The sequence below is a fragment of the Xiphophorus hellerii genome, chromosome 2, assembly GCF_003331165.1.
Source record: "Xiphophorus hellerii strain 12219 chromosome 2, Xiphophorus_hellerii-4.1, whole genome shotgun sequence".
In the NCBI taxonomy this organism is placed as follows: domain Eukaryota; kingdom Metazoa; phylum Chordata; class Actinopteri; order Cyprinodontiformes; family Poeciliidae; genus Xiphophorus; species Xiphophorus hellerii.
The window spans coordinates 10,146,978-10,412,909 of NC_045673.1; the positions used below are offsets into that span (position 1 = coordinate 10,146,978).

At 37.1% G+C, this 265,932-nt stretch overlaps 10 protein-coding genes across 19 annotated transcripts; 5 read left to right on the forward strand and 5 right to left on the reverse strand.

Moving 5' to 3' along the window:
- Positions 1-9,326: 9,326 nt before the first annotated feature.
- On the forward strand, positions 9,327-13,814 carry ankrd34c (ankyrin repeat domain 34C). Its single transcript, XM_032583181.1, has 2 exons — positions 9,327-9,736; positions 11,825-13,814. The coding sequence occupies exon 2, from the start codon at positions 11,876-11,878 to the stop codon at positions 13,466-13,468; it is 1,593 nt and encodes a 530-aa protein (XP_032439072.1). The 5' UTR covers positions 9,327-9,736; positions 11,825-11,875; the 3' UTR covers positions 13,469-13,814.
- A 158-nt stretch (positions 13,815-13,972) lies between these two features.
- LOC116732754 (retinol dehydrogenase 12-like) lies at positions 13,973-27,379 on the reverse strand. 2 transcript variants are annotated; one of them, XM_032583201.1, is made up of 7 exons: positions 27,300-27,379; positions 20,508-20,648; positions 20,234-20,425; positions 19,950-20,111; positions 19,724-19,840; positions 17,742-17,946; positions 13,973-15,200 (listed from the first exon to the last, which is right to left on the reverse strand). In XM_032583201.1, exons 1-7 carry the CDS (start codon positions 27,337-27,339, stop codon positions 15,095-15,097), a joined length of 963 nt encoding a protein of 320 aa, XP_032439092.1. In that variant the 5' UTR covers positions 27,340-27,379; the 3' UTR covers positions 13,973-15,094. The 2 variants fall into 2 exon arrangements, with proteins under 2 accessions (XP_032439092.1, XP_032439086.1); XM_032583195.1 differs by lacking the exon at positions 27,300-27,379 and adding an exon at positions 23,028-23,252.
- idh2 (isocitrate dehydrogenase (NADP(+)) 2) lies at positions 26,591-40,625 on the forward strand. The gene is made up of 11 exons (XM_032583215.1): positions 26,591-26,804; positions 32,379-32,470; positions 32,777-32,942; positions 33,156-33,316; positions 33,889-34,027; positions 34,932-35,073; positions 35,153-35,304; positions 35,398-35,510; positions 36,391-36,488; positions 36,601-36,693; positions 40,230-40,625. Exons 1-11 carry the CDS (start codon positions 26,687-26,689, stop codon positions 40,312-40,314), a joined length of 1,359 nt encoding a protein of 452 aa, XP_032439106.1. The 5' UTR covers positions 26,591-26,686; the 3' UTR covers positions 40,315-40,625.
- Positions 40,626-41,056: 431 nt separating this feature from the next.
- znf710a (zinc finger protein 710a) lies at positions 41,057-47,684 on the reverse strand. Its single transcript, XM_032583167.1, has 5 exons — positions 47,563-47,684; positions 44,276-45,772; positions 43,599-43,790; positions 43,345-43,519; positions 41,057-42,956 (listed from the first exon to the last, which is right to left on the reverse strand). The coding sequence occupies exons 1-5, from the start codon at positions 47,605-47,607 to the stop codon at positions 42,763-42,765; spliced, it is 2,103 nt and encodes a 700-aa protein (XP_032439058.1). The 5' UTR covers positions 47,608-47,684; the 3' UTR covers positions 41,057-42,762.
- A 40,873-nt stretch (positions 47,685-88,557) lies between these two features.
- Positions 88,558-145,118, forward strand: sema4ba (sema domain, immunoglobulin domain (Ig), transmembrane domain (TM) and short cytoplasmic domain, (semaphorin) 4Ba). Of its 2 annotated transcripts, none has more exons than XM_032584949.1 (15): positions 88,558-88,734; positions 120,887-121,262; positions 132,468-132,628; positions 132,829-132,892; positions 133,362-133,460; positions 134,002-134,113; positions 134,409-134,525; positions 134,754-134,911; positions 138,318-138,499; positions 138,865-139,015; positions 139,251-139,461; positions 139,865-139,980; positions 140,301-140,458; positions 140,561-140,646; positions 140,751-145,118. In XM_032584949.1, exons 2-15 carry the CDS (start codon positions 121,230-121,232, stop codon positions 141,521-141,523), a joined length of 2,421 nt encoding a protein of 806 aa, XP_032440840.1. In that variant the 5' UTR covers positions 88,558-88,734; positions 120,887-121,229; the 3' UTR covers positions 141,524-145,118. The 2 variants fall into 2 exon arrangements, with proteins under 2 accessions (XP_032440840.1, XP_032440831.1); XM_032584940.1 differs by lacking the exon at positions 88,558-88,734 and adding an exon at positions 100,552-100,762.
- An 820-nt stretch (positions 145,119-145,938) lies between these two features.
- rasef2 (RAS and EF-hand domain containing 2) lies at positions 145,939-159,884 on the forward strand. 4 transcript variants are annotated; one of them, XM_032583237.1, is made up of 17 exons: positions 145,939-146,456; positions 148,923-149,075; positions 152,985-153,084; positions 153,358-153,453; positions 154,416-154,493; positions 154,571-154,686; positions 154,788-154,856; positions 156,059-156,140; positions 156,257-156,327; positions 156,431-156,605; positions 156,695-156,796; positions 157,348-157,489; positions 157,722-157,803; positions 157,943-158,057; positions 158,144-158,257; positions 158,373-158,449; positions 159,245-159,884. In XM_032583237.1, the coding sequence occupies exons 1-17, from the start codon at positions 146,155-146,157 to the stop codon at positions 159,345-159,347; spliced, it is 1,977 nt and encodes a 658-aa protein (XP_032439128.1). In that variant the 5' UTR covers positions 145,939-146,154; the 3' UTR covers positions 159,348-159,884. The 4 variants fall into 4 exon arrangements, with proteins under 4 accessions (XP_032439128.1, XP_032439138.1, XP_032439119.1 ...); XM_032583247.1 differs by having other exon boundaries at positions 154,422-154,493; positions 157,345-157,489; XM_032583228.1 differs by having other exon boundaries at positions 145,943-146,456; positions 157,345-157,489.
- On the reverse strand, positions 159,415-189,703 carry fkbp16 (FKBP prolyl isomerase 16). 4 transcript variants are annotated; one of them, XM_032583297.1, is made up of 9 exons: positions 189,532-189,703; positions 186,251-186,791; positions 185,924-186,093; positions 184,261-184,349; positions 163,805-164,022; positions 162,354-162,535; positions 162,077-162,154; positions 160,983-161,120; positions 159,415-160,164 (listed from the first exon to the last, which is right to left on the reverse strand). In XM_032583297.1, the coding sequence occupies exons 2-9, from the start codon at positions 186,690-186,692 to the stop codon at positions 160,078-160,080; spliced, it is 1,404 nt and encodes a 467-aa protein (XP_032439188.1). In that variant the 5' UTR covers positions 186,693-186,791; positions 189,532-189,703; the 3' UTR covers positions 159,415-160,077. The 4 variants fall into 4 exon arrangements, with proteins under 4 accessions (XP_032439188.1, XP_032439168.1, XP_032439178.1 ...); XM_032583277.1 differs by having other exon boundaries at positions 186,251-187,007; XM_032583287.1 differs by having other exon boundaries at positions 186,251-186,786; positions 186,922-189,703.
- A 102-nt stretch (positions 189,704-189,805) lies between these two features.
- LOC116732788 (RNA polymerase II elongation factor ELL) lies at positions 189,806-220,676 on the forward strand. 2 transcript variants are annotated; one of them, XM_032583266.1, is made up of 12 exons: positions 189,807-189,973; positions 193,827-193,874; positions 206,160-206,287; positions 206,815-206,969; positions 209,524-209,765; positions 210,294-210,418; positions 211,562-211,676; positions 215,797-216,253; positions 216,672-216,741; positions 217,124-217,295; positions 217,401-217,445; positions 217,646-220,676. In XM_032583266.1, exons 1-12 carry the CDS (start codon positions 189,836-189,838, stop codon positions 217,757-217,759), a joined length of 1,809 nt encoding a protein of 602 aa, XP_032439157.1. In that variant the 5' UTR covers positions 189,807-189,835; the 3' UTR covers positions 217,760-220,676. The 2 variants fall into 2 exon arrangements, with proteins under 2 accessions (XP_032439162.1, XP_032439157.1); XM_032583271.1 differs by lacking the exon at positions 193,827-193,874 and having other exon boundaries at positions 189,806-189,973.
- Positions 220,677-221,188: 512 nt separating this feature from the next.
- On the reverse strand, positions 221,189-225,341 carry pex11a (peroxisomal biogenesis factor 11 alpha). Its single transcript, XM_032583321.1, has 3 exons — positions 225,020-225,341; positions 224,771-224,886; positions 221,189-223,822 (listed from the first exon to the last, which is right to left on the reverse strand). The coding sequence occupies exons 1-3, from the start codon at positions 225,073-225,075 to the stop codon at positions 223,254-223,256; spliced, it is 741 nt and encodes a 246-aa protein (XP_032439212.1). The 5' UTR covers positions 225,076-225,341; the 3' UTR covers positions 221,189-223,253.
- Positions 225,342-239,298: 13,957 nt separating this feature from the next.
- gnrhr4 (gonadotropin releasing hormone receptor 4) lies at positions 239,299-249,560 on the reverse strand. Its single transcript, XM_032578851.1, is given in 6 exon segments — positions 239,299-241,350; positions 241,424-241,628; positions 248,434-248,796; positions 248,798-248,970; positions 249,415-249,496; positions 249,498-249,560. Coding segments are annotated over 6 exon segments (1,350 nt in total). The 3' UTR covers positions 239,299-240,886.
- Positions 249,561-265,932: the final 16,372 nt, after the last annotated feature.

Below are 265,932 nucleotides of genomic sequence, written 5' to 3' on the forward strand. Positions count from 1 at the left end.
AAATTTTTAATAAAAAAAAATCAAAAGAGTTATAAAAAGCATTCAATAAATGTTAAAAAAATTTGAAATTCTACTAAATAATTGTTAATGTTATTTATGCTCAGAATTTAAAAGCAGCAATTTCTTTAAAAATTGTCTGAGTGTGGTTAGTTGTTATCATTTTAAAGTTGATGATTATAGAGAATACATGAGTCAGTGTCCATTGTTCTCCAGCAACTGTTTTCAGTTTTCTCAGTTTCTTTTCCCAACAGCTGCTCTTTTTCTCCATATTAAAGTATGATCCCAAAATATTCTTCTAAGAAAAAAAAAAACACAGCTTCAGGGTAATATGCTGTGCATGTATTTATTTGAGGTGCAAAAACTGCTAATGAGAGTCATCATGTGTTGTATTGTAGAGAGCTTCTAATCAATATAGCATATTCAGTTTTGACACTTCAGTGCTACGTCTAATTGTTCCACAGTTCCTCAGGAAACGCTGCAGTTTCATTGCACACCTTCTGATCTGCTAACAAGGAATTCAAAGTGCCAGACTCACAGGCAGCTTCCTCTGTATTATTATGTGCTACCTTATGATCATTTAAGCCAAATTAAAATGTCAACAATAGACGGTATTTAACTTTTTTTTTTTATTTCTAACAATTAATTACAGTTTAAGTCGCTCTTGTCTCTAATTGGATGGGTAGAAGATAAAGAGAATAGACAAGAAATATATTGTGGTCTGACCGAATCCCAGGCTGCTGTGTCTACTTTAAGTGGTGATCTCCCTCTGGGATGTGGAGTGCTGTGAGGCAAAGACAACCGGTTCTTATCTTGATCTGCTCAGTCAGGTATGAGAGCTCCTTGCCCAAGGGAGCACCAGCAACGAGCCTCAGCCGCACAGGAGGGAAACAGAATGCAGATTAATTTTCCTTTCCTTTTTACTTGCCGCTGTTTGCTTTAATTACGTCGACTGTCTTCCTCACAGCGTTTTTGCCTTGCCGTCACACAGGCGGTTCATTGTCGTGTCTATTTTGAACAAAAAATCAGACGGGGAAAGGGATTACAAAGCGGCAGAGTTGTGAATCAAGCTGAGCAAGGCTCGCTCGTTCTGCCTCCTGTTGGAAACTCTGATGCGAGTCCTGCCTGGTCTGTGTGTGCAAACAGCAGGGCACAAACACAAGCGGCTCAGCCAAGTGTGTCAGCCGTATCAGTGTGATTTAGAGTGTGAGAGATAAACAGGTGATACTATGCTTCCAGAGCGATCTGTTACTTTTGGAGCGGCCGCTTATATTTAAGGATATATGGGTTTTTGAAATAATAATAATAAAAAAGACATCAGAAAGATGGGTGTAAAGATCTGTACAATCCAGTGACAACATATTCCTCATATTGCCATTATTAGCTGTCAAGAGAAAATCTAAATAGGCCTACTTGTGTTATAACATACTTCTGAAAATCCACTGATATGGAGAATTCTCATCTGGATATCAACAGAGATTTGGAAAGATGTGTTCAATAGCTAGATGTACCCAAACTAAGGGTTATCTTGGGCCTAATATTATTATTATTATTATTATTATTATTATTATTATTATTATTATGGTTGAAATACTAACTTACAAAAATAGATAAATACATAAAAGATGTGTTTTATGGTGCAATTCTGCTCTGAATGTGCACCTGTGATGTCTCATTACCGTAACTACTGCAAAGGGGTGTTTCATTGCTTTTCATTAGGCTTAATTGCATTCACTCACATCTAGTTCAAAGTACAAAAAATAAGACAAATACGAAATATACATCTCTTCACTGAAAAATTATTGAAGACGGTCTGAAATTTTTACATTTTCAGTTTTTTTCATCTCACCTGTAGTGTTCAGAAAAGCTGTTTGTCAGTGTGTTGGTATATATCATTACTGAGACCATTACTTCCACTTAACCACACATTTCTACTGTTAGCTGGTTGTAAATGGCTTAGTTGTATGATAGGTTTTTATAATAAACTCAAATTACTTTACATAACACAGAATGGCCTAAAGCTGAGGACATCCACTCTGGGTTCTTTAAAGAAGAAATTGGGTGAGAAAATGTAAAAACCTCACTCTGAAAGTCCTCAATGTTTCACCACTCCTTTCGTATAGCATTCAGGAATAATTACTGACTTGTGTTTGCCCTTTGATACTTGCCAGCTCTTCCCACCTACAAACACAGCTGAGGAGACCCAGCTGCAACACATATGCTGTCTTACACTTGCCTCATCAAGAAACCCGTGTCTGAACAAACCTCCCATTTACCCGCGTCTTATTGTTAAAGCAGAATCACTTGCTCTCATCAGAGTGGAAACATATATAGTCATTTAGACAGCTGATTTGGTTCTTCAATAATTAGTTATTATGATTGCAAGAGAAAAATATTCAGTGTTCAGTTAACAGGTGGCAAGCATCCAGGTTTACAAGTACGTTCATAAAACCTCAGCTCTATTGTTAGCTGAGTCAATGGGTGAGGACACATTTTGCAGAGGCTAAACTCATCTTGTTTGGTCCTGTCATGTCTGATTGTGCTCATCAACAGGCACCACAAGGACAGACCCGAATGATTTGACGTCACTAGCGACAGCGTACATTGAAAAGAAAAAAAAGCCTGCTCCTGCACCTTGTGCTGCAGAGGAGGTGTATTTTGGTCAGAGTGCCTCACATGGTGTCAAATACGTCACAGTCTCAGGGGTGTGAACCACGGAGCAGCGAAGTGAAGTTCTCTAACTCGCTGTCAGAACAGCCACTCATCCGCATTGATGTACCCACATGCTCTGACAGCCTAAAACCTGTGACAGCTCTGAAACAATCGGCGATGAAGTCACAGCACAAAACACTTCTTCACACTGAGAGTTTAAAGTTATGCAAAAAGAAACTGCTCTGCATTATACCCAGAATATTTGACTACAACAGCTGCAGATAAAGTAGAACATAAAAGGATTAAGCTCCTTAGTCATTTGAATACACTCACTCACAAAGGTTCTTTAAAGTTGAAACAACCTAGCTACATGACATATACAGTCTCTATAAAAAGTATTCATTCCTTTGTATGTTTTTCCCTTTTTATTACAAATCAATGATCATTCAAATCTTTTTTTTTTTTACAAAAATTCATCAAAACAATAATTAAAACTGATTTTTACAAAATTATGTTAAATAATAATACTTCATATATAAAAGCATTGCACAAATATTTACCTACTTGAAGTCATTATTTTGTAGATGGACTTTTGGCTCCAAACGGAGCCCGTAGTTTTTGTTGATCAGTTTCAATCAGGCTTTCACATCTCGATGCTGCAATCTTACTCCATTATTGCTTGCAAATCTGTTGTGGCTCTCTGTAGCTGTCTCTCTATGTTAGTTCAACATTAGCTTAATAATACATTACAATACAAGCACCACAGGATATTTGTTGCCAGTGAGATTTTGTAATTTTAACAATAAGGAATTTACAGAGTAGTCTTTCATTAGATCTCTTGTGAGTTAGCAGGGGCAGTCAATCGATATGGTGGTGTGAACAGAGATGTGACGGTTTCCACTGAAGCATCAATTCTGACTAATTAGTTGGTGAAGCTACTACAGAGGATCTAAAATCCTGCATGAACACAATACAAAATATGTATACATGTACAAAAGAACATGATGTCAAAGACATGAATAGCTTTGCTACAGGATTGATGTTAAAAATCCCAACGTTTTAAACAATAATGTCATGTGTGGATATATCTTGAACACTTGATTAATGACAGGCCATTAAGGCTGCTTCCTATTCCAGTATCCAATTAAAGGTTTCCCAACAACTCCTAATAAGAGAGTTGTAGAGTTGATAAGCAACCAATTCTGAGGCTTCTGGCCCCTTGGCTTCATTAGGAGGATGTTGAACTAAAACAGAAAATTCAACACGGTGGACATCAAAGTGCCCACTCTGCAAAATGAGTAACAAACTCCTTATTAGATATGCACCAATCTCCTAGGATACAGCTGACATACACAATGATCACCAAGCAAAACTGTTGGCTGTATAATGCTCTTGAATAATTCTCAACTCAATTACAGCTCGCCAGAAGGGCAGGTGTTGGTCTGCACGGCGAGATGTGAAAGAACAGAAGGAGCGAAGACGAGAGAAGAAGTGCAGAGGAGGAGTGGAACCATCTCAACATCTCAAGCATGAGAAAGTAGCACTTTTCAATATGAAGAAGATGAAAGTGTCTGAAAATGTGTGATACTTCATGGGTTATAATCATGACAGGGTGATGAGGTTAAAAAAAAAAAATACTAGAAGCATATGTGAGGGGTTGGCCGGCTTTTAAGCTGCACTGGAGGCATTTTTTCCCCTCCTAAATCTGAGGGAGGCAAGGAGCAGTCCGGTGCAAAGCTGCAGCAAGGTTCGTGCCAGTTTATTGCTGTCGCAGCCCACACATTCGCTTGATACAATCGCAGAGACACCAAATGCCATGAGAATGTCAAACTCGGTCTTTAAAGAGACAACCACCATGGAGGAAGAAACAACACGGTTTCATCACAACAGGTGATAAAGCCTACTCTGTCTCACAATGCAGGAGAAAGAGGATGGGCACAGCAAAAACAATATTTGCAGTAAGCAATTCTTCCACAATATTTCTGACTTTTAAACCTATAAATAACTCCATCATTTATGCCATTTACCCTTGTATGAGACTGAAACACTTCTCCTCTGTCTGCCTGTCAGATATGAAGTCACTGACAGCAGCTGGCTAACTAAGCTTTGCACAAAAAGTGGAATCAGGGTAAAACAGGTAAGAAGCTTAAGTGTAAAAAAAAAAAACAACAACAAATCAACAGTTTTGGGGTGTTATGTGTCAGACTGTTTCTTGGTATCTAGCAGTTTCCCAGCAACCAGTGGAGGCTCCAGGAGGTTGCTGCTCCCAATACACGTATTCCCGATAAAACAGCTATTTGCTATCTTCACAGTTTTCACTTGTTTTTGGGGAGTATTTGAAAATAGAGCCGGTGAAATTTGTCACCTTTGGAGAGAAAGCCCTGCAAGCTGTTTTTTGTTGGTTGGTCGAGATTTCTCATGAACAGCTTTTTATACAGTCGAGTTAAAAATAATGCCATTGGGTTTACAAAAAGTGAGCAAATTCTTATAACAGCATTTATTCATATACTTTCAAATGCACTGGGAACAACATTCTATTCTAAATGTAGAGAAACAGATGTTAAATCCATCCTTCACTCTACATCAAGTGAAGAAAAAGGACTTAGGTTGTGAAAAAGAAAAGTGGCTGCGTTTGGTTGGCTAAGCTCAAACATTGATTTTGACATCACCCTTCAATTATTTTGATGGATTAAAACTAATCCATGGTCCCTGATCTTAGATGTATTATTTATCAAGGTTGACACATTAGGTCTTTTTTTTATATTTAGACTTTTGAAAACTGGTTGCTTTCTTTCTTATTTATTTTTTCTAATTAAAAGGTAAACCAGGAAAGTCCTTCTGACAGAAAGCATCCGTCCATTTTTAAAGCCAAGTGAAAAGAATCAAATATGTTCAGATACCATATGGTGAGTTTTAACACATTCCTCCATCGCTGATGAAATCACCTCTGATTCTCACCATCCTAAATTAGGCCAGACGTTTAATCAACATGTGATTTCAAAAATAGATTCTGTAGTCTAGCATTAGAATAATCAAGTGCAAATTTAAATAGTTCATTATGATCCTTAGATTGTAATTGTGTTCAGCTAAATGTTGCTTTCATTTGATTTATTCCTAGACCTTGTTATGAAATTGTTGATTTGTCTGAAGATCCAAAATGTGAAAACCGTTGATAACTTCTCTAGTGTCCTTTAGCCAGGTGTATAAATAGTCCTGGAGCTATACCCCAACCTGATGAGTAAAAATCTCACAATGCAGACAGAAGAAAAGGTTATATTTAGAACGGGAGGAAGGAAGAGCAGCAGCTGCGATGTAAGATATCTGAAAATGGAAAGTATTCTCTGGGGGTGACGGTGTTTAAATTATTTATTTCCCCCTTTAATTTACCTCTGACAACAGCATTGTTGGGCCAAAGATCGCCTCATATGAGAACCCGCTGACGTCTCTGGCTCACGGACCTAATGAAAGCGTCTAAAGCTCTGAGCTTTGGCTTTGGCTTAATTCTTGCTCCAAGCCTCTGCAGACAGCAGCTCAGAGCACAACACAACTTATTTTTAAATCATAAATTAGTTTTCCTTTTAGACGATACATTTTGAATATCTACATACCAGGAAATTGAGACATCTTTCAAATGTATAGAGTATTACACAGAACAATCAGAATAATTTCAGACAAAGAATATTCTAAATAAATTTCTGAGGGGTAAATAAAGATCACCACAGTCCTGGTCAAAAGTTTGCACATTGTGTGGAAGAATGTCATATTAATCTTGGCTTTCAAAGATGTATGTAAACTATTCATTGAAGCTCTGAATGTATTAGCAATGTCTGAGGGTTGGGTTCCTTATAAATTATTTGGTTTCCTGGTACAGACAAGAGTTTAAAGTACAACCCATACATTAAACAGAGCTGAGAACAGGTCAGTCCCAGAAGCTTAGCATTAGCCAGTACTGCTGCATTTTTGTGGTGAACTTTGTTTACACTGGCTGGCTGCAGATTTTGCAATGTTAAAAAAAATTAGAAGAAATCTTCCATTTTCATTACTTTTTATTGTAAAATTCATCAGTAGAAAGTATAGTAAAACAGCCCCACAGTATGATGTTTCCCCCACCTGTGCTTGACAGTTTGTGCAGTGTTCCTCAGTTTGAAAAAAATACTTCTTGTTATTGAGGCTAAATAGCTCAATATTTGTTCAACCATAAAAAAAATATTTAGAGGGCCTGGGGCTTGACCACTTGAGTAAATACAAGTTTAGTCATTACAAATATTTAGCTTGAAGCTTGCTTCTATTTTGCACCACATCTTCTTTGTCAGAGGAAATGTAAAACTGGCTTCATTTTTGGATGGTGACAATGTCAGCCAACAGCTTCTAGTTTATGGCCGGCTTGAGGGTTTGGTTATTCCGCGGTTGTTCTTAAACATCTGACTATCTTTTCTTTTATTTCAGGTTTATGATTTGGATCAAACAGTAGGAGGAAGCTAACTGAAGAATGATCACAAACTTGCATTAACAGAATTTATAATACATAACAAAACCCCTCCAAAACTACTGAAATAAATCATTAAAATCCCACAGATAGTGTTTTTTATGCATGTGATGAGCAGATGTAAACTCATGACAGGAGCTGTACCTATTCTTTGCTTCTACATTTGTGTTTAATGCTTCTTGAATATGGATGGAGAGAGATGTGTCTTTTGACTCAGTGATAATGGTGTGTGCTGTTTCATAAAACCACCTCCATGTGCCTTGTAAACAACACATCCTGAGGGACTGGGGAGCCAATCACAGGTGAAAAATCACTGCAAGCATTGACAACTGGAGGTCCTGAAACATCAGGTGTTTGGATGGGTAATAAACTGATCAGTCCCTGTCAGGGAGGGAAAAATAGCATGGTTCAAAGAAAACAAAAACGCCACTTGCAAAGATTATCTCCATAAAATTCCATGAAAGCTCAGCTGTCATTGGTGGTATGTTGTGGGTCTGATTTACCTGTTCCTTGCAGGGCTGAGAACATCACTGTTCTCATTAGAAGCTGCCTCTGTGCTGTCTCATAGCAACCTAAAAATAGAAATGTCCATATTAGGCTGTATGGCGGTGATGGCTGCTACAAGTTTTAGCCTCTTTAATTGAACACTGTAAATATACATAGATGTGGAAAAATATGCAGCCCCTCATAAAAGTGTCTAGTTTTGTGTTAAAATCAGAGCTTCAAGTAATTGCAATGGTATTTTATGTGATTGAGCAACATAAAGCAGAGCATATGGGAGAAGAGATGGATATATGTTCTGAAATTCTTTATATAAATCCAGCTGCTGGCAGTACTTTGTAAAATCAAAACTTTAAGCCTTTTTAGTATAGGGTTTCCAGCAGCCTCGCTGGTATACAATAGAGATTGAAATTTTGGCTATTTCTTTTTTTTGAAAAAATGGTTGTCAGATTGACTATGCCAATCTAACCCATAAACATCCACTGGTCTAAACCAGGACATAGCACTGTAAATTCAGGGTTGTTCTCTAGTTGAGAATTAACATCCGCTCAAGTTTCAAGTGGTTCTGCAACTTATAAAAAAGTTTACTTCCAGGAAATGTATGTTGCTGCATCCATCTTCCCATCAACTGTTTACAGCTTTCCTGCGCCTCTAGAAGAGTAATTATAGGGTTAATAAGTTTAGGCTGGAATGTGGCGTATTCTATGTCCTAGTGCTTTTTATGTAGCTCAAAAAGTTTCATTTTTGTCTCATCCGATCTTTATTCACGTTTGCCATGACAAACTACAAACAGCACTTCTTATGAGTTTCTCTCAGCAATGTCTTTCTGCTTCTGACTCCTGCATAAAAGTCAGATTTTTGGGGTGTGGCTGCCCTGTAGTCAGATTCTCTCCCTTGAGCAGTGCAATTTCTGCAGCTAATCTCTCTGACTGATGCTCTCTTTATCTGCCAATTTAAAAGCCTGGTAATGACTTGGTAGGTCTGCAGTTATGTCAGTCACTTCTCATTTTGGGTTGAAAAAAATGCTCTTGCTAACTTAAATGTCTACAACTTTATGCCAGACTTGTCTGCAGTTTTCCTTGGTATTTTGGGGTCTGTTTCGTCACTAATGTCTTCTAACAGGCCTCTAAGGCCTACACAGAAAATGTGTATTTACACTGAGGTATAATTACACACAGGTGAACTTTACTGGTAAAATAAATTTGAAGGGAAGGAGTTGCACTGGAATTTATTTCGGGGTATCACAATGATGGGAGCTCTTTTTTTTTTTGCCAAACAAAAACTAGAGTTAAGCATATCAGTTTGAACAAAATGAATTAATTTATTGATAATATAAATGGACAGGGTTTTGATTTGTTTTTTTAACCCTAACAGAACTTACAGGAAGGCTCACAAAGATAGGCAGGTTATCTTTCCCTTAGTAGTAAACAGTGTTATTTCGTCCTTATGTGGTGGAGAAGGGGTAACGTGTTAATTCTGAAGCGCAAATCAACTACTGTTCACTGAGCAGATGAATTCATAATTTTGATGTCCAGAAAAGGTTCATTTGTTTTTATCCTAAGCTGCCCAAAACGCTTTTCTGCTACTTCCATTCTTCAGTGTTCCCTCTATAACACTGAGAAATACACGCAGAGCAATTGCAATGTCAATAAGAGGTGGCGCTCGTTTTTGTTTGCGTCCTTTCAGATGTGAAGATCAGGACAGAGGTTTTTCATCAGACGCAGTTTATTTCGGGCGACTCTGACGTCAAGAGACAACACGTTTCATTCAACAAGCAAGAAACTAAGTTATTTTTAACCCTCCGCATCTCCAGGTTGTGATCCCTGAGTGCGCAGTGAAAGGAATACACCCCATTGGACTGATGTAGCGCGCCTCCGTAACAAAAAGCCACACAGCTCGTCATCATGTGCTCATGGTGACAGAGAGGGACGGCGCACTGTAACCTAAACTAGGACGCATCGATGGGAGCTGCCGCGACTGGAAAAATAAAGGATACCGCAACAAACTTTGTGTTTTGAATCAGTTATTCGCCCCTCCATGTATAATCCCTCTCAGATGGCACCGGACACTTTGAATATGGAGAGACTCTTCTCTGAGCAGGTAAGCGCATGAAGTTGGTCCCTGAGATTGTTCTATTGCAGAAATGATCGCGAATGAAGGTTTGTGAACTTTATGTCCTTGTCTTGCGTCGAGGCGGGGTGACAGACAAACAAGACTCACATTCCATAGCAAAAAAATAATAATAATAATAATAATATATCCCCCATAAACACAGCGTATTATTTGCGATATAATTTAAATGTAGCCTATTTGCATAATTTAACAGAGGATTATCAAATCAGCTGTTTCAGGTTATAACAAAGCGCGTCTCTCTTGCCAAGTTCATCACGACGACTCTGACTGGGCCGTCATTTAATGCCAACAGATGTTTGTGATGCTGTTTTTAAATTTAGATATAAAAACGTGACGGTAAATTACAGGTCTTATACACGTATGACTCACTAGAAATAAGATTAATTTAAACATATCATCTGCTTCTGTTTTTTTTTTTTTTTTTTGCATACAGGTTATAATACAGGGCAATCTGTTTTACTGATAAAATATCAGTTTTGAATGTTTTTAAACAAAATTACACAACCTGATCATAGATCAGTTGTGTTTGGAACTCTAACAGGTTGTGTCACCTTGTTCTCCTCCTCAGTGCATGGAAAAGCTACATGTTATATAAAGAGGCTTTCGTCTGATTTGTTATTTACCCTAAAGAATACGTCTACTACAACAGATTTGATATTATTAACTTATATTTATGATTTTCATGTTATATCAGACTGCCACCTACTGGTTGTGAAAATGTAGGTGAGCATTAAATAAACAAACTGAGGGAAGTTGAAGTTGTTCAATTTGCATCATTTTATTTTTTTGGAGGGGTTGTTTTGCTTTGTTTCTGCACAAAGATGGTTGTATTAAACACATAGAAAGTGCAAACATGCATTTCGAGCCAAGCAGATGTTATCCCCTATATCTGCCTCAGATTACAATTGTTCTCTCCCTCATCACAAATACAACAGATGAAATTTATTTTTAAAAACAAAGAGATTTTTTTTATTATTATTTTTGAGCTATTTAAAGTCAAAGAGAAGTACAGGCATGGAATTGAACAAACATTCCTAGAAACATAAAGAACAAAATCCGACTAAAGGAATCAAGATGTACTTTTAAAACTACAACGATGCTGTTGATTGTGAATATCAGAGGAATTGTGCATCACTTTAATGGATTCATTTGAATTGTATGTTAAATACAATTAAACCTCTGCATGTGAAAAATCTCAGAACATTCCACAAGCACATGACTTGAATTACAGATATGTTCTGTGATTGTTATTGTATTTGTACAAAAATGGAAATATATAAGTCCAATTTTAACACTAAGTGTCTAGTGTAAAAAGGATCAACCCTACTTTCTGTGGCATATCTGTACCATTTTGCTGTATACCATCTTTTACTTCTTCTCCTGCTCCAAAATTACCACCAGCTTTTAGAAGATGACATTTCTTCCCCACAATCTGCTTAAACATTCCCAGTCTTTGAGAATGTGAGGTAATTTGCTTTGGCTGTAATTTATGTAAATACACACAAAAAAAGCATTCTAAATTCATCCATAAGGTATTTAAATATGAGCAAGGTAAGTCGGTGAAAAGACAATGTTTTTTGGATGGACTATTTTAATAGCAGATCTGTCTTTCCATCTTATTTGATAATTACAGTTAAAGGCAACTTTTGATACAGGTAGTATGGCTTATTGCCCAGGGTGGCAGAGTTTTGGGGAAGCAGCCAGGACCTTAAAAAGTCAGTTACTCCTGACAGGTTTTCTGTTGCTTATTTTGGATGTCAGTTTAATAAAGAACAGAGTTCGTATAAAGAGCTGTGTGACTGTCTGTAGGTAATTTATGAAGTAGAATGTTCTTTTTTTTCACAGCTTCAGATTCAGTTTTGATTAAAGAGCTACTTAATTGTTTTTTTAAGGAATCTGCATACCATTCTTCTAAGAATCACCACTGATTAAGGGTTAACTCAGATTTGCACATAGCTTGGTCACACAGATATTTTTACAGATAGCCCTGTGAATCCTATCTTCTAAATTGTGTAAAATGTTGAATGCTGAACTAATTCCACACTTTCTTCAAAGGTCTGTGAGCTGTAAGTTCAACACTGAGAGGACCTGAGACAGGTTGGGGATATGGCAGACATTTTGGAGCTGCGCACAGATGGAAACTCTCTCCTGAAGGCAGTGTGGCTCAAACGATTAAGACTCACCAGGCTCCTGTTGGAAGGAGGTGCATACATCAATGAAAGCAATGAACGGGGAGAGACGCCCCTCATGGTGGCCTGCATGTCGACACACTCTGACCAGCAAAGTGTGACAAAGTCAAAGCTTGTCAAATATCTGCTGGACAACCAAGCAGACCCAAACATACAGGACAAGGCAGGCAGGACAGCCCTAATGCATGCTTGCATCCATAAGGCTGGGCACGAGGTGGTGGATCATCTGCTAAGCAACGGTGCTGATCCCAGTCTGGAGGACAGGAGTGGGGCCTCAGCTCTGGTCTATGCCATCAATGTGGATGACAAGGAGACATTAAAGTTGCTTTTGGATGCATGCAAAGCTAAAGGAAAGGAAGTAATCATCATTACTACAGACAAGTCACCATCCGGCACTAAAACTACCAAGCAGTATCTAAATGTGCCGCCATCTCCAGAGTTGATCGAGAGGTCATCTCCAGAATACTGCGCCTCTCCCTCTGACGTCAACGTCACCACATCTTCCACATCTGAGCAAGAGCAACAAAACACAGTCTTCAGTTTCCAGACAAAGCTAAAAACTTCTGTCGCAGCATCAAAGCTCACAAATGGACCCACATCTCCAACTCGCCGGCCCGCAAACCCAAAGCGAGCGCGTTTGCCTCAGCTGAAGCGGCTGCAATCAGAACCCTGGGGCCTGATTGCACCCTCTGTCCTTGCTGCAGCTGCTGCCCATGAGGAGAGTAAGAAAGCCAGCTCTGATGAAGATGTTGTTGCCGGAGTGAATGGACTCTCTCTGAATAAGAGATCCGCTTTGTCCCGACAGAGCAGCGTGGATGGGAAGGATAGCCTTTTCCCACTGGTGGTGGACCAACCGTGCAAAATGACAACCTCATTATCAGTCCCGCCAACATCTAAGCAGTCATACGAAAGATCTCTCGGACAACACCAGCCGCTGGCTCGCCGCAGTACCGTTCCCACAGAGCAGGAGAACGGCAGCAGCTCCAGCAGTGGACAAGTCAGCCTCAGAGACACGTTGCACAGGAGACGTCTGGGAAATGATCACTATGACTCAGACTCGCAGCTGTACTCTGACTCTGCCATGTTAGACTCTCCTAAAGTCCCAGTGGAGCGAAGGAAGCTAAACACTTCTCCACTTGCCATGCTCACCAGTTCTAGAGAATCTCTTGACAGCAATGCGAGCACCTCCTCTCCAAGCACGGCGCGAAGGCGTCCACCTGGCCTCCTGGAGAGGAGAGGCTCTGGTACACTCCTATTGGACTACATCTCCCACACTAGGCCCGGCCAATTGCCCCCTCTCAATGTTAACCCAAATCCACCCATTCCTGATATTGGGGCCAGTAACAAGCCCTCTTCACCCCTTCTAGCAGGTATTAAATCTATAGCCCCAGTAGCACCAAACACACCAAAGACAGGAGGTCTTAAGTCAAAGAAGAAACTTGTAAGAAGGCACTCTATGCAAGTGGAACAGATGAAACAGCTTTATGATTTTGAGGAGCCTCCACATTAGTTAGGCAAGATGTTAATGCAGCAAATACTGTGGTAGTAGAAAAAAAAGCACCCTATAATGGCAGGAAGTACATCCATAGGTTCAGCTGTGTGTACACACGGCTAACTAGATGTTGAATAATGTATAATTTAAAACAAATAAATCTACATGAATATATATTGAATCTAAGCAATATAGATTTCTTTCCTGGGTTACACCCAGATTAAGGATTATCTTTACAACATTCCCTGTATATGTATTACTTTTGAATGTAAATGTGAATACATGGTACTCTTTTTGCCAAATGCTCTTTAACATGATCATATAATTTATGAGAAACATAGCAGGGTTAATTTTGTAGCCAGCAGGCCAATTGAGTAAACTTTGTGCATACGGAAATGATAATTTCTCTGGAAAAAGATACAGGAGCGATACACTTCTCTGAGATGTAGCTTTGAATGGGATGACCCCTGACTGTTTGTAGCAATTTTGTAAAAAGTGCCTTCAAGCAAAAGAAACAAAAAATGACAAATGAACAGATATATTTATTATATGAAGGCAATTCATTTATGTTCATGAATTTATAAGGATAGTCCTATTGAATTTTTGAAGTGATATTCTGTTAATGGGATAGTAATTATTTTCTTACTCGAAGATGATCATTCTCTTTGTCTTTATTAAGTACAAATAGAGATTATTAGATTCCTGAGGGTGAAGTTAAATGGTAATTTCAAGAGAAGCCAAGATCAAAGCAGGTGTAATAAAAGAACTCAAATCGATAAAATGTCAAAGTAATTTTATGCCAGTTATATTTGATCAACTTTTAAGCTGTCATTAAGTTTGCACTGGGCAGTTGTTTACAAACATGCTAAAGTTAATTTACAAAAAAATAATAAATAATAAATCAAAGCTGGAGGTTGTGTGCCACAAATTATCTTCCTGTGTGAAACACTTACGGCTAACGTTTGTGTTGTTTGTGACATTATGGATCACGGCTTAGTTGACTTAGGACGAATTTTGACTTTATAAAGATGTAGTAAAGATATTTACTGCTCAGCAGAATCTCACTTCAAAAATATTGAACTACCCTTTAGCAATGTCTACATTATTCATTTGACATAAAGCAAAACAAAGACAAAGAATGAGTGAACATGATATTAATCAATATTATGCCTTAAAGGCAAGACAATAGGCTATGATGTTTGACAACATTTTAATGCTCATAAAAAATGTCAACCTTAGCAGTGTTAAAAAAAGAAAGTCTAATAAAAGGTCATGTCTTAAATGTTTTTTTCATGTAAAAGCGGATAATATATAAATTCCCAGTCCACGCAGACACTGGTGAAATGTCATTTAATGACAATTTAAGGATCGTGCAGCTTCCATGTAACTTATCTGTGAAGCAGTGCTACTTTTTAAACAGAGAAAATACAACATAGCTGAATAGATAGTATTTTTGCAAGTAGTTTGTTGTACATTCTAAATAAATGTCTATCAAACGTGAATTCCTGTGTTTTGCTTGCTAACTTATTTGTTAAAAGTCACGCTGTTGCTCCCCAGAAAGACTGCCTGATTCATTATTGGGGTGGCTTTGCGATGAGTTTGGTGCCGTGAAAACGACGACAGCCATCGCCACCATCATGTGCGTCACTCTGACTGTGTCAGACCCACCATGGAGGCGCTCAGATCCCACAGCTTCTTGGCAACTTCATCATCACGTCCCTGAGGGGCGGTAGCTTTACGGGCACAGTCGCTGCAGTAATCAGGGAAGGAATTGGATGTTAAACACATGACTTGATTCACACAAGTACGCACGAGTAAGTTAATCATTCGGCAATAAACGAAAATAACTGGCAACCAAGCAGTAATTTACAGGGTAATAAAGAGATATTTGTCCAAGATAATGATGGTTATTCAGCCACCTCTTGGTAAAGAGACATTGTAAATTTAATAAGTAAATATATCATTGTCTGCAGGGGACAGTTCTTTCTTTCCTCACAATCTAAGATCCAGTCAATATTTTCTTTGTGTTTACTCCATTAAGAAGATCATTGAGTTTATTAGATTTATAGACAGTGGGGATCAAAACAAGTTAATGAGGAGTTGGGGCCCTTTTAAATTTGCAAAGAGAAAGATGGAGACAAATACTTAATTACTAAACAGTCATTAATGAACTGCAAGAGTGTTAGGTTTAACTAATAAAAACAAATGCCTATTTTATAGTAGAAATAGTGGTTATTATATTATATGTTATTACATTTTATTGCATTGCTTAAGTATTTTTAAAATTAGTGTAAAATGTAAATTTTCATTAACATAAGCAACATAAAATGAAATAATTCATAAATATCATGTATTAGGGAGGTCTAAGGATGGAACTACATGCACTTATTTTGCAGGGAAGAATCTGGGATTAAAATAATTACTTATTTAAGCAATTAGAAATATTACTTAGAAAACGGTTTCGGTATTCCTCTGGTACTTTATTTCCAAATACATTATTTCAAATTTCTCCTTTTGAAGTTTCCTTAAAGATGACAAAACATATAGAGGACCGTTTCCCTGGCAAGGAGAGGTTGCAGGATAAGTTTTCCTACCTAACAAGTGACAACAATAAAGGGATGAATGCCGGTAAGTTTTTCATATCTTGCATATATGTTTTTGTTTTCAATACTTGCTTCAGTACAGAATAATGTTTCAATGACTGAATGAATATGTAATGTCTTAAAATGTATGGGATAATTTTTCACTTCTCACCATAAGAAACTGTAGAAATTTCCTTTTATATGATTAGTGGGGATGGAATAAAATTTGACATGTGATTAATAGTAAATATTACATATTTACTTATAATTAAAAGGAGGGAAATTGTGGTGAAAAATTACTACAAGTTAACATCTCCTGATCGTATTATATTAAATGCTTGTGAACTCTCACCAAAAGAACTATTTGAGTTACATGTACAAGGTTGGAAGTTCAGAAGTTCATCAGAACCAGACTGTCTCGCCACTTGTTTTGAATTCCTTATTCTTGGTATAAAACTCATGTATTGTTTCTGCCTGGCAGAGCTTTTCACCCAGACCTGCTTCATTATTGATTGTCCTACAAGCTCTCTGTATTGTGCACAATCAGGATAGAATAAACCTGATAGAGTGATTTCACCTGACAGTGCTTGGTGAAATAGTTTTTTTTTTCCCACAACACCTTAGAAAGGCAAAAAATTGAGAAATCACTTTAAAAAATTGTATCTTCTTTACTTAGTCTTTTTTTCTTTACATTGATGTTGATGCACCTACTTCTACAGTATCTGCATATTGTGAAAGAGCTTTTCTCATAGGTACTTATCAGCCACCTCTGTAATGTGCTTCACCTTTACATGTTCTTTAAATGCGTTGCAGATAATTGCTTTGGTTTTCCAGCCCACAGCTTTGCTCTCATCAACTCAGCAAGCAGTTATTTTGTGCTAAGAAAGCTCTGCTGCACCCTTTGTACCTGGCCTAGAAAGCACCGCTTGGATGACAGACAATGTCACCACATTTGATGGTGATCATAAAGCAGCAACCTGAAAAGGCGCAAATATCCCTTGGGAGTCAGCAGAGAGCAAAACAGAGTTAAAAGCAACATGAATGCTGAGTGAAATTCATCATGACAAGGCTCCTAATTCTTAATGAAGGTTATTGTTGCTGTTTGCTGTGCTTGATTAAAAGCACTGCTGATCAGGACATTAGGCAGACTGAAAACATTAGAACCGATCAAATTCTAAAGCAAGTGCTTTTTTAGAGATCTTAGTGAATTTATTTGAGGTTTTATTGAATTTTCAATCAATTTAATATGCTACTAAACATAAAATAAAAGACAGCAACAAGGAGATATTTTGTGAAATAACGTGCAGATGCAAAGTTGTAGCAACCATTTCTAAAAATCACATATTTAGCTATTTTATTCTCATTTTAGATTTATTTTTTCAACAAAATGAACTAGTCTATGCTCCCAATTAGGGTTTTCGATCCAAGAAAATACCATTTAATACATAAACAATTACTAGAAAATGTACAAGTATAACATAAAAACACATATCCAGATCAAATTTTTAATGTTAGATCCTAATAATCTAGATCGTGCTTACTTTTAAGATGACACACAAAAAACACCAATAGCATAAAATAAGATCAGTCAGTCAGCAAATTCAGTTTGGTTCTGATGCTGTGTTTAATTCACATTTGATAAAGCTCCATTAAATTAGATGCTGCAATATTGATACTGAAAGTTGAATTAAAGATGATGAGTGACTGACCTGTAGTACAATCCACTCTCATTTTCCAGGCTTTTCTCCACTGCACAGTAGATAGTGGTTTGTGCGCCCTCTGTGGGATTCTTAATGAAGGCGCTGAATGGTTTGTATAACACTTTCTTCCACAGGGGTATGGTGGGCCAGAAGTGTCGGCCAAGCTCAGTGCGAATAACTCCAGGGTGGAGGCTGTACGTTGTTACTCCAGTACCTAAATAAAGACATGTAAAACATGATGACCTCAATGTATTTATCCTTGTAAAGAAGCCTGAAAAAAACTTCAAATCAATCTTAAATTATATATTTTGTACCTCACACCCGTAACGAACTATTCAGAGGGGGAACAAAACAAAATTTTGGTGATATAAGGGACCACAAATAGGTTCAATAAAATAAATGTTAATGAAATATTTGTTATTTATTTTTTTAAAGTTAGTATTACATGACTTCCCTGGTGTACGATTATAATATGATACATACAGAGGCCAATTTCTCTTAATGTTCAAAACTGGAGGGCCTAAAAGCTTTAAGCACAACATAGGTGTGTTGTGTCTATCTTCTTAAGTTGGAGGGTGGCTATAGACGGCTGAATGATATAACTTTAAAAAAATTTTTTTTTACAAATAAAGGTGAAAATGAAGTACAGAAAGCTCTTCCAGAAACCAGGCTATTGTCCTGGGGCCATTATTGACTCCCCACTTTTTCCACTGTATTATCTGTACCCATGTAAAAACTGATTAACAAGTTAAAACATTTATATGGAACTTTATGGAGGGATAAACTTTTCACATTTGGTTATTTTTTTATTCATTATAAGTAAATCAAATCAGTTTAAAAAACTACAGTTCATTTTCTGCTACCATGAATGTAATAAAACACATTTCAAATCACTGATGTTTGTTTACAGCCATCTGTGAAGAAAAATGGAGTAAATCCTTCAATGTTCCACAGTTTTAAACAGTTTATGTTCTGAGGCACAACTGAAAACATCCACATCCTCTTTGGAATCCTTTATAGATTTTAAGTTAAGAGACAAGGTGCTCTGACTGCTATTGCTCTTTGTGATGTGGTTAATAGTTGGAATGTGTCTCTCGGGTTTTATTTATTTAACAGCTGTTAATGCAAATATTGTTAAGTTTTACAGCGTAAATTCTGTTAAATTATCACAAGCTAGATCCATGGACTTTTAATCCAAATGCCAGCACTTCCTCCACCTCTCCCGTAACTGTACTACTGCTTCTGTGTCCCCTGCTACTACTAATGTACCCACAGCTACTGCTGTTTCCTCCGCAGTTAAATCCAGGGTTTTAGTTGGAACTTTACACAGCAAAATAAATGGTAAAAGCAAAGGCAAAAATATTTATTTGATTAACGTTGTCTTACTGATTATCTTTTATAGGCGGGGCTGTCTATGTGGTGTGCTGATGTATTTGCCTTCTGTCAATTGCATTCTCTCTCTCCCCTCAGTTTGTCTAAAAATGTATCATCAATACCAAGAGTTTTCACTTTTTTTCATTTTCATTAATTCATTAGATTTTTTAAATCTCGCTTTCTGTGGTGTGAATTTGCCGCCGTTGAGTCCTTTTCCTTTTTTGTTTTCTTTTTTTATGTGTTTTATTTGTGAACTCTCTTCAAAGTTCACAAATAACAAAAACGGAAGAGACATTGACAAATGAAAATGGGACGACTATAAGTTCCATGGGAACATTGTAGGTCTCATTTGAAATGCAGTTTAGCAGTTTTTGTTTATATTTTTTATTGAAAAAACTGACAATACAGTGGCTGCTAAGTAAATGATAATAATAATAATGGAGCATGTTTTGCTACTTAATAGGAAAAATAAAATTTGGATTTATAGTGAACGATATTACAGCAAATAGGAATTTATTTTATAGCTTTTAAACCATCTTTACAATACATGTTGACATCTGTATGTTGGAATAATAATCTGAAAATACATTAAAGTAAGTTGATAAAGAGCTTTGTACCTTGTAACCTTTTACTCAGCTCCCTTGTAAAGAGGACATTGGCGAGTTTACTTTGAGAGTAGCTTCTCCAAGGATTATAGTTTTTCTCTTGATTTATATCATCAAAGTTGATTTGACCTGTGAAATAAAGACAGGACATTCTTATTTAAAGAACTGCAAAGATGTAAAACATAAAAGAACCATTGAAAGATTTCACAGCATAGCAAATAGGAGAAAATAACTTCACCTCTTTCATGTGCTAAACTGGAAACATTGACAATGCGGCTTGGTGCTGACTGCTTTAGGAGATCCAAGAGGCAGTTTGTTAGAAGGAAATGGCCAAGATGATTCACACCAAACTGCATATCAAACCCATCTTCAGTTTTCCATTGTGGGCAGCACATAACCCCTAAAGATAAGAACATTGGTTTATTTACTTAACCACAGAAATGTCTGACAGCTGTTGAACACGCAACACCCCTGATCAAGAGTCAGGTTGATCAGGGGTCAACCTGATCAACCATTAGCCACCTGCATTATTGATGAGAACATCCAGACGCGTTTCACTTGCTGAAATGTCTTTTGCAAACAGACGCACCGACTGCAGGGAAGCCAAGTCCAACTTTTTGACAACAACATTGTTATTTCCACTCTTCTTTTTAACTTCCTCTGCAGCATTGTTAGCTCTGCCCATGTCTCTGCAGGCCAGGATTACCTTCGCACCTGTTACACAAAGGCACAAGCCGTAATATTAAACAGAACTGTGTATTTCTCACAATATTTAACACCAAGGTAAAATATTAACCTCTTCTGGCCAGGTCAACGGCGGTCTCTTTGCCGATTCCAGTGTTGGCTCCGGTGATCAGGACAGTCTTTCCATCTAAGCGGGCTTTGCTGCGACACACACCCCCGGCCATCCATTTTTTTAATCCAAACAAGCCCACTCCTATAGAAAAAATGTCCAGATAGTTACCAAAATAAATCTAAAAACTATTCCTTCTCTTAGTACTTCCTTCAAAATTAGATCTGTACATAATTAAGATTACTAAACCATTTTTTTTTTGAAAACCCAGATGATGATGCCATATAATGGTAAGTTTCTAATGCAATTTCCAGACACCTGAAGGTGTCATGATTATCTTTGAAAAGCATGATGCAAAATGTGGATGTCGACCGCAAAACAAAAGAAAACGCAAGATAAGATACTAAGTGAAACTGGTAAGTGCCATCATCTGCAGTGAAATGAGGCTTGTACTGTCATGGGCTCAAAGGCAGCTCAAAAAAGAACAAGCCATTTCCCCGAAAGCAAAGATAGATTACAGTTTACAAATGCACACTGGAGCAAATATCTTAGTTATGAAAACAAGTCCTCTGATCTGATGAAAAAACTGAACACTCTGACCATAATGACTATTGTTACATTTAGAGGAAAAAAGTGGAAATGTTAAAGCCTGAAAAGAAAATAGTAACTGAGAAATATAAGGGTGGCAGCAATATTAACAAGCAACTGGCTTGTTAAAGAAAATATTTAAAAAGTGATAATAATAAAAACATCCCCAGAAATTTATTGTTTCATCCAAACAGAGAGTGACCCTAAATTATACCCCAAATTATTTCTGAATTAAAGTTCTTAATTTAAACCTAGATGGCACTTTGTGAATAAAAAATATTTTAGGTAATCATAACTAACCTAAAACAAGAGCAACTTAGACTGATTTAATGTCAGAGAGTGAAGAAAAAATGTTGTGTATCTTTCTTGCAAAGTATATGAACATAACAAACCTGTATTTCATCGAAGTCTTGTTCCACCTTTTCATAAGAAAATGTATTATTTTGCATTTTGAGCTCTTGGTTAAATTCAAATGACTTGGGGCAATTTCTTTGACTAAGAAAAATAAGTCAGCTTGCATTTTCAAGGAAAACTAGCCAAGAGCAAGCTGTCTGAACTGCTGTTTTAAAGAGTGAGTTGGTATTATTATATATTTTTTTAGTGTCCAGGATTTTTTTAAATATTTAGAATTTTCCTCCTGGATACATTTTGTAGTAAAATTATTCTTGTCTCATCTCTAGTTAGTGAGAAAAACAGAAGTAGTAGATACTAAACTACATTAAGGTCCACAACTTTAACAGTTTTTAGGGCTAAGCCTTGCTGGTAATGTTTATGTTTCAGTATGTGGCAGACAAGAACTGCACTACACAAATGAAGATATAAAAATGCAGATAATAAGAAAACTAATGACAGGAGTGACAGTGTAGAAATAGAGTAAAAGCCCAGAGAGATGTGTAGAAAGAGACATTGCAGTAGAGAAGGTATGTGAAGGGTAGATGCCAGGGTAGGAGATGCTCTCTGAAGAGCTGGGTTTTTAAGAGTTTTTGAAGACAGTCGTGGAGACCCGTTTTGCTCAGTGGGACATTCCACCATCGTGAAACGACACATTGAAAAGATCATGTACACATTTATAAACAATGAAAGTATGGTAAGCAACTAGCCTACTGTATTGCCCAACATTAGTGATTACAGAAATTATTTATGTAAAATGCCTCAGTATCCTCTTGCTCGAGTAATAAGCCAATTACAAAACTGCAAGAAACAAAATCCTAAACAACTTCTCAGACAGGTCTGACTAAGTACGCACCATTTTCCAGCCGGTACACAGAGCAGTGTACTATGTGGGCGGAGATTAAAGTTAGAATTTACATTGTAGAAATACGACACCGAATGCAGGAAAAATAAACTCCAACCGTATTAATGATATAAGCATACACAGATTTGTCTATATTTTGTTTTAATACCATTTGAGTCAGTATCTAACTCATCAACATGTGTAAAACACGCGATCTCTGGAAATGTATGTTTAAGTTTCGCACATTTATAGTCAACGACTTAATCATATAGTGAGCATACTGCTGTACTAGGTCTCTCATTTAAGGCAAAGTGTTTGTTCTCGTTCACAAAAACTCCATAATGACCGCTCGTGTCACTGGCCGACTCGCGCGCCGGCTGACTGTCAAGGAACGTACCAACTGTTAAAAGATGTCCTCGAAGTGCAGTTAGTAACTTTTTGTTAGCCTTGTGTGCCATGTTTCCATCCATCAGATAATTATCATGAGATAATAAATATATATCTAAAAGAATCGAATACAGCTTCACCCTTTAAGCTCTGGAAGCTTCGGGAATTCGTTTATTTCAATAAATGTATTTTTTTTGGGCAGAGCCAAGTTACTAAAACATTATAAATGCGGCACACGACTTAATATTATTCATAACTAAGTGATATATTTAAAACGATTTTTTAAATAAAGACTCGGGACGCCAGTACGTTACCTGTAAGTGTGACCACAGCAATAGTTTTAGGGTACTCTAGCAAAAATGACCTTGTAGCTGTGATGGCCTCCATTGCTTTACTATAGCTGGACTCCAATGGATGAAAAAGGAATAGCGGACTCTGTTCAAGTCTGTTCAGCAAACCAGCACCAGAAGAGCAGGTTAAACAACTTGTTACCAAAAAAAGCTCTTCTGCCTCCCACAGATACGTAACACACAGAGGAAGTACCGCCCACTGCCACAATAAAGAGGAAGCTCAAGCTCATTGGCTCCCCAATGCCCCTGAAAAACAACGATAGTGTAAGCTTTATGAGGAGATATTAAAAAGTCCTAAATAATTTTGATGATCGGTTGTTGAGACTTAATCGTCGAACTTAGGTCTATATATAGGGGTCATTGTGCCTGATCCATGTATGATGTATAATAATATTAATAATACAGTTTTTTTTATTTGTTTGTTTACAATATCACAAGAACTGTCTAATTTTGTGGACAAACTACGTGAAATCCAAAATTTGTTAATTCGTTATTGAAACGTAACTGAGGGTTAAGGTGTATGCTGTAGAGAAGCAGATGTCTGATTCATTTATGCCATTCAATTATGTACATTAAATTTTTTGTATGCTTTGCTCTTGCTTTGTTATAGTCCAATACCTTCAGAGTCTAGGTATTACTTTTTGCTACACTGTTATTCTTCCAACAGCCTGTTTCACAAATTAAATCACTAACTTGCAATGTTGTTTTCCCCACTAAGCAAATGACTATATGAAAAAATAAACTAAAAAAATTAAACATGTTAATAAAAAAACTTCAGCGGGCGTTGATCTTTTAGTAAAACCATATTTCAGCAACCCTATTCCATGAATAGTAGCAATAAAATATCCCTGAAAATAAATAAATAAATAGTAGCAGCAGATAGTATCAGTCATCACATTATGAAGCTTTGTTTGTAAACGTTTAGTGAAATTTTGCTTTTCCCACTGGTGTATTAAGTAAAAAGAAAATACAGTGACATGATCAATAGAAAGGGTTACATCTCATGCAGCAATTTACAATATCATTTCATTGCATTTTGCAAAGTAAGGTCAAGAGCAGCACACATTAAAATGAATGTTGTGAATTTGAGCCAGTAGAGGTCAGTGCAGGCTCACCAACAGATTAGCAGTGCTTCTCTGTGGACCCCAGCAGATGGAGCATCTGCATCATATCCAACCTTCAGACAATTAGAATATATAGTATATATCTATATATATATTTAGATATTTTATTCTCAGCAGTCCAGTATGTTGAATTTGTTTTTATGGAAATTATGGTACATAGCATGAAAGAATGTTCTTAATTCCTATTAGTACAAAGGGTTAGTTCCTGCGATTGTTTTAGGAGACAAAAGCTGAAACCCACCAGTAAGAACAGTAATAATAGCATTCGCCTACACTCTTAAATTCAACCCGACGTCTGCTGAAAGCCTCAACTGACTTTAAATAAAACATTTGCACCGTGCATACTGATGTGAGAAAAAAAAAAAATACCACTGTGTCCTATCAAAAAGTCATGTCCTCCTTCTGAACTTCAGAGCTCTGTGGAGTTTTCTGGTATGAGTCTGGACGAGGGTTAAGCATAGTGACCTGACCTTGGGGTTAATACTTTGACATCTGAGAAAATCTAAAGGAGTGTACGCAGACATGTTAACTGATTGAGTCTTCAAGGACTATTGTCGAACATAAAGGATTATGCAATTGTCACTGACTCCTACCTCCCTATTTCGTCATTACAGTCTCTCATTAAAGATGCAGGGCCAATCTGTGCACTTCCAGTTTTACTAGGAAACAGTAAGTTTTGATATCTCCAGTCAGACATAGGCAGATTTAAATCTCTGAATTTTAATTGTATTTTTCAAATCACTACAACGTCTATTCTTCCCAGAGTGCGTCAGAGGTGACCCGACTGCTGGCACTCAGCCAAACCTGTCATATGATTGCTCTGCTCACTTCACAGTCACTCTCCCATTATGGCAAGCTTCCCCTGCTAAAATTAGAGGGCCCTCTGCTGATACTTTTTGGAATGTGACTTTACGGCTTGAATTCTACTGACGATTTATTATCAAGATAAATTTCACAGTGTTCCTGATAGTAATTTCTATTTATTTAACAAACAGTTTGCTAAAAAAGACAGAGAAGTAAACTGAAAAAGGGTTATGGATTAACAGCTATAGTGTTCATAAAAAGATTTTTATAAGTCTAAGAGGTCAAGGCTGTGGAAGAAAGCAAAATGACTAACAGGTACTATGAAATAAAAATGAGTGCAGCAAGACAGAGAAATGTACACATGAAAGACAAAAATTTGCGACTGAAAGGACTAGGAAGATATAGGCTGTGTTGCAGCTTTGTCTTATTGTAAGTGTGTGTTTTTTTTATACAATGCGATTTATTAGAAACTTAGGCGGTAGATCAACACAAAGTAGTGCACGACTTTAAACAAAAATAATACACGATTTTCTGGGAGTGGAGAGGATCATAAAGAAATATCTGAAGACAGGCAACATGCATTTGTATTCTCCCTTCTAAGTCAATCATTTGTAGAAACAACTGCTGCAAATCATTTCCTTCTTCCATCTAAAGAGGGAGTTTTTTGTCCCTTCCTCTTTGCAACCTCAGTCTCAGTCAGACTGGATGGAGAGTGCCTGGTAAAATCTAAATTTATATTGCCAGGTGAAGGATGTGAAGAAGTGGAAAGTAACTACTGTAGCTACATCTTCTCACTGCAACAACAAAAAAAAAAAATAGAAGAGAGAAAGACTTCTGGGAGTAGTTGAACTATGGAATACTTTTTTCTTTTATTTGAGTTGTATTATAACTTAGTCATGCTACTCTTACTTGAGAAAAATTTCTGGCTACTTTACCTATCGGAAGTAACCTCCCTGAATGAAGAACAATGTTTTAAATAAAAATGGACCAAACATAGACAGTTAATGTCAAAGTCAGTATTCTCATTTATACCACATGGATTAATATAAGTGTCAATCTGATAAATCTACCTTGTCATTTGGAGGATAAGTGATAATACAGTAAACTGTAGATATTGTCACTGAAAGTACCTTAATTCTAATATACACAGAGTACCTACAGTAAATATTGGGTTCAAATTTTAAATAAAAAAATCATTTGCTGTTCTAATTAATATTTTATATTATTTATTTGTGTTATTTTTTTAATATACTTTAAAATACCAAATTTGGCACACAACCATATTTTTTTATTTATACTACCAAATCAGATGTTAGTTTAGTTATTCAATACTTTATAGTAGCCTTCTTATCAAATAATTTTCTTTACTCTTTGCGTGATTTTTTTGAGGACTACTTTCTACTTTTTGTTTGAGTAAAAATATGTTGAAGTACAATTTTTTTTATTTACTCTACCAAGCTCTGCAGATTTGTACAAAGTGAGGTATTAACACGACTGAGAACATTTTTCTGTCCTGGTGAATGTCTGTTGCGTCTCTGACGTAGCGCTTAGCGTGTTCCACCGGGGAGGGCCAGAAGGGCGGTCCTGCTGACTCCAACTATATTGGAGCGACCATCGGAGCACATCGCCCCCTCTTCCCTTTGAGTTTCGTCGAGTGTTGACCGCAGAAGTGTTTTGGGCCCGGGAAAGAAAGACATGGCTGGATATTTGAAAGTCCTCAGCTCCCTTTCGAGGTCGACCGGCGCGGCTCTCTCCAGAAACCCCGCAGTGCTTGCGCCGGCTGCAAATTGCCAGACTTTGCAACAAAGAAACTGTGAGTTGATGGAGATAACGGCGGGGGCGGACGTTCTCAGCATCAAATTTTGTTGTTGAATAAATTGGAGGCTTATAAAGCGCTGCGTTTTTGATGTAATTAAAATGAAATGTGGCTAGAGAGAGCAATGTCAGGCAGGACGGAGGGCGTCATGAGACAGCCGTTTGAAGCCACCGGCTCCGCGCTAACCGCAGCCATGCTAGCTTAACGTGTGTGTTGCTGCTGTTAGCCAGCTGGGATGCTGTAAATAGCTTTAATGGAGCTCTTAGGTTAAGGCCAACGATGCTCCACAGGCCTGTTTAAATCTCTGAAACAGCTTGCAGGCTGCGGATTGTTCTGAAAATGACGAGGCGGATGTAAAGGTCGAGAAAGGTGAAGGGCAGGGCAGTAAACCGAAAGCTGTCTTTGTATTTCTCTTTCAAAGTATGAGAAGCAACTGATGGATCACGTAAAGACTACGCGCTAACCTTGATGAATGACACGCGAACTACTTACGATCCGTCAACAAATCCTGCTTGTATCCCACGCAGCTCATAATCAAAACATTTTAGGCTACTTTCGGGGAAATTTTGCGGACAGTGTTAAAAAAAAAACGACTACAGATGAGTCATAAGGATGTTCCGTTTTTAGCTGTCTGTGCGGTAATTCTTTATCGCATTCCTCTAGGGGGCTAACTGAGGGAATGTGCTTCAAAACCAATTAAAGAAGCTGCTCAAGCACAAATTGATGAATTCGTACTCGGAGGTTTTGTCATTAGCTTAACTTGTAGAAAAGTTTCCTCAAGGTCAGCCGATGTATACGAGAGTCTGTTACAGGGAGCAATGGCTGCCGCTGCTGCAGCTCAGGGTGTCCTACATGCGGTCTTCTTCTGGGTCACATCCAGGCTGCAGCACAATATCCTCACTCCCAACATTTAATGAATTATATTAGATCTTCACCATAAGTATTAAAGTGTGACATTTTTAGAACCACTGATAGCAAAGAGGCCTACATCAGGGATCCAGATTGATTTATATAGTAATTTCTGCATGCAGTCATTCTAACTGTCATAGCTACACAAGAGATTAATATTTAAAGAGACCCTTGGCATTAAATGTCTTCTGCTGGACACCACAATTTGTTTGAAAAACAGATATGTAGGTTTCATCTTTAAATTATGATACTTTCATTCAAGCTCTAACTTTGCAAGTTACAACTTGTAAAGGTAGACTTGCTTAACTTTAAGTTAGAACTTAGTCCTGACATTTAGAACTTAGTCCTCATATTTAAATAGTTTATTTAAAACTATTTAACAGTTTTAAATAAGGCTCGTGAAAGAACTAGATGTGCTGTTCTTCTGCAGAATGTCATTTAAGTTCGTTAAGACTGACGTTTGAAAGGGCGACTATAACCAGTTTTTGTATGCCTTGGGTTGTAGACTGTTGAAGTAATATTAAAGATATGGTAACATTAATGATTTATTTACAAAACCTTCTACATATAAGAGTTCAACTAGGCAGCAGAGTGGGAGATGTCATCAGCTTTTCTTTCATATGTTGAAAATGTATGTATTTGTACATTTGAAAAGAATACTATTGTCCTACGCACTATAAAATCACATGCTTTAGTGAAATATAGAATGGAATCCAAATTTCATGTCATGGACAGCCTTTTTTTATTAGAGAAGTATGGGGACCACATTAAAATCATTTAAATCAGTTGATTTTTGCTGTACTTGAAAACTTTAACAGACTATATGTTTTATGTAGTTGCATAAAAAAACTGCTCACCTACAGATGAATAAAACTTGGCTTTGTCAGACCACAAATCAGCTGGTGGAAGATATCCTTTCAACAACTGAATTTTTTTTTTAAAGAATTCCCATTTCCCACTTTTTACATTTTCTGAAACCAATATTCACCTGAAAAGTTAAATACGGTGTTTTTATTGGTATATTTTTAATAACAGGTTTTCAGGGGCCAGCATGAAGTTCTCACTGTGTAACTTAATGTCAAAATGAACAAAATGTATATTCCCTCTGTGGTGTTTACTCATTCATACACAGCTGGACACCCTGGCTCTCCCACCAAGCTTTTAATAGAATGACTTTCAATTGGCATAGAAATTTTACAGATTTTGAAACTGCAACTTTTTAAGATCTCACTGTTACTGATGCCAGTAATCATTCCATTTCTAGTCACAACACACAGTGGCAGATAGCTGAAAGTAGCAGAAACTTTTTCTGTTGGTTTTGCTGCAATGCAAAGATAAGACCCGATGTTCCATTCAGTTGAAATTGAGAGTTCTCACGTTTTGGAGTTGCAGTTCTTTAACAAATCTTAGTTTCACCTTAGTGCTGCACCATTCCCTGCATCTAACCTGTCAGCTGTAAGATGGCTCTCCCTACTATAGGGATTATAACTAAAGGGTTTTAAAGCTCAGTCTTATCTGTGTTGAAAGTTAACCAGGAAGGACAGATGGACAGTCGTGCATGTTTGAGCCCATCTTTAAATGCCTGTCCTTAAAGTGTGTGGCACAACTTGAACTTAAGACGCAGCTTTAAACACTCGAGTTTTAAAATTAGTGATAAGTTTCTTGTGCCTCAGGCTAAGACTGCTTAATACTTAAACCTGGTACTGTAACCTTGGACGGATTATTGGTCTTGCTAACATACTTGTGTTGAAGTTCTGTCATATGTGACATTATTTTTAAAAAATTACTTTGAAAGCGAGCCCTCATAAAACCAATTGAATTGCTGAAATATTTAAGGATGTTTAAGATTCAAAGGTATTTATATATTTATATACTAGAAATGAATTATGACATCAATAATAGATTTTTAAAATATGCATATTACTTCATTAAACATACTAAAATGCAAGATCTCCCACTTTGTGCATTGGTTTAATAAAATGTTAATTATCACTATCTATGCATATTTTTTAATTTATCTGATTTTGTTTTGTGTGTGTGTTTTTTTTTTTTTTGCTGCACACAAGCTCGTAACTGCAAAGCTGCTTGTACAAATGATGTTGCAGGTGGGCTCACATGACTTTGGTTCAGCGTGTCCTTCAGAGTCGGTAGTTGCATAACCGGCTCACTTCATTGGTTCCCTCCCCCCCCCCGCTCTGCAGGCCGACCAGCGTTCTGCTTTTGCAGATTTAGAGTCGACTGCTTAGAAACTATCCTAGACGGCAGGTTGTGCAGACTTCCCCACAATGCACTGGGGCAGAAGGTCTTCTGTTCTTTTGAGTAGCTAAAAAGAAAAGAAAGTGTGATGCATATTAAAAAGCATCATACTATGTCTCTAGTAAGGTTTTTAATTCTGCTAATATTTCTTTTTATCATGAGCTGTATTCTCAATATGGCTACGTGCAGATATAGAGTGGCACTTTAAATGCACTTTCAGATTCAGAAGCAATAAAGATCAAAGCAAGGGGTGTTTCTACCTAGTGAAAATAGATACTTTGGTTTTATTCTATCTAATTAAATTCAAGCATGGGGGAGAAAATAAGATCCATCTCAAAGGTCCAATGGTGAACCTTCAAAGGTCTTCTTTCTTTGTCTAATGCGTGATGCACTCAAAGTCAGTCCCAGTGCCAGAGGGTGGGCCGGGCCCACCCATTCAGGTATCCGGCCCCCCAGGACAGACTGCAACAGGTACCTGTCCTCCCTTATCTGTCCTCCACACTTTTTAAAAGCAGTGTGTAATCTATAGTTGGCATGCCTTAACTTGTTTTTCCTAGCTGATTTTTAAACGCATCTCAAGCGTACACATGATGTCAGTTTTACACCTGTGTGGGTTAGCAATGGGACACCTGTAGCACGCTTGTGTGTGCTAGAATCATGGCAGCTAACTAGCCAGAGCCTGCAAAAAAACATTTGCACTCTTTTTTTCCAAACAGACCGACTTTTACTTGAGTAAAAGCATTGAAGTGCAGTTACTTTTACCTAAGTGAAAATTTTGGCTAATCCCACCTCTACCTATGTACCATCCCTTTCCTGGTGATATAATCCTAGGAATAAACTAAATCCTCTTTAATTTCTGTGCTCACTATTGCTTTGTTAAAAGAAATCTTCATTGTCACAATAGAGTAAAGTCAGGGAGGAGACATTAGACCAGAGGCCAGCAGCAGGGACGATGATGCAGGGTCTTCTCAGGTAAGGAGGGATTACAACTTGCTGAGAAAAAGATATCTATGCAGGGAGAAACCAAACGGGTATCAGGACAGGATTTTTACAGATATTTCAGAATTATTTTCATGTTCACACTCAAAAATAGTTTTTGTCTGTATAGCTAGCATAGACAGCATACCGTTTCTCTTACAGACTGTTAATATTCTCACACATTATCTGATTTAAAGAAATGGACTTCAACAGATTTCTGCAAAGTATGTGCAGAAAGGATGTTGGCACATACTTTGCAGTAATGATGCTAATCTGAGCATCATTACTCAGAATTTTCTAGTGACTCGTACTCATTATTCATGTCACTGTTTACGTCAGTATTCTTTATTTTGTATTAAACATTATATCTTCTTAAAGGTTACCTGAATAAAAAGCCTGTTTACTGACCCCCCCACACACCCTGAAAATTAGTCGTAGCTAAATTCCTTTGGAGCCAAGTCTGCTGAAAGAGATTGGTTTGATAGCCCAAAAAATTAATTTGTTGTAGTTTTCTGCTGTGACACATTTTCTAAAATAACACATTTGCTGAGAAGATTGTCGTTAGTTTCTGTCGTCATGTAACTGTCTTTCCCAAGATTTTTTCAGTTTCAGACTAGAAACTGTGAGGCAGAACCTAAACATTATCCAGTTGACTAACCAGCACAAAACACTAACTATATGTTGAGTTTATGCTGCAGTTATATGGTTTTCTCCTTTTTCTTGTCTGCATTAGTCTATTGTGTAACTCGGTGGTCGCAGCTGTTTATCCTATGAGGATATTTTCGGTGCGCAGTCACCAAGCAGCAGGAGTCGGGTCATGTTTTAAGTTTGGGCCAAAGCCGAATTGAAACGATGTTTCTTTGACTTGTAATACTTGGTTGGTTTAAAGTATTACCAAACTCACATTTATCACATATATTTGTTTTATTTTATTTTTAAACATTTTTATTGATTTTGGTGATTGACTCAAAGAGACTGCTGTTTCTTTAAGGGTTACACGGGACACCTTAATGTTTATTTTGCAGTAAACTGTGAGGGCTTTAAAGGCGGTGGGGGAGCATTAACTCAGCCGGGAAATCCGAGTCACTTGATCCTTTGCACCTCCCCCTGTACTTTAGATTCACTGAAATTGTCCTGCTGGCAGGACTCTCACACACTGAGCTGACGGAGAACAGATATGATTAGAGATATTCTGTCATGCTGGTCCAGGAGGAATGTGAACAAGTAAATAAAATGGCACAATGTCTTAAAAATTTATTTCTGACTACTGGTTCTTTAATTCCTAAGATCCTGGGAAAATCCTTGAATAAATACTATGGAGATTTTATTTGTTGGTTCATAATATAATGCTCATTTGGTCCATTTTGATTAGTATGTTCATTTGATTTGGGCACAGAACTAAAACGCCCATTCTCCCGTGTTCAACAGATGCCGACAAACGCATCAAAGTGGCCAACCCGGTGGTTGAGATGGACGGAGATGAGATGACCAGGATCATCTGGGAGTTCATCAAAGAGAAGGTGATGAATTGGCATCCAGCTCTGAAGGAGTAAACGCGGAGGCGGGATAGTCTAGGCTATGATTGACTGATTGGGGAATAGTTCTGTGGTGGATTATTTATGCATGATGTTGGGGAGGAGGAGAGAACAGATGGCTGTTGGCTCATGAGTCGAATGTGAGAGAGTTAGCTGGCTTGTCATGTTCACCATACCAGGTTAAAGTTGTTTTACTCAGGAAAAAATGCAAATGGTCTTCTATACAGTAATACAATTAGAGGTTTCCAGATGTTCTTTGTGCTAATTGTTTTTATTTTTCCTGTTCTGTAGCTCATCCTCACAAATGTTGATGTAGACCTGAAGTATTATGATCTGGGTCTTCCATACCGCGACCAGACTGATGACCAGGTCACCATCGACTCCGCCCTTGCTACCAAGAAATACAACGTTGCGGTTAAATGTGCCACCATCACACCTGACGAAGCCAGAGTGGAAGGTCTTTCACAAATCTTTGACTGCCAATCTTCCTTGTTTATTTTTTCACAACCTTTCACGTTACGTTTTCAGTTGTGGGTGATAAATATTAGAACATTCTCTGCAAATTGATCAGCAAAAATTTGAAAGGAGTGGATTCTGTTTAGTTGATTTACTGTGCAATATCATCTAGTCGAAATAGTTCTCTCACCCATGTTATTTTTTTTATGTGCAGAATTTAGCCTGAAGAAAATGTGGAAAAGTCCGAATGGAACCATCAGGAACATCCTGGGGGGCACTGTGTTCCGTGAGCCAATCATCTGCCAGAACATTCCCAGGCTGGTTCCGGGTTGGACGCAGCCCATCACTATTGGCAGACATGCCTTTGGTGATCAAGTAAGCCTCGCTTCTGCTTGGCAGCGTTACACATTTTCAGGGTTTTTGACGTTGTTAAAAGTTATGGAAAAGTATGAGATTCTTTATTTAAGATGTGAAAGTCAGGATATGTAATTTGGAAGGAAAAGAAGTTAGTAGTTTTAAGGCTTTGTTCCTTATCTACAATATTAAGTAGTACATTTCTGCAAGATAAAACGATAATCAGTGCTGATGAAAGGTGCAATCGGTCAATTCCCATCTCTGTAGTTTTACTTTGTTTGGAATCTAGAGATGCACCAATGAGCCGGTTTTGTTTTTTTTACAAATAAAATAAACCATTAACAGACAACAAAGTCAGCTTTTAATCTGCATTTATTATGGATAATGTAATCCAGATTGGAAAAATCTTATTGTGAAACATTTTAAAACAAAACTGATTTACTTTAGTGTATATATACAAAAAAAACTGCTGAATTTAGAAATTTTAAAATTGTCAAGCATATGATATTTGGAAATGGAAAATGTATGTGAACACTAAAATTTACTACATACAAATTCAGGGTTGTATTGTAATGTTCTGTCTTCTTCCACAGTACAGAGCAACAGACTTTGTTGTGAATCAGCCTGGCAAATTTAAGATGGTCTTCTCACCTTCTGATGGAAGTGCAAACAAGGAATGGGAGGTCTATGACTTTCCAGCTGGCGGTTGTGGAATGGGCATGTACAACACAGACTGAGGTGAGCAAAGACTATTGAGATACATAACAAATGATTTGTGATTCTTTGTATTTTTCATTGTCAAAGCAGTGCAGTTTTTTGAGTGATCACTGTTCTTTAAAAAGTTACCCTGGCAAGCACAGATTTTTGTTATATATCTGACTCTATCAGGTGTTTACGGTCAGGCCAGGCTGCAGACATGCTTTCTGCCTCTTATCAGAGATAAACTGTGAAGCAGTATTTTGCTTGTACAAAATCACAAGGCTTGAGGTCAAACTATCAAAACAACTCAAACCACTGATAAAGTGTCCTGAATTTTAGGTTTCCTTGTGAGAAAAGGGAACTTAAATGCAGCGGCTTTGGCACGTCAACCAAAATTATGAAAACAATGACAACAAGGAGATTTACATGCCTGAGCTCAAACAATTTGGTCTTAAACTTAGTTTCTTACCCTGAAGACCTGTTGCATTTCTTTTAATATGTTTATTGTACAACATGCAGCTATTTTTTTTATTTCACTTTAAAACAACTAGATCTTTGTTCTTCATTAATATAAACAGATATTTTTTGAATAAAAAAAATAAAGGGCTCTGCATGAATATACTGAAATACATTTAATATCCTTTTAATGGATGCACCATTTGAATTAGGTTTGCGTAGTTCAGAACGACTACGAATAAACTTAAAGAAACAGTACGTGGTGATTTGTAAAATTTTCTGGACAGCGTTGGCAATCAGGCCAGCTACCTTTCAGCCCACTTTGCTACTGGTTTGTTTGCCTTCATCAGCTTGGTCTGTTTGACTTAACAACATAAGAGGTCATTGCACATGACTTTCATCTCAACAAGGGGAAGGTTGTAAACCTTTTACAGCTGATAAAGACCTTCAACAGGCATGAACTGTTTATTTTTCTCTCTTCACCAGTCTATCACCGGGTTTGCACACAGCTGTTTCCAGTATGCCATTGGCAAGAAGTGGCCACTCTACATGAGTACAAAGAACACCATTCTGAAAGCTTACGACGGCAGGTTTAAAGATATTTTTCAGGATATCTTTGAGAAGTGAGTGTCTAAGACTTATTTTTGAAGCACTTTTGAAGTCATTGGATGGAAAACAGATATTTATTTTTATGTCCCACAGACATTACAAACCAGAGTTTGATAAGCTGAAGATCTGGTATGAGCACAGGCTTATTGATGACATGGTTGCCCAAGTGCTGAAGTCTTCGGGAGCTTTTGTTTGGGGTTGCAAGAACTATGATGGAGATGTTCAGTCTGATATTCTTGCACAGGGTGAGAAATTTGAAAAGAAAACTTGCTTATTTTTTGAAAATGCTTCCCCAATGTGAGAGCTGCTCTAAAAAAGGGTCTCGCTTTGTCTTTCAGGCTTTGGCTCACTGGGACTAATGACATCAGTCCTTGTCTGCCCTGATGGAAAGACCATTGAGGCCGAAGCAGCTCACGGCACAGTGACCAGACACTATCGCGAGCACCAGAAGGTTTGCAGCCATCAGTCTTTGTCAATCAGCCGCTCTGTATTGGGAAAACATTTCCGCTGAGATGTGTGGGGAATGGAGCAGCAGAACTGCATTATCTGCTTTTACACTGTGACTCTATACTGCCATCATGTGGTGAAAATAAAATGCACATGTATTCCCTCCTAAATAAATGAGTGCATCTCGGTAAATTGGAAAATTATCACAAAAAAGTATTAATTCAAAAAGAGAAACTTTTACAGATAGAGAGTAATATATTTCAAGCATTTATTTCAGTTTATCTCGATAGATATGGCTTATAGGTGCTAAAAACCCTGAATTCAGTTTCACAGAAAATTATATTACGCACAACCACAAAACTTTTTAATACAGAAAAATCTGGCTACAGCAAAATATGTCAATGTAATGTATATTATACACATTCTGTTCTTGCTCAGGCCTCGTTTTGTATGAACTACTACATCAACCTGTCAAGACTAGTAGATAACACTCTTGGTTCTGCACATTTTTGTTGCTACACCATTTCCTTTGACTCAGTTCTCCATGAATAGGGTTATACAGCAATCTGATGTTCAGCAGTGACCTTCTGTAGCATATCCTCCTCTTGGAGGGGGTTCATGACTGTCAAGTAGACTATTTTTCCGATGGTCATGTAAGCCGCAACTTAGCTGCTTTTTTTATTGGTCTTATTTTATGTTCTACTTCTCAGAGAAACTTAATTTTGAGTGATAAACTTTAAAAGATATTTTAAAAAATTGATTGTATTTCTCTGTGTGTTATGTAATTATATAGAAAGAGTTTTTGATTTGAATAACTATGGAGTTAAATTCTGATCTTTTGCGACATGAAGTAGCTGATTTCCACATGATTATTTTGTTATCAGGGGAGGCCGACCAGCACCAACCCCATCGCCAGCATTTTTGCCTGGACAAGAGGCCTGGAGCATCGAGGAAAACTCGACGGCAACCCTGACCTCATAAAGTGAGAGCTGTAATATGTCTGGAAACTACCTAACCTTAAGGTGAAATTGAGAATTTACAAATGTGTGTGTATTTTGTTATATTATTATTATTATTATTATTATTCCTTGTAGGTTTTCTCAGACTCTGGAGAGAGTGTGTGTTGAGACTGTTGAGAGCGGCATCATGACCAAGGACCTCGCGGGCTGCATCCACGGCCTCTCCAAGTAAGTTTAATTAACATTTATATCCAATTTTGCTGTGGGGGGAAAACAGGACCAACTGTTGTCTCTAAACTTTTAACCTGTACTTTTTTTGGTTTTCTTGTTCTTTTCGGTTCATGTAAAAACTATTTTCTGAATCTTTTAACTGTCATTGGGTTTGCGTAGTTTAGGCATTTATAGAGAAGCTGATGGTGATTTACTCAGGAAACAATCTGCATACTGAGACTGAAACATTTACCAGTAACTTCTCAGAAAAGTAAGGCAATAGGAAAAGCATGAACAGCGATTATCTTTTTGAGACTGGAGTTGATAAACTCGTCTCTTTCCTGGAGTTATTCAGTCTCGAGATCCATTTATTGATCGATTCCTGGATCAAACACCTGTTGTGAATTTAGTTGTCAAGTTCCTTGTTAGAGAACAACAAGTTATGCAAAAAGTACTGAAACATCAGAGTTGGACATGTCAATTAAAAAATTTAGAGAAGGTCATTTTAAGTCCACCTGTAAACTTAATAAGTTGCAGAGAATTTCAGGTTCATCTTGAAATTTCTTCCGGAAACTGAATATCCTCAACTTTTTGTGATTAGAAATTATTCATGTTTGGAAATCTTACTCCCAGAGGTTTCTGAAAATGTGAGGAGAAAATGTAAACGTTTGTTTATAGTTGCTATATTCCAGAGTCACTCTGAAGAATTAAAAGGCAATAGTTTAACATTTATGGATACAAGATTTCTGCTTGCTCTGGACAGACATCTGTAGTAGGCACAGACTTTTATTTACTGCTAACCAGCTCATTCCTGGTCTGTAACTAAACAGAAATCAAAAAAGTGAAGATAAAACAATAAGCACAGTTGTATTTTAGTTTATGACAAGGTTACGTAAAGGTTTGTGGCACCGTCCACAAATTGATGTGGCATCAATTTTGGCTTTGAGGATTTTTGATTCTTCGTCTAATTAAGGTTAAATCTCAGTTGTCTTTCTTTCAGTGTATTATTTTATGAGACACTCCCCTACCAGTGGAAAGCCAGTGGAAAACCACTGAAAACTCCGTCCACCCAAATCATAATCCTGTTCCTATGTGGTGGTGTGTTCTTTTCATAAAATTGTAAAGCTTTTTTTTTTTTCTCCCAAAGGTTTATCACAATGTGGCAGAAATGAGTTAACACAGGACTTGTATGGAAAGTTTTTATGGCAATCTTTAAAAGATTGTTTTTCTATGTATATTGTTTTAAATGTAAGGCATGAAAGACCGAAGGAAAAGCTGGATAGATGTTTTCCCACTCCCAGGCCCAGATAATAATTGTTTAAATAAAAAGACTGTGATTGCTAAAACTGAATGCTAAGGTGTTATAAATTCTAAAAAGCAAATATTTATTTAAGGTGAAGATGGAAGTTATATTTTATTTTTTTTCAGTATGTTGATATCTCATTTTTTTATGGCAGTGATTAGAAAATCTTTTTGTGATAAGGAAATACTGTTGGAGAACAAAATGAAAGGGACTCCAGAGTGTTCAGTATTTTCTAGAATTGGAAACGTATGGAAAAAAGATTTGTATTTCCATGCTTCATTTCCTGTTACATTGTTTTAAAGATCCATCCATCCCCCAACAATCCATCCATCTATTCTTCAATCCATCTGTTCATCTACCCATCCAGTCATCCATCCATCTGTTCATTATCTTTCTACCCATCATCCAACTGTCCATCCATCCATTCACGTGTCGACCCATCTGTCTGTCCCTTCTTCCCTTTGTTCAGGCTGTTTTTTTTGTATGTTACATATTTGAAACCTGACTGCTGAACCTGCCATAAAATCGTACTGAACTCCTATATTTATACTTGAAAACGGGACAGAGATTTCTTAAATTTGAGCTCAGAAAAGAATGGAATGTTTGCAGGAAAATTGTGTAGGAACTGTGTAGGAGTCTGATATTCAAGATATGTTTTCTGCATTTGTCTGAATTGATGTGTTTATCTCCATATTCATTGAGCATTGTATTTTAAACATGTAATTCACCACCAAACATAATGATTTTTATTCCACCACTAAAGACGGTGGTGGAATAAAAAAAATTGGGGTTCAACAAAATTGGAAAGCTTCTAATAATGAACGTATAAGCGGTAATAAGCAGTAAACCTAAAAAAAAAAAAAAAACAACAGTTAGGGAATAAAATCATCATTAATAAAACAAAGAAACCAGATATGTACCAGTCAGAAATATTTGTGGATGATTTCTAATCCCCTATTTTGAAGAACTAAACACCATAATTATAAACCCTACTTTGAATAATTTAACAGCTGACCTCTAAATACTTTTATTATGGTAAAATAAAACAATGAATTCTTCATACGAGCCCATACTTACTGAGCTGTTTCGGTCTGCAGCACTGAATGTTTACAATGAAATACTCTGAGGTACTACTAGCAGTTTATTGGACAGGCATATCTTTTGAAATAAAATGCACAAAAACATTTTAAAAAATCTCAACATGTTGGCGTGCCGTATTTCATATTCCTTTTTTCCTGACAAAATGGTTTCAAGCTTACCTACAGCTGAGTCCACCTTATTTTAGATAAAATAAATTTCTATCCTTTTACACTTTCAGTTATATTTCAAAATTCCGACAAGATGATTATAAACTTAACATTTCAAACTTCCTTTATTCATTTATGTTAGCAGTTTGTGGTTGCATTACTAAATCAGTCTCTGTTTGTATTCCCTGCAGAAGTAGCAGACCCTTACATTGAACGAGAGATTGTCAGGAGGCTAACGTTTTCTAACCCAGCCTGTTCCGTTGTAAATCGTTTTAAACTCTCCAAAAAGATAAATGGAGAAACATTGCTGCAATACATTAAGTTCCCAGCTCTCTTCCGAGGTCCAAATGCCTTTTGTGGCACTCTGCATTAGTATCCGACGTACATCTATAGAAAATATTTTTCTTTCTAGAAGCTTCCTCTGCATTTTGTGGTACTGCTAACTTCATTTGGAAACACGTCACTGATAAAATGGCCAGCCATGAGTCTTTTTGATCACTAACAACATCAACAAAGAAGTGTTTTCACCCAAACCTGGTAGTGGTTTTGCATGGCATGTTCACTGATCAGAGATAATATTGGACTTTCACTTTCCAATCTCTACTGATCAGCAATCAAGACTTAAATAATTTCTCAGGGTGGTTCTTTCATAAAACTTATCAGTGAAGATCCATAACTGAGATTATATGATATTAGAAAACTAATAAGAGCAAAAGTTACACTCAACCTTTCCTTATTTGAAAATGAGTAGGAGTATGTGAATACTTATTAATGCCCATCTGTGTTTAATCAGTAATATACAGTATATATGCATTGTAGCTAGTCTACAAGTTTTTCATTTTAGTTTTTGAAAACATGTATGGGGATGGGGGGAAACTGCACACTTTTTGTGACACTATTCATCCATGCACAGGTTTAAGCAGATTTTAATACAATTTTGTACAATTAATGTAGATATTGGATGTTATTGGTTGATTTTTCCTTCCTTTCTGCTTAATTTTCAGTGTGAAGCTGAATGAGCACTATGTGAATACTACAGACTTCCTCGACGCCATCAAGAAAAATCTGGATACAGCCCTCGGCAAGTGAAAGACTTGAAACGGGCAATAAGAACCAGGAGGTGGCAATGTCACTCTTATGTTTTTGTACCTCATTTTTAACTTGAAAGGTCAACAAATCCACTTGCTTTTCACCCGAAAGAGCATACACTGTAGGATTTACTAGTTATTATAGGAAATTAAATGACTGAGTCGTCCTTCCATCTGATGGCCCCATAAACACCTGACCCATTACGTGCAAGTTTTATTTTTGTAAAGTGTACTGTATTCCGTGCTGTGTTATGCCTTGAGCAAGAACGAAGACTGACGGACATGCTTGCCAATAAATCTTGTTTGACCGATGTTTAGCCTTTTGTGTGGGCGTTTATTAATTAAAAACTCAGGCAAAAATATGGTAAATAAATTTATTATTTGACAATTCTGCCTGGTACACAACATTGTTCATACAACTCTATTCATATCATCTTCACACTAGAGTTTAATACAGAAAGCCTTTCAGGATGAGCGTCTTCCCATTTTCATATTCTTGCTAAAATATTGACGCAGTGAACATCGAAGCTAAAAAAACTCCCAAAAATGAGGAATTTTTATTTTTTTTATGCATTATATCAACATTTTGAAAAGTGTGAAAAAGCTGAGCAGTGGAAAACTGAATATATTGAGCATTTCCGCATCATTTTCCGCAAGGTCCACGGCCCTGTCGCACGTATGGAGGCTGTCGTTCATCACTTGAGAGCAGTACGCAGCAAGATGGATGGTGTGCTCTCGCAGACACACTGGGGCACTTAATATTTCTGTCCAAGTTTTTTTCTTTTTTTTTTGGGACAATTCAGTTTGAGATTCACCAATTTAAAAGGAGAAAAGTAAAAGTATGGATGTGGGTTGCGTTGTTTTTTAAATACACTTTGCAGTGCTGCCTTCAGAAACTTAGAAGTAAGGGTGGGGGAAAGGTAAGGTTTGTTGAAAGCTGCACTACAGCCTGATCTCCGTTGTAATCTTTTGAAGCGATCTAAAGAAGGGTAGGAGGATAAACCTGGATGTAATTTCATGAAGTCTGGGGAATTCAATGTCCCAGTTCAACACAACAGCTAGGTTAAAAAAAATAACCCATAGCTGCAAGATTTGTCAAATTCTTTGGTAAAGGGGTGCAAGCATTAAAAAAGGACATTTGAATTTGCTTTATAACATTCCACAGAAACAGTTACATTCATAGACTAGAGATCAATACACGAGGATGGTTGTTAATGCAAAATGTAAAACGTAGACACAGTGGTCCTCTAGTTTGATGCACCAGTCAACATACAGCAGGACTGTTACGCTGTACAATAAAATGCAGTAAAGCACAGAACATTTTTTTTCTTACAGTTTTTCCTTTTTTTTATCACAGTATAAATCAAAGAGAATCATTAACCTTTTGATAAGCTTTGGTAGGTGAAAGAGCACCTGTTCCCTTCATTCACAGCTCACACTGGTGAAACCCCAGCACCTGGAGAGACTCTGGGATTGTCTAAGTGCAATGTAACATGCATTTCCTCTTGCTAAAAATGTGCTTTATTTTAGGGCTCAGGTTATGATCTTGTAGCATTTTTCACTTAAATACTTCTATGCTGCTTTTTTCGTATAACCTTTAATAATCAGTTTTTCACATTTTGCAGATTTTGAGTGATTCCAGTGCATATTGATGTGCAGTTTGCTGGGCTTCCTCATATTCCCAAAGGGATTGTTGGGATTTTTTAAAGTTAGGTTTGTTCACATTATCTGCAATGGTTTCCCTACCTGTAGCACATAGGTCTCATCTATATTGTAATGACTTTGTAGTAAAGTAAAGAAAACCTCAGTGGGATTGGAGACTTAACTTTTTTTAGGTTACTGGTAATTGCAGCACTTTAATACAACTTTAACTGAAGATAACTTCATCCAAGGGGGTAGAACACTATATTAGCAGATATCAACGTTCTAAACTTTCTCAAGGTGGTTGTTGTTAAGTTTGTCTTTGTTTTCTCAGTTGAGCGACTTGTGTTCTACTACACTCAGTTACTTTGATTCTGTGTCATCCACCTGATCTGCCTCATGGGCATCGAAAAGCTGCCTGGATCCTGTGCACAGGAACATTTAAGTTACTGGCTTTAACAACAGTCTTGTAAAAGTGTAGATGTTTTACATATATACATCTGTACCTCAGTGGACAAATTTTAGGTTTAAAGTTGCTAAGAATCATCTGAAATATTCAATCAGCAAGTATGTTGCCAGCTATTAGTTCTCAATTGCTCTGATAGTTTCCTTATTCTTCTACAAACTCAATGATACATTTGAATTACAGGTAATGAAACTATTGCTGATAATTTCAAAGAACCTCAATTAAAAAACACAAGCTATTCCTTTAGGGAGGAACTTAACCATTTTGTCTTTAATAGCAATTAAACAAAATAAACAAACCTAAGTTAAATGAGTTCACGCACATGTTCAGTAACGCACATGTTCAGTTTGGGGTACTTGGTACTGTCCCTGATGCACTAAAGCGCCCTGCACCCTTCCCATAGTTGCTGTAGTACTCCATTTGAGATAGTTTGGCCACATCGGGTGTGTTGTTGTTGTTGGCGCGGTTTTCTCGCTCACTGAATTCAAAGCTCTCGTCTTCATACTCCTCTTGGCCTTCCGTCTCCTGGGGGGGTTCTGACAAAGGAAGGGGAATGCTGCATTCAATAAAAGACATGGTTGCACACATGCATAGATCTCTTCCTAAAGACACATGGCCACATTGAGGACATCCAGCAGATTGCCCGTCCTCCACATCAGTCTTTACTGATAGAGACCGGCATGTCTAAACCAGGCACTGCTATATTTACTAAACACATGGGGAGATAGTGACAGAAACATCAAAATGCTTGGCCACTATGTTACTGTACAGTCCAGTAGGGACAGACTGAGTGACAATTGTGTGACATTAAGCCCTCGGAGCAGTCCCACTTGGAGATGTGCTATTGGTAAACCCTATGAACAAATTCATTAACTTCATTTGCTCCAAAGAGGTCTAATTAGGACAAGAGCAAAAGCCACTCACCATGTCCATCTATTGTGGTGTCCATAATGCCGTGCTTAACTTTCATGTGTCGACTCAGGTTGCCCTTCAGGTTGAACTTGCTGGTGCAGTAAGGGCACTTGAAGGGCTTGCTGCCAGCGTGGAGGTGCATGTGGCCAAGCAGATTGTACATTCTATTGAATGACTTCCCACAGACCTGGGGGAGGAGGGTGAAGAATCAGTAACCTTCATCAGTTTGGTTCAACATGATATTTATACTCCCTTGGTATACCAACCTTGCATTTGAAGGGTTTGACAGGTAGGTGGACAATCATGTGTGTTTTGAGGGTTTGCTTCTGGACAAAGGTCTTGAAACAGATGTGGCACTGGAAGGGTCTCACACTGGCATGGATCAGCATGTGTCTCTTCAGGTTGGCTGACAGAGTGAACTCTCTGGCACACACGTCACACTTGAATTCTTTCATGCCCTGGAAGGAAACACAAAGTGGTCAAGTCTAAATTGGAAGAAATTATCTAAATATGTGAGGGTTATAAAAATTATTGGCAATGCTTGTCATGAACAAAAGATATCTACCATTAAAAATAAAGAATACATCATATATACTACAAGAGAGACTTTGTGAATCATCAAACAGGAAGAGAAGAAGCTTTGCAAATGAAACAAAACACTTGTTGGGGGTGGGGTTGAGCACACAAAAACTCAAGGCCTTTGAAGACTATGCTTTCAAAGCAACTGGTTTTAGAGAATAGCCAGTGATATAAGAATGACAGTTGGCGCAATTTTACATCTATGTTAATGCATCAAAGACTGACAGGAAAAAGTTAAACACTTTAAACACTTTTATCCAAAATATGTTTTAGTGTTTGTAATCTTGTTTCAAATAAGGAATTAGTTACATAAAGTAGAACGAGACTAGCCAATTAACTGGTAGAAAAAAGAAACATCCAGTACCTTGTGGGTGAGGGCATGCTGTCGAAGGTGGTGGATCTGCACAAACTCCATCCCACATTCTGGACAAACATAGGGTCGAACGTTCTGATGCTTCATCAAGTGGTTCTGCAGCTGGCTCCGATATGCAAAAGATTTGTTGCATTCTGTACACTGGTACGTAGTCGGACCCTGATGGCTGGTTAAGTGACGTTTCAGGTGGGCGTAGGTTGGAAATTCAAGCCCACATTGGGTACAGACATGGCACTGACCGTTTTCGTGTTTGTTCTCATGGGTTCTCAGCTCACTGGGGTAGGCAAAGCCACGGCCGCAGAAGCGGCAGCTGTAAGGCTTAACATCTGTGTGCTGCAGCATGTGCCTCTTCAGGTGACTAGTCTGTGTGAATGCTTTTTCACACACTGTGCATTTGTGGGGTCGGGTCCCCTGATGAGTGAGCAGGTGAGTCTGAAGGTGGCTCGGTTGTTTGAAAAGCTTCCCGCAGTGCAGACACTCATGAGGCTTAATTCCATTGTGACCCAGGATATGAGTGACAAGATTATATTTAGACGTGTAGGACTTCTCACACATACGACATTTCCAGCGTTTCAGACCTTCTCCTACATCAACACAGTAAGACTCATCAATCTGTACATTTATGTCCAGTCTGTCAATCTGCATTCGTCTGGCGAGCCCCTCCGGGTCTGACCACAGCATGGCCTGTGCTTGGCCATTCTCCTCATATTCTCCTTGCATCGGCATGTCAGCAGACTCATAGGCCACCTCATTGGAATCATAATAACGATTCTCCAGAGAACTGCTATTCTCTCCAGTTGTCTTTAGATTCAGTGCCTCTTCCTCTTCTTCCGCTACCACTAACTCTTCTTCCTTCCTCTCTTTCTCCCTAACAGAAGTGTCTTCATGCTCCAGGTCTGTCTGTTCGTCTGACTGTGGGATGGGCGTAACTCTCACACATGACGAACAGTTTCCACAGGTCTGTTCCTTTTTCAAGGAGGTATGATGGGTGGTTGAATCCTCTAATTTGCTGGACGTGTGTCTGTTATTCATGTGAATGCAGGAAGGAGGAGTGTCAAAATCAAGTCTTTCCCCTTTAACCTGAGCCTGTGGAGCAACGTCTTTGTGCTGAGGAGATTCTATCTCCCCATTGCTCCTCGGCCTCTTGGTCCTCCCACGGGGACCAGGGCGTCTTCTCTCGCTGCAGTGCGGCTGGGGCTCCTGCTCACCAGCAGGCTCTGCCAGGTAGTCCCCGTTAGCACCTATCAGCTGGTCAGCATACTCATACTCCACTGACTCAGGAGGAGGAGGAGGACACTCTTTTGGCTCCCCTGTGTAAAAGCCATTTGGGGCAATGGTAGCCCCAAATATTTCATTCTGGGAGATGAGTCCAAGAACAGCAGCTTGTGCAAGTGATAACACCACCACAGGCTCTGTTTGTGTGCCCACATCCACGTGGGCCTCAGTCATCTTTGGAAAAGTTCGCACCAAACAGCTACTTTCTTCCTCCTGCAAACACACACACATGGTATAAGGCATAATGGAACTTGGACTGATGAAACAGCTGTTAAAGTACTACTTAATATTTTATTAGAACAAAATATACCCTCATATTTCAGGCTCATAAAACTGTAACCGAATACTAAAATGATTTCAGCTTGCATCTATTAAGATCTTATTTTTCACAATAAGAAAGCTGCGTTCAGATGCCGCCTTTGTGTCTTCGGTCGGAATCCAAAGAACATTAGATCGAGGAGATAAGGTAGATCTGTGTTTGTGCTCAGCTTCCTTCCTTGACAGGTTTTAGAATAATAAAGAACACAACAAGGGATGCAGGTCCTGGTCAGGAAGCTGACTTCCGTGGACTGTCCTCGGCACTTCCTGTGGGGTCCTGGGACGCCCTGGCTTGACCACAGTCGGCCCATCACTGGAGCAAACCATCTCATTGATTCTCTGAGCACTGTGGCCAACTTCATAATGCCTTCAAACTTGAACCTCTTTAACAAGATGATATATGCTGGCAGGCGGTCTCATAAGTTCAAAGCTCCAACATTCAACTGGGCTTTGAACTTGTTCTATATTCCAGACTGATGCAGAAAACTCAATTGTATAATCTTTAAGTGTTTCAGACCCTTCTGCTCACATTCTGAAGAAACTGGCTCTCTGTTGTATAAGAAGACATGATTTAAATTAAATATCAGCATGGATCAGACTGGCTGAAACATTACTCTGAGAAGTTCTGACCCTGTAGTTTATTTTCAGGTAGCACTCTGCAGCTTTCAATGTGCCATGTAAGAAAAAGCTGCTTCCTTTTCCTGACACAATTCTGAGGAAAGAAAAGAGTAGACAGAGAAAAGGCAGAAAAAAAGAGGAGATAAAGAACAGGAATAAAGGTGTGTGTGTGTGGGTGTGTGTGTTGTGTGTGCGTGTGGCGTGTGTGTGTGCATGGGTGAGGGGAGTAGACCTGGATGCCCTGATAACCATGTCATTTATAATTACTGCTTTTAAAGTAGTCAGACAGAGACAGACTGTGTTTGTGAGGAAAGAAAAAGAAAGAGACTGGGTGTGTATTTGAAAGCGTGTGTGAGTGAGAGAGAAAGAGAAAAGAGGGAGGGAGGTATGAAGAGAAGGAGAAAGAGCTGTGGGCGGGGGAGGAGTGGAGGGAGGGAGACAGAGAGAGAAATGAGATGGAGGGGCTGAAAGATAAAGAAAAGAGGGGAGGGGAGGGAGAGAAGGGGAACGAGAGATTGAGTGAGCGTGTGAGAGGAGTGAAGAGAGAAAGGAAAAGGAGAAGGGGGAGTGTGAGTGTATGGAGGGGTGGTGGTGGTGAGGGGGGCAGCTGAAGAGAGACAGAAAGACAGAGTGAGTAAGAGAGAAAGAGGTGAAGGAGGAAGGGAGGTAGGGCTGTAGAGAGAAGAAAAAGCACAGCAAAATGAAAGGCTGACAAAATGAAAGAGAAGAAGACAAATGACAAGTAGACAGGGAAGGTAGGGTAATTATTGCGAGAGTGGCGCACTTTCACATTTAAAGTTGCAAGACTGAAAGACACCTAAAGACAAACAATTAGAATGGAAACAGAAAGAGCTCTTTCAGAAAACATGTCCATATGCCACAGCACTCATGCCACACGTGAAAAGTACATTCTCTCTTCCTTCCTATAACTCCTGGGTAAGAGCGCGGACAGGACTATGGCAAACACCTCATTGACAAAGTGCTAAAAACAAGTCCCCAACAACCCTCAGCCCCCTCTCTAACACAACCCTTACATCTCCCTCAAGATATTCGGGTCCCAAACTCACCACATTGCTCCTGGAGTGATGTTTGAGGTGTTTCAGGGATCTCATCCTTCAGGAGAAATGAGTAGAGTAAAAAAATCCACCTCCTATTTATATCTGCGGGAGAGTGGGGCGGTCCCACGGCTCATCCTCCTCCTACTGTTGCTGTTATCAGAACTGACTGTGCCTGCCCCCCCTCGCACCCCACCACCCTCCAACAGCCCTCACCCCAACACACACACGCACACGCACAGCATCACCCCATTTCTTTCTCTTCCTCCCACCCTCTCCTTCCCATCTCACTTTTCTCTTCTTTTCTCTCATAAACACACACATCTTATCTCCCTTTCTCACTACGTACAATTCAACATGACCCTTCAACACACATTTCTCTTCAGCTACTACTATCTTGTCTTGATCACACTTGATACTTTGCATTTCCCTCTTTTTAACAGTAGCGCACACTAAGACATACACATTTATATATATATATATATATATATATTTATATAATTAAGTGTGTGTTTGTGATTTAGATCCTCTCATTCATAGAGGCGCCACAGACTTTCTCAAACATTCAGAGACACTATGGGTGGAGGTGCGTCTGTCAGTGACAAAACAGACAGATAATGTCTGAGAAAAGCTTTATTTTTTTTTTTACTTTTTCACAGAGAGCGAGGAGTTCTTCATCCAAACTAATTAAGAATAAAGTATACTGTCTGAGAAATTCAGAAGGAGGGAGAAAAACGAGTGACAAAAGAAGAGTAGGAGAAAGAGAGGAGAGTAAAGCAGTTAGGAAAGAGGGAGGGAGGGAGACAGACATGGGGGAGAAAGAATAAGGAAGAAAGAAGCAGAAGGAGGGGGAGTGAAGCTGAGTGGAGGAAGCAAGGGGGGGCAGAAAGAAAAAGGGAGAGAGGAAAGAGAACTGGTGTGGGGGAGGGAAAAAGAGAATGCTGCAAAAAAGGAGGAAGAAGGTAAAGAAGAACTGTAGGAGGAGGAGGAAGGGGAAGGCTGGGGTATAAGAAAGGATGTGGCGAAAGAAAGAGAAAGAATAAAAGACAGGGAAGAAAGAAAGGGGGGGCATGGGATGGGGGAAGAGGTGGGGATGGAAAGACAGATAGTGAGTTGAAAGAAAATGCGGTGAAATGAGAGGAGCAGGGTGTGTGGAGGAAAACAGGAGCAAAAAAAGAAAATAGGGGGATGGTGGAGTGTGAAAATAAAAAAAGAGGAGTCCATCAGCAAGAGAAAAGAAAAGAAGAGAAGGAGGAGTGAAGGTGGAGGTGGTGGGGTGGGAGCAAAGGGAATGGAGAGAGGAAAAGGAGATAGAGAGAGACAGAGGGAGTGAGGAAAAAGGAAAAAACAGCAAAGAGAAGGCATTAACTATTGAACTTCCAGATTTCTTTGAGAACGGTGTGGCAGAGTGTTCTACCTGCCGGATGAGAACTGATGAGGTCGCCACTAATGACAAACCTCATAATTTAGACGGCTATTCTTTTATATTACCTCACCTTTACCTTTACTTGTAAACACACTAAAACCAAAAAAAAAAAAAGTGGATGTAAGACAAGCAGGAGTAGGTGCAGGCAGGCACAACAAACAGTGTGGACACATGCCAATTGTGACTGCAAGACTGAGAACTGTGCATAAACATTTCCTGCTAAATAACAGGAAAGGGCAAACCTTGAAAACCTTGATCAATCATCAGCAGCTGGGAGTGCTGCGAGAATGAGAAAAGATAGAGAGAAAGGGGTGCGGAGGGGGAAGGAGGAGGGCGGAGGGGGAGATAGGGAATGAGAGGGAAGGAGGGGAGGGGAGAGGAAAGAGAAAGAGATTGAGTGAGGGTGTGAGCGAGGCGGAGAGATAGCAGGAAGTCGAGGGAGAGAAAATAGAAGGAGAGCAAGGGAAGAAACAAAGAGATAAGAGGCTGAAAGACAAAGAAACCACATGGAAGAAACAACAAGGGACACGTACATAAAACAACACAGAACTAGCCTATGGGGAAAATGAAAAAGACACAGACAACAAAAGTTTTTTTTTTAGGGGGGGGGAAGAGTAGGAAAAGCTCTGGCTCCTTTCCAGGCCTGAATCTTTGTATCAGTATACAAAAAAGGGAAAAAAAGCTTGCTTGTCCATTTACTTTAGTTACATTTACATGGGATGAGACTCATGGCTACAAGTGAGAGTAAAATATAATTTCTACAGGTACTAAAGCAGGAAGAGAGAGGGATGTGAACCATTGGTCTGCTCTCGAGTGCACTAACCCTCATCTGGGATTTCAAATGTGTTTGTCTGATGCTAGAGATCAGGGGACAAGCACACACACACACACACAGAGACAGAACAAGAACACACTTTCTGTTCTCCACATGGTTTATATGTCTACTGTGTATCATATAAACCATGATACACAGGCCTGCTTAGAGCTGTTTATCCATAGGGTGACCATGCATGAGTGTCACATCCTCTGTGTGATGTAGGTCAAAGTTAGAACTTATTGTTTCTAACAAGAGAAAGAGAGCAAGTCAAGGAGATGGAGAGCTTGAGGGAGGGACAGAGAAGAGGTGGCAGCAGCGGCGGCGGTGGTAGGGTGCAACAGATCCAGATATCAACTGTCTGCTTCACCACTGAGAAAAACCTCAATGAATCACAAGCGATTTATCGATGTCAACTTACTTTCCTGGTTTAAGGGGGTTAAAGCAAATGCTATTAATAAATTTTTTATGCAGGCAAATTTGTTGTGGGAAAAGCTTTAAAATGAATTTATCCTCTACTGCAGTACTACAATCTAATAAAAAACAGCTAAACTTTAAGTGGGTATATTTTATTCAGAAGGGAAACATTTCCATGTGAAGAAGTAGCTGTCTCAAATAAAATAATCAGCTGCTCAATTAGTGTTACCCCGAACATGTCTTTTAAAATAAAAAAGTGATGAAAGTTATACACTTTTTAAAGCTTATCAGACTTTCTAGGAGCTTCACATTCTTAATTCTTATCTTTCCATTCTCTGTAGTATAAATGCAGTGCGACACAGAGTGAAAGGTCTTTTAGCCACTGGCCATATTTATCTTGCTCAACAGGAGTGATTGCGTCAAAGTTAAAACCTCAATGCCACTGACAGCCCACTGTCGCTAAATGCTTGCTAAGGAAGAGGATGGATTGTTGCAACATCAATGACTCAATGCAGTCTGCTGGTTTACTTTAGATAGAAAGATTTTTTACCAGTTGAGAGATTCAGGGAGCAGAAATCCTAAAATCAGTGAGATACCTATCAAACTTCAATGCCTTGCATTGTTTTATTATATCTATTTTATTTTTTTATATGTTTCTAAAAATTTGAAATCGAAATAAATTCAAAGGAATTTGACAAGTCTTGCTTATGCCACAAACCATCTCTGCAGTTACAGAGATCTGGTTGGTTAAAGTCTAACCTTCAAGGAATGTTTCCTTTTTTGTAATTGTCTTGTTTATGCGACATCGCTTAACAAGCTAAAAAAGTAAAACATATGTACTTGTGTCTGTCAATATGTTGTGGGAAATGTTTTTTGGAAAATTATGATTGTGTGTCTAATACAACATTTGAGAGCCAAAGATCCAAAAAGAATGTTCAAAGGGGAATGGTCAAAAATCCCTATCTCTGTATGCTTCAATTTTGTAAAATGCTCCAGAAGAAGAGTGAGTGCTGTCCTATTGGAAAATTGAACTGTCCAAAGTATAACTGCAGGGTTGAGGGGGACACGAGGTAGGATGGTGTCATGATTGTCACAAATAATGATTTTGTGTTTTGCTTTTTTTTTTTTTTTTTTAATTTACACATAGAGGCTTGGATTCAGGGGTTTACAGAAACACTATCATTTGGCTGTAGTTGCCACTAAATACATCTTGTATTAACTATAGTAAGAAGTGGTTTTCAGTGATGCTGTTAAAGTTACAGTATATACTCATTTATTTTGTCTGTTACCGTGGTTTCTCAGTTCTGTTTTTTTTCCCCTCTTTCTGTGGGTGTAGAAGCATACTTCTTTTTCTTCTCCCTTCTTATTTCTGTCTTTCTCTTTTAACTTTTTCTCCCACCTCCTTTTCTTTATTTTTCATTTCTGCCTTTTTTCTCTGCGTGTTCATAGCATTTGAAATGAACTCAAAGTAATTTCTAAAATAAAAGGGTAAATATATTCAAAATATATGAAATGGAGCATTATAGCAAAGCTGTAACACTCCACTTGTGAAAATAAATCTATTGGGCTTCTCCTTGCCACCTAGGCAAGGCAATTTTTTTTAAATTAAAGAATGTATCCCCCTTACCCCCCTCCCCCCCCAAATCACAGTGAGATTATTCTACTGTAAAAATGGTTCCATATATGTTAAGGCTTTTCACACATTTTTGCCCCTGTAACGTTGGTTTCTCTGTACTTTCAGCCAACGCCTTGAGCTTATATAGTAAGTGTTGTTCCTCCATGCAGCCCAGTGACAGTCACCATGCAGCCCCAGTTTGCTCAGCCTGCGTATGAGACGCTGTGCCGGGTGACGGCCATAATTCAACATCCTCTCCCTGTCAGGCAAACTGGAAGCTGTACTGCTCTGTTTTAAAGAAGTTGCCTCTTCAGTCTTCAGGTAAGAATCCTCATTGAGAGTAATAAGCTCGCTCTTGGTTGTGAACTTTTTTTTTTCTTGTTTTTTTTTTTGCTGTTTTGTTTTTGGAGTGATGTCACTGTTCTTTTTTTTCCCTGCAGGCCATCTTCTCAGACCTGTGTCTGCAGCATCAAGCCCACACACCTTCTGTTATTTCCAGTGCTGGATCAGTCTCACCTCTGCATGGCATGCTGATATAATAGTAAGTCTCAAGCATGATTAGCTGCTGTAATTAGGCTTTCACATAGAGAAAAAAAAAAAAACAGCAGGGATTTTCATAAGCGCAGAAGAGACAATCAAGACAGCTCGAATCGTAGCAATGCAGATGGAATATGGGAAAACACTAAGAAAAAAGTAGCCACACCCTGTAGAGCTTCTTTGGTTAAGGTCGGTAAGAAGAAGCAGGAGGGTCTTCGTCATGAAAAAGAAGAGCAACTTTCGCAGCATTCTCTTTGAACTTCAAGTTTTGGGTTCAGTATTGATGTTTTCCCTTGTTTGCTTGCTTTCTTCCCTTTCTGTAGTCTTAATATTTAAACAATTCTCTCAGCAAAATCATTCCTGAGCAAACTGGCTGACAGGATGCAGAGATGACCAGAGCAGCAAAGAAAAAAAAAAAACAAGCAAATAAAAGTAAAACATAAGAGAAGGAAAACTAAATAAAAGATTACATTTTCCATTTTGCAGTGGAGTTACTAAATGGAAAGACAGAATATTACCAATGAAATAACTCTGCTTGGAGACAACATTGGAGAAAAGAGTGTGGGGAGAGCTTGAAAAAAAAGAGACTGAATATAAAGGAGAAAAGACAGAGTTGAGGGAGGAGAGGAGAAGAGCATTCAGCAAGGAGGATATAAAAGGAACAGAGAGGGGGGCGCGGGAGTGAGACAGAGAGCTATGGAAGGAAATAGAGAAAGAGAAAAAGAGGGGGGCATGAGAGAGCAGGAGAGAGGAGGAGAGAGAGATCAAGAGAAAGAGGAAGGGAGGGAGTGAGGGAGGGGGAGAAACAGAGACAGAGGACGAAAGAGAAAGACAGAAAGGAGAGAAAAACAGAGAGGGGGAAGGGAGAAGGAGGGATAGCCACAAGAGACTCAAAAACCACAGAATAAAAAAATAATAAAAAAAATCCCTCTCTGTCTGTCTGTAACTCTATATAGATATACAAATATGAATCCTAATATATGGGCACGTTGCATTTATTCATTGGGAATGGATAGCCTGCAGTACAGAATTCAACATGCACCCCAAGTTCATTCAATAAGTCAGCAAACAGAGAGCAGGACCAACTTATACCTTCTTATCAGAAATGCAGTTTTTCATTGCAGCAAGGTGGGAGAAGAATCTCGCTAAGGTACTTTATCCTATTTTAGTCTCTTCCTGCTATGTGCTTTATGGCAAACTATGATTATAAGACACTATATAGTCTCTGCGCCTACATGTGAAATCTGTGTGTGACGGACATAAAAAAGGGAAACCTGGGATATTTGGCTGTCTTTGCTTTGCGAGTGTCCTACATAGAGATATGGCCCCAGATTTACTCAAGGTGAGGCCCACAATGAACCACAGAAGCCTATTAACACTAGAGGTCTCTGGAGTGCCTCCTGCGCCCGCGTGCGGGCGTCCGCATTCAGGCGCTGTCCCTCCATGGCTGTCGCTCATCTTCTTTTTTTTTTTTTTTTATATATATATTATTATCTCTCCACCTCCTGGTAACAAATTTCTGTCGGAATTACTTTTCTCTCGTCCAAGTTTCATTCTTTTTAAATCAAACCCCCTTTGTCTATCTCTTCTTTTGTACCTTCCTCTTGTTTCCATGGTTACCTCTCTCTCTGCTCCGTACACTATCTATCTCTTCCTCCGTTTCCCTCTCTGTCTCTCTCACTCTGTTCTTATCTTTCTCATTTTGCTTTCATCTCTGCCTCCCTTCCTCCTGCTTTATCCCACACCCTCCTCACTCTGGCTTTTATCTCTCTTCACTTTCATCTGTCTTTCACCTTTCTCTCCCCTTCAAGCCTGCCATTCCATCATGCTGGTTTTGGTTCTTACTTATAGAAGAGAAGAGAAAGTTTTTTTTTTTTTTTTTATCGGTTTCCCTGTCAATTCTGCATTTTTAATCATTTCCAATTTATCCAACCCCCTTTCTTTCAACGCCATTGAGTCATGCATTAAGCCGTCTCAGAGAGAATGTGAGTGCGTGTGTGAGATGGGAAGCATAGGTGCAGGTGGATGTAGTCTTTCACTGTCATAAAGAAAGAAATGATTTCTGTCATGATATCTGGAGATTAACTGGCTGCTGTGAATTGTCTTTGTGTGTCTTCACTAATAGTTTTTTTCTTTCTTCCTCCCTGCATATTGCTGCATTTGCAAACTGCCTGTGTGGCTTTGCTATTTGTGAACTGGACTCATCTGTGCAAGGTCCAAGTGAGATCCAAGCAGCGGAGGAGATTGTGCATGTATGAGGCAGCTTGTCAGTCCTCTGCAGCAATGAAGATGTTTCCATGAAGCACAAATGCCTCCCTCCACACACCTCACTCGGGAGATAATCGTATTCCTACACGGCTGGGGCTGGTTTTTAAAACGCATCATGTGTCACCATGTGATACTCCACGCACAAACAAGCAACTCTTCCTGATATTTAGGAGGACAATAGTCTGTATGGAACATGTGGATGTCTGCTGGCCTAAAACCAAGTCACTGCAAGGCTGTCATCCATGGTGGTACACATAGGAGTGGTGGTGTTGGGGGGGATGTGTCTTCAAGTCAGTGACAAACTCATTCCAAGAGACACTGCATGTGGTGTGGGAGGAAGTTTTGTTCTGCAGCTTTGACTGAAACTAACCTCCCTCCCCTCTCCCTCGCCTTCCCCTTCCCCTTAAAGTACCACAACTATTCAGAAAGGAGAATAAAGAAAACCTGAATAGAGGAAGAGAGAGAAAGAGGGAGAGAGAGAGAGAAAAATGGGGTCCCTAGGCGAGAGAGAAAAGAAAAACAATGAAAGAAAATAGAATGAAAAGCAAGCGGCTCAAGAAGAAAAAAGAAAAAAAATAAGGGAGGGAGAAAAAGAAGGACAGAGAGAGGGAGGGGAGGGAGAAAAAAGATACTGAGCATAAAGCTGGGAGAGAAGAGCAAAAGAAAAAAAAAACAAAGACAGAAAGAAAGAAAAAAACGCAGAGCTCCGAAAGACAGAAATATTTTATTGAAAATGCATTGCAAAGAAGAAAATGATGCGACCAGAATGTAGAAATGTGCTCAAATTATCAGTAAATACTTTACATAGTGAAGCTGTTCAATATGCCTGCATGGGTAGTCCCACCGAATCAAACCGTCGTAGGAAGAGAGCACAAACACACCAACAAAGATTCAGACCATTAAAAACTGCTCATATTACATTTTGAAAGAAAACCAAATGGATTTGACCTTTTAAAATGAATTCATAATACGCCCTCCTTGTCCTTTACTGGCTGACTTTACTCATCATCATTGTGCATCAGAACATGAACTGCTAATGTAATGCACCATGCTATGTTCTACAGCCACCGTTAAATTGCCAAATATTTTAATCAATTGCAACTCTGAGTTAAAACTTATTTGAAAGTAGAGTTTTTCCATTTAAAACCTAAAATCATCTGGTGCTGCGAATGAAATAAAATGCTGCTGTGGTGTGTGAGATGTGAATGGTCCTGTGAAAAGGTTGAGGTGGATGGTAAGCATCAACCTGTATGCATGTTGTTGTTGCATGACATTGCTTTGGCAGTAAAATAAGTAGGTAATGAACATGGTATTAGAAGTGTTTGTTAAAGCATTCTTCTTTGTTTCCCAGAAAGGACAGAAGCTTGAACAGCAGAAAGATTCACACCATCAGAAGTTTTACAGATCAGAGACACAAACTCCAAAGCATTGTATTGGTATTTGATGTGGTGCATTAATACTAAGTAATGCATACTTGTGAACTCAAAGAGAAGAGATAAATAGATGGCTTAGTTTTGCTACAAATAAAACACCTGGAAAGTGTGATGCACATATTGCATGTGAGGCTGGCTTTACTCTGACATCTTTAATTAAAATCCAGCTATAATCAATTCCTGTCATACGTCACCTAGTTAGTAAATAAAGTCTAGTTTAATTTCAGTCTAAATCCAATGTGACTGTGAAGGGCTCAAGGCTTTGATATGTGATGCTAGTGATGGAGACCGAGAAACAGAGCGGACAGGTCAGAGATGCATTTGTGGAGAAGTACGACTGATTATGCATTCCACAAAAATTGACATTTTTGAAAGTGGAAAGAGAAAAACCAGTGCTGACAAAAACTTTAAGAAGGCTTGCAGCTGTTTAAAATTTGCCACAGTTCATGTGGGAGACAGAGAAAACATGAGAAATACGGTACTCTGGTCAGTTGTGACCAAAATGTAACATTTTGGGAAAAATATAGATGTTATTTGTTGGTAGAAAACTGGCTCTTCACATCAATAGGGACATCACCCTTATAGTAATACATGGTGGTGGCAGCATCATGCTGCAGGGATGCGCTTATACAACTGAATACAGTATAATCCTGGATTAAAATCTATCATAGTATCTGGAAGTCATTTTTTAAGACTCCTACAGAAACTCAGCACATATGTTAAGAAATAAATTATCCTAAAGATCTTTGGAATCACTTTGTTGGTGGTAAAATGCTCTTTTATGCTCCCAAAGTGAGTGTCTTTGGTAATACTAATGATACTCACACATTTTCAGTCTTTGTGCTATAGCAAGTCACCAAAAGAATTTAAAATCAGTGTTGGTTTATCCAGTGGCTTTATGAATGACTCACAAATCAGTTAAGTGAAAAAAAAAACAAAAAAACAAAAAAACTCAAAAACGGTCAGATGCAGCCAAGGTCCAAATAAATGAAAGTGCTTAAAGACTTTTATTGTGCTCCAAGAACCCATTTGAAAGATTATATAGTACGTACTGGATCAAAATATAATGAGATAAGAGCTCAAGAATAAACTGTATGTGGGATGAGTGTTTTGTATAAATATTTTCATTTTAAACAATTCCATTATGAGCTCATTTAGGACAGATAATTATATATTTTTTTATTTTCTATGGAAATAATTATGTTAAGAGTGATAGTTATTGTAGTGACAGTTATTGTTACTTATACTGTGTTAAACTATTTGCCCACTGTTGGTTCCAAGAGAGGATCATTAAATGTTAATATATTTAAAAATATGGCTGTATGCAATGGTTGTGTGTTTTTCAATAACATTGTAATGATGTAATGAGAAAGCTTGTAGAAAAATAGGTACGTTTCATATTTAGAGCACTTTACAGGGATATGTCTACAGTGAAAGATGTATGACCAAAAATAATGTGATGATTTTTATGTTTTCTATCTTTACTTTTATTGTCAACATAATGTATATGATATGATAAAATATTTAATTCAAATCAGAATCAAAAGGATTTAATTTACTCCTAAATACCATTTTTAACCAGTTTTATTAATTCAAAATCTACTTCTGCTTTAGATTTTTACTCTTTATTATAAAGACTATAAATATAAAAATTCCCCACATCTTGCTTATAGCCTCATCTAAGATATCACAATGTCTCTGTCTATGTAGCCTGCAGCATGCAGGCTAACACCTGAATCTGATACCAGATATCAGTAATACAATCTGTAATTGAAAAACACTGACCTTCCAGTTCTACTCCAGCTAAGATCCACATGACGAGCAATAATAACTCTGACGGCTGCTGTGAAAAATCATTCAACGAACAGCAGCAGTTCAACTGTAGAACAGTCTCATAGACGTTAATAGACTTTAATTTAGTTAAACAAAGTTACTCCTGCCTCTCTCAAGCATTGGGAATAAGAAATTAAACCTGTTAAAAACTGAATCTCAGATTGGTGACTATGTGATCATAATAAGGATTATAACTAGGGATGGGCATTCATCATATCGTATATCATTTATTGTGAAAAATGTCTTATGTTAAGAATTTTGATCTATCATTTTCTCAATAAATTTTAATTGAAAATGTTGAATAAAAATCTAAATTGACAGTGTCATTGGAAATTTTACTTTTACCGTTTTCTTTACTGTTTGTACCACAATAACATCAATAAATTTGAAAATATGATTAATTTCAGTTGCTGTGTACTTGATACTTTTTTGACTTGGAGGTAATTTTTGCTTTGTCGCGTTCTTGTTTCCGAATCAAGAACATTGACCTTAACTGAAGTAGGTAAGATCTGCAGTACTTTAGATGTTGCTTTGAGTTATTTTCTGACCTTCTGGATGAGTCATTGATGAGCTCCTTCCAGGAAGATTTTGGAACACCAACTATTCTCGGGAAGGCTCAATACTATTTCATGTTTTATTCATTTGTGGAAAATGTCTCATTGTTTTGCTGCAGTCCCAAAGCCATAGAAATGGCTTTTTAACCACTTCCAGACATATGCATGTCATTGGCCTTGTTTTTCATCTGTCCTAGAATGCCTTTGGTGCATATTGTGTTGTATTTTGAGATTTATTATTCCAATTCATGTGGTCTGACAGGTTTGGACTCTTGTTTGCACAGCTCTTGCAGTGGTCAAGCCTAAATATAATTGGTAAAATGAACGTTTTAAAATCTGTCATTAATCACAGAGAATTCAAGATTTAGCAACGGGCAGTTAGTTTTTCATGTAGGACATGGTTGATTTGGAAAGCGACTTACCTTTAATGACTGTTGTATTTACTCAAGTTATGTTTGATGCTAAAATAGTTAATATCAAACACTTAAATGTTGCAAAGAAACTAAAAATAGAATACTCTGTATGATGAGAAATACAGAGTATACAACTATGAATTCCGTTTGCATTTTGTATTTTAATCTTGATTTTTTTTTTGTTATTGTTTGTTTTGTGCTCTTTCATTTCTTACGTTTATTCTCAGGTTCCTGAAGTGAATAGAAAATGAAGGGGTAGAAGCCTGTTTTTGCACCTGTTTTTCTTGTAGTCTTTTACTCCTTCAGTACAGAGGAGCTTTTCTGTTGCTCCTCATCAGACTCACTTTTTTGACATTGTCTTACTTTTTCAAGTTTTTTTTTCTTTGTCAAGCTCAGTTTGATTGTTTCCAGTTTAAGTTTTCTCTCTTTTTTGGTCTTCCAGCTTTGGAACATCCTTTGTCTTGTTGTTGTCATGAAATATATTTTTTTTCTTCATCTTGGCTGCATTGAAGTCCCCCACCACATTGAATGAAAGTACACAAGTTTGTCATGCAATACTCCTGTGGTTTCCTTTAAACTTTCTACTTTTCCAGCAACAGGAATTTGCTTGAAAAATCTGCAGCGTTTTTTTTTTGTTGACTCACACAAATTCTCTCGTAGCTCTTGGTTGAAATTAGTCAAACATTACATTCTCATTTAAAATCTAGAACAAGAGGAAAATACATCTCCATTCCATCCATGATTCTGTACAGGCAAACATGTTATTTGCCGGTGAAATAAATAGCAGCTGTTATTGGATTGTTTTTTTGTTTTTTTTACAGATGCCAGCATCTGTTTCTTTTTGTCACCTATAGATAAGAAGAGCATAAGACAAATATGAACGTTCTCAAATCTAATAATTGTGTGAAAGCACACATATCTGTTCAGTCTATATTGCGGCTTTTAAAATGCAGTCTATATTGCATTTCTGTATTTGCAGATTCATTTGGATTTTCAGCGAAAATTAACTCCAAATTATTTATGGAAAATTTGCCTATTTGAACATTTTTTTCAAGCTTTTCTTCTTTCTATTTTTATTTTTTCGTGGCGAATTGTTTTTGATGTTGTTACCCATTTGTACAGCACAAATAAAAGGAAAACAATTACAGTATGTGTTATATACTGGAGACATGGCAATATTTTTAAGACTTATCAATCTTTGTAAAGAGATTTTGAACCTTTGTCACTCAAAGAGGATTCAACTTAAAAAAGTCTAATCTTCAGTACAAAGTAATACTTGTGGACAATTCCACTAATCTTGTTTGATCAAATACTGACCTAGAAAAAAAAAAAAAAACAAAAAAAAAAACATGCCACAATATTTATTTTCTGTTGAGAAATTATTTTCAGGTCCCATAAGAAAAAGAACAAGCAAGAAAAGAAGAATAATGGGTTTCTGCTTCAGTCAGAATGTTTATGTCTGGATCTCCTCCTTGGTTTATTATAATGGATCAAACATTGTATAAAGGTTTTTAAAAGAGGGAGTTTCCTTTATCGAATTGTGTCCCACTTTTAGAAATACCAGCCAAATGAAACAGAAAGCTTAAGCCAGCTTTTATGAAACACACCAGTCTCTGGCAGGCCCTTACAGCGTCTGTCTCATCTTGTACACAAGGTTTGCCACATTTTGTAAGCACTGCTGACTTACATTTAACAGTCTTGTGTTCAGCAACTTATTGGACTTCTGTAAGATTGAAAACTGATAATGCCTTGTTTGCAAGCACTGATAGCCAGTAAGACAGAAATAAATCTGGATCCCGAGTTTGGCACAGAAAATGTGTCAGCAGCTACTTAGCCAAACGAATGATCAAAACAATAACAAAACGCAAGATATTAAGTAGTTTTGCCACGTTCAAGCAGTTAACTGAATTATTAACAATCAACTATCTGCAATGTTATACTGTGCCATTGTGGTCAAGCCTTCAGAATAGCGTAGATTCAAGTAGGGGCAAGGCACCAAACCACATCTTGTAAGTGTAGTTGGATGATTGTAAATAAGTTTTGCTTGTTTAGATTGACCATAAAGACAGAGCATAGGTTACGTCCATTCGACAATACATCATAAAAGTGCATGATTCAAGAGTGATTCCTGCTGCATATTTGTCATATCTGATTAGGAAGAGGACTGCGGTCAAAGTGGGCTACAAGAGCTACTGTAAATATTGGCTGCACAGTGCTGAGATACATCATACAACTGTCTGCGTGAGTTTGTGGCCCACTGTGTCTTTTATTTTTCTACATAGTGGAAAGTCCACTCACATTCTGACCCACAACAACCACAAAATGGGGCTACTAATGGTATAGGTCTGACACTTTTTAATTAGTCTGACTTATGTACTGATGTTGTTCATCTGTAAAGGATGAACATATTCTTTTTAGTGCACAAATCTGAATGGTGGGTCAATGAAATAAACAAAGGAGAAACTTAAAATAGAAGAACATGGTAATCTGTGATTCCTCGTGCCATGATAGAGCAGGGCTGCGTGCACTTTGTAGTACATTTGGGATAACTTTTTTGAACAACAAGAAGCAGAGCAATAAGGAGAAATTGAGGTTTTTTGTGTATGAGACAGACATCCTCTTACAGTGAGAACTGAATCATATTAAACTAGTCTTCTGCTGTGTGTCCTCTACTTGGTCTCCCTTTGTGCATTTTGCTAAACTATTTGAATAAATAAAAATGCATAAATAATCAACATTTCAAAACTGAATACTTCAAAGGCGCTTCATGGATTTTGGTTAAAATCCCATAAAATGATATCTGTTTGGATGGACCCATGGCCTTCTAGCAGACAGTGGAAATAAGAAAAAAAAAAAATATCACACATTATGCATAAAAAACCACCAGGTGCTTTAAGTAATTCAGTATCCTACGGTATTTTTATGAGAATTTATATTTGACTCCTCACCAAACTACTAAATTATTACATCCATCAAATATTTATGATGGGCTGCTAATAAGAGCCCTTTTTGAAATCTATTCTATCTTTAAGTGAACTGTCTAAAATTTCAGCTGGCAGGGTTTATCGTGAATCAAATATCAGCTATCAGGGCACTCACCAATGATAGACTAGCCATTGCTGATTGCTCTGGTTTAGGAACCTGTAGTCATTGTGAAATGTATCTGAAGTTAAGATTTCTTATACAAGCAAAAGTTCTCTAGTTACCTTTGTATCTAGTGTAATAAAATACAATTGAAAATGCATATTTTTTCTATTTTTCATTGATTTCTGTTTGTGGAGATTTGGTCCATTCCAAGATTACATACACCGAACACAAAGACACATGTCTTTTTTTCTTGCTGTCTGAAGTTAAAACAGGCCAAACTTCTCCTGTTTTAAGTCAGTTAGAGAAAACACAATTATTTTTATTTGCTAAATGCCACAATAATTTGTGAAATAATAATGTTAGAGATTTATTTATTGATGTCTCTTTGCGCAATGAAGGGAAAGCCCAGATGATGATGTCATAGCTTTGGAGACTTCTGATAGGTTAACTGTAGCATTTGAGTTAGTTGGAAGCCCACCTGTGGATGTAGTATTCTATAAGGCCACACCTAGAACACTTTGCTTTCTTGTTTGACATGATAGGAAAGTCAAATAAATCAGCCAAGAAATTATGAAGAGAATTGTGCAGCTGTACAAGTCGGGTTCATCCTTGGGAGCAAGCTACTGATGCTTGAAGGTGCCGAGTTCATCTGTTAGAATAATAATATGCAAACATAGATATGATGGGAATGTCCAACCAACATAATGCTCAGGAAGTAGATGGATTCTGTTTCTCAGAGATGAATGTATTTTGGTCCAAAATATGCAAGTCAACTCCAGCCAGCAACCTTGTGAAGATGCTGGCTGAAGATGGTAAGACTGTGTTTTTATCCACTGTCATACGTATTAAAATTTGTCCTGTACCAAAAGGGAAACATATGTTGCCAGCAAGTTCAATAAAAGTCAAGTCACTCAATCAAGTCAATATAGACAACTTAGACAACTAGAACTTTATTGGTTAATGTGTTTAATAATTGCAATAATAGTTTTAATGAGCAAAAAAAAAAATGGCAATAATAATACAATGACATTTTATTCACGTAGGTTTATTAGAAAAAACACAAATTCATAGCAACTGCTAGCTAAAATAAGCTTGTAAGGTAAAAACGTCAAATTTATTTACAATTCTATTGAATCCAATTTGATCCAACTTAATTTCCACTGAATCCAGTTCATCCTAACACAATTCCATCATCCAGTCAGATTCAGATCCAGTTGTTTTCTAATCCAATCACAATCATGACATAATGCAGTCAAATTAAGTTGATCAATGTTAAACGTTATCCAAGACATCCGAGCTGAATGCTGAAAATCTTTGATTTTGCAGCAGTCCTGAGTAACCACGAGGCAACGGTGAAAAGCAACGACTTTTAACACAAAAAGATGTCCAGGAAAACCAGGCTAAGTATATTAGACCATTTGCTGTGGCTGGCTGGGGATTGAGAGGACAGAAGGGAAACAAAGCAAAACACAGTAGCAGGTTCAGGAGAGCCTTTAAGGAAAAGAAAAACCAAGGATTTACAGAGCTAATGAGGGCTGAAGTTCCATTAATGGCTTTTTCTAGGAGAGAAACAGAGCTAAACTCTAAAACCCCTGTTGTATTACTGTATTTATGGAGAGGAAACACAAATATAGTCCATAAAGTTACCGGCAGCAATGTCTACTTCAGTAGTTTTGTCTTGAAGAAAAATGCAGCAAAAAAACATAGAATAAACAGGACAGGTGAATCTTGAATGAAAACAGTTGACAAATCCTATTTACTTGGCGACTCCTGCCAAAATTAAGACAGAACCAAACATAGAAATATTGGGCCAGCAGTTTTTAGCGTTGCGGTGAAATGTTCAGTAGACTAAGCCTGTTGTAATGCAACTACAGAAACAATTCAACATAATGTGCTGTTCTAACAATAAGCTATTTCAAAAGGGATGTTTTGCCCTAATTAAAACTAAGAATATTTTTACTTTCATTAGTATTTTATTAATATTTGATGCAGATGCATCGAAAATAAACATGACCAGAAACAACATTTAGTTTTGTTCACAGTCTATGTGAACTTAATAATTTGAATAATCAAGTTTTTGCCCATTACGAAATCTCAATTGTTTGTGTTTGACCATATTTTTGACAATTGTATCTGCTGTTGTGAAAAACCGACTATTCTTTACATTTTCAGAAAATGGAACAGCTCCCTTTACATTCGCTCCAAATGTTTGAAGGAAAACATGTTTCATCCATCAGAAAATAACAAGATATGTGCGTCATCATCTTTTTGCAGGTTTCCTTTTATCCATGCAGAGAATCACTAAACATAGATGGGGAAAAAGCATAAAAATAGGCAATATGGTTCCTTTAAGTACATCAGTTGAAACATGCACTATGCTTTTAAAATACATCACACCATAAAATCACCTATGTCTTATTTAAATTAGCAGCATTTCAAATATACAGTCACCCTTAAAATGGCAATAAAGGCATTTATTTAGTGATCAAAAATAGTTGAGGAAGAAGCACTGATAATAACCAAAGGTACTATGTTTTTTTAAATTTTTTTCCATTTCCCTGGTAGGTGTTGTCTTACCACAGTAAAATAATGAAGAGAGCTCTGCTAGATTACTTTCTTTCAAGGCATTCTTCCCCCACAAAGATAAAACACACACAGGCTCAAGGTGATTATTTTTTTTCTTCCCGATGAGACTTTAAGAGCTATGAGCTACTACCGAGTACTATGTGATTTAACTTTATAACGATAAGGTTGCTTCTTCTGAAGATCTGGAATCCTGCACATCTCACACACTTTCAGGTTTATAACAAGCTTTTGAAATTCAACACAGCCTGCTGTTCATACTGTTTTTTTTTTCTAAATTAGTAATCCAGCCTTCCCTGAACTTCTTACTGAGCTGTGCATCACATCAAGGCATTTTGAACAATCAAATGACAAAAAAAAACGCAACCTACAAAACATTGATATAACTCGATGGTTATGGTTCGAACTGAACTCTTTTATTTAATTCAAACAGTGAAAATGGTTTGTTAATTTTTTCAATCTTACTGTTTTTTCAGCTTTGAACAGGAACTGATTTAGGTGTAAATTAGATTGTCACAGAGACAAAAATATTGCCTTTCAGTCTCTTAAGTTTCTCTCCTAAGGATATTTTCAGTCATGAAAGAAAATATACACATAGTGCCTACTGGTGATCATGCAGTTAACATCAGTAAAATGTATGATGACATTTTAGTATTAAATTATTATATATTTTAGTTTTAAATTATTAAAAAAGGCATAACAAAGATTTTTTTTGCCTCTTTCTACCTCGCGAAAGACATCCGTCACCATTAGGTTTAAAAAAAATCTGTAATTGTGTTTTCAAAGGTTCTCCACTAGATGGTAGCAGTAGTCTTTTCAAAACAAATCTGCGTTTCTGAACTGCTTCTTCAAGGTCTGGTTGCTGCTGGCCCCTATAGAGGCAGAGTCTGTGGAATTATCCATCATTTGAGTCTGGACTTTGATTCCCTTTATGTAACACACTTTGTAGTTTATCATCTTACCTATTAATCAGTCAGGCATTTAAGTTTTAAATCTCAAGAGATAAACGTTGGCAATGAACCACTTTGAAATCAACCTTTTTTCTTACTAGGCCAACTTTGTCTTGGCCCTTTTAACTGAGGACAGACATTAACATCCTGTCTTTGCTGGGACTTTTTCTTCTGCTTATCTAATGTAGACAGATTTTTTATGTCTCACTTTTTTTTCCTCAACTTGTCGACTTCCCTCTTTTTTTTATTTTTTTTTTACCCCTCCAGGGGGTCTTTTTGTGGGCTCTAGAGTCCCTTTTTTATGAAGTAGGCTGACAGGAAAGGGGGGAGGAGAGGGGAGAAGACATGCGGTAAACGTCACCGGGAGTCGAACCCGCGACAGCCGCGTCGAGGACTTGAGGCCTCCAAATGTGGGTGGTGCTAACCCCTACGCCACCACGGCACGCCCACTTCCCTCATTTTTAAACAAATAACATTACCTTCATATGCGTTCATGGTTGGGTAAGAGGAACAGACAAAAGATGAGTGTCTAAAAAAGTCTTTTCTAAAAGTAAGCAGAATATTTATCAGAACCAAATTTAAAAGATTGACATGAAGTTTGGGCATTTGCAAGTAAAGTATAGAAGTATATTACCCTACTAATGAGAGAAATATGACTGAAATTTTAAGATTTTTTATAGATCGTACTGACAATAAGGAGTCAAAAATAGAACATTTGTTCTGCATATGTTTGATTCTAATGAAACAAAATAAAGGAAATCACAGGAACTAAGTTTGCATCTTTTTACTGCCTCACTTATAGGGGATTAACACAACATAAATCTAACTTTTACACTGTAAAATAAATAATTCAACATGTTTGCAAATAGCCCTAAGGTGCAACAGTTTCTAGAAAATATGGATTTAGTCAGTAAAATGGAGCTGTGCAGAGAGAGTTTGCGCTGTTAAAACAAATGTACTTCTGGAGGTTTTACATGAGACCTGGATGAGACTGAACAGATGAAGGATAGAAATACAATATTTTCTGCTCTGGCTTTGCTCAAGGCATTGCTCTCCATGAAATGTGGCACTGACCTTGTTAGAAAACTACTGAGCAGAAAGGAAAAGACAACATTTTGTGATGCTTCTTGATAAATGATCAGAATAAATAGAGATTTAGAGATCTTATAGCATAGCAGAAGAAACATCTAATTTAATTTACTGTTAGCTTAAGCCTCTTTAGACCAGAGTTGCTCACAGCAGATCTGTCTGGAGACAGGGACTGTGTGCTATAACGGTACACATCTACACATGTGACCTCCACTGCCCCTTTCTTTGTTGTTGATTTATTCTCTTTTTGGTGTTCTCAGAGGACTCAGTACCTATAAGCTCCATACAATGTGTACAGTGTCAGATGGTTTCTTTGAGAACTCTCCTACAAACAGAAGTGTTTTAGTTGGTCTTCCGTATTTCTGCACTGAATGACTACATAAATGATTGAGCTGAAATGATTAACAGGCTTCAGAACTGCTATTTCTGGAGGCATGGCAGCTTACTTAACATTCATAAACGGCAGTAGACTCATACGTTTGTAAAGATGTTTTCATTAAATATTGAGAGTCCGCTCTCTGTGGGGGATGTCTGATAAGTTACTAAAATACACCTTCTCTACTTTATTAACTCTTGGTGGAGTGTGAAAACTATTATTTAAGTTTACTAATATTGAAGTATAAATTTTTGTTTGACTAATTTGAAGAAATCCTGGCTCTCTTTTCCCCTTGACATGATTATAAATATGCATACAGACAGGAACTTTATCTCAATTGTTATGTTTGTAACATCTGTAATGCATAATTCATTTATCAGTGTTAAAGATAATAATTTGAATTCAATGTTTCTTATAGTTTCTAAAATGCCTAACATCTTTTCACTTTTTTACAAAAGATATAACTGTTTCAGATTAATGAACTGCTTAATATAAAAAATGCCACTAAACAGAATTTTTAAACACTTTGTAGTCATATTTATATTTTTCTATTTTCTAATAAACTGTTTTTATTTTTGCATGAAATCAGACTTTGCCACTTCAGCTATTGATTTTTTTTAAAGACAGAATTAATTTTATTCACTTCTTTGTTTCTAAATGTGCATAATTATGCAACCTAAGATTTTAATTGTGCTCAAATTTTCTTTTTCATTATTATCCATCCATCCATTACTAAAACACGCTTATTCTTGCAGGTGCCTGTCTTCTCATCGGGAAAGGGCTGTTACCTATCTCCAGAGGTCATCCAACAAAAGACAGAGTACTACCTGGACAGGTTTCCAGTCCATCCAAAGGCATTTAAATCATTATATGTAATCCACATTTAGATTATTATCACTATCAATCTTTTGAAAACATAGAGTTAGTAAGTATATTTATTAAAACACCAAAAAACAAAGTTCTAATCATCTGTTTTTATCAGTGGCTGACACTTGACTATAGTTGATTGTAAAGGATCCTAAGTTGTATTTGATTTCTAATATATTCTATCCTAAACATTGTAGACATTATATTTGTCCTGCTTTTGCTGCAGACAGTCAGAATAACAAGTACACACAATCCAATCCAACTTAGAATAGACAATAAACAGATTATTGTTGACTTTGGGAAATAATGATACAATAATGTATCAGTTTAAAGCTGAGATAAGACAGTTTTTGGACCTTGAAAGAATCAAAAGTTGGAAATATATTAGTTCAGGGGACATAGGTCAGTGACACACATGACTTCTCCAGTGAAAAAAAGCTTCCAAAAGGCAATGCCTGTTTCCCATTCTGTTATGCTGCCATGCAAGCTTGTTTTACACAACTGAACTGCTAACTTTTTCTCGCTACAAACGCTTTTTGTTTTGCAAATTCTTTCTAACAGAATATAAATTACAGAATTGTTCTGAGTAATTTTCTAATTTGAGTTCATGTTTAATCATGCAAGTAAGACTGCTTGGTAAATATTTGCCCAGCACCGATTGAAGCCCCTTGTAATGAATCTAATTTCCTGTGTTTGGGTTTTCAGTGGGCATAAATATTATTGTAAGAAATGCTGTTATTAGGGCCAGTTGTTATATGTTTTCTCAACTGTGAAACTGCCACATGCCCAGATCAGGCATAAAATTATGACCACCGACAGATGATGATGTGAACTAGTATAAGTCTCTTCAGCATGGCATGTAATAGTGAATGGGTTTTATTTGGCACAATTTTCTCCCTTTTGTGGATGCTTTGGAAAATGAGAAGGTGTAAGGATTTCAGTGAATAGGGATCCAAAAATCTGGGCTGGAACTTGATGGTCAAAGAGACCTCTAGCAGGCCTTAGTGGACAGCTCGGACGTTGTAGGTTTTCTTCTCGAGTAAAAACAAGTCTCTCACCAGCTGTATTAAAAGTGTTTAAAAATAGACTTGCTTGAAAGCCTTCCAATGAGAGACGTTACATATTTCGGATCATTGACTGTGGATAGTGGATCTGATGAGATCCACTAAATACAGTGTTTGCTGACCTGTCTCGAATGGATGGGCAGTGTATAGATAAGGCTTTCTGTGGTTCTGATAGAAGACATGTCACCCTAAACAAACTTTCTTATTGGAGTGCAGAACTGCAGCCCAGTTAGGAAACCCATATTGACTCCTTCCCAATGCCAAAAGCATGAATTCATGAGCATCAGAATTGAACCATGGAGCAATGCAAAATGGTGGCCTGGTCTGTCTGATAAATTACATCCATGTGTGACCTGCATGGGTGGCAGGGTGGGAATTACTTATCAGGGGAGCACATGCAATCAGGATCCACTCTGGGGAAAAAAAGGCAATATATCTGAGTCAGTGTCATGTTTTGGGGAATGTTTTAATGCAAAACCTTGGCTCCTGTCATACTGTACTTGTGAATGTTACTTTTATACATACAATCAGCTGTGAAGACCAGCATGTAAGGGCTTCATAGTTGCAAACCAGTCACTCTTTTTTGGAACTGAATGGCTTTGGGTTTTTCGGACGGTGTAGTGGACCCTGCCACAAAGGAAAATCGGTACAGAAAGAGTTTGAGGAACAAAAACATTCACCTTAAAGTGTTTGCCTTGGTCTCCAGATTCCCCAGATCTCGTTCTATTTGAGAATCACTGAGATGTGCTGCACAAACAAGTCTGGACTATGGAGTCGCAACCTCAAAACATACAGGACTGGACTTGGTGTTAACATCTAGGTGCCAGATACCATCTTCTCTACTTAAGGGGCCTGATAAAGGCTGTGTGTCATCAATACACTACTGGACCGGTGGTTGTAACGTAAACAATCAGTGTTTCACATCATATGATGCTGCAAATAAGTAAAAAGCCTTTTCTAAACTCTGCTCTATTCACTCCTTCAGTCCAATACGTAGATAACACTTCAGAAATCAGTGCCTTCAGTTGCCCTGCCTCAGTTACTTCACTTGTGTGCACAAAGCCTGTTTGATTTATTTTTCTTAACTTGGCACTCAGACTTGTCTTTTTACTCTTTACCTTTAAACATTAGTGTAGGCTTATCTTCCCTGGTTTTAACTTGGCTTTCATGGTGGCAAGGCCAATAAAAGACACTGGGCTTTTGTCTGTGCCCTTCTGATTTAATCTAGCACCTGTTTGCTTTGCAAAGCCTCAAGAAGGGCTCTTTGATATGGGTGTGTGTGTCTGTAGGCGTGTCTGTGTGTGGGGGTGTGTGTGTCTAACACCCAGATTCAAAATCTGATGGTATCATGAGCATTCTTTTAAAGACTGAATATGCTGAGGGATGGCCAGAAAGGATTATGGAACTATTTTATTTTATTTTTTTAAGACATAGAGTGATACAAATGCTACTTCCTTCATAACTGTTAAAAGTTGTTTAGAGCATGATCCTAATGAAGAAGAAAAAGCACTCCTGTGCTTTAAATTAGTAGCTATTACTTATGATTTGGGTGAATCCTAGACATATAATTCTAGTTTAAATATTCAAGAATGTTTTTAAAGTTAGAATCGTCAAATACCTAAATCTCATATTGCAAATACTCATTTGTGTTTTTTTTTTTCTTGTCTCTTAGTGGTGAGTAGAAATTGGAGCACCAACAGCCCTGGCTTGTGTGTCACTTTGGCAGAGTGGTCACACACCAAAATGCAGGTCACGCAATGCGCCTTGGGTCCTCTTTGCATTTCTTATTCATCACTTATTTAAAAGCCACCCAGAGCTTTTCATTATCACCTGTTCAAGTCACTCGTGCCAGCATTCAACCGACTCAGCAAGACGATGATACAAATGTGAGTGCATACAAGATTTCAGCTTTAATGATATCTTCAGTACGCTTCCTGTTTAATGGGTTTTTTTTAGAATCCCCTATAATGACAAGGGAATTTGCTTGAGGTTGGAGACCTTTATTTGCACCATCAATATGTTAGTTTGTATCATAGTTTTCTCATGAAAGCACTTTATCCTTAAATTTTGAGATTTCATAACTCGGTGATGCAATGTTATGACTATAAAATCTCTAAAATACATTAAAAATAAACAGCATAGAAGATTTTATAAAAATTGTATTTTTGTTTTCCATTTTGTTCCTATGAAATATTAAGTTAAAATATTGTTGCATGATTTATGTTTTTGGTATTTCAGCCCTTGAAAGACCAAAAAAGTCAACTTTGGTTCACCATTGATTATTACAGAAAAACCATGAAACATGAAAATAAAATTGTATAATTTATCCATAATACTTTACACACACATGTAAACATGTAGAGATTATTTTTGTACTTACTACATGCATTATTGTCCAAAATTAATAGACAATACTGCTGACACACAATTATTTTGATAGTAAGGAACCCTCATAGAAAATGCTAAAAATTGTGAAATTTGAATTGATAAAGAAAAAAAATCAGTGCACTGAGAATGACAGCAAAATATTTTAAAGTGATAGGTGGTATGACAAAATGTGCCTTACCTAAACAATCCCCAACCACAAAGAGAGAAGTGATGAGCCAAGTGACATCTTTGCCCGCAATAAAATGTTTTAATCATTACGCTTGCTTCGACTTCAGTTGCTGAGTATTTGGAAGTTTGGTCAACATGGGCCGAATGGCATTGTTCATTTTGTTTGCTGTTATTGATAAACTACAACCATATGCAGTTTACAGTATAAAAACAGCGCAGAAAGTATATGTCATTATTAGCTCCACCTTCTGTTTAATTGGCCAGGATGAAATGTGCCAAGAGAAATTGAGCTTAATAGCACAAATCCCATAAAGAGCTGAATTGTATATGAAGGCCTTGGCCAAGGGTATAAGAAAAAATCATTAATAAAAATGAAAAAAAAAAAACAAAACAAAGCAAAACCAATTGCACAAAAGCTCCCTTAAAATGTTTTAAGGTTCAACAAAAATGATGTTCATCTACTTAGTCACAGGTCCAGTCGGTCAAGCTGAAAACGATTGTCTTCAATTGCCAGATCATTCCAGTATTACATGCAGTTCAAGCTATGTTCTTGTTCTTTTAGTTATTATGTTGTACTGTAGTTGTCTGTAGTTCATTTTAATTATCTGTCTTTAACAATAACATACATCAAAGCTTTAAAAAAGAGAGATACAGCCTTAAGTAGCACAGCGTTTTTTTCAGGTTCTGCATGTGTTCAGTCTGTATGTCTTCAGAGACTTGTAAATTAATTTCAATTTGAAAAGACATTACTGTGCTAGAATTGTGATATAATGTCCAATTTTGATATATTAACCATTCATAAAGCAAAAGCATTTTATTTACAGCAAATGTGTTTGTGGTGACTAACAAAGCATATTGCTGTGATGGAGGAAAATAAGTTTTAGATCACTACCATGTTGTAACATTATAATTATATTGTATAGGATCAATTATACAATGTAATCATCACATTTATACAATATACTGTAGTTATCATGGTTATACAACATGTCATTATGCTTGTGCAATATAGCCATCCCATTCAACCAATATGTTATCCTTTTTGCACAACATAATTATTATGCTATGATGTGATAGTGTTCAAAAACTTATTTCATTGTGTGATAGCTGTAAGATTCCATACAAAGCATTCTATATGTCAAAGAAATACAAAGAGAAACTTAAATAATAAGCTTTGTTTCTAAATTTAAGAATATAACTCTGATTTTGTTACATTTTATATTGCGTGGTGTTTCAGCTCAGTTTGTGCCCAAATATGTGATAAAAACGTTTTGACTTTGGCATTTATATACTGTGTCAAGTAGTATTACCGGTCCAATTTGCTCCAGTTAGATTGAATATGCCTGAAGACTGGTCAAACACAAAAGATCTTTAGTTTGATTGAATACAACTCTGAAATAATATGAGGGGGTTTGATAATCCTCAGTAGGGGACCAGAGCTAAAGATCTTCTAGAGTCTTGTGCTTTGGTTTTACTTTTTCCTCTGATTCTGATAGAAAAACCTTTGTAAGCATTGTTCAGGTATTCAAAAGGCCTCAGTGTAACATCAGATGTTTTGCTTTGGGCCTAATTGGGCATAATGTTACTTATAATGCAGCGTTTGTGTTTATAAGCATGTGGGTATTTTCTGCAAATACCCAGAAAATAACTGAGGATAAAGCTATACTTTGTAAGAACATTATGAAATGTTTAAATTTATATTATTAGGTTCCATTCAAGGAATCTCTTACATTTTGAATCAGTGATTATGTATTGGCTAATTTACATTTCTTTAGTAGAAACGTGTAGTTGAAGGACACTTCAAAAGAATTACTTAATTTTTAGCAGGCATCACACTTTCTGAGGTAAAACTGGAACCCTAAACAATACACTGGAAATTTCTATCAGGAGTAATAAATATCTCATACACGGATGTCTAATCTGATTTTGATGAGATGACAAGCTCATGAACATTCATGAACATTGATGTTTTGTCTCATAAAATGAGACAAAACACCAGAGTGAAATGCGTTTTGTGCAATATTTTAGTGAAAATGTGGTTGAAAGGTGAAAATATTTGTTGGAAGGGTTTTGGAGTTGTTAAAATTGTCTCACCAAGTCTAACTCCTCGTTATTTTAGACTGTATAACCTGTAAAAGTCAGAGTTTTTAGTGTTGGAGAATTTGTCTTGTTCTTTTTCCCCCACAGTAACAAGGACATTTACTCACCTGTCATTTGTTTTTGAAACACACTAACAAGTCGAGGCAAAGTTTATTTTAAACAACAACCTCAACTTTCCCTCTGAAATTCACGAATATGTCACAGTAACCCCTATCAGTACAAGTGATGGGTGACTTTTGGTGAACAGCTAATGCATAAGTATGAATTGCAGGAATGTATCAACATCAGTTGTTTGATGTGGTTTATCAATTTGTGTTCCTTATCTATCTTTAAAATTTCACCTTTTCCTTTTATTTGAGGCAAAGCGAGTAGTATGTGGTGTTAAACAAAGTACCCCTGTCAACTGAAAACGAGGGGCTGCTGGTGACAGTAATTTGATCTTGCCTATTGAGTAAAAAAAAAATATTTTAGTAACTCAATATAGATAAATTTTCTACACATCTGAAGTAAAACCTCTGGAGCCTTTTATGACGAGTTGAAATCAGAGTGACGGTGCTGGATCACAGCATTACCTAAGGACTTTCTTCTTTTTAGATTCTGTAACATAAATCTGATGAGGCATTTTCATCCTTCAAAGCACTGAGCTATTTCTAGCTCAGTATGCCACTGTTGTGTTTTTCCATACATGCAATCGAGAACTCGTGCAGACTTGCAGTGACCTCAACCAGTTGGATGCAAAAAATAGAAACATCTTATCAGGAAATTGATTTTAAAACTAAAAAGAAAAATCACTATTCCAGAACCCTTTTCAGAACAGAAAAATATACGTCACATACATATTTATGGTTAAATTGTCTATTTGCAGTTTCAAGGGCTTAGGCTTCAAAGTTATTCACCTAAAATTCTGCTCTCAGAATATATTTAAATATACAGTTGTCCACAAATTGAAAATTATTTCATTTCAAACAGCAAGCAGAAGTTCTAAGAAAATAATAGAATTACCTATAGTTGGTAAAACTTTATTTTGCTTGATTATCACAAAACAATTGAAGTTTGTGGGATCAGTTTTCAAATTTTTTAATCAGTCAAAGACGGCTCAGCTTTGTTTTCTGATGCACATTAATTTGTCCGTTATTTTATTTCTCAATAGCAATTGACTCATCTGCACATAATCTAGACAAAGAGAGATTTTCAAAAGGTATGTACATGGCCACAAACAATACATGTGTGTGTTATGTTATGTTCTTCGCAACTGAACTCTGACCCTAACATGTAAATGTTGTAGCTAAACTTGAAACTGAATCATACTAGTCAACATTTTATATAGCATTGCAGCGAAAAGTATTACCTCATTGTAACATCTTCAAAGGACAAAAAAGTCATTTCAATTTCAACCACAAATCATTGAAAAAATACAATAGCTTAAAAATCAACCTTATCTTAAAGGTCTCAAAAGCAATTATGTCTGCTTAAAATAAATCTCCAGCAGTCAGAACAAAGCAGCTTGACAAATGGCTCTTTTTGTCTTCGGTGTTAACTAAACTGATCTAACATAGTTTTTGTTTAATCCAGGAATCTGGTTCATCTTGGTTATGCAGGAGAAGTCGCTCTGACTCACGTTGGCTGTCTAAAGACTTAATCTTGGATTCTCGTCTGTTTTTGGCGAAGTAGTACACAGCGCTGGTTGTCAAGGCTGTGTTGATGCCACTGGCAACGTCAAGCAATATTTGGCTGATAAACAAAGACTTGTGAAATTGTGCAAAGACTGGGGTCATAAAGAGCCCAGAGAAAGCCAGGTGGAAAAGACGATGAGACTCACTGTTTTGTTTTGTTTTTTACAAAAATGATAAAGCAGAGTCGGTTTTCCTTTTTAGTTTATTGATTATCTTTCATTAGAGCAAGTGCATATATGAGCATGTTTACAGTCCATTTTATGATAGTTTCCCCTACTCAGACTCTATTATTCAAATGCTGGGGTTTATCTGATTTAGATGCAATATAGAAATGCATTTACTTAATTTAGAATCCCTAAATACTTTTAGGCATTAAGAAAATTGTATTTGTTTTCAATCAAATTTTCTACTGTTTGTTGCTAGAAACCAACTACAGTTGTCTTGCATTTGTGTGTGTGAAGATAGAGTTCTGTGGATTAACACCATTGATATTCTGTCTGGAGCTGCTTTTATGGTGTGCACATGTCGACACATCTGCTGTCCTGCACCCAAAAACAAACTGTTCACTCTGCTATAGAGCCATCAATTCTGTTGATTGCTCATAGCAACCAATAAAACTGCATGCAGCTGCTGTGTGAGTGTTTACTGATGGAAACATTAGGATCAATGTCAAACACTGGGCAGAGAGGGTCCATTTAAATGTGTGTAAATCCTGGGACAAACAAAGCTGAGCTCAGACAAATGGGCAAGAGGCATTTAAAAGGAACAAAAAATCCGAGTAAGACATTTGAAGGTGTGCATTTCAATTTAAAATATGACAGTAAGAAAAATCTGAACACATCTCTTTCACAATTTTATTTAAACTATAATTAATTTTAAAATGACTCAGAGGACAAAAGGTTAGGTGATTAAAAACTGAAAAACTATTGCTCCTTTGTGAGGAGTATTGAATGATTAAAGCTTCTAATCATTGATATGGGCTTTTTTATGTATTTTTTTCACCACTGTAACACTGCGTATCAGCTTTTTTATTTCAGTTTTGAAAGAATAAGCAGTTCTATAGGAAACATCACTTACCTTCCTACATTCATAATTACAACTGTAGGCCACACAAACAGAGATTTAGCAAAGCAAGGATGCCACAGATGTTTTGCACATCACACACACAAAACCCAGAATGAACACCCGACATATTCTGTCCGCTTTGAAAGAGCCAAAGTTTGTGTCTCTCTTCAGTGTGGGTGGACCCGTTGTGCTGGACCAAGATTCACTTTTTGAGGTGGTCTCAATCTGCTTCTATGTAAAATCTGGTGAGATTTGCTTCTGGTGTGAATACAGACCAGCCTTGGTACAAACCTACAAAAAATGCACAGCTTTTTGGACTTCACAAGCCACAGATCTAGGGATTATATTAAAAATGAGCCTTTCAGTGTTGTTAAAGCTACTACTGCATTTACTGATTGTACTGAAATCGCACCTGATCCACCTTTTTCTACTTGGCAACGCTGCTCCCAGCATGTTGTGGGTCAGGGTACTCTGTGCATCTCGCCTTATTCAGCTTGCAGCAGCACATGCTGACGCCATTCCAAATTTGGAAATATCACATCGCAAAATCTGCACTGAATGCGCTGCTCTTGACATTCAAATTGTAATGAAGTTGTAATAAGAGCACAGATGCGCACAACAGAAATGCTGAAAGCAGGACTTCCAAATTTGTTTACTTTCCGGTCTGTGTTGTGTCTCCACCCCCTTTATTTAATACCAATGGAAAAAGTTACCATCACCTATTGTTACAATACAAAGTTTTTTCTTTTTGCATTGCTGTCATCGGTATTCCATTGACAGTTGGACTGAACACATTCAGTGACGTTTTACTTAAAAGCACATTTGGACAGACAAAAAGAAAAAAACAAAACAAACAAAAAAATGTTAAATTTTGCACTTGATTATTTTCAAATTGGAGATTTTGACCAGAGGTGCACACGACTGAATCTAGAACTTGAAAAAACACTTTAAAAAATAAAATAATGCATATTAGTTAGACATGTTTTCTGAAAGCTTTGCTGATCATCATATAACCTGCTCTATGTGCAGATTAATATTTTTATTGATTGCTTGCTAATCCTTTCACTTTTACGGATCCTTTACTTGGGAAAATGTGAAATTTGAAGAGATTAATTCCAAAATTATTTGGGGTAATTGTCTCCACATCAGTAATTAAAAGTCTTTAAGTTGGATCTTGTTGGTCTTTCATAAAATATAAAATGAAAAACTGTCTTTAAAATACTGGAGTATGGCACACACATGGATGAAGTAAAAGTCTGACTTCTCAACATAGATCAAGTCTGGGAAACCTTAACCTTTAACAAAGCCATAAAACATCTTGTGTATTTAAACCATGATGTGGGACACAAAAGTTATGTGCAACACATTACAGGTTAAATCTAATGATTTATTTCTGCAGTGTGTGTTTGCGATTTTGACCCTGACCAAGTTGGAAATTTGTATGCATGGAGATGTGGAGTTTCACCTTCACTCGCTGATCTGAATGTAGGCCCCGAAGATTTATGTGCTTCAGCAAATGTGGTTAAAATGCTGTCTTTCAAGAGTGTTGTGTTCTTGCTCTCTGCAGACCTTCACTACTCATACTTGCGGATGTTAAAATTGTAGCTCACTGCTTTTTTTTGTGGTGTTGCCTGGGAATGTGAGCAGTTGTCACATATCTTTGCTCTCTTTGAGGGATTGCCACGCGACCCAGCAGCAGGCAAACATTCTCTGATCTGGTATGTTTCTGGGCTGAGCTAAGTTTAGAGGCCTGCAGAGAGAGTTGACCTGAGAGGATTTCTGGGTGAGGCCTTTGCTGCAGTGGCTGCGTCCTGCATGCTCTTGGCAGTGTACAGGCCCGGCACGAAAGAAAGGTTTGCACTGCAAAATGCAACTTTGCTTCATGTGTAACTGTTGATTTGTTTGCTGCTAGAGCCAAACATTTTCCGCAAGCAGTAATTACAATTTGCAGCTTTATTTTATTTCAGCCCACTAGCGAATTGCATTCTGTCATGTATTATTGGTGCAAAATGCATGTAGGACACGCTACACTACAGTATTTGACAGTCCAGATAAAACTATATGCATTATATGCATATAAAAAAAGTGCTAATATTATATCAAGATACCAGCCTAAATGGGAAAAGTCGACAACAGCTTGCATTAAATTGACAAAATATGAAGTCGTTTGAGAACGCTGTAAGACATTGGTCCCCAACCCTAGTCCTTAGGGCCCACTGTCCTGGATATCTTAGATGTTTCCTTCTCCAGCACAGCTGACTGAAATGAAAATCATTGCATTTCCTGCTTTGCATGTCTCCGAATTGCTCCATAGGCCTGTTAAACACCAGTTCACTTAATCCATGTGGGCAATAAGCAGTGATGTCATAGTTACCTTGAAAAAGTTACCTGTGATTACTCCTTGAAAAAGTAATTTAGCTAACTGCTTACTTGATTCTGGCAGGTGGCAGTAAGTGGACCTTGCATTGGTTTACCAACAGCCAGTAAAACTCAAAAGATTACTTGATTTACTTGGACAGAGAGCTGGTTAGGTGTTAAGTTCTCAGAGTATGACGGTCATCGGAAGGGGCTTCACACCTCTTATAACGATGCAAAGTAAATTAATTTCTCAATGCTGAAATTAAATGTTGCTCATCTCATGAGTCCAAAAGTGGTGAATATTTACAAAGCAATTTAAAACAACTTTTAAATAATGTCCTTTAATGTTCAGCATTGAATAGTTGGAAAAAAGTTCAGTAATTTCAAAGATTTCAATTCTCCTGCATCTGTAAACAGTAAGATAACATGTTCTGTCACACCAGCTGCTGTTTTAGAATGCAGTATATATTTGAACTTCATAATTGGTGTAATGATTCTAAAGCTTAATTGAGGAATGTTTATGCATGTTCAGGGGAACAACTGCCTGCCTCAAATCACTTTATTAAAATAGATCCCAAGAGTTTCTATTTATTTTTAGCAGTTGTAAATACTCCCAAATTTACAAAAATTAAATTTTATAGCTGTTGTTTCAGTCATTCTTCAATAAAATCATGATTGTGATTCTGCTTTTGTTTGCATAAGTGTAGTTTTGTTTTTGTTTGTGAATGAGTTATCTACATTAAAACATTTTTATATAGCATGACCAAGTTTGGATTAAATCCTTTTCTAGAGACATCTGTTGCTTTAATTTTTGAAGCTCAAGTCTCAAAATGATGCAAGCAGAATAAAATCATCTTAATTGCTGAATAGATATTTTGTTTGTGATCTTTCATTTCAAATTAAAGAGGCTGAATTGCCTTTTCTTTATTGGAATCGTACCCTGTCATTAGAAGAGCAGCAGACAGGCATTTGCAGGTGATGAGAAGCCAGCAAGGTGCCTGTAGATTACTGTGCTGCAGACATACCTGCTTTTTAAGTACAGTCCTTAAATTACAATTGCTCAACTGGCTCACATCAGACATTATGTGTAAAAGAAGTCAAAGGCAGGACAGTATTAAGAGGTAGTTCATGTTTTTGTACTGTTAGTTTTTTCTTTGATTACATTTTACAGGACTGGTGCTGGTGGGGATGTTGCATCCCCTCTCATTCCAGCATGTTGCCGGGGGGAAGATTCTATTCTTAAATTACATTTATTAAGTTTGAAGCACTATTGAGATAAACTGAACAAGAAAGTCTCCTAACTTAATGTGACCTTCCTAATTACATAAAGACAGATGATCTCAGTAATTGCACAGCTTCAGTCCAATCTGTCATTTTCTGCTTGAACATTCATTGTGTTTGTTGCCAAACGGCCAAATTTCAGTTATTGTGACACACCTGTTGGAACCATCACGTCATGCATATAAATGGAAAAGTCTATGCTTGACTTTGACACATTGCTACTGTCTAAAATACTGCATGACAACTTGTACATAGTATGTGTTAGAAAAGGGTAAACATTATATTTCATGTAATGCAATGCAATTTATCACTGGGCACAAAGCTGACACAAAATTGTCTATTTCATTTTATTAAGCCACCTGCTTCTTGGCAGATTCTTTATGGCACAATAAGACTCAACTAAAATCCAACATGATTAAGCTACCATTGTCTTACCTGATATCATTTTTTATAAATATAAAATTAACATTAATTTGCTTTTCATGCACCTTTAAACACAACATAACTGTAGTAAAACCACATGCACCCTGACAGCTACCACTGGCACAAACCAAACTTTCATAAATATCTTGACTAAAAACTGAATTTTCCATAGTGCCTACAGTCCTGCCATAGGCAGATGGAAATAATGTCTTTCACTGGGATTAATTTTATACTCCACTTTATGTTATTTTTAAAGACTATCATTAAGAACATCTTGAACAGGCAACTTGACAAATTATTTCATTTTTTTTTTCATTCCCAAACAATACTTATCTGCAAATGTAAATGGGATATCCCTGCTGCTTTAATAGAGAAAAAACACAACAGTGAACTTAAATGTTGATGAAATAGTGACTTTTACCTCTTTACACCAAGTAAACAAAATAAAGTTTAATCACAAAAGCATAAACAGAGGGATTTTAACTTCCCACTTCATAAATACGGTGAAGTGATGAGATACAACTGAAATCGAAGTCAACCCATTGGTGACTCTGACAAAGATGAGCAAAATTTTATTTCCTGACTAAAATTTTTTGCTCTACCTTCTGAACACGCAATTTTCCTTTTAATTAGCCATTTGTTGTGATATGCCTGGTTTGCTGAATAAATGTTGTGGGAAGATGAGTGTTTTTTTCAGGAATGGGAGAGTGTAGTGGGTCCTGGGAAGATAGGACGGTGATGTGAATGGGGATGTGAACGTAATTAAATTGTTGTCTTGGTTACCAAGAACACGATACTGCAGTAAGAGTCAGTAAACAAGGTACTGTTTCAGCTTAGACAAAGCTGAACCAGAGGAGCTTAGAGTACTTGTCTGAACTCTTTAGTCAGCAGATAAATAAATGGAGCTAACAAAAGAGTACATAATGTGTTTATTATTCCAGGGAATCCATTTGTTGATTTAAAAATCGAGAAATGTTCTGTTTAAGAAAAAGAAAACAGTTTTTCATGATGATTTCTTTTTGGAAGGAAAATATTTGTAACATGAAACATCAGATAATATTACAGAATTCATCTTATAAATATACATTAGTATATTTTTTACTTTTACGTTCAAGGCCCGCTCTGTTTAAACAGATGATTGAAAGCTTTATTTTTCCCATGAAGGAAGTAGGAATGTCCATCATAGTGGCAGAGCTTTATCTAAACAGCTGTACCAAAGCCTCTGATACCCTAAAGGAAGATTCTGAGGGAGTATCTCTGCTTGCTTTTATGCTGGGGAATTAAAGTCACTATTCTAAGACACAAAAAATAAGATACAACTGCTGTGCTTCTTTTTACATATAGAAGGATCTGTGGCGGCGACCATACACATCACGCTTGATGAATCTCTGTGAAAAAGTCTCATGCATGTTGTGTTACTGTTATCAGGTTGGGCATGTTGTGAAACCACTTTTGATGTTGCCCAAGATTCAATATTAAAATTAGAGGTTTTCATGAGCATGAGTGGTCGTAACCTGTTTGGTGAATTTGGTGAACAACCCCACCGGCGCCTCTGGGCTTATGACAAACAACTGCCCTCTAGTTTAGGAGCTATCAGGCCTATGGGGGCGGTGGTAGCTTGCATGTCGTCCCCGATGAGATGACGCACTGGGAGAAAAAGGTGATGTTTTCACAGATTCCCAGTTGGGTTTAGGTCTGGACTGAACCATTGTGACATACAGTTTGATATGAAACATTGCACTGTAGCTTTATATGTTTAGGGAATATGGATACTGGTTGGCATAGGATTTTCTGACGTTTACACGTCACTATACCTTCTACAGATGTCACCTGACACACTATCTCATCTCACCTATTCCCATAAAGAAATTAGCTCATGTTGAATGAATGCATATGAAATTAACCAGTTATTCTTCATTGGTTTGCAGTTTAAAGCATGACTGCATCTTAACAAACACTTGTGTTATTCTCAAAGATCTGCTCCATGTGACAGTGGTTTATTATTCCCTCTGGAATTTGTTGGTTACTGGTAGACCGGCCACTCACCTTTGACCTTCTTCAATTTGAACTGGTCCCCAGGGCTGGAGAACGGGGGTTGGCGGGGAGGAAGGACGCCGCTGTTAAGTGAAATCAATCAACACCCTGCATCACAGCTCACCATCTCGTCTCCAATGTGTGAAGTCTAAATAATTCTTTGACACCTGCCGCTCCAGGGTATTTTTTTTTCTTAATTAGAATTAGTTTGTCTTAGCATTATTTTTGATAATATAGTCTGATACAACATAAAATCTATCAGACTACCCCTGTATAAGTCCCACTTGGGCTGGCAAACAAGCAGTAACTTGCTGAAACATGAACTCCACCTGTTGGAGTCCTCTGATATCAGACATAAAGAAATGATCGACAGATCATTTAAATCTTTGAAACTGTGGCATGGGGCTGGAATTGATTGTATCCTTAAAAAAAATCACATGAATGTCTGTTTGAATTGAGCACTAAGGAATAAAGAGGTCAAATTACCATTCCAAATGCTCTTGATGTGTGTTTGTAGAGTAGTACAGTATTATAAAATTTGACAATTACTTTGACTAGGCATCTATTACTTTTCTAGTTCCCAAAAAATTCAATAGCTGTTTTACAGTTGGTCCCAGACAATCTTTTCTCCACATTAAGTCTTACGAGTCATTGAGACCGTCACAGGTTCCTGCGCTTTCTCCATCAATCAATAAATATCTAGAAAAGTTCTCAAGACATGGCATTCAGAAAATCATTTAACCTTTCACTTCATTTCAAACTGGTTACGGTATGGTTTCATTAAGACAGCCCTAAATCACTTACGGACATTTACACCTATGGTGACCAGACCACAAGTATGTGGGACAAACATCATGTTAATGTAGGAAACATTAAAATATGTCCATGTATATTATAATCTGAGATTTAAACACACCGAAATATGCATTCTGCAATGTTGACTTTTGATATTTCAAATGCAGTAATGTAGTTCTTTTGAATAACTTTTAATGATAATTATAGATTTTTTCAATTCATTCAAAAAACTTTATGAATTCCAAGGAAAAAAATAAAAGTTGCTATCATCCATCAGATATAGTCTCTCTAATTGTTTTTGTTTTTGATAAATTTGAACATTTTGTTTAAAATACTAAAGAACAAACAGTTATTATGCTGAAATTGTTATTGATGTCCTGGATTTAAAAAAGTTCTCTTCTGAAACTGGGGTTTTCAACAGTAAATGTGCTGTAAAATTGGGGGAAGGCTCATTAAAAAGTATAAAAGACATATTTTTATATAAAAGATCATGTGCTGTTCAGTTGGTGTTGGTGTTCATCCTTAAAACTGAATTATAGATGTGATTTTCATGCCCTTCTACTTTAGGCATTTCAGCACATGATCCATCATAAGACTGATAATGAGCCATCTATAAAAGCAAGCAAATATATGTGGTTTGCTTTATGGTCTTTTATTTAAACCTTTTAAGAAAATCCAGCCACTGTACATTAATTGACAATTGGCTGCTGTGGGCATACAAAAATGCATCAAAATTATGGAATTAGTGAAGCAGCTGCATGTTCTGTTGATTGTCACTATAGTCCACTTTACAACTTCTTACTTACTCAACCTTACTAACTCCCCCACTTACCACCTTACCAACCAATCCATATCTTTAAAGGGTACTTCAAAGATGCAGCTGCGGCTACTGTTATTTGAGCTGGTCATTTTACATGGTGAAGCAATGAAGAACATGAAGAAAATGTTTTAGCCCTGAACTGAGAGTGCTATGTGAAAGGCATTAAATTTGCATTGTTTATTTATCGCTGAAATGTGCCCCAACATCAAAGATGTATCAGGATGATCAAGGTTATATAGCTGAGCTGGACATGTAGTCCCTGCTGTATTTAATTAGTCTGTACATAGATTTCAGAGGTGATATTAGGTATTTGTTTGTTTTAGATGCATTACAGCATTATTACCATACTCTGTAACTCCAAATTGAAGATTGTGACTATAAATCAGAACTAAAGCGGCATAACACTCACATCAACAATAAAAAGGCAAACATTCAGTGGGTACATCTGTGTTATCCTACCTTTCTATTTTTATGAAAGAGGAAATTCAAATTTTTCACCTGTGTAATCTCTAGTGGTCTCCTTTTTCTCTAGCGCATAATCCTGAAAAGGAACTAAGGAATAACAGAGTGGTTCCACATTTATGAATCAACCCCACTTCTTTTATAATTGCTGCCAGAAGAGCAAAACAGGAAATAGCCTCATGCCTACGAGGAGGTGCAATCATAACAGTCCTTTGGTAATATCTTTCAAACAGTGTTGAAACTATTTGCATACAACTCAACTTGAACTTGAGTTGAGCTCTAGCTACAAAAAAAGTTTATTCAGTGATATTGTATTTCATTTCTCTAAAATAAACCCATTCATACAATTTTATGAAAAGTTTTTTTTCCCTATTTTGCTGGTGTCATAGCTATAATTTAAAACTGGGATACCATGCAGTGACTTTTTGTCCCCCCTTTCCAACAACCAAACTAAAATGGCAACATTCAAATGTTTCCACATGTCGGACATTCAATATGGTACCCCATAATTTGACAAAATTTCACTTTCCATTGTGTTCTTGTGACTTTTTATTATTTTTCACCACAGTGTCTGAAACAGATCTTTGTATTTGTGAAAAATGGGATGGTTTCATGTTGAGGATCAGCCACTTGCTATAAATTACTGCCATTTCCCCCCTTCTTTTCCTTTTTTACACAGAAGTTCAAATCTGTTTGCAACTGAGAGACAGAAGAGCTCTTAGGCAAAGAAGCTTGTCTGTGTTCTGCAGCAATAATATTTCAAAGCTGTTGTCCCCTGCGGTTATAAAGGGTTCAGTCAATTCATGTTAGCAAAGGTCAGGTCCATCTGGAGCGCTGTTTACATTCTGTGGTAGCCTCTTTCCTCAGACATCAACTGGTGAATGGTAGTCATACACACTTGAAATCCTACAGTCTCGTCCTAGTACAGCCGGCATTCCAGCCAACCTACAATACTTGGCATGCAAGGAATGTTGCTCTCTCCATTTAAAACACAGAGATGGACAAAAGAGCAATTGATTATTTTATCCATGCTTCTTTGTCTTTTTGGTTGTATTGTTGCTATGTTATTTTTTTATTGATTTGACAACTATAACTGCAAATAGCACAGTTAAGTCAGTGTTTTAGCATTAAGAAGAGCAACTTGCTTATTTCTACTAAAAGTATTTGAATTCATCCTATGTATGATGTCAGTCTGAATGTGTTTTTACATGGAACACAATGAGTATCTTTACAGTTTAGACCTGAGATATTCATGAGCATTATGAGGCGAGCATCACACTTTGAGCAGTCATTAACTCTCAAATTATAAGGTTGCTTTGCTTTGTCATTGCTACCTCTCAGTACTAACTGCCATATTTACTCCAGTTTAAACTGGCAACCTTCATTTAACGTTAACTGTCACAACAAGGTGTAACAACTGCCCCTCAGACACATACTTCCATTTAAATTGTTTTCCACCTCACTGCCAAATAAATAAGAGATCTAAAAGTAGCTAGTTCTTCATCCATTGATTTAAAGCTGCATTTCATTTGAACTCAAAGGTTGAAAGTTTCAAGGTCCTAGACAGAAAAATCAAAGTTGAAATTCTGCAGTGGAAAAAAAATTGTTCGGACTAAACGGCTGCTGTGATGGTCTGCTCTTCTCCTTCCTGGATTAAAGGAAACCACTTTCCTGGGTCAGGGTGTGGGTGACCCCTCTGTGGAGACATAATCTGTACATAAAGAGTGTGTATGGGGAATGAGACTGTGTGTAGCATCTATTTTTGTGTGTGTTTACACTGGGTGAGTGGGCGTGAATTTCGGTGTGTGCATGAGTGTGGGAACATGTCGATGTGTCTGTGTGTGTCTGTTCGTCTTTCAGGTTGGGTTTTAGCTGTTCCCTTCTTCTGGATCATCTTGAGCCCCCCACCACATGTGGGGGACAGCCTGGTGATGACTTGGCTGGAACTGGCCACCCTGGCTATGTTGTGTGGTGTGCCCTCGGGGCTCGGGTCTTAGTGTAGAGGGTGTAGCAGGTTGCCAGTGGAACCTGTGGACAGTACTGGGGTCTCCCAGTCCAGGGGAGCAGTTATCCCTGCCATGGTGATCCTGGGGCTCCATGTTCATAGGCCCTCTGGATATTTGTGACCCCGGTCTTCTTCATGTTGTCCTTGGGGGGAGGTCTGCGGGCAGGTAACTGGTCACAGTGAATTAGCTAAGTTTTCCTGCATCCTTTTTTTTAAAATAAATGACAATCTTTGGTATGTAATTTTCTCTTGAAGATATATTTAATCCCTTATGGATGTAACCGGGTGGTGTATTAGTTGAGAACAGTAGTTACATGAAATGGTTGTAAATTCCCACCCGTTTCGGGCCCTGGAATACATCAATGCCCCGTTTTCCCACCTTCACTTCCGTTTCACAGCATTGGCGGGCTCATTAGTGTATATAGGCACCTGGTGTGCCCGGCAAGCTATGAGAGTCAGGTCCATTGTGGTGTGCAGTTGGATCTCGGTTGGATGAGTGCTGGCGCCGTGCTCATCGGGCTGCTGCACCAGGATTTGGATCCTGGATATTTGTGCTGTTGGTGGTGTAAATGGAATTTTGATAGTCACCTGTGGCAGGCTTTGTGTAATGTCAGGTCGCTTTTTATATTGTTGCTACTGTGCTACTGATTTTTCTGAAGTGATTTCTAATTGCTTTTTAGGAGGAATTTCGGGGGCTTTTCACTGCAGTGTCTGAATGTACCGTTTGTGTGGCTGATTAAGGTACCAGTTTTTCATTTTACCTTATATGGCTTTATTATTGTCTGCAGACACTTTATTGTTATTTTTGGGTATTACAGATTGCTGCTGTTGCATATTATGCTCTCACCAAGGTGCAATTTTTTAGATGCTCTCAGTTAATTTGCTTAATAGGTTGTCCTCTAGAGCTTGAGTTGTAGCACAAGCACTACAAAACCAGAACGACGGTTCATATTTCTTTTTTTAATGACTTACCTGATTAGGCACAGCTTTACAGGACTGGGTTGACGCAATGTGAAATTTGCTTTTCTTTTGTTTAATATTATTTTGTATCATTAATTTGTGTTGCTACTAATTTGGTTTGAAGTTGTTTTTGTTTATGTCTCAGGTTGCTTCTAGTGTTGTCCTGGATTCCTGTGCTTTATTGGGTTTTATATTAGAATAATAAAGCGTATTTTTAATATTGTAAAAGAATGTATAAGTAAAATATATTTTGCATACTATTTCTATTTCATCATTTTAAGCCAGACCTACCTGGGTACTTTTAATTGGGAGTCCCTAGGCTACTTGATATTATTTGAGAGGTCTACCAGTTGGCTTTAGGGCCACATCCTCTGTCACAATCCGGGTTCTTCCCCCGTGTTACATATAGCTTAATAATACCCTATCATTATTATATTAAAAACCCTTTATTGACTTATTACTTTTGGAGCATAGTATTGAGAAAGACAACAATTTCCTAACTCTTACTAAAATTGCACTTTCCTGCAAGGTGCTTAAACTATTGGCATAGTCAAGCTACAGTTCCTGACTAATTTATTGTGACAGGCAAGTTAACATTAATAATCGCTCTAACAGTTGTACCTATACACTCACAACCGCCTCAAGGAATCTGGAATGACCTTTCAAAGAGGTTGAATATCAGCATGCTCTGTGAGCACTGGTAGGCAGGCACTGGTCACGCAATCAGATTACTGCACACAATAGACACTGCATGGGTTTCTATGCTCCAGACCTACACTCGCACACAGGCACAGTCTTTGCCCCAAAGGAACGAGGACATAATAGGGTACATCATCCATTCTGACAACAAAGCCCAGTGATCGTACACAATTAAGAGCAGTTGATTGAATTATCTCATAGGTCTGACTCCAACTACTGAGAGCATTTTGCAGTCACCAGATCATAAATATTAAATTTGGGCTTGTGTATGCACTGAAGCAGTGACAGGGAGTGCGTCGTTTCAAGGAGCACCTCCCTTCCCCTGTCCACTCCTCTCCCACCCTTCCACAGAGGCAGCCTATGATGTAATGCTACTGCTGCTGATAGAGCAGCCCCCTCTCTTGCCTTTTTTTTCATATTTTCCTCCCCTCCCCTATCCGATCTGCTTCTGCTGGTGCTGATCTCACCGGCGGTGATAGTAGCTGTGGATGCATGCGTGCGGTGCCGGCTTAGCCGCATCCTTGGGCATCTCTTGAGCATCTCTTGGGATTCCTACAGAGCTTCTTTTCCTCTGTCACCACTTGCAAGAGAGAACCTCCAACTGACCTTGTCCTCTGCTGATAAAAGGTAATTCAACTGGCTAATAACAGAGGAGATTAATTGCAAAATGAGAGAAAAGAGATGGAAAGAGTAAAAGAATGATAGACAGCAAGGTTGACAGAGTGTGCAGTTAGCTGCAGAGTAAATTGTTCTGCTTCTTGTCGCCTTAGTCCTGGATGCCATAGCAATTGCTCTGTCAGTGTGCGTGCAAGTAGTATGGTGTTCGTTTCCATGGTAAAGATGAGACAGATTCCTGTGCTGGCATTGTGGAGAGCTGCAATTATCTTTTAGTGTGGAATGATTTCTTATCTCTTGTGCAGCGGCTTGGAGATGTCGAACAGATTTTACTGACATTTTTCAAGATCTCTAGTATTATTTCACTTTTTGAACCTAAAAGAGTCTGTTTGTATTAGGTTATAATTTATTTGACTTTTTTGGACCATATGGCTGACTTTGACCTGCCTGCTCTACAAAAACTGGGCGTGTACAATGAGCATCATCTAGCCAAGATGAGTGAACCAGTGGCTGTTTTCTGCATGCAGATTTTTGACTGTCATGGACAAGAACAGAGGTTTACTGTATATCACTTGGATGCTGAGTCAAACACTTTCCTAACTTAAGGTGTTTGGATTTAACATAAGATCCTAAATTGTTTTTTTAATCTACAGTGTGCCATTATTTCCAGGAGTTTTCCTAACCATAACTCATGCTCTAAATCAAATGGTAAGTTAATATTTCATGTCTCAGTTGCCTCACATGTAGATGCCCTTATAACTAATTCATCCTCAGGATCTTCCCTATTTTAATCACCGCCCGTCTGTGCTTCTTTTCGTTTAATTGTAGCCATTCATTCTTACTGGGTCATTTCCCAGAGTGCACAAACCAGCAGGAGGATAATGTTTCCCTTTATTTGTAATTGGTATAAGGAACCAATAATTATCTAATTGAAATTGTCAGTGGCCCATTGGGATCTGGATCTGTCTATGGTGAGGAATCCTGAGTAACCAACATCCATGAAACACTCTGATTGCTCTGTAAGGGTTTCTAGTTTTGCCATACTGGGGAATAGTAATACTGTCTACATAGATAGGCTTGTAAAATACAATGACTCAAGGTATGTTAGGATATTTTAGGGTATTCTAATTGATTATTTGATGTTAATTTGTACTTTTCAAATGTCAGGGTAGACTTTTGTGGAGGTCCTTTCTCACAAGTAGTTCTGTCATCCACATTAGCAGCGTTACCTTTTATAATGCCATTTCAGATGTACTGCATTCACTGTAGCTCTCATTTTAACCCATAGATGTCGCCACAGAAACAATCTGCTTCTCTTCAACAAGTGGTACCAAAAGAATAATCTAGAAGAATTACATTTTTCATCTTAAGCTTAACCATATAATACTTTGAGGCATTATCTTAGTTTGTTTGGAACTTTGAACCTTTATCTTTGGATAGGGGTTTCTAAAAAAATGTTTCTCGATTTTTACTGAAAATGTATCGCATATTTGATTGGTCACCATTTGATTATTATTTTTCCACATAACTAGCCTATTCACCATTTGATTATTTTAGTTTTGTGACCTCCTTATTGTGAAGAGACTGCAGCTATCTTTGTGCAGTTCTGTTTTCTATGGTGAAAATTGTCCTACAGGATGTGTTTCAGATTATCTTTTGAAGACTTATTTGACACTTTTGGTTTTTGGTTTGAGCACTCTTGTTTTGATTAACATGTTGCTCTCATTAGGCTGAGTTCCAGGGCTTTTAAGCACACTGTTGTCCAGCCTCTTATTAAAATGCAAAGCCTTGATCCAGCTGTGCTGTCTAACTGCAGAACAATGTAAATGCTGAAGGTTTTAGAAAAAATTGTTTCTATTCAACTTCAAAGATTTTTAATCACCTTCAATATTTGTGGAAAAATTCCAGTGTGGTTTTTGAGCACATCCCACTACTGAGTCATGCCTTTGAAGAGATTTTAATTACAATAGCTTAATTGTTGACTTTGGAAATTCTGTTTTATGTTTTTTGTCTGACATTGTGAATTATAATGTGTTGCTTTCATGACTTGAATTTGTAATTGATACTATAAACCAGACTGGTTTAAATCAACCTGAGAAATAAGAGCTTCAGGACATTGCCCATCTGGAGCAGAGCGGCACAAAACAGCAAAGTTTGAAGCTGCTACATCTGTACACATGCATGTGCCTTTAACAAACAATGTATGCCTCATGCTGAAGTGCAACAAGACAGAATAAATCAATATTTCAATATTTCAGTGAATTTTATTCAAATACAGTTATCTATTAATGCCAACAGATGGCCTTTCAAAGGAAATGTTAATACATTGCTTACTACACTAAAAATACATTAAAATAAAGCATCTGGTTGGTGCACTGAGCACCAAGCAAATGCTGCTAGTGTGGATTGGTTCACTGAAAATGATTGGGACATATATTTCAACAGAGGATCTAATACCACAACCCTGAGTTGCCCTTTAGGGTCCTGTTCTTAAATTGCTTTTCTCAGTTGTTTAATATTTGGCTGTTCCAAGCTCCCTCAAAATGGAAAAAAAAGGTTAATTATATTGTTATATTATGCTTCTGCAAATTCCAAGTCAGTCTAAATGTTATGAAATATTTACATATTAAAGAACTGGAAAGACTTACGTTTATTTCGTCACAACTGGACAACTGTAGTAATTTGTATTTTGGTTTGAATCAGTCATCTCTCCACCAATTCCACACTGTACAGAACTAATATAATATTTTAACAGGCACTACAAAGCAGAAACACATAATTTCAATCTTGATTTCACTGCCTTCCACTCCACTCACAGACTAATTACAATTTTTTTCCATCAATACTTTAATACTTAATGATGTTCTCACCACCCACACCAAAACAGCACCCCCACACACCAGGTAGTTTCTTATTTTGCCGTTATTTAAAGCTAATTTTTTTTCACCTGACTTGAATAGGAAGCTCCTGCATACTTAATTTGCCGTATTAGTTTCTTCTTCAGCATACAATTTTAACGTTGATTTTATTCGATTTTTCAATTCTGGTTGTATAAATTAGTTTTTGCTTGAATGAAGTATTTTGGTTATCCTTGCTTGATTTTGCATATGCAACATAAATATACTTGACATTGACAGTCGTATTGAGGAATCAATACCAGCACACAACACAATTGCAGCAGAAGACGTAATGCAAGAAGTACATCTAATCAAAAAGTTGTTTGGAATCAAGGCATTTAAAGTAGCACTGTTATTATTTCTATATCCAGGTCCTTGCTGTATTACCACTCAAGACAATTTTTGTTGATTAGTGGCAATTTTTCATTTGAAGATGGCAAGTAATTAAAGTAATGTTGTGTTAATTAAACTATCACTGTTACTGAAATATTCAAAATGTATGTGTTTTGCCGTGGTTGTAAAGCAGGTCTGCACCAGTTAATGAGTAAGGCTTACTCATTAATAAAGAACAATACACATGAAAAATAAAGATAAATATTAAAAAGCAAAGAGTTGTCAAGCCCTGTTGCTCCAAATCCCGTGTGCATCAGATATCAGAAAGAGAGATAGTTAAGAACTTTTGACTGAGCTCAGCTCTTATGTGAGAAAAGGAAGAGGTAATTGATTTTATGTCAAATTTCACTTAATGAGACTCCTAAGACCTTCTGGCAGGCAGAGACTATCAGTGTCATGTAGGCCTGCTGATGTACATCATATAATCTGGATTTTTTTTTCTCTCTCTCTATACCTTCTGTCATTGAAAATGCATAATATATTTTTACATGATCTCTATGAATGTTTGGTGTCAGACCATACAATTATAGATTTTTATGTTAATTGGATAAAATTGGTGTTTGGAGGTATTTCATACAATGGAATAATAAAAGCTGTGATTGGGTTTTTATTGTTTATCAGTTTTGACTAGTTATTTGACTGTTCTGCTAGCTAGTGAAACAGACAATATATCCAGATTATGGAGCAAAACAAACAAAAAAAACCCCCTCAAAATAATAGATACTCATTAAATATTCCTAATTTATTTGCAATTTGGGAACATCTGCTGCACCCTTAACTCTAAACCAGTTAAGTTGAAGTTTTAACAAGAAATAGCCAATAAAATATTAAAAGGCAAAAGTAAGCCCTGTATGAATTTAGATTATGTCCATCTGTTTGTGGTTGTGTTTTCAGCCAACAATGCATAACTAAGCAGAGCAGAAACATGCCAAAACATATATGATGAAAACATTTCAGAATTTGAAAACCAAAATTTATGAGGCTGAAATAGGAACTTTGGCCCTTATTAATTATTTTTAATTTCATTCATATTACTCCAATAACCCAAAATAGAAATTAAAATGTGTAACTGATCTTTAACAATGATGTAACATCGTAGATTATAAGAGGACTGATTGAAAGTGGCATAAATAAAGCATTGCCTCTTGGGTATCTATTAAGAGAATTGTGGATTAATTAATTAATCTTAACTTGCATTAAAAATGTGTTTGTGCTTTTCTGGTGATCTAGTATACCCTAAAGAGGAAGCCCCCTCATGAGTTTATAGTTTTGTCTTCAATTAACTTATACAACCAGCGACACTGAAAAAAGACTACCACAGTATAATCAGTTTCACAGCTTTACTTTATGACATGAGCTGCGTGCTTTGAGAGAAGGGAAAAAAGAGCCAAGCTCTCTCAGCATGGAGGAGGTGTATCTGTGTGGGGGAGGCAGACCTGAGTTGGAAATCGCAGACGAGTTGAGCCGCTGCCACGGACGTGGTGGGCCACCTGAGGAGCGCTCGAGCTGTTCCTCTTGCTCCGATGAATTTCAAACAAGCCCACTTGCTTTGGAGAAGAGCCACTTGTTCTTGTATGACAGCATGCTGAACTGATAAACTGTTTAGCTGTCTAAGCTATCACATATAGTGTTACTGCTAGCTAGTGAAACAGACAGTATAACCAGATTATGGAGCAACAACCACATATTGTGAAAGAGCACATGATGTTAGAAGTCATACGGATTGCATGAGGAGGTGGTGAACTTGTGATGGGAGTGCAGGAAACTTTAAAGGCAGTTTCACACTTAGTAATATTTGGATAACATTGAGAAATCCTGGATGAATCCAACAGTTTCAAGACAATTGATCCAGGCATTGATCTAAATGCCCATAAAACACATGCTGCCAAGGGTTGGATGACTTTCCTGCCAGAAGGCACGAGTCCCACAAACCCCTTCTGCTGGAAGCTTCATGAAGGAAAAAATTAAAGCTTTTTGTTTTTTTTAGACCAAGTCCAGGTATCACAGCTTCTCTATTTCAACAAACGGAAAACCCCCTACAAAACTCACATCATCCTCAGGCTTTTAGTATGTGTGAAGGGAAGATGATTGATCATATGCCACTGGTGTTATACACCGTGTAACTTGTTCTCATCATGCTCTGTCCCAAAGTGAGTCACACATCACAGTTTTTCCTCCTGAGCTTGAAACATTTCCCCCCAGAAGCAATTTAATGAAAGACAAAGTTAAAAATAATAATAATAATAATCATGGCTTCATAATTATCAGTAACTCATCCTTAACTTTTACAAATTAAATTACTGCGGTTACGTGTTGAAAGTTGAAACACAAAATGTCCAGATATTGGGAGTTCCACAGAAAGATATCTGAGATTCCTAAGTGGCTGCAAACATTTCCAAACCCGGCATGTTCCATAATAAACATACTGACTGTTCACAAGTATAGAACAGAAGAACACTGTTTAGTTTTTCTGTCCTCTGAAAGTTCCACTCTCTCTGACTCTTTTGCAGCCTGGATGAACCAGACATGTCACTACATTTGGTAGTGTCTGCCACATTTTATTTTAAAAATGTGACAGACTGATCAACAGACTTATACTGACCACATTTGGAGCACCTCGCTGATGCAATTTCTTATTTATTTTTTGTTTTATTTGTAGTCCTTATTACTCAGGAACAGTGATGTTGAGAGCCAATTAAGGAAGAGATGAAAATCATCAGACAGTTTTTCAATACATCTCTAAAAATAAAAAAGGAATAACTTTCATAAATATAGATGAAAGAAAAGGGATAACATCTTTCTTTTCTAATTAAACTTTTTTTCTTTTATTAAAGTCTTGAAGCTGATGCTGGCAGAAAATTTAAGATAATGTACAATTGCTTTTTGTTCTTGTTAGTGATGCTTATAGCTTTTTTTATTGGTGATGAATATAACAACATTTGAGAATATTTGCGCATACTGTTTTGTTAATTAAACAGTTACATCTATAAAAATACCACTTTTTTTCAAAATCAAGAATTTATATAGCTGTTCTGTAATAGTGTAATTTGCGGTAAACCTCTGAGGTCAAAGGGCAAGTGTAAGCATTGGTTGGTCAAGGACATGGTTAGTCAAAGTTGTGACTTTGCTGAACTTTTTTAAAATCCTCAGGGAGTTCGCTGAACAGATGCTTGATGTAAGAGTTGACTAAGGTCTTCCCGTTGTTATGCAACTGTCAACAACCTGTAAGGTGCATGGGGGTGTTTTAGTTAAAAGGTGATATATTTGTCATAGTTTGTTAACAGCAGCTTTATTGCTGAATCCAAGTTAAAACTCCAAGGTTGTTCAACGTTTTTCCCATTGAAAAGTAAGAAAACTAGTGCTGTGTGCTCCAGAGAAAAGTGTTTGATTATCACTAGGTCTGCAGCCTAGGTAATAAAATAACAATAAAAAAAGAGTTATTTTGATCTGTGAATTAACTGTTTGGAAATCCATTGTCACTGAAAAGTAAGTAGTACAAGGAAGAAGAAGTCATGCTGTTTGTTTTTTTTCTATGACATATTTCTATCAAACACACCCCAGAATCCCAGCATTTTATCATACTGGAGAGTTGCAATGACAAACACACTCTATCACTGTGAAACTGTGAAGTTGCACAGTGACACAGTCAAACAGCATTATTCCTGAACTCTGAGGATGATTTAAGATTTAAATCTGAAATGGCACAATTTACCAGTTGTTGACGGGGCCTCTGGCCCCCACAGAGGATTTAAGTAGACTAGTGCTCATATCTGTTGGGCTTCCATTTGACTAATATGTGGAACATGAGGACTTATCGCTGAGCTGTATTTCCTCAGCTGTTAATCATTTACGCATAATGAGCTGTCAGCGCTTCAGCTTGGTGTGTGCCAAACATGAAGAAGGTGGAAATTGATTAAACTTCCTTTTTTATGACAATCATAAAAGGGGATGCAGTAGCATATGTCTAAATGTAAATGCCATAAAATCAAAGAACTGTGCAGTTGCATAGTGTCACAAAATGCAATAGTTAAGTTATTTAGAAACATGTGGAATTAAATTTGCAAGGCATCCTATTGAGAATGAATTGTTAAACATTTTCAGAAGACAAAACAAAAAATATTACCTTTGAAAATAGCTGCTATGTGCTGTTATAACACAAAGAAGTTGTCAGGATCTGTGTTTTCTGTGTTCATTTAGAGTGTTCTGTGTCCTTGAGTCTCTTCGTTGTCCTGTCCTCCCCTTGATTGTTCCCAGGTGTGTCTCGTTCTGTGATTACCCTCCCATGTATTTAACTCCACCTGTGTTCCTTGTTCGTCGTCGGGTCCTCGTCAATGTTTTGTCAATGCGTCTCTGTGCGAGCTGCCTGTTGTTTTGGACTGAGTTTCATCATTAAAATCACCATATTCCTCATACCTGGGTCCGCGGCCTCTGCCTCACCACCTCACCACACCGCACTTCATGACAGAAGTAACAATAAAAAAATCTTGCTTATTTGAGAATATCTTATAGCTCTCTGTAAATGAAATGTATCCCATTTCATTTCATTTCATTTCATTTCAAATGTATCATTTTGTTTTTATTTTATCTCATTTTATTTTAATTTAGTTGTGTTTACATTTCTATGTTTTATATTTCTATGGTTTATTTTTTCTTTTTTTTCCTATGTGGTATTGAACATATTGATTTCTACCAATCATTGTTTAATTTTATTACCACAATTAATTTTTTTTAGATATATAGTACATTTTATTATGTTCAAACTATTTTTAACCATTATTTTAAATATGTAGCTCAAACAAACCTTTGCGACATTTCGAGAGCACACTTAATATTTAAAGATGAGTTTGGAAAGTCTGCCCCAGGAGTCATTTATGTCTTATAGCTCATTTACAAAAGGAGTTCTGCAGGGCACCAACAGGTGGTTCTCTTCAACCTTAGGCATGTCAACAGTTCCAGACTGGAAGTAATATGCCCAATACTGGCTTTAAAAAAAAATTCATTGAGTATCCTCAGTGTGGTTTTAGAGTGAGGAATCTTGAGTTTGTAGAGAAACACTGAGGCAGCAGGCAGACTCCCAACACCTCAAACTTGGCTTCATGTCATCCTCCTTAGCAGTTGCCTAAAGTGTATAATTAGCATCTGCTATTTTAGAAAGAGGCGTCCTGTCTCAACACCCCGCTACTTTACACTTCTCTATGTTTACCCACGAAATTATTTTGGAGCAAGCATGTGAAGTTATTTGGTAACTCTCCGTGAAGTATTTCATAGCACTCTGCTGTATATTCAGTAGCATCTTATCCACAATCTACAGACATACATTATTTCTTCATCTTTGTGAAATCAGTTCTGTACCAAGCACATATACAGTATATATATATATACAGTACAGACCAAAAGTTTGGACACACAGTTGTGTGCCAAACATGAAGAAGGTGGAAAGTTTGGACACAGTTGTGTCCAAACTTTTGGTCTGTACTGTATATATATATATATATATATATAGATAGATAGATAGATAGATAGATAGATAGATAGATAGATAGATAGATAGATAGATATAAAAGAAATGGTGACACATTCAACACTTCAAATAAGTTGCTATTTATTGTGTTTTGATATAACATTAAGCTATATATAGTTCTTTTGAGCTGACTTTTCCCTTAACAATTACTAAGAGGGCCCCCTCTGAGACTAATGCGTCACATTTGTTGTTCTTTTAGTACAATGGCCTAAAAATCATCCTTGTTGGAGTTTCTTAAGAAGCACATTATGTCTATGCTTCACACAGCAAATCACCTGATTTAAAGCTCTACAGGAGCATTGTCTATGAAATAGCATCTGCTCTAAAGTGGCATCTGTTGTTATTGTCAGCTATAGATTTCATGATGAAGTTTAAATCAGATTGTTACTCATGTGTTTGTGGAGATTACTGTGAAGAATATAAAGAATGTTCCCAATGCAGAAACAAATATGTAAACAACCCGAATTTGAATGCTTGCCATAGAAGTGTTGTCTTTGGGCCTTTGAGGAACAATATGCTACTAGAGGGTAGCTTGGTAACTATATAGCCTGGACAAGTGGCTGTAGCATAGTATAGTATAGTATAGTATAGTATAGTATAGTATAGTATAGTATAGTATAGTATGATATGCTGCATAGTATAGTATGCTATACTGCATAGTATAGTATAGCATACTATACAGTATCATAAAGTGACTATACTGTAATTACTCAAAACAGCAAAAATGTTTGGGCCCTCTTTTGACACGAAGATGGAGTTATAGTCAGTTTGACTGAGTCTCAAAATGTTTTCTTAAGATCCACATCATTTTTGATATCTTGTTGATGAACATTCTAATACTCTCAGTTTATGTATGTTTGAATTTCCAGTGTGGAATATACAATTGAAACGGCCACTGAAGTAAGTTTGTCACCAACTTCCAAATCCTCAAATTTCAATATGGCCACCACATGTGTAAAATGTGCTGATGGCTGCAGTAAAACTGCCAGTTCATCATTATGTTTCATAGCATTCAACAAAGAATGCTATGAACAGTAAATCCTAACATCCAACTGTAGAAAGAGTACATAAATTGCCTTTTTAATAAAACAAATGACTGTGTTTATTTACTGGCTTATTCTTCAGAGGACAGATTTAAAGTATAAAAGTCTTTAAAACAGACCTGTTAGGCTTGGTGCCTGAGCTGTAACAGCACTGTACTTTTCTCTCATTGTGCTGATTTTGTTCTTCTTGCTTTCCCCCTCTCTCTGGCTACTTGAAGTTACTGTAATTATGATAATTAAAGTCAGACTTTATAACGATGCTAACATCTGGCTGAGGGGCAAACACCTGCAGTCTGAACTTACTCCCAGGAGAGATAAAAGAAAAAAGATCATGCTTCCACTTTTGTCTTGCAGGAGCATGCTTACGGATGACTAGTTCATCTTGTGATCCCTAACATTACAGAATGTGTTTTGCTACTGATGTGCCTGCTAAGCACATAGTTATCAGCTTTAAAGTCTGCTCAACCATATGCCTTCGCTTAGCCTACATTTGAAGAAGTTTCCCTTTTAAATGAAAAGTTTTATGAGTACACTGTGGCTGAATATATTTAAAAGAAGTCAGTTGGACTGCCTCATTTTAAACATTGGGGTATAGACACCAAACCGCTTCTTAGATTCATTAGATTCATAGCTATGTTTGTTAATAGGATTCGTCCATCGCCTTGTAGTACTTTGTGAAAGATTAACTTGATGCTTTCATATTTTGGCAGCGTGCTTTGCAGAGGGAGGAAGAGCAATCTTCAAACACTGTGCTTGGACAGAAAACCTAAAGTTTAGGCTGATAAAACCTGTGAAGAAGTAGCATCCAAACAGTTGTCATTGGACTCTAGCATGTTGATCACAAATCTTTAATGTATTGTTAGCCCTGTTGCATCAAATCAAGAAGGTTCCAAATTCACATCCACAGCAGGGGATCTGCAACATCTGTGAGTCCATAGACATCTAGTGGCTACAAGTAAGAGACATTTCATTATTCTTTCTTATATGAAAAAATTTTAATAAAAAAAAATTGCATTCCTTTTGTTCAAAGGATGTTAATATAGCAGAGTCTTCATTTAGATGTAACAAGTCCAACAGCACTTGGGAAGGGAGCAGCAACTGTCAAATCTGTTGATGTCTAAACAGCAGGGGGTTTGATTAAGAAGTCAGTGTAACTCCTTAGACACCAATAATGTCCATCCATCAGTTCACATTCAGTCTCCATGGTAACCAACTCTTGAACTCACTGCTGAGTGCCGGTAGCCTCTGCTGCTTCAGTACTGCATCATACAAACAACACAGCATAGAGATCAAAATAGCTTTCAAAAGTATATGTTTTTGTCTCATCTGAACTGAAAGACCTTAGCTGCTAGCATGTGTTACTAAGGAGATGGCCTCAAACAAAAACACTGCAATCTCTTATTTGCAGGGTTTCATCCTAGGTGTATTTAATGCTGTCCAAAATCTACCTTGTTATCCATGAGGGATCTGTTAGCAAAAAAGAAAAAAAGAAGAAGAAAAAAGAAAAACGCAGCAATGTAGCTGTTCTGTGTAGTTGAGCCTTAAGGTGTGCTAAGCAAGCCTTTATGCCTTCTATCACACCACACTCTATCCTCACTTGGTCAGTTCGGCAAACAAGGCTGCCCCTTACACAGACCATCCTTCCCATCATTGTTCATCTATCATTGACGGCTGTCCATAACTCCATTAGGAAACAAACAATTTAAAAAATGTCATACGTCTCTGTGTTGCCCTGTGATGGACTGACGATTCGTCCAGTTTGTATGCCACCTCTTCCCAATGACTGCTAGATTTCTAAAACTGCACATTTTTATTGAAGGTTTTCAAAGTCCTGACAGCTACTCAGTGTTTGTGAAAAGACTGAGAGGTTGTGAAACTTTTTTTTTCTGCTTCTGCCATGTGCTCTGTCCCTCCCTCTCTCTCCTCCTGATGGGAGGAGCTCCACACTAAGTGGATGCATGCTGTAGTACCGCACACTGTCAGAAAGACAGAGAGAGAGAGAGAGAAGGACGTGCGGACACACAGCTGTCCTCTAACAGAGCTTTAGATCAGCTCTTCCTGTGAATTCTTCTTTGACACTTCGCCTGCTGAGGAATTAGTCTTTTTTTAATGTCACCACCTACAGAAGGAAAGCCAGTTTGAGATGTGAAAGAGAGTTTTGGTTTCACGCCTGGCTGACACAGACCGTAAGTAATACTGTTACAGACACTACCCTTCTGTTCATTAACTGTTCAGTGCCTCAGCTGCATGAATCATTGATGTTGCAGTTCTGGTTACCTGTGATGCCAGGATAGCCCTGCTGGAGAGTTATAAAATGTTCATGAACCACACTATGTTGGGGTCATTGTTGGTTTTTCTTTTTAAAAAGAAAGTGGGTGTGATGTGAGAGAAGACAGCCCTCAGCCATCTCCAGTCAGTCTTTATCGTAAGATGATAGCATGGCAAGAGGCTGGTCATTAAATACTCGCTCTGAATGAGAGCATCTATAGTGGGTGAGTTTGCATGTGGGTTTGGAGAGGATATGGTTGCATTACTTAATATTGGCCTTTAACTTATTTTCTTTAGAATCACAACTATTTAAAAGGGTATTAGGCATCTTAAGACTTGATGACTTGTGGGTCTCTAGAGGAGCAAAGAAGGGAGCTCCTTCAAGTGGAGCCACAACAGCTCATCAGGTCTAAGTCTGTGTGTGCTAAGGGGCTTTTCTTCTGATATGAGTTACTGAATGTGTCAGCAAATGCACTAACATCCTCTCCCAGGAAGGAAATGTTGCATAAACTCTGAAGGAGTGTGGAAAGTCTGATGAATCAAAGCAAGACAGAGTATACTGAGCAGCTTCTGGTTTTTGAAATTTGAACACTAGCACAACGAGACTGGTGTACTTTCTTTTGTGTTATGAAACTGGACATGGCTTTATGAAGTGATCCAGGAACAACAGATAAGCCTCAGGTGCTTTTGTGTGAAATTCAAATCTGTCACCCACACACACTGCTGACAGTGCAATCAACGCTGATGCTGTAAACTTGCCAGAAGTGTGGGAGACTGCTAATGGATGGGAACCATAAATGGAAACGTCTGTCAAGTGGTTTGGGTCAGTTTATGATTTTTATATGTTCTGTTTGCTTACTTTTCAGTGTGTGACACTGTGACCTTTGAAAGATCTCACGCTCTTTTTCAAATACTACGTACCAATAAAGATATACTATCAGGAACTAATGAAAGATTTTGAGGGCTTTCATTTAAATATTCAGAGTAGCCAAATAAAAATGTCAAACTTCAATGTATTTATAACAGTTTTATGTCATAAAGCTGTAGTGCATATTTGTGAAGTGAAAGAAAAAGTACACAGTGCATGACTTAAAAAAATCTTTTATAAATAAAAACTTAAAATGTGACAGTGCCTTTAAATTCAGATCCAGCTTTGTTGGAATTACTGCTGCAAGTCTTTAGGGGTGTGTCTCATCGACCTGCGGTGAGGTACATAACTGCACTGACTCCTGGAATAGGATGTACAAATATCTATACAAAGCAGAAGCTTATGTTTCAATTTTGACTTTGTTCAAAACATTTTGTTGTTTTTATAAGCTCTTAAGCGTGCCTTCATCAATCCCATACTCTTCAGCAAGAGAGCAGCAAAAAAAAAACAAAAAAACAATTAATGTAAGGTAAAATTAAAGAAGTCCACCTCTGAATAATTTTGTCATTAAGCTTGTCCCATTTGACCTGTGACTCTCTGCAGCTCCAGTTACCTCTGACTAAAGCTCTCTCTTATCTTTTTTGTATTGAATTTGATTTATAGGTACCAGAATGAAAGAGGATGATTATAAATGCATGCTGCAAATTTTCAGATTTTTATTAGCAAAAGGTTTAAAAATAATGTCAAATTTTTTCTCACATATTTTGTTTACAACACACTGCACTACAATAGTTTATTGTAGATATAAAACTAATAAAATACCCTACATTTTTCTGGTTGTGCAAAATGTTAAACAGTTGAGCAAGGCAACAGACTAAGCAGGAAATAACATTCTGTTGTACTTGGAATCTCTTCGAGTTTTCTTTTGCCCATCTGCAAGCTACAAAATGTAAATATTTGCAACCTTCTTCCAGTGATCGTTTTAAGCCGCCTTCATTCTTCTTTCAATAGAGATATTTTAGTTTTTGTTTCCACAAGTTCATTTTTCTCTTTGAATGATGATTAAACCAGCTTTCTGGTGTCAAGCAGGCTACACCTCAAAGGTCAGGAAGCCAAGTGGTTTAACAATAAGAAAAACACTTTATTGGATTTAGTTCCTTTCAGTTTCCCAAGAGGAGAATCTGTCTCTGTTCTCTGGTGATTGCTCAAAAAAAGTCTTGATCTCCCTGCTGAAACCCGGTCTGTTTTTGTCTAACAGGACACGTTAGACATAACCCTCCCAAGCCAAGCTTTCACACAGACACACAATCCCAAGCAATCAACAAGTCAAGCCGGCAGAACTAGGAATAAATGGGAGCTTTCATGAATTTTTCAGAATGGTTAATTATTCCAAGAGAGGGGTGGAATATAATCAGCTGCAAAATCACATTTGTGGACGCAGAGTTTTTTTGTTTTTTTTTCTTTGTACGGCCTCGCATATGGAGACTCATGTGTCTGCTGCTGGAGAAATGCTTGTCTGCGCTGACCTTGGCTCTGCTGTTTTCTTTTGGTTTGATCCACAAAGAAAACAGCTGGCATTTGCATTCTGGATACTGCCGGCGGCCTTGACAATGAACCGCATGCTTGATGCTGTCAGGAAAAACGAGGTGTCTGTTATATCAATAGGTCAAACCAGAATTTATTAAAAAAAATAAAAATCTACAATTTATTACTCTACTGTAATTCTGCTTTGTGAAGTATTCAGTGCAGGAATATGAAAGAGCAAATTTACTTAGAGTCAACGTACTGTGATGAAGCTCAATGTAGTAGTAAACTGAATCAGTCTAATCAATCTCGCCTGGCTTCAATTGTGCATCTCTTAGATTTGAATAAATATTAGGTTTTTACTTTTTTGCTTAATTGCATCTGCATATGTTTTGACTTCATAATTTCTTTCCCATTTTCTTGCATTGAAGGAGAAACAGCTTTTAGACACCTTAAAAATTTATATAAATTGAATGTAAGTGTTGAGAGGGTTTTTATCTTAATTCTTCATGAATGTTTGTATTTATTTTGTACTTTGTGACCTTTTTTGTTTGTGTGTAGATGTAGTGGTGCACAAAGAGAGTTTGCATCTACATCAGGCTAGGCTTTTTATCCAGACTTTCTTGCCACAGGAACAGGAAGTTGGAAACAAGTTTTTTTAACAGTGTACTTGTCTGTGCGTCTGACAGTTTTGCATTATATTGTCATTGGTAGATCATCTGGGGATAGGTAGGCTGCTAAAAGTTTACACTACTTTCTTGTCAGCCTTGTTTTGAGTTTTCACAATGAAAGTATTCATATACAAATTTTGTTAATCTTCAAAGGAATACTCATAAAAATATTCACACAAAGTCTTTTTAAATACACTATTTTCAACTTATGATTTCCTTTTAGCCATATAACAAAAGCAACTAAACAGCTGCACAAAGTACAAGAAACATACTTTAAATCAGCCCTGTTGTTAATTTGCTCTATGCTTTGTAAAAATAGCTAAAATTCCTTGCACTTGTTACATAGTGTGAAAATAAAGTAAATAAAGATACTGATCCTGATACTTATCTCTTGATCTTTGGTTTGTTTTATTTTTATCGAACTTCCTCTTTATCTTCCCGTACCCTGATGAAGAAGAGCCAGAAAAGGGTTAATGTCTTTGGGAGGGGCGTGCTGTAGAGTGGCCAGTCACTTGTAACCTAAAGGTTAAACACAGGCCTTCAGGGAGTCCTGTTACTGCGCATTCACTGATGGGAACTCTGCAAATATTCATTCTGGGAGCCCAGCGGGTTCCTCTGTTTATTCCCAGTCTAGTGCTGTGCCATGATGTGGGAAATGACTGTGGACGTGGAACCCAGCCAGATTGCTGCGTTCACTGTAGTGTTTCCAAACTGCTACTTACCCCTGGTGAAACTAGCAACAGCATATGTCACAAAAAGTGCTTTGGGTCGTTGTTACCATCCTGGAGTTTGTTTTTATTAGCGCAAAAAGTCTTTTATCATTGTGTGATCTTTTTTTTTTCAATAAGTATGTTTATAAGTCATATGATTCCTCTTAACATCAAGTCTTCAAGACTATGTCCATGGATTCACTGCTAGGCTCTGGAGCTTTGATATGATGCACCACATGTTTGTCAGGTTTTTGTTGTTCTTAGTGGTTGTGAATGTTTGTGTTCTTTCAGACAGAAGTACCAGGAGTGTTTGTGATCCCTGAAAGAGTCTCCAACCGATCCCAGTTTAGCACCCAGTACCACCTCCCTCCCCCCTGCCTAGTGATTTGATATCTCTGAGCATTCCAGGTTGTGCCCTTTACTCTGCTAATGGTTCTGCTGACCCTTTGAAGACATTCCTCTGATCACACACATTTAATTGGTCCATTTTAAACAAGTTGTTCTGTATTTTCTTGTTGAAGTACAGCAATTTTTTAAACTGGGGTTTAGGGCTGTGCGGAGTAAGCTGTTGAAATATATGAACGATGACGAAAGAATGATGAAAGAAGATGTGTGAGGCAAGTGATTAGTCATATCATTAAATCCAATAGTGAAATGGGAAGTTCCTTTTCACCCTTTAAAGTGAAAGCATGAGATTTTCTTTTACACATAAAATTCCCTTTAATAGTCCTTTTTAAAGATTTCTTTCGTTGTTTTATATTGTGATGTTTCAGATTAAAAAGATGTCCTTTTCAGCCAAAGATGACCTGAGTCATCTTTTACATCATGGTAAAATTTAGTGGTACGTAAGCCAGCCTGGTCTTGCAGGTGCATTTCAGTAAATAGAAATATTATATAAAAAATATTTATTTCAAAACTCCATTCACAAAATAAAACACAACTTGGAATGGATTTTGGAATTTCATGTTCTTCCCTTTCTTAACAATGTACCAGATTGCCAGCATTTCTTCAGGTCTGCCTCAATATGCTGCTCTAAAACAGGGTAACTAGATACTAGTAAACTGACTGACTGAACACATCTTATGGACTTCAGCAAACTTGCATCTTCCTCATGTATTTTCATACATAGTTTGCTATTGTGCTACACTAATGTTAGCATCTTTACTGGTGTTTTGATATGACACAGTAAAAATTAGCACATAGTTGCAGTGCTATTCCAGTTTATTGTGAACAAAACATACACACGTAGTTGTTTTCTTGCTTCTGATGGTTTGTGTTGAACTAGTTAAAACTTAATGATGAGTGTTTTAATTGTGATGTGCGACATTTCCTCCCCAACACAAATCTGGGCGCAGTAAACGGACCAGATTATATGACACAAACAGAAAGCCACAGCACTCTCGCTCTCACAGTGAACATCATTATAAAATGTGAAAAGGGCTTCAATACAAAGTGGAAAACCTAGATTATATTATCAAATTTATGTGAACAAACTCTTACACAGTTCTGCAGAATCCTGCACACGAAACTAGTCACACAAAACTTGTCCACATGTTTCCTTTGTATAATCACAGGTGGTAGACTAAAAGCAGGTATTAGAAGATGAGGTTTTTAGGGACTGATGTCATCATAAAATGAATTGTAGGTCCAAGAGGCTCTGATCTATGACCAAAGATCATAGATCATTTGATCATTTGATCTATGACCAAAGATCATAGCTCTTTGGTCATAGATCAAATGATCAGAGGTTTGTACCTCTGATCTTGGTACAAACAAGATCAGAGGAGTCAGCTAAAATCTAGCTGACTGCCTTAAATGTGCTTATTAGTCAGTGTGTAACCAATACAGCAAAAGGAAAAAGAAAATAAAGCCGCTTTTTACATAGGTTTGAACTAGGCTCATGAAGAAGATACTCTACACCTTTAAGCTAGCAGGTTCAAGATTTTCTCACGTTGTTCCCCAATTTTAAAACAATAATTAAGCATCCATGGTCACACAGACAACTTGAAGTGCTTTAACAATACACATGTTGGTATCAGCCAAACTCACAACCCATCACACAATTAATATCCCTTGTGGTTGTGAGTTGCCCAAAGCTATGTTACTACGTAGAGTGGGGAGGCTGAAATTAAACTCACAACATGCCTGACAACTACTGTCACCACCATGTACCAGCTGAACCCAATAAATTATGCTGTCTCTGAAACTGAATGGGAAAAAAAATGTTTAAGTCCAACAAAAGCTTTTCAGAAAATCTTTTAATACTGCTCAGGAATGCTTTAAATTCTAACTGGAATGTAACTAAAAGACAATTGTTCCTACCATTAAACTGGAACTGTTGAATGAGGCATCAGTTTTTTTTAACCTTTGTTTTTTCAGACAGCAGGTTAGGTGAGGTACTTCTTTGCGTGCTTACCTCACCTCTGAGAACTCAGATATTTGAACGGTAGCAAATCTACTGTCTTTCTGTTAAAAGCTTTGTGCCCACTGGTCCTGTTTGTTGACACAGTAACCTGATCTCTTTTCCTCAACGCTGTATTCCTGAAGTCCAAAACATGTATATACTTAGAGGATTGGAGGATAAAAGGAGCGCAGGACCACAGGATGGCAGCCGGACTAAAAGCTTCCTGTGGCGGCGCAGGCAGCAAGGCGGACTTGGCAGATCAGCTGGCAGGGCAGATGTTTTAGGTGAGAGGCAGAGCAGATAGCACAATCTGAATAATTCATCAGATCGTATTGAAGATGTGATATATTAAGACACGGCGCACAAGACATCCTTTGGCCTCTTTCAGCACTTTTTGTGTACAGTGTAGCATGGCTGCAGGGCTCATATCAGTATGCATCTCTGCTTTCCTTCTGGCTGCTATCCACTAAATTGTGTACAGTGTAAGAAACAGTCAGAGATGTGCTGGCCAGACCTCCAGACATCTGCACAGGAAGAAGCTGCTCGGCATGCAGGTGAAGTTTAACATCACAGGAAGTAACACTGGTCATGTGTTGTCTCTGATAAGACCAGCTGGGGTCAGCGGGGTCTCACCGACTGTGGAGAGAGAAAAAAATGCTTTCAAGGAACACAGTGATGAAGATAAATTACCCATAGCTATGTTTCTCTCTAGTTTTTTTTTCTTAACTATTACACAAATATTTAACTCTTCCTTATAAAAGAATAATTTTCTTGATGCAGAAAATTCTCCTACATTGCTTTGAAATTCAAGTATACCAATTTATTCTGCGGTCAAACCATAGACCCCCTATCCTGTTTGTAAATAATGAGATGAATTTCTGGCTTCATGCAAATGTCAGAGATAAATCTGCAAAGCACCCTCTTGGGCTTTATGGAAATGGAGCCTTGAGAAAGATAAACACAGTGGATGTTTGTTAATAAGAGACTTGAATGCTTGAATATTTGTAACCACTTCTCCGCATATCATGACTAATGTCATCAATTATAAACAACATTTTTTCAATGTTTTGAATAAGATGGAAATAAGCTTCCACTTGTGTATTTTTTTTCTTTTTCACTTTAAGTCACAGAATAGTGGCCCAATTTCCAATCACAGATTTTGTGAAACTTTGACTTTGAAGAGTTGCATAAAAGAATATCTCATTCTCTCTTTAATGACAAACTCTATTATATATTTCTTGTCCTGTTTCAATCCCTATTTATTTCTATTAGTTTCAGAGACAAAGTTGCATCGTGTGTTAAAGAAAGAGCTGTTAGCATTGCACATTTACTACAAACAACAAAATGATTACAGAGTTGACTTTTTAAGCTGTTTTTACTATCTTATATCAGTTTTTAGAGCACTGGTTAGCACGGTTAGCATTACAGATGTCCCTGAGCGTTTGTACCATGCAGAAGATGTAGATTCTTACCTTAGCTGTGAGATTTCCAAAGGGCTTTCAGCACTTCCTAATCTGGGATGATGTGTGACAGAACTGGACTTCAAAAGAATAAAAAAGAACAACTTTGCTGTAATATCAACCAGTTTTTGCTTTCTACTGATGTCTATCCTGTTTGAGTTAAGTAGCAGACAAGAAATCCGTCTTTAGAAAATACATTTTCTTTTAATAAAGGTTTCTCACAGCTTCTTTGCATTCTTTCAGCTTCATTTTTAAACACCTTACTGATAATGAAAATAGCCAAGCAAGTCTTCTTCACTCATTAACAAGTTTTCATTCCAAGTGTATGCAGCATTCTCTAATCAAAAAAATGCTTGATTTTTAGTCTAACCAGGTCACGGAGGTCAAAGTCGGCTCTAATTGCAATCAGTAGCAATTTTTTATTTTTTTTGTGCAGTTCTGGTAACTGATATTTCATAATCTGGCACTTTATTTGTCATTTTCATTCCAGCTTGCAGTTACCTAACCAGTCCGCACTTGTAAAATGGATAAAATGAGAGAAGGTGTTGAAATATGTGCTTCATGCTCTGGTATTAAAGTGCGGGGGCTCAGCTTTCTTATGACACTTCATTTCAACTTCATCTCTCCATGGCATCGAGGCCCACATGCAGGCATCCATCTTGAGTGGCCTGGGACACCGTTTGGACATGTCAGTACTCTGATTTTATCTGGTGCAAACACAGATGAGGGTTTCTCTCTAAGACATAGAGGTACATTCACTGAGGTTCCTTCGGTTCAGAAACCAGTGTTAAACAGTGTTACGCTTCCTCTGGATTTATAGGGAATTAAGTCATTTACATCATGTGCACGGTTGTTAGCAATATGTGTGACTGCTCAAATCTGTACTGTACCTGCAGCCGAGAACTTTGAACTCTATCATCTGATATATTTCTAATCCTCTTATTATGCTTGTCTGGTTAAATACTGCAGTCAGTCAGCCATTAAATCATCCAGCAAAGAGGTCAGTGAGGCCTATAATTCTGCTGTCCAGGCCTCTAATTATAGCATCATATATTTGCAATGTAAATATGAACAAGTGATTCAGTGCTACTATAAATAACAACTTCCAAAAAATGTGTAATTCCAACAAATTCAACTTTGCATCACAATAAAACTTTCAGAAGAGAGGAGCGATATTAAACTTGTATAACTTCCAGAACAAAGTGAAGCGAATTCAGAAATGTGATTTTGTCTGCTTATCTTGTATTGCATTTATCTCTAAAGTTGAAACTTCTGGGAAATACATCAGTTGCAATGATTACAAGACCAGTGAGATTTGCTACCTGACATTCTCAGTAACCCAACTAATTGCTCTTAGCAATAAGGTAATTACTGTTTCTCTGAACAGCAACCTGTTGCGCAGAGGAGCTATTTAGAACTGTGTGTCAGAAAGAACGCAAGAAATTATCCTTATTGTGTAAGTCACTAAGTATATGGGCCATTAACAATTAAAAGTTGGAAATTTCTACTTCAGAGTAAATACTGAAAGCATATTGATACCATATCCTTTAATAAATCATGCAGCTCTAGCAAAAAATATTTTGTTGCATTTTTTTTATCATGTACCAGCACAAATTGAAAGTCTTGTAGTAAGAATGGTAGGTGTACTGGTTTTAAATTGTCTTTCAAAATAGTGATTCTTGAAAAAAACTTTTTTCGAAAGATTTTGTGCTTGATCCAAACCTTAATATTATCTCTAGCATTTGCTCGAGACTCGAGCGTATGAGTGACATGAGCTCATTTGCCTTTCACTGGGCAGATGTGTTGCACCCACAGGTCAAAATTGGTCGTCTAGGATGCTCAAAGTTAATAACTGGAATTCAACCCAAACATCACTGTTCTAAAGAAATCCTAAAGTGTCTTGGATAACTGGGATAGCAAGGGTTGAGTGACTGCTGAGGAATGTGCAGCCGCCTATTGATCTTTACTAAGTGAGGTCACTTCATGTGGGGGGCAGCTGCCCACTTTCAGACATCTCATAATAGGGTCAGACTGACCCCCACAAAGATATTCTAATGTGGTCAATATGCCAACCAAAGAGGTCAAAGACAGAAAAAACCTGACTAGAGTAATGTTAAACTTTTGAGATAATGTGTAATTTTTCCTTTTTGCAAATGCACTAAAGAAATGATTATCCATTTACAATTTGTTTAGCAACAGCATACTTCAAGTTGTTGACTTCTCTGGTTCTCTTGCTGTTATCTCAGTTCTGCATACCATTCGCAACTCTCAAAAACAAACTGTCTCTTGGATTAATCTGTTTTAGAGGTTAAGAATTTCAAGACGCTTTCTAGCTAAACTCATCGTGCATCTGTTTGAGCTGAGGGCATCATAAATCAAAATTATACTATAAACAGTTCCCACATGTATAATTTTAGATAGTGCGCCATAAATGATTGAAGACTGAACATGAACCTTGTTACATGGGCCTGAATGAACAGGCAATTCCGTGATTTAATACTGATCGTTTCTCAGAAATCTTCTTTGGACATGTCAATGTTTTATTATTTTTTCATTTTTTGCATAATCTTCATTGATAGCACAACACATCAACACAATCAAAGCTAATTTTGAGCAATGTTTTCCTTGCCATTATCCTTTTCAGAGGAGACAAATTTGGAGTGACTCTATTTCCTTCTTCTCTGTTGAACAAGATGTTTAAGTTTGTAGAACCTTGAAGAGCATGTCTTTTAGTGGTTTGAGACAATCTCAATACAAAACTCTAGAGTTTTGTTGAAGGCTTGTCTCTGGACCATGTGGAGAAATGTCCATTCTGAGCCCTTTATCGGCCTCACACAGCGACGGATGCGCGCAGCTCTTTGCCCAGTGGCCTATAGCCTGAGCTTCTGTTTAAGCCTCTAAGCTACTGGAATGCGTGCAGCTTCTTGCAGCCGACATCAAGGGGGAGCAGCCACGTCGCTTTGTTTACAGCTTTTCCATGGATGCCACACCAGCCGAATCAATTTCAGTGAGCATAAATGTGTCAGAGCCTTGTCTCTTGATTGAATGCTCCGTGAATTTGTAAGGGCAAAAGAAAAAAAAAAGAAAAAAAAAGAGTCGCTCATTTTCTCTAGTCAATTTGTCTATAACTGACGGTTATCTAGTCTAAAATTTCAATGAGGTTTTGCTGTTTGTTTTAATTTACTGTGCAGTATTTTTATTTCCACTAAGTCCTCTGATTGACAAAATACACAAACTTAATAATGACAAAAAAATTAATAATAAGATATGAAGTGACCAAACAAGATGGCAGGAAATGAGGTGGAATGTCAAAAATGTAAGCTTAAAGAGATAGTTTGGACTTTTAAAGTCAGGTTTGGTAAAATGTTGCTATTTTATGTGCAGTATCAGCTGTAAAGCTCTAGATTTAGCTGATGAGAATCCAGCTAATGACTAGTCTGAAAGGAGACCATATTAATATGAACCTCTATCATTTTCAAACAACTTTAACTTCAAAAACATCACAATGGTTAATGCAAACAATAATTAATGAACTTTTAAACTGTCCATACAGTTGTGCTGGATGCCGATTTGCACACAAGGCAATTATTACAGAGGAAATGGTATGCTATCACTTATGGTATCTTCCTCTGTGAAACACACAACTGAGAAATGGACATCTAAAGTGTTTCCAGTCCCAGTAACCCTTCCCTTAAATTGGTATAAAAAATTTGGCTTTGGTGTTGCTTTACTTTATAAGACACTTACTTTTATCTGCTGGCACACCTGACTCAAACCTACATTTACGATGTAAAGGTTACTGGCTTCTTTGTAATAATGGCTCTGCATAAATGATGGCATTTAAAAGGTTCATAAAGTAGTGTTTGCATGAATCGCTATGGTGTTTCTGAAACTTAAAGTTGCTTTAAGATGAAATAAGTCTCCTGTAGTCCTAGCCCCTCCCTACCTAGCCGTCAGCTTCCTAGATTTATATTAAATCAAAACTCCAGCAATATATTAGCTTTTAGCGTAATCACACTAAAAATCTGAGCCATACCTTTAACAGTGCATTTTAAAACTCTTTTTTCAGAAGAATTAACATTGATCTTTGATGCTGTACTAGGAAATATGCCTCCATATTTGACATGAAAAGATGCAAAAAGTACTGGAAGAAGAACACAAACACCTGATTAAGCACATAGTTAGCTATGTCTGGCGCAGTTAAACATTTGTGTAATATTTGTAGATTATGAAACTCAGAACCTTGACAGTATTTCAGTTTTATTTGTATAGCTGAGATCAAAATGAGCAATTTGGATTAATAGAAAATCAAAGCCACTAATTCACTGCAGCAGATTCAAACAGTTTTTTATAAACATTTTCTTTTTTTTTTTTAAATGAACAGAAACATTTCAAATGAGACTGAATGTTTCAACAGGTCTGACCTACTTACCAGCAGCCAGGTCTGAAACTCTGAAAAGGCTCTTCACCTGACTCTGGCAGCAGTCAGGAACTCATAAAAACACAAGCCCCAGATATTTTTTTTATCTATTTTTTTCAGCTTCTCCTTATTAGACTGGACTGCATATGGGCATACTTTCTATCGAATGCAGCATAGAGTTCTTATTTCATCTGTGTTTGTTTGCAAGCAGTCATATTTATTAGACTGGACTGTATTATATTCTTTTCCAACCCTGTGAAAAACAGACAGTAGTTTTTTCTACAGTGCGCTTTGGTTCCTCAGTAAATCTGTCAATGTAATTGTTAAGTTACAATGGTTAAATAAGGTAGAGAATGCCGCCAGGCCATCCTCTGCTATTCATTAGCAATATCTATTTAAGAACTGAAAAGGCTGCAATGTAAGCAGCCTGACCAACTGTCAGCATATCACATAGCACAGATAAAAATTCTAAAGGATCTTCCTTTTGAATTTTTTCAGTGTAACATGACACCCCAGATGGTTCACAGACGTAACTACTGAATGTTGCATGAAGAAAGATTTTTAACTTTAGACAACATAAGGAGTTTGATGCAAAATGTCTTATTGAACCTAAAAATGTCAAATGATCTCGAAGTACTTCAAAGAAATGTTTAGATTAGTAAAAAAGAAAATAGCACTGATTAATGCTTAGTGAATAAAATGCAGTAATGTGAAACTTAGTTGTCCTCTCAGCATTAGAGCATGAAAGGTGTCGTAGACGTATGAATGCTAACTTTCCCAGAACAGGGTGTGACTACAGTAGAAAAGACTTTGGAAAAGAAATAGGCCATTTCAGCAAGATCAACAGTGCAGGCTCCTTCCTCAAAGTGGATCAACTTACACTGATTTAAAAAAAAGAAAAGCTGAAAGGGGCACAGAGAAAGAAAAAGAAGCTTTTGCCTTCACTTTCATGCTCGAGGGTTTATTAATGACAACATTTTGGCAATTTTAAGCCAGGTTAAGCTCTGTCAGATGTGTTTTGACGGGAGATTTGGCTGAATTGCCTGAAAAAGTTAAGTACAAAACCGTGAGAGGCTCATTGTATCTTTTTTGTGAGATTAGACACTTTCAGGTAATTTCTGCCTTGTAAAAGTATTTATAAATCCTGGACCTTTCCACATCTTGTCCAATTGCAACAACCTTCAATCAGTTTGGTTTTTCTACATTTTTGCCCTTTCTTTCAGTAATTTTTTGATTGCGTTCCCCACAGCACCATCATATTTTATTATGGGAATAATGTCTTCAGGGGGTTATGTAGTGTTAGTTTTCTGCACTTGAAAGACCAAAACACGTTAATGCTCATCCAAACTGGGGACTTTCTTCCAGATCTTTACTCTATTGCTTATCTAGTAGCAACATATAAACTGGACATCATATGACTTTCTTTCAACAGTGTTTCATGCTTGGTCTAAATGTAGGATTTTTATCTGTGAAAAGTTCTCTATAAATAAAAGTTGTTGAGCTCTACTTTTTGTTAACCTGGCCATTGCCTTCCTATGCATTTCCACTCTATTCTAATCTCCCTTTAGTCTTAAATTTCTCCCATTAAACTTGATTTCTCCAGCTGAAATTGAACTGAGCCAATCGCCAAACAGAAGCAGAAGTTGTGAACGATGATGTTGATTTTCACTTCAACAGAGTCCACGCCTCCAGCAAGAAATTGTTTTTCAATAGATGAGACTCCAGACCCTCTGTATGAAGAAAAGCATAGAACGAGGAGGCTGGATTTTAACAGGTCAACTTTGTGTTTGTCTATCATGCAAAATTCTAATAAAACACACTGGAATTTGTAGGTGATACTTGACAAAATGTAGAGAAGTTCAAGCGGCATGAATACCATTGCAGGGTGCTATGGGACATAGGATTTTTGCTAGGAAACCTTTAGTAAAGACTACTTTGGTCCTTTTCTTTGCTTTTCTTCATCCTTACCTTTTCATGATTAAGGTTTTTCTTTCTGTCATGGAGCTCGTGCTGCTCTTCTTTCACAGCCTGGCATTAATAGCTGTGGCAGACCCAGCGACAGACCTCGGAGCTTCACTGCTTGACATTTCATCAGCGAGACTCGTCTGCAGTCTGTGCATGTGTTATGGAAATTGGTGCAGAGGGGAAATTGAATGAAATCGAATATCTTTTCAGACATTTGAACTTCTGAAGAATGATTTAAGCGCTTGTGTTAACTTTTTAAAGACAGAACTAATGATATGTTCTCAGTCACTTTCACAGCATATATTCCACTAATCAGCCAATGCATTCCTGTCTTATTTTAGCTTCATATACGATATTTAGAAAAATCAGCACTTTTGATAAAAATGACTGTTTCTGACCTGGTGCCTTTCCATACAGGAAGCAAGTTTGATGCATTGAACTCCACTGGCACTTGAGTTCAAAATGTCCCTTATCTTTGTTCAATAGTTTAATAAGATTTTAATTAGGCAATTAAAAGTCTTTGGAGTAGCATATAGTCATAATTACTGCTGTATGCTTCACTCTGAGATGAACGGGCCATTAATTATTCTGAACAGAGTCTGGGGATTGCACGTAAAATGGGTCAATCAAGAAGGACTTTTTTTTTTTTTAAGTAGTCATCTGATCAGAGATGCAGACATTTTCTTTTAACACTAACTAGAAGCAGAATGTTGCTGCTGCAGCAGCTGTTTTTGATCTACTGTTCTCTAGATCTAAACTAATGACTCACAACTGAGACCAGATATTGAAAAGAAAATGCATTGCTTCTTACAATTCCAGTTGTTTAAAATGTTTTAATAATTGCTCTGATTAAAGCTTTAGAAAAGTGCTTTTTTCTTTTATTTGTTTCCTGACAAATCTGCCTTTCTTAAATGGCATGTTCTCCTATCTTTCCCCTTTTGAAGGGTGAAATTGAGTGTCCTTCTCCTCAGTGTTTCAGCAGCTACATTTAAGAATATTTTTGCAAATAAATTCACAAAAATGTTCAAAGTCTGAAAAAAGTTTCTAGATGATATAATAATCACCTTGTTTCCTTGGTATTTTTCTTATACATTTTTTTTTTCAACCTATCACCACAAAACCTAATCGTTGGCAGATTTTCACACAATACTGCATAAAATCCCAATAAATCCATTGAAGTTTGGAATGGAGTGGTTTGAAAAATATGTGATGTTTTTTGATGTTTGCATCGTTCACTGTAATTGCAGATGTGTGTATGTGTATGTATAAGATTTTTATGAAGCAGCACAGTGAGTAAGTTAACTCATCATCTCCTTAGTGAAGAATCTGAGGAAGAACCACTCCAGACTCACCGCTTGAACGTTACTGGAGCAATGTGGGGATACACAAAAATGTGATCATAATTCATCACAAGTATTGTGTGTCAGATCTGTGTTGTGGAAGTGTTATCAAGTGTTACTCACAAACAAATATCATTAGAACTGATTAAGTGTGTTGAAGCAATAGTTGGACAGCTGAAACTTTGCACAATTTTATCATAATAGCGATTCCACACAGCTCACCTGATAAATCAGACACTCTGTGCAGTCAGACATGCTCTTCTATTTAAATCTCTCAAGGCAGATGACACTCTCCATATCTCACATCTGCTTTATGTCACAACTGACTGTTTTTAGTGATGCGGAGCAGTTTGGGGGTGGGTTGGGGGTTTGCAGTTAGAATCATAGGCTGAAGGTCACACGTGGAAACATGTAACCTGAGGTGATCCGTGTTCATCTGCATACAGGTGGCTTTTTGACACGCATGGCATGCCAAGAGGTCACGTTTGTGATTCGGCACTATTCCAGACTGACAGTGTTGAGCACTGACCCAAGCTGTTCTACTGAACTAGTAAATGGTAATGGTTCCACCACCTGTTTCAGCTGCGCTGCTATTTATACCATTCACACTCATAGAAGCGAAGCTGTCATGGAGAAGCTTTTTCAGTATATATATACATATATATATATACAACAGGAAATGATTGACATAGTTCTGGGAAACTCCCAGTTTAGTTAAATATAAAAGTCTTTTCTTCTTTTCCCTGTTGTGAAATGTTTTGACAAAGTGGCAAAAACATGACCTTCAAATGGTTTTTTGCACTATAATATATCTTTGTTAGAAGTGTTTATACCAGTTTAACATCACAAGCAGCTATTTCTGTTTCCTCCTCACTCTACTCTGACAGATTTGCATATTTTAGGTGGTTCTTATTGCCATTTCAGCTCCATGTGTTAATGAATCAGTGCTTTTCTTGTGATAAATTCTCACCCAGTTTCCTGCAGAACATTCCTCTGTCTGATTCAACAGTTTCTCTCTCTAATCAGCCATGTTCACTTTAAGGAGGACTCTTGCTTCCACAGTCATATGATAGTCTAGTTAGGAGAAACCAGACTAATGCATTAGTGGTATATAGGGTTCAGACATGGTTTGGATGGCAAAACTCTATACTTTTACAAACTGGAAGCTCTGGGATTTATAGACTTTTTATTGAATATTTAAAGAATTTAGAGGTTCCAGCAGTACAAGTTCCCTCTGAATTTATGGTAGATGTTTTTACTGCGGTAAGGTGTACATTTTAAAGACCATAGTGGACAAACCTATGGATAGATTTTATTCATTTATGTATTATTTAAATATGTATATTAGCAGGACAGAACTCATTAAGATAAAAATTTGTTTTGCAAAAACATCTTGTCAAAACCGGCAGTACCACAAAAAATAGTTTCAATTTGTAAGACATGTTTGTGTGGCATTTAGTAAACAAAACGCTGGATGAACAAATGGATGGTGAATAGACAGATAAAAGAATAGATGAATACAGAGCTGAACGATGCACGAAGATATATTATTCCATACTCCTTCAGACAAAAACATAAACCATAGCATACTGCAAATCAACAGCTTACTGAGATTTTATAAATTGTAAAATGCTTAAAAGTTGGGGAAATCCTTCATATTCAATGTGAAAGTTTGACAAATGAAAAAAATTATGTCAAACGGATAAGTCTAATGTGTTGCTGAAGGCTGTTACAGAGAGGAATATACAGAGCACTGTAGGAGGAGATGGTAGACAGAGAGTTTGGAGAGCATCATCCAGAGCGGGAGCACACTATCATGTCTGTGTAGAGGGTGAAAGGGATGATTCAGTTTATGCATCATGCAGGCGAGAGCAGTGAAGTGCAGAGTTGCATGTAGATTTCTCTGCTGTCTGAGGCGTCCTTGTTCTCATACCCTCCAACTTTCTCTACATTCTTCGGTCAGATTCCTGCTGGTTTCCTTTGCTGACTGATACACAAACCAAGAATTAATGATGTATCCCAGGTTTTCAATATGACTCTGCTGCATAAATAAGCATTTTCTTCTTTCCTTTACAGTCTTTCCTGCTTTCCAAACAACCTCAGCCACGCTCAGATTCAGACTGCTCCATTTATAACAAGCAGCCGAGTGCTTATTGACTAAAATTCTGGATCTCCATGACAGAAACCAGGAATAGACTCCCTCACTATGGTCTGCCATTGATTTCCACAGCTCACATGAAACTGAATCTCCATTTGGTTGCGTCTGAGGAGCTTCTTGTGGCAGGTGTAATGGAGCATTTGAGGTTGTAACTGGGATGTCCGTACTAAGGTTTTCCTTTACGCCTCAGTGTGTTCAGTAGACTTACATCAATGAATTACTCTTTAACTCTATTACTGGTATAATAGATAGCTGTTGGCTTTATTGGTGAGAAGATTAAGTTTTTGGGGTTTTTTTTTTTTACAATGTCAGTGGAGATATTAAAGGGGAAAATGAAAATGAAAATGAATTAATATAATCTCTGTTGATTTTTACAAATTAACTGGATTTAATATACAAGCTTTCTTTTCTGGCATCAAAGCTGAAGTTTGATAAACAGTTGCTCATTGTCTTTAAATTTTATAAAAAGACTTTTTAGTAAGACTTTCAATACAGAGATTTCAAAGTTATTTATTTTTGCTTTAAACTGACTTACTAGCACTAACGACACAAGGAAGGCCATCGTTTATTAGTATTCAGTTATTTAAATTACTGACCTCAGTAACACAGAGCAAGGTCACATTTTCAGCTGACTTTTAACTCCTGTTAGATGTTGTAAAAAAAAATTTCAATAACTAATGTTACGAGACATTTATACAAAAAAGAGGCATTTTCTATGTTTGGCATATATTTCTTCCTGTATAAGTTTGGTTGTGTTTTGAACTTTTATCAACAGACTTTTAGTGATGCATCTGCTACACTTGTCTTGGCTGTGTCATTTAAGCCAACTGGCAGCAGTGGTCTACAAGGGTAAAATAATTTTATTTGTGATGTATTTCATTGTGGGTCAAGGTAAATGGTTTGCTGACAAAACTTACAATGAAAGTTGCTTTCAAAACATTGCACGATGCCTTTACATTCTTTTCTTATTTTCTTTTTTCATTTTTTCCCAAACACAACTGTTTTAATTTAAATCCAGAGCTGTTCTTAACTTAAACCAATTAAAATATCCCATCTAATTTTTTTTTTAAACCAACATAAACATCAGTCAGATTTTATATTACTTTTTATTCTTGTGTGACCCTTTTACATTTGCCAAATTAATGTTTTCAATTGCTCAGAAGCAGCCACTTGGTTCTGTTTTCTGGGGTTTAAGATTCCACTGCATTCCTTTCCCCCTAAGTGTCTAGATGTTCCTGCACTGTCATGTAAAGTTTGCAAGGGGATGAATGCAGGAACATATTCTCTTCTGGTTGCAGTCACGCCGTAGGGTAAATGGAGCAAGTGGGCTTTGGATTCAACATTGCAGAGTGACTATCCCATGTCTATTACACTTACTGCAATTACTTTCCTAAACATAAGGCGATGGAGAGAGTAATTCAGTGATACAGCAAGGTTACCAGCAGAAGAATAGTGTTTACAAAAAGCAGTTTGTAGAGCAATGAATCTGAACCTGTAGTACAAGTGCCACAGGTGATAGGTTGCCTTCAAGAGTACTCAGAAGTAATTTTGGTATTAGATTTGGAAGGTGGGTATGAATGGATTAAGTGTGATATAAAACTACTAAACAGCAGCAGCTTAAAAGATCAGTTGCTCAAGCACATTAATTGTTGCTTTATCAGAAATCTCTCAGTAGAAAATTGCTTTGAAGAAGGTTATAAGAACTTGCGGACGACGGTAAACCAACAACAATTGCAGGTGGCTGCTTATACTGTGTTCAAGTTACCTCTGAAGTTGTAACTTGCATCTGGAAATGACATCAAATTCAATTTAACTGAGTTCTAGTTCCAAATGCAATAGCCTGTGGGATTTGCTCCTTTATCTAGTCAATAACTAGGGAGACTACAGTTTACTATAACAATGTATTTCCCTGCACATCGTACTTTCAAACACACAATACTACGAAGCATTCATGTTTCTGAAGGTTTTATTGTGGTACAAATTACCAAAAGCGGAAACTAAAAAAATAAATCATCCTACTGTACTACTTACTCAAAATGCCTTTCAGTGCAATTTATCATGGAAAACTTGTGGTATTTGTCATAAAACACTCAAGACTCTCTGACATGTAAATAAAAGAAGACATAATCTTCTGAGCATCTAATAAGTATATGCAATGCATTACTCTAATCAACACAACTACAAAGATGCTAAATATTCTCTAAGGATCACAACTAAATCTAAACTTCTCTAAAATGAGCACAAACTCATTTCAGAATTCAAACAACATTATTAACTTCTAGAATTTTATGCAATAAAATAGTGCCACAATCACAGAGTTTACCACACAGGGAACATTGTATTCAACTACAGTAGTTAAAATATCCTGATTAATAAGGATATTTTGCTTCACAGTAAGCAAAGTGGTTTGATAAATGCCTGGTCAGCTGTTAAATAATTAATTATAGTAGGAAATGACATGTGCAAATTAGCTCATACAACATACTAACACAATGTTGTGTTTTTTTTCTTTTTCTTCAAAGGTATCTGTTGAGACCCTGCAGTTCGGTGTTTCCATAGAAGAGGTTTTCTGCTGTGCTCTCAGGTCAACGATTGTAATATCAAACAACAAGGAGTTTTCTCTCTTCCCAACATTTCACCAGATTTCCATCTGAAGCACCTGGAGCTGCAAGAGAAGAGAGGCCGTGAAAGGAGATAAACAGAAACAGGCACACTTCATGAATTCCCCCAAAACCTAAAAGAGACAAATAGTACAAGTTGGCTGGTGGACCTGCGGTGGCATGTGGACGATGAGTATGGCTTGGCTGTGTCTCCCAGCCTACACTGTCCTACTTCTTGGTTTCCTTCATCTGGCTGTCACAGAAAATGATGTCACTCCACGTCTCAGCTTTCCCTACAGTAAGTCCCTTCTTTAAATAACTATGACATTTATAAGGGGTTTTATTTATTTTTTTACTTCTTACTGACACTAGCGACAATTAGTTGAATAGATCAGACAGGAACTGGCTGAAGAAAGAGGAGAAAGACATGCAGCACAGGATCCAGATTCAGGAATCGAACCCCCGGTTTGCATTCGATAAGTGTCTCCTATACAGGGAGTACACCACCAATAGATTTCCTATCACCAGTTTCTCCCACCTTTTAACTTCTCTAGATTTATTATAGGTCTCATTTTCTCATCTTTTATTAATTGGTAGGTTTGTGGTTGTTCTGCATCATCCCTTCAATGAAACACAGGTTGCCTCTCCCAACTAATCAGAGTAGTAGGACTTCATTTATATATGTCAAGAAAGGGGGCTGAGTACTACTGAGCACCTCACCTTTTAGATTTTTAAAACATTTTATTTAACAGCTGTGTATGATACATTCTAATGTATGATACATTCTAATGTATCATACACAGAACATGCAAATTCTGTTGAAATACAAGTGAAAATTTTGGTTGTGACATGACAAAATGTGAAAAACGTTCATGAGGCATGGATGCTTTTGCAAGGAATGCATTTCGAATCATAATAGCGCCTTATGCAAGCTGCAGATGCCTGAGGCTCCAGATGTGGTTGTATCAGATCCTTTTATGTGAACTGCAACATTTGGCCAAATGTCAATCAATTGTCAAATAAAAAATGAATGGAGAAAAAGAAACTTTACAGACCTGTTGATTTTGGTAGCATTAACTGCAAGTAAGAGTTGGTTCTGCTGAGTTTCTGTGGGTCAAACATATTTACATACAGGCCTGTGGTTGTTGTAACTTGCTTCACAAATTCACTCAGGCCTTGGGTGTTACTGATTTTATCAAACATGTATCTTTTCATGCCTAAGCTTGCAAAACTGACTTGAAACTTTGAAACATGTTGAATATTCCTGTCAGCTTTCACTGAAAATATATCTTATTTGAACTCACCCAAGGTAAGTCTATGCAAGTTTATTTATAGTTCACATTTTAGGACACAAGGCAATTCAGGGTATTGTACATAATGAAAATATATGTAAAAAATTACATTGCTGAAGGATAATAAAAGAAAGTAAAAAATGGACTACAGAATACAGTTGATTTTTCAGTATAAATAGGTCAGTCAAAGGTAGCTGTGAAAGAACTCTGGATTTCAGCGTCATGTTTTCTTTTTCCATGAAAGGTGATTTATGGTCACTACAGCTAGAGCATGTAGAAAAATTCATAACCGTGAATCAGATTATTGTTGGGATGCAGCGGAGTTGACAAGTTGGATTTCAACAAGAATTGCACCTTATTATCTCCATGGAAATTAAACACAATGACAGATTAAGGAATTAGTGTGAGATTGTAGTGTTTGAACTGTGGTGAGTGACTCATGGTCAGGCTTCATTAGTGTATGTCAGAGAAGATTGTGTGGAAGGATCTCGTTGAGTGCTCTTATATAGTCCTCTGATTCCCTTTTCAGCCCAGGACTACTTTGCGCTTTCAGAAAGTTGAGCCTGTCTGAGCTTGCGCCTTGTCTACATGTTGGACTTTTTACCTGAACATATAATCTCTCTCACCTCCCCTGCCTTTGCAGAGCCCACAGAGGCTGAGTGTTTCATAACAACACACATCATCAATCATTTTGTGAAAAGATGCTTTATGGGCTTCTCTGTTCTGCTGCAAAGATTTGCTTTTAGGGCGTGCAGCCAGAGTTAAACAACACCATAAAACATGCATGATTCACATGCCTCAAGTTCTCAGTATATAAACTGATGCATACAGTCTTTGAGTCTGATGCCAATCAAAGTTGGTTGTTTTGTTCTCTGTCTTGTAGGTTTGCATTAAGGCTAATAAGGCCCATAACCAGCCTGTGCAGGAACATAAGTCACCTTTAACAGTGAATTAATTATATTTCTATATGGATGGTAGCTCTGAATTCAAATGATTTATTCAAAAACACATCTTGTTGCACTTAGAAGGCTGTAGATCATGAAATAAGGAAAATCCTGAGTTTCAGTATGTGAATGAAGGTCAGCAGAGCTTTGATAAATGCTGCCTTGCTTTGGTAACGTCAGTTCTGCTACGCTGACATTTTCCAGTCTCCCCGCAGAAAGTCTTTGTCACATTGTATATACAGTATCAAAGCAGAATGCAGAACCACAAGCCTTAGGGACATGAACTTTATACAGCAAAAACTGTCGGGCCTCGTCACGGCTTCCGGTGCTCGCTGTCCTATCTGAACGCCTGTTAGCTTGACAGCCTGCATGCCTAAACTGTTGCAGCTTAGGCAAGCCAGAGAACCGGCTGGCAGATCTTCATCGGTAGAATTCTCATTTACTAATGTCCCCTCCACTTTCCTCTGGGTCCCTCTGGATCCCCCTGGTTCCCGCCTCTGCCTTAATGAAGAGGGTAATCTGCCATGAATAATGAATGGGGATTTGTATGTGTTATGGTGTGAACACTTGTCTGGTTCTCATTATGCGCCTATCAGCACGGATCATGGGTTCATGGAGTAAAGCCTGCAACTGCCTTTCTCTCTGCTTTTGTTCCAGACTTTAATGTAGACCATACTGAAGGGCTTTGTGTGTTGGTGTGCTTTTTAAAGGCACACCTATAAGCCCTCCCCCTCCTCTATTTTTTCCCTGTTGATCCCTCTGTGACAACCCAAGTGACCATGGTTCTTTATTTTGGGCCATGCCTGCAGCCATGCTGTGAGCGAGAAAGTTTTCATTTAAATGCTGCCATGTTCAAATTAGCTAAATTAGCCAGTCTGCAGTAACTTCAAATGACAGCAGCGTCAAGTGATATTACAGCTTTGTAATGCTGTTGCTGTCTGAAAAGTATGTTTAAGTGGGATTTTTTTCTGTTTGAGTGTAAAGTGAGAAGTGTTATTTACTCTGTAGTACAGATGCACCTATGGAATCTTTTTTTTCCATGGAGAAGTTCTTAACCTTGTTCCATATACTTTGTCACAGCATAATTACAAATAGGAAATGTAGTGCTGCAAACACGTGATAACTACAACAACAAAATTAGTAATTATTAGGTAATATCAAGCAGTTTTTTCTAAAGGCTATCTGGGTTAGAAAATTATTATTTTTTTCTATCTAAAAGTATAGTAAATGAGTTTGGCTTCTTGTATTAATAATAAAAATTAAATAAGATTGGTTGTGTCTTATTTCTATCATTTCTATATCAAAGCATCTGTATCTATCTGAATTGTATCTATGTAGCCAGTCTGCACATTGTGAAAATTTTTATTTTTTTCTATTTGTTGATTCCATGAATAAACCATTTCTAGCTAGCTCCTCAAGCTAAAATTTGTACAAAAGCACAACATTAACTCAATCCGCACTTTATAAGATACACCTTGCTAATAATTAAGTTTTAACTCTGTCATAACGTAATAGCTCCCTGTGTTCTTTGTGGCATAGATTCAACAAAGTGTTGGAAACATTCCTCAGAGATTTTGGTCTGAATTGACTTGATATAATTCCAGATTTGCTTAAAATCTGTCATCTTATCATCCATAATGCAAATTCCCCAATCCACAACAACCCAAAGGCCCTTGATTGGATTTAAATCTGATGACTGTGGAGGTAGATGGAAAACAGTCAACTTACTGTCATGTTCAAGAAACCAATCTGAGGTGATATAAACTTTGTAACAGTATCCTACTGGAGGTAACAATCAGAAGATGAACACTCTTGGCCATATAGGGTCAAAAACAAAAGACTTGTCACTGGATATTTTCTATTTTAGACCATTCTTTGCAAACCAGAAGGATAGTTTGTGAAAACCCCAGTAGATCAGCAGTTTCTGAAATACGCAGCTCAGCTCATTTGGCACTAACAACCATGCCACACTCATATTTATTTAAATCTCCTTTCTATCTCATTCTGATGCTCAGTTTGAGGTTCACAAGTCTTTTTCATTGTATCTAGATGCTTAAATACATGAGGTTGCTGTCATACAAATGGGGTCAGTGGCTGTACATTCTAATATGGGTTTCTTTCATTTTTGATGTGGAAGTGCCATGAAGTCACATTTTAAGCACTAATAATTATCATATATAACATGTTTAAATGCATATAGTAAGTTTTTGTTTATTTGGTACATTTGTTCTACTTCATAACACCACAATGTCCATATTGTGCACATAATCCTGTACCTACTGACCTCTGCAAAGTTGCTTTGCATACAAGGTGCTTTTTGTGCTTAGCGAGTGTAATTGCTCAGAACAAATAGTAAGGTCTTAGTGCTGTGCTGCATTTAGAAACAGGTCAGGACCTCCTGTACAGCCCCTCTGTTCTTAATGCTCCAGAACCAGAGGAAGGGGTCATGGTGAGTTCCTGATGAACCAGCACCTGCTTAACATTATTACGGTTAATTCAGCATTTGTTGTTCCCTGAATGAACAAGGACTGCCTCATGAGAAAACGCTTCTCCTGAGGTGTGTTCCTTTTCAATAATTTATCAGAGCAAAGCGCTCTTTATGTTTACAGATTAGCAGGATTCCTGCAATATCACACTGTGGTGTTGTAAATCGCACTACTGAAGCTTATATTGTTAATCCACGCCATGTGAATATGTAAAACATGTCTTTACCCTGCCTTCCCCTCATTTTCCATCATACTTGCAGATATTTGTAGTTCTCACACCATGACATTATTAGAAATTAGAAAAGATATTGTCCACAGATGGTGCCGTAGGGACAATATCTTACTAACAAAATTCAGCCCCACAGTTTACCAACACAAACAGCAAGGCTCACTACTTGGCCAGAGGGACTTCTCAGCCTCTTGGCCTTTTCATAATGCACTCCAGATGCTCCAGTCCCTGTCCTTTAGCTTTCCTGGTTCACTCTCCCACACAATTATCCATTCAGGAGGAGCTTTTAAAAGCAAGCTTTAAAATACTTGGGATAATCCAGTTAGTGCTCCACTGTGGTTGTTTTGTATCTTACAAGACAATTTGACACTGCTATAGGTTGACCCTTGTTAAAGGTTTATGCCTCTGTGGTCACTGCTTAAATGACTCCCCATCCTGTGAAAGCAGCAGTGCAAGGAATTCATCTACACAGAGTTTTGTTCTTTATGTCCAATATGTAGGAAATTGTCTCTTTGCTCTCACATTTTCTGCACAATGCAAAACCTATTCTTAATGTAAGCTGTCAGTTTCCATAGTCATATAGCTTTCTCTGTGGGTATTTCTGTAATGAATACATAAAGATTTGTTTATCTACTTTGGGTTGTGAGTTTGCTTCTTTAATAAGTCCTGCTTTTCTAAAACCATTATTTGCTAGCATTACCTGGAGATCCCTGAGACATTGCAATGTAGGTCATCTTAATGCTCAGAAGACTGGGAATGGGCTCTCTGATGTCCCTTAAAGATCAGTTGCTTGATACAAATTGGACAATGGCACTTTTTTTTTTCTGAGCAAACAAAGATCACATGGAGTTAGTCAAGGCTCCATTCTTAGGCCACATGTATTCTATATCTATGTTCCATGTAGCTCAGACTGTGAAGTACTGAAAGATCTCTTTGCATATGACAGGAAATAACAAGTCTCTGTTTTCTGGTCCCAAAAATTGATAATTAGGGATCAGTAATCTAAATCTAGACTCCATGAGGCAAAAAACCACAAAGTAAGAAACAAAGGTTTTATCATAAAATCAGACATTAATTTTAACATACATTACATCTATATATAAATCAGTAGATTATTTTCAGTAATAATGCACCTGCACCTGAATTGGTTTCTGTATAAAATATATATGAGGTCCCTGCAACTCATCCAAAGTGTTGATGCCACAGCCAGGACCAACATCTGTTCTTTCACCCTATTTGTAAAATGTTAACTTATGATGAATAAAGTTTAGCTATCTATCTATCTGTCTGTCTACTGTTAAACATTAACAAGATGATACATGATTTTCCTAAACTCCTCAGCTCTAGAATAGACACCTCGTAAACATAAGATGCACAGAGACTGTTGATTGCAACTTTATCTGTTCAGTTGATCATTGCCTTGTATTTTTTTGTATTTATTTGTCTTAAAATTGCCTTTATATTACTTATATCTAAAATTTTCTAAGTGTTTTATTACATTTCTTGTTTTGATTTAGTTTCCTTTGTATATGTTCCTTTGTTATTCTGTGAAGCATTTGGCATTGCCTTGTGTATGAATTGTGCTATAAAAAAGGCCTCGTATCTTTTTTATTATCACAGTTTTTGGTGATGTTGACAACTATGGCAAGTACATTACAATTACAATTACAATGCAGTAAGCACACTCCTAGTGGTAAAAAAAATTATTTATGATATTATCAGTGATATTCAAATCAAATTAAATCAAGCCTGTTTTTGTTTGTGATAATGTTCCGCTGAACTCACTTGTAAATGAGCTGATATGAAAATAACAAAAAAGGCACCATTTAGTCAAATACAGTTCTGACTCTACAAAAGAAAGCCTTTAGATCACTATAAGTAAAGGTCAGGAATACACTTCCTTTCAAAGATGTTCCACAGTTAATAAATCCTGCAAATGTTCACTTCTGCTTCAATGTAGCCTGCATTTTATGAAATAAATCTATAAAATCATCTTTTCCCATTACAAATAGACCTATTGTGTTGTGGTTCAAAATTATATTTGCCACAGTTAATGGCAACCAAGACACTGATCATTAGAATGCTAGAGCAAGTTCTTTGTATAGTACAATTCATACACAAAGCAAATCAAAGCTGACCCAATAGAATAGAATGGGACTCCCTTAAACTTTATAATAATCTGTTCCCAAAAAAGATTTTCAAGTCCATCTAAGACAGTTTTCAGGAAATTTAACAGTGCCATTTGTAGAAATTAATTTTAATTACATAATAATGCCTATGATGCTTTATTGCTTGCAGCTGCAAAGTGTGCAGTTCATGGTTTAGTGGGAAAAGGTCACAGATGAAGTGCTATAACCACACAAAGCTGCTCTCACAAAGTCCATCATCAGAGGTCTACTATCACTGACATGATGAGATGTAAAGCCTCCAGCTCTGCCTACCAATGTTTTGGTATAATTTATTCAATTGCCACTGGATATATATCATCTGTCTGTTCACTTTCTGCTTATTGTTCACATCAGTATAGCACAATTATTAAAAAACAAAGATCTTTTGTTTTTAGGACTTTACTAAATGTCATTTAGCGTTTAGACTAAGAAGATAGAATGAAAAACATAGAAAAAGAGCTATATAAACCACATAAATTAGATAGAGATGGGAATAGGGTGATTTTTTTCTTGTTGATCAGTAAAAAGCCAATCAGAAAAATTATAGTTCGATATTTATTCCTGTTCAGTTAATGTATCAAATTCAAGCAGCACTGGGTTGCACTAGTCATAAATCTCTTCAGTGTTCAGTTGTTGTTAAAGGAAAAACGGCTAAAGATAGTCACTGTATATTCAGTATGTGACATTACCTGTTTTTAAAATTAGTACTCAATAAACATGAGGAAGTAATATAGATTGCTTTTAATTAAAGGAGAAAAAAACAAAAAAATGGCAGGTTTGAGAAAAAACACACATTAGAACTTAGCTGTAAATTTATAAATCTATATGATCATCTTCCAGTAAGGTTTTCGAATGCTTTCAGTATAAATTTGAATAATGTTCACATTTTTTTGTAACTGATTTACTTTTATTTGACAAACTTACTGCTGGAAACTTATTTGAGCAGAAATTGTCTTAGAATAATCAGCGAGCTTAATCTGTACAAAGTACACGTCAACAAAGCCATTGTTTCTAAAGTGTACGTAGATAGTTGTTGTTTTTCCAAGTTATTTTTGTAGATAAACCCTCAGTATCTCTCCAACAGAGCACAATTCCCTCATCTTCTTTTACTTGCCAGTAAGATCTAAACGGTCTGTCATATCTTATAGAAAAACAAGGAATTTTGTGGAGGGGTTTGCACGCTATGGGAATACATTTGTGCTAAAAAGATTGTACAATTTTGATATAGTTTTTATTGCCTTACTTACTTAGCATAAATTTTGACAATGATTCAGTATAAAATGTTTTTCTTTGTTTCACATAAAAACAAATCTCTGAAGTGAAAACTAAATTCCTTGCAAGACATTTTGACTCTTAAAAGAACAAACAAGGTTGGTAATTTAGACAGATTGCAGTAATACTGGTGTACCTCGTCAGTAATAGCCTGATGTATGCATCTGCTTTGTTTGATTCTCTATCACAGATACAAGATGTCCATACATTCCTAAGTGCCTCCATTTGACTCTAATGTTTCCCTTCATCTGCTGAGAACCTCAGACTGTGTTGTGTAGAAATGCCACCAGGAAAAGGAGCTCAGATGGTCAAACATTTAGTCTTAGATTCCTTTAAAGAAGTTCAAACCACTTGTTAACTTTGCTCATTAGAAGGGAAATTTGTCTGCTCATGGGTTGACTAATGAGTTACTTCAAAAACCATGTTTCTGTTCTTCACTGCTGCTCCTGTTAACAAATTTAAGACAGCTTTCACAAAGGTTTTTATTCTATCTTGAGTTTGAGACAGAGTGACAGAATTTGCAAGATAAAGTCTTTTTGATTCAGAAGTATGAGAACCACTTTTTGCCATTAGATTTATAAAAGCCACCACTGCCTTATATCTCTTGTAAATGTTTAACTAATCTTGCAGTGACAGACCAAAACTAAAAGACATTACAGAATTTAATGTAAGAGTTTGACAGCACTGTCGGCCTATTTGTCAGATTAAAATTACCTTTTGAAAATAACAATCTTTAAGCTAGCATTAAAGATCATTTTCTTTAAGTCCACTTTTTGTGCAAAAAAGATACGATCTGGAGCTTATAAGTGACATGTGATGACATTAGCTGGCATTATAAAACACAAGAATACATAAATAAGTGTAACTAAAAAAATGATTTTGAATTTGCATCTCTTCTACAAGCTCATTAGCATACTTGCATGTCAATTGATTATTTTTTTGGTCTGTATTTAAAGCAGTTTTAAAGTAACTTACCAAATGTGTGTTTTATTCTTATCTCCATTTATAGCCGAGCCTCGATTTAATCTACAACTTAAAATTAGATGGTTAAACTTAATCATTGCTTTCTGTTTTCAGTTCTTCCACAACCTTTTGTTAAAATAATACAAAATTTATAAAACTCTTCACTGCAAAAGAGTATTTACTTTAATGAAGTCATAAAAGTATTTTTTTTATTTACAAAAAAACAATATATAAATATGCAATTGTCTAAGTTGTTTTTCTTTCACATCTGTAGTGTACCAGTTTTCCAGAATTGATCTCATTGTAGAAAACAACTCTGAATATATTTTGAGTTTAAAAAAAACTATTTTATGCTTATGCTTGTAGTAAAGGAAACAAAACAAGTTGCAGAATACAACAGAGCAGCCGTTCATTTATCCTGTAGTGCTACTGAAAAGCCCCCTGTGGGTCGATGTACGTGGAGCATTGCCTCTTGTGGTTTCACAGACAGATTTAACTACAATATGGCTCAGTGTTGCTGTGGCGATGGACTCCTATTAACATGTTGTTTTCCTGGGGGAAAGGAAGTTTCTCAATCTGCTGTAGAACCAAGGCACGGTTAAATTAGGACACACATACTGCAGGGTGATTGAGCTTCTTATGAGTAGAACTTAAAGACTCTTCCTGGAGTGAGTTGGTTAAACGTAGAAAAGTACCTTAAATTGTTGCCAGCACCATCTTGGGTTCAGTCTACTCTGATGCTGACACAGATAAAACACAACTCAATTGGATTCTGCACTTAATGCATCACTGTCTTTTTCTGCATGTGGTTATTCCATTAAGTTATGTTTTGAACGAAATCAGTATCCCTTTATAAGACAAATAGTTTTAGGCTTATATTAGGAGTGAAACATGATGTTGAGTCCCTACTTTTCACCTCATTAAATGCTCAGTCCCTTAAAGCAGTAGCTGATAGTTGAATCAGACTCTTCTTTTCATGCAAAATCCCAACAATCCAAAATAATCTTATTAAGTTTTAAATAAAAGCTTTTTTATCTGTTATTTTTCCTTCAGTTGCCATATTTTTAGGGGCAGAGGTTCAGTCCCTTCAAGTTTCCAACAGCTCCCACGCTCTGTTTACATTGGCATGCAATTAAGGCAACTCGTTCAAGCTGGGCCTGTGCTGATGGCCCGTAAATCCAAGAAACACGTGGGCTAATAAATCATCAGCAGCAGCGATTTAGGGAGTTGATGATTCAACCTTTGTCTCTTTATTGAATCATGACCACTTAGGCAATAACACTGTTTAACTGTAACAGATGCATGAGCCTTTATGTCCTGCATGAAAAAAGATACACATAATGACATTTATTTCCTGACTTGATGTGAATCTGTTACTAATAATTTAGGTATTTTTTTTCCCAAAAAACTATTGTTGTGATTTAACAAATGTAAGGAATTAATATGACATTATTTCATATGATAATTTCCCTCCAGGGTGATTCTATTCCATTTTAATTTACTCCATGGTCAGCAATGTTACTCCACTGTATTTATCCACCATCAGTCTCCTTGGTAACTAACTGCTTTACGGGCTAATGTTATAGTGATAACTTTTATTGCTTATTGTATTATTGCTCTGGGTTTGTACTCAAATATTCATCACTGCATAAGTGTATAAGTTACAATGCAGATGCTTTGCCATCGGTACATAAGGACATTAACTGCCACCACTAGTGCATAAGAAGACATTGCTATAAATATTATTTTTGTATACTTACAGTTGTAAATAATTCACCCTTTAGACATTATTCTCAAAACTAAATATTTAGTAATTAATTGAATTTCATACTACGTACTTTCAGAATCAAAATTCTCAAAAGGAGATGTTTTTCTACAATTGGAGTAAAATTATGTCCTGAACCAAGCATTGTATTTTATTTTTATTTTTGAAATGATTGTTCCCAAAACCTATTTTTGAATGTTTAAGCTGTAATTGTTTTATGTTTTCCTGCTATTTTAAAGGGTAGCTCTTACTGCTATACCAGATGTCAAATCATATATGCCTGTTGAAATGTTCATAGTGATGATTCACTTAATGCATTTACATGTGATTGAAGAAAACACAATTAATATTACTTACATTGACCACCTTTCTGTTTCTGAGCAGATGCAAAGGAAAGGACAACGAGAAGCTTTTCAGCCAACGGGGTCTTCAACTTCACCTCCCTCCTGCTCAGCAGTGAAGACAACATGCTGTATATTGGTGCCCGGGAGATTCTGTTTGCTCTCAACCTCTCTGATATCAGTGCAGCGAACCTACAAAGAAGTGTAAGAGCCTGAATGCTGCAACCTTTAAACTGCACTGTGATGTTAAGCATATAAATATGAATGTAGCTCCTTGAATCCCTCATGTAAGGTGGAAATTTGGCAATAGGGATTAAGAGATCACAAGAGTGCAAGCGGAATGTTATGCTTTACAGTGTTAAAGATATAGTTTAAATACCACAGCATTTTTTTTTTTCCTGCAGCTCACAGTGGAAAACTCCAGAGAGGAAGAGAGACGAGTGCAGTTTCAAAGGCAAAGATCTTCAGGCGAGTCAACTGTTGGTTTGAAGTGCACACAGCTGAACTCACATGGCTCAAACATTATTTACTGAACTTCAGCTCTGACTGCTGCTGAATCACAAAGCCCAGGCCAGGAAAGAAACCTGGACATTTCCTGTCATCTTGGAACTTTCCTTCTCATAACAATGGATTTTCCCCTTCCTTTTCAAATACAGTTTTATTGCACTTTTGTTAAACTTCTTTACTTTAGATCTGAACCTTTGACACTGGAGCATGTTAGCAAAGGGAAATGGAGCTTGTGTAAACAGGGAGTTCAAATTACTATGCAAAAACGAAGCATTTGATCTTTATTTTAAACTTTGTGCCTTTTTCTCTAATCTCTATACTATGCAATATAGTATAATTTAATATAATATACATTGCTGCTTTTTACTTGTTGTATAGCAGCTGGAAAATTTACAATAAACCCTTCTTCTTCTTTGTCTTTTTAAAACAGAGGGACTGCTTCAACTACATAAAGATTTTACTGCGTATGAACAGCACTCATCTGTACGTATGCGGAACATACGCCTTCAGCCCAATGTGTGCCTACATTGTAAGTTTCCACTCTTTCAAAGATATCCCATCTGTTCAATAGTCTTGCTTCTGCATTTCTTTAAGATTTACAGACAACAGTAATGTTTGTTTTCCCTCATAAAAGGTGATTAGTCAGATACAGGACTTTGTATGGGAGTCATTTATTTGATTTTAGCGGAACATCATCTCAAATCTGATGCATCCCACATCCTGCCTCTCTACTCGCTCAGCATTCTGTCTGAGTGAGACGTTCAGACCAGTCAGATACAATATACGTGCATTATTTTATTAGCTTGCATGTCCGTGGGGATAAGATCAAAATATATAATGCATGTAATCAGATTACATAAGAATCGATCTGGTTTTTATACATTTTCTTCAGATCTTTTAGTGCCTTTTAGAACAAGCCAGAACAAACAAACATTACTGACCTGCACTTCAACTTTGGCCAAAGACTGACCACCTTTTAAAGCAAAATCTGACAGAGAGGTTACTTAGAGCTTCGCCTTTCAAATTCCCTTATCACATGTGGTGTGTGTGTACGTGTGCTTGCCCCTCAGAGGACTGCGGACTTCTCGTTTGTCAAAAGTAATGCTGGTGAGATTGTTACAGAGGACGGACGCAGCCGCTGCCCATTCAACCCAGAGTACAAGTCCACTGCCATCATGGCTGGTAGGTTTATACAAATTGAAGAGCACACACTGGTTGTGTTACCCAGCAGAATCCAAGACGGAATGACACAAACATATCCATAAAGGGATGCTAGTTTGGAAAAATGTGTTTCAAAACTTAGAAATTTGGGAGTAAGGGGTTGATAACCACCAAGCTTTGTTAAAAGTTTCAAGATGCATATTCAATGATGTCAGCGATAAAAACTAGAAGATATTCTCTGGATTTCATTACTATGTGACGCAGAAACATTTTTTCTTTTGGAGAAACATTGTGATCATTCTTGTCTGCATTGCAGATGGGGAGCTGTATGCCGGCACAGTTAGTAATTTCCAAGGAAATGAACCCATAATCTACAAAAGCTTGAGTCAGGGAACTGCTCTAAAAACCGAAAACTCTCTCAACTGGCTTCAAGGTATGTTGATGTAGCTGTGTAGCAATGCTTTTTATCATATCTTTCAGTGATAACATTTCTATTGTACAATGGATAAATACTCAGCTTTAAAACAGAGTGCCGGAAATGCTGCGTGATCAGTCTACAATGGAAAACCATCTTCTGTCCCTGCTGGATGTGGATTTCACTCAGCAGTGGGGATGTATGTTCCCAGATCCCAGTGTGACGGTATTGTTACTTTCCTTTCAGACCCAGCCTTTGTTGGCTCAGCTTACATACAGGAGAGCCTGCCCAAGGGCAACCTTGTGGGCGATGACGATAAGATTTACTTCTTCTTCAGTGAAGCAGGGAAGGAGTTTGATTTCTTTGACAACACTGTCGTGTCACGCATCGCTCGCGTGTGTAAGGTGAGTGATACTACAGGGCAGATATTTCCATCTGAGGATGCTTTTATATCCTTAAGCAACATCTAGCCCTGCAGTCACTGTAGGATTATATCGAACCAGATGGAGGCGAGTGCTTGTTTGTCTATTTCATGTATTTGTTCTCAGTCTGCCTCCTCTAAATGCACATGTATCATCTTCTGCTTTCAGCTTAAATACATCTTGTGTAGCTTCCACTCCTACTGGGTGGTGATATAAGGAAATCATGTCCCTTCCATATGTTCGCTTTGTTTGATTCTTTTTTTTTTTCTCCTTTTTTTCCAAATCTCATCTTTAAATTCCTAAGGAACAAATGTTTGTCTTCAGATCTGGATTCAATAAACAGACACAGCCGCTTCAGTTGTAGTATTTGAGTTTATCAGTTGTGGAATGTTGACCTTACAAAATATTTGTTAAACACGGCAAGTATTTATGTGCTTCTGAAATAATAATATCATTGCAGCTCAGACAACTGTATGGTGACCTTTCACCCAGAAATATTTCTACAAATACCATGAAAATATTATTCACAGATTTTTTAGATTTAGATGTAACCTCTTATGCTACACTGTAGCCCTCCTACACCTTCTCCAATGCATCAACATTTATTTGACCCAAAATGTCTCTCAAGTAAAGTCTCTGACTGTCTACTAAGATGTGTGAAAGTATTTTTTTATATGCATTATCCATAAATTGAATGATTAATTTGTTAAACCTTATTTGGACTGTCCTTTCATTCAGTGGAATAATTACATTATTTGAACTTGAAAAACGAAGCAACTCCAGCCAGGAGATAGTGTTTAGTGAATGTTTATTTACAGTCTTTCTTCCTCCCTAAGTTTAAAGAACATGCAAGGAAACATTATATATCTAAAATATATTTCATAATTGTTCACCAACATGACTTGGCTGCATGTCTCAGGAAGTCCTCATATGATTGGCTGGCTTTCTGTTCGGAAACTGCCAGCTGTGTGGAGAGACTCAACCACAACCCATAGAGAAGAACCAGTGAGAAACTCTGGTTGAGTCAGAGCCAGACCTGATGAGTTTGCTAGACTACATAGATATTTTTGTGGCGTATCGCTTTGATACATTTGTCAGAATTTTGACAAATGTGCTTTTCTTTAAAAGTGTTAAAGTAGGGGCGTGCCGTGGTGGCATAGGGGATAGCGCGACCAATGTTTGGAGGCCTTGAGTCCTCGAATCGGCTGTCGCGGGTTCGACTCCCAGACCCGACGATATTTGCCGCATGTCTTCCCCCTTTCCTGTCAGCCTACTTTCATGTAAGGACACTAGAGCCCACAAAAGACCCCTGGAGGGGTAAAAAAAAAAGTGTTAAAAGTGTCCCCCCCCCCATATCACCGCCTAACATCCTGCAAGCCAAAGAAGCAGCACCAACTCTTAATTTTTTAAGTGGGATCTTTAGGCAGGCAGAACCACAGAGAGGCAGACTTTGTGTTTTTTTCTCTTTCCCTCTGCCCAAGCTGTTTGGCAGTTATGAAGGCCTTTCAAGGCCTTTCTTTAAACCTCTGATCAAGCAGTAAAAATTTTTATAAAAAAAAAAAAAGCGTTTAACCAACCTAAAAAACATATTGTTAATTTTTTATTCAGCAAACTTAAACACTTTCCCCAATTGTTATACTCTGTAGAATTTGAGTCAGTACATTTGTTTTATTAATTTTTCAATCGGTCCTCCATCTCATGTTGTTGTTATCATAAATAAATAAATGAATTAATTAATAAATTATTCAGATGTGTGATGGACACAGAAAGATAAAAGTAATTCTTAGGAAGGATTTTTTACAAATTATAAAATAGATAAGTCAAATTAAGAGTATTTATGTAAGTATGTGAAGATACACAGAAATATACTGAACTTCTATAAATGTTTATATTTCTTTGGGGGATTTAACATGACTAATTCAAGCTTACAGACTGAACTGACATTAGACAAAGCTGAACTCCTGGGCATTAATCTCCACCAGGCATCGCCCAGAAGGTTTAAACTGTCATTATTCAACTATTTACTTAAGTTTTCCAAACATTCAGTTTAAAGGCTCCATTTACCAGAATCAAGTAATCACTCACTCATGTAGTTTTCTCAGAAATTGTAAAATGAGGAACTCATCTTAAAGTTTCCTGGTACGGATTACCCACAAGGGAATTTCCACAAACTTGAACAAGAATCCTTAAGTGTAGAATGTAAGCCAGAAGAAAAACAAAAGCTGGTATAATTGGCTACAAATGGTTTAAATAAAATACTGAAATCTACGCTTTGTTTCTGTTATCTCCCCAAAGCCAGTTTAAATCTCTGCAGAGGCTGCTTTCTCTGTCATTATGCATGTTCAGGTGTTTGCTGCTTTAGCTCTGCATCATCGGGGCAAACCTGGATAAATAATGTTTTGCCGGGAACAAACAAAACAAAGTGTGTTCTCATTTGCGTGATTTGCTCTGTTTCCCAGAAAGCTGCCTCTGGCAGCTGGCCTGTCCATGAGATGCCTTTCGAACAAGGGGTGCTTTTACAAGAGGATTAATGAATGGAATGCATTTGCTTCAATTATTTAGTAGTCAGTTTAAGATCACAGTAGCTTTAAATTATAAAACATGGGGATGCATGTTCCCTATTATCTGCCTGGGTTGCTGCAATAACCACAGTCATTGCTTCAGTATTTGTGATGGATCATTTCATCCCCAGCAGGGCTCCAGTAGTCTCCTATGAGGGCACCTGACCAAGGTTTTAGGTCATTTAGATCATTCAGGTGTTGTTTTTTTTCCCGTCTTCTGATCATCACCCTTTCATCGTTTTGGATATGTGGGAACACTCACATCTGAGTCTTGAATCCATCAGATCAGACATCAAACTTCCACTCTTGTCTCTGAGCATGCATTGCTAAATTAGCTCTCATGTCAACAAGATCCTGTGTCACTCATGGCACTATAAAGGATTATGCCAAGGGCAGCAAATCAGAGGGACTATGTCAGGGAAGAGAGGTTGTTGGGGGGCATTGTTTCTTTCTCTTTTTCACTTAGAAGCACTTGCCCTCTTCAGAGGACCAAGTGTGTTTTATCTATGCCTGTTATGATGATGTAGTTTGTTTTCATGACCTAGAAGCATTCTGCCTTGGGGTAAATCTCAGTGGGAGGCAAAGCTGATTGAGCCCATAAGGGGTTAATATTTTTCCTGCTTCTCTGGTTAATCAGATCCAACTTTGGACCAAATACACTCTGTCTATGCTTTCAGAAAGAAAAGGGCAAATAAAAAGAAAATGAAATGACATGTTAACAATGTTGAATATTCCATACAGGTCTTCAGGAACTTTAATTTATGCTATTACACCCTTTACTGACCTTGAGCCAGAAAGACTTTTAACCTCCAGTGTTTGTCTTGTAGGGCGACATTGGAGGCGAGAGGGTATTACAGAAGAAGTGGACCACTTTCTTAAAGGCCCAGCTCCTGTGCTCGCTGCCTGATGATGGTTTTCCCTTCAATATAATCCAAGACATGTTTGTTTTTACGCCGAGTCCTGGGGACTGGAAGAACACTATGTTTTATGGAGTCTTCACATCTCAGTGGTGAGGATAAATGTTTAAAACACCATACCAAAAAAATATAGCAAAATATTTCCAGTATGTAAAACATATTTCAAAACAGATTAAAGTCTATATTAAGACATCTAAATCTGACAGGTGTAATATTAACATGAGTACGATTGGTAGGCAAGAAATTAATGTGGTCCCTTCGGAAAGTAGGGAGTATAATAATAGTATGAGTTCAAATTAGAGATGACTCTACATGGACTCTGATTTTGATGCTGTATGAGAGAAAACTGTGTGTACTACTTCTTGGAATATTCCTGCTAGAAATCTACACTTTTTGTGGAATCTTAAGGGCAATTTCTAATATTTTTGGATTTTTATGAAACTTTTTTGTCACTAAGGTATAAAGGTGCGTCAGGAAGCTCTGCAGTCTGTTCGTTCACGATGGACCAAGTGGAAAAGGCTTTCAATGGGCGCTACCGTGAGGTCAACAGAGAGACCCAGCAGTGGTACACATACAATCATCCTGTCCCGGAGCCTCGGCCTGGAGCTGTGAGTACATATTTGCTGCCCTCTGCTGGAGAACCTGAACACATATTAACGTCAACATACAACAGAGTAAATGTCAGTTGCAAGACATACATGCTTTGGTCTGCACATCAGTTATGATCTTAATGATTAATGACCGGACTGCTATTTGATAAAGATTCTACCAAACCACTGTTTGTGTTTTTATCAAGTGTGATAGAATATGTAAATAAGATCACTTGTTTTGTTGCCCCCATAGTGTATTACAAATGCTGCCAAAGGGATGGGTATCTCTTCCTCGCTGCACATGCCAGACAAGGTGCTGAATTTTGTCAAAGACCACTTCCTGATGGACAGCGTAATTCGCAGCCAACCTCTCCTGCTGAAGCGTAACGTACGCTACACGCAGATTGTAGTCCATGGAGTCCAGACAGCTAAAAAGGTGTACAATGTTCTTTTCATTGGCACAGGTAAGGCACTTTCCACCAGTATTGAAGGCGGTGCTTTCAAGCATGCCTTTTAAAGACAAAAATATGTCTTGTCTCTAATGGCATGTGTTACAATTTGAAAATGTTCTTTTCAGGTTTTTCAGGTTGTTTTCAGTCTAACATTTTTACTCTTTATATTATAAATGCAAAATCAACACCTCTATAGTATGGCGGTGTTTCCAATTTAGAGTACCATGACTTCAAAAGTGCTTGTTATAAAAGAACATGATTTTTAATTGTCTCTATGACTTGAGAAACAATGGAAAGAATGATTGTTATTTATTTATGATTCATTTCAGGGGGTCTGTTTTCTGGCTCTAAATTGTAAGATGTTCCCTTTAACATGAGTCTTGTCTCATTTTAAGCTAAGCTATGTGTTTTCTAGATGATGGAAGACTCCATAAGGCCATTAACATCAAAAACAAGATGCACATTATTGAAGAGATGGTAATCTTCCATGACTCTAAACCGGTACACCAAATTGAGCTGAACACTGAGAAGGTAAGGAGAGATGCTTGGAAATAAATATGTTGAATCTATCTCTAAAACTTTCTCATTATACAACTTAAACCGTCTTAAAAAGTTTTTCAAAAATTTCCCCAGTGGTAAAGAGCTTTCCTCTAAAGCAAATGATACATTTTTGTAGTGGGATCTGCAAACTTACTAGGCGTGGATGAATGTCAGCATACATAAACTTCCATTTTTAAATCAGGGTAAATAAATACTATTTAAAATGGCTGAAAAAAAAAGACCAGGAGTGGACATGGAAGTCAATAAAAAAGTCACACAGACATTTGTCTATTGCCTCCTGTCTTCTCCAGGGTCGGCTTTATGTTTCATCTCTCTCTGAACTTGTGGAGGTTCCACTAGCTAACTGCACTAATTATCAGAGCTGTGGGGAGTGCATCCTTTCCAGGGATCCATATTGTGTCTGGAACAAGGGGCAGTGCGTAGACATCAGAAGTGCTCCTGCAAGCAAGTATGACCCGCTCTGCACAATATTCTGGCTAAATCCCAGTATGAAATGCAAATATTAGATGATGCAAATACAAGCCCTAATGATTTGATGCATGTGTTTCAGTGCTCAGCAGCAGGATGTAGATGAAGCAAATACATCAGTCATTTGCAAGAAGCCAAGCCCACGGGTTCCTAATCATCCTCCAACACGTAGGTGAACTGCTCCTCTAATAGCTGTCAACTTATTGTGTGAAGTCAATTATTATTCAGATAGCACAGCTTGCTACATCTTTTTCTGCTTTGCCTTCACACAGGAGCATCTTCATGCCAGGCAATCATAATCCCGGCCAACACTTTCAAAGTACTGCCATGCAAGCTGCGCTCCAATTTGGCTGAGAGAAAGTGGCAATTCAGCGAAGGCACAGGTCACTTCCACTACCCCAGCCCAGAGGGGGGACTGGTGGTGGTCGCTCAGGCAGGCAGGCAGGAAACCTACGAGTGCTGGTCAGTGGAGGAAGGCTTCATGGAGTTGCTGGCAAACTACTGCGTGAGGGGCGAAGCCAGGCAGGAGAGCACCACCTTGACGGGCCGTTCCCGTGCGCCACAGCTTTCCCAAGAGGAAGTAATTTTTCTGCCAGGGGAAACCCTCTCTCCGCAGATAAACACCAAAACCTACTGGAATGAGCTGATTGTTGTGTGCGCTCTCCTGGGATTTTCCGTGGTGGTCTTCTCTCTATTCGTGATCTATAGGAACCGTGACCACATGAAATCCATGCTAAAGGAAGGGGAGTGCCCCAATATGCAGCAGAAGAAGCCCCGAATTGTGGGCAAACCTGCTGAGAATTTACCGCTAAACGGCAGCACTGTCACAACATCGGCGTCAGATCACAAAGGGTACCAGACCCTTAATGACAACTACCTTTGCAGCACTCCACCTCATGAGTGTTCCTCGCCTGACAACACCAAGAGCTTCTCAGAGTCAGAAAAGAGGCCTCTGAACTTAAAAGAGAGCCATGTAGAGATTTCTCCCTCATGCCCGCGGCCTCGAGTCAGACTAGGCTCTGAGATTAAAGACTCTATAGTGTGAGACTGTCTGCAAAGAGCTGGAAAGAGTGTGCTTGTTGGTAAAGACTAAAATTTATAGGAGGAAGAGTATAGCACTCTGACAGTGAAACATTCATTACAGATATTTTGCACTTTGTCTACTTTTGTTCTGTCCCTGTGGTTCAATGTGCATTTCATTTTATTTTTCTCCTTCACACGGTGCATTCGGAGCAACTTCCAGTTTGCCTTCTGATGCTCTCACACATGGCTCACATGAATATAACAAGCACAGAGGTGGCATCAAAACCACTTGTAAGTGATTGTGTTTCAGGGCATTTCAACTTTCTCCGTCCATAAAATACACTGGTAATGCTTGGAAATGCAGAGTGTTTCTCAAGGTTTATGTCACTGAGTTTGACACGGTCTCTAACTGTTTTATTGTCATTCTGCCGTCTGTCGGTGTTTGCGCTTCCCTGAAGCTACACACTAGTTAATGTGTGTTGCAAATTTCAACTCATATACAAACAAGTCTGACAATTGAAAGAAATGGTTTCTCAGTTGTGGAAAAACGAAAATATAAAAAGCGCATCTAATATGACAAAGTGCCTTTTAAAAGTTTTCTAAGTCTTCTGAATTTTTCTATATTTTGTGGTGTTACAACCACAAAATATGTATGTTATTTTTGCTTGATACATTACCACAATGTAGTGTATCATTGTGAAGTAGATGGTTTTATTTATTTTTTTATTATATGTAAAAATGTAAAAAAACAAACATGGGGTATTTCTCTATCAGGTTTATACATCCATACACTTAGATCTTTGAGTAGAATTTTTCAAATATTTAACCCCAATTGGATTAAGGTGTAGATTTTCACGATGACATTATAATACATGAATAGGCTTTGATCAAAGTCATTCCTTCTACCTCTGGGCTTATGGGTTTATTGTTCTGCTAGGATGTGAACTTCAGTCTGATGTTCCACGTTATAGGTTTTCTGTCATGATTCCTCTTTACCTCGATCTGTCTCATAAAGTCTGACCAGATTCCCTATTCCTTTTGAAGAAAAGCATCTATGATTGTGTCATGTTTCTGACACATGTATTTTTCACTGTACTAGCGCTGATATTTTCAAGATGAGTGTTACTTTTCTACCATTTAGCGTTTTGCACAGAGTCCAAATAGCTTTGGGCTGTGGTAAACTGCAAACAGAACTTATTTTAGTTTGGTTTCAACAATGACTTGCTTCTTGTTACTTTTCCATAAAGGTCGGATTTGTAGAGTGGGCAAATAAAATCTGTCCTCTTAACAGAGTCTCCTGCCGGAGTTATGCTTTTCTGCAGATGATCCAAACTTATCATACGCTCTCATCTACTTTTTTTATTATCTTCTTGCCCAGTCTCTCAGTTTAAGTGGACAATTATGTCTTGGTGAATTTACTGTTGTGACATAGTATTTCCATTTTCAGATGACCTTTGGCTTGTAAGATATCCAAAGGTTGTGATTTTTCTTTTATAATCTTTCCTAAGCTTCTTTAAAATTTCAATCCCTGACCTGTTTTCTGTGTTCCTTGGTCTTCATGATGCTATTTGATCTCTAATGTCCCCCGAGACATTCATAAAATATGTGTTTTTACACTAAGATAAAATTGCACACAGGGGCACTCAAATTACTAATCAGGTATTTCTGGAAAATAGTTGGTTGCACTCAACTTTATTTTAGGAGTATCAAATTGAAAGAGGTTTAATAGAAAAGTACACAACACTTTTTACATTTTTATTTGACAAAAAAGATAACTTTGTTCCTTCCACTTGATGATTCTGTGGAAGGAATCATCTAGTGGTACCTTTTGGTGGTCTTTCACAGAAAGATCCAACAAAATACATTGAAGTTTATGGTTGTAATGTGACAAGATATGAAAAAGTTCAAAGATTATGAATACTTTTGCAAGGCACTTTAGAAAACATTAAAAACATTAAAATTTCACATAAATCCCACAAACTCGACTGCTAGAAGAGAAGAAGAATAAGTATATACATAGATGAAGACAGATAAGCTCTTAAGCATGTAAATATTCTTATGATGAATTTTGACTTTTCTACGTTTTCTGTTTCTACATGCGACACAGAGAGAAATCTCATTCTGTTTTCCATCACGGTATTTGTCACAAGATAGGCGGTCTATGCAAAGCGAATAATGTGAAGTGAGGTTGATCAACATAGGATAACCTCACCTCGAGATTGGGTAAGCACAAGGTTTTGTTGCTGTGAATTACTTTAGAATCAGTGCCACTAAAAAAAGAGCAAAGCTACTCTTTATACAATCTTCAAATATGCAGCGTATTCTAGCCATTTGTGGAATGCTTCCAGAGCAGAAGGCAGTGAAAACCTTGACAGGCTGGCAAAACGGGACAGATTACGAGGGTCCAGGACTGTTATGTAAATCTGTGGCGGCTGATTTATTGCAGCATGATGAAACTGTATAAATATTTATCATCACGATGTGGCAAAATGTTTTGGTTGCACAGAAACATTTTTTATAACCCCTTCTTCAGTGTTTCAAATATATATCACTGTTGTCACAGGGAAGTAGGGGATGAAAATAGAAATATTCTGACTTAAACGTCCCACATCTGTATAGTCCTCAGCGTTAAATTGTTAGCCAATGAGTCTTAAAGATGAAAAGTATAAAAAAACAACCTCTGCCTGCTTAAATAGTTTTGAGCGACCATAAGAGCAATAAGATCCATTCCCATCCAGAGACAAATACATGAACCAGTGCACTGAGTAATCATATTTATGCAGAAATAATGAATGATAAACAACAATAACTGCTAAATTCATGGATATTTCATCATTCATAAGTTGTGTTTTAGTTTGGCTCTAGCATTGTGACAAAGTAAAGAACTTAGAGCATCATAAAGAACAGGCATATTGCTGTGGGATTTGCACATGATGTTAAAAAGCCTTATTATGTTGCAGGTTGTGGCTCTGAGTATAAATTTGCCTCGGCAAATGGGATTAAAATGCCTTCTGAACAAAAATCAGGTGATGTGCCTCTTGAGACGATAAACTAACCAGGTATTAGAGCTTTAGAGTTATATGAGACACTGCAAGGTGTCAGAGAAATGGCCATATGTGGAAACAGTTGAAAACAGTAAAAAGATTCGTACCATCATATAATAGTGGCACAATTGTCTCTGTGTCATTGAACATAGCTCGTTAGGTATGTTATTAGTTTTGTTCACTGATTGGGTGGCTTCAGTCTCAGCCAGGGACTGAATTTTTTTCCTAAATCACAACTCCTAACCACATCTTCAAAAAAATAAAAAATAAAAAAATTCAAGTATTACATTTCCTATAAAAGTGTTTGGCTTTTTTTCTGAGACTGCCTAGCTGCAATCACTCATGCAGTGTAAAAGACTCATGCTTTGACTGTTAAAAACGTAAACAAATGGCAGCTTTTGGTGAAGTGACTGCCATGAACAACAATAAATGTGCTATAGTCAAATGCATTGTGGCGATATTTTACTCAAAGATGATGTGCAGGTACACTGAATACAAGCTTAAACTAATAATGCCACTGTAAAAGTATTGTCGTCTGCTCTCTCTCCTAATGAACCACTGTAGTCAGGCCTTCTATTAGATAGCACACGTTGCTCAGACTCCTGTCAACATGCATTACAGTAAACAGGTTTTGTAAAGTTATTTTGTAAATTCAGCTGCCAATGTACAGGTATTGTGAATTGTATTTTTGTATCATATATCACTACTGTTTTGTTTTGTTTTTGTATTGTATATAAAAAGCACTTTATTTTAATTTTTCAAATAAAGATGAAAAAAGTTATTTTTTTTCCCCATTGCTTCATAATTACTGTGAGTTATAAGGCAAAATGGAGTAAGTACAATTGCCACTTCATACATTTGTTCAAGATTTGAAGCTAATTTATTTATCATGACTAATGTTATAATTTTTTTAGAATCTTGAAGTTGTTTAAAGTTTCTTATTTTGGTGCACAGAGTATTAAATTCAGTGAAACCATATTTTACAATGGAAACTGGGTTTTGCAAATTGAATTCATATTTCATAAGAGTGACAATTACTATAAAGGTTTATAACCAAATTAAAATAATCTCCACACTTTTATCATTAGTAAAATTAAATTATTAAGATTTAAATTAAACAAATACATCTTAACAGGTAATAATAAGTGCTTTAATTATATAGAAATATACAAATATATATATATAAATATATATATATTTTTTTTTTTTTCTCACAAATTAGATCTCAATAATTGCTTTCTTCTTGGTTTCTGTGTTGGTATGACGCATTCCAATAGAGAAGTAAAGAAGTGTCTGTGATAAAAACCTCCCCATGCGCTACACACCAAAAGCAAACAGACGTAAGCACTTGCTTATCTCTCCTGGATCTGCAGCAGGCTACCTTCGCTTCTCTCACCATGCATAAGCCTAACAAACCTCAGCTGCTGCAGGAACTGGGAGGCGGCCCGCCCACACCGACACCTGGACCAACCCGTGTCTTCGCAGGAGGACAGAGCGTTTATTTGTCTCAGACGCCGCTGAAGTACGTACATCCAAAGGGAGGTGGATGACCCCATTTAAATTTTTCATACGCTCTAATTTGAATGCGATTTTTTTTTAATCAGAAACTATGAACCGACCCAGTCTTAGAAGGCTGTTTTCCGCTTGCGATGTAAACAAGTCCGGAAGGATCGAGTATGAGGACTTCACAGTGGTCTGCAGGGAGCTCAGCGTCCCGAACACTGAGGTCCAAACTCTGTTCGATAAGTTCGGAGCTTGTGAGGACGGCTACATCGACTACAGCCGGTTTTCCTCCAGGTTTCAAGAGGTTTCAGAGACTCTCAACTTGGCGTCATTTGGCGCAGGAGCAGCTCCGACTCCGTGGGAAGAGTTTGTGGCCAGGATAGATGAGGAGTTTGTCCTCTCTGAAAGGTAAAGTCAATAACCGGACGGTAAAGTCAATAACCAGACCGGAGTCTCACTTTGACCAGGATTATTTACATACCTGTGATTACAGCACTTCTTAGCCAAAATGTTTTGCACAATCTCATTATTTTAATGTTTTCACTTTTAATCATCACAACCACAAACTTTACTAACAGAGTAGTGCATTAGAAAAGCAAGACATGGCTTTAACATTTTACAAATCCAAATCCAAAAAGTGTGGCGTGAACTTATGGGACAAAAATTTCTTGACAAGCTCAGATTAATTGTTTAGCGTCTGTTGAAATCAAATTTACAGTAGGGATTTAGGTTTGGTCTTTGACATGACTATTCTAATACTTTATTATGCTCTGTTCTAAACTATTATAATTAAATTTTGTCTAAATGTTCAAGCTTGAAGGTGAACTGGGTTGGAATCTGTTGGGTTTAAGCTTGTTTATATATATATATATATATATATATATATATATATATATTTAATACTTAAAAAAAAAACAGAATTGTGTGAACCTTTATATCTCTTGCTGCTGCTGCTTTTCCAGACGATAAAGACCGCTTGGTTTCTTTTCTATTCTAAATCATTTTTAGTGTCTTCTAAGATTTTTTGTGTTTATCCCCATCTGTTTTCACTGTCCCTACTAACCAAAAACATCCCCTCAGAATGATGGGCTATTGTTACCATCATTGCATTGTGTTATTTACTGTGCACTGCAAAACACAATCTTACCAAGTACTTTTGGTCCAGTTTTTAGTGAAAATATCTTGGTGCACTTGAAATAAGAGAAAACTAACTTACAAGTAACATTTCAGCAAGATATATCAGCTTGATTAAGTCAATAATTCCTTAATACTGATGGAAAAGTTAAACACTTTTGGGGTCCTGTGGACTCGGTGAAGCACTATACAAGTACAGACCATTTACCATTTTAAAGTCCTCTAAGTTTTGCCATTTTTATTTTATAACTGTCAAACGTTTTTCACCAAATAGCTTCTGTAGAAAGGATGAGAAAAACCTTGTGTGTAATTTTCCTGGAAATAAAATCAGGCTTATCTTTTTAATTCCATTTAACTTCAATGGGCTCTTTGCACCTGCCGCGCTGACGTCACAACCGCATGCGCAAATGCGGCTCTCTTTTTTCCGCTTTGAGTTACCGTGACAGCTAGAAAAGACAAAGTCGTATTTCACACGCAAATAAAACAATATTATGCACATTGTTGTCTTCCTAATATAATGGGCTTTTAAGTTTTCATGGATTTCCAAGCGGTCCTGAATTAAGAAGACGATGGCTTGTAAATATTCGTCGCTACCAGATAAAGCTAACGCTGCACAGCAAAGTTTACAGCCGTCACTTCACTCCGGATCAACTTCTTCAGCCTAAAGAAGAAGGTAAAGGAGCCTCCTGTGTTATTTCCATGGAATCACTTCTGTATTCAGCCTGAAAGAGAGTTTATGGGAACGAGAGAGCAGACCAGAGCCAGACAGCCGAGTAACTGATCCGCCTGTACACACTGCTGTAAACACCAGTCCTGCTTCACAAGAAACATGCAAAACTAATAAAGCGAAATAACACGGAGACCTTAAGGAACACGGCCATATTTTTTGAAAAGCAACAACTTTAAACCTGAACCGTCAGCTGAACTAGAACTCTGACACCAGAGCTGCTCTACTGTTAAGCTATGGGCTTGTTGTTCCTCATGCTTCAGAAGCAAAAAGCCCGAACCGTAAAATCCCTCGTTACTTGGTCTCTGACACTAACGACAATAAACCACGTAATATACTTGAAAATATGGTAAAAACATTGTCCGTTAGAATGGATGAAAAATGTTTAGATACTTAAATAGCACATTTTTACAAGAAAAATGTCTAGCATAAGCTAAAGCTAATGTTAGCCACAAAGTTTAAAGAAAGTAAAACTCACCTTCGTATCTGTGTATAATGAGGCGAACATCTTAAAACCTTTCTCCAGCTTACTTGTTGGGGCTTCGGATCGATGTACATCATTAACTGTTACCTTGGACAAGCCCTGCAAACACCCAGTGTAAAGTACCTTTTTCAATAGATCGGAAAAGATTGAGCCACTTTTCCCCGAACGCGGAAGCTGAGGTGCAAAGAGCCCATTAAGCTTTTGATTAAAGCATGGTTGTTGCAATGAGACTGCATTGATTTGGGAAAGATAAACTTAACGTTTGAACAAGCAATTAAATATGCCATGGATGGCAAGCAGATGTGTATTTTGAAAATGCCGACTTTTAATGAGACACGCTTAGTAACAATCAGAAATGAAAATTTGGGTTAGGACACATTTTAGCTTATATTTACAATTACACATGTATTGAAAAGAGGTTATTCATCTACATATCACTTGTTGTTCCTCAGCCTCTCATTTCTTTTGGGTGTTAGGTTGCTGTTTCCTTCTCATTGCTGTTTGTAAGTTTTTGTTCTACTCCTTATAGTCTCAGGGAGCAGCTGGCTAACCTTTACCAGACCATTCACTCCTCTGCAAACACAACTCTTCTGCAGGCGTATGAGGAAACCATCCACTCCCTTGTCAGTCTAAGCCTGGAAAACAAACTAGTGAGTGAACAGTTGGAGACCAGTTTGAAGAGGTAAGAAAAATAATGAAAGCTTTCCGTTTGTAGGGTCAGTGAAGCGAGCCGTTGTCTTGGAAAATGAAAATAAATGAACATGTAGGTCATAAAGAGCTTCTGCTCAACTAATGAAGTCCTTTCCTGATCCTCCAAAGATTGCTTGTAAAATCTCCATGAGGTATCATCAGATCAGTGTATTGTGCAGCTCTAGTGCAAATTGATTTAGCCTGTTAGACATAATTTTTGTGTTTGTATCTATGTATTTATGTAAGTCAGAATGCATTTTTTAAATTAAAACTGCACAAAACATCCAAAAAATGCACCATATTGCTTTGCATCTTGTTTGTCCCTGGTGAATTAGAACCATATTTCTTTCCTTATAATACATTACAGCTTTTAAATGGCGATTGCTTCATTTGATGTTTTTATTAAAAATAAAAAGTGCTAAGTCAAATTTACTGAAAATCTGCCAAAAAAAGCTTTTTAATTTGTTTTTTCTTATGGCTTCCTGATGTTAACATTTTCAGTAACAGTTTCTCAGTCATTTTTACCATGCTAAGCTCTTTAAATGTTTATAGATAACTTTGTAAATGTTTTCCAAGATTAACTGAGACTATTGTGGAGTTTGTTTTTCCTTCCTTGTAATTTCTGGCTCTCTGGATAAATTCTAATGCAGACTGATTGTCTCTGAGATGTTGTGATGCTGTTTCAGTTTACTGTGCCGTCTGTCAGTAGAATCATCATGTTGCTGAACTACAGCTTCAGTTGTTTAGTATTTTGCTTATTGAATGTTCCCTTAATTATTCTCTAGAGTATTCAGAAAAGATCTTGATTTGTGCTGTTCAACATTTTTGCTTCTGCCATTGTGCATTTAATCGGTACAAAATTCATGTTACCTCACATGAAAAAAAGTGGTTTCAGACTTTTAACATTAGAAAGTACACAGTTAACATTACTAAAATAATTTTCTTTGAGAAATTAACTTGTAGGTTAAACTTAACTTTATGTCTTAGTTAGGCAACATTAATGGCAACAAGTTTCAGATGTTAGAAGCACTCTGTTGTGTAGTACAAATAGTAAAAATGAATAGTGGCCTAATTAATTAACCTAATGGTAATGTGGGAAGAAGCCAAAGTATGCAGAGAGAAGCCACCTAAAGAAATGGATTTCTTATGCACCATAAATTTAATGCTTTGATTCACATGTCTGTTTTAAAGGGAACCACAACTAATTATGAAAATAGACCTTATTTTGGAAATATTTATTTTGAATGTAAAAACAATACAGTAATAATACTGTAGGTTATTTAGTTTTTATAAATTTAAGTAAAATATTTTCACAGGAATGTCGCCATGTTTTTCACACTGCAATGCATTCTGGGTAAATGACGTGTAACGGTCCAACTGCCTAAACAGTGATTAGTAACGTTATTGAGCCTTTTAATTTGAACCGGACCGCATTGAAAACGATCGGAACATTGAAATCAGAAGAGGTGATGAAGATGAGGAGGAGCAAACAGAAGAAGAGGACAGAGTTGGCCGTAGGAGCTGATGCTTCGCTGTTGCCTTCAGCTTCATAAATGAAACAATGAATGACACTTACCTCTGGTCGGACTGTGTGACCCGGTAAGTACTTCTGTAGCTCCACTACCAACACTTCGTTCGGTGTTGGTAGTGGTTTTACAGTACCGGTGTTCTAGCTCCATTAGCATGTCCAGTAGTAACAGCAGCTCCATTAGCATTACCAGTAGTAACAGCAGCTCCATTAGCATTACCAGTAGTAATAGCTCCATTAGCATTACCAGTAGTAATAGCAGCTCCATTAGCGCTGCTTGTCTTTTGACGTTTCTCTCAGCGTCTGTGGCGCTGTGTCTGGTTCGGCATCAGCTGTGCTGCTTAGAGTTCGGTGCGGCGATAACAGCCACACCGGACGTAATTTCCACCGACACCGAACCTCCATGGATCCGGTCGGATCGGTGATGTCACTACCGCAGGCAGTATAGCTCCTGTTAGCATCTCAAAGAGCGTCCAGCTCTGCCTGTCTCAGCGGCAGCACGGTGTTTATTTTTAGCTCGTTAAGGTAGCGATCACCTTAATGCTACCTTAACGTTGGCTGTTAGAGCCTTCGGTGGTTCTGCTGGTATAAATAGTGCAAAGTGTTGCGGAGAAATATCCACGGTCCAGATTAGGTCGTTATTTGTGTTCCACTCCAGCTCTCGCACTGCGCTCTTCTTTCTTTCATGTGGGAAATTATCCAGATTCAGTCTCAATTTTTATTTTTATTTTTTATCACAGCCGATAGTGACACAGTGTGGCATTATGTAAAATGACAAGCCTTCCCGCGTTTACTCTGTAGACTCCAGTACAGAATGGACCTAATGACGCCATCAACCCAGCGGTGAAAAAATGGCGACCTCCATGGGTGAAAAAATATAACAAAGGATGTACATTTTTGAAGTAATGAATTTTGGCGTATCAAAAACAGCAATCTTTTAAGTAATAGGAAAATTGCAACAAATTTAGGCCAAAATATGGTCTAAATATATTTAGGCCATATTTTGTTCAACTAGTCGTGGATCCTTTTAACAGGAGCTATGCCTTGGCTGAGCAGGTCACATCACTATAACTGATCTAATCTTTTGTTTGCAAAGCTGGTTGGGGAAAATTAGATTTGTTAGATCTCGTACACATTGCACACATTCCCCGTTTAACAGTGTTTCTCTTTGTGCAGTAGGATAGGAAAGGGTAAAAGTTTTTTTTTTTTGTTAAAATAGTTAATTTGTGCTCAGCAAATCAAAATTGAAATGAACATTTAAATAACTGCACAGTCCTAAACTACAGCTGTCCAGCACAGCAAATTGTGCGGTGTTAAATCCACACTTAATCAAATTTATTTGTGTAACACATTTCAGTAGCATGTCAGTTCAAAGTTCTTTACATAGGTGAATACCTAAAATGCATCATAAACAGACATAGTCAACAGTTGTGAAAACAAATGTTACATTTTGTCTAGTGCCACTGTTAAAACAATCAACACACATCAAATATGTTATTTGGTGCATAATAAAGTATAAGTATTATGGTTCAAAAGCAACTCTAAATAGGTGAGTTTTAATCTTGATTTTAATTAACTTAACATTCCCAGTTTTCTGGAAACTGTTTGAGATTTGAGGTGCATAGAAGATGAATACTGCTTGCACTCGCATGTATGTGGTTATCAGAAATTGTGTTTAACTTTTTCAACAGCACTTTCTACTCTGTTGTTTGAAAGAGTCAATAAACTTTCACACTGCATATCTAACACTTCAAACTTTCCTGTAAGTGAGGCAGGAGTTGCAGATGTAATTCTGCATGGCAGGTTGTGCCTCTATCTGCAAAGAGGAGATCTGGCTTGGCCTGAATCCTTCTTGTCTTGTGATTGCCCTCTCAGCAATCACACTTGTCGGATACTAGCTTTACAGTTCAGTTTGTATCTGCTACCAAAAGTTCAGCTATATATACAGGAGATGGGTATAGTGATTTTTCTGCCCCGTGTCTGAGCTCTCTCTCAGGTTGAATTTGTGCACAGTATGAGAAAGGTGACATTCCTTCCCTGAAGGAAGCAGGAAGCTTTAAATACACTGCCCTGCCCGGTTATTTAGTCCTTATAAGAAGCCAAGCACGTCTTTCTATTGCGTTTTAAAGCTGTCTGGGAATCAATTAGCAAAGTCTAATTGACAAAGCGCAACTCATTTGTGCGCTGAGCTAATGCATGTGTGTGGGGAAATAGATCAGCACATATTTACAAAACTCTGTCCCTCCCTTGTCTCTGGTTGAGTAGAGTAGTCAAATGTGAAGTTTTGATTGAGCGGATGTGTGGACTTGAGCTTTGGTAAGCAGTTGTGAGCCTGCAGTTTCCAACACGTCTTGTCCACTTTTGTTAAAACAGAGCTGAAGAGTTAAATACCAGTCGGCTGGCAGAGCTGGAGGACGACATTCAGCAACAGTTAGCCCAAGCAGAGGAGCGGGCCAGAGTCGAGGTGAGTGCTGTATGTACAATTTTTCTTTCCTTTCATACTCCTTTATAGGAAGAAAATTAAAGTCATAAACATATACATAATGAGTTAATGTTGCATTTAGAGTGCAGTTTAATTCCAGCTGAAACAAAATGCTTGTTTTTACCAGAACCACCTACATAGCTGTGGTGAACTCAACAGGTTATGTGTCTTTCTCACAAAGAGGGTCTGTAATGTCAGATGAAAGCCCCACTTCAAGCTCTCTGCCGGCCTGCACTTCTGACTGCTTTGGTTTCATGTTTGCAGGAGCGAAAGAAAATGGAAGGAATCATAGCAACCATGCAGAGGAAATACAACGATGAGATTGCAGATCTGCATGCAACAGCTGATCAACTGTTAATGGTAGGCCTGTCACAGAAAACAATTTACACTTTAACAACTAGGACAACAAATTCCATCGAAGACGGTCTAATGCATTCAATGTTTGTTTTCAGCCTGTCACACACATCTGAAACACGTACACATTGTTTTCTAAAAACTGTAAAAGATATGCTGCAGGTATTTTTGAAAGAGACTTTAAATACTATGTTATTGTATTGGGATTTTAAGTGGAAGTAGAATAATCTGTAATGGCCAAGTTGGTGTACTCAAATAAACTTGCCTTATATTTTATATCTACCTTTAGATGTATATTTATGAGTATTTAATCATATATATGTATAGATACCCACATACTTACACAAACTGTACACAAATTGTCCCAGATCAGGACGGACTAAAGGACTTACTTTGCTAGGTACTGCATAAAAACTTGGAGAAGTGCCTGTTCATCGCAACCAATCTGAAAGAAATGCACAACAGTTGATGATATTACTCATATATTTAAAAAAAAAAACTTTATTGGAAGTAACATAAGCCTTTTCTGAAACTACAGAAGGCAAAAATAAAACAAAGTGCATATGTTTTAACACAACTGCTGTCTGTTTGTGGAAGCGCTTGCTACTTTTGTCCTGTAGATGGCCACAGTTGACAGTAAACACAAATGATGAAACCAGTTCTTCCTTGTAAGCAGGATTACTGATTAATGCTGCTCACACTGATGAGTAGAATGTGTGCACTCCTTAATTTCAAGAGATTTATTTTAAACCTAAGCCAAACATGTGTTTGAGGAAATCTGTAAACAGTGATCCCACACTTCATTGTTACTTCAATGGTGTATAAAGTGTATAAAATTAAATTTTTCCTCATTCTCCTGTTATAGTATTTGACAATATATGAAATGTTAAATAAAACTGGCAGCAAAGTACAGAACAGAAACGTGTTTCAGCTGTCTAACAAAATGTTTATATGGCTTTAATTTGGAGAACCAGGAGAGCTCTGAACTAAACCACTCAAAAGATGAGGTGATCAAACTGAACAAACAGATCAGTGATCTCTTACAGGTAAAGAACTCTGGATTCCAAGTCAAATATATCGTATGCACTTTGGATTAAATTGCTTATAGTGCATCTTTGTGCAGGAAAAGGAGCAGTTGCGAAGTTCTCTGGTGCAAAACCAGACAAACATGGCTGTACTCCACTCTGAACTGGACAAGCTGAAGAACATGTTTGGAGAGCAAAAAGCCCAGCATGAAAGGTAAAGGGTTTTTTTTGTTTTTTTCTGGTTCAACTAATAAATGTTGTTCCATTGTTTTATGAAATGGAAATGTATGATTTTTCTTCTGTTGGTGTTCACAGAGAAACAGAAGTATTAAAAAAGATGGTGACAGAATATCAGTCGTACTCTAATCACATTCAGATCCTCCAGTAAGTCCACCTTGATCATATTTCTTGTTTTGGATGGCCTAATGAAGAATGCCAAAATTTAGATGATTGTTATTGTATTATTATTGTATAGAATAGATAAGATTTAGATATCAACATGGCCTCAAAACTAAAGGTCAACAAAAGAAAATCAAACTTTTTAAACAACCGTAACAAAATTAAAATGACTTTCAAAATAGAGAAGCAATCAGTTATGCAAATATCATGGTGGAGAGGAATCCTAAGGTGAGGAGCCACTTGACCCAGGCAGCTGTAATCTGTATCATTTGGAGTCTATGGAGATTTTTGTGATAAACCACACAAGTCACTTAAGCTCTATTTGAGTCGAGGCAAATATTGCCAAATACTTTTGGCAATATAGTGCTGGCTGTTATTTGTATGATATTGAAAATGTAGGTCTGAGACTGAGTCACTCCAATCTAACATCTGTTTATACACGAAGAGCATCTTTGCGCTGTATAATATTGGTTTCTGCTCTTCTTATTGATCTATGTGGCTGTAAGGTGTACCCTTACCAGAAGAAAAGCTTAGTTGTTTGTACAGCAAGTAGTCTATTTGACAGGCTCTGTTGCTGGTGTGTGTGCTACATTAGTGCTTCTTGTAATTCTTCTGAAAAAAAAAAAATGACGTAATGATTTTGTAGTTGTTGGAATTGAATTCTATCTGCTATGAAAACTTTGAATGCCTCTGTAATCTTTGGCGAGCTCCTGTAATGAAGCAGTCATAAAATACTAGTATTAGAGAAAATATTTATCGTAAATCTCTTCAGCTGTGTTATAATTAGTAGGTAGAAATCTCAGTTATGTTTGTATTGATGTGTAATGATGGCACTTGACAAAATATAATGTATACTGGTTTTCTCAATTCTGTGTCTTCTGACACAGAAGTCTTTTATGAACAGAACTTTAACTGTTTTGTTGCTGAAATAAACTTGATTGTTTGTTTGTTGCTTTAAACACAATTATTTGAAAAGGAACAAGCTGGACTTGTTTTGTAACGTGCTGCTAACAAGCAGCCCCTTTTTCCTTCTATAAGAGGAAAAAAATGACAACCAAATGCCAAAATAACGACTTTGAAAAAAATTTAAGCTAAAGAGAAATTACAGAATGAGGAACAACTTAGTTTTCCTCAAGGAACTGTATGAATATTAATTATATGCTCTTGTATTTTCTTGAACACATCAGGGAAATGAACAAGAAGCTTTATGACAGTAATGATGGACTGCGCTCAGCTTTAGCCAGTCAAACGGTTGCAGCTAAAAGGAGGGTGAGTTCCTTGTTTGCTCAGCTATGTTTCCTCATACCTGCTGGCTTTATCAGAAAGAACCTCAATGTCCTGCCAAGTGCACAAGTAAAATAAAATGTTTCTAATCCACTAAACAGCTGTCTCCTCAAGACGAAATCCCTGCCAGGAGAATGAAACCTATTCGACAGAGCACACTCAATCATGGCAGGTATATGGAGTCCCTGTTCTCACCTGCATGACGACTCGGATCGATCACTGGGAAGATCAATTGTCCCAACAATATTCTGACTTGTGTGTGTATGTGTGTGCAGATCCAAGCAGAACCCCAGCATCTTCCGCGTGTCCACCTGGGCTGACCGGTACCTGGACAGCGGCTTGCCAATGGACACGGTTGAGAGCTCAGCCAGTGACTATGATACTGACGACAGCATGAGTTCTGTGGAAACTGTGCACCACAGTTACTCGTTCATCCCGTCAGACATAGAGGTGAGGGGGAAAAACAGAGCAGTATCAATTAAAGACAGCGACAGTTTGTATTTAACCCTTTAAAATTATATTTATTTTGGTTGTTGCAGATATCAGAGGTTAGGGCTGAGGCTGCAGTCTCTGTAGCTCCCAGCCAAACCAGCTCCATCACTTCATCCCTGCGAAAACGCTTGTCTGCCTTTCCCACCAAGGTAAAAAAAGCTTGTATTTATGATATCTTACAAACAAGCAACAACATGGACATAGACAATTTTGTTGGAATTCAAATTAATTAAATAAATTCTGATTTTATTAGTGCAGGAGTTATCTCATATCTTTTGGCATCTTTTTTTCTATCCCTCTGTTTATTTTGCTACATGTTGTAATAAGACAGATATTGGCCAGTGGCTAAAAGAAAAGGGCCTTACTTAGTAGTTGTGGATTACTAATTAGGAATTCATAGAATCTTTGATCCAACTATAGAACTAATGAATGAATACATTTACTTATTTATTGGATCAATTACGCCATTAGAAATAAAGTGTAACTGACTAAATAAACTCCATTTTTATTTCATGTGGACGATAGAAGAAGGTTAAACATTCATATTGTTGTATCCTTATTCTGTTGTTTGTATAATACTTTGTATGATACCTCGTCACTGCAGGACAAGATGCTAACTTCAAAATTGCACAAAATATAACAACTGCACCTCTTAATTTAGATTATTGTGATCTCATATTTATAATTTTCTTTGTAGCAGTTAGGGGACAACATCACAGTGACAGGAGGACCTTCACCAGTGTACCGTGTTGTTTTAGCAGGAGATGCAGGAGCTGGAAAGTCCAGTTTTCTGTTGCGGTTGACACTCAATGAATTTAGAGCAGACATTCAGACAACGTTGGGTAGGTAACACTAAATATGTTGCCTTCACATACACAAGTGTTTTTTTTACTTACAAATACACTGGAAAGACCCTGAAAAGGGAGTCTGTGCTGAATTATTTTATCCCGAGAGCTTCTACCTGCTTTACTTTTTACCCTCTGATCTGTTTTTAAGAAATTTGTTAAAAAATTAATCTCACAGTTGTGGATTCCTGGCTTCAGATATTTTAACATGATACATTCCTGCACCCAGGTATTGATTTCCAGATGAAGAAGATGCAGGTGGACGGAGAGACGATGAGTCTGCAGATATGGGACACGGCTGGTCAGGAAAGGTACACCGCTTCCTAGAAAGAAGTTTTATCAAGACGGTAGCGACATGGAAAAATGGATTGCATCACTGTAAATGTGTAAACATTGACTCAGAGAAAGATGCACTTTGCTTCAAAAGAGCTGTGCTTCCTTTTATTTTAGGTTCCGTAGCATTGCCAAGTCCTTTTTCCGTAAAGCTCACGGAGTCCTGCTGCTTTATGATGTTACCTCAGAAAAGAGCTTTCTGAACGTCAGAGAGTGGATAGATCAAATTCAGGTATCCACAGCTCTGATGAGACATTAAATATATTTCACAGATGGGTGTGATGCATATCATATGTCTCCTTCTGGTTTTTTTTTTAGGAATCCACAGATGAAAAAATTCCCTTTTGTATTGTCGGAAACAAGGTGGACCTCCGGGAGCAACTTCCTGAAGGAAGCTGCGTTTGCAGCTCACATGGAGAAAAGCTGGCCAAGGTGTTACTTTCACCACATGGATGATTGTTTTATAAAGATGTTCAGCCCTCGAGGTGTCAGAGTAAACAGTCTGCAGTCAGGAATGTTAACGCTTTGCTTTGTCCTTGCTTCGCAGGCGTATGGCGCCATGTTCTGTGAAACGAGTGCCAAAGAAGGAACCAACATTGTCGAAGCTGTGCTTCATCTAGCACGGTAGGAAAGTTGGGATTTGTGTTTTAATTTTCAAGCCATACATGGCACATTTCTACTAATTATGTCATCAAAATGTTAATTATATTTTTATTTGGATTCAGTACACACGAGGTAAAGTGTTTCAAACTTAACATTTTTAAAGGACTTTTCCTGAGAGCTGGTTAAAAAAAGTATGATGTTCTTATAACTAATAAGAACATCATATGACTTATGAACAAAGATATTTAACAGAAATGTTGAAAAGCAAAGCCCACATTCTGCACAGTATATGCCCTCAAGAATTAGTCAGGTCACCTTTTGAATGAGTTACTGTGTCAGTGACGCAGAGCTAATCAGCCTGTCTGCGCTGAGGCCTAAAGGAAGGCAAGGTTGTTTAAATAAATGCCTTCACCTTCTGCCAGAGAGGTTTCTGAATATGCTCTGCATATTTTAGATGCGTCTCTGTTGCAGAATACATGATTCATACGATTGCATGGTAAAGGATACAATAAATGCCCACCAATACCATCAAGTGCTGCAGAAGCCTGTTAGTCACTCACTTATTCAAATCAGATGTGTTGCAGAAGGGAAACGCCTAAAACATGCAGGACAAACCTGAGGACCGGAAATGAGAAACACTGCTCTAGGGAATACTCCATACGTTCTCTATGAGGGTCGGGTCAGGCAGGTTTAGTGTTCATGAGTGAGCCTACATAAAATGTATAACTTTTTGTTGACGTGGCAAAAATGCCTATTCTAAAAGTATTTACAGCATATTGAGATGCACCTGTGTTTGTCTTTCTTATGTTTCTACAGAGAAATAAAGAAAAATGGCAAATTGAGGTGGGAGTCAGAATCTCAGATCATATTGAATGAAACTCTTCCGAAGAAGGTTGTTAAAGGTTGCTGTGGACTGTAAACATGAGGACAGAACAATGAAGAATATCATGCTGCTTGTATCTCAAAAAGGAACAACATTAAGCTTGTTTACATTTGTTTTTACTTTATTCTATTTCACCTCTTAACTGTAAACATAGTTTCGTGAAGGGTTACTCTTTGGTCAAAATGAAGGTTTTTGTAGTAAACTGCACATATATAAATACAAATTGACATCATGTATTTTGTCAAAAATATTTAAGCTTTTATATTTATTTGGAACTGGTTAACGTGAATTAGGATTTAGCCTAAATATATTTAATAATTTTAAGAGTTTGTCAAATGTTTTTATTAAAATCTCCCTTTGTAATCAGGACTGTAATGCTAACAGAGATGTATTTGTTTAGAGGATTAAATTTACCAACATCTCCTTCAATATTTTATGGTAAAATATATTTTAACATTTGGACTTTGTGGAGTCCAAATGTAATTTTGAGCTATTTTACTTAGTTTTTTTTTTTTACACTTTTTAAAGCATCTTTGTAAGCAAAAATAAAGGCAATCCCTTCCCCAAATAAAACTGACTGCAAATAACTTTTATAAACTTATCAACTGACTCTCTTCTAAAATCCACTCTTCAGTAAAAACATTCAAAGCTCAAGTTCAGTTTTCTTCCCGGCTGTGCTGCTCATACGGTGGGGACCTGCTGGTAGACAACTGGAAATCAATCAGTTCCAGTGAATCACATATTTTTTCCTTCCTGCTGAGGAGTTTTAGTTTCTTGCGGTCATAATCATTGACGTCACCAAGCTGCCAAATGCCACCACCAGAGCTCCCAGGATGAACTTCCAGGAAAGTCCCTGAAAACATAAGAGGGGAGTGGTATGAATCTGATTAATTTATCATATCAAATGAAATGAATGAGTTGAGTACAATTAAAGCCAGATATTTACATACACTATATAAAAAGATGCCAATCCGTTTTCTGTTTGTTTCTTGACATTAAATCCATTTTTTTATCTGTTATGATACTGTAATTTCTATTTGCCAAATGCCAGAATGAGTGAGAATAGAATTTACAATGATTTTTTCAATTTTGAAGTTTTTGCATACATTTATTTAGTATTTTACTTAATGGTTTTTGCACCAATGTTTTGGGTATCCTTTGAAAATCCTTACACAATAGTCTCATGGACTTTTGGCCCATTGCTCCAGACAGAACTTATGTAACTGAATCAGGTTTATTGCCCACACTCGCCTTTTCAAATCTCAGCAGAGAGCAGGGCTTTCTGACAGCCACTGCAAAGCATTGACTTTAACTAATTTAGCTTTACAATTTCTTCTGTTGTTGATCCACACATGAACATGATCACTGGAAATTCCATGGTGTTTATGCTTACTTTTTAAAAAAGATTATTGGAGCCATGGTGTTCTCAGAGCACATAAACTTATACATTTGAGATAAGTAATACAAAACAATATTTTTTTATGGCATTTAGCAAATGTAAAGAAATATTAGTAACCCTAACTAACCTAGAACATAAGTTTGTCTCCATTTCCACTATCTTCTTATTCTTGCCTGTCTGAGAGGCATCAACAGTCTGTCACAGGGCATCTTCTTACACAGCAGATGTAAATGTCTGTAAATATCTGGTTTCTACTCTATTTAATGGCTTACTGGAGACTTTTTCTTAGAAGGGATAAGGAATGGTGTAATATCATCTCCGAGCACCTTTGCTGGTTTGAGTCTCCACTGTTGCGTATCTTTGCCTCCTGATTGTCGTTTGACAAGTTTGGACAATTCTGCATGGATTGCCTAAGTGTACACAAGAACATGTCTTTACGAAAACTTTGAAATTATACAGTGCATAAGTAATGTGTTCACAGCACTTCACTTTTTCCACATTTTATGTTACAACCTTATTTGAGATTGTAGTAAATGACTCTCTCCTCAAAATTCCACACACAACATCCCATCATAACAATGTGGAATAAAGTTATTGAGATTTTTGCAAATTTATTAAGCATAGAAAATCAAGAAATCACATTTTTGTCATTCACATGCATGAAGCTTAAAATTGAGCTGCTTCCACTGGTCATCCTTGGTGTTTCTACAGCTTTAATTGAGTGCATGCTGGATTTGATTTCAACAGGCTGCAAGGTTCCACCTTTTAAAGAGCTGTAGCTGCAAGTGGCAGACCTCTGGAATATACCAACACAAAGTTGTGCTGAGGTGGGTGGGGCATTAAAGCTGCTCAAAGTTAAGGAGGTGGATGGTACCACATATGGGGCAAACATGGAGAAAAACCTGTTAGATTTGGCAAAAGACAAGATACTGAAGCAGATGATTAATTTCCAGCAGGACAACAACTCTAAACATCAGTGAGAGCTGCAACAGATAGATCAAAGCACATTCATCTGTTAAAATGATCCAGTCAAAGTCTGGAGGATAATCTAAAGCTTTTCAGCAAATCTGACTGAACTATTTTTCAAATGAGACTGATCAAAGATTTCAGGTTCTAGTTGTGCACGGCTGATAAAGTCATCCAAATAATTTACAGCTGGAAATGCATCAAAAGGAGGATCTATGAATTATGGACTCAATTTGATTTGTCAAAAAAAAAAATAAAAATCTGATTTTTTTTTTTTTCCACAGCACAATTAATCACTAATTTGTGTTGGACTATCCCATGAAATCCTCCAAAATACATTACTGGCAGGTTAGGAAGGAACATAAAAAGAGGAAGGATCATCTCAGCCACATGATCTCACCTTGGTGGTTGGCTCCAGTTTCAAGGCCTGTTTTAGCACCTCCATGGCCTCTTTGTATTCACCCTTATCTGACAGCAGCTGAAAGAGATTAGAAGACCTGAAGTGTGAGCACTTCTAGAATACCCATAAATTAAAGTAATTATGTCCCAATATAATTTTCCCTCAAAATAATATCTAACACAAGATGATACAGATTTCAAAGAACGCCATGTGTGGTCATTATTAGAGATGGAGTGAGATGTTTTATTACATCTCTCGGTGATAACTTGACTCTCACCTTTCCGGTCCTGAAAAGGGCCTTGACGTTGTTGGGCTGGAGGGTCAGGACGTCCCGGCTGGTGTGCAGTGCCTCGTCGAACTGCTCCAGTCTGAGCTGAGCGGTGGCCAGGTTGTTCAGACACTTCACCCGGTATTCCCTCACCTCTTCCTCCTCCTCCTTCATGCCAACATCATTTCCATCTGCACAGACACAGGCATGTAGCTCATTGCATGCCCCCCTGCACTTGGTACTGGATTGATTTCATTTTATTATAAACCAAAAAAGAAAAAACAAATGGGGGAGAAAAAAGTAGTTGCATAAATCATCTTGGGAGGGATGATTTTTTTTTCTTTTAATCCTTATTTTAAAAAAAGCAAATTTCAAGAAAAAATTCCCAGTGGTTCATGCTCTGCTTTTTAATGCAGCTGGTTATAGTATTCCTTCTCCTGCGTGGTGTCTGTACCAGACCCAGACGTCCAACTGAAAGAGGTATTGACCAAAAAAATGAGGACTTGTTCACACAAAGACATTTTACTCTGGACTCTTGACTTGTTGGATCACAAATTCAAGCAGTTTATGAACAGTTTCAGTGTACCAAGTTTAACCTTATTGCTGATTTTAGCCATTTGTCTTTAATGTGTTGATTTTTTTTAAATTTGTTTTTCTGGAATGTCTAGTTTTGACTTTATGCTGTTAGCAGCAAAATAGTTGCTACTACTTCCACCAGTTTGTGTCCTGCCACTAAAATAAAGGCTGGAAATGATTTAGATTTTCTTTCATGGAAATGTTTGTTTCCTCAAGGTGGAATAGATAGATAAAGACAAATCTGGTACTTTTTTCACTAAATAAGAGCTGGATTTTTTTTTTTTTTAAACTGTTCTATGGATGATTTTAGCAGAACGTTTCTAATGTTACCTGTGTGTAATTTAATCTCTGTATTAATACACCTGTTCTGGTGTTTGCTTTTGAACACTTTAAGTTGGATTCCAATCATTTAAAATTTTGCTAGACCTGTAAATATAATAACAACTGCATTTCTCCAGTTTAATTCTTCATCTTCTCTTTGACTGATTACAATATCTGTATGATCTGAACAGACTCCTCTCTTCGGTGTCGCATTGGATTCACTCAGCATTCAGCTCTTATTGATTCATTATGAGGCAGCTCATGTTTTTACTTCATCGTCTTATTCAGCCACATTTCTCCCTCAGGCTTTCTCTGCCTCGTCGATAATTACCGTGATTAAGGAGGTTGAAATGGTGGGAAAGTTGATTGGCTTTGATCATGCAAAAAAAATTAAGTGAAAGCATTTACGGCGGCGCTCAGCACAGATGGACGCAGCCATGCATAGAGACGCTGCGATTAGTGGAGCACTCCTGTCAAATGACATTCTATACCTGCAGTGTTTGTTCACATGCCCCTGTTATAGCTACCAGTATAGAAATACCCAATCATTAAATCAGTGATACCTTGGCTGTGTGTGGTCAGCACCTCCAGAGCTACATAATAAGCTCTGGCAGCCAGGCTGTACTCCTCTCTCTGGAAGTGAAAGTTTCCTCGCTCTCTCTTCTGGTTGCCAATGCGGATGCGGTCAGCAATGGGCAGAGTTTCCGGGTCTGGTTTGTCTCTGATGTCCAGCAGCTGCAGTTGGTAGAGTAGTGGAGCCCATGCAGGGATGTCAGGCTCTCTGCACAGACATAAGCAAGCAAAGTTAATACCAGGGTACATTTTCCTTTAATAAAGTTCCCTACTTTTCTCAAATTCTCTTTATGTTTTTGTTCAGATATTTTCTGTAAATATAGAAAATATTTACAGATACAGAGACGCATCACTCAGTGATGCGTCTCTGTATCACAGAGTGGATGACAGAGACCAAAAAACATCCTTTTCTTCCTTAACGTTTTCCTGATTTCCTAATGAATACATTTTCTTTGTTGTGCTTCTGTCACATCATGCATGTATTCTTTGTTTCCATTTAGAGTTTGACGGGGAAAAAAAGAATTGACTTCCATGTCACTAATAAAATGGATACAGTCCCATCCTAAGTTCTATGTGTTGCCATTGGGAGTAACTTGGAATTTACTTGGTTGTCAACTCAACCCTGTGTAAACACTTTTACATTGTAATATTGTGTAGAAAAATTTGACATAATGTTTTATAAATTAAAATATGAAAAGTGATGTGCGCTCTTGTGTTTTCTAGAAGCATCTTTTGCTGCAAATATGGCAGAAAGTATTAAGAAAGTTTCTGCTTTGCACACCTATAGACTGAAATGTCTGGCCATGCTTCTTTGCAAAATAGCTTTAGCTCAGCCAGATTACATGGAATGCTTCTGTGAATATTTTTTTGCCACAGATTTTAACTTTTCACCTTGATTTAGGTCAGTACTTTGACTGGACCATTTTAATTCATGAAAATTATTGGATTTTAACCATTGTACTGTTGCTCAGCTTTTATGTTTAGGGTTGTCCTTCTGAGAAGTACACCTCTGCACCAGTCTTAAGTCAGTTTTAGTCTCTAACACATTTTTTTTATTTTACCAAGATTGTTCTGTATTTCTTTCGTCCATCTTCTAAACTACTCTGACCAGCTTCTCTGTCCCCAACAGCATAACGTTTCCACCACCATGTTCCTCAGAATAGATATCAAGGTAATATGCGATATCATATGCCTTATTTTATTGTTGACTGTTGCCTTTTTATTCACATTGATGTTACACAATGAGGTTGTATAATGCGACATTATAATGCTTGGTCATGTGTACTGAGTAAAGCAACAAACAGTCACCATCATGGTGCTGAAGGAGCATTAGTGAATCTCTGTACAGATTAATTTGAACTGGATCCAGCTGCCTACACACTTTAACAATAACACCTTCAAAGATGTCTCAGCCATGCCAGCTCATTTAAGAGGGCAAGTATTTGAAACTCGTACGAACCCGATGGCTTCAGCGAACTCAAGAGTCACTCTGAAAGAAAGTTAATTTGGTTTTTAATCATGTGTCTCCTGTGCACTCATGGCTCACAATGGTCCATAATCAGTTCCACTGTGGAGGTTCTGATTCCAGATGTGTGACAGAGGGAGGTAATAAGATGGAAAGATCATAGGTTGGCAGTAGAGTTCAATACATCATATTACAAAAATACACTTAAAAGGTCACTTTTAACAACTAAATGTAAAAAGAAAAAAAAAAAGATCCCCTGGGTTCAGTTAAAACAGAAAACTTCTAACACTAAGTCACAATTTGGTGAAGTTTAGCTTTCTGCTTGCCTTGACACTGTTGTAGTTTCATGACAATGATAACTCTGAGAGTCGTGTCAAGTCATGAATTATTCAAACTGGTTGTGCCACTGACACAGTTAATGTTACTCCAACACAACTGGTTGTGTACACAGACAATATGCTGCTGCGTCAGGGATCATGTTACCCTTTCACCTGTTCCCCTCCAGAGGCCTCGCCCTGTATCACACTCAGCACACACAGGGGTGTGAAGTTAGCAGCCGAGCTCAGGCTTCAGGAATCTGAGCACAATCGCCACAGTCACCACTATTTTGGTGGTGTCAAAGTATTATGAAACGACTGTCTACCAACATATGACCCCAGTTTAACTGTCTCCACTTTGAGCCACTCTTATCAGAAAACACTGGATAACATTCAAGGCTATATCTTATGTAACAGTGTGCAGCAAATAAACAATCATACTTGCAGTGTAGTTTATGCTGTGGAAATTTGATGAATGGTTTTAGATCAAATTTGCTTCTCTGGCCACCAACAAAAGTGATTACTTTTCTGCAAGGGAATTAAATCAAAATCACGAAACTAAACTGAATCTATGTGACTTATTTGATGTTGTTCCAGTTAGAACTCTGCAGTAAATAAAATAAATGAAACCTTCCCTTCCTCAAAGTGTCCCTTGTGATTCATGCTAGTGCTATCCCTCTTCATGATGCTTTTTGTTCTTTAATGTTTCTAGTAAACATTTGCATGCCGTTACCCTAATTATTGGCTCAGAACCAGTTTTAAATATTTTAAGCAAAGCAGGAAAGCAACAAAAAAACAAAAAAAAAAAACCCTACATTTTCGCTATCTTATTTTCAACAAAAGCTAATTTTACATGAGGCCTGCCTCCTTTAGTCGTCACGTCAGCAGCTTGATTGGCTTTCATTTAACTCGTTTCTGTCTCTTTTGCTGCTCGGGGTGTTTTTAGCACCAAAATGTGTGCAGAGTTGTACATTTCTGTGAGACTGTGGACACACCAGCCAGCTACTGAGTATGTGAAACTAAAACAACATATATTTGTTCAAATTACTATTTTTCTTTCTTTGTGTAGACATCTGCACTAGGCACAGGCTCTCATGCCAGCTTTGGGGCATGTGCATTATGTGTACAGACTGTAATGGATTTTATTTCTGGTCCAATGCTGGCAGATTAGTGCAGCCAAAAAGCTAGTGCATCGTGTGTGTTTTAGTTGAGTTTTACATTGCAGCTGCACAGCAAACACCCTTGTGTGCACATAATAGGACAAATAGTGTAATGTTATATCCCATTAGGATAAGAGATGTCTATAATTTACAGACATTGCATGTGACAAGCTGCAACTCCAGCCTTAATTATTCACAAAAGCTCTGTGTGTGTTTATAGCCATTCACAAGCCTTCAGGCAATATCTCTGTTGTGCACATGCAACAAAGCACACACAAAGCTGACAGTCTGGCATCATCTGTAAATGTTACTCCTTCCCACAAGGCTGAGAGTATGCGTTTGTTTACGAACTAAGACGTTGTTGATGTAAAGCAATCTGTGAACGATTTTATTGGTGAACTTTGTTGTATTTCTCTAATCTGCTGCCGTGTTGTGCAATTTGCAGCAGGCTGATTCTCTCAGATAGTGTGAAAAGGGGACAAAGCTTAAATGCTCTGTTTGCAAACTGCAAATATACCTTTAATAGGATAACTGGATTCAGTTATAGTTCTTACTTGATAACTTTGTGCTTGCGGTTTTCTGCTTATGGCTCAAAAAGTTGAATTATTAAAGAGTCCAAAATAAAAACAAAATGAAATCTAACTCGTGCTAAAAAGTTAGCCCATTTATTCAGGGGTTCTGTCAGTCTTCTCTTGAGGCATCTTTGCTTGACTCTTCATACCGTGGAGGACTTTGGGATATTGAGCATCTCAGTTGGTCTTGTGCCTACTCTGTGAATATATTCACTGCCTACTACTTGATGACAAGATTGCAGTTTTTTTCTCTATTTCCTTCCATTTAAGATCACAGATGACCATAGTGAATTCATACAGTTCAATTGGAAGCTGGAAGCTTAGAAGAAGCTGTTCAATTGCTTCCACTAAGTAAAGATACATCAAACACTTGATCGTGTAAAAAGGAGATTTCAGGAAAGCAATTATCACAAAAGAGGGCACCCTTTCCCAGCAACACAGAGTGACCAAATTTTAATAAATGTTTGTAAAAGCAATTGCCAAACCAAAGTGGCACAACTTTGGCCAATGGAAGTAATGTTAACACCTACATTTAATGATAATTACAAGTGACCCAATACTTTTGATAATATGTTCAATTGCTTGCTAGCATAAAATTACCTATGTTAATCATGCAGCAGCAACTCAAGGTATTTTAGCATCTAAACATGGTAAAGAAGTGGAGAATGAATAGGCAGAGTGGTGTGATATGGCAGACAACAAATACTCAGTCAGTCCATACAACAAAACTATGTGCAGTACAATCTCTAAATGTCAAACTTTGCAACAAATGGGCTGCAGCAGTAGAACACCACACAAGGTGACACTCCTGTAAACTAATAACAATAAAGAACAGCTATAATTCAAGCAGGCCTATCAAGATTTGACCAGTTGGAAAAAACTTTCTGGTGCAACAAACTTTTAGATGACAGTCAAAATTTTATGACAGCACAGATCCATTCTGCTTTGTAGAAGCAGTTCAGGAATGTGGTGATGTAATGGTGCTCAGGATACCTGCTAGGCACAACTTGGCCCTTTACTACCAACTGATTATTGCTGAAACACCAAAGCCAACCTCAGCATCATCTCCTTCCATTTAAGATCACAGATGACCATAGTGAATTCATCCAATTTCCAGAAGGATGATGCACTATGTCTCAAAGCTCAAATACTCTCAAGCTGATTTTTTGTAACCATAACAGTGTTTTAACTGTACTAAACTGGCCTCTACTGTCATCACAGCTCAACCCGACTGATCTTTAAGATGTGGTGTAGCAGGAGATTGGTATCATGAATACGCAGGTGTTAAGAAAGCAATTGCATGTTGCTATCCTGTCAGGATTGATCCCTACAATCTCTAGAATATTTGTGACACCTCATTGAATCTATGTTATTAAGAATTACTGTAGTTCATAAGGCAAATAGGGTTCAACCTCAGACTAATAATGCATACTTAATAAAGCAACTAGTTTGAGTGACTTAGTTAAAACAGGTAATTTTATCATTATTCTGTATCATCGCTGAAGGTAGGGGTTGCTTTACGCCATAAAGCATTTTAATCGATACATGTACGTATGTATGTATTTCTGAAACTAAAACTGGCTTTTGTAGATTTGGATAATGTTTAATTTTGTAAACAGCTCCAGTGAAACCCCTCACTCATCATGTCATTAACTATTGATCAGTTTCCAACAGTCAAATTATCCGCTTTGTTGCTTCTGACTCACACAGACTGAGGCACATTATTTGAGGGGTGATGACTCATTGATATTGCTGCTTAAGTGCAAGCAACACTAACTACTGTGAATGTGCCACATTGATGCACTGAATACTAAATGACAAATTATCCTGTGGATAAAGTGTCACAGAGACTCACAAAGACACTGATGGGCAGGACGTAGTCTGGCACTGTGGGATTCGACAAGTGTAAAGCTTTGAAGATCAGCAGTTAGTAAGAAAAAAGAAAAAAAAACAAGGCATAATGCAGAGCATTTGATCACAATCTTTACCTGAGACACTAATGAATTTTGAGACTAGCTTGTGGACATTGAACAAACCCAACTTGACCAATGAGGAGTTAGAAATCTATCCTATTTACAGATCTATGAGGTTTTTGGTGTTACAGAGGCCAACACAGATTAGCACAACACCAGTGAGCTGCTGAGCTGAGCTCATCCAGAGAGCCTCCAGGGTCCTATTAGTGCAAACAGGAAGCAGAAGGTGGTGAGGGTAAGGAGATTCCTTTGCAAACGTGAACAGGGAACTGCAAACAACGGATGATTCATAAAGTGAGCAGCAATGGCCTCAAACTACCTTCCAGCTTTTGAACAAACTGATCGCACAAAAAGGAAATGTTAACACCATTTTCTCTCACTTTTTGAAAATTAATATTAGGGCTTTATTAATGAAGATAGTATGTGTTTATACAATGAGTAACAGGAGCACCTGCTGCATTACAACCACAAACTTCTGTAAATTTTAGTATAATTTAATATGAAAACCCAAAACAAAATAGGACATCACTGTGAAACAGAAGAAAAATATGTGTCAAATTATCCACCTTACCCTTTAAAAGAAAAACAGTGGTACCGATTACCTTCAGAAGTTGCCTAATTAGTAAATAGAGTAATTTAAGCCCAGCAGTTCTGTGAAGGTCTCATTGGTGCTGCAAAAGCTTGTTCCATTTCACGTTGACAGCTGATGTTAAGTTTGCATTAAACATGAAAGCAGATCATTTGTTGTGCTTTCATGAACAAATGAAAGCAGAACAAATTGCAAATTGTTTTTTTTCATACTATCTAATATAATGAATTAAAAGTGATAAAATGAATTTTTCAAAAATTGAAATTCAGTTTCTTTAGGCCCCAACCAGGCCTGATGACCAGACCAGATATGGAAGTCACTTAGAATCTGTCTGACAACATTCTCTTTAAGAAGTTTCTACCCTTTCTGACACTTCCCTTTCAACAGGTCATCACAACAATGCTTCTCATTGATGCTGTTGTTTGAAGCAATTCTCAGGAGCTTTGGACTGAGAAGAAGTTAATATAAGAAGCTCAGCAGATATGCAGTTTCACCAGGTGTTTGCTAATTGCTGCTGCCACTAGTCTAGGGGAGTTGTGTGGGGAAGGCGCGTGGCAGAAATAGGTTTCTGTGTTATTAATTAATTTCAAAAGAATTATTTAGGATGTAAAAGATGGAATTTGAAAAAAAAAAAAATTGCTTCTTAACATGGAAGGATTATTCCCCGCTGAATTAATAAACACATTTCAGTCAGAAATGTTTCTGTAGTGATCAGACTAGAGATCCCAGTCATTTTATGTTCATAAGAGAGGACGTCCTTATGTTATGAGAAGGGTATGAATTCATTACTGCTGACTTACACTGGTGTGTTGTGGCTGAGCCTGCTTCTTTATGAAAGTGACTCAACCTGCTGCCTGTCATGCAGACCCCTCGCTGCTGTGAACAAAAGGAAAAACCTCCCTCTGAGAAAGAAAACAGTGGTCACTTTGACGTCACACACTCCATAAATGATGGGAAGGCCAGCCATGTGCCTCATCCCGGTCTCTATGGTTACAACTTCAGATAGCACACTAATATGGTGTAATAAATATAGCCTGGGGCTTGTATGATAATACAAGATCCAAAGGGATTTATGAGGTTGTTTTTTTTTCATAAGCGTGAAACAGGTCTGCTGCTGTTTTTCAGCCATGTGTTTGTTTTGACTCTTGGATGCAAGCGCGGCATCCACCCACCACCATGCAAAGAGGCTTAACTATAATCCTGACGTTGCTGAGACGTCACAGATGTTTTTCCTCTCTTATTTCTGGTTGTAATTTGGAGCAAATCAGCCCGCTATTGTAGTCGCAATTCAAGAAACCAAACTATGGTGTGAGGCCCTTTCTATCTGCTCCCTCGGCATGTGCTTTTCTCTCTTTTTTTTATTTCGTCCTCCAGCAGTGGGGCCAAATGAAAGAGGACTTGAAGGGATCAAAGGTATCTACTGCCAACATCCTGGCTGCTGAGCTCCATTAAAGTCCTCATATAACCTGCAGCATATTTTCATGGGCCTTTTAAAATGCATGCCAACTCTGCTTCAGACAACATGCAGAAGATGGTTTTTTTTTTCAGACCTTTTAATTTTGGTGAACATCTGAAGACTCATTTAGCAACAAAACTTCATTAAGTACAGAAAGTCAGCTTGCATGTACAAAAGCTGACAGAAGTGGAAAAGGTTTTGGGCAAATTTAGAGTTCCAGAATAAATGTGATGATCTGATGCATCCAGCTTAAAATGTAGGAACAATAATGAGCAACTTCTTTTCTTTACATTTACTCGGAGGTTGCGCTAGACTTTTTCGTCATTTTGACCGACGGGCCACTCATACTCTATTTTTACATGTCAAGTTTTAAAATGATATCCATTACGTATTCAATTGCATATAATTTTCTAGTTAATTTTCAACCTCAACAAGAGAATCACACCAAGGAGTTGAATAAATGTAACGTTTTCCCTGCAGTGACAAGAACCGCTGACTTTGGCCCAAATTACTACATATATACAAAGAAATTAATCAATTGCACTTAAAGGAGGTTTCTAAATCATATCTTATTGTGTAATTTTATACCAGACATCACATGAAATAAAGAGATTCTCTTTGAGAGTTATTTTGAAACAACACTATTTGGACGCAGTCACAGTACTTTGGAGTAAAAACATCATACAGGGGAGGAGCAGCAGAAACTCTTATCAGGACACGTTCCCTGGTGCTAAGTACCCTGGAAACCTCAAGGCGACCTTCACCTTCTCCTCTGGAGAAGTTGTCTGGGTTTCTTTTCTCTAAATCAGTGCCTTTTGCAACACATCTGCACAATTTAAAAAAAGAACTTCATGTATGAAAGTGGCTTCAAAAAAAAGAAAAACATATAATCTTGGCTTGGGTGGGAGATCAGCAGAGGCTCAATAAATACTGACTCACAGCGGTTCATTACAGTGTCTTTCCAAGCCAAACATTTGCACTCGTCTTGACGGAAAAAGAACAGTTAATGCAAAATTTATTAAACATGATTCTGTTCCACTGAATAAAGCACTGTGAGATGACTGAGATTTTCTTTAGCTTTACTGTATTTGATTTGTTTTGTGCATTGTGCAAAGGTCTGTAAAAAAAAAAAAAAAATATATCTGTACTAAGGTCAGTGATTCTTTCTTGTCATTGTTGCAAAACCTCTATTACATGCAATAGATTTACGTTAAAACAGCTTCATAGCACAAAAAATGTCATGTTTCCTAAAGTTGGATGTTAAATTGTTTCCCACTATCAGCCACAGAAGGTTTAATACAATATTCTTCAGGGAGATTTTTCATCAGACAATGTAAAGTTATTTTCTACAACCCATTTAAAGTATAATGATTGCATCAAGAATTATAACTCCGATACATAACCTGTGACAGTCGGAGGTTGCTTTTAGCTATTTTTGTGTTTCCGTTTCATCAGGATTCTGAATTTGTCTTATTTTACAAAAGTCTAATTCAAGATCTTTTTATATGATTCTTTTCTGAAGACTGGACAACTCAAAAAAATATGTTAGTGTATAATTTATAAGTATGTAAGAATATGTAAGTATCAATTACTATTTCTACTTAATTATAAAATTCATGAAATATATTTAACTAAAAAGAAAATAAACTATAATGCATGAGTTTAGGTGTGCGAGCATAAAATGTGTGTGGGGTTTTTTCAGATAAGAAATAAAATATGAGCCAATTCAAGGTAAACAGTTTTTTTTTTCTCTTGGGTCTACTGATCAGCAGATTTTCACTTTATTTAAGAGTTTTAAGAGGAATGAGCCAAAACAAAGGTGTCAAATACCTGTTTTCTAGCAGTGTCCTACAACTGGTACAACACACCCGAATCAAGTGGCTCAATTGTCATATCAGCATGTAATCAGTTCAACGAGTTCTGTCAATGATACTTGAAAACTGGAGTTTGAGACGTAGCACCTGAAATGAAGCCGTACATCTACAAGTTTCTATAGAGATAGAAAGAATATTCGTTTACAAGTGTAAGTGAAACTATGTGACAATCCCCATAATGGATTTTAAAATGATTCTTCCACCAGTACAAGCTGCTCATGGAAAGACCCAAGAATTTGATAATCTAACTAAACCTTGTTCATTTGGGGTTTTGTTCTCTCCATTTCAGGTGAAAATGTTTTCAGCATTACAGAAGCCATGATTAAATCCATATGAAGCTCATTAGTTTGTCAAACCAGTCACAAGCTTACTTCACCTCCCTTTATTTTTATTACTATGTATCAGATGTGAATTGTATATATACCTGCTTCAAACAATTAAATAAATGTCAACAGTTTAAAAGTCTTAAAAAATCAACATCATTCTGTCGAATCACAAGTGAAGTTTCTGCCTTATGCAATAATCTGTCATCTTTCAGGTCTGGACTCTTATGTGCGGCAGCAACTGCATGAATTATTCCTCAAAATGGCTTGAGGCAGAGCTTGGTTTTAGAAACTCGAAAAAGCAGTCTAACACAGATATCATCATTTAATAAATGTTCCTGTAATGTTATATTCTCATGATATGTAATCCCAGGATTGACTTTAAATTCCCGATCAATAACCATGAACAAGCTGATGACTCTGAGGTGTGTAATGTACGATAAAGGGCAGGATCTCCCAAGGCTCTAGGGTCTGAGGTTTAGTTTAAGTGGATGCTCTGACAGGTTAAAGGTAAGTAATAACTGCTTAGCTTTTTCTTTGCTCAGATATTATGTCTACAGATTCTATAATCTGCATCTCCAGCTGTTTAAGGTATCACTATTTGAACTTTAAAGGTCTCTAATGGTCAAGCAAATTCTGACTGAAGCACCAGTAAGCCAGTTACTCTTAAGGTCTGCTTACTTCAAAGGCAGTGTAAAGACAGTCTTGTTTAAAAAGTGAATGTCTTAAAAGTCTACGTAAGCAATTTTGCATAGAGATGATGGAAATATATTTGACCATGTTGTAATGAGCATTCATGTTTGTTACAACAAGCCCCTTTTTCTTTATGAATGGGATTTTGGTTAGGGTTTAAATGTCATAAAGAGATAGCAATCACAAAATAATTTCCTTTCCAAGCCTGAACTGTCACATGAACATGGGTGAAATCAGATAACTCCCACAGGGAAATGTCATCGTCCCTGGGATATCATTTTGCAAATTAGAAGCAGAACATGCAGACCCTGGTTATCAGAGTCTCTGAAGGTTGATTGCATGAGAATGCATTTTAAGGCACAAGATGTTGCTTACCTTCCATAGCTGACCTTCACACCTTAAACTTGTTTCTTTCTGGCTGCCATGGAATAAAATTGACCAGTCAGTAATTTGCATTTACCGAAGCAGAGACCGATCAGACTGATCTAAGTTTGAAAGATCGTGAGGATTTTTTTTATGGGCTTGCTAACTGCTCCTCCGAGCAAAATTAGGAATTATAATCCTCAAAGGTTCTGATCTCAATAATGTTTTGTAAAATACTCTTTCTGCTGTTAAATTTAGTTTTTTTCTCATCTTTTTTTAAAAAACATATCACCAAATTTTGTTTGGTGATATTTTCTAAATATTCTTTCTACAGTGTAGATTCCTAAGAAATTGGATGAAGATGTACCTGTTTGAACTAAAGAAACAAAAAAGATACAAACTGTCTAGTTCACACGGAGCTACTGTAAGGTTTTGTACCAGAACTCTGAACAATGGACACATTTTTGTGAAGAAGCAGCAACAACAAAACAAACAAACAAAAATAAACATGCAAAGAATTTTTTTTAAACTTTAGCTTGGCACTTCTTCTCGACTCATATGCTACTGTAATTTACTTTCTGAAGGACTCAAACAGTCATTTTGATCTAACCATGGAGTTCATTCTCAATATTAGTCAGGGGCATACAAAACTAAATGCCTGAGGTTGAAGAGGGATAACCTCCTTCAAAATGCTCAGTAATGAGAGATATTCCCATATGTTCCTGCTGTGATAGTTCTGTGTTTGATTTTGGCCATTTTAAGAAAGAGTAAACATGGGAAAACCCTCGTTTTTACTGCTTATTTGTATTATTATTATTATTATTTACTTGAATATGTACTAGTATTATTAAAATATTTGTCAAACATCCATATGTCTTAAAATGTTAGAAAACCACACAAAGGGTTTCCTTATTTTATCACTTGACTGTTTTTGCCCAAATGTGTCAACACCCTCAGCTGTAGCAGGTGTGCCCAAGTCGAGTTCTGAAGAGCAACAATCCAACAACTTTTAGATGCACCTCAAACACATCTGAATCAATTGAATGGCTTGTCAACAGACCTCTGTCTGGCTGTGTGGCTGCTGATGAGGGGATTTAGCCACTTGACTCAGATGTGTTGGAATGGGGGGAGAAATCTAAAAGCTGCAGAACAGCTTTCCAGGACTGGAACAGCCCTGGTTTATTGAGTGTTGCACTCTGTCACATTTGAAAAAGAACCTAAGGTTGGCTCTCTAAGTGTTTCTAATCTTACCCAACAATGATTCAGCTTCCTTTTTGTGGCCAACCCTGCCTGAGAATCATTAGCAGCTACCTCCTGACTTATTAGACAAGTTGTCACACAGGAGCAGCTTGCATCTGAGGGTTCCTTCATCTCTCTTCCAGCGCAGAGATACGGACCATGAGTAATAAACACGAGTGAAGCAACACTTTCTTTCTCCAGAAAGAACCCAATTTTTTGGAAAAGGCAAAGGTCAGCCTTAGAAAGCTTGGAAAACAAATATATTCAGCAGTTTATATTGCTCGGTTTGAACACCAAAACGTTTTTGGAGGGGTTCAAATAAAATCTCTGTTTTTGTTCTCTGGTTCAGTTCTACTAATCTCATCGTATTTACCCAACCATTGAGAGAGTCTCATTTACAAAGAGTTCTGCTAATGAGCCTGTGGTAATCTTCAAGGCTTAAACACTGCACGCCTGATTTTGAGCTCGCAGGGAGGACGTCAGCGGGAATCTGCCAGTCATTAACTCTGAGAGGAATATTTAGAGCGTCTGTGCATGTGTGTGAGCATGAGTTTGCATGCGGTGCGTTGCTGTAGACGTCTGATGACGAAGCGCTGACGTCTCAGTGGGATGAGTCATGTTCCACTCGCAGTTCACAGATACACAACAACATACCGGGGTGTCACTTGTCACTCTGCAGAGACCTCTTTCCTCCGGCCTCTTAGGCTGCGTTCGTCACCTCACATCCCCCCGCAGCAGGAGAAACACACAGTGCTGCACATTACCAACATATAAGGTTATTTGTTTAGACCCACTGCTGTCTCAGCCAGTGAGACCATGATGAATTCAACGTGTTAACCTGACGATGCAGACCTGTATCAGATTCTGTGTGTGTGTGTGGGGGGGTGGGCGTGCGTGTGTGAGTGTGAGCATTGCGTCACTGTCAGAAACAGCTTGCCCCTCCACTTTGCCATCTGCTTCCATTCTGCTGTAGTTACAGATGAGCAAAATGAATAAAAAGTGCTCAATAGTTGCCCAGCAACTTAATCAGTTATTACAAGACAGTCTGCTGCAGCTTCTGTTGCGACAGAGGAGTGTTTTGATTTCAGTTGGTGTGAGGAAGTATTTGGGAAAGTGTGAAATAATTATAAGATATAAAGTCTAGGAGTGAACAAATAAGAAATAGGACCAAATGGGCTTGTGGTCAAAGCTCCAAGAGAAAGAGTCTGTGTTTGAGTAATGGCAAGAAAAATACTGAATGCAGCTAGAAATATAAATGCATTGTTTTATGAAGTCAAAGAAGCAAAGCTACAAACAATGCTAGCTTGAAACAGCCCTGTGTTGGGCATGCTGCCTAGCCACATCTAAGGGTGAAAGTGTTTATAGTGTTCTGAACAGCTACTCTTCTAAGTAGCTGGTCGTTAGAGACAGAAGACACAGTTCTAATTCTTCAGGCTGGAATAATGAGATGGTGGCTCATCAAAGACATTCAGTTTAGACTTTACTGTTATAACAAAAAGGAACAAAGGCAGCTGTCTAAATCTCTGGAATATACAAATGTCACAACAAACTAGGCTCCTTAATTGTGATTGTTTTTCATGTTTTTTATTGCCACCACCAGTGTTCAATTAAACATGTAATCACCCACTCACTGGTAGACTGCAAAGAATCTGGTGCACTGATTATTTGCTACAAAATGCAAGCAGGCCGTAACTCCATATTACTTTACAATAAAAGATAAGGAGAGAGGTCAGAGGCAATTTTGCAAAAACACAGTAAGTTAAGTGAGAAATATATTCAACACTGTGAAACAACTTTTTACAAGAAGGTGGTGTTAAGAGCTGGACAAGAGTCAACCTGGGACCAGTTAGTAGATCACTGTCTGAAAATCTTAGAGGTTGGAAGAATAACAGCTCAACAGGTTTGAGATTTCTTTATAAGTAAGGGAATTTTTTTAGGCCTGTGGGGAGTGGTAAGTTTGAAGCATTGAATAACAGATATATTACAGGAGGAAATTAAGCCTTAAATACACAAAAACCTCAATTATTTAAATATTTTTCTGTAGATTCACACATGACACAAGCTGTTGCTCATGTACCATGAGAACAAAAGGTTGGCTAGTTACTAACTCTGGTCTGCATTATCTTGCATTCCTTTTTAAATCCCTATTTTATATTACACAATGACTACGTTATTACAATTACACTCTCTACTTTTCGCAGGGATTTTGATTAAATCCTATTCAGTAGTTTTAAGAACATTTTATTTTAAAACTGTGTCTCAACTTACCCCATAGCAGAAAAATCACGACATCTGCGGATTTGACAAAGAGCTTGATAAAGAAGTCTTCCAATTTCTCACTTTGTTCACTTTTTACCTGTACAATAAAATGACTTTTTTTGTCTCTTTGGAAGAGGATAGAGGAGTAGTTTACAAAGTCTTTTAGTTTAGAGCATACATCAAAGTTTTTCTGTTATAATTTAGGTTTCCATTCAACAAATTTTAAAAAGAGGACATTATGTTCTTAGTTTTTTGGGGGGTTTTCTCTCTTAAACGTTGGGTTAGGTTTTTGCTGTTAAATACCCTTTGTCTTACTCCACCAACTTAACTGTTGTGGTTATGAGTACTACAGACCGCAGCCACAAATTAATTATAAATAACAGCTGGTATGGGTAAGAAAATTGTTGGTCAGTCTGACCTTGTTTGATTATCATGTGTCACTTTCTTATGCCATACTCTGGAAAACAAACCATTGTAACATGTTGCTTATTTCACAAAGCACAACCCCACAACATGTCCACATTTAAGGGGACACATTCTGCTTAAGCACCAGCTTGTGAGATTCTGTCATGAGAGGTAAGCATTAGACAGCAGATAAAGCTGTAAATATAACATACTTGCACTTTTCCACCTTTTATTTTTGAGGTAAGGTTCTCTGCAATCACATCAACTGCATACAATGGCATCAATTGAGGAAGGATGACAAGCAACAAAGCAACATGCAAAAATCAGATTTGCTCTATCATGTTAACCAATAACTAGAGTATTAGTCAATATCTCTTCTACTTATGATGCAAGTTTTACAAAAAGGGAACCATATATGACAACTGTAAATAGGTAACTACATTGGCAACTTTTTTTATTAAAATCTAAAATAATATGAATGAATTATAGATAGTCATTTCCCCTAAAGAAATGCATTTCATCAGCTATAATTATTTCCTTTCTCATAATGTTTTGAAATGGTAAGCAACAAACTTGGTGTGAGTTATGCAAGGACTGAGGTGTCTTTAGTGTGAAGTTAACCTTGCTGCCTTGATCCTTTTGGGCAATAAAAGGAGTAAGTTACAGAGCAGCGCTCCAATCAGAGTCATCGTTCACTTCCAGGTTCTGTCAAGCTACATGCACACTTTGTTGTCAAATAGTATGTAAAAAGATTATCTTTGAAGATGTATTACCAAAGCATTTTCCAAATGGTCTTGTGACTAATCCTACTAAGCTAGTAGTACAGTTTTTAAAATAAAATATCAGACAATATCAAAAAGTCCTCAAAGAATGGTTAATAATGCACCCAATTCTTTGTTCTGCTTAAGTAATAGTGTGCCTTCAATGAGCTGTAGTTTATTGAGCAATGAGTTCAAACCAACAAAAAGTCTTAGACCATATGGCTTTGTCGTTATCTCTTCTGAGGAATCCTTCAGCTTTGAACGCTTGTGGGTGTGAAGCTACTTCCAGCCAGCTTGTTTTATCCGATTTTTATGTCATTGATGAGAGACATGCATCATAATTCTTTACCAGCAGAAGCTATACATGGTAAATCCAGATTTAAACAGTGACTGAATATTATAATTATGAAATCATGAAATAATTCTGTGTCACTGAAGTGCATCACAGCACACTCTTACCACTCCCGCCTGTGATCACATCTTTTCTAGAGAATGTGAAGTCAATGCTCCACAAAGCACCATATTATTTATTAGCTCCCTTTGTATCATGATCTTGTGACAATACTGTCAGCTCCAGCTGTTGAATGAACTTTAAAAGCAACCTATAAACATTTCCATCCATTATTACTTCGTAAACAGTGAACTGTTGTCTGACATCATCGTTCTTCTTCTGTGCATGTGGGTCACTTTGGGGTTGTAAACCGATTACACAGAAGTCTGACTGTGGTCACATTTAATTAGTAGTATGAACGACCAAGCAAAAAAAAAAAAGAGAACTGATTCTTTTAAAATATATATATAAATCTGAAATGAGCATTAAGGCCTTCTCTGCAAATGTAATTTGTTTTTGTTTGTTTTTGGGGATTGTCATTGTTTTATGCATTAATGCTTCAGCAACAGTGTTGTTCAAAGCTGCCTTGTGTTCATCTTTTCCTCTTTCCTTTTTTTTTTTCTTTTTTACATTTCTTGCTTCTCGGCAAGAGAATGAATTATGAGCAACATGCCTGAGCACAACTGAAAAGAATGAGTTTTAAAAATTCTAGTACGAGTACCTTAAATACAAAATGGTTTGTTCACAGAAAATACAAAGATAAAAGGAAGTGATGACACAGCTAATTATGTGTATTACATACTTCACAAAAGGGAGTTAAGATTGATTTGAGAGAAATATATTTACAAAATAGTTGATCAAGCAAGATCAAGGACAATGCTTCATCTTTTTATTTCGCAGTTTCTACTCAACGTCTCTTGTATTGAAAACTTATGTCCTGCAGGAAGCTCACTAAAAGCATATTTTGCTAGAGGACATTTACTTTCCCATTAAATTTACTCGGACCGCAGAAAGCAGAAGTAGTTTTAACTATGAGCAGTAGCTATACCACAGACAATAATGTTGATGTGAGAGATAAGCCTCCTGCTGGTAGAGGGGAAAGGTAAACATCCAGGGAGATTAGATGACTGACATGTGCAGTTCAAACAGTGATTCAAGTGGTAAAAAGAAAAGAAACAAAAAAAAGTCCAGCCACGGTGTCGAAGAAACGGCCATCTAAATTTCAAAAGTTATTCAACCTATTTGCTATCATCCAGAATTTAATTATTGTTTGATTTTAGTTCAACTTTAACCTGTTGAAAGTACACGGCAGTGTAGCAGCACTGTTGCAAACTGAAGAGAGCGTGCTCATTGGGAGCTGAGCCCGATGTTATCTGCAGCACTGCAGCTGTCAGTGCTTGCTGGCCCACTCCCGAAGTATGAGATCTGGGTGTGGTTTTCTCGTCAACTTGCTGTGACCGTACCGGGAAAGAGAAACGCAGAGCCAAAAAGGCTACAGTCAAACTAGTTTAGATCACGTGACTTCACAGTCAAGAGTTCAGCTGTTGATTTTATAGCAAAAAAAAACAACATCTGCTCTATAAATAAGTTCAAGCTACACCAAACATCAGAGTGTTTGCTGGAGTTTTCTTGCAGAGAGGAAGCATCAAAAGAGACAAATGGTTCAATTTTCATATTGTGCTTTTCACAGCAGAGCGTCACAAAGGTCACATTATTCATTTTAGCCAGGTGGCTCTGCAGAGTGAGTCACATAGTGATCAGAGGACATCCTCCTTCTTGGAGAGGACAGCATGCTTACGCACATGGAGCCAGGGGAGGAGAGACTGCACATAAAAACTAATAAAATTGACAGAGGCCAGTGCAACTGTCTGGCGAGTGAGTCATTCCACCTGTGTAATTGCAAGTGCCTATTGTAATGAAAAGCAGAAGTGCTAGTGTTTCACTGTGTCATGTTACATGGGATGATAAGAAGAGAGATTAGTTTGCAAGAAGGAGGAAGAGAGAACATTTATTACATCTGGCATGAAGCTAATCAAAGTACACTTTTCCATTTTTTCAGAGAAAAAAAAAACATAATCATAATTTCCCTCATTGTAGTGGTGAATTACAAACACATAGCCCATAATAATGAGACACATCAGTTAAAACCAAGCAGATCTGGCAGTCAGAAGTAGAGATACACTAAGAAACAACCTGGAGTCTTAATCAACCCTGGACCTGTGAGCAGGTGGTCACAAACAGAAAAACTCTGAGAGAGTTATTTTATTTTCATACCACACAAAGAAGCTAGATTAGATTTTGAAGCCTGTACTGAAGTGGCAATAGGAAAGCTATTGTTGAACAAAAGAGGTAAAAATTTACCACATGCCATGTGGGACAAAACCAATTTGTGGAACAAGAGGCTTTGGTCTGAGGAGGCATTCATAAATGCCCTCAATAGAGCTGTTTAACAGAGCAGAACCAGCAACAGAGCAGAGATATTCTTTCTAGATCTCTAAAGCTATTTGAGGACATACTTTCAAAAGATTCAGGACCTGGATCTACAAAGACACAACTGAGGGTTCAATACAACTGTATGTCACACTGATCAGATTTCTGTTCCATACAAACAGACTTTTATTCTGCTTCATAAATTTGCACTAAGTTGTCCTCCCTCTGTTGCATAAAATATTGGTAAAATACGTGGATTGTTGTGATTGTAAATGTAAAAATGTTCAAGTGATATAAATATGTTTGGAGATTCTCCTAAGCTTCTTAAATGGGGGCAACATGGTAAACTCACTGAATGTTCACCTATTTATCCAGAAAAACATTAGTGCCTCCTACAATTCATTCTGATGAACACTTTTTGTTGCAACAATCAAGTTAATGCTCCCACCATCTCTAGGGGTGTGTGCATCCTTGATAGTGCTGCCAGCAGAACAGTAGACTGTGTGAGCGACAGATCCTACAGGCTGCAGTGATGAATCATACTGTCTGACCAGCTTTGCACTCCCTGATGTGCTCTTAACAGCTCTGTTTGCAGCAGAGGATTGACAGAGTTCAATCAGTGCATATGCCAGAGAACAGAAAGAGGCTAATGAGATTTCCCCCATTGTCTCCCTGTCTGTCACATTATTGTACAGGCATGCTGAGGTCACTCAATCCGCATTCAAACATGACATATGTTGCTGCTTGTATTTTATTTTATTATTGTTTTTGCATCTCTTATAATCAAATATTTAATGAACTGTTTAGCCTCTCTACAAGTAGTAAGAGCAACAAAGACTAAAAGAGATCTAAATAAAAGATTTGGCTCGACTCATATCAGAGAAACTGACAATATTTTTTAACTAAAACACTTCATATTCCTTGAACCGAGAAAAAACAGTTTAGGGTAACGCACATCAGTTAAATGAATCATATTGGAAAAGCAGACACGAAGCTCTGATTCTCTACCTTGTGGTTCAAATAAGGGTTGACCGCACAGCACACAACCCTAATCAGTGGCATCAAAACAATCATTAACCAGCCTCCTGCTGCCTCCTGCTCCACACACGACATGGAAAGAGATTCTTTTCTCACAGGCTGTGTTCTTTGCAGAGTGCTCGCTATACAAACACTGGCTAATGTGCAGCACCTTAAACAGGTAAAAAACAAAACAAAACAAAAAAAAAAAACAGTTTTATACAAGAGGAAAAAAAAAACAAGCTCTCACTACAAAATGTTTGAATGTTAGATTTTTTTATGGATTTGTTTTTTGATGACAATGGTCTATATTTTCTCCTTAGCTATAAAACTAGATGTGGGTCATAAATCTAGCAATGAATTCTGCCCCTTTTCTCGCTTTTACTGCCACATGACATTATTCAGCAAACAAATGGGAGTTAAAGCAGCTTTTCTGCTGATGAATGTTCTGTCTGTAGAAAAATTCTGGGAAATATTTTATTTTATGGGTTTCTCAAGCTATAATGATCACAGTTTGCTTCCCTGAAAAGCATATTTGGATCAACATTGTGTGCTTTAATCTATTAATTCACAATTGGCTCTAATGACAGTTGATGATATTGCCTTTTTAATAAAATTGTATCACAGCCTTGACTAAATATTACTGTCAATTATCCCTGTGTAAGCACTGACAACTAAATAAATCATCAGATTTGATCGTTAGATGGTTTTATGAAGTGTTTATGCGGTGTGACATAAAATATGATATAATTACTGATTTGCATTTTGTTAGATATGAACAGCATAACTCGCTTTTGTCTGTTCAGTTTATCTTGAGCAAACAATTGAACTGTAAAGAACAGGTTTTAGGCAGCAGTTACTATGTGGTTTCTCCGTTTATACTGGCTCTTCACTGGTGAAAAGGTTATAAACCCAAGCTATTGGCTGTAATATGAGTAGGGTTACCCCATAGGTTAGGAGGTTACAGACACACCACGGATAGGTTGCTCCTGAATTGTGTTCAGACAAAGCCATCTGCTCCTGTTTATGGTCCATTAACCCCGATAACTCAGGATGCACAGACTGCCCCCACAGCAACAGGTTCAAGAGGCTAAAGATGGCATTTTGATGTCATTATTGTCAAAGTAAAGATAAGAGCCTAAATCCTGTTGAACCTGTTCTGAGTATGTTTTCTAATTTCCAAGATTACAATAAACAAAATCAACTGGAAAATCCTTACCTTCCCAGAAGTCCATAGGCATACTGGGAATCAGCCACCAGTAATGTGATCTCCCCCTTCTGCATGGACATGACACACTCCTCTAGAGCCTACAGGTGTCAAGAAACACATTACTTAGAACACGTCTGTGGCTTGTTTCACATCCAGCTAATTGCATAGTTAAACAAAAACACATGTACGTTGATTTGTCGCGTATTTCAGTTAACTGACAGATTTTAACATTATCTTTTCCTTTTCAGATTTCAAAGCTAAATGAGTGAGCTTGTAGAAGTGTAACTCCTCAACTGTCACCTGGAAAATGCCTACATGGAATCCAATGGAACCATGAAGGGACCACCGTCCTCATGAAAGTTAAAAGGTTTTAACCCAGACCTTTTGTGATCCAGACAATTAGAGCTGCTGTCACAGATGAACAAGTGGGAGGTCTTGAGTTGCTATAAATTTTAGAGATGGAAACAGTCGGTTCATCTAAATAGAAGCAATGCAGTAGCTGTGGAAGCTGTTTATGGCATCATTGTCCCTCTTTCTCACTGACTTGGTAGAAAAGTTCACATTCAACCGATTGTCTGTGTCATGAGAGTCTTCCATTGTTATTCTGTGGGTGAGAATCTTCAAAGTTTGTGAAGCCCTGGTCCAGACTATCTTCTATTTGGCAAGAAGACAATGTACCATTATGAGCAAGTAATTACCCTAAAACTTCAGTGAGAAAATCACTTCTACCTCTGAATATTTTGTAAAAGCTTTAGTGGGGGTTTGTACGCCATCTCAAAACGTCACAAAGTGTTTTGTTTCCCTATTTTCAAGTTCTACATGAGTATATAACAATATTTATATTTATATTCCCTTCTAAAAAGTTTGACAATCTCAAAAGGAGTTAGTCCAAACAGAGTCCATTTCCTGCCTCGAAAATGGTTACATGCTGTTTCTTCATCTTCTTTTAACAGCTTAATCCATGCATGCACCTTGTAGATATTTACTCAGGTAAGGGAACAGATGAAGACATGGTTACATGTTTTTTAGGACTATAAACATGCCAGTAAAGCAGCAGAGAAGTGCCTTTGGTTTTTTAAATCCCTTTTGTATTTTACATTTTAAGTCTGAACATTGTCAACATATTTGCTGTAGATTTGACTTGAACCTTTTAAATGCATTTATTAAAAATAGGACAATATATCAGAAAATTTGACATCTTCATATTGTTGAAATTTGAAATCCTCAACGTCTGACCCAAATGTTTCAGGAGATTAAAAAAGCCCCCATCTTTCTAAAGTCGAAGGATCTAGTTAAAGTCGCACCACCCTTTTGATTCTTTTCACTGCATATTTTTTTACTGAAACATAAAAAAATGTTAAGGTTGACTAATAGATTTGATTTCGACAAAAAAAAATTCCAAGCGACCAAAATTTGAGTCATAAGGATTCATGCCCAACAGCAACATATTTTAAAATGTATTGGAACAGTGTTTAGAAAACAGCTCACACTTTAATTACCTGTCAGTCTGAATAACCCTTTTGTTATTTCCAGATTTAAAGAATTACAAACATCCCTCATCCTATATCAATAAGCCTGTGCTGTGAGACCATGACTATGCAGTTTTTTTTTACTTTTTTGAGGTAACACACACACACAATAGAATCTTTCAAGAAAAGCACTGGAGTATCACCTGTATTACATCTCCCTCTCCGATAACAAAGACAAGTTTGCAGTCCTTCTCCACCACAGTCCGGTCCTCAAGAACACCCTGCATCTTCACAGTGACCTCTTGACCCCAGGTGGAGCGTGGGACCTGTTTGTCTCCTGATTCCAGAATTTTCTTCCTCAACAGCCGGTCCTCTGCATAAAAGCAGAGTAAAGTACAAATCTAATCAAACCTGGATTTATAAGAAACTACCCACAAGGACTTCCAGTTATTGCAGTTGGTTTAACAGTTCGATATTTAAAATACTTTCCAATATTAGGAGTTTAGATGATTCATTTCATGTGTTCGTACCTGTGATGTTCTCCCAGTCCTCTGCCATGAAGAGCTCCTCAAACTGAGCACATGTCCATTCCTCCACAGCGTATTCTGGAAAGAGAATCTCTGCAGAGCTGTCCCTCTCCACAACATCCTCTTCTGTCGAGGGGTCTTGAAACCGGACCATCTTCCAGCTGTTTGTTTTCTTCAGTTTTTTCTCTACCTTGCATTCTGCTTGTTCTCTCTCTTGCTCGCAGTTGGATACGCTTTTTATCTCTGTGTCTTTACTCTCTACTGCATGGTTCTCGATTTCAGATGGTTCTTTCCCACAGAGTTCTTCACCTTGTTCTGGAGGCCCACAAGGCAGTTTGTTCAGAGGATCGCAGTCTGCAGGTTCAGAAATGCGTTCCGCTACCTCAGGCTCTGTGGGATCCAACACACCATCCCTCCGCTCTTCACAACATGGCTCTGTCTCCATTTCACTGAGCGATGGAGACCATCTGCATTAGTCCCAAGAAGAGATGATCCTATTTGCTCAGCCGATAACCCACTGAGGTGTAGGGTTGTAGCACCTATTCTTTGTTTAGACAAAAAAATATATCTCCATAAAAACATTTAGGAATCCATGTTGTGTTTTGGATAATCCACCTCAGAATGCATTCCTACTTTACCCAGTCACATATGATGTTTTTAAAGCTTTGTCCCACCTGCAAAATCTGCAATTCCGCCTCCCTTTGACCTCTCCTCAACAGCTTCCATCCATCTTAGTCAACTTAATTCATCAATGTGGTGGCTACAAAAAAATATATCAATGTAAAGAACCTGCACAGCGCAACGAAGGACTCACAGCCAGCAGGCTGTGCAGTGGTAATCTACAGGATTAGAAGGAGAAAAAACCTAATCTGACAGAACGCCTGTAAGCTTCTTAATGACTCCTACTGTCGTTCTGCTCAACACATGTGTAATATTGTGACAATTTAGTGATGTTTACTAATATTTTTGACGAAAGAAGCACCCAATTTGGTTACATTGAGTTATATTAGAAAGTATTTAATCTCAAAATTCAAATGAAGACAACCAGCAGCCAGCAGAAAGTAAGGAGTACACCAGATTATTGATTACGTAAAAAGTGCCATGTTCAAACTTTTGAGAATCAATGCAATTTTTTGCCTAACATATAAACATGATCTCACAGAAAGAACAGTTCTTTTTTTCTTAGGAACACAATGATTATCAAAGCTGTGAGCAAATATTTAACAAAGCCGAACCTTTTAAGATGTTTTGGGGTTTAGCTTTTTAAACAGTGACATAATTCAAAAGACATTAGAGCTGAAAACTCAAGTTTACATACAGTGAAAATTATATATTATTTTTCATGGCAGCACAGTGCAGTTGTAAGTCTATCACAAGTAGCATTAAAGTATTTATTTTTGTGCGGTTTGTTTTTCTAATGGGTAAAAAATTGTTATTTCCCTATATCAAAGTGAAATAATCAGCACACTGTCAGTATGGAATATTACAATCTCAAAGCACTATGAGGGTGTAATACTTGTCAGGCTACAGCATTTCAGGAGCAGTGCATTGAAATTCTACCTGACAATAAATATTTTAGCCACTTGGACGTCTGTAATGACATTAAGTGATTCAGATATTAGCACCTAAAATCAGAAGCCTAAAAGAGGGAGAGGAGGATGGTGCAAAGAAATAAGGAGTAATAAGAAAACAGTTGATAATCATTACCAACGTATTACTGTATTAGAATTTCCCCATTCTGAGACATCAGATGGATTTCTATTTCTACTTGACAAACACTATGATGCTTAATAAAACAAATGTGGCAACAATGGTGAATGAAATGTTTTTGACATTGCTTTCAAACACAGGTTTGTTGATCGCTGCAACACCAATACATTTCATAAATAAACACTGCCTCTCTGACTCATTCTTTAATCCACATCAAAGGATGTTATCTGTCAGGATTAAATTAATCCAAATTCCATTTCTGGCATTTAATTTCTCTGACAGGCAGATGTTTTGCATGTCTCAATATTGTTTTTTTTTGTTTTGTTTTGTTTTTGAAGGTTTGTATTCAAAACCTTAAAGGATTATTTTTCACAAAAAAAAAAAAAATTTTTCCTACACTTTTGTTGTTTATTCTTGTTTTTATGTGTCCACACAGAAGTATTGAATGAGTCTGTTCAGTATTTGTATTTTTCAGCATCCTTTATTAACATTTCATGGTTGCTATAGCTATCTCATCTTATATAAAATTATTTTTTTAAAGATTACTTCAAACTACAATGAAGATAAAATGGGCTAATTTTAATATGATGTCTGGGCATGCATTGTTTCTATCTAGTTACTGTCGGTATGAGATTGTCTGGCAAAATAACATTCAGATATTATTTAGAGGTAAGATTAGTGTTTTAACTTTAACTTTGCATTTGAGGCTCTTATTTTGAACTAGAAAACGGAGTAGTTGTTGAGTAAGAATTTAAGAAACCTTTATCATTTTAACCATACGTCTAACATTTTAGCCACTTAGCAACTAACAGTTAAAGTAAGATTTAGCTTTGTAGCTTTCCATTGACACAAAATGAATATTTTAGTTTTTAATCTGTCTGTATTGAAAATTATGGTATCCAGTTCAAAATTTAAAGTACTTAACGTGAACAGAATAATAATAAAAAATAAAACCAGGTTTTTTTTTTTGAAAAAACACTAAGCGATAGATTAAACCTTTGCTTTAGTGGTAAAAACACAAAACAGAAGACTTTTGAATTAGGACCACAAAGCTTTCCCAGGCCCATGAAGAAGACAAACTGAGGTTGAATATTTTTCACTGATTAGATCCTTTAAAAAAATTAAATAAAAAACAAGTTTGTGATCTTTTTCAGTTCGTTAAAAAAAAACTTCTAGTTTTTCAAAGAAAATTGTATCCAAATTGTTTTCTCACTTCCATTTGATCCCAACATGTATTGTTCTGTCTGTTGAGTAAGTTGGACCTTTACAGCCTTTCTTAAATGTTTTATGTGAGCCTACATGTTGCATTTTGCAACATACTAAGCAGCATTGTTGACAGTTGCAGTAAGATAACATGTTACATAGCTAGAACTAATAGCATGATGTCGATAAAATAAACCTTTTACAATAATAGAAAAGTTATGAATAAAAATGAGTGAACAGCATAAACATCCTGAGTAAAATGACATTTGTTTTGTGAGTCATGTTTACAAATGCATTTACTTCCTGGTATAACCTTTGTATGCGTGTGTGTGTGTCTGTATAAGTAGTGAGAAAATTCAAAGTGTATTTACCTAAATCCAAAGGAGCGAGACTTGGATCTGACCCATGGGCCAAAATACATCAAAGAAAAAAAAAAACAGACTTCAAGCAACCGGAGTGGCAATGGTGGCCAAAAATACTGACCAGAGAACCGAAAGTAAAAAAAAAAAAAAACGAAAATAAAAGAAGCTTTGCACACATATTTACTTTAACATTTCAAGAATGCGTGTGCGCTGGCACTTGGGGGTGTGAGCGTACGTGTGTTAGCTCCGCCCCCACGCCTTCTTCTCCGTGACGTTCCGGGCAGAATGTCACCAATGGGCTTCAGTTGTAGCAATGGCAGCGCTGAGACAGGAGCATCGGTATGGGCTCTCCTGTGGAAAAATTAACAAAAACAACCCGAGTCAAAGTCTTTACCACGTCAAACTCACTGACACGGCCATCCGGACCCTGGAAGCCTTCCAGAACCTGAAGGTAAGCAAGAACACCGGCTTTAACTTTAAAGCTGCTGTGGCTTTTGTTATTCATGTAGGAACATTTTCTGTTTTCTTTATCGTCTCTCTCCCAACTCCGGGAACTGCTTTGGAAAACATTCGCTTGGTTTATTTGCCGCACGGAGCACAAATAACATATATTTTTAAAAACCCATACAAGTTCAAATAGCTCTTTGTTTTGAGTACGGATTGTCTAAATTTCAGACCAAAAGGGGCTGGCGGCTGATAAAAGCAGGCTGATTTAAACGTATTCTCGCCCACTCAGAGAAAAGGCAGAGCTGAATTTATTAGGATCTAAACATGCAATTCTTAATATTTTTAATTTATTCTCCCATATTCCTTAATTCGAACTGACTTAAGCAAACATAATATAAATTGGGCTAGATTTTTATGCGGAGTTTTCTCTCTCTCTCTCTTTTTTTTATAGTCTCCCTAAAAACAAACTTTTCTTTTTTCCTCTGACTATTAAAAGCAGATATTTTTGCTCGGTTTATGTAGGCTACACCGCAGCTGGCGTTGAATGTTCAGACGACGTCCGCTGAACGTCCGCCGCCGATGTTTTCCGGACGACAAAACGAAACACCATTAAACCATTAAACTTTCAGTTGAATGCACGCCGGAAGTCCGCCGACAACTTTCAGCGGACATTCGCAGTAGATGAAAATAAAATGCTACATATTGTTCTTTTAGGTCTGTGGAAATTCTAACATAGCAGCGATTTCATTGGAATGCAAGGTTTTCATGTGGAAAAGTTGTCTTCCATTTCCTAGGGATATTAATCCAATGTTGTCACAAATTGGAAAGTCGATGACAGCCTTAAAACACTTGGCAAAGAATGTATTCATTTTACGGAATCTTAAAATGTATTTAGGTAGAAGGATGAACGCATATGTTTTCATTTCTTTATTTTTTTAAGGCAAACTGCTTGGCTTCGCTCGTTGCAATAAATGTAATATTCGATCGGAACGCTGTTTTATTGCCTTTAACCAGAGTGAAGTTGGCCCATTAGATTAGTCAGAGATCATTTAGTCTATCCAAAATGCTCTCTCCCCACAGCAGTGTTTGAAAAGACAGAGCTACAGTTGTGACTGCAGGAGGAGGCTCATTTAGTTGAGGGTTTTTTTTTTTTTATTTCTTTTCCGCTGTCAAAACAAATGAGTCTGTTTTTGTGTGCGCCACATTTCCGAGTCGCATACAGCTTCTAAACCTGGACCCCGACCTTGGTGGTTGAGCTGGATAGTAAACAGCTGGGTTCGGTGGCACTGGCTCTGAAAGTTGTTGTGTATTGTTGATGCCCGCCCATCTCCGGAGCTCATTGGTCCGTGAAGCGGAGGAAACTCCGGAGCTCTCCCACAGCCTGACAGCTTCCTCCAAGCCACAGCAGGCAAACGGAGAGGGGAGGGGACAGCAAGTTTTCCAAGCCGTAGACCACCCCAGAAAATACCGGTTGAGGACAACCCCTGTGAGGGTGGAAGGTTTCTGTCCTGCAGAAACCCGAACCTGACAGCTGCTACTACTTCACCGATGCTTACAATCAAGGGTGAAAAGGAACAGGCGAATGAAACCTCAAAGAAATGTGTTTTTTTTTTTGTTTTTTTTTCCGAATGGAACGTCACATTTACTGAAAACAGGTCTAATAAAAATATATAAATAAAACACTAAAATGCAGCATTTGACAGTCACAAAGTTAAACGGGGCCGGTTTGCATCTTTACATTTGTACCCATGTATTAAATAATGTATTATATATGTAATTATATTATTTTCTGAAAACGTTATACCCCTTTTAATTCCTGTATAGATGGCTCTTGCGAAAAATGATACAAAGACCCAATAATAATTGAGCAACCTCCGATTTTATTTACTTGAGTCACATAACAGTGACTCCAGATAATATTCAAAGAGTATTGTCGATAGATTGTTAAAAATGACTTTAAATCCTCATTTATCTAAGCTGCTGTAAACTCTCCCTGGCGAGTTCAATTTGGCACAGGATCAGTATAATCAGTCCTGTGAAGGATGACTCCCTTCTGTTACCCAAGCTGAGAATAGCCACAGGAAGAAAATGATAAAGAGGTGAAACAACCAGCACCCTTTCAAAGCCAAGGCTGCCATCTTCATATATTTTTATACGAATGAAACCACTTGTTTTTTTTTATTTTTATTTTATTGAGATTGAACTTTTTATTACCGGCTGCATATTTGCTGATATACTTAGTCACATAAAATCGTTTCACATTATTTTTTTGTTTGTAAATTATTTTCTATCAATTTCTCATAAACTTTAAGACAGCTTCTAAAAAGTACTAACTTTACATTGCAGCTTTCTGCTGCCAACAAGGCCTGTTTTATAAAGTAAATAGAAGCTGAATGTCTATTGACATAAGGCCACAACAAACTTCACAAGTTTTTGCAAAGTTTGACAAACAAGAACTAACACATATCAATCGCATATTTCATTTATAAGAATAATGGAGATGTGGTGTTGATACTTTATTTATTTTTTATCACCCCTGCAAGGGGTCTTTTTGTGGGCTCTAGTGTCCCTTTTTCAAAGTAGGCTGACAGGAAAGGGGAAAGAGAGGGGGGGAGACATGCGGTAAACGTTGTCGGGTCTGGGAGTCGAACCTGCGACTCCCAGGTTGCCTCTGAATGTGGATCGCGCTAACCCGTCCGCCACCACGGCACGCCCCGTTGATACTTTATTAATGTTGTTAATGGTTGATAGCTACTACATACATCAAATACAATGCGCTGTGAGAAATATAGAAATGCATGTGGAATCAAGTAAGTATCATGTATTATGGTGCTCTAAAAGGTTTGATTAACATTATACATAATGTAATCTTCACTCTGAAGATTTTTTTTGTTCAGATTAGGGATGGGCAAGAAGAACAAAATATTTACTGAAAACAGGATTAAGAAATGACTATTTTGTTACAAATTGATCACTGCATACAGTTGGACCCTCACATGAACTCACTGTTTTAAAAATTATTTAGACTTTTATAAAATCTGTTTTTATAAAAATGTGCTTTCATCACAACAGTTAGCGTTCAATCGTATTTACTGTCATTTTCTCTAAATACAGAGAACTTTGCAGTTCATTGTTAAAAGTAGGACTCAAATAAAAACAGAATAAAAAATACAAAAAAAAAAGCAACAAAAAAAACGCAAAAAAAAATTGTTCAAACAGTGAACATATTTATCTGATCCATGTTGTCAATTTTTGTGGTTTGCAGACACTGTTACTTTCAACAAATAATATGATCACTGTCCATCTCTAGTTCAGATTCAGTTTTCAAGGGTACAAAAGTGCATTCGTTTCACCCTTCTCAACTATAATCTTATTAAAACCATATAATAAAAGAGGAGTTGGCCTGGCCCAGACAAGTCATAGTGGAAATTTGTCAGAACAGATCAAACATGAGTTGTTACATTCATCTGGTGGCTGGGATAAATCTAGGGTACTTGCTTTGTCTTTTGGTTTTAAAAGTATATTTAACTACATTTTTATTTTATACCTAATGACCATTGGAATTGCGTGTTTAAAAACAACAGAAAAAATATTCAAAAACACATAAATCACAAACAAATGTGACATGAAGAAAATCTTCTGGTGGCAGTAGAATAATTAATTACACCCACTTCTCTTCAAATAAGAGCCAGAAACTCTTAAGCTTTACACTTACTGTGGAACGGTGGTTATAGCAACAAACACTGAGGCATGCAGAATGGCTACATATTTTTACCTATAATATTTGATCAACTTTGTAGATTTGAGATGAACATGATTTGCAATTTAAATTGGATGTTTTATTCCCTTCTTTACAGGCTTCACTATCAAACCAGCCAGTAATTTGCTTCAAGGGAAGCCAGGGGGTAAGATGTTTTCCATATTTTCTGTAATGTTTCAGAAACTGAGAATATTTTTTTTTCCTGTTGAGCACATTTATGAAGGTTTCTCTTTGCCATCTTGTTAGATTATTTAATATCGAATTATCACTTCCATAGGTTCATAAGAAAGTCTGTTGAAAGGTTGGTGAATGATGGAGGTGCCATTATTGTTGTGCCAGAATGATAATTGGTCGCTGTTAATCCAGCTCACCTCACAGCCTAGGGATAAAGGTGTGATTCATTTCCTCAATAATACTTTGTTGCGTCAAGTATCCTTCATTAGACATGTCTAAACAGACACCTGGTGGATAGTCTTTGAGAGAGAAAAAAATCCTTTGGTAAAGAAAGTAGGAGGACCTTTCTTTGAAGCGCCTGAAAAGAAAGTTGCCTACGTCCAACTAGATTAGCAGGGTTAGACTCTCCCCACCTCTGCTCGTTAGGCTTGTACATTTTAATAGCACAATCGGCTCTGTCTGTCATGGGCCTTTCTAATCACTACAAGACCTGATTCCACTGACTAAAGTGACTTTGCTCTGTACACAAATACTGGCCCTGTGCACTCACACGGGGCCCTAAAAGTCCAAAGACAGGGTATGCTATCACCCCCTGCCTGCCAGGTTACTGGGTCAGGCGCGCAACTGGGGAGGCTTTGTTCTGGAGAGGGTTATGGGGTCTGGGGATTTGGCAAACCTTAGGGAGTCCCCAAGTCTCCATGCTTGTTGTTGGCACGAAGACATGAAAGACCTGAAAAACTCTAATGGTACGCAAGCAGTGGGATTTTTTTAAATTGGGAAAAAAAACACACCATGCTTGTTGAAGTGCAGTGAGATATCTGTGAAAACACCTGCTGATTATCCTGCTTGTGAGAGTGTGAAGCAGTGTCAAGTGACTGCAACTGAAGTTTCCTTTAATCACTGAAAAAGAATTGGTGATTATATCTTGGCTGGCACATTACATATTCAAATTGCTCTGCAGAATTTAAGCATGGGCTCCCTCCCCCTCCTGACAATATTCCCAGGGCCGGACGATTGGCCATTAATGAATGAGATGCAGCCATTGCTCGTGTGGGGGGAGCCCAGATTAAGCTGTTACTGGGGGGAGGACGCTTGTGAATTTGGCAGTCTGGCATGAAACACACCAAGATAATATCCAGTGTCTATCTATATTGGAAGGTTACAGGATTAAAGATGTAATACTTCCTGTGGTGTGTGTTTGTTGGCTGAATCTTTTACAACAGCTCACCCCTTCCCCCAGAACTCGCATAAGGTTCAATAGGTCATTTGTCCACTGACAACCGCCAACTGTTGAGCTTTATCGCAAAAACCACAATTGCTACTTTTTGATCCTTGCCCTCGCTGGCTTATGTCAAATTTCCTGTAAAGGGGGCACTTGTGTGGCCACAGAAGCCATAAGAATTCCTCAAATCACAGTCCTGGCGTCACTCCAGGGTTTAGTGGTGCCAGGGGCCAGGGCAACTATCAAGAAATAGCAAAATGAGGTTTTTCGGCAGCTTTTCTCTGTCTCTGCGGCATTTAGCCCTACTACTGGAAATAGTCCTGCCAGGCTTGTAATCATGCAACGTAAGGCATAGTATATGAGACCTTTGAATTTGACATTCAGGCTGAATATGTAACTTTGAAATAACAGCAGAATACCACTTTTCATATTGACATATATTATTGTACATGGTAAAAGGAAAATTACATAACTTCAAAAATGATACAAACTGTGAGCCCATATTCTGATCAATAAACAGGATATGGGCCAGAGATACACAGCAAAATCTGCTTTGAATTCACAGAGGGATTATGAAATGCATTGAGAACTGGTTTGAGTTCTCATGGCCTGGAATTTCACGTCTTTGTGCTTATTTTTTTTAGGGCTTTGGGAGAACTGCGTCTGTGGTTAAAGATTTTCATTTTGTTGCAAAAAGATAGAAAAGATATAAAACAATACAGTTGAATGCCTGTTAATGGAAAAGTATTTCCCCCCTTAGTGGTTTTGTAAATCTGGCAAACAAGCAAAAGCAAAAAAAATCTATATATTTAAGAAGTCAAATACTTTTTCACAACCCTGCATGTGAACATTATTTTCAATCAGTCTTCATTTTTTTGATTGACTCATTCTGTTCTGTTGAACTTAGTTAACACTGTGCACAATACACTAGACAGCAATTTGAGATTTTATACTGTAGCATCAGGAAAACAGTTTGTGGGTATATTTTGTTGCTAGTAAACATGAACATTAAAGTAGAGATGTGTATGTTTTGCTCTGTCAGGTGTTACGACAGTTTAATTTCACTCTCGCCTGATAAATGTTGAATTACAGTAGCCAGGGTAGTTGTTCTGGTTTATAGCCCTGTCTCTTTTTATGTGCACAGCTGTCACATAAAGGCAGCCTGTGTGAGGATGAGGGGAATGTGGAGGTCCTCTTAAAGATATTCTCATGACGACTGTGTGTGAAGGCAGAGCTTCCCCTGGGCTCCTTTCCGCAGGCCCTGTTGATTATTGTGCCGTTTCACCCCGTGTCTTGGCTGAATCCTTGGGAGACATCAGGGCTTCTATCTCACACTTGGCTGCTCTGACTCTCTACCCCCACTTCGCCTCGTGCTCGACCAAAAATAAGCTTTTGCTCTGTGTGAGTGTGTACGTGTGCATGCACACATCACTTTTTTTTTTTCTGGACACTAATTAGAATAACAATAACTGGAATGCGGTTTGATGGTCGTTCTCTCCCAGTAGCACAGCAGTGAGAGGGAGAGCTGTCCCACGTGTTTCTGAAAGGGCACACGCCTTTCTATTGAGCCAGATGTGTTAAGCAAGGCAAATTGTCTGCATTTTTTCTTTGCCTAAGGCTCTCTGGAGTTTTTCTTTTATTTTGGTTTTTTGATCACACAGTATATTTTAGGATCAAGTTTTATTGGAGTCCTGCTGCTAAAGAGGACTTTTCGAGAGAATAGGGGTGGTGCTAATGTTTTCTTACTCTACATAGACGAATAAAAAATATATTTTTTAGCAGATCTTAAAACTAAATTAATGCAATGAATGTTTTGTAGTACATTACATAGGACAAGTTGTCCTAACCTTTTTTTTTTTACTTAGCCACAGTGCAGGAACAGATGGATAATGATGCTACATCTTTTATTCACCAGCTAATTGAACAACTTAAAAAATATATCTAATTTTCTGCTTTGTGACATTATCAGTCGCAAAGACGTTTTTACCACTTTTAAGAACTATACAGTGGACTCAGCAATGGCCACACTTAAAGCCCCCCCCCTCCCCCCCCACCCACACACTCTTGTAGGATTTCCGTTGTTCTTCAGGCCAATTTCTGTCCAGTTTCAACTGTCTGACATATGGCCCCACATTTAAAGTCAAGGTCCTGTGGCACCAGAACAAGGCCTAAATTGTCAACACTCCATGACCGCACTTGACATTTAGTAAAATGTCCTTGTATGTTGACATGCTGCATTTAGTTTAGCTAAGCGTAGGGTTGTGTATGCAGTTAAGCATCTTGATTTCATTCACGTGTCCAAAACTTTTGTGGTTTGTTTGGAGAAAATGCTACTTGTTACCTTTGCCTGACACGTCATACTTTTAAGTCTCTTTAGCTGGTCTGTCATGAAGGATCTGAACTCGCTCTAAACTCGCTTCCTTTGTTTCTTTGAAAGAGTGGTGATTGTTTAAAACAATAGTCTTTCTTGACTCATCTTTATGGCTTGGGACAATACAGTGCAAAGCAATAACATGCAGATCTGACATGAATATTGTGGTCAAATGGATAACTAAATCATCAGAAAAGAAACATGGAAAGGAAAAGTGGGTTAAACAGTGAAACAGGTGGTAGCACTCTATAACAGCAAAGCCCCAGCAAGGGAAACCAATCTCTGTGAAATTAGGTCTAATTAATTTCTGAATCAATTCACACATTCATCCATTTGTACTAAATAACTCGGAATATTTCTGTTAGTAAAGATGCATATTTCAAAAAGACTTGCATCTCACAATTTAATTACAATTTATTCAGCTGAAGACTAATCTTGGTTTTATGTTTAGGATAGTTGAATCTGAAAAAAAACAACCGAAATAGCTATAAGCTCAGTAGGTATTGATTAGAGTTACATAATCACATTTCCATCCAGTAGGCTTTGTGTAGTTTTTACACTAAGCAAAATCTTTTACACCACCTTTGGTGTTCAGTCTTAATCATTCAATGATGATTTTATGAAACTACTAAATAATAACTAAAAACATATTAATAATTATATCAATAGATATATTATTTCTGATAAAACTGCTGGCACTTAAGTGCTATCACATCCTTGCCTTCCTTGATGTGCAAGGCACCTTTGAGGAGGGATGGCACTGTCAAGTGCAGAGAGACTGGAAGCATTTGTTGAGGTTGACAGATTAGGCCCAGCTTTTTAGAAAAAAGACTGATTCTGCTTGGCATAACATGCAGTACCTTGGGGGTTACTCGACAGTTGCCCATCCCCATATTGTTGCACTAATTCGCATCAGTCCCAGCCACCCCCCTCTGCCTCTTTTTCCTGTATCTACCAACCCCCCTCAGTGAGGAGACCCTCAAACATCACTACAGCATCATTCGGTGCTCACTAAAAACAGGCTGTAAGGGGTTTGAAATGTGTTTGTTTTTAGCTGTGTTGCTGGCAAGTTTTAAACCTTAAAACTTGTTACTAATTTATTTTTAAATTTATTTTTAAATTAGTAACAAGTAAATTACTCTATCATGACTGAAAGTGCCACTAAAGGTAGCAAAATATGTTCCCCTGGTGGTAAAAAGCAAACTTGCCCATTGAATGATGGATGGTAGCATCCATCATTTTAGTAATAATAGTAATGCCAAAATCAAGTCACTCCTCTTCACTGAGCTGCACATTCCTAGAGGAGGAACTATTTAGAGCCATCCCTCATGCACTGGCTCCACTTAGTGACTGAGACCACCCCCCATCTTTTCCATGCACATGCCCAAGTCCCCAATCCACCCCAATCCCTCCTTTTACCACCAAGCAAGACACAGCCACACGTCCCTGCCGTTCATGAATAATCCAGGCTGCCCGACAGGCCATTGCACTCAGCTTTGTGGGGGGAAAGCTAGAACAAAAGACTGGCAGCTCACAGAACAGCTTTGGCTGAGTAGGCTCAGATGAAAAGACAATAGTAACTACTGTCAGTACAGGCAGGGGCAGGAGGAAAAGACTTCAGAGAAAATCACATATCGAGGCGGCAGTTCGCATCTCATCTCAGCTCTGCCAAATACCAGAAGTTTCATTCTTGCCTTCATCTGCAAAGCAAAGAGAGACAGTGATAAACTCTAATTTTTGACCTTTCCCTGCAGATACTTAGGCTTTATTTTAACAAAGCAAAGGGCAGGCCAAGTCTTACTGTTATGTATGTTATATTTTCCTCAAGACAAACAGTCTGACCTGCTCCTAAAGTCACAGAACTTTTACAACAACAACAAAATACTGGCCCTTGTCCTTGTTCAATTGCTGAGCCCCCCTGCCAGTTTTCTGTTCCAGTCCAGTTCACACTTTATAACAGCTTGAAAGTATTTGACATCTCCAAACACACAGGGCCTGGATTAGCAGATGTGCTTGGACTGGAGCCACAGAGGCAGTTATTGTATTAAGCTATGCTCTGTTTGGGAGAAGTGGGGGGTGCACTGAAAGCGGGTCGTCATCTGGTAGCGCTAACTGTAACTGTCCAACAGCTACCCATAATTCTTCCCCTTATAATGAGGGGATTTACTGTGCATGAGTCTCACTGTGACTAATAATGACCTGATGAATTTTATTGAACTGACACAAGTTAGTAGAATTCTCTGATTAGAATAAAATGGACTTAAGCTTCCTTCAGAGTAAAGATGATCAGACTTATTGTCTCAGGGATCGTAATTGGAAACTTGTAAAGCATAGGTAAAATAATTAATTTGATTTCTTTCTAAGGTAGTTAGGGATGTAACACTTACGATACACCAGAGACCTGCGGTCAGGGGAGGCAAGTGAGGCAGAGCCTCACCTGTCATAATGGAAAAATATAATAATAAAATAATTTATATTGCTATTTTCACCCTGTGGTTTGTACTGTAAAGTATTTATTTTTTATTTAGCTTAACCAATTTTGATTATTTTTCATTCAAAATTGCAGAATTTTTGCGTTTTCCCATTCAAATGCTTGGGAGCACAGCTGGTGAGGCAGCAGCGAGCTGAGCCTCACCAGAGATTGCACAACCTCTTGCTAGCTGAACTGGCTGCCATTCTATAGGAGCATGTTCCTCCTGTCTGTACGTCGCCAGTAAAATGGCTAAAAAACATTTAATGTATAAACTGATTTTCCATAATTTAGCTTATGTATATAATGTACCATGTTTTTTGTCACCAACTGTGTGTGTAACGTGTTTTGTGTGCTGAGGAGCGATCATAAACGGCAGAGAACAGATTCGAAGTGAGGCAGGCAGTTATCTTGCCTCATGGCAGGGGGCGCTCATGATCCCAGACATTGTGACTCCACAACTGTAGAGTAAGAGACAGTAACAACGACCTAGCCAAACAGTAAAGTCAAGTGCAGCAATATATTTATAGTTTTCTTCTCCTGCCACAGCAATCACTTATTGATAATCGCAAAATAAACATCAAGCATAAAGCCATACTACTGCAACAGACTGAATGTTCTGCTCTTTGTGTGGGAAATATTTGAGTGTTTTTTTAGGGGCGTTGTTGTCTGTTGCTATGGCAACGAGTCTGCTTGGTTTTGAGTTGTACTTCAATTGTTTTTCCCTTTGCTGTGGAGTATAGCACAAAATTAATAGTACCTAAATTTCAAAGTTTCATTGAGTTAATGAAATTATTCTACCACGGCAGCGCGGCTATGGATGGCATGTAAAAGAATTGTTTTTTTGCCCTCCAGCGTTGTCCGCAAGCACAACATTTTCTGATGTAAACAATAACATGCAGGTGGTCTGCACTTGTATATCTGATTATGATTAAGTTAGTGCCTCACCAGCTTCACACCTCACCGCACGTCACTGCGATACACAATATCTGCTTTATTAGACAGGAGATTAAAAGTACTTTCTAAAACAACAAGGAAAGTAATGGAAATGGAAAATAGTTGAACAAAGCTGCAAGCTGTTCTCCAAAAACTGGAGGTTTTCAGTAAAACTCCATCTAATGTGGCCCTAACACAAAACAAGCAGGCTTGAAATAATATTTAGTTTTGCTACAAATGGAGTAGAGGTTTCACAGATCACAAACTATGTTTAAAAGACTATTTCGTCAGTGTAAAAGTATCCAGTCCAAGTCTTACCAGTCTAAATATTTAGATTTTTGAAGTGATGGTCATTGGACTGAATTTATGTGGCACTTGTCTAGAAGAACAGATGACTCAAAGCATTTTATTCTAAAGCCACATTCATCCAATCACACTTACAAACACTGGGTGAATTCATACACCAATGCGCAGATTGGTGGGCAACTCGGAGTTAAGTGTCTTGCCCAGGAGCTTGTCAATGTTTGGCAAGAGCAAACTGGAACCGAACCAAAGTTTTGGATTGCAAGTTGACTACCACTTACAGCTGCCTCAAAGATAAATGAAGCAGCAAATCATATGTCCACTTCAGTGTTCTGACTGAGGGCCAAAAGAAGTTTGAAATATTTTCTTATTGTGCTGTCACCCAGTCATGTTGACAGCAAATGGAAAAGACTGAGAGACTTCCTCTGGGTGAGAAAGTTTGTGAACAGACACAGCTGGAACGTCACTGCAGTGTAGTTACATTTCAAAAAACAGATTTTTAAAAGAGCAGAAGAAGATCTAAAGGTTTTCAAAACATAACTTTTACAAACATTGCTACACTTTAACACCAGCAACTAAACCAATAAATGTGATATTTTGCAAGAGCTCTTTGCACTGACAACTTTCAAATGAGGAAATCTGATGTCTTTATTTATAAAATCTAAAGCAAAAGAATATATTGGTAATCATTGCAGTTTTAGGGTACCAGATTGTCTTGCTTTTAATGTGAATGCAGTACAGCACCCAACAGCTTGAATAAAACCCAATGTGTTGACAATGTACTAAAAGAATCGCATGCAGTTATGTAGAACTGTGTAACCAGAGCTCCTTTCCATGGCATGTAAGCACACGTTTCCCTAGTTCTTGACCTGGGAGTGTTAGAGTTCCATTTCTCTTTCAGCTTTTAGCAGCAACTTATTAGCTGCATGTGAAGCTTTGTTAACTTGATAAAAATGTTGTGTGTGCTTTGTTTTTGACCAGTTTTTTATGCTCTTATTTATTCATTGATGACTGGATGTGGCTTTTCCACAGAGTCTGACTGACACCGGCCTCTGTGCTGACATTTAGGCCTTTGCCATAAGCTAGATGTTTGACCTCACCCCTGCATGTGACCTGGACACTATGAGGCTTGCCCTGCTGAAAAACTAAAACACAACACACAAACACACTGACAGCCTTGGGGGAATCTGGCCAAAGTTCCACATGGAAATGCCCATGACTGTGTCTTTATGCAAATCTTCACCTTCTTCTTGACTCACAGGCAAACAAGCATGTTTTCATCAAACATAATCAATAGTCAGCGTTAATGGATGGGTGGGGAGATACCTTGGCTTTGATGATGAGTATATTCCACTGAGATCATCAGTTGTAATTTTTGAGGTTGGTGATACCACAGCAGTTCTTGCAGAGTTCACTTTACTTGTCAAAAGTATACTATACTGCAGAGCATTATAATCATAGATATGTCATTAGATATAATGACAATCAAAGAAAGCAACTTAAATTATGATACCAATATAACTTCTAGAAAAATTGTTTTCTGTTAACTTTAAGACATAAATGTATCTCCTCTTATAGACCATTTTGTTGTCTTGTAAGAATCAATTCTATTGATTACCCTTCACACTTCCCCACAGCTTCTTTAATTACGGTAATATCTAGTGGAATCTATCAAAGGACCATTCAAGTTTCACTAAAAGGGTCAAAATTTACTTTGAATAGTGAGACTTCTTTTTGTTGCCGTCTTTCTTTGAAGAAACCATTATTTTGTGCAACAAAGATTAGGCATGGTCAGTATAGGATTCTTAAAATATAGACTAATGCCGTATGATGACTATATGAACTTTGAATAGAAATAAGGTTTTGCTCCTCAGTGGCATAAAATATAAACATAAACAAAAAATAATTGGATATTATCCCTTTTATTTGAAAAAGAGAAGCAGTAGTTATTCCTTGATGTTGCTGAAGTAATGAAACATTGATTATTATGTATTATCTGTTAGATTTATTGTTATTTTTATTGTAATATAAACAGAGACAAGAGAGAACACAGTACATCACATTTGTGAATATGTGAAGGGACTTTCACTAAAATAAAATGTGCATATAAAACCAATACCACAAAACTGAACTTATCTCAACACCATCAGTTATTAATGAAATCATATTACTCATCACAAGATGCAAAGTAAATCAGGAGGAATAGTGATAAGTGATTGCAACCAAACCTTTTATCTAATCAGTAAGTATTTGGAAAACTTTTGGTTTCCAATGGCAATGAAAGAAATGACAGGAGAAAATCTAAACAAACTGTTTAGATTTTCTTTTAGACGTGGTATTCTGTGGTGCCATCAGCAATCAGTCCCTTACTTGCAATAGACAGATGACTCCAGTTTGTTGACTAAGATAGAAGTCCTCAAGGGAAAGTTGAACTAAGTTTCATTAGGAATCTTTGGTGTCTTAAAACAACTCTAGCAATTAAATTAAATTCAAAAGAGATAGACCTGTAGTAGTATATAGGGGAGTAGAAATACACTTTGCTATGTTTGTTCCAAACATGGCCAAGTTTTTATTATTATTATTATTTTAAGACATTGTACTAAGCTATCTGGCTACAATCCAATAGATCAAGCAATTACTCCATGACTTATGGTTCATAGGAACAGAGGCTTCTCTGACTTGCCTCACTGTGGATTCATAGCACTTTCGGGATGTGCTTGTGATCCCGTGATTAGCCGGAACGGCTCTACTTGTGGGCGTCTGGAACTGCTGGGAACTAATGGGTTAAATGACATATGGTTATGAAGCTTGGGAAGGAAGCTGTGAATAAAGTGGGGGTGACCTCTGAACAGTCTGACCCAAGTGACATTGATTAGAATTAGAATGTGAAGTGTGTACGGTGGCAAGGATCGGGGTGACAGGCAGATCTAATGCATGGCTGCAAGGGAACTCGTACTGCTGCCATCAACTGAAAGAGGGGACATGGTGGCTTTATTACAATGCTAAACATTTCATCTTATCAGAGACCTTTTGTTCAGATTAAATCTTGCATTTATCAAATAAAAAAAGAAGCGATGCACTGTTGAACCTGTGTTATTAGGAAACTCTTTATTTGTGGCTCTTTACGTGAAAAATCCAGGAGGCTTGAATTCCCTGTTGTCCCTGCTCATATTTTTTGCTTGTTTTGGCCGATCGTTCCTAGTTAGTGCATTGTGTTTAACCGCATCCTGTTAACAGCCAGACATAAATGGGTCAAAATTAATGGTCAGCTGTGTCTCAAGTGTCCTCGGCCTGGCGGGCCGCTTTGCGTGTTGTATTGACTCGGGTGGACTTGTGCACATGAGGGGAAGCTAGAGGCGGATGGGGGTAGGGTGAATGGCATGCTTTGGGTTTTAGACGAGAAGGAGGAGGGGTGTCGAGGAGACATGCTGTTCATTGGCTTCATGTTGCAAAGAAAAAAATGCTTATGGGTTTGCTGCATGACTGGGCATTTGTGACAGCTAAAGTCCTGCATGTCACATCTGCTGGGAGCAGTGTGCTGTCAGCCACAAGACTGGTAATCAATCACTTATGGGATGTGGCTAAAGAAGCAGTTTCAATGAAACAAATTCAGGGTTTGGTTGAAGTTTTTTCATAAATAGAACGGAAGACTTAAAAAAAAAAGCCATACCTGAATCTAGGACATTTTATTGACAGAAGTTGCAAACTGCCCATTTTCAAACTGACAAACTGAGATACGGCTTCAGGCAATGTAGAGGGAAGTAACTACCCGACAAGGTTTTAAAGGACGTTACCTGTAGGTTAATGACTTTCTATGTTCAACTATCCTTTTAGTGGAAATGGGTTTTTGGGTCATTTTATGTAACAGATTTCTAACGGAGATAGACTTTACGCCATTGGCTTGTTTGCTGAGAAGAAGCAGTGGACAGACTCTTACACAAGACGCTAGAACCTGATCAAAGAGTTGTCACTTTTGTTTTATGTTATGTTGTGTCTATCATACAGGATCTTCTTATGACTGGCTACAGGTCGTCTTCTTTGACCTGGGAGGCGCCTTACAGCCCTAATGACTGGCCAGCCTGGCGGATTATTTAGGTCACATTTATTGGATGGAGCAGCATAACAAATCAGGGACTGTCCTGAGTAGTTAAAAAAAAAAAAAAAAAAAGATCTTTTGTTGTTTTGGTCTTTACAGCATTTGGAAAATTACACTGAATTTGTTCAGGCTGTGTCTAGGAGAAGTAAAATAATCCTATTACATAACGCACTGCTCAAAATAGCAATGGCAGCAGATAAATGCAATCCTGTCAGCGAACACAGAAAACTGCTAAAGGTTAAATATTACCTCAGTGTTACGGTTTGCACAGCTAGTGTAATGATTAGTCTTTCGTCTAATATGTAGTACATTGAAAAAATATGCATATACCATTACATCACTTTTCCGACACAAAGGTTTATGAATAATATTTGCGTTTTATGTGATAGGCTACTACAATGAAAATGTATAAAGTTAAAGGAAAATAATAAATGCTTTTTAACTGATTTTACAAATAGATGTAAAACTAATCAAGATAAAAGTGGAATGGTTTAAATTAAAGCACATACATGTATTCGAATGGCCTAGTCAAAGTCCAGATGTTGAACATTTCTATTCAAACATCCTCTCTTCTTCCATGCTAAACTTGAGCTATATTAGGTGAAAGGATGGGCAAAACAGAAATGTTAAAACTATATTTAGATTTTTTTTGACTCCTCAATGAAACATTGCTTTGTGTACATCTGTCACATAAAATCACAAACAAAAATAAAAAAATCACACTGTCATTTGCAATGAAGCATTACAAAGTTCATGGAATTTAAATAGTTTTTCTGGGGACTGAAAATATATTCTAGCTTTTAAAAATGTTCCTAACAGTTTCACACTCATATTTCTTTTGTTTTTTATCTTTGGCAGTACATAAAGATCCCAGCACCGACCACTGAATCTCCAGATGGATTCAGAGTCTTCTCATTTTACCTTTCCAGTGACAGCAAAGACAAGCCTCAGTCCAGCTTTGACTGCATTCACCAGTTTATCTCAGGGTGAGCAGCACACAGAACTTTTTCCGCTGTCGACCACAAATGGAATTTAAAGTAAATGTGGTGTCAGGCTGCAACCGCGGGGCTTGACCAAACACTGGCCTCTCTCTTCAACCTCACAACAATGGACAAAACGCCTGCCGTTAAGCCACATTCAGCTTTAATAATAACCTAAGGGCTGTCAAGCCACGTCGGACCTCAAAGGTGTGACCATTGACAACAGAGAAGCAGCATTTGTGGCTTCACAGAGTCAATGGACTTCTTCAGAAATTACATCAGCACCAGAGTCTTTAGCTTCCAGAAATTAGAACCCCTTGCTTTAGAGGTCAGAAGAGGTCAATTTGCTTCATGTGGTTTATAGAACTTGTGTTTCACAAGAAGCTAGTGTGCACTCAAGCAGTCCAAGAATTCTGTCATTGGATTTAATTGTAAAACTAAAATACTACCAAATATACGAGCACAGAATTTCTTTTGCTGCTTTAGACAAATGTAATGCAGGACTCAACTTTCTTTTTTTTTCCTATGTACAGGGAGGGCAGGGATCACTTGGAAAGTCAGGGGAGCATTCAAGACAAGATCACTGTTTGTGCCACAGACGACTCTTACCAGACCACACGCGAGCGCATGTCACAGGTGGAGAAGGACATCTGGAGCCGCACTGCGATTGAGATCAAGCCAGGACCAAGTAAGTTTTGGAGTTAAGAGTTTCAAAGTTCTCTTACATGTTCTAGCACCAAAGGGGTAGTTCAGAATTGTTATATTTTGAAGTGAGGCTATATTAAACTGTATTAAGCAGGTAATATCTCACCAGCAGAAGATAACTGTCTTAAGATCTTCATTTAGTACAAATTCAAAATCTCTCTAATGACTGACTTCTATGGTCTAAAGATGACTAAAAATCTCAAGACTATCATAGTAAGTTTATGTTAATGTAATTTTATGAAGATTTATAATGTTACCATGTTTGTATTGGATGATTATTTGTCATGCTATTTAAAAGACCTGGCATCAGATATATAGAACTATCATTTTAAAACATATTTTGGTTAATACAGATAACTTGAAACATATTACTGCTTCTAAATCATTCCTTGTCAGCAATTTCGCTTGCCAACAATATTCATTTTAAGTGACAGATATCTCATACTTGCTCTAAAAGGGTTGTTTACAATTATTTATGCAAATGAATAATTTGCATGAAAAATCTGGCTAGATATGTGTCTGAAATCTAGCCAGTCCAATTTATTCTGGCATTTTACCAATTTCCAACTCAAATTTGTTGATAAAAACAAAATTTGCTGAAATGATGGAGGCCTCACAATAATAAAGGCTTAAAATATGTAATTGCACTCATTGAAAGTTAATTGTTTTTGTTTAACATTTAAAAGTGTTGAAAAAATCTGTGTCTAGCTGTTGCATTATGTCACGTGTACATATATTTCTAGTAGCTGAATTTACTTGATAAATGGTGGGGCAAATTTCAAAAATTCCTACTGAGAATCATGCAGGAAATATGGTTTCCCATTTTACTCAAACATGTCTTCTCCTGCACATCGGGAGATTCATGTAAATGGGTTATGGCTCTCAGTATGAGCCACATGGCAGGGAAGAGTGCACAGTTGTTTTGTGGTCACATTCTGTCTTTTTATGGTGCAGTAATGCTATACTTCTCAGAAGAAAATGCCTGTACACTAAGTCACAATTATATGCTGCAGTAAAAAAAAAAAAAAAGAAAAAAAGTAAACCATTTAGATAATAGTGTGTGATTTTAATGCTTGGAAAAGAAGACCTGGCAACTAAGTTGAAGACATTGTAAGCACCTGGTGCTAAAACAAGTTTAAAAAAAAAAAAAAAAAAACATTAAAAGCTCTCCCCAGTAATATTACCACATGGCTAACAGATGCTAAGCTTATTGTTTGGCTAGTTCTCAGAAACACTTCTGCAGTATGATAAAGTTTCAAAGCAGCACAAACAATTATGACACAAATATGTCCCTCGAGCAGTTCTAGTTTAAAACTCTGAAGGGACGTCTCTGGTTGCTGCTTGTTTGAAATGTTGCACTGCAGGTTGTTTTAGTCAGAGCTGAATAGGTCCATTACTTGGTCTAAGGTAAGTGTTAACCATACTGTCTTTTAGAAATCTTCAACTCTAAGCAGCACCTTGCAAAAGTATTCATACCTCCTGGGGTGTTTGAGCATTTCTTGCATTATAACCAAGAACTTTAATGTCATTTATAGGGATTTTATGTGATTGACCAACATGAAGTAGCACATAATTTAAAAAAAAAGAAATGTACATGTTTCTTTTGTGGTATAGGTCTTCATGACGCTGTTTGTTCACCAAGGTTTATAACAAACCATCACAGAACAACTGTACTTTACACTGAATTTAAATTAAGTAGTGGATGCTTTTTATTAATTTAATTAGCTGACTTAGTAGGCAAGACAATTTTCAGTTATAATGTAAAAAAAAATTAAGGTCCAGGAGCACAAATGCTTTTGCACGACCATGTATAGTTTCCTAATTGTTTGACACAATAACACCTGCAGGATATGTAAATAACAAAGTCAAGTATCAACCAAGCTCTCTCTGTTGGCACACAGAGTTAGTCTTTTACCTTTAATAACCTTCAAACCAATGTATGGCTTAGGATTGTAATGAGATTACAGTCGGCAGACATCCACAAGAAGTGACCTGGATCCAGTTGAATTAGTTCTGTAACATGAAGAAAACCTTCTCCGAGTTAATTGCTTTATTTTCCCCACCCCACTTGTTTACTTAGGAGAAGCCCATTCTACTATCTCATCATTACACTGGTGCAGCCTCTACTCACATGCAAAAAGAAAATGCTTGAGCTCTGTGTATTAACGCATGTAAACTACTTTTTCAGACTGGCATGTAAATTCAGTCTTATCTGTTGCACATGCATAATCCATTAAAACAGAAGAGATAAAATTACAAAAACGTATTGTCTGCCTGTCATGTGTGGGCTTGACTTAGAAAATTGGGGCATGATTTGTATATCTACCCTTAGGACAGGATTGTGAATGATATGACAGCCTTGTTTTCTCAGGATACTTCAGCTGCCTGAGTCCTGTTATCAGATGAGTTGAAAGCATGTTCCTCTTTAGTTGAGCGAAGTATTTATCTGAATTAAACAACTTGAGATTATTGGTGTAATACCCACTACCTCTAATTAAATTGATCTCTTTAAAACTATTTATCTACTTTATTAATAGGTAAGTGTGTGAAGGTGCAAAGGAAACAGGGCCTGGTCTCCAGCTCTGACAGCAGTAACAAGCACTCCCCCAGCAACAAGAGGCCCCTGCTCCCCAGCCCGGTGGCACATCGGCCCTTAAGGGATCGCATCATTCATCTCCTGGCCCTAAAGCCCTACAGGAAGCCTGATATGCTACTATGGCTAGAGAGGGAGAGGGCCAGCCCAAAGGACAAGGCTGATCTGACCTCTGTACTAGAGGAGGTAGGAGACTGGTGGAATAATATGTTGGAAATAATTTTTAAAAATGTATCTTAGACAATGAGTAAATTTAACTGCCTTTGGGATCTGGTATAACACTGAAAAATTAAACATTATATATAAGAATTATATAAATCTACCCATGCCTGGTCATCAATTGTGCAAATAAAAATAATCCGATACCATTAGGTCTATTTCAGGCATATTTCCTGTGTTCACATTGTGTGAGTGTCCCAATGCAATCATCAATTGGAAACTGTGCAGGCAGTGGTAACTGTAATTAGGGCTGTGCTTTAATTATCTTTGGATGAGAAGATAATGTTTTTGACAGGAGAAGGGTTGGGATGACACAGGCTGGGATCCAAGTAATCGCAGAAACTGTTGGTTGCTTTGGGTATGTTCGTATTAGTGGGGTTTGTATACAAGTGATAAAAATAGTGCAACAGTGCTGTGTCAGAGGTTACAAGTACAGCTAGACTTGTTTTCTGTTATACTACTTTCTGTCCTATGACGGGGATGTTGGTTTTCCAGGTTGGTAAGCTGAATCCTAAGGATAGCAGCTACTCTCTAAAGGATGAACTTTACAAACTTGTCCAAAGAGACTGGCCTGGATATCTGGAAGAGGAAAAGCAACTTATCCACAGGCTTCTCATCAGGTGGGAATTCATTTAGGCCAAATATGAAAATTTAGCAAAAGACGAGACAATATTTAAATATTTTTATTATTATTATTCATTGTTACCTACAGTGTAATTGTAAATATTTTCACGTTCATCCTTAATGTTTGTGAGAGGATAAGTTTTATACTTTATTTACTTTATTACACAAACTGCCAACTGTTTAGCTTAGTATAAAGGTGTGAGGGTTCAACAGCAAATATGGCTTTACTTTTAATGCACTTTAAAACTTGTCTAACACTTTAAACAGACTAATATGGTCATCGCTTGTTGAGTTATTGTGCCTAGCACTATTGGTGTCAGTCTGCTTTGATTTTTTTTTTTTTTTTTTTTTTTAAATGCTGCTTCTAAATGACAACGCCTTTGCTCAGAAGAATCTTTTAATCGAGACATCAAAGCAATGGAAAATTTTTCATGCACTGTGCTGCCAAGTGGCAAGACTTGCGAGGCTAAGCAGTTAAGGAGTGATCTTTAAGTGCCTGCCAGAAAACATGGAAGCCATGTGCTCCAGTGCCATTTTGGAAAAAGCACAACTCCCACTAGAATCTTGCAGCACTCCTGCTGGGTGTAAAAGCTTTTCAGTTGTATCCATTCAAATATTTTGCCAAAAACAATAAAGCTGTGATTTGAAAAAACTTGGAGGATCTTCTCTGTAGTCAGTTTATCTGACTACTACTTCACAACGTTCTAAGAACTGTTGGTTATTGCTACTTAGTGGCTAGGAACTCCACTATTACTGTCACTATTAATGAGAGGGCAAGAATTCACTGCAGCAAGTGACCTTTGGTAATGGCATCTGTTCAAGGAAGGAGCTGTAGGAAGCAGATTACCAGAAAAAAAAGGCTTTGGCCATAAAGAGGTTAAATATGCAGCTAATGTTTCTCATACAAGTCTTTTTAGTTTCTGTGGACAGCTCCTGTGTGTTATTTTACAAAAACACAGTTGCATAACTTCTGTAATTATTTCTTCTGTGGAAAGACTTCCACCTCTATCTTTTCCTAGCTATAATTGCTCATCCCATTGCACAAAAATCTGCAATAATGTGTTCTTCCTGTTTGGCTTTATGGGCCATTTACCTTAGTTAGTCTAAGTAAAGGTACTGTGTTCTAAATGTCTTCACAGGAAACTTCAGCCACTGCACAATAACCAATCAAGGAGTCCCCAGTCCAACCATTCGTTGCACAAAAGTCTTGGGGATTCTCCCTCACGGCTCAGTCCTGCCAAAAATCTCTCAGTGGTAAATATTCATGTTGCAAGATTTGTCTTGTTTTTATTTCCTAATTTTTTTCTGACTAAATATGAGGCATTACCCTCTTAAGTCAATGTACAAACAAAATGCATTAACAAAAATAACTCAAATAGCTCTTACTGGAATCATGCAGTGGGAAATAAAATTACACGGTTAGTTATTTACCAGAACCAGGAAATGGATAGATAAGTGATGTTATGTTCTGTTTTATGGAAATGTCTGAATACACAACTAGTCTTTATAGATAATTGGTGTTAGCTTAGAAATCATTCACAAATGAACCTGTTCTTTGGCTTTATTGCTGTGGAATAGATTGATGTATCTTTACTTTGTTTAAAACGACAACGTATGCAAATCCTGCTAAATTATAGCAGAAATCAGGGTCTTAATCAGGTTTAAGACCCTGATTCTGCCTGATAAAACCTGATAAACCTGATAAAACTCAACATGGACAAAGAGAAGTATATATTTTAAATCTATAAAACTTTGCATCCATTGCAGGACCAAAGATAAAAGGTGACAGTGTTTTCATCTCCTCTCTGTTTGCTTTGATTTAAATTTTTTGTGTCTCAACAATGATAAAGTTTTAAAAACCAAACAAAAAAAAATTCCAGAAGTAATTCAAATGCTTTAAACCTGCTTTTGTTTAGTCATATTCACTTATTTGCATATAATTTTTACAGCAATGTATGAATTTATGTCCTAAAAACTGCTTAATAAATAGGTTTCTAATTGGAATATCAAAACAATCTAAAAAAAAAAAGAATAATATTGGTCACTTAGGGAATGGTGATTAAAAACTAAACAACCAATATGCCTCAGATATTATTGTCTTGGACATACAGACATCAAAGTCAATCAACTAAAGTGAATTTACCTCTGCTTATTTGACATGAACTTTTCTCATAGTTTTTCTGTATTCAGTAGTTTTTCTAAGCTTACTGTTGCTATTTTTGAATGGTATGTTCGTTCCCTAAAGTGAATTCAACACTATCTGAAGAATGACTCATTTACCCGCAATACTATATTATTATCTTTATTCATTTCATTCAATACAAATAAAAAATTTTTAATACAAGGAAAAAAAAATAAAATAATTTAAAAAAATGAAATGAAAGGTAGCAGAAAGAAGAAAATAATCTTATAATATCTGCCCCTTTTTCTCAACTATGGATCAAAACAACAAAAAACAAACAAACAAGAAAAAAAAAAAAAAAACTAAAAAATTTTTTTTGATTTGTCTTATGTGACAAAAAAAAGAAAACAAAGGAAGACCAAAAAAACAAGGTCAATCATCAATCTCAACTGAACAATACTATACTTTGACTTTATACTATTTCATACTTCTTCAAAAAAACAATCTTTAACATTCTTTTAAACATGTGTAATGATTTAGCATTTTTAACATCGTTTTGCAGGTCGTTCCACAGTTTGACTCCTTGTATCGAAGTACATCGTTCTTTCAAACAAGTTCTGAATTTAGGTTTCTTAAAAATCTGTGTCCCCTTAAGGTTATAACCACTCTCTCTCTTTTCAAAATTTTTTTGGATGTTTAAGGGTAATGTTTTTAGATGTGCCTTATACATAACCAACAAAATATTATAATCAACTAAATCATTGAATTTCAAAAACCTCAAATTACAAAATAATGTATTTGTTGGATATTTACCATGTTTTTGAGCAATAACTCTTATTGCCCTTTTTTGCAAAACAAAAACAGATTTTATACTAGTATAACATGCCTTTCCCCATACCTCAACACAATAAACCAAGTGTGGAACAATTAGTGCATTATACAACATAAATAGTGCATGATCATTCAGAAAATCCCGTACTTTATAAAGCACTGCAATTGATTTTGCTAATTTTGTTCTTAAATAATTCAAATGGGATTTCCATGATAATTTCTCATCAATTATCACACCCAAGAATTTCACCTCACTAACTCTACAAATCTCTACACCATCAACTTTAAATGGAGTATTTACAATTCTTTGTCTCCTTGTAAATAACATATAATTTGTTTTGTCCAAATTTAAAGATAATTTATTTAGTTTAAACCATTTATGTATTTGCATAAATTCTCTTTTCATTTCTTTTAACATCCCTTTTATATCATTACCCTGACAAAAAAAAGTGGTATCATCCGCAAATAGAATACATTTGAAAAACCCTGATACATTTACCAAATCATTTACATATAAAATGAACAACTTTGGTCCAAGTACTGAGCCCTGTGGAACTCCACATGTAATTTCACAAAATTCGGATCTAGTATCATGTACTTGTACAAACTGTTTTCTATTCTCCAGGTAGCTCGAAATCCACTGTAATGCCGGCCCTCTAATCCCGTATTTAATAAGTTTTTTGAGTAAAATGTTATGGTCAATCGTGTCGAATGCTTTCTTTAGATCGACATAAATGCTAGCACTATATTGTTTTTGATCAATAGCATTTGTTATATGTTCTATCAGTTCCATAAGGGCCATTGATGTCGAATTTTTGGCCCTAAATCCATATTGACTACTACTTAATATATTATTTTTATCTATAAATGTATCTAATCTATTTACAAATAGTTTCTCCAAAATTTTTGAGAACTGTGGCAACAACGATATCGGTCTGTAATTACTAAACATACATTTCTTACCATTTTTGTAAATGGGAATTACCTTTGCTATTTTCATGGCGTCTGGAAATTTTCCTGATGAAAATGACAAATTACAGATATAGGTGAATGGTTTAATTACATAAGACATAATTTCCTTTACAAATTTCATATCCATATTTACCCAATCCTTTGATTTTTTATCCGCCATTTTGTTTACAATACTCAGTATTTCTTTCTCATCCGTTTCTCCAAGAAAGATGCTGTTTGGACAACTCCCAATTTTTTGGGTAACATCGCTATCATCTTTTGGTATCTGAGCAGCAAGTCTTGGACCAACATTTACGTAGTAATGATTGAATTCGTTTGCTATTTCATTCCGATCATAAATTTCAGTATTTTCTTTTAAAAAGTGTGTTGCAATACCAGATTTTATTGTATGCTTTGTAGAAACACTATGTATAACTGTCCATATTGCTTTTGTATCACCGTTACTTTTTGTTAATAGGTCGGTATAATATTCTTTTTTATGTTTTCTTATAATCCATGTCAGTTTATTTTTATATTTCTTATATCTATCCTCTGCTTCTTTCGTTTTTAACATCAAAAAGGATGAATACAAATTATTCTTTTTTTTACAAGCATTTCTCAACCCTTTTGTCATCCATGGCTTGTCAACAGCATCTTTCTTAACAAAATTAGTTGTCATACAATGTCTTTTATACAGAACTCCCAAAATATTCATAAACTCATCATATGCTCTGTGTACATCATCCACATATACATTATTCCAATTTTGTTGACACAAATCATTTTTCAATTTATCCAAATTTTTTTTTGACATATTAAACACTTTTTTCGTTGGCACAGGTACAGTAATAATTTTCTGGTGATTTTTGTAAATCGCAAAAACTGGTAAATGATCACTTATATCGATTTTGAAGAGTCCACTCAGCACCTCTCCATCCGTAATATTAGTAAAAATATTATCAATTATTGTGGCAGAGTGTGTCGTAATTCTTGTTGGTTTTGATATCAATGGAAAGAAACCCAAACTACACATTGTATCAACAAACATCCTATTTAAATCAATTTGGGTTCCTAAATCTATATTAAAATCTCCACACAGAAATAATGTTTTATTTTTACTCATTTCAATAAGCTCTATTAATTTTTCAGTAAATAATTCTAAGTTAGATCCTGGTGTTCGATACACACAACTCACCACTATATTTCTCGATTTCTCACTTAACACTTCTATAGTAATCATCTCCATTACACCTTCAACAGTTGTTGACATAGTATCCTTTATTTTACATCTTATTTCACTATCAGCAAACAAAGCAACACCCCCACCTCTTTTACTACTTCTATTCACATAATGTAATTCATATCCATCTATTTGAAAATTGTTTTTGTTTTCCTCATTACTATACTATAAAACCCCTCTTCAAAATTTTCTAGTAATATTTAATTTGTTTTCTTTCTCTTTTGTTCTAGAAACGGTCACTGGTTTTGGACGCTTCCAACATCCAAACCCCCAAAAAACAAAGGCTGTCGGAACACTGTCTCCCCCTGCAGTCGCCCTCTCACACAGACTGTGGCACCAATGGGGCTCGTAACTCCTCCAGTCACGGAAACGCTTGTGCGGCGACAAAAACAGAGTTTGACATAACCAATAATCATCCTCAGGGAAACCCAGTTGGTTTGTATTCGCCACACAAGCTCAGCATGCCGTGTGCTATTTCCAAACTAGACAAGACGGAACCGGCTCCCACTTTACCCAGTCCCAAGCCTCGACACAATGGCACCTCTATATGCACTGCACAGCAGCTCGCCAATGGCCAGCACAAAAAGAAAAGGTCCAAGAAACACAAAGACAAGGAGCGAGATCGCTTAAAGCCAGACTGGATTGAGACTAGTCCAGACCTGAAGCAGAACCAAGAAAATGTTAAAGGTGAATGCCAAAGTTTTATCAGGTCATAATTTATTCTGTTTTGCTGTTAAGATAAGGACGAGGTTGTGCAAGAAGGCCGTTTAAAGAAATAATAAACTTTCCAAGATTGAGTCATAAATATTTTTTTTGTAGAATTAAAAGAGGAACATTTTATAGAATTTGATCTGAGACAGCAGTAAGAACAGTTACTCTGTTGTCTGTTGATGATTGACTGTGTAACAGCTGGGTGACCTATGGCCGAGCTAGTCAGCAGGCAGATTTACCTCCTGCTTTGCTTTGTTGACGTAACTGCTCGTCTTGGATTGGATCGGTTATCAGAGACACCATTAAATAATTTATCTTGATATGACAGACTTGTTGCCAGATTTCCATCAATATACTGAAATTAATCTTTCTCCTGAATGTGTATTTTAAACAGCTACAGACCACGAACGAGACAAAACACCTGTTAACCGAGCCGCAACTGAAGAACTGCCCGACTATTTCATGTAAGGTTTTAAACATTTTTTATATTAAAAATTTTTTAATGAGTAAAACATAGCCAACTTTCTTTACATCAGTTGCTGAAGCAACGTTTTACAGCATAGTTTTGAATTTCGGTTTTAACCTACTGCTTGAAGGAAAAACCAAAGTTTTCCTTAACAGTACGGTTCTGCTTCAACCCATTCACATAAACAGAGGAACATTATATAAATAAGGTCTCACAAAGCTTCACTGAGAATAACTCACAAAACAAAATATCTTATGTCCTACATTTATACATCTGCTCAACACACCATTCTCTAATCTAATTCTTGCAGAGCCATCTAGTGGATGGATTCGGTACATACTCGGTTTCCAGAGATTGACGTGTTTCCTTTTGCTTTTCAGAAAATACAGCACTGTAACAACACTGGAGCAGCGGCAACAGTACCACGATGACTTTTGTGCCGAGTACGATGAATATAGAGCTCTTCATGACAGAATTGGGGCCATCACGGAGATGTTTGTTCAGTTGGGCTCAAAGATCAACACTCTCACACCGGGAACACAGGAATATAAGGTACTTTTTGTAGTGGGAGCCTGCTGAAACTGCTTCATTTTGTAAAATACCAAAGAGAAAGTGCAGCATGTACAGGGCAGTAACACTCTTTTTGTATTTTTTCAGCTCATGGAGGACCAAATACTACAAAAATATCGAAAATATAAGAAAGTAAGATATTTTCAAAATCACTTCTTTTGCAATGTCCTGACTTTGATGAATGCCATGTTTGTCATACTTGCATGGGCAAATTGAACAAAAACTGAAAACAGAAGTTCTTACAATGATTAAGAACTTTTTTGTACATTTAATGGGAAACATCCATCAATAAAAGTTTAATACAGACTCTTTTCCCTTTCTGTTTTTTGTAGAAGTTTCCTGGATACCGGGAAGAAAAGAAACGGTGCGAGTACCTCCACAAAAAACTGTCGCATATCAAAGGCCTGATCGCAGAATATGACCGAACACAGGGATTAGTTTCCTAGTGACTGCACACTACCCACACCGGGTTGCAACAAAAGTGGACCAAAAGACTCAAGGTGGACCTAAAGACTGCCCAGCCAGGTCCCAGGGATGCTGAGACACTTTAATTTCCTCCACAGTGTCAATGGAATGGAGGGTGTAAGGTGCTTTGTCAAAAGTGGGCCTGGACCGCCTACTCGTGATCATATGTTACCCTTTAAAGCTCTGTTTTTTCAGCTCTATTTATGGCTGGAAGAGCTGGTTTCAGTTCTGCTGTAAAACACGACAAGTAAAAAGGAGAGGCCAACAGATGTGATCCTCCTTACCTAACTATATAATTTGTAATTATATTTTTAAACTGGTTGAAACTTTAAAGTATCGACTTGCAAGTAATTAAGTGATGGTACAATCAAACTTAGGGGTATAAAAAAAATTCCACTGAAGTGTTTATATTTAAATACAAAAATTGTTTGTGGATTTGAAGATAGAAAATATATTTAGGATAATGAATGATTAATTTAGTACAATAATAAGAAACATGCTGGCAGCAATTACATCGTGCTAGTTATAAGTGCACTGTAAGGCTTTTTAAATTAGATTAAAAATGGCAAATTAATCATTTGTAGAACTTAGCTTGATTAAAATTTGTCATTCATCCAAAAACCTGCAGAACTGAGACCTGATCTAATATTGATCACTAAAGTAGGATATATGGAGTCGCTGCAGAGACAAGGGTTGAAACGTGTGTCTATGAACTACAATCAAAATGAATTTTATGCCTGCTAATGTTCTGTCTCATTTCTCAGAAATGCCAAAAAATACTCACAGCGGGGAATTATTGAAAACGTCAAATTTGTCTTAGTCACTGAGGACGCTTTTGCCATGAAATTCGCCTGGAGGTCAGTAATGACCCAAGTAACCCACACGTACAAAGAATGGAGCACAAATAAGTCCTTAAATTATATGTAATAAAGCAGAATAGCACTTGTTATATGAAGTCTGGTAATCTCAGTATACAGAAAAAATGTCCCACATAATGATTTTATCACCTTGGAACTTCACTGTTTGTTTGTTGTTTTTAAGGTGATTCCAGTGCAATTTCTCCTCCAAACATGGTGTGTGTAATGACATTCAAAGAGTGAAGCTTTGGTCTCATCTCCCCTGAATTCTCCTTGTGTTGTGTTTGGTCCGTCCAAATGTACTGCTGCAAGTTTAAAAGGTCTTAAATGTGCTTTTTTCAGCAGTGGAGTTTTGTGTAGTAATTCTTATAGAAGTCATGGCAGATATGTGTATTACTTACTGTTTTCATGGAAAACTGTTCCTGCTAGTTGCAGGTGTCTCTAATGCTCATTGACTACTTTATGGCCCTTGGACAATTATCCTGATTGTTGACTTCTTCTTAGTAATCTTAAAAAAAGCTCCTGGGTATGGTTGGCTTATGGTTAAATGTTCTTTCTGCTTCTAGATTATGGCCTACATTTTAGCAGCCAATGTCAGGACTATGCTATTAGCGATATTAATTTCCACTGAAAGACCAGTATTTTTCTCTGCTTTTCATGCATTTATTAACTTAATTTTCTTCAAGTGATATTTTCAATGTCATTCCATTTCACATAACTTATTCAGGGACTTGCATAATTCATTTCTTTGTATGTGTGGGTCACTTGGGTGGATATGAACATATGGTGTAACTCATGGTTCATGTCAAAAAGCAGATTAAAACTATGTTGATGAAAATCACATTGGTTCCACAATAATAGTTCCACTGTATATTTGCTGGATTTCACATAGTACTGTGCACTTTTAGAGTCAGTTTCACAAATGTAGCCTACAGTGCCATGAATTGCCTTTTAATATGAAATGATCAACATACTCATCTCTCAAGTCTTCTGACCATAGCTTTACTGCCATAGAAATAATGCTGTTCACACTGTAGATGGATGATCATTTTATTGTGTAATTTTACTGCTGTTAAGGCCCTGAATTAAGTTTAATAGAAGGTTTGGCTAAAAACAATGCATTACTAGCTTCTATGAGCGTTACATTAAGGAGTTATTCAGAGAAATGTGACTAAAGTGTGTAATTTAAGGAGTCGCAAGCGATTGGTCCTTTGGGGGTTTTTATGCCCAAATTGCTTGGTTTAAGTTTGTTGTAAGGAGTAGTGAGAACACAAAAGGGATCCACATCAAGATTTTAGACACTCTGATATATATTAATGTGCATCTGATCGGTCACAACCTGTGCTTTTAATTTTACCGGAACAAGCTCTGGTTCTGGTGTAGAAATTTGAATATTTGTAGTTTTCTCTAAGCATTTGCATCATAATAGCAGTACTCACATCTATTGTCTTAAAAGTGACTTATAATGGATGAATGAAGTTAACACTTGCCTTGACATGCACTGTATGTCAGACATTTCCAACTTTCCTAGTTGCCCATGTTCCAAAATGCTCCTGGTTTATCCTGCAAAAATCAGTGTTCTCAGATCATTTCTATAAATGGCTTTTAGTCCAATTGTAATTTTGGTTACTGGTTAAATGTTGTGTTGAAGTTGTCTGTTTTATTTCTGTCTGTGCCATGTACTTATGTCTTAATTTTATTTTTTTTCATCATTTGTTGTCTTCTTGTCTGTGCGATAATCACAAACTGTACAGGAGTTTCTACTACCATCCAGTTCTGTCAGAGATTCAAAAACATCGAATACCTGCAGGAATCTATGTAATTTGCTTCTGATGATTTCTTTGTGCAGCAGCTCTATTGCCAAAAGTTTAGTGGCCAAATGTTTTTTTTTTTGTTTTTTTCTGCAATCAAATAGACATTTTTAAATGCGGTACTCTGATACGTTTGAAGGATTTGAGTAACAATAGTTATTCTGTTTGAGCACATATGAAATAAAAAAAAAAAAAAAGTATTGGCACTGACAACTGGAGGAAAAACAACTGTAATCCCATAAAGTATAAACCAGCTTCAAATACTAAAAATCATAAAAAAATAAACAAGTATATAAAAAAATGCATAAGCACAACTTAAGTGCATATCCAAAATTTATTGGGATTTTGCAGTGTTTTACTAAAACGTTGAAATTTGAACATGGTTAGAGCAATAATGAGACTCTTCAAACCATAGTTTGCTGAAAGCAATACATTTTAAAACCATTTTCTTTCAGAAGCTTACAAATATGTACCGCTAACATAGTACAAGTAATATTACACAAGGGAAAAAAACTGATAACCTGTGACATGTGTACCATTTGTGAAAAAAAAATCCTATGTACCTTTTTCTTATTTATCTGTTGCAGGAGCTAACTACTGAAGGTGCCTTTTCACTCAGAGAGCAGGTAGATTCATCACACAGTTATTGTCCTATGGGGGAAAAGAAAAACTGCCAGCGGTAATTACAAATCTTTAGCTTGACACTGTTGCCACTTTTTAAAAGTGCTTTGTTCTATTTTTACATAATCTCAAAAGATGCCTCTTTAAATGCACATACAGGCATATTTAATAAATTAGATCAAAGTTTCCCAGTAATAGAGACTTGGTCTTATAGGATTGAAGACCTATTAGGATATCAACTCAAAGCCAAGTCTGTTTAAAAGTGCTTTGAAGCAACTGTCTAAGTTTCAGTTTAATTTCATCTTCCAACTTGGCAAACTGTTTCCACATTTTTCCATTGAGGTGTGATTTAATAGATTACTGGTACAGGAAACAATAACACACCAGTGGAAATGTGAAATAAAACCTTTTGTCAACTATATATTATTGCATTTTATTTGCTTGGAGCAAATTTATTTATTGCTTTTAATGACTGTACATTTTTGAGGGACTATTTTGTGCATTGCTTATTGGTTCTTTGCACAGCCAAACTAAACCATTGTGAAAGAGACAATGGAATATACTGTATTTTTGCAATATCTGGATGAATATAACATCTCTTGAGAATAATCTTTTACAAAAAAATGCATTGTTGTCTGAGTGAAACTGAAAATAAAAAGCTCTTCAATTGTACAAGTTGTCATTTGTCTTAAAGAGGGCAGTGTAACTACTTCTGAAAGACAAACATGTTGCATGGAGCAAATTCCAATACATTTAGTTGCAAACAACAGATTTCCAAGTATTTGCAGCTCAAACTCTTCTTGAACAAATAAAATGGCCATGCAAAGTTTTTCCTCTTAATCCTGTATCACTTTTCTTTGAGGTAAGTCCAGCAGATTATTTCAGTAGCACATTAAAATCTAAATGCTTCCCCTCATTTGACAGAGAAGCCACTAACTCTTCAGTCATATCAAATTAGCAGCATTTTATCACAAAACAATAAGCACAGCAGTGGCCTGAGCAATAACTAACCCTCAATTTGTACTCCCATTATGTAGCCACTTATTTCATCTCAACCTTCTTCCCCTTCACACCGGCAAACAAACACTTGGACAATAATACACTATTATCCAAGTGTTTACCTCTAAGAAGGTAAACATTCTTGATCAAATATGGAGATGAATTATATCGTCATCCCTTTTCCTTGAATTTTAAAACATCTTTTAAAAAGTTTACATAATTCTAAATTTTCTGCAACTCTATTACTGATCTCTGGTGGTTGATCGTTGAGGAAAAAAAGCCTTTGACCTCTGATCAAATCAAATAACTGAGTAACATTCTGTTAATCTTACTTTTTGAGTCACAGAATCCCTTTTTCTCACTACCTACCAATTGTTAATCACAAGTCACCAATGCGGGTACAAATTGTTACCTGGTCTGGACAAAACATCTTGCATAGTTAGGTGATGTACAAAACCCAATATATTTCAAAAGTATGAAATAGTAAAAAGGTCAGATGTAATCATCAAACAATTCCATAAATAAAAATATTAAACATCTTTGAAAGCAGACGAACAACCCTGCAATATAAACAATTTTTGTTTCATATTACTTGGGAGTCTATCAGTTGTGAAACTGCTGGTAGTGTAGAAAACAGGAATGCAACAAAATCAAGTCTTTGATCTTAGGTTGTTCAGAAAGTACTTCCTGCAGCAGGTTGCTGTTAGTTATATTTAGAGATGCACCAGTTAGTCAGTCAGAAAAACAAAATTGTCCCTTGACTATCGGTCAAACCTGAACTTTTTTACTGGTCATTAAATGCATCACAAATAAGCATTCACAAAATTTTAACCTGTAAGAAATCAACCAGTAGAAGGCACTTTGTACTTCCTACTAGAATATTAAAATCACACACAGGTTAGGGAAATGATTTGATATGTTAAATAATTATCCTGCAGTTCCTTAATTTACCTTCTTTGATGAACAAAAAATCTCAATTGGAAGGTTAGACTTCAGAAAAAAAGTAAAAATTGCTATCAGACGTGAAATGCTTGATTGATGCATCTCTAATTATATTATTGCCAGGAAGCCTTAAAGTAAATTCAGATTCTGCTGCAAAACCACTCAACACAATTATCATTGGAATATATAATCTTGATTGTTATTGCTAGTCTGTTTTAACCTTTGGTCAAACTCCACCCTCCTTATCAGGGTTTGATCCTCAAAGTGGGTCGTGCGAGGGTTATAATGCCAATCAGTGAAGATATCAGCCCACAAAATCCAACAACTCCTGCACTTGACTTGTAAATGCCCAGCCTATCTAAAGGAATGAAGAGATCGCAGATGTTCTTCACAGTGTCCAAGGCAACAGTCGGTTCTGATCTCAGAGTCTCCAGAAGCAGGAAAATAAGGGCATCCAGCTCAGGAATAACGGCTTCCGCTACTTCAGGACAGTCACTGAGATGCTGGTTCATTTTGCTTTTGAGGCGGTCATCTCTCCCTTTCTGTTGCATCAACTGGAGAATTACATATAGATCTCGGGTCAGATTCATCACTAATGAAAAGAGGTAGTAGCGAGAGGCATTTATGCTCCAGCGTTCCTTGTCGATGCTGCGGATGAGGCCCACATTTCTGGCCCACACTACATTATCACAGATAAAGTAGAGGGCCCGGTTGATGTTGGCCACTGTGAGGCACAGGCCCAGTACTCGGTCAGAGAGTTGCATGGTTTGTTTAGCAGCCACAATGGAATTGGCTGCATTTCCTAGCCTGAGCACTGACAAAGGAGGCAGAAATGAAAGCAGGAATGAGTTCAAGAGAAACATGAAGTGAACATTCTGCTATAAGCAGTCAACAAGCATCCAACAGGTTACTATACAGCTACATAAACTACATAAGTTTAGCATGTTAGCAACTCTGTAGCACAAAGGTCAAGGTCGACATTCATGCAGTATCTTCACGTCTACTCTACAGCACTTTTGAAGCAAAGCTTTCCTGCTTTCAGAACCTCTTAGGGACCTTGCTCCAAATGAATGTCCCACCAAAATGTTTTGCTAAGAAATTATGAGAAAATAGTGTCTGTGAGTTAGTAAGTCAAGCTGCCAAAGCAGCAGAGACTTGCGGTGGCAGCTAAGATGCAGAGGCGATAATTAAGCGGTGCATCAATAGTGTACCCCTTTGAGGCCCAGCTTTGGACTTAGTAAGGCTCCACAAGAACAGAAACAGGAAATGCTATATCTTTATCGCCTGACCTCGCTTCCAGGCATTTCCAAGTCAAACCTGTCTCTTGTCTTTTGCACACATTCATGAAGGAACTGGGACATTATACATTAAAGTCTTAAAAATCTCAGTTCACCGCCTTGTATTTTTTATAAGTATTTTACCTGGCTATAAATCCCAGAAATCAAACAGCTCATATTAAGTATTTAAAATCCCAGAAAGCACAAAGGAAGAACGCTTGATTTATCACAATGCTCATTAACTCATAATTATGAAAATGTCTTAAGTTTAATATTTCCAAATATGTAAAACTTTGAGCAAAACACTAATTACTGTTTGTCACAAGGACAGGAGTGACACATGCAAAAGGGACACTATAGACAAGGATTTTTTTTCATAAATTAAATTAATTAATAAACGTTGAAAGTTGTCTAATGATAATGAAATGCATTAAAATATTTTAAAATAATAAAATGTTTTATTGCTTTTTTACGATTATACTCACATTTTCGTCCAGCACTTAGATTATTTTCCAAACTTTTAAGTCTGGCCACCAGGTCCTTTCTATCAGGCTTGTTTCGTAGTAAATATATTGACAGTGCACAGGCATACTGTGTAGCTCTGAAAGCAAAAACAACACAGGAAAAGTTATCAAATTTATTACTTAAGCAATATCACCAATTTGGCAGATTTATTATTATTATTTATTATTTTCAGAAATACGCCTGGCCAACTTTATAAATGAAAAGCGCACCTGAATATACGGTCTCTCCCTTGGCTTTTGCTTGTGAATTTTACAACGGCGTCCATGATTATTAACACATCAGGACAGGCTGTTCTGCTCAACTGCGAAGTTTCCTCCTCGTGCACCCGCTGTCATGAGCTTCTTGTTGATGCCGGTGTAGTTCAGTTCCTTTCTTGACTTTAGTATATTGTCACCACTAGCTCCTCACATTAGTTGCCGTTTTAAAAAGACCTAATACTTAGAAATGTAAAACTTTCACCGTGTGTTTCATTTTGCTAAAGGTCAGCTGATTTACAACACCTGCGGAACTAAACACGGTTGTTTCACCACAACTCTTTACGGCAGCGGAATGAACGTCGAACAGATTTCCGGGACGGACAAAGGGTTTAAAATGAATGGACCTTACCAAGCTCCGCCCACAACCGACCCACGTCTCAAGTCTCACAAACAAAGCCTCACGGTTGTTTCTATGTAAACATGACTGATTAGTGCATCATTTCTACCGGATTTTCACAATATATCAGCTACTACAATGGACAGAGGAACTAATAAGTTCATGTCATCAACTGGGAGGAGGTTACTGGTTTCTCAGTCGCAAGCTGGTTGCAAACCTGAGGCCAGCAGGTGTCAGTCAGTTATGGTAGATCTGAAATTTGGTTTGATGGCCTCAATATGAGAAGCTACAGACTGATAGGAGGAACCAAAGAGCTCTGGGAAGGTAAAGGCAAATCTTCTGAAGTTGGGATATAATTAATTTAATTTCACATAATTATTGTGGTAGAAGTTATTTGTTTGTTAAAATTTTATGAAATATATTTGTTCTATTTGATGTTTATTGTGAATGACATAAACTCACAAACGAACGATTAGTCCACCGTTTAGAAACTACAGCGGCTGTAATGCGCCACAGCAAAGGTAAAATAACCCAAACAGGTGATCAACTCAAAACCACTCGTACCTTTTTACTTTCTCTCTCTCTTTGTAGTTTAAGCACACCTGTTACCGTGGCAACCGCCTGCACCCCGCAAGGCGAGCAAAGATTACGTTAAAAACATAACATTCAGTCCGTTACGATATCAAGTTTCCAGGCTTGATATTTATTTCTAGATTATTAATCAGCGCTTCCCTGAACACAGCGATGGTTGATTGACTAGCTGTACTTGGTGCTAGAGTGGCTAACACGAGTAACAGTTTAGTCCAAAACCTTTTCTGCTAAAATAGAATCTTTAGTGTATGTCAGATACAGTACACATTGCATATTGATCTGTTTAGCTAACGTAAGACTGTGTAGCAGACAGGCTTCAAGGTATAGAAGTTGTATCAGTAGGCTACTGGCATTATGCTGTACTTAGCTAACAGGAAGCGTGTGTTTGTGAGACGGCCATGCACGTGACCACGTAGAATGGGCATCAGCCAATGAAAAGCAGCCCCTCTACCAGAGGTTCATGGACCTCTGGTAAGGTCACTTGGATGTTACTTGGATATTTCAAAGTCTTTTTTTTTCCCACAAGAAATATCTTTGACTGTTTGGTCTTTCTGAACCAAACAGTTCAGAAAGATGCAATGGCCATAGTAAAAGGAGGGTGCAACTCCTTAAAGTTGAAGGGTTTATGTATCCGAACCAAATAAGGTATTTGGATAAAATAAAAGACTTGTAGCCTTTAGCAGATGACCACATAAGTGGTCTTGCTGTGTCATTTTTAGAGAAAAGAAGCTTTTTCCAAGCAAAATTTTGATTCAGTTAATAGAACATTCCCTACTGTAAAGTGTATTTTCTTATGAACAATCTTCCAATGTGTTTAATAATAAACCCCTTTTTTTTTTTAAAATGTCCCCATAAAACTTCACAGACTGGAAGTAAAAATCCCTTTGTAATACAAATTTTTTGCACAGCTGCCTCATTTGTCATTTCCATTCAGCTTTTCAAGTAGGCTGTTAAGCCTTTGTTTTTTGGTCATCAAGTTTGAATAGTTTAGCAAATTCCGTTGAGTATTCACTGAGTATGTAAAAGGCTGGCTTTGTTGAGGGATGCAGTGAAACTTGACATTATTGCTCTCAGTAACACAAATATAATGCATTGTGGGAGGGGGGCAGTGTCATTAAGCAACAAAACAAACCTGTTTGAAATCAGTTGCTTCTGCAATTGTCTGGTAGATTGGCTTTTTAAATTTGTCTCTTAGTTCACCACAGGGAGTTCAGAGGAAATGCAATTTGGTCTGTGAAGGTAAAATATCAGTTTTTTATGATAAATAGGAACCAATGGGTGGAAATAGCTGAGTATTTTTCGACTGTACATAATTGTCTGATTTTAAAACATGGGATACAATGAGTGGCAGTGTATGTGTATCATTTTATTAAGGACACCAAGCCTGATTACTGTCAGACTTGTAGAGTTAAGAAATCACTTAAATAGTGCTTGTCTGACACCAAGAATAGGCTAAAAGAAACCAAATACCACCAGTCTATGTATTTTTTTATCAGAAATTGAGAAGTTTTCATTTCGACACCATTTTTATGAAAATGTTCTACTCCTGTTTTATAAAATCAAAATGAACATTTCCTTTAATTTGTTGGTTTGAGTTGATGATGTTGTCCCTGAAAAATAAACCACATTGAAAGGATGTGCCGACAAAGGATAGGGATAAGTCTGGCAGAGTCACAAAAGTCCCAGAATAATATCAACGCTTCACTTGTCTCAGATAATTTCCTTGTTTTTCCACAGCTCGCATATTTATTCATTTGTTGTACAATAATTTAGAAAACTTATTTAATTACTTTCAAATCGTCATATCAACAATCACTCCATCTTGAGACATGTCCAGTCTATTTAATTAAAACTCCCACGGATCCTTTATTTACAGAGCAGTGGGAAATGCTTTTAATCATCTGTTGTCACACACAACCTTGTATGCAGCCAAAACAACAAAACACTCATTCCCAACAAACGCTCTGGGGTGAACGACAGGCACAAATTAAAGAAGCCAATTTATCCTCAAATTATTTACTAGAGAGGGCTGATTTTACCAGAAACCTTTACTTTATAATGCTTTCTTCTCACTTACCTCAGTGTTCAGTGTCAGTGTTGATCATTCATAACTTAGCAATAAGAAAGAGACTGACCAAAACCACTGCTGACCAAAAGTAGCTTGTCATTTGAAAGAATAAGAAGAAAAAAAACATCTTCATAATTATCAAGACCTTCATGGAGATATTCTATGTACTTATGAGACATATTTGAAGGTGTGTGTCCTATTATTTCTGTCATAAAACTAACAGTAGTTCAGAAAAAGAACATCACGTGTAAAATCACTCAGTGGTAATTTGATGGCCTGGAGTTGCTCTGCTGATACAAGATGAGCACAACATGCTATAACTACTCTCCATTACCAAATACTCAAGAGGATATCTCACCATCAGTTCGTGACCCTCAGTTTAAGTGCACTCAGGATATGCAGAAGGACACTGATCCACGCCACTCGCCACATACGCAGATCCAAATCTGAATGGCTCAAACAAAAGAAAATAAAAGATGCTAAGCGAGCCTAGTCAGCGTATGAACGTGAAATGTATTATGATGCTGCATCAACTTTCACTTGCTCAGTTTGTATAACAGAACAAAAAAATCAAGTCAACATGAAGTCTGAAACTAGATAATCATGAAATTAGCTAATTGCAACATATTATAAATGCCTGGCAAAGACTTAAAAATTGCAACAGAATGTGAAAATGAAGTACACCTATTATGCTTTTATTACAATTAAGAGGATAAGTGGCAACCTGGTGGTGCAATCAAATACAATGGTCTTTAGAAATGCCAACCTCTGTCAGAGAAAGCAAATGTTTTGGCTGCTTCTCAGTCTGCAGCTCTTGGTTTTATATCAACACAATCCAGCAGTCACCTTCGAGAGACTTTTCTTGTTAATCTGTGTAGAGCACAGGATCACTTTGAAACTATTTTAAATCCACAAAGATTTTTCTCAACTGGAAAAAAAAAAATACTGTTAACAATCTTCCTGTGGGGAGGATATCTCAGCAAGTTCTCTTGAAGGTCAGACAAGTGTAATGCTGTAAGAAATTTCTGTTAAATCCTAAATGTTACATTGCATAAATTGGAATTCCTACAGGTCTCTGTTTGAACAGAAAACATCAATGTTTCTGAAAGGACAATCAGAAAAAAAAGACTGGTGAGGGAAGGCCTTCAATCTTTTCCGTGTTTGTAAATTTATTTGTTCCTGCCACCTGTTTTGATTCTTCACAGGATTCACAAAGTGGATTGCCTTGAATACAAATCAAGCAGATTCCTGAAATTTGCAACAGTTTTTTTCTTCAAGTCATACTTGTGTTTAGATCATTCATTTGATAAAAAAAACATTTTGACTAAACTACAAGGCAGAGATCATTGGAGGAGAGGGTGAGTTATACTTTCTGTGACATCCTTCACCCAATCGTTGTATGGTCAATAGCACAGAGGTTTGACTTATTCCCTTCTTATTCCTCTGCACCAACATTACCAGCAGTTTTCAGTTGTGTTTTTAAGTGTGATCTTTGATACGCCAATAGGTCTGGGCTTAAAAATGCCAAGAATTGTGCACTGACTGTATAATTTACATAAATGTGAACAGGCTGTTCCCTAAATGCAATATCTCATTTACAAATTCTGTTTGGTTAATGAATATATTTTAAGAGCAAATATGTTTTTTTTTCTCTCTCATTTCAGAATCAGGTGCATGTGCTAATTCAGATTTGCACACATTTAGCAATTGCATTTAACAAATTTGTGAAAAATGTATGTTCAATATATTTCTATGCTAACTCTGGAGTGTTTGAAAACAGTGATGAGAAGACCGCAGAGCAACTCAAAGATTCCTGTGAGAAAACATTATTATGTCAAGAAACGTTTTCTTTAGCCAAATATCAAAGTGTGACAGTAAGCACATAGGCTAAATCAACAAAAATCTTTTGTCACATATGGTAGCTATGAATATGATCCGGGCAGCTTGAAGTTAATGTGCCAACTCCAGAGTCAAATCTGAAGGTATTTATTTGACAGCGGAAGCTTGAATACAGACTTAAATTACTTTACGAGTTTCCTATCATTACACTTTTGTAAAATCATTTATAATTGAAAATAAAAAATCAAGATATTTACCATTCTATAATTGTTTCCCCATCTCCACCTAATGGTCTTCCTGTCACTTTCTAACCAGATGGAGAAGTGGATGAAAATTTCTCCGTCAGGAATGATGGGAAGGAAGTCGCTTGGCTGACCAATAAGATCATTATCTGAAAGAGGGATTATCTGGAGGTGTGGAAATCTTCTCATAAGCATATCCACTGAGTCAACTGGAACTGAAATGTCTTACTGCTTTATTTTGCAACTCCACCTGGTTGTATTCAGCCACTGTCAATCAGAGAGAAGGAGGGTGGATGTGAGTGTGCATGCCGTTACATTTGCAAGTACACAGATAATTGTAGGTTTACAAGCCATTAAGTCTTAGAAAAGTGTCTTTAGGTTTCACTTAAGTAAAATCTGGCATATGTGACAAAGAGCAGTCACATTAAAGAAGAATATGGAGAGGCCTCTTTGTGTTGCTGTGCATATGTTGACTTTAAAAGAGATGTAACCATAAACTTGTAAAAAACACTCATTTGTTTGGATTATCTGGAAGATAATTTGCTTGTTTTTTCACAGCTGGTATATTTATTCATTTGTTGTGCAATAACATAGAAAGCCTTTTTAATTAATTTCAAATCTTCATATCAAGCATTCCATCACTCTGTCCTGAAGCATATATCCATTCAATTTATTTAAATCTCTCACAGATCTTTTATTTACAGAGAAGGGGGACATGTCTTTAATCATCTGCTGTCAGAATAAAAAAGATAAATAACAACTTTTGGCTTTGAAAAACAGATTCATAACAAACTCCTTAGGGTGAACAATAGGCAAAAAATAAAGATGCTGAAGAGTGGCTTATTTAGAACAGAGTTTGACTAGTGTGGACTTCTACCATTTAATATTTTCTTACTTTTGTGGAAGAAGAAGAAAATACAATCAGCAGTGCTAGAATTTATCCCTGGCTGATTTGGATATTATCAATCTATGCAAAATTGACACAGTATTGCATGCCAACCTTGTTACACAGCCAGTCACTGACTGAAATGTCAGTCTAGCCCTCCACACAATGAAAGCATAACAATATTAAATTAGTCATTTCTCATACATGTGAGCAAGTCAGCCAATAAGGGGAAATCATCATTGAAAGATTCAAATGAAAGAGTTTGATTTTAAAGTCACCCTCAGAATGTCCTTTAGAGGCTGGATTAAGCCAGAGCCTTGAGGCAAAGATAAGGTGCAGACCAACCGGGTGTTTATTCACGAATATTGAACAGGCTCACAAACAGGCAGAAAAACCTAACCTGTTCCTCAGGCCAAAAGAGGACTCAGCAGCAGCAGCTCACAAGCATCTTAACAAGCAGTCTTTAATAACATCCTCAAATTAACAAACCTACCATGCATCTTATATGCTTGTTAAGATGCTTGTGAGCTGCTGCTGAGTCCTCTTTTGGCCTGAGGAACAGGTTAGGTTTTTCTGCCTGTTTGAATATACTGTGTATATATATATATATATATATATATATAGGGGAAAATACGATTGTGTTTTTATTTTTACTTTTGTTGTGCTTTGCATGCTTGGGGTTTGTTTTTTCTTTTTTTCCCCTTTAACAATCCAAACGCACTGGACTGAAGGTGCTTGTCTAGGGAGGCGGAGCTCACTAATTGGCCGCCGATACAGGTGTCAGCAGAGGCTGATTAAAGCCTAAATAAAAGGAGCCTGGATGGAAGGAGGCAGGGAAGGAAAACAACCTGTTTCTGTAGGCTACAGAAACTGACACGCTGCGGAACGAGGGGAAGACGGAACCTGCACGTCAGGCGCAGAAGACCCGGAGTTGAATAAACGGCCAGAGGATTAGGGCAGATGGGAACCTCTGCCCGCGCCAGTAAGTAGCGCTCCATCTTGATCAGAGAGTAGCTATTGGAAGGAAATACTTTTTCCGACGGAGTTTTGGTGCGGGGATGCTGGCGCTTTCCTGCTCTTTCTTTTAGCTGGATCGGGCGGAAGAGGGGCGTTGCACGCCGAAGAGTGGAGCGGTGCTGAAGCGTCGCGCAGTCAGCTGTGGATCGGCAACAGAATGCGCTGCAGACGGATTACCTCCACCAGAAGCAACCTAAGAAGCGGAGCCCAGCCCGTGGCCTCGGATTGGTGACTTTTATTAAGGACAATTACTTAGTCCTGGATTTTATTGAGAAAAAGAGGACGGTTTTATTGTCACTATTTGTGACTTTTTTGGTAATAAAATACCTTGCGCCTGATTGCTTTGCTGTTTGGGTTTTTGAGTTGTTTGCTCCCCCTTGTACCAAAGACAGAGTGTGGGGCCATATTTGCCATCAACATATATATATCCAACTATTCTGACAAATACTGTCAAACAATAGAGCACACCTAAAACCACACTTCAGTTTCTGCATTTAAAGCTGTAATTGTAAACCATAAAGTGCATAGAATACTTCTGAATCAATGAACTAATCTGGAACCTTTAAATGGTTCTCAGGCCCCCAGAGAAAGAGACCGAGGGAAATCATGCACAACAAATACCGCATTAAAACATCTACAAGGTTAGATGATGCTGCTTATTGTTATTGCCACAGACCATTATATATTGACAATACAAATTTCTCACATAGACTGTGGCTTATGACCACCGGATAAGTCATTAGACAGCTAGAGAGCCCAATGCTCAGATTTTAGTTTTATAGTTAGATTTTACATTATGTTATCTTACACGGCGTGAATGAATACAAAGCCTATAAATAAATACTGTTGTTGTAAATTATATTGGCAACCTAATAATAATTATATATTTCTCATTAAAATTTCAAGCAGTTGAAGGTGGACTCCCAGACAACTTTTTTTCCCCAGTCCAGCTGTGTACATATGTGAGGACAACAAACAGTCTATAGCAAAATGCTTGCTTAAGAAAAAAAAACATACAACTGAGTAACACCCATGTGTTATTCATGTTCCAACAGGTGTTTTACACATTGCCTCACTAATTCCCATGAAACATGAAAAACTCAAGTGCATTACGCTCTACTCGAGCAGTAGTTGCTCACATCCTGTTTGGCAGGCATGTTTTGACAAGTGGCAAATGTCAAAGTCACATCAACTGAACCACCAGGATGTGTTGTTTGGTTTTCATAGCAAAATTTCATGTAACAAGATGTTACACCATTTTTAAAATTCTTATGATTGCAACTAATCTGTACATAGTCTATATATTATATACTAAAATAACAGCAAAAACACACACACACGCCCATACAAAACATTTTATTTATAGTTCTGCTGACTAAAGAGCCAGAAAATAACTAGCTGTCAGTCAATAGGGCAGGTCGTGTTCAGTGTGGGAGGCTGTCTCAAACTCTGGAGACCAGAACCTCAAACATCGAATCTCCCAGCAGTTTTAGCCTCAACATCAGAAAAAAGGTTTCCTTTACAAAGTCTGTTAGACCTGAAGGTAGAGCAGATATGTAGGAACTCAGAAATCCATGTGGCAGATGGCCAAGTCTTTTTATACAGGTTACAGGAACAAAGAATTAATCCTATCCTTGTCAAATTCAATTTTTTATTGTATTGTGCAAAGTTTTTGTGTTTGTATTTGAGTTGATAAAAAAAAGCTATTGTGTTAATGTTTGCAGGTTTTATGTTCAATATTTTTATTAATGTATGATTGCTCATAGCATGTTTATTTACCTTCTCAAATAGAGACCTTCAACTAATGGTTCCTCACAAAATTGTTCGTTTATCATCTAACCAAACACTGAACATCACTAACTATAGAAATTCTTGAAAATTGACCAAATCAACACAAAAGAATGAAAGAAGAGCACCTTCAGCTAGTTTCACTTCAACAGGGACGCTGAAGAGACCAGATGTGTATTAATAATCTCAACTAGGAAAGGAAAAAGCAATATCCCACTAAATATTAAGCTGTATTTATATAGTATCAGTGCAAACTGAAACTGTAAGAAGGCTGAACATCCTTCTGTACCATTCTCAGCCCTATTGATTGTTGGTTAAAAAAGAGAATAAATATAATAATATTAATATTTTAAAGAATGAGGACAGAGACTTGTGATTTCGCCTCTTTCAACCAAACTTATTGAAAACAAAGTGAAGAAGGGGGGTTCAGGTGTAGGAAAGGTGGTTCGCCCAGAGTGCCAAACAGGCTAGGACTGCCTCTATCCATGATGCAGGAAAGTTAAAGCATTTCTCCAACCTGTTTAATGTTTGATACACTCTGAAGTTTTCAGTGAAACATAGTAAGGATGTTTCGGCCTTACAATTTCTTAAGACCTAAGAAAGAGGAGGTTATTTATTGAAAGGATCATGCAAGGCTGTTTGTTGCTGAACAATGAAATGTTGCTTGAAAAGAAATTCAGTCAGTGATAACGAGAATAAAATTATAAACAGGACAGATTTGTTATTATAAAGACCCACATGTAAAAAAAAAGAAAAAGTGAAGTAAAATTGTCATGAGGTGGTGGAGAGAAGTGGTGAGGATCCAGGTAGACGTGTGAATGATGGTTTTTAATGATGAACAGTCCAAAATTAGTCCACAAAACCAGGCAGCATGACAGAGCGGAAGCCAGGGCTCAACATCGGTAGCAACTGGTACATAGAAGACGGAAACAAACGCGCACACACAGGACAGACGCCAAAATGAGACGAGGACCCGACAAAGACACAGACACACAGGTGACACTAAATACACAGGAGGTAATCAGGGAACGAGACACACCTGGGAACTAATCAAAGGGAGACAGGACAACACGGAGACACAGATACACAGGACACTCAAACACACAGAAAAACACAGATCCTGACAAAAATGATAAATCCCTTGTGTTTATCTCAAACAAATACAACATGTTCGCTGGATGGTGTTCTCAGTTTCACCTTCAATCCCCCAAAAATGATCACTCTTTGGTTGACCACATATCCAAATTACCTGTTAAAATTACATTATAATAGGAGATCAAAATCCTATTCAATCTAGGACAAACCAGGACATGTAAATCCTAATATCCTTCCTTTCCTGATTATAAAGACTAGAAAACTCCTTCATGGAAGCCAAAAACTTTACAGTTTATGAAACTAATACTGCAAATCATACTCGTGAGACAACAGCTTCATTTGTATGCTTCACACCTTCAGCAGCATATTTTGCATAAATAAATATCTGCAGTGAGGATCAGATTGCCTATTAAGAACACATAGCCTTCACCGAGGTGGAAATTTTCTGAACACTTCGGATGCACATTGACGTGAGTCCATGTCAGTGTGCATGTGCATGTGCATAATTTTGTTCATTGCTGGCAAGTGAGGATGTTGTCACCATGCAGACGTTAAGGTTTAATGCTACATGAGTAAACTGGGGAAAATATTGTGAATTTCAAAAGTCTACAAACCTCTCTTCCGTTCCCAGGATGTTGTGGGATGAGAAATGAGGCCACCGTTTCTCCACCTTTTTTGTTATATATTTCTAGAACAGTCAACTGTAATTTGATGAAACTGAATAGCTACAGACTTGTAGCTGTGTGTAGCTGCAAATGAAAGCTGATATAAAGAAAGATGGAGTTGTCACCATTCCAACTTAAACAAGAGTAATTAAAGCTTAAAGCTCAGTTGATAAAGAAAAGCTACTTTTTATTTTCACTGAAAAGAAAATGCAACAGATGAAACCAGTTTTTTTATATCTACCCAATTGTTTCATACTATTAATTGGTAATCAACCTTTAAAAGACATGGTGGGAAAATAAAACAGAGATAAGAAGCTTGCACAAACATACAACAAATTTCTGGAGCATACCTACTTTCATCTTAAAATCCCTGTGCGCAAAGTCATTCAAGCTGCAAAGAGTTGCACAGAGATGTCAAGGCCACAGTAAAGTGCACAACAACTTGGTGATTAATGTAATAAATAATGCTAAGCAAATTTCCTTAATATGCTTAATAATACTTTGTCTTCTCTAGCGATCCATGAGTCTCTTCAAAGAAACCTTTGAACAAAATGGGCTATATCCATTTTATATGCAAACCTTCATCACAACAAAGGACCTTTTGTCAAGATGAACCAATAACTGTAAAGTTCCTTGTTCATATCTTAAAAGCAGGTGTAAAAAAAGTAGGTTTGACATTTAGCCCAGTCTTATACATTTATAAACATTAGGGGGAAAAAGGAGGCTCAAGTATCCACGGTGACCTCTTAAAAGCACAGAGATGATTCACGATGGACAAAATGAGAAGAATAAAGTGAACACAAAAGGTTTAATGGATGACCAGCCTCTGGACTCAGCTCCTTTTTTTCCTGTCAAGAGGAAAAGCTCTTCAGTCCAACCTTAATATATACCGGCCGTCGCTTTTTGCATCAGATAAGAAGACATTTGTTATCTTGACAGTATTTGAAAGTGTTAACTTGTGTATTAACTTGACAGTATGTCCATCACACTGCTGGCCATTCTAACATTTCACATGCATCTGTCTAAATGTTGTATATCAGTAGTGGCTGCACCTGCAAAATCTGTCTGTACGAATTCCTTGTGACTAAATCTTTTTTACAAACATTTAATACACCAATCCATTAATACAACTAAAGAACATAAAAACAAGGCTCCCTCATTGAAAATGTATTTTTTTTTCATCTTTCAGTATCATATCTTACAATTTTCTGTCCTTGAGCTCTGTAAGGTGGCAGGTTTTTAACTTTCTTAGCATCTTTACTCCATTCAGCTTCTTGAGTCATTATACCACCATCAGCTCCATCATCATTACATGATGTAATATATACTAATCTTTGCTTTTCTGAGAGATATCCATTGGTACTTTGACTATTATATGCATTTCAATTAATTATTAGCTTAATTTCCCTGCCAGTTGGTGTTTATTGGTATACTACAAATGCGAGTGAGTAACTTTAACTCACAGAACTGGGTTAAACTGCAAATGTTGCTTGATTACAAAAAAAGTTGTAACTGCAAAAATATTTACTGAGATCGAAATATTTTTTTAAAAACAGTCCAGTTGTAGTACTGGTAAATTAGTCCAATAAAATATAGTCAGTTGTGCCAGATGTTGACTTGGACAAAGAGATGTTTAATTGCAATTCAATTTAAACATAGAATCAATACTTCACATTTTCAAAGGTTTTCTTTGGCGTGCAGTATGTTTGAGACTACAACATCGAATTGAGAGAATGTATGCTTCCTGTTGGATGAATTCAACATAAAGAAAGGAGTTTTGGTCAAAAACTTTTAAGTGTGAATATGTATCAGCAGAAGGTTTCCTTCACCGGTGTTGAAGAGTGGGCGTGAGGTAGCACAAATTACTTCGGCCATGCCATCTGGTGTATGAATTTCATATAATGTTAATGCCACTTCACTTTCTTTTTAAAAAGTGAATTATAAATTACTATCACCCACATTAAACTAAGACACCTGGCCTCTGTGCTTTTCCAAAGATGCACTCTTATGTTTCCGTTCTCTTGAAATTATTTTAGAGAAAATAAATCTTTCAGCATGACTCATCGTAATAGGTTACATTTCTGAAGCAAGGACCCTCTCAGAGGGGGAAAAATGTCCCTTTGAAAAGTGTCGCTCATGAGAAGTATTTGCTAGCCTTCTTGACCTTGTCATTTAATGGAACATGCCATGTGTGCTTCAGGTCACTTGTGAGGTTTACCTCCTGAATACCTGAGCCTGTACCTGCCATCCTGTCAGCTTTCACATGTCCAGTGAGCTCTGCAGAGAAGGCAATAGCCTTCACACTTTTGCACACACTTTGTCACAACATCAAGGTAGAAAAATAATTATATTACTTCACATATTACGTGACATAAATGCAGATACTTTGATAGAACATAATAGAATAGAATCATTTAAATAACTTTATCTTGAGATGCACTGCCCCATTTTACGTAGGTGTTCAAACAAACAAAATAATGAAATGCTAAAATGGCTAATAAATTAAAAATGTTACATAAATGTATGAGATACTAATAAAAAAAAACACAGGAACAATAACTGAGAGATGTTTTTTGTCAAAGTTTCAGGCTTAGAGTCCTGTACTGTTTCAGGGGTCTCAAACTCCAGTCCTCGAGGGCCTCAGTCCTGCAACTTTTAGATGTGCCTCTGCTGCATCACACCTGAATAGAATAATTAGATCATTAGAAAGGCTGGGAGAACTGATCTACCCAAGGAGGAGGTAATTAAGCCATTTCATTCCAGTGCTTTGTACCTGTGGCACATCTAAAAACTGTCGGACAGCGGCCCTCGAGGACTGGAGTTTGAGACCCCTGCATTGGACCCAGCACCTTCAGGTGTTTAGGGGTTTACCTCTTCAATGACCTCTCCATTAATGACAACCAGCTGGGACGATGGTTTTGACTTCCAAAAATCAATGATCATCTCCTTTTGGAGGTGTTCAGCAGGAGGCAGTTCTTTGTGCTCCAGTTACTGAAGGCCTTCATCAGATCCATCTACATGGCCACTGTGGCCGCCTGTCAGGTAGTCTGTGTGATGGAGCTGAGTTCACAAACTTACAAATCTGCCTTTGATTTTTACTCAATGGAGCATGTAGGATCACATCATCCATTCTTGGCTTATTTACTATGTACTGCAGGGGATCCACCACATGCTTCACCTGTGGTTGCAGAATGCGGAGAATCGGCCGCTCCAGTGTCTTCATGATGTGTGACGCGAGAGCCACCAATCTGTAGTCGTTGATCTTAGTTGGGCGTCCAACTAAGAGTGATGACACCAAGCAGGATGTTTTCCACAAAACAGTGACATTGTCTGTTTGTAAATTAACCAGATGACAACTATTTGTAGAAAACATCAAACTACTCTTCTGTCAAAAGCATATGCTAAACTGTTGTCACTTCTAAGTTTGAAAAATGACAGAGTTAACCCATTTGTTATCATTTAAAAATACGCCTTGATTGGGATGCTCATTTTCTTCTATTCTGCGATGAGCTGAAAGCTAATGTTCCTTAAGACTGACACATTTTTTCCTAAAATCTACATAAAGCAAGAGGCTACTGTGCTACGCGATGTGACTGTTCTGCTACATGAAGAGAGATTCTCAGTTTGACCTTAAATCTAAATGTGTTTAGGATGGAATTTAGATTATTGAGGTACAATTGATTTTGAGGCAGATATTTTTTTATTATTATTATAAAAATAGTGAGATACTGACAATACATTAAAACACACAACCGAACTTACAGAATAAATGGCAACAGCAGGCAAATATGTGTATTTTTTTCGCAGTATAAGTACCAGGTCATGAAATCCAATTAACATCACAAAATGAAGTGTTTTGCCTTGATTTGACTAAAAGCTGACTTTAATCCACAATATAATGAGCTAACAACACTAATAATAATCTAATAATCAATAAGTTTTCAAGTACCATGCAAAATATTTAAGTGCATATAGAACACAATACATACAAATAAGGAAACAGCTAATATTATATTATACTGGCACAGAAGTCTATGAAAGCAGGTCCAAAAATTCCTACATCTGTAGGGTAGACACTGTAGTACTTGTTTACATTACTGTCATCCAGATGACCTTTGATTGTTGTAGATCAAAACTTCATATAAACACTGGTCCCGCTCAATTGTAAACAACAACATTGTGAGCATATTAAAGTGTCTTTGAATAAATTAAATGTCAATATATACATAAAGTAAAAAAAACAAAAAAAACAGCATAGCTTTTAATCACTATAAGAATCATTTCCATTTTGTCAACTTTATGTCTTGCCATAGAAAACAAGACCAGCCATTCTAAACAAAAATACAAATCAGCAAACACATCCACATCAGCTGTGAGGTTGGATTCAACAAGTTAAGCTGCTCAGAATCTTATTTTTTTTATACATAGTTCCTTAAAGAATAAGTGTCAAATAAACTATTCTGAATCTGTGAGCTGAAATTTATACTTTGGGGAGGTAGGAGAAACATCCATCAGTCTGGGAGTCACACACAAATCAGACAATTTATGATGAACACCATGTTATAATGTTTCAAAGACAATTTAGACAAGTGTGTTAAACTAATTGTAAATGAAATTGTTTTATGTTGTCAGTTTTTATCTGTATAGTATAGCTTTTGTAAAGAGTAAATATCATCATATGTTAGGGTAAAACCTCAAAATCTTCAATAATTTAAGAGAGCTTAATTACAAACAGACTACACAAAATGAACTTTTCTGATGTACCTCTAAAGCAGAGATAGCTGTTATAAACAAAAAATATATATTTTCTTGCTAATAATAAACATGTTTCTGCATTAGATTTCAGTCTTAAAGGAAACTTTAAACTGAGCAATGAAAATACAATGATGTTTATACCATGGCTGCAACAGATAGCATTAATGCAGTCAACAATCATATCATCACATCGTCAGCAGTCATCACAGTGACAGTGGGTGAGCTTTGGGAGCATAAATTTCTCAAGTTAGAAATGTTAGACTCTTTTTTTAAACTGTGATTTTTATGTTTTTAAGAGCCGTTGTCATCATAAAACTTTTGCTGAGTTCTATTGATGGTCGCCTTCAATCTTCACAAAAACAGCAGCATGTTAAGATTTTGCATTTACTTTTCTAAATCTTTTCATTGGTGTAATTGAAATGAGATATTTCCAACATTTTTGACTTCAACATATGACGTTTTACACAACAAAATCAACGAAGTAGGCAACATTAATAAGTAAGTACACCTGTTTTTCCCTGAAAGGCTTTCAGCCATTAAACCTCACTCACTGAAATGACAGGACAGGAGGCATTTTTTAAGTTGCTGCTGTCGCTTTCCTCCCCTGTTTGTTTACCGGAACCACCAGAGGTGATCTGCCTGCGAGACGATAAGCCAGACATTTGCACCAGACAGGTGTTGTTTTCTAACTCGGTGTGGGTGGTCGAATTTTGACAACGTCTCCTCAGACCTTGACGAAAGTGAATTGTAAACAGGCCGTAGGTGATGGGGTCCAAACATGCATTGAAGAGGCCAAATATGAACAGCATGTGAGTGAGTGAATGAGAGACCGTCTCCTCCATTTTTTCAGGAAACAACCAATACCACAAGCCAAGCAGGTAGTACGGCGTCCAGCAGATGATGAATGAAGTCACAATGACAATGCTCATCTTCAGAGTTCTCATCCGAGCTTTTGGGATGTTACTGTGAGAACGCCGAAGATGGATGTCTCTGGACAGAGCTGGAACAAAGAAAAACATCATCTCTGTTCTAGAAAATTATTTTGACCTGCAGAAGTGAGACTTGTGACTTACTGTTATTCTGAGCCATGCGGCTGGATATCTCCACCAGGATTCGCGTGTAGCAGAAAATCATGATGACCAGGGGCAGGAGGAAGAGGCACGTGAATGTAAACATGTTATAGAGAGTCTCCTGCCAGCGTTGGATAAAACTGCCATGGGTGGTGCACTGGGTGAAGTTCTCAGGCACTGTTATGGTCACGTTGTGGAAAATAAACATCTGTAGAAAGAAAAAGACAACAGCTTTATTTACCTGATTTTAATGTCAGGTAAATGGATTTCACTATTCACATGGATAGTGAAATCCATGATGCAAACCCTCTATGTTGGCTAACAATGTACACCTATGCACATTGTTCTGATGTGCATAGGTGTAGAGTATTGTTTTTCAGTGGTGGCCGAGGCTCTGTGGGGGGCCAGCAGGAGCCTTCAATCATGAAATTGATTGGTGTGAAGCTCATGAAATTGGAAGAGGTAAAAAAAAGATAATTCTAATAAATTTTGTAATCATACATTTTTAATTTTAGATTTTCTAATACAGTAATTATAATAAAATATAAATAAATATAGCCATGCTCATCTTTCTAACTGGTTGATTGTCAAATCTTTGAAGCTGCTTTGCTCCTCAAGCAAAACATGAAATGGACAAGTTTCTGTCAAGAAAAAAGACCAAAGAAATGATCCAGCAGCCTGGCTGTGGAGAACACTGCTGTAAACAACACACAGAACTCAAGGCCAACTAAAATCAAAAGATATGAGGCAACATTTATGCTAAACAGAGCATCACTACTTTTATTCCAGTAGTGAATAAATGTGAGGGAAAAACATTCTATAAGATGATAGGGTTTTTTTAACATATTTGAGGCATTGCATGTGGGCTTACAAAGGGGGATCCCTGAATAGAAGCTAATGCTGTTTGGGGTTCATAGTCCACCTCTGATTGGATGATCTTCCTCATGGTGTCTCCTTCCCTGGAAGAGCATCTTCATGGTAAGTTGTGTCCAGAGATTCAAACACAGAATCAGCATTCTGTGTTCAGACTTCCTGAACCAGGTTGGAATGGCCTCATTAACCAAAACAAAATCAGACTTCTTCTTTTTTCTGTATGCTTTCTCTCTGTGTACTATTTAATTTTATTTTTGTGTTTTGTCATTGATGTATCTGTGTGATTGTTGTGAAGCATTTGGTCAGATGAGGCTGTTGTAAATGTGCTATCTCGATAAACTTTGACTTGACTATGTCTTTCAGTAACTTTTTGCAGCATATTTAATTTGTATCCAGCTCAGTACTAAGTCCAAAAAGGGAGACCACCAAGACATCCAAAAGACCTGCATTTTAACAACAAAGCAAAATTGGTATTAAACAAAGCAAAAAACTTTATCTTTTGACCAAAGATAAAGTTTAAATTTTTGATCCTTAAATCTAAATATCACATTCAATCTTGTTTTTCCACCTTCTACTACTTTTTCCATTTCTAATCAGTTTTAGGCCATTTTTAATGAAGTGATATGAAATCACTCAAATTGAGGGCATGTATCACAGTGGCCTTTAGAGAAAGTGCAAGCTGTGGGGTGGAAACAGGAAATGGATTAACCCATGATGTATCAGAAATAGAAGATAGATCTTACCTTCTTTGTATATTAAATTAGTCTTTTTTTTTGTAAACCTAGCAATGTCATAGTTTTATTCTTTATTTCTTGAGTCAAGATTTCCACTTACCTTTCAGACGGTTGACTGCTCTGGTCATTGAAAATGGAAAGCTTTTTTTCAGGCTTTACATAAATCACAAAATTACATTAATGAACAATAATTTCGACAAGATTTCCCTAAATGCATTCATTACAGTTTAATGAGGCAAACAGCATCAGTTCAGAAAGACATTGTTCACTGAAGCCCATTTAGGAGCAGATCTTCTTCTTTCCTTTTTCAGAATAGAAAGGACATACAAACTAAGGCTTAGCCACATTTAAAGAATAATTGAAAATCAGTTTGCCCTTAAGGTTTCAAGTATCTAAATGGCATTGATGTTTTTTGTTTTTTATTTGAATGCAATATTGGAAGGGGACCCAGCTCTTGACCAGTTTAAAAGCAATTTGATTCACACCGGGAGACATTATACATCTTGAAAGTAAAACAAAATAAAAAAATGATACAAATTAATCTTAGCAACACAGACCACAGAAAAACACGCAAAAACATTGAAGAGGTGTAACAAGGCCAAAACCTGCATCTCAAAAGGAATATGCTATACATAAATGTTCTGTATGCTTAGGTCATTTAAGCTTCCAGTGAGTAACATGGAGTTTTGTTCACTTTCATTTCACAACCCCAAAGGAACCACAGTGGACAAGATGGAAAAGAACCAAAATAAACCTTTTCCTTTCTTTTTTACTTGACCAATTTTGATTTAAATTTTCCATTTTGATGCTGGATGTATGCTTCTTGTGAAAATTAGATTGGTGGTGAAGTGAAAAAGAGTAGTCAGGTTTACGTGAGCTGGTTTTAAACTCTTGCATGCAGTGCTGGTGTTCATTTGGTCACATTTCATTGCTAACCTATATGTTTGTGTACGTGTCAGTCACACTTAACAGTGTCTGCAACTTCAGGAGACATATTTATTATCTTGTAGCAATGAACAACATACTACAACTTTCAATTTCTGGAAAATGTAATTAAGTAGGAAGATTTGCTCCATTTTAGGAGTCCCTACATAACAAACTAACACCATGTGCAAATTACACTTAGTGGCCTTGACCTTTCCTTTGATGCCATGGTAAATGCAAATTGATACGGTGACCTTCCACAGCAGAGATACAGAGAAGTGACCAGAATCCAGCATTCACTGCATTATTCCTCTGTGAGATGAGAGTCTTGGAGCTCAGAGGCTGCAGTATTAAAGTCAACCAGCTTTCATAAGATGATTTCCTTTTTGATCTTTTAAAATGTAGTCAATAAACAAACAAAACAATAAACAGAATGGGCTTTGTGAAATAGGGTTCATATTTGAAAGAACTTATTGGTGAAGAAAGTTAGATGAAAAGTTGCTTCAAGAGTCAGCAGTTTTATTTATTAATTTTTTCTTCTTTATCAAAACACTCGAGCAGTCTTGATTTTTACTGGTATGTTCTGATCCAGGAATATCAATATTGTTGGGCCAGTTGGGGTATCGAGGAATGACTCTGTATCACATGGAAGACATTGTTAACACTTCCCGGCATCCTGGAGCAGTGAAGCTGAGACCAGAGAGTGCGCCTCAGATGTCAAGAGTTTATTCTTATAAGGCACCCAAAAGATTTTATTTTAGGGCGATGGAGGTAAGCAGACTCTGACCAATTTTCAAACCTCATCAGTTCCAGGAAGACAGGATGGTTTTGTCGTTACCATAGAACAGCTAACACCTGATTATCACCTTCAGAGAATTGGAAATGGGACAATGGGGATTTTGTTGTCTGATCCCCACTATCCCATTTTGTAGATTTGGAGAAGACCTGCAAGCATTTTCCCTTTTTCTGATTTGGTCTGGTGAGAAGTGTACAGGTTATACCTGGGAGGCCTTTGAGGAGAAACTTTCTGTTTTGGAGAAGACAAGGAAACATTATTTGACACCTGAGTAGGTACTAGATTAATGCGATACCTTTTTAAACTTGCTGGTAAAGAATTCAGACATGCTGATTTGATTATGTAGAGAAGACACTAAAACAAACTAGTCAAAATGAAAGCCACTCATGAATTTAAAATTTCTCACCAGTCAGTGATATATACTCTGTAGTAGCTCCTATTAGACTGTGACAATGTTGCACAGCAGCATTTTGATATGCAGTGTGGATTCAGGTGGACTGTAACCTTTAGGTGTTTCTCAGCAGCAGTGATGAGTCAGTAAGCCAGCTGCTTTCTCCATCTTATACAGGGCTCTTGTTTCGGTGGAATGTTGTTCCATTAATAATCTTGTTTTGCTTTGTAGGCTTGTTATTTGAGTGAACCCTCATGTCACCTTTCAGCACAAACTCCAAAATAACTCTTTTTCAATGCAAAAAGTTATTATTAAAGTTGTTTGGAGAACATCATTTCCCACTACATACTGTAGTTGCATTATTTATATGTGCAAACTAGTTTTTACTTATGTTATACAACCCAGTTGCTAGGAACCAACTTAGATATGAAAATACAAAAAAGACCTTAGAGCATCAGGAGGTATTTTGTTGAGTGATTTAGCATTTTGAAATAAAATAATATTTTTGTTTCTAAATCCATGAAACATACATATAACAGGGCAAAAATTTAGGTTTTCCGGTGGGTCTTAAGCCAATATGGACTGTTAACAAAGGTTTCTTATGTTCTCTCTGAGCCACATGATGCATTGCACTGCAACAAATATCTTGTTATATGCTCCTTGTTTGTATGTCTCAGCCACAAATAAATAACAACCCATAAACAAGTTCAAATCTGACAAAAGTCTACAGCTACATTGTAGGTGCAAAATTATCTCTGCATCAAGAATGTTCTCCAGAGCTTTTAGGTTAGGGCATTACATGCCCAGAGCTAAGTGGCTCCTAGCTTTGACAAAACATCACCAGCAGCAGGGAGAACAAATTGGCTTAAAAAAAAAAAAGAGAGAGAAGTCTGATACAATTAAGTAAAACATAAATGGTTCAAACTGGGCTACCCAAACATATAATTTCCAATGTACAAAAATAATAAAATAAATTTAGTCAAAATATTTCATTGTAAAAAAATATAAAATGTACATCTTTCCAGAAAGCAGAAAAAAGAAAACATTGAGGGTTTTTTTTGCAGTTCTTAAAGACAAATCTGAATGAGTGATGATAAAAAAAATCGGCCAAAAATCTCATCAGTCCATCTAAGATTTAAGGAAACAAATCTTTTTGACATCCACTGACAGTTTAGTTCAATTTGCCTTTGCTGTTAAACAAGAATGCAGTGTCAAGACACTACTTTGACTAATATCAGGGATGGACCAACGTAGAAATTTGAACTGATATCCAATGTTAATATTGTAGCTGTGATTGCTAACTCTTATTTGCCAATATTACAAATATTATTTTATATTTGACTACCCTTTCAACGACCAAACCCCTGATTTCACCACACCCTCTCCGCTTCAGTTAACTTCCCATGAGCTACATGACTATGACTGTCACATGACCTAACAAATACTACATGACCAAAACTCCTCACCTGCAGAAACAAATGGCAACAAGATGGAACTGAATATTGGTTGCCAATATCTGCCTAGTTTTATTTATTGGACAAATATCAATAAGTTAAAAATGAATAATATCAACCAATACCCATGTTAGAACTAGTATATCATGCATCCCTAGGTAAGATAAAAAAAAATGTTGAAACAACATAACAGTGTAAACAGACACTAAAATAATCACACAAATCATGAAAACCTGAAATTGATATTGAAATTGGCTCCATCAAGTTCAGTTAACACAAAAAGTGATTATCTGTAAGCAAAGCAAAATATCTAGATGAGAAGAACATAAGTCTAAACAAAATCTTAAACAAAATAAAGATTCTTGGACCTAGCATTTATGTGAAGGGCTAATATTCCTTTTTTGTTCAAACTAGAAATGAACACATGTATTTCAAAATTGTATCCATCTCCTTTTAGCAGCTTATTGTTATGTTAGTTTAAATGATTAGATTTGAATAAGAGGTCTGACTTATCCCTGTCTATTTCAGACCTACTGCACCATATGAAACACTGCTAATTTACAAGTATTGGCAGAGACTTTGTTTAGCTGTCAAGCTCTGGGAGTGTTTTGAGACTTGATTAGCGACTTCCTCCCTGATGTTTGGGAACCTGCAGAGATTCTGCAGAGCTGAGGCATGGACATGCTGCACCTGATCAAAGATCTGATTTAATTTAAATGAAGAGCTGCCTCATTTATGCTCAGCGTCTCAGACTAATTTAATCACTCTGTAATTGGTATATTTTCAGAACCTTCAACCTTCTTTAAAGCTTGTTTTTGTGACTTGAACAGAAGATGTTATGTGTCTTTAAAGGAGATACTTTTAAAGATGTTTTGATCACAGGGACATCTCAACCAGCTGTATCAATACAATTTTATTTTAATCATTCAATTAAAATGGTTATACATGTGTATCATATGAAGTAGCTGTGTAAATATGTATTTCCAGAACTTGTTTCAGTTCTGGTACTGAAACAACTAAAATTAAAGCCAATTTACTAGGAAATAATAATATTACATAAGACCAGTAAAAATTTAGTTTTTGACAACTATGTGATCCAGTATGTGATAACTGAAACTCTTTTCACAAGGTTTAGCCCACAACAGGTCATTCCGAAGGAGACTACTCAGAGTGTAGCATGCAAACATAACCATACATAGAAAGTTGAGTGGAAGGAAAAAAGTATGGTACAAATAGTTGCACAGGAAAGAGGGATAGATACAACTTTGACTGGATTGTGAAACAAAACAGATTTATGAGCTTGGGGAGGATTCATAAGACATGACCTGCAGCTGAAATCAGTGCTTTAAGTAATCTGTGTTTTTTTTTAACATCTCAACATTTCCACCATGCCACGTCTCTGAAACAGCAAGTAAAGCAAAAAGAAACTCAATCAAAGTACTAAGTGAATACTGTGTCTTTTTCTGTCAGTTTTTCTTCCAATTCAGATTTCCATTAATACGCTTGGACACAGCACCACGAACAGCCTGCATCTTTAGCAATGATCCTTTATGACCTACTTGTGAGTCTGCTGGATAACAAGTCAACAGTCAATCAGCTGTTCTTCCATAGCTATGCCAACACAAGGCCACAACATTTCTGTATTTAAAAATCTTTATTTACTATTATTATCCAGGCTTTTTAAACGGAATTACTGAAATTAATTAACTTTTCAATGAAATTCTGACTGACTGAGATGCACTTGTATTTTTATGCAACTGTGCTTTTGTAGTGGTGTAGAGTAATAAAAGTTTGATGTAAATCTTCCCCCTGATGTTAGGCTGAGATACATTCCCTCTTACCTGCGGGAGTGAGAGGATGAAGCTCATAGTCCAGGCCACGGTCAACATGATTTTGCTTTTCCTTTTAGCCTCGCTGATTCCCAGAGGATTGAGGATGGCAGACTGCCTGTCTAGGCTGATTACCACGGTCACAAAGGCGCAGGAGTACATTGCCACAAGCTTCATGAACATAAGCAGCCTGCAGGCGGCGTCCCCCGCCTGCCACTGAACCGTGATGTTCCACACCGCGTCCACGGGCATCACGATGAAAGTCACCAGCAGGTCCGCCACCGTCAGGTTCATTATAAGGATCCTGACGTGAGACTTGCGCTTTCCGCCTTTGCCGGCTGCCCACAGCACAATCAGGTTGCACACGGCAGACACCGGCGCACAGAGTGAAGGTAATGATCACTCGGACTTTGGCTGCGGTTGAAAAAGTGGGGAGTTGGAGCGCGTTTCCATCAGCGCTCTTATTGCAGTCCAAGGTGGTTCCCTGACAGCTGCCGTTCACCGTCTGATCCTTCAGCTGGTGGAACATAATGAACCCCCGGGGTTTGACTGACGGGACAGATGACAGGGACACCTAGACTTTACCTTTGCCCAACATCTTCAACTGAGTCTCAAACTGAGAAAAGCGAGAAAAAGACTCATGTTAATTGTTCTGTTTCTCCTCTTGACGCGACATGTGCCACAGGAGAAAGAAAAGATCTGTAGGTTCTCACACCATTACAGAATGCAATTAGGAATTGGCTGCAGAATGCTGTTAATGACGTGCAAAGTCAATCTGACATCTGTATAAAAATGGATCACTGAAGTGTGTATAAAAGGTTTTACAAATACACAACATAGCAGAAGCAAGTAACAAGTAGGATAATAACTGAACTTATAATGTAGCTCATTTAATATCTCTTGCCACTAATTTTAGGTTAATATAAACAGACGAAATGGAAATAAATCATGGGCTGATTGGTAGTATTTTCCGAGACCAAGTATGTGTCTTACCTGGATGCACAGGAGCCGGTGAGCGCTCGTACAGTGATCTCACAGAGCGCGTTTCCACTGCAGTCTCTGCAGCTGTTGCTTCAGTCCGGTTCATTCAGCCGCTGTGACGCGCAGAACTGCTGCTGGGGTCGATCGGTTTGATCCATCCACGAACCCAAGAGAATCAATTTCACTGGAATGTACAACACAATTTCATATAATTTCATAACATAAATGTATAGATTCAGATTCAATTAGATTGGCATTTTGCCTTATACTCAATGGAGATTATTATTTTTTATTACAATATAAAGCAGCGTGGATTTGTGCTTCTGGTTTGGTGATTGTGTGGAACTCCACTTATATGTGTATGTTTTATTCCTTTTGATCCCATCAAAATTATAATTTGTAGCACACTACCTCAAAAGAAATGGTTAATATGAAATATTTCCCTTTGAGGTTTAACTAAAATCCAAGGATTTTCCAAGCTTTGACATTCATGTTTGTTCGATTTTCTACTAGCAGACCTAGCAATCTCTGAGAATCTCACCACAAGCATTAGTGAAAGACACACTATAAAAGCAAAAAAAGATCATAACCACTGAGTAAAAGTAGAATAGATCATAAACTAATTATTACCATGAGCTAATAATCTACTCAATGGTGGTTTATGTGATCATTTGAGATCAGTGTGTGAACTTCTACCCCAGGAACAGATGATCAGCTCATTGAGTATGTATGTGATTATTCAGCTCATCTCGACAGATTGTGACTTCATCGTCACTTTATCCACCAAATTTTTGTGGATGCTCTACAACATAAATGTTAAAGGTTTTCCCAGATGTTTCCTTAACCTCTAGGTCCTTGATAAGCTTCTATTAAAATTAATGTACCATTATTGGATATAAAAGCATGAACCCAATTTAAAATTGAAACTCTTATCAGAAATCTTGGGACTTTTAATGATTAATTTGAATTGTTCTTTAATTTAATGTTGATAACATTAAATTAATCTGCAGTGTATTTAATGATGACTCCTCTCCTGAGAATTGGAGGAGCAGATATAAAGCTGTCATTGTCTTGGCAAGGGTCCAGCTTTTTAAGAGTAATTCATTAATGTCTGGTATGGTTGAGGTCTGGAGCATTCCGGAAGCTTAACGTCGGCCTGTTTGTGTCCAGTTTCCGTGCCAGTTTGATGTGTGTTTTGGATCATTGTCATGTTGGATAAACAGTATGTCCAAATTTCAAGTGGAGACTTTTAATTCAAACCTTCATCAACAGCATGATTGGACTGAAACTTTGATAAAGAACCCGACTGAATTATCTTTTATCAGCTGCAATGCATGATTTACAAGCAATCTCTTTGCAGCCACAATAAAGACAATATATTCTACACACTCAATTGGAAGAACATCAAAAGTTCATTTTTTGTAGCTTATCCTTTCGTTTACTAAAATAACTGTGGAGTGGTTGTGTTTGGATGTAATATCTCTGTGGGTTTCCTTTGATGTTTACAAGCGCTGCACCTTCCATTAATTCTTTTCCATCCACTGCCTAAAACAAACTATTTCCTCATTTAAATTAAGTTAATTAATTGTTTTTATTTTTAAACCATTTATTACTACTGTCGGTCATGGGGGGCTGTAGCCCCTAAACAAGTCTCTGTAACCTTAGGAGCATTTTTTTCTGAATAATAAATGAAAAGAGAAAGTGATTAAATCATTTGCTGTTTTGTTGATGTTGATCAGCTAGTTGAGTGTGGTGGTATTGTAAGACAAGGGGAAGAATAAAACAGATGTTGCTATTTGGAGCAGCGATGAAACAACCTTCTTCAACGATTTTCCTACCATCTGTCCCTTTTTCTCAAAGAACATGCTTGTGGGGGGTCCATGATTATAAAAGACATCTGAAGGTACCCTTGTTGCTGCTGGTTTAAAGCCATTTAACAACGAATTATAGGAGGAGCTTTATTGATCCGAACAGTAGGGGATGGAGGACAGAACAAGGAGATGGAATTAAAAGGATTTTCAAAAATCAAAAATGGATCTCACAGGCAACAAAATGAAAATTTCACAGGAACCAGGTTGAAGTAATGTTTTGGGGGTTTTTTGTTGTTTTTTTGTGGTGGGTGGGGCTCTCTTGTTGTTTTCATATTTGCATTCTCTTTATTTGTTTTAAAGCTGCTGCCTTTCATTCACCCACCTAATTATCTACTAAAAAATGTTCACTGGGTAGGCTACAACAAAAGAATACACTAGAATTGATGCATAGTTTTGTCAATGCATTGCTATAGCGTTAATGCATCTTATTGGTATTCTATGTTACAGGTCACGAGAAAAAAGTGTGTGATGAACCTAAAAAAAATTAGATGAAATTAATTGTATTTATTAATCACCTAATTATTTATAAGTACAAATACAGTTAAGTCCCCCTATGCTGTGTGATTTTAACTGGGTAATATAACACTGTCCCTCCAGTTTGTTGCATTTCATTGTGGCAATTTATGCAAAATTAACAGAGCCCTGCAATTTTTCCACAATAATGCATAATTGTAAGTTCATTGTAAATTTTTTTGCAACAAGTGGTCAAAGGCAATAGGTTAAGTGACTGCTTAATCCATTGCAGGTGGCAGTATTTTTTACTTTTACTACACTTCTGCCTCAGCCTTATCTGGATGTCAAGTTATTGTTGTGGTGATATATGAAGGGAGAGTGTTGGGAAAATAGGAGCTTCTTAAAGAGGAATAGTCCAATTTCCAGGTGCAAATTTCAGCACCAAACATCTTCTCAGCTAATTTTGATATGGGAAGTATTTTTTATAACAACTGAAGGTAACATAGTTACTTGAATGTGTTACAAACTTGACTTGTCTTAAAATGGCTCTATGCACCTGAAAAAAATACAATATGCCCACTTACCACTACGGCTAAATATTGTGATTTTTCAACTAATTGAAATTGCCTAACGATAGCAATTCCCCAAAGGCCTTTATAGCATCATATTGTTCTCTCCTTTCATTGTGATGTTGGTTGACCTTCGCTTTGTCAAAAACAATGATCTGCCCTTTGGATTAATTTTTCGAAGACTTCTTGCTTTTGTTGTCACTTTTATTTCATCATTTAATAGTTTATTAGCTTCTCCGCCTGCCATCCTCTAAAGTCTTATCCTGCATTCTGTCTACCTGAGTCACTGTGCATGACAGCTAATTTAATGGCATGTTGGTTTGTGCAAGGAATTTATGAATTAACATGCTCATTTATGAGCTAACTGCATAAATCCTGTGTAAGCCAATATTTAGTTTCCTGATGAGCAACAGAGATTGATGATCCTGCATTAAGTTAAGTTTTAAATTATTACAAGTGAAGCATTATGTAAGACTTACCTTAATATATTTGCTGTCTTGTGGAAGGTTGTCTTTTGAAAGCTGACACATCCATAGTGAATCACAAATCTTCTCAACCAAATGTTTTTCAGGAGGGGAAAGTTCAGAAGAATCTTTCTCCCAGAAACTAGGACATCAGTTAGCTACTGAATCCTTATCTTTTTCAATACCACTATGTTGGAGACTTTATTGTTCAGATGCGGGGTTAGCTAGTGTATTTCATTGTCATTTTAATATTAATGAAAACTAATATATTAATATGCTACGTTATCTTCCAATATTAACGTTGCAATATTCCAGAATAACTTATCTGTTGTTTGTGTGAAAAATGTCTTTGGCTCTGCCTGACATTATATCTGTATAGTGTCTCTGTGTGGATGACATGTCATCCACACAGAGACATGTGCTTTTCATAATGAGGTCTATGAAAAGCTTTTCATAGACCTCTGTGGATTCCTTTTCCACGTCTCCATGAGGAGATAATGTATCTCACCCGTCTCTGGTTGGCTGCAGTAGATATTTCGACTTGTCATGATGGAAAAATAACTAATGGAACAATGGTTTATGTCTAGAATGAGTCCCAGGAAAACCATAACAGGAGGCTAATAAAGAAAGCAGCCTGTAGCTCAACTTGAAAAAATGTTTGTTTGTTTTGGGAGCACAATAGAAACATGGCAGACATTTGGTCATCTGCACTAACGTAAGTACGGTGCACTGTTCCAGAGAAAAATGCTAGACCATGTGGGCTTCTAGACGGAAGTAAGTAAGCAAGTAAAACTTTATTTATATAGTATCTTTTCAACATATTGATCACAAAAAGCTGTAAACACATAAAAATACATATTAGAAAAGAGAGATGAGTTACAAGTACACTGTAAAAAAAAAAGTCACTGTAGAATTTACAGTAACTTACTGGCACCAGGGTTGCCAGCCAGTTACTGTAATTTTTACGGTAAATAAATTACAGTAATTTTACAGTATCCTTACTGTATTTATTTTACAGTAGCCTTACTGTAATTCTATTACAGTTTTACTGTGATTTTATTACAGGTTTACTGTAATTCTATTACAGTTTTACTGTAATTTTATTGCAGGTTTACTGTAATTCTATTACAGTTTTACTGTGATTCTATTACAGTTTTACTGTAATTTTATTACAGGTTTACTGTAATTCTATTACAGTTTTACTGTGATTTTATTACAGGTTTACTGTAATTTTATCACGGTTTTACTGTAATTTTTATTACTATTTTACTGTAGTAATAAAAATTGTAATTTGATTAGTGTTTACTGTAATTTCTTTAAAATAGCACAGTAATTATATAACATGGCTACTATGATTTCATCACATTTTTATCATAATAAAATTACAGTATCCCTGTAGTAGAATTACAAAAAGTTGCCATTTTACAGTCGATCATGAAACTGCAAACTTTGCTAGCTTTTAAAAGTTTAAATGTCAACTTGCGACTTCATTTACCAAACTCTCAAAAAAACGTTTTATTTTTCTAATTAAAAAAATATATACATATACATTTTAAAATCTACGGAAGAGGATTAGGGCCACTGAAAAAAAAAATTATGGCCCAGAAAAAAAAAAAATCTCAGAATTCTCATGTAAAAAAAAAAAAAAAAGAAAAAATTCAGTGGCCCAGAAAAAAAAAAAAAAAAGAATCCTGAGATTAAAGTCAGAATTCTGAGATTAAATCAGAATTCTGACTTTAAACTCAGAATTCTGATTTAATCTCAGAATTCTGACTTTAAAGTAAGAATTCTTTTTTTTTTAATGCAAGATAGTTGCTGAGACTGTGGCAGGCCTCACTCACTTCAACCTCCTGCTTTGGGAAATAAAAAGGAGAGAAAAGAAAAGCAATGGCAATGGAACTTTTAATTTCCAAATAACAGGGAGAAATTACATCATCTAAAAAGAGGGGCTTTATTGCAACATTTACCTTTTGTGGTTTATACCCCAGAGTACTTTGTTGTTTTGTCTCCACTATCTGTTTCCCCTCCCTATAAGAATTTCTTCTTAAGAGCTCACATGGTTAAATAAAGGTTGAATGAATGAATGAATGAGTGAGGGTAAGCCTTAAAATCAGACTGATAGTGTAAGTTATTGCATTTCTGATTTAAAATCAATTTTGATTGTTCTTATGTAATATTCTAATTTTCTAATAAACTGAAGTTTGGGTTGTTATTAGCTGCAGGCCATAATCAAAATGCAAATAACTTGTCTGTACTGCATAATAAATCTGAGCAATACAACTTTTACTTTTTGAAGTTAATTAAAGACAAACTTTTCTGGATATGACACTGAGAAAACAATGAGTTTCTCCCATTCAGACCTCCACAACGATCTTTCTGAAGGTTGTATTCAAATGTGTTATAACATACTGCTTGTGCAACTTTGCTCGATTTTAGTAATTTATTAACATTATTAATGCTGCTGTTAATCTTGCCCAAAAGTGTCTCTGTTTGCATGCCTCTGTGAACAACACATCCTATCTGTATGAGTCACGATGATTCTTGTGGCGATAAGGTGAACCATTCATCCAAATCAGATGTTTTGAGAGGTCTTCAGGTCCATATTTATGTAAAGGTTTATGTTCATTTTCACACTGAAGTGAGACAGGATCATAAGTGTACCCTCAAGGCACATGCTGAGATGTATATGCCTGGCACTTGAAGTAGCTCAGACCAAAAATTAATATTTGATGTGATTCTGTGAAGCACATATTGCATACATGAACAAATAAAGGAAGAAAACATTCAGAAAAGAAGGGTAGTTCTTACAAGTCCTAACTATTCCATATTTTATTTGTTTTTAGTACATTTAGTCTGTAAGCTTTTTTTGTGTTTGTTGGTGAAAATTGTTTTTGGTCAGCTGTTGTCTTACGTATGCCAAATAAATATATTAGTCTTTGACATTTTTAAAATTGTATGATATATTTTAGGCTAGTTACTATACATATTAGATCTTCAAAGAGGAACTGTGCAGTTGTTGAGCAGGTATTTTTGCAATTTCTGCCTATAACAAGCGTTTGTGACTGGAAAGCTAATGTTGCGTGGAATAATAAAAAGACTGCCAGAATGCTTCTTAACACTGAGAGCACAATAAATTACTTCCCCCTGAATTGGTCTGAAAAGAAGTATTTTCTTTTCAGACCACCTCAGCTGCATTTATCAGCAGCAGTTTGTTCTGTATTAGCAGAAGTCAATACAATGCAAACGCCATGTGAACGGTCACACAGAAATAGGTTTGGGTGCTGCAATTATTCCTGTTGAATTTGCTGAAGGAACACCAGCTTCAATCTTTTGTCCACATGCAATATGCTGGAGACAGGGATTAGTGTGGCTGTGATTAACATCGCAGCAATGCAAACTTTAAAGGACACTGAAGAGGCTTTGACACACAGATCTCATAAGTGTACTTGTCTGTCCCTCTCTGTACGTCTTTGATGAACTGAATGTGAAGTGTGTCCATCATGCACTCAGGGGAGGAGATAGAGAAAGAAAAGAAACAAGAGGAGCACTACATTTACATCCTAATGTAAAAATATTAGCAGGTATGAAGGCCCACTTGTCCAAAGTATTTGTTTGGTTTTTTTTAATGAAATTTTATTACTTAAATCTGTAATAGCATGTAAATAATGATCCCTATCAATCTAATGTCTAATAAAATCCTGAGATCTTTGTTGTAACATGAAGCTAGATACTGTGGTTATCGTAATGACATGACGAGATCCGTACAAAAAGTAAAACAACAAAAACTAGATAAAACACAGATTACAGCACTGATTCCATAGGCTACTATTGCAGGAGTATAAGGGGAACAGTCAATATTTCATGTTTATAATATTATGTAAGCTGTTTCTCCTCAAAGAAGAGTTTCATGACTTATGAGTTCTAAGACCTAAAAGATTTGAGGGCAAAGAGAGAAGAGTAAGAAAAAAAGAGAAGAATTCTACATTTTTGAATGGATACAATAGAGGAAACAGAAGAAAAACCCAACTGGTGGATCAGAATGAAGCTGATGGCTCACTAACCAAACCGACTTGGACTTCGGATCAAGAAGCTCCTGTAGTTCCAGTTTTCATCTCTTGTTACAACTTGTTCAACTAAATTTTACAGGAGGTCCAGCAAGGTTCCTGAATCATGAGACGAGTTTTTTTGTTTGTTTGTTTTTTTAGATCCTAAATCACCTAAAATCACCGAACGATTATCAAATAAGAATTTAATTTGGAGGAAACAAGTAGCAACATTCTGCCACACTGGTTCCCCAGTAGGGCCTCCTTCTTTTTCTGGGACAAAGTACCATCTTTTTTTCTTTATCTTTCTCATGTCCAAGGTTTTCAATGTATTATTATTATTTTTGACTAAGCACACTTTCAAAGTTTAACATGTTTAATAATATTTAAAGATAATTAGCTATGGATTATATCAGGGGAGCCCAAGTCCAATCCTCCAGAGCCATCATCCCCCCCGACTTTTAGATGCATCCTTTCTCCAACGTGCCTGAATCAAATGATTTACTCACCAGATCTCTGCAGAGCTGAATGACTGATAATGAGGGAATTCAACAGCTTGATTAGGGTGTGTGAGAGAAATACTCATCCAAAAGTAGCAAGGTGGTACCTCTCACAGACTGGACTGGCACCCCTGGTTTATAGAAAACCTTTTTTGTTTGTTTCTAATTTAGAAAAAATATGATCATTAATGTAAGAGACATATTGACGGACATTCAGAGAAGAGTATTAAACTTCAACATTACTACGGGTCTAAGAGTTTGTTGTGGCTACATCTAAGACTAAAATTCTTTTGAAGAAAAATAATTTTCCTTGATGAAAACAAGTAGTTGTGTGAATATTTTATTTGTGGTTAAAATGTTGGGACAATTATTTTTCATGATTGTTTTGACACGTCTGACTATTGTGTGTCCTGTGGAGCATTTTCATAAAATTGTAGGTGCAAAAAAATGAGTCTTCCTCCTCTTCTCAGTGTTCTAGCGGCACTCTCACCTCAGGCCAGCAGCACAATCACATTCATGATTGCCATTTCAAAAAGATATGTCTTTTTAGCTTGAAGGAAAAAGAGCTTGAACACTGACAAAATGACAAATGCATAAGAAGAAGCCAGTGTTATGGTCACTAGGAATGCTGAAATGTTGTTCTGCGGGGTCACACTTTGTGAAAACCACAAATGGAAGTGAGAAAAATTTGGACAGAGGTGTTTTTCTTCAACAGTCCTCCTCTCTCTGAAGGTCATCTTTTCCTCATGTAGCATGTGAATTTCCTTCAGCACTATATTTGCTGTTGGAAACCTTTTTATCCAAGTACTATCAGTGTTGCTATTAGAAAATGGATCAATAACCCCTCGGATCATAAATCTTGCTGTCACAGGTCTCCGACATGGCAAGGCTGAAAGTTATCTTTTCCTTCAGGTTTTGACGGTTTAGAGTGGATACCTGCTGTGTACTGGCATGTACTCGATGTAAGTATCGGTACTTGTTTTTTTGTGGAAAAAATTCTAAAAAAGATTTAAAATTTTAACAGAATATGCTAATTAAATCATGAATAATATGGGCTGGCATCCCTTCACTGCACAGCTGAGGATATAAGCCCAAGATGCAAGGTGCGTCGCATGATAAGGACAGACAGGGAGTCACAACAGCCTATGCAGAAGCTGAGAATATTCTTCGGCTATGAGGAAAAAAGTCAGATTTGCTAGTAATCAGCGCGGCCTTTAATACAGTTTTCACAACCATACACACAAAAATATGCCGTCCTTGTGAAAAATTGACTGCAAAACATTGTCAGTGGGTCATATTATGGATGATGGTAGACCAACAAGGTATCAGGATGTTCACCTGTGACTAAGATCTTTCAAACTGGACCCCCGGCCAATAATTAGTTTTCTTGACAGTCTGTACAGTGGGCAGGATGGTGAGGTGAACCTCCAAAGTTCACTGTATTAGGATTTTTATTTTTTTTTAGATTATATTTCTTCAATGTAAGATACATTATTTAAGTCTAGTTAATTCAGTCAGGACTTTTTACACATTACTATCAAAGGTTCTGTAAACTCTAAACTTGACACCCATTTTTGGTTTCTGTCTTTTAAATTGCAGATGAAATAAAGTCCTTACTAACAATTCTCAGTGTTGCTGATGTTGAATCTACAATAGAACAAACTTTATGATGCAGATGTCTAAGTACAACTGAAAGGGATGTGTTAATCTGGTCAGATTTAGACTTACATTTTTTAGTGCCACAGACTCAAAAAAAAAAAAAGAAAACCCCATGGCAGATTTTTTGCTGCATTGGCAGCAAGAAGCCTGCTGAGATCCTTGGCTGCAGAAACAGACGCTCTGCATTGGATTTCTGAGTCAATGGTTCAATCTGCAACAGATGAACATATTTTGAGTTGCACACAAGATGGGGGTGTCAAAATGACGCATTCATACAAAGAAGCAAGGCCATGTACTATAAAAGCATCAGAGCAGGAACGCTGAAATATTGTTTTACAAAATATCACAATCATTTAAATAAATTCGAGTTGGTCTGCCGGGAGAAAACAAAACAAAATTACACAAGATTTTTTTTAAATTTTATTTCTGTTGCATTTAATAACATTTTTATTAGGTGGTATTATTTACATTTTGAGAGATGACCAAGTAAAGTTAATTTATTTAATTAAAACCTTCTATAATAGAGCACACCCTTTCATACAATCACATTTACCTTCTCCCCTCTTGTCGTAGCCTATGGCTTAACTCACTCCTCAATAACACACATCAGTGTGGTGGCAAGTAATCCTTAAGGGCAAGTAATCCTTAAGTTTCTGTTAAAGCTACAATATGTAACTTTTATGAAATATATATATATTATTTAAATCTGCACTATGGCATGACAGTATAGCATGAGAAAAATAAATTGTGAAAAAATAAAGCTCCTCTGTCTTCTTCCAGTGCTCTCAGTGGAATTGCAGAAATACACCACTCAGTTAGAAACAACCAATCAGCAGAGGATCTTAGGGTTGTCAATCATTCATTCTGTTGTGAGCTGCTCACACCTTTCTCCTTTGCTCTCTTCTATGCTATGAATTCTTTCCCATATCAGAATGCTCATTCTAGTTAGCATAGCCACCAATGACTGCAGATAAACAGCTTTTCTATTACAGTAAGTTGTTCCTTTGCTACTTAGGACAGTGAGCAGCAAGTGCACTATGGTGATTGACAGCACAAAGACCTTCCTCTTGACTCTAATTGGTTGTTTTAGTCCTGGAGTGGAATTAAAACAAACTTATTTTTCCTGCTGAAAAGTTGCTTTTCAGTTATTTTTGTCTTATTTCAAGTGCACTACAATATTTGCACTAGAAACTGGACTGAAATATTAGTCCAGTGTTTAGCAATAGGTTCAACATGATATTTTGTTCTCTGATCTGCAATATTAAAACACATAATTTATGAACCAACATGCTTCCATCTTTATACAGCTTTACTGTCCAAGTTGAAGTACTATGTTAGATCCTTTAAGTATTTGATTTGTTCAACTTTGAACTTGATAGCTCTAAATAATTCTGTCTGCCATTTGTGAGTATTTGCAGAAAATCTGGTAGCCATAGATGGCAACATTCAAAGTAGAAAAATAAAAACAATAAAATTGGATCATGCACAGAGCTGCATTTCCACATTTTGCTATTTGTTTCACAACGATTTGTCTCAGTGGCCTCCACAGACAACCTATTTAAATTGTAAAGCATGGCCAGTGGCTACGTAGACAGCCATTTCCACAGCTGTGAAATCAAACAGAAACTCTCTGCAGACATTTACTCACAAACCAGCAGGTGATGATGACATGTAGAATCAAACCATCCTGCTCTGTTATTGCTTAAAAAATAAGTAAAAAAATAGTAGGAACTCATACAAAAACAAATGGGAATTTAACAGTTTTATTCCAAAGAAAAATTAAAGGGCATATGATCTTTTTTTTTTCTTTCTTTCTTTGCAGTATATGTCAGAATACTGACATATACTGCAGTATTCATTTTATGTTTTCATTTTATGCCCTTAAAATGAAAACTATTGACATGCTTTTTTTGTCAGCCAACATGGTTGGTGGCTCTGTTGTCCCATATGTTTAGGGACAACTCACAAGTTCACACTAAATATGTTTGTCACATAAGTAAAACCTTTTTGACACTAGTGGTATTTACTTCAACCATAAGGCTATGGTATTTTGAGTTGCCTCATGCGCTGATCTGGACTCAAGCAGCACCATCCTTTACAAATGTAAGACACACAAAGGCATCAACTGGTGTCTTTTTTGGTTCAGGGTCTGAATGAACCAAAAGAAAGAGGGACAAATTTAAGTTGCTGACTGAAGTACCATGTTGGGTTTGGTTGGATGCTGATGGAAGATGAACGTTAACAGTGGCGATCTAGGGCAGACAACCCTTTTCTTTGAAGAAGCATTTTTAAGCAGAGTAGGTAAAAATCTGTTTCACAAAATCCTCACTTTTCTTATTTTGTTAATTTCTGAAGAATAAAACTGTATCTGTTTGTCTGTCCATCCATCCATCCATTCATCTTTCCATCCATCTTAGTTAATCTGAGGTGCTGGGGATTAGCAGGAGGTGAGACTCATGAGGAGAGGGACATGATATTATTATTTTTTCTCTCTCTTTGACAATTTCTGTGCTCATCTAGTCATACATTTAGATAATTATCTACCTGTAAGACCAAGAGGTTTCCCACAGTTTTCTGCCACAGTCCATGCACATATTCAGCTAAAATGACATGTCACTTAGAAAAATGCATATTGTCATTTACTCTAAGAAGGTTTCCACCCATCATACTTAAATGACGCGTTCTCTCATCCTCTCCATTTAGAAGAGCGGTGAAGAGATCAGCTGTGTCATTTAACATTTAAATTCTAGTAAAAGAAAAAGTCATGGATTAAAAATGAGTAACTTCAAAACACTGAGCAATTTAAAACAGTAATGTTTCAATTTAATTTCTTTTATCAGAATCATGATGGTCACCTTTACAATCGTGCTTCCTGAGTATGTTGCTATCTTTCTTTACCCCAGTGACAATAAGTGTGAATGGGGGTATAAAATTGCTTTAAGGTTACTTTTAAGCCACAAAACTGGTGGAGATAAATCTGTTTAGATAAAATGTTTGGATAATTTGTATGTTTTTTCACTTTTGAACTAACTGCATGTGGGATCTCCAGTGATTCATGTAACAAAAGCCTCTGTGGGAAGACTCGTCATCCCGGTAACCAAGACAACAGTCTACCTTTCTTCAACACTTTTCCTCATACCGGCAACACCGTTTCCCCCTTTTTATAACCAATCTGTGAATTGAAGCTGATAATAAGCTTTTTTTTTCACATAACCTTTCCCTTACCATTCATCAACTGCATTTCCGGTGCAAATATTACTTTATTACAGATGGCGATAGAAGGCAGTATTTTCTTTCATGGCCTATAACAGCTGTTAAAGGCTTATTTTAATGGCTCACCACTCAAGTGTTGACGTAATTACGGACCTTAGTCAGTTCAATAGATATTAAACCATTGCAAGAAAGATGAATGTTGTGTAGGTGTGGAGAGAATCTTATTCAAGAGCAAGCTTGAATGCTTTTCAAAAGAAAATTTACTTGGTAAATATGATGTTCATACAAGTTTTACTTTCAAAGTAAATTAGTCCCACGTGATTCTAAAATCCTTGAATCCTTAACTCACTTTATGAGTAGCTCTTTGTGGCTGGAAAACATATTCGCTAGTCCACTGATTAAATGAAAGTAAAAAGATAGAAAGTGGATATGGAGCTGAAGATGTCTGAGCAATTCTCTCTTAATTGCATCACTTCTCCTGAGGGTTACAGCTGCAGACATGGGAAATTTATTCCAACATAACTAATTATATGATTCAGTCCATTACTGCCCAACTTTCAACTGTGCTTATTCCCACAGAATCACCACTCAACTCTAATGATTATTTAAGAAATTTAAAAGTACAGGTTCAACTATTTTTGCTTTAATTAATGAATTTATCATTACTTTTACCCGTCGACTAACTAAAGGGTTTACTTAGGTTCTTAGATTTGGTATGACATAACCTTTGAGAAGTCAACATACTAGGCACTTCAAGAAAACAAGATAATCAGAAAACGCCAATATGTTAGCTGTCGGCAAAAACCTTATAGCTTCTTGTGTGCACAAACGCACCAGATTTACCTTTCACTTGGGACCTGAAAACAAGCTCTTATTCCACACAAAATCCACAAAAATCAATGTTTTGTGACCTTAGTGTGTAATTCACAGAAGAGTCTGATTGCCTGCATTGTTTATTTTCTAATTCGAATGATCCCAATTTACTGACTCAGGAATTCATAAAACAATCCTGCGTGAAACTGTGAAAAGGACTCTAGTCATTAGATGGTATCCTATCATGATTCTTGATATCTTTGACAACTCTTGGGTCTAAACAATTGGGTTAAGGAAAGTAAAGTAGATTTTTCTAGGGCTACGCAACATGATTTTGCTATCATGTTATACCAAGTCTGCCTCTGATTGGCCAATCTAACACCAGGTCTAATTACCTGATCGAGATTTAAATGATGTGTTGGTTCCTAATCTAAACACCTTGCAGTCTGAGTGATGATCATGCTGGAACAGCTGCTGTCTGTGCCCAGACATCTGGTCTGATCCAGCCAGCTCTGAGTCAGTAAGTCAACAGCCTGATACCAGTAGGTACTCTTTTCTTGTTCTATTGTGGCAGTGTTGGTGTTAAAATCTTACAAATGAAAGATCATTCAGAGTCCTAAAATTGCTCCTCTTCTTCCCTCCCAGGTAACTGTTGGGAATTAGAGCAGAGAAATTTAGACATTTTCATCTTTTTCACAGGCTTCTGAAAGAGTTAAGTTCTGATAAAAGCTTAGATTTTCTGTCAACTTAAATATCTCATGTCACATTCATAAAACTCTGTAATTGGAATCATCTAGAACAGGGATTTTCAAACAATAGCACAAAAGAACAAAACAAGGTTTTATTTTTTTGTTTATTTTGCTGAAATGTGTGTCTTATTTTCATTTATTGTCATGTGATTTTGTTGTTGGAGGACCAAATTTGGAGACAGGAGCTGGGAGAATGGATCATGGAGAAAAATATTTTAATGAAAAAGTGATGAACAAACTTACAAAAATCACAGAGGGCCAGGGTAGAAACAGAAAGTAATCCAACACACAAAAAAAATAAACAAGGAGAGCCTGGAGTACATAAGGAGACCACAGAGAAGAGACAGAACTAGATGGGAAGAATGAAGAATGAGTTGTACATATATTGGGCAGGTAGATTACTGAACAAGAAACAGATGGCTGATTAGAAACAGGTTGCAGGTGTGAGGGGAGAGAAAGCGGCACAGTGGACTAGAAAAAAAATCCAACACTAAAGAATAGCCAAACCTAAGAAACATGAAAACAATAATAACTAGAGCAAAAAGGACTAGACAAAAGACATAAGCACAACTACAATCACTATGACGGAATAGAAGAAAAAATAGAAGCAATGCAGAACTAATAGGAAGAACTAAAGAACACAAATAACAAAACCCAAAACAGACTCAACCAACCTAAGATCCTGACATTTATACTGTTTCACAGAGGCGCATGCTCACAGAAGCGGTGCCATTTTCGATGCAAGTGTAGAGGGGTGAAAAACAAGTTGTTAGGTAAACAAAACCAAGAAGTAAGAAAATAGGCACCCAACATAATTTTTCATTTTGTATCTTTAATTTCTCATCGTAATAAGTTCTGTAGTGTTTTCAGTTAGTCCGTGCAATTCTACACATAGACGCTAGGGGCGCTGACGCGTTAGTAACCAAGAAAAGATTGAGCACACCAGAAGAATAAATCTTCCTGTTGAAGGTAAAAGGAGCTCAACGTGTGTGTCTCGTCTTTTCCATATCGTAGGTCAGTAAAAATGTATGTTGATGCATAAATGTGGTGTCCAAGAATTAAGAGGTTATAGACAAGAGAGTCAACTGGTGGGTCACTTTGTACAGCTCTGGATGGACATTGTGTAGAAAACGGGACGTATTTCGGGAGGTTAACTAATGCTAATGCGAGCGAACATTGTACACGTGTTGAGCTAGCTGAGAAACAGTTGAAGGACTAGAGATCGAGTTCATTTTGAACCTATTGCATTTTTCACTTTTGAAACGGTAAAAGATATTTTTCTGGTGTCTTTTCTTTATGGGTTATTTCAATAACACAGAAACAATGTTGTCAAACTCAATGAGTATATGTTGTGCAGAATAAAAATTGTAAAAGCTATTAAAATAGTTAAAAGCAAATCCATATATTTTTATTTTGAAAGTTAAAAATATAAAAGGTCTGAGGAAAAGGGACAAGATATTTGAGTTAAAACAAAACTAATTGGTTTGGAGAATTCAAAGCTATCTAAAATATTTTGTCATTCAATAAAATTCATGATGGAGCGTGTTAAAATAATTCTCGTTCGGTTTAAAGGGATATTGCAGTCATTTGTAATGTAGTGAATCGAACGGTTATTTGTTGAAGTTATACAGTGATACCTGGAGTATTTGATATGAAGTATTGCATATGTAGTGTTGTATATGGAGTACGGTCATCATGAGAAGAATAAATCTTCCTGTTGAAGGTATAAGGAGCTCAACGTGTGTGTCTCGTCTTTTCTATATCGCAGCATCACACGTTGAGGGAAGATCATCTACTACATTTCCCTCAGCCATCCGAGGTTGCAGGGTAACACAAGAAACAAAAGTTTAATCTCTGGTTCATATTATTCATTATGCTGCAATACGGAATGGTTTTCATCTTTGCAAATAACCACAACTCTTCTCATTAGTGTCTGCTGCCTCTCTAGAGGCTTCTAATAAATGCCAAAAATATGTTTTTGCATGTAGGAACATTAAGCCCACCGTGTCAGTTTTTCCATGTTACACAGTGTTCAGCTTTCTTAAATCTGTTCTTTGTCCGTGATTGGGCATAATCAAGGTGGCTCCCGGTAACATGGAAAACTAAAACGTTACCAGTTATAAGCGAACACTACTAGTTGAATTCAGTGGGCTGTAATATGAGCTAAACCATGTGATGCATGTCTATTGTGTAAAA

Excerpts from the sequence above, each read along its gene's own strand:
- rasef2 (XM_032583228.1), top strand. The coding sequence starts at position 146,155 with ATGAACCGACCCAGTCTTAGAAGGCTGTTTTCCGCTTGCGATGTAAAC. Across the intron at positions 156,141-156,256 it reads CGGTTGCAGCTAAAAGGAGG|CTGTCTCCTCAAGACGAAAT; the intron begins GTGAGTTCCTTG and ends TCCACTAAACAG. Across the intron at positions 156,797-157,344 it reads TGTCTGCCTTTCCCACCAAG|CAGTTAGGGGACAACATCAC; the intron begins GTAAAAAAAGCT and ends TTTTCTTTGTAG.
- idh2 (XM_032583215.1), top strand. The coding sequence starts at position 26,687 with ATGGCTGGATATTTGAAAGTCCTCAGCTCCCTTTCGAGGTCGACCGGC. Across the intron at positions 32,943-33,155 it reads TGACGAAGCCAGAGTGGAAG|AATTTAGCCTGAAGAAAATG; the intron begins GTCTTTCACAAA and ends TTTTATGTGCAG. Across the intron at positions 36,489-36,600 it reads GGCAACCCTGACCTCATAAA|GTTTTCTCAGACTCTGGAGA; the intron begins GTGAGAGCTGTA and ends TATTCCTTGTAG.
- pex11a (XM_032583321.1), bottom strand. The coding sequence starts at position 225,075 with ATGGACGCCGTTGTAAAATTCACAAGCAAAAGCCAAGGGAGAGACCGT. Across the intron at positions 224,887-225,019 it reads GGGAGAGACCGTATATTCAG|AGCTACACAGTATGCCTGTG; the intron begins GTGCGCTTTTCA and ends TTTTGCTTTCAG. Across the intron at positions 223,823-224,770 it reads TCTAAGTGCTGGACGAAAAT|TGCTCAGGCTAGGAAATGCA; the intron begins GTGAGTATAATC and ends CTCCTTTGTCAG.
- znf710a (XM_032583167.1), bottom strand. The coding sequence starts at position 47,607 with ATGAGATCCCTGAAACACCTCAAACATCACTCCAGGAGCAATGTG. Across the intron at positions 43,520-43,598 it reads TCAAACCCTTCAAATGCAAG|GTCTGTGGGAAGTCATTCAA; the intron begins GTTGGTATACCA and ends CTCCTCCCCCAG. Across the intron at positions 42,957-43,344 it reads CACCACAATAGATGGACATG|AACCCCCCCAGGAGACGGAA; the intron begins GTGAGTGGCTTT and ends TTCCTTTGTCAG.
- fkbp16 (XM_032583297.1), bottom strand. The coding sequence starts at position 186,692 with ATGGAGACAGAGCCATGTTGTGAAGAGCGGAGGGATGGTGTGTTGGAT. Across the intron at positions 186,094-186,250 it reads GGACTGGGAGAACATCACAG|AGGACCGGCTGTTGAGGAAG; the intron begins GTACGAACACAT and ends GCTTTTATGCAG. Across the intron at positions 162,536-163,804 it reads GCTGACCACACACAGCCAAG|ATGGAAATGATGTTGGCATG; the intron begins GTATCACTGATT and ends GTGTCTGTGCAG.
- sema4ba (XM_032584949.1), top strand. The coding sequence starts at position 121,230 with ATGATGTCACTCCACGTCTCAGCTTTCCCTACA. Across the intron at positions 138,500-138,864 it reads GGAGTCTTCACATCTCAGTG|GTATAAAGGTGCGTCAGGAA; the intron begins GTGAGGATAAAT and ends TTTGTCACTAAG. Across the intron at positions 139,016-139,250 it reads CGGAGCCTCGGCCTGGAGCT|TGTATTACAAATGCTGCCAA; the intron begins GTGAGTACATAT and ends TTGCCCCCATAG.
- ankrd34c (XM_032583181.1), top strand. The coding sequence starts at position 11,876 with ATGGCAGACATTTTGGAGCTGCGCACAGATGGAAACTCTCTCCTGAAG.
- LOC116732788 (XM_032583266.1), top strand. The coding sequence starts at position 189,836 with ATGGCAGCGCTGAGACAGGAGCATCGGTATGGGCTCTCCTGTGGAAAA. Across the intron at positions 193,875-206,159 it reads GCTTCAAGGGAAGCCAGGGG|TACATAAAGATCCCAGCACC; the intron begins GTAAGATGTTTT and ends TATCTTTGGCAG. Across the intron at positions 217,446-217,645 it reads AATATCGAAAATATAAGAAA|AAGTTTCCTGGATACCGGGA; the intron begins GTAAGATATTTT and ends TGTTTTTTGTAG.
- LOC116732754 (XM_032583195.1), bottom strand. The coding sequence starts at position 23,100 with ATGGAGGCCATCACAGCTACAAGGTCATTTTTGCTAGAGTACCCTAAA. Across the intron at positions 20,426-20,507 it reads CGTTGACCTGGCCAGAAGAG|GTGCGAAGGTAATCCTGGCC; the intron begins GTTAATATTTTA and ends TTTGTGTAACAG. Across the intron at positions 15,201-17,741 it reads GAGAGTGGATTGTACTACAG|CGACTGTGCCCGTAAAGCTA; the intron begins GTCAGTCACTCA and ends TGATTACTGCAG.